Source organism: Paroedura picta, chromosome 2 (genome assembly GCF_049243985.1).
Source record: "Paroedura picta isolate Pp20150507F chromosome 2, Ppicta_v3.0, whole genome shotgun sequence".
NCBI classification, from domain to species: domain Eukaryota; kingdom Metazoa; phylum Chordata; class Lepidosauria; order Squamata; family Gekkonidae; genus Paroedura; species Paroedura picta.
This window is the reverse complement of record NC_135370.1, coordinates 4,503,398-4,791,755: the sequence shown is the minus strand read 5'-3', so window position 1 is coordinate 4,791,755 and position 288,358 is coordinate 4,503,398. Positions and strand designations below refer to the sequence as shown.

At 45.5% G+C, this 288,358-nt stretch overlaps 4 protein-coding genes across 10 annotated transcripts; 1 reads left to right on the top strand and 3 right to left on the bottom strand.

Annotated features, from left to right (window-relative positions):
- Positions 1–52,287: 52,287 nt before the first annotated feature.
- FASTKD2 (FAST kinase domains 2) lies at positions 52,288–80,174 on the bottom strand. Its single transcript, XM_077319254.1, has 12 exons — positions 80,028–80,174; positions 69,603–70,409; positions 67,663–67,766; positions 64,298–64,406; positions 62,969–63,092; positions 62,036–62,175; positions 60,220–60,392; positions 59,503–59,666; positions 56,547–56,771; positions 55,618–55,705; positions 53,351–53,465; positions 52,288–52,658 (listed from the first exon to the last, which is right to left on the bottom strand). Exons 2-12 carry the CDS (start codon positions 70,323–70,325, stop codon positions 52,578–52,580), a joined length of 2,046 nt encoding a protein of 681 aa, XP_077175369.1. The 5' UTR covers positions 70,326–70,409; positions 80,028–80,174; the 3' UTR covers positions 52,288–52,577.
- MDH1B (malate dehydrogenase 1B) lies at positions 80,165–105,579 on the top strand. Of its 2 annotated transcripts, none has more exons than XM_077319256.1 (13): positions 80,165–80,295; positions 84,696–84,808; positions 85,946–86,080; positions 86,754–86,896; positions 87,688–88,016; positions 88,979–89,120; positions 93,109–93,272; positions 94,532–94,671; positions 96,156–96,207; positions 98,026–98,073; positions 99,720–99,773; positions 103,726–103,803; positions 105,166–105,579. In XM_077319256.1, the coding sequence occupies exons 1-13, from the start codon at positions 80,274–80,276 to the stop codon at positions 105,222–105,224; spliced, it is 1,479 nt and encodes a 492-aa protein (XP_077175371.1). In that variant the 5' UTR covers positions 80,165–80,273; the 3' UTR covers positions 105,225–105,579. The 2 variants fall into 2 exon arrangements, with proteins under 2 accessions (XP_077175371.1, XP_077175370.1); XM_077319255.1 differs by having other exon boundaries at positions 87,520–88,016.
- Positions 105,580–109,746: 4,167 nt separating this feature from the next.
- FAM237A (family with sequence similarity 237 member A) lies at positions 109,747–113,665 on the bottom strand. Of its 2 annotated transcripts, none has more exons than XM_077319251.1 (2): positions 113,257–113,665; positions 109,747–110,103 (listed from the first exon to the last, which is right to left on the bottom strand). In XM_077319251.1, exons 1-2 carry the CDS (start codon positions 113,663–113,665, stop codon positions 110,030–110,032), a joined length of 483 nt encoding a protein of 160 aa, XP_077175366.1. In that variant the 3' UTR covers positions 109,747–110,029. The 2 variants fall into 2 exon arrangements, with proteins under 2 accessions (XP_077175366.1, XP_077175368.1); XM_077319253.1 differs by having other exon boundaries at positions 113,308–113,665.
- Positions 113,551–268,600, bottom strand: ADAM23 (ADAM metallopeptidase domain 23). 5 transcript variants are annotated; one of them, XM_077319247.1, is made up of 26 exons: positions 268,134–268,600; positions 266,818–267,044; positions 255,538–255,614; positions 232,241–232,304; positions 228,670–228,752; positions 223,208–223,271; positions 221,432–221,504; positions 219,796–219,863; positions 216,894–216,959; positions 214,747–214,818; positions 210,439–210,605; positions 203,266–203,350; positions 201,606–201,696; positions 199,481–199,529; positions 198,323–198,422; positions 195,230–195,301; positions 194,370–194,456; positions 192,638–192,718; positions 191,920–191,970; positions 189,934–189,997; positions 187,924–188,029; positions 186,405–186,524; positions 179,089–179,257; positions 176,523–176,634; positions 167,481–167,571; positions 139,688–143,631 (listed from the first exon to the last, which is right to left on the bottom strand). In XM_077319247.1, exons 1-26 carry the CDS (start codon positions 268,330–268,332, stop codon positions 143,586–143,588), a joined length of 2,484 nt encoding a protein of 827 aa, XP_077175362.1. In that variant the 5' UTR covers positions 268,333–268,600; the 3' UTR covers positions 139,688–143,585. The 5 variants fall into 5 exon arrangements, with proteins under 5 accessions (XP_077175364.1, XP_077175365.1, XP_077175362.1 ...); XM_077319246.1 differs by lacking the exon at positions 167,481–167,571 and adding an exon at positions 155,537–155,627 and having other exon boundaries at positions 268,134–268,599; XM_077319249.1 differs by lacking the exons at positions 139,688–143,631; positions 167,481–167,571 and adding an exon at positions 113,551–113,672 and having other exon boundaries at positions 268,134–268,599.
- Between the last annotated feature and the right edge of the window lie 19,758 nt (positions 268,601–288,358).

Here is a 288,358-nt window from a genome sequence, read left to right as displayed (position 1 = left end):
ACCTTCTCCAGATGCCACTGCTCAAATCTCCAGGAATTTTATAACATGGAGTTGGCACCTCTACATTTTAGTAATTAGAACTCCCCTCAAAAAAGTGTGTGGAAAAATGGTGAAAATGCCTTTATTGACCAAGTTCATCATAAAGTAACAAGGCCTTCATTAGCTAAATGTATCTCGGAATATTAACACTGCCCAGAAGGATAAGTTTGTTCTAATGGCACAAACATTTACACTGAATTAAATTGGGTTTGGGGGGCTATATAAGAGTTGGGATTCTGAGGGCCATTCCGCACAATGACCAATGTTGCTAAATGTTTGCAGTATGCAGAAACACTATATTTAATAGTGGAATTTTGTCATTCCGCACACCTTCAATTCGAGTAGAATACTGAAGTCCCAATAGCAGTCTATTCTTTCCCTAGTGGTTTCTGGTCTTGCCGGAATCGCAACAAAGGAGGTGATATTATTCCATGCTTCTTCCCGCCCCTGGCCTTCAATCAAACAGAACAGCCAAGGAACTGTTGTGTTCATGCTCCCAGAAAGCCGTTTCCCCTTTAAAAACTGTTTTTTAAAACCCCCAAAACACCAGCAGCAACGAATATTTGTTCATTCATTGTCTCATAAAAAAAAATCCCCCCCCCCCCGATGGGTGCAATTTGTGGCCGAAATTACGGGCAGTGTCGAACAGGGGGCTGTATTGTGCTCAGGAATTTTAAAGACAGTTGCAGAAGGGAGCTTTGTTTTATTGTCAAGCACTTCTGTGGAGGGACTTCAGCTGGAGAAGCCTCGCTTATTCGTTGCTTTCGCCGGTTTAAGGGGGAGGAAATGGCGATTGCGTCTCTGGAAGCTCGGGGGCAAGAGCAAGGGAGGGACATTCTTTCTACTGCTATTTTGAGAACGCACATGTCTTTCGCTGATGTGTTGCGGCTTGTTCTCAGAAATGTAGCGTTTTTTTCAGGGGGAATCCACTTTTCTGGCTTTCACCTTAAGCACTATAAAATTCTGATTGTTGCTGGAGTTTGGCGGGAGTTTTGCGGTTTGATTATGATGTCATGCAGAACATTACATTAGTAGCGTTTACATAAGGTAAGACTTCGGCTACATTTAAGTCGTGCGGAATGGCCCTGAGAATTCCTCAAGCATCACTTCTCTAAGTCCTGTACAAACTTCCTCCCCTTACAAATATATGGAGACTATATTTTATGTGTTTGGGCTGCACTGTGATAATATGTCCTCATTTTCCTCTCATGATGGTTGGTTCTGTAAACAATGGCTCTTATTGATCATTGTTGGGACCCTGGCATGATCCCAAGTCCCTTCAGAAAACAGCTGCAGAGTAGCAGAGTGTTTGAAAGTATGAAGTTATTAGTTACCTTTGTGGATGAGACACAGATCCAGACTCATAGATCTTTGAGGTTAAAAAGAGAGTCATCTTTACTAGGAAGGATTATTTACAAATAGATATATTTTTCTGCTTCTGTCTTCTTACTGAATCAGAGTATTAAAGCTTAAAGAGTAGTTACAAACCAGCCTCCATGGCTAGGCTGCAGGCAGACTACATCCCAAATATCAGCAGATGGAGGAAGCTGAACCTAATGGAGGACATTTGCTTCTGCTAGCAAACGGTCTTTCTCTTCCTGAAGAAAGAGGATGTCAGCGGGAGCCCACCATAAAAAAAGGAATCTCCAGGACGTGTGCTCTGGGTTTTTCCATTGCAACCTCACTAGTGTCCACTTGATGCCACTAGTGAGCACATAGGCATAGTTTAGCAGCTTAACAGTTTAATAACAGCCCTTCTAGACTGACTTCACCAAATCATTTGCTTATTGCAATTCCAATAATCATTGATTTAAAAATAACCTCTTCCCTCCAATTCACAGTTGTCACTATTTGCATATGTACCACATTTTTTCACAGGGAAAGTCTGAGGAAGTGTGTGGAATGAGACAAGCACACACAAATAAATTAAAAATGATAGAATAATAGAAATCACATCCAGCAAGTATAAAGGAATCTCATTTTTGGAATCATATTGTTTAAGACCAACAACGTTTTCCCCAAGGCATAAGCCTTTGTGTGTCCGCACGCTTCTTCAGATGCATTGAAGTGGAAAATGGAATTTTCAGATATAGGACTGCAGTTCCTCACAGTTTAGCACTTGTCAGGTTTCTTAGGTAGGGGTGAGGCATCTGCGCCGGAGCAGTGCATTGGTGGCACACTGTGCCAGTGTGGTGGAGCTGGGTGGGCCAAGCAGGGGGAGGCATCTGTGCTGGTGAGGGGCTTCAATGGCACACTGCACTGGTGCACAGCAGCAGGTGAGCCCCCTGCTCCGAAGCAGCTGCGGAGGCACCGAGGGGTCAAAGGAGTCTGCTCCAGCTATTCCGGTGGTGAGAAGGGCAGGGGTTTGGACCACCCCAAACTGGTCTGTGGCTGGAGTGGGCCTGATCCGGTACCGAGGCAGCTGCTTCAGGTCAGAACGCCCAACCCTAGTCTCAGCACAGAACATTCCTCAAACAACAGTTGGTCAGAGTCGGTTGGATCCGGCTACGAAACCACGATATGCAGACAGTTTATTGACCAGAGTTGATCATAAGCTATGTTTTCATTTGACGTGGAGTCAGAATTTGTGGCTTAATTCTGGCTTCTTCCTTAATATTGTTTTGAACACTCCCTGGCTATAGAGTCCCCTGGACAGAGCAAATGTTGAGGCAAACCAGTATTGAGACGACAACATGCAAATCATTCTACTATATAAATACAAACCCTTCGTGCTATTATAAATACCACATTTGGTAAGCTGAAGGGACCTCTGTTCCCTTGTTGAGAACAGGAGATCCCTGCCCTTGATGGATAAGTGTATAGTAAGGAGACTAGAAGACATTGAATATCAATCCTTACTGTCATTCACATCTCCATCTTGCTCTCCCCGTGTATGGAATATTGTCCCGCTATACAAAGTTATCCCCCCCTACCTGACTAGTATCGAAGCTTTCTCTGACAGGAAAGCACTCTTATTTGCTCGGCTGAACTCTTTCCCCTCTAATGTTCTTTTAGGAAGGTTTAACCGCATTCATTTAGCGGAGAGACTATGTTTTCATGGCTGTATGGCCTCTGATCTCCTTCCGCATATTATTATGTTCTGCCCTAAATTTTCTCTATACCGTCAGGGGATATCTGATATTCTATCTTCCCTTCAACTCCATAGTAACAATACGGCACCGATCAATAAACTACTTGATAGCAAGGATCCCGAGCGGACCGCCTGCATTGCAAAATTTTTAGCAATGGTTTTTAGTATTAACTCCCTGTTTTTAACAAAATTGAGTAACTCTGCCTGACTCTTATAATTGTACCATTTTGTATCTCCTTACCTGTATTGTTTTTTACACCAATAAAGGCTTTTTGTATCTCTTGATGGATTCACTGATTGTGGTTTAATTTGTTCACAGTCGTAGGTATTATCACCACACATTACTATTGAAATCTTCCTGCACTTCCCTCCCTGCCCATTTTCTGGGTCAACGTATTTAGAAATGTAGCAACCGTTCCAGATCAGTCTGCTTCACCATAGACTACATGGAATCCTTTTGGCCCTCAATTTCAAAGGCTACGATCAGGGCTGCAATCCCTCCCAGGACCAAAAATCCCATTTCCAGAGCCAGAGCCAGGGATGCCGCTTGTAGTCTTAGTAAGCACACAGAAAGAGCTTTTGCCCTGTCTCTTCATTCCCTACGGTGGGAAAAGCTTTACCTGCTGGTGCTTGGCAGCTGGCTGCCCTTTTGAGTGCCACTTGCCTGTACTCTTCAGTTTTTTTTTAAATCAATAACATTAGCAACCTAAAATTTAGAATTTTGAAAGCCACAATCAATCACTGTTGCATCAGCCAAACATCTATAATACTTTGTGGCCAACCAGGTCTTAGAATTAGTAGGAATCAGAGGGGAAAGGACAGTGGGGTTGTGTGGGGTGGAGAGCCACAAGATTTGGGAGTAATCGCTGTAGTTGTTGTTGTCCAGCTGGCCTCAACCAAAGGCAGAGCTCCATCTTGCAGGTCCTATGGAACTCAGAGTTCCAACAGGGCCCTGAACTCCCTGGGGAGCTCATTCCACCAGGCAGAAGCCAGGGCCAAAACAGGCCTCACTCTAGTTGAGACCATTCGAATTTCCTTTGGGCCAGGGATCCTTAGCTGGTTGGCAATACTTGATAGAAGAGGTCCCTGGGGGAAGTATTCACTTCCCCTGGCCCTTTACTTCCTCTGTTTCTTGAGACTTAGTTTCTTTTGAGTGTCCTACTCCTCAAGTCATGTTGTCATCTAGCAGTGGTCCCCAACCCCTGGTCCGGAGACTGGTACCGGTCCATGGATCAATTGGTACCTGGCCACGGATCCTCCTTGCCCTCCTCCCTAGCTGCTGCCTCAGGGGCTGCCCTGCCACTCTGCCGCCGGCTCACCTTTGGTGCTCTTCAGGGGCCACCATGGCTGGGGCTTCCTCTCGGCATGGCACTGTGCAGCTGCTGCTGGCAGTGCCCCCCAGCGGGCATGGGAAGTCAGGGGTGCCGGTAGGAAAGCAAGTGGAGCAGGGGCTCAGGCGGCGGCAGCAACATCCCTCGGCAAAAGACTACCCCCCCCCCAGGCCTCAGTAAAATTGTCAAGCATTGACCGGTCCCTGGTGATAAAAAGGTTGGGGACCACTGATCTATTGTATGTAACCATAGAAGAAGAGTTGGTTCTTATATGCCACTTTTCCCTACCCGAAGGAGTCTCAAAGTGGCTTCCAATCGCCTTCCCTTTCCTCTCCCCAAAACTAACGCCCTGTGAGGGAGGTGAGACTGAGAGAGCCCTGATTTTATTGAAGAAGAAGAAGAAGAGTTGGTTCTTATATTCTGCGTTTGTCTACTTGAAGGAGTCTCAAAGTGGTTTCCAATCATCTTCCCTCTCCTCTCCTCATAACGGATATCCTGTGAGGTGGGTGAGGCTAAGAGAGCCCTGAGATTACAGCTTAGTCAGAACAGAAGAAGACTTGGTTCTTATGTAGAGAACCAAGGTAGAGAGCCACTTCGAGTAGAAAGCCCTGATATTACTACTTAGTCAGAACAGCTTTATTAGTACTGTGGTGAGGAGCGCAGAATCAAACCCGGCTTGCCAGATTAGAAGTCCGCACTCCTAACCACTACACCAAGCTGGCTCTCACAAAATTCAACATAATTATTAAAATTATTTTTAAAATATACACTTAAAACATTCTAAGCTGTTATCTCCATTACAATTTAAGACCATAAATCTAGATTGAGTGGTCACTGCTTGAAATTAAGTTTGCTTTTCTGTGTCTAAGAGAAGATTAATTTGTCCAAATCATAAAAGGAGGATACGGTAATTCAAATCATATCCAGGAATAAGGGACATTGTGGAGAAGATCCTTCGCTGAATTTCCACAAATCCCATCGGTTGTTTGAGATGTTGGCCAGCAAGGAGCTCTGTTGTCATTGTTCAAAGGCTAAGAGAGTTGGAGGCCACACCAACGCAGAACAAAGAGAAAGAAACAAATGAAGCTAAAGCAAAAGCATCTTTAATGGCTAAATAACCCCTACATGTTTTGTGTTCAACTATGTACATAATTTTTTTAAGTACCGTATTTGACGGCGTATAAGACGACTGGGTGTATAAGACGACCCCCCAATATTTCCACTCAAAATACAGTACTATGGGCCCCTATGGGCAGCTATGTCTATCCCAACTGAAGTGCACCCGGCGTATAGGACGACCCCCCCACTTGGAGGAAAAGTAGTCTTATATGCCAGCAAATACTGTACATCATTTTTTAAAAGTTGATAAAACTTTTAGGGCAATAAAAAACTGCAATATATAATTTATTATGTAAAAACAGCTAGAAGCCTACAGGGTCACTCAAATATTATGAGGTTGCAGCAGACAATGAACTTTTCCTGCGATTCGGACCAGCAGGGTAAGTAGGTCGTGATATTCCAATTCAGATGAGCCATTAATGGAAGCAATCAGGTAATGTGGCCAATCAAAATGTCACGTAAGGTCAGATCAGAGTCTCAAGCTGGAATCCGAGACCCTGGTGTTCTACAGCATAGCACATACAGTTTGGACATTGTGATGTTCTGCTGTCACAGCCAGAGTTGTGCTTGGTCACATTTAGATAAAAGACAACATCTGTATGTCTCTAGCTATTCTTCCAAACTTTATGCCACCTTGCAATTTCTTTCCTGTTGCTTCACAACATTTCCCCTTTAAGGTATGTGCTGTATTCTTGAACGTTTCTCATAATTAAAACCAGTGCTAACTCAAGCAGTTACGAGGACTGGGATACAATCAGCAGTCGCTGTGATAAAATAACCACCATGTTTAACTTTAAGGACAGATCATAGAATCATAGAATCATAGAGTTGGAAGGGACACAGATTATTTTTATTGAGCTTGTATTACTTTGACTGTCAGCCCAGCTTGTCCTTGGCTACTCAGAGTCACCAGAAATGAATTGTCTGTGATTGTTCAATAAGGAGAGGGATTCCCATGGTTTTGTTTTAAGACCATCCTTAAATGCTGCACTCAGATAAATGCTGCTGCTGCTGCTGCTGCTGCCCTCAGCACGTGGCAGCCATTGCTGGGTAGACAGCACGGCAGCAAGAGAGCACGGCGATCCCTGGGCGCAGGAACTTGCTGCCAACGTATTCTGCCATACGGGAGCTGCGTGCTACTAGTGGACAGGGCTGGCATGGGGCGGCGGATTTATCATCAGACTGGTGATTCATCAGACTGGAGAGAGGTGAGTAGCGGGGTATCTCAGGGCTCGGTACTCGGCCCGGTACTTTTTAACATATTTATTAATGATCTAGATGAGGGGGTGGAGGGACTACTCATCAAGTTTGCAGATGACACCAAATTGGGAGGACTGGCAAATACTCCGGAAGATAGAGACAGAGTTCAACGAGATCTGAACACAATGGAAAAATGGGCAAATGAGAACAAGATGCCATTTAATAAAGACAAGTTTAAAGTTCTGCATCTGGGTCAGAAAAATAAAAAGCATGCCTACTGGATGGGAGATATGCTTCTAGGTAACACTGTGTGTGAACGAGACCTTGGGGTACTTGTGGATTGTAAACTAAACATGAGCAGGCAGTGTGATGCAGCGGTAAAAAAGGCGAATGCCATTTTGGGCTGTATCAACAGGGGCATCACATCAAAATCACAAGATGTCATAGTCCCATTGTATACGGCACTGGTCAGACCACAACTGGAGTACTGTGTGCAGTTCTGGAGGCCTCACTTCAAGAAGGACGTAGATAAAATTGAAAGGGTACAGAGGAGAGCGACGAGGATGATCTGGGGCCAAGGGACCAAGCCCTATGAAGATAGGTTGAGGGACTTGGGAATGTTCAGCCTGGAGAAAAGGAGGTTGAGAGGGGACATGATAGCCCTCTTTAAGTATTTGAAAGGTTGTCACTTGGAGGAGGGCAGGATGCTGTTTCCGTTGGCTGCAGAGGAGAGGACACGCAGTAATGGGTTTAAAGTTCAAGTACAACGATATAGGCTAGATATCAGGAAAAAAATTTTCACAGTCAGAGTAGTTCAGCAGTGGAATAGGCTGCCTAAGGAGGTGGTGAGCTCTCCCTCACTGGCCGTCTTCAAGCAAAGGTTGGATACACACTTTTCTTGGATGCTTGAGGATGCTTAGGGCTGATCCTGCGTTGAGCAGGGGGTTGGACTAGATGGCCTGTTTGGCCCCTTCCAACTCTATGATTCTATGATTCTATGATTCTATGATTTAAAGGGAGATCGGGTAGCCACGTGGTCTCCTCACTGCCTGCGACTCCGGCCACATGCTGCTTGTTTGCATTTGGTAGCTCATTGGCACCTACCTCCTCCTGCTGCCTCCTCTGACCTTCCTGCTTGGACAAAAGCTGAGTACTTTTGAATTTACACATACATACATACATACATACATACATACATACATACATACATACATACATACATACATACATATACATATGTTGCAGAGGGTGCTTCTTCTAGCCCTAAAAGGTGTGGAGATGGCAGATGGTGCCGATCACAACACGGCCCCAGCAAGCAGGGCTCTCCCAGGACGGCCACGCTGAGCACCGTAGTCCTCGGTAGGGCGGAGGCCTCGACCGCCCCAACTGGAGTGGCACACGGGAGCTATGTCAATGGAACAAGCTTCAGCAGGGTAGGGGAGAACCACGATGAGTGGGGTGGGGGCGGCCACTTGGTGGGAGCCTCCCAACACTGTCAAGCACCCATCCTATGGCAGGGGGCCAGATCTGGGGGGGAAAGACTGGCGAGGAACACCTGGCCCCTCCTGCCATGTGCGGTGAGTTTGTGGGATGGCAGCTGTGATTTGGCCTTTCCAGGGCCCACTTGTTTTCACCCGCAGTAGTGACAGAACCGGGCAGCAGGGTGTGACTGCCCAGGGAGGAGGATTGGGGACATGCGCTCCTTCAAGGGTCAGGGACAGTGGCTGTGGGGCTGCCCCCCGGTGGGGGATTCAGGAGGCCAGAGGGGCCTGGAGGGTGGGTTGCATCAATGGCCTCCCTCTGCTCCTTTTTACCCCTGGGCTGAGGGTTATCCTTACTGCTGGGATGGGGGCTCTGTGCCAGTGGCCTTTGCCCATGGCTCTGTCCCTGGTGGTGTGGAAGGGATGTACCAACCTTCGTCCCTCCCTTCTCCTGGCATGGGTCCATGGGGCTTTGATGTGGGGTGATGGTCTTCTCTGTTCCCTCCTGGTTATCAATGTTGGCTCGAGCCTGAACACCAGGGTCTAAGGAGTTGTGGGGAGGCACACAAGCCTGTCCACTTGGTGCCTTCAGGGAGGCCATGCTCTCCTAGGAAGGGGTGGCAAGACAGATGCTTTTTTTTTTGGGGGGGGAGTTGGGAAATGGAGGGAGGCAGCCAGGGCTAGAGAGGATGGAGTTGGCATCTCTCTTGGAGTTTCATCTGCTGCAGCCCTCAGCTCCCTTCTTCTTCTGGTGGTCCCACTCCACAGGCCTCTTGCAATGACAGGTAAGTGGATCCTCCTGCAGGACCAAGTTCATTTGGATCTCCTGAGGCTGACATGACACCTGACTCTGGCTCACCCTTTAAGCCTCGAGGGAAGGAGCAATTGAGGAAAGACCACCCATGGTGCTCTTTGGGGGACTCTGTGGGCGAGCTGTCCTATCTCATTCATTCCTTCCTTCCTTCCTTCATTCATTCATTCTTAGATTTATATACTGCCGCTCTCAAAACTGTCTCACGGTGGTTCACAATAAAACAATAAAAATACAATATAGCCCCTAAAAGACCTCCTAAATTCATTTAAAAATAGCAATATTATCAGAGTTTTAATCTCCTACCCCCTGTTCAGCATATGGGACCAAGTGAGCTCTCTCTTTGGGACTGGGGGACCTGATCTAACACACACTCAATGATCCCCCGTTGGTAACACTGAGACCCCACCTTGGCCTCTGCCTGTCAGGATCAGTCCCAAGATCTCTGCCATGTTTTGAGATTGGCCAGAGAGACTCCATCTTTTGTAGAATGTGTGTTTGAAGAACCTTTGTAACCTTTTTTACGACCTTGAGCTAATTCACACTGCAATGTGTATTCTCTCCTGCTGTGACACTTAGAACACGGAGAGGATCCAATCTTTACCAAACGCCATGAGGATGATGGCTGGGAAGACTCGGATACCCAAGATGGGGGAACCGAGCTGGTCATCAGAGGAGCGATGCCAGGGACCCCTACCAGGGCATGAGCCAGGACTGCGACCCAGACTGTTGTCCGATCTGGGATGGCTAGAGTCCTGGAGAGCCCAGGGGCTCTTTACTTTCTGGGGCGGCACGTCACGGAGCAGCGGCGCCTATCCAGATACGATGACCTGGCCGGGGTCGAGTAGGGACCAGCGCTGCGGTGGGCCATCCCCGACCAGGAGACAGCGATCGTCCTGGAGAACATGGATCTCCGAGACCAGATGGATCGCATGCGAGAGTGGCTGGCCATGGTGGCAGATGAGCTGGGTGAGGATTCGCAACGAGGCGCACGCTTCTTTTTGGCAGAGCTGCGCCGTCCAACCCTAATTCCAGAGGGTGGCATGGCCCTACCAGCTCCGAGGGTGGAAGCGCGAGAGGCTGGTGTCCAAGCTGTCGCCGCGGAGGTGCCCTGCCTGGGCACAGGACAGCAGTGTGGAGACCAGCAGCCAGGCGACGAAGCAGCTCCCACCCCGCCGAGAGGAGATGCTTGGGCTGGGCCACCCGCCCCGCTGCCAGGAGATGCCAGGGCTGGGCTACCGGCTCCACTGCCAGTGGGCGCTGAAGGATGCTGCCACTGCTGTTTTCATACCCGGTTCAACGGAGACCCTGAAACGTTCCACAGGTTCCTGGTCCAGCTCCAGGGCTACATGGTGGAATTCGGTCACAGATGATGCTGACTGAATTCGCTTCGCTGGTGACTGCATGGACGGTGAAGCCGCCAGGGGGTTCGTGAGCCTCTACCGGGGCAGCTGGGGGGGGGGTCCATGGAGGAGAAGCAGGCTGCCTCCCAGGAGGTCTCTTCTTCTGTCCCTCACCCCCTCCCTGCTCCCTTTTCTGGCCATATATCCCGATAAGCCAAATGCTTATGGGTTTTTCTCAGGGCTTTCACATCCCTTTTATGGGCCCTTGGGTTGCAACCTCGTGTGCCAATTGGAGATTGGCACTGTCTATGCCAGAGGTGGTGGGTGCAAAGATTGAAAAGGAAATATCTCTGGGTCACTGTTGCCTACCTTAAGGGTTTCACCTTTAGGTGTCATTCCTAAAAATCAGCCAGGAGAATTTTGCCTTATCCATCACCTGTCGTATCCCAAGGGTTCTTCAATGAATGATTTCATCGCTCCTGAATTGTGCTCCGTTAAGTATGCCTCTTTTGATGATGCAGTTGCATTGGTCAGGGCTTGTGGCAGGGGTGCTTTGATGGGCAAAAGCAACATCAGGTCTGCCTTTCGCTTACTTCTGGTTCTCTTGGATGACTTCTGTCTCCTGTGTTTTAAATTCAAGGGTGAATGGAATGTGGACTGGGCGATGCCTATGGGTTTCTCTGTGGCTTGTGCAGCCTTTGAGTCCTTCAGCAGCTTTCTGAAGTGGGCTTTTAAACACAGGGCTGGCTCTCCTTACATCACGCATCATCCCAATGGATAAGGTGTCTGACGGCCTGGCTCAGCTTCTGATGCAAAAGAAATGCATGGTAAGGGAGATGCAGGCCCTGCTGGTGCACCAGAACTTTGCCTGTAAGGCAACTGCACATGGCAGGGCATTCTGTGAGAGCGTAGCTCAGTCCACAGCAGTACTTTTGCAACATCACCACACTCAGCTGATTATGGCCATCGAGGCTGACCTTGAGGTGTGGAGGCTCTTCCTCAACAGGTTTAATGGGGTGGTCATTTGGCAATCTCCACTATTGCTGGGGGAGGCATTTCAAGTGCACTCTGACAGCTCGAGGAGTTTCAGTTTGGGGATATTTTACGCAAATTGGTGGTGTGTTCAGCCTTTGCCATAGGAATGGGAGCAATCAGGGACCTGACCTTTTGAGAGATCTTTCCGATTGTTACTGCAGTCATGATCTGGTGGGACTTGTTCCAGAATAGGAAGCTCTGTAGCCGTTCTGTGACCACACACTCAGTTGTGTTACCTAGAAACAACAGATGCAAAACTGGGCAGTAGTTAGCTGGGACAGATGTGTCCAGCCCTGATTCCTTAAAAGTGGCCTAACCACAGCATCCTTCAATCTCTCCAGGAAAGTCCTTGAAACAAAGGACAGATTAAAAGTCTCCCAGAGAGGGACCTGAGTCTTCTCACCACCAGCTTTCACCAGCCATGAGGGACATGGGTGAACAGCTGTCCACAGAAGTGCAGACTGAAGCAGTCCAAAATAGGACCTTGAGACATCCAGTCCTCTCAATATCAAAATCAGCATGTAAGTTCTGGTGCAGTGACTAGATTTTCTCCACAAAAAAATCTCACAAAGGCCTTGAGACTAATGTCCAGTTGAGCAATGCCAAAAGATGTCAAAGATAGAATTGTTTTCAATAGGTGTGCTAGGGTGAGCTGGCAGAGGAAACAGTAGCTGCTTTGGGTAGCCTATACTTTCATCTCATAAGCCCTTATATGCTTTAAAGAGGTGGTCCCCAACCACCGGGCCGTGGCCCGGTGCCAGGCTGTGGCCCGATGCCTCCGCAGGGCCGCACCGGGCCGTGTGTTTGCACCATGCGCAGCTGCAAACACACATTCAAGGCACAAACGCACGTGCGCATGCGTTGCCACAAACATGCATGCGTGGCACTCCTGAGCATTCGCGTTTGCGTCCATGCATGGTGCAAATGCACATGACCGATTTTGCTGCGCATGCGCGGGAGTGCTGCGCATGCATGGCGTGCGTGGCTGGCCCCCTCCCTGCCGCCACCGGTCCGCAGCCTAGAAAAGGTTGCAGACCACTGCTTTAAAGCATTCATAAGTGTTTTATATGTTTAAATTCTCATGTGATTTATTATACATATTTATTGAGAATATTTCTATGCTGCCTCCTCAGAATCCCGCTTGAGGTGGCTTACAATTTTTTAAAGTCCACAATATTAAACTGCAAGCCATTAAAACACAGGCGATGATAAATGGCTGATTGAGGCAAAATGTTTTTGGATGTTCCTTCTTTGAGTCCAAAGACAGCTTTGAGCTCACATCTTTAGCAAATTGAACAAATATTCTTCTCTTCCAGTGACACGAGGCACACGAGGGACTTCTGTGAGAGAAAAGAAACAGGTCAAGGGTTTTCCAGGCCTGTGAGTGTAATGCAGCTGCCAGCTGGTGAGTTGCTAAGGGAGTTGTCTGAGTTGGGCATCATGGCTGACAAAGGAGCTGAGCTGTTGCTATGGAAACCATGGTAGGCCATGAAGCTACTGCTGCAGCATTTCTTTTTCTTTATCATTTGGGTTTTTTTTTTCAAAATTGCTGCTAAGCTGGGATGCAGTCCTTGTTGTAAAGTAAACTGCAGTCTGTAAGAAAGGACAGGTCCACCAGCTCATAATAGCTACAGAAGGGCCGAATCATAGAGTTGGAAGGGACCTCCAGGGTAAGGTGACCAGATTGTCCCACTTTTGGAGGGACATCTGGGGGCACTTGGCAAATTGTACTTATGTTGAAATTACAATGCTATTTTTTGCTCTATTAAAATTTTTGTTGCTCCATACAGATCAAATTTTTAATCCAGACCCCCCCCCCCCCGGTCAATGGTGTCCTGCTTTACCAATGTTAAAATCTGGTCACCTTACTCCAGGGTCATCTAGTCCACCCCTGCAAATGCAGGAAATTGCCACAAGAGCCAAGCTCAGACACAATCCCTTCTGCCCAGTCACTCACCATCTGCCCAAGTTCACAGAATCAGCATTTCTGTCAGATGCCTATCTAGCCTCTGCTTTAAAATTTGCAAAGCCCACCACCTCCCAAGCAAGCCTGTTCCACCGAGGAACAGCTCTAACTGTCAAGAATGTCAAGGCAAAAATTCTTTTGAATTAATTTCATCCCATTGCTTTTGGTTCAAACCTTTGGGGCAACAGAAAACAACTTTGCTCCATCTTCTCTATGACAGCCCCTCAAGTATTTGGTGATGGTTATCATGTCACCTCTTAGTCACCTTCTCTCCAGGCTAAACAGACCAAGCTCCCTCAACTTTTCCTCATATGTCTTGGTCTCCAAACCCTTCACCATTTAGTTCCCCTTCTCTTGATGCTCTTGAGTTTGTCTACATCCTTCTTCAACTGTGGTGCCCAAAACTGAACACAGCAAATGAGAACTTATTTGAGCAGAGTAAGGCATCACCTTAAAAGACTAACAACAGTTATTCTGGCATGAGTTCTCTGGAGTAGCCTCTGTTGCTTGGAGATCAGCTGCAGAACCCACTTCTTCAGATGCAATGGAAAGGAAGAAATTTATTTTCCCTCATGCCAGCTAAAGGCTACATGCGTGCAAGAAATAGCCACTTCTCAAGCAGGTTGCAGAATGATTGATTATTGAACATCTGAAATATACCATAGGCAGATCAACAGTTTCTGCACCAACCATTAACCAAAGCCTAAGAAAGTCCATGCAGTCCATGCATTTTCTAGACATAAAGGACTTGGAAACTTCATCTGGGGTTTTCAATGCTACCTCAGCAAATGCCAGGACATTTTTAAAGTAGTGCCTGGTGAGAGTGGAAGTTGAGGAAGGTGCAACATTACTTCTTATGGATCCTCACGGAATCCCCCTGATCTCTGTGGCAAAGGCCATGGGGACATAGCATTGTCAGTCTCCAGGTGGGGCCTGGAGCTCTCCTAGAATCACATCTGATCTCTGGGCTAAAAAGATTAGTTCACCTAGAGAAAATGGTGGTTTTGGAAGGTGGAGTCGAGGGCATCATATTCCTGCTAAGCTCCCTTCCCTTTCTCAAATTCTACCTTCCCTTTCTAGGCACTGCCCGGAAATCTCACAGCTGGCAACCTTATGAGAGACATCTCTTGCATCTGCTCCAACTTGGACTCTACATCAGCACTGGCAGGATTGGATCAGGCTGCTGATTTGTCAAGTTATGCAAGTGGGATTCCTCACCTCCTTGCGGGAGGTAGAGATCCCCAGAGATTACAAGTGATCACCAGATGACAGAGATCAATTCCCCTGGAGAAAATGGCTGCTTTGGAGAGTCATCTGTGTGGCATTATGCCCTGATGGAGTCCCTCCAGTACCTGTTCATGTAGCACTTGTAGCTCACGCTATGGGCCCCGCAGTTCAAGGGGCCCCACCCCTGCCTTGCCAGCAAAGCCCCTGAATTGAGTGACAGCTTGCCAGAGAGCACGCATGCAGAGAGCCACACACATACCTCTGGCACACGTACCCAGAGGCAAGAAGTCTCATTGCCTGGGTTGTTGGAGAGTGATTGTGCTGGTGAGGAGGTGGCAGTGATGGTGTGGGGGACGGGGACAGGGTGAGTCAGCTGGCCAGATCTGGGGCAGTTTTTGGATTCCGTCCCATTAAACACTTTGAAGGGATTTGTTTATTGCAATGTTGCAGAAGTTGGCTTTGCAGCCCTCTTTTTGCAAGAAGTCCTCCTCCTCCCCCTCCTCCTCCCCCCCCTTTAGGTCCTCCTCTTTCACATTAACAGCACTTGGACTTGCAGAACATACAAAGCATCCCTACTTCTAACACATGTTCAAGCTGGGCTCCTGCAGAAGCTGCTCCAGCTTCCAAATACAAATCTCACAGTGGCTGCAAATCCAGCTTCTTTACTGCAACCCACGGGAACTGAAAGCCGAGGAAAAAGAACAAATTCAGGGGGTGGTGCTTCCCACCTCTCCTAATCTCTGCTATCCTATCCATTTTGCTACATTCACACACAGGAGAAAAGGGGAGGGGATGTGCTGCATTGGATGGCCTGCATCGTGGCCTGCCAAGTGTCAAGGCTCCCCATCCCCAAAGAAACAGACTCCCCACAAGAAAACCCTAAAAGGGAATGCCAGAGTGCCCCCCCCCCAAAATCTGGAATAGCCCCTGAAGGGCAAATGTGAAGGCAGTGGGGGGGGGGGCTGTGGGCATCTTAGAGCTGCTGGGGGCAGCTGACATAGAAGGGGCCCCTCTGAACTGCAGAGAGTGGCTGCCATACGTAAAAGGATTCTGGGAGAGACATTAATGCTCTGGAACTGGAATGACAGCCAGTAACTGGATGGCAGTCCCCGAGTAGCCTCAAATAAAAAAAAAAAAAAGGAAGTTTGCTAAGGAAGTTTAGAGTTTAGGATAATGTTAGTAAATGTTTTCATCAAAGTTGCTTCCAAACTTTACCTGGGAAGGATGCCCCACTGTTACCTGTGCAGGACAAATAACTGTGCCAGTTGTGCTCTGATAGGGCCCTGCTGTATCTGGTGTTTTGGGCTCCATAAATCCTTAAGGGTACCTCCCTTCTCCGAACTGGGGTTGACACCAAATTTAGGCTCCCAGGTCCTGATGGTCTTGAATCTTTCCCATGTTCTTTCTGGAACAGAAGAAGAAGTAGGTTTTTATACCCTGCTTCACTCTATCTTAACCAGTCACAAAATGACTTACAATTGCTTTCCCTTCCTCTCCCCACAACAGACACCTTATGAGGTAGGTGGGACTGAGAGAGCTCTGAGAACTGTGCTGAGAAAAAGCAGGTAGAGACGGTAGAGAAATGATATGCTGGCACGGCAGCATAGAGTTAATTAGCTTGGGTAGGGACAAACGAAGATACATCTTCACCAGCATTGGTATACAAAAACAGGAAGCACGTTTATTCACATAAGAACTTGCCCTGAGTTGACAAGAAATTTTAATAACCCAACATCCATCAAAGCTTGGATTCCACAGTCCAATTACAGATCCAGCTAATGGCAAAGCTTCCCTTGTGCAAAACAGCTTTACCTTTGGCCAGTTTGAACTCTCCAACAGTATCCCAGTGGCATTTGCATAATCCGCATCTGTAAATTGACCCGCATATCGAGTCAGCCGAAGAACAGAAATTGAGTTGATCAATCATTTGTTGTTTAACCAACCGATTAAATAGATTAAAACTAAATTTAAATAAATAAAAGCTACCCTATTCTGACAGCATTAAATAAACTCATCAGGAATCAGTGCTAACTGCAAATGTTCTTGTTAATAGCTTCTGGCTGGTCATTAATCTGTTCTCCAACACATTCCCAAAGTGGCGAATGAAATAACAGTGATGATGTGTCTGCGTTAAATTAGCTATAGTCATGATTGTTACACAAGGCTTGTGACTTATGAAGTTCTGATTTGTAGAGGTTGTTCAGCAGCGCAGGAGTCAGCAGGGATTCCCACTTATCAATGACTATTAGGAAAGGGCAATTTAGCTCAACCCGGAAAATATTTAATGCTGATTTGGGCTTATCCAAGCCAAATCACAAATCCCATCAGGTTGAATCAGCTGAATCAGAGAAGCTCAGAACAATTTGAGCTTGATTTGGCTGATTCTGATTCAGCTGATTGAGAAACACCCTGTCAAGCATCTGATTCTGAGGATCAGCAGTTCGGTGACTTTAACTGTCACCCCCATAGGCCCCTCTGAAGATGTGGAGAGTCTGCTCTCCAAAGCTTCTTAAGGGTCTATGAGAGAGAAGGCCCCACCGAGCAGCTACTCCTCAAGATCAGCTGCTTAGCTGATCTTTAAATGCTTCCTCCACAGATCCCCTCAGAAAGCCTCACAGAGGTCTTCAGGGGAGAAAGACCTGCCAAACAGACCTCCTTCCCAGCACAGATACTGACAAACAGCTGATCTTCAGCTGTTTGTCTGGCTGTGTTCTGGAGTGGGGAGAGGCTGCTGGAGGCATTTAAAGGTAAAAGAGAAAGCGGTGGTCACTTTCTAGCAGTCAATGTGGAACTGACAAAAGATTAAATAATAACAAAGCAGTATGGTGAAGCCTCTTGTGGCGCAGAGTGGTAAGGCAGCAGAAATGTTGTCTGAAGCTCTGCCCATGAGGCTGGGAGTTCAATCCCAGCAGCCGGCTCAAGGTTGACTCAGCCTTCCATCCTTCCGAGGTCGGTAAAATGAGGACCCAGCTTGCTGGGGGGTAAACGGTAATGACTGGGGAAGGCACTGGCAAACCACCCCGTATTGAGTCTGCCAAGAAAACGCTGGAGGGCGTCACCCCAAGGGTCAGACATGACTCGGTGCTTGCACAGGGGATACCTTTACCTTTAATTTATGGTGAATAAGCACTCAATTTAAAGAAACTATAACATCTGTTTAAAAAGCTTAAAAATATTTTAAAAAAACCTGTAGGAACTGGAAGCTGATAATCAACTGATTTGTATAAGGAAAAATGATTCCTCATTCTAACATCTCTTTCTCTGTGTTGTAAGTAAAATCTTGTATTTGTTTATTTGAAAAATAATCTCAGTGCTATTCTGACAAAGGGTTTTTAAAAAGAAAAGATGGCTCTAGCCCTTCCCAGAAACTCCCAGATCATAGCAGAGAGCTCTGACAAAAGGTGATCCACTGGAGAAGGAAATGGCAAACCACTCCAGTATCTTTGCCATGAAAACCCTATGGACAAGTTCAAAAGGCAAAACGATATGATGCCGGAAGATGAGCCCTTCAGGTCGGAAGGTGTCCAATATGCTACTGGGGATGAGCAGACGGCTAGTACGAGTAGCGCCAGAATGAATGAAGCGGCTGGGCCAAAGCCGAAAGGACGCTCAGTTGTGGAAGTAACTGGTGGCGAAAAGACAGTCCTGTAAAGATTTTTATTCCATAGGAACCTGGAACATCAGATCCATGAATCAAGGCAAGCTGGGCATGGTCAAACAAGAGGTGACAAGACTGAACATTGACATTTTAGGAATCAGTGAACTAAAATGGAAAGGAATGGGTGAATTTAATTCAGATGACCATCAGGTATACCACTGTGGACAAGAATCTCACAGAAGAAATGGAGTAGCCTTCATAATCAATAGAGTAGGAAAAGCAGTCTTGGGATACAATCCCCAAAATGATAGAATGATCTCAGTTCGAATCCAAGGCAAACCATTCAACATCACAGTAATCCAGGTCTATGCCCCAACCACTGCTGCTAAAGAGGATGAAGTTGACCAGTTCTATGAAGCACTACAACACCTTCTAGAAGCAACGCCAAAAAATGATGTGCTTATCATCATAGGGGATTGGAATGCTAAAGTAGGAAGCCAAAAGATAACTGGGATTACAGGCAAGTTTGGCCTTGGAGTACAAAATGAAGCAGGGCTGGTAGAAGTTTGTCAAGAGAATACAATGGTCATAGCAAACACTCTTTTCCAACAACCCAAGAGACGACTCTACACGTGGACATCACCAGACAGTCAACACAGAAATCAGATTGACTATGTGCTCTGCAGCCAAAGATGGAGAAGTCAGTATACAGTCAGTAAAAACAAGACCAGGAGCTGATTGTGGTTCAGATCATCAGCTTCTTGTTGCAAAATTTAGGCTAAAATTGAAGAAGGTAGGGGAAAGCACTAGACCACTCAGGTATGAACTAAATCATATGCCCGACGAATATACAGTAGAGGTGACAAATAGATTTAAGGAATTAGATCTGATAGACAGAGTGCCTGAAGAACTATGGACGGAGGTTCGCAACATTGTACAAGAGGTATCAACTAAAACCATCCCAAGGAAAAAGAAATGCAAGAAATCAAAATGGCTGTCTGAGGAAGCTTTACAAATAGCTAAGGAGAGAAGGGAAGCGAAAGGCAAGGGAGAAAGAGAAAGATACACCCAACTGAATGCAGAATTTCAGAGAAAAGCTAGAAGAGATAATAATGCCTTCTTAAATGTACAGTGCGAACAAATAGAAGAAAACAATAGAATGGGGAGGACCAGAGATCTTTCCAAGAAAATTGGAGATATGAAGAGAATGTTTCATGCAAGGATGTGTATAATAAGGGACCAAAATGGTAGGGACATAACAGAAGCAGAAGAGATTTTAAAAAGGTGGCAAAATTATACAGAAGAATTATACAAGAACGAGCTTAATATCCCTGATAACCACAATGGGGTAGTTACTGACCTGGAGCCAGACATCCTGGAATGTGAAGTCAACTGGGCCTTAGGAAGTCTGAGCAACAATAAAGCTAGTGGTGGTGACAGCATTCCAGTTGAACTATTCAAAATCTTAAAAGACGATGCAGTAAAAGTGCTACACTCAATATGCCAGCAAATTTGGAAAACTCAACTATGGCCACAGGATTGGAAAAGGTCAGTTTACATTCCAATCCCAAAGAAGGGCAATGACAAAGAATGTTCACTCATTTCTCATGCTAGCAAAGTTCTGCTCAAAATTTTACAAGCTAGGCTCCAGCAATATGTGGACCGAGAACTTCCAGAAGTACAAACAGGATTTCGAAGAGGCAGAGGAACTAGAGATCAAATTGCCAACATACGCTGGATCATGGAGAAAGCTAGGGAGTTCCAGAAGAACGTCTACTTCTGCTTCATTGACTATGCTAAAGCCTTTGATTGTGTGGAGCACAACAAATTGTGGCAAGTTCTTAAAGAAATGGGAATACCAGAGCATCTTATTTGTCTCTTGAGAAACTTATATGCAGGTCAAGAAGCAACAGTGAGAACCTAACATGGAATCACTGATTGGTTCAAAATTGAGAAAGGAGTTTGGCAAGGCTGTATACTGTCACTTTGCCTATTTAACTTGTATGCGGAGCACATTATGAGAAAGGCGGGATTAGAGGAGTCACAAATTGGGATCAAGATTGCAGGGAGAAATATCAACAGCCTCAGATATGCAGATGATACCACTCTAATGGCAGAAAGTGAAGAGGAACTAAAGAGCCTGTTGATGCGGGTAAAGGAGGAGAGTGCAAAAGTTGGCTTGAAACTCAACATCAAGAAAATGAAGAACATGGCATCCAGCCCTCTCAATTCCTGGCAAATAGATGGGGAAGAAATGGAGGTAGTGACAGATTTTATTTTCCTGGGCTCCAAGATCACTGCAGATGAGGACTGCAGCAAAGAAATTAAAAGACGCTTGCTCCTGGGGAGGAAAGCTATGGCAAATCTAGACAGCATCCTAAAAAGCAGAGACATCACCCTACCAACAAAAGTACATCTAGTCAAGTTTATGGTCTTCCCGGTTGCAATGTACGGCTGCGAAAGTTGGACCATAAGGAAGGCCGAGCGTCAAAGAATTGAGGCTTTTGAACTCTGGTGCTGGAGAAGACTTTTGCGAGTCCCTTGGACTGCAAGGCGAACAAACCAGTCAGTCCTAGAGGAGATCAGCCCTGCCTGCTCCTTAGAAGGCCAGATCCTGAAGATGAAACTCAAATACTTTGGCCACCTCATGAGAAGGAAGGACTCCCTGGAGAAGAGTCTAATGCTGGGAGCGATTGAGGGCAAAAGAAGAAGGGGACGGCAGAGAATGAGGTGGCTGGATGGAGTCACTGAAGCAGTAGGTGCAAACTTAAATGGACTCCGGGGAATGGCAGAGGACAGGAAGGCCTGGAGGATCATTGTCCATGGGGTCGCGATGGGTCGGACACGATTTCGCACCTAACAACAACAACACTCCAATGCCTATATTACTGGACCTAATAACATCATCTATACCAGAGGTAGTCAAACTGCGGCCCTCCAGATGCCCATGGTCTACAATTCCCATGAGTCCATGGGCATCTGGAGGGCCGCAGTTTGACTACCCCTGATCTGTACCATCAAAGGCTTATACACCTGCTCATCTTCAAACTTGGTATATACCATCAAGTGCCAACAATGTCCCTCTGTTCTCTACATAGGGCAAACAGGTCAAACCCTCCGCCAAAGAATTAATGGACACAAGTCTGGCATCAAAAGCCACAGGACTGAAAAACCTGTAGGGGAACCCTTCAACCTTCCAGGACATTCTATAAGGGACCTGAAAGTAGCTGTTTTATTACAAAGAAACTTCAAGAACAGGCTAGAAAGGGAGATTGCAGAAATGCAAGTTATTACAACACTCAATACTTTGACATACCCTGGACTCAACACGGACAACACTGGACACATGTATGCTAACCTTATGTAACTTGTGTAGCCAAATTCCTCACAATTTATTTTAATTGGGATTATGTGACTGTTAGTAATATGTAATATAATTTTAAATTCTACTTTCTGGTCCCAGGACAAGATAACTGCCATCTTAGCTTCTACTTGTAAGAAAGTTTCACACTGGTCTGGAGACAGATGGGGCCGGCAGTAAATAGTAGTGTGTGAGCTGTGAATCACTGGCTTTGACAGTTTTATTTCTAATATGTCCTTGTGAACTACAAATGGGTTCGAGGGGTTTGATTGGCTGGTTTGGCAGAGAGTTATCATATGGCTGTGTGTGGATGCTATGGCACAGTTTACTAATGTAACAGGATTAACTTTTGTTTATATATTCCTACTGTTATAATGGTCAGTTCTTAGGCTGACGAAGAGTGCTTGCACTCGAAAGCTCATGCCTTGAACAAATCTTTGTTGGTCTTATAGGTACTACTGGACTCTGATTTTATTCCCCTATATTGTGGTTGCGTCTCCTTGCAATGTGAGACCACCTTCACACCCTGATAGGTCCTTAAACAAATGCCAATGTTTTATTATGATTTTTCTAATGTTAGTGGCAAAGTAAGAGTAATCAAACACACAAGTCAATTTCTGATCAGTTACATGCTGCCGGTATTGTAGTAAGGCACCTTAATTTCTGGACATCTTAATCTAGAGTCCATTCTGGTTGTTTCATTAATTATTAAAATAGAGACAAGACACATTTTGATGTTGGATTTAATATCTTATTAAGGAGTATTGCATAAATATTATATTGTATACTGATTTTGATAGCCTGGGATAGATTCTCTCTTTTTTCTGTTGGTGGGCTTGGAGCTGTAGCAAGTTAATCTGTTTTTGAAGTTAATCTGTTCACAAGAAAAGTACCTATATAATTATGTCATGTAAGACTGGCTTCTGTTTTTGTAAGTAAAATTTCTTTCTCTTGCTGACATTGGAGTCTTGCTTTTATTGGAGTCGCCTGGGCTCCTTCCATGCAGAAAGATGGTTGAAGGGCTTCATTAAAAACCTCAAAAGCAGTAACTGAAAGGTATGTGCCACGGGTGGGCAAACTGTGGCTCTCCATATGTCCCGTGCTGGCACAGGCTCATGGTAATTGTAGTCCATGGACACATGGAGCACCACAGTTTAGCCACCCCTGGCTATACACAAAGACAGTTACAGAAGGTCAGCATATCGCCAGGTGAAGGACTATTTTAGGGTCAACTACTTGAGAAATATCCTTGCTGAAGAACAATGCATGAACCATTGCTAGGCATGTACAGCACCAAAACAAGTGCACTTTAGACACTTAGAAAGTGCACTTTAGACACACACAATTGCAAACCACCACATTTGTCAGGTCGGCATAAATTGGTACAATTTATTTATTTTATTTACGTTTCGTTTTCGTAGACTCAGCTCTTGGCAAAAGCTGGCTTGCGGCAGCTTACTATTTAAAACCATACGGTATAATATAATCCTGTAAAATAATAAAACTCCTAATTACAACATAATGCCAACAATACAGTGGCAGAGGTGATCATCACTAGTATCCCTCTCCAACAACCAACCCTGGCTCAGCAAACCTCCCCCAGCACGAGGCTACGGCTACAACTACAAGCCTTTAATAGCATATAAAAGTACAATATAAGAAGGGAAAGTGCAAAAGGATCCACTGCTATACAGAGAAACAGACGTAAAAACTTTGCAACTGGTTCAATTATATCAGGGTTCTGGGATGTCAAAAGAAATCTTACGTTCATCCGAATACAGTTCTCTTTTACACAGCAGTGAGTTAAGAAATTTGGCTCGGATCGAGGAATAAAATGGACAATGGAAGAAAACGTGCGTAATTGATTCTATACAGCATTGTCCACAGGGGCACAACCTAGCTGAATATGGGATCTGTTGAAATCTCCCATATAGAACAGCAGAAGGTAGAGCATTAGTTCTAGCTAACATGAATGCTCTATGCTGTTGTGGGATGATTAGATGGTAGAAGTACGCAGCTAGGGGCTGAGAGCTTGGTGAGATCCCCAAGCTCAATGGCGAGCAAACGTTTCTAGCTTTACTGCTAAGTCCCTGCAGTTCTATGTCTGCGTTTAATTGAATTAAATGCAGTCTTTTCAGATATCAGATACAAGGAGTCTAAAGATATCCCTATAGATTTAATTTTCCCTCAATGTGTCCTAACCAAGCAGATGACTCATGTTCAGATAGCATGAGGGAAATTAGACTATTGGGGTCAGATCTAAAATGAATGCAAAGCCAGAACTTGATTGTTAACAGCCATGCTCTGGTTTCCAATAGTCTTTGGCTGGTTTCTAGATATAGGACTGCATAAGAGACACAGTTCGGGGTCCCGAGGATTTTACAGTCAGCACCAGGCTCCATGTTACAGTGTGAGTGGATGGGAGATACAACGATGTCCAAGATATCCAAGACATTGGGGGGGGGGCACCCAAGTATCTTCCTGCCCTAGCCAGGTGGAAAAGCTCCATTTTGTAGGCCCTGCGGAACTGAGACAGCTCCGATTTAATTGCAGGGAGTTAATTTTTGACCTGCAAAATGTAAGACAAATGCCATTGTCAACTGTGAGCCTATTCAAGAAGAAGCTACAGCTAAACCATCCAGCACAGCTTGTCAGACATAAGCTTATGTATTTATGTACTTATGTGTTCATTTCATTTATACCTCAAAGCAGCTTACATAGTTCTCTTCGCCTCCCTTTTATCATTGCAATAGTCCATGAGGTAGGCTGAAAACATGCGGCTGACCCAAGTCATCCAGTAAAGCTACCACGGCAGAGGATTCAAACTTGGGTCTCCCCAATTCTACTTTACGAGTCTAGTCCTAGTTGTCTCAACCAGGGTGCCGTCAAACCCTGAAGTTTCTTGATGGCCCTGGAGGGGTTTCCCGAATGGGTTCGAGTTAATTAATTTTTTATATTTTTTTTAATTTGTTAAAAATATATTGGGTTATATATGGTCATGTTGATCCCCCTCCCAAAATGACCACTGATGGGCCTGGAGGGGGTGAGGAGGGCAGAGGCCCCAGGTATTCTGCCTAATTGAGCCACTTCTGGGGTTTCTAGAAGCCTGAAGAATGTTTCAGGGGGTTCTCAATGGTAAAAAAGTTGAGATAATCTTGTCTAGTCACTATTCCACATGGCTCTCACATCTTTAGCCTCTACCTGAGATCCCAGTAGGTGCTACTACTCATCAAACATGTCCGACTAGATGGGTCAATTGTCTGACTTAGTCAGCCATAATTCTGCCTGGCTCCAGGACCTGTAACTTTCTTGGGTCCTTCAATGCAGCAAGGACTGAGGGCTGGAATACAACAAAAGTCTAAAGAGTGACTAAGGTTGCAATCCTAAACTTACTTTGTATACATACTTAAAATTGCACTGTAAGTGGTTGCTATGCTGGGTTATGGCTTTTTGTAGTCTAACAAGCCCCCAATTAATTTAGGATACTGCTATTTTATTAATACCTAGTACTTCATGTAGAGCCTCTTGTGGTGCAGAGTGCTAAGGCATCAGAAATGTTCTCTGAAAGCTCTGCCCATGAGGCTGGGAGTTCAATCCCAGCAGCCGGCTCAAGGTCGACTCAGCCTTCCATCCTTCCGAGGTCGGTAAAATGAGTACCCAGCTTGCTGGGGGGTAAAATGGTAATGACTGGGGAAGGCACTGGCAAACCACCCCGTATTGAGTCTGCCATGAAAACGCTGGAGGGCGTCACCCCAAGGGTCAGACAAGACTTGGTGCTTGCACAGGGGATACCTTTACCTTTAGTACTTCATGTAAGTGAATATTTCTACATATAAGAATACTTATCTTTACACAATTCACCATTCCATGGTTCCAGGCAGAACTCTTTTCTAGGGTTGAATCCAGACAGCTTTCCCACTCAATCACATGCCTCATTTTACCCCATCATATGTGGCTTTTGTCCATACAGATCTCATGACTCCCAGTATAGCTCTTTTGGTGATCAAGGGTGGTCTTCACCTCCCATTTTCTCAATAGAAAAACTGTTTGGATCTAACCCATTATTACCAATATATCTAATTCCTAACCTGGCCCCATCTGTCAATACTTAAACCCACATTCCTAGGCCTTGCACAGAGAAAACAGTTTTTTTCTACAAACTTGGGGGACTGTGCAGGTTTGCAGAAAACATTTTTTTTTTAAAGGAAAGGGGTCAAATTCCTCCCCCAGTGCCCTGTCAGCCAACCTTCATCTGCAGCAGCCATGTGTGGATGACAGGTGAGGTGGAGGGGAGATGGGTGCTACTGGTTGCCAGGGACAATGGCGACCATGACTGCTCCATTGAGTGGCAGAGAAAGAGACAGACAGAGCAAGGGTGGATGCTATAGATGGGTGGTGGGTGATGAAGAATGCCTATGAGACTTGGGAGCCATCGTTATATACCTGGCACTGCCTAGGTGAGCAGGGCCAGCAGTGGCAGAAGACAGTTGGGCAGGCAAGGCCGCAAAGCTGGAATATGGAGCTAGAGTAGGAGGGAGGGGAGGGAGGGGAGCAAGCGAGTGGACAGGACAACAGCCAGGGATCCCCCTTTCCTGCAAGGTGCTCATGTGTCTGCTACTTGTGTTTTGTATAGGAGTGGTTTAAGGATTTGTGGGGCCCTAGCATAGTACAATTGTGGCGGGAGGAGCAAAAAAGGGGGGGAGGGAGCCCCCACAGTGGAGAGGGGTGTCACTCCAAGGGGAGGAGAGAGGCTAAGGCCTTCATCCGTGGGGGAAGCACAGGGCCCCTAGCATGTGTTAACCAGCCCTGGTTCTGTAATGGATGTTCTTCTCTTAAAATCCCTTGCAGCATTGCAAACTGGTAAGCAAAATCAGTAGTGTTCCTCTCCACAGAGATGCCATAACACCTGTGCAACTCCAAAGAGCGTACAGCCTTCTCCTAGATCCCAATTTTACAAGCTACCAAATATTAGAAAGTATATCTTTGTTTTTTACCGAACACATGCCTTGCAGATTAACTTCGGCCCCAATTGCTTTGACAGAGTTGCATGTTTCTCAGTGGGAAAGTGTCGCTTTGCATAGAACAGCACTGGCAGAGCTATAAAGTAGAGAGGCTTGTAGATGTAGGATAAACTCCACCCCCCCCCCCCCCGGAATTCTGGAAATAAACATCTCAGCTGTATTTGGAAGGTTCTTTCCCATCAGCGCTTTCACTTTCCACGGTCTTTTTCTATTCAAGAGAAACAATAGCGACAGATAATGATTGTCTGTCCCCCTTGGCATTATATTTTAATTACCACCCAAAGACACCCGTGGCAGCCAGTCAGTTTGCTGCCAGATGGCTAGCTCTTCTTTACTGATAAACCTTTTACAATAGCCATTTTGGAGATGAATATATAAAATATATATATTTTTAAATGGAGGATTGTGGGTGTTTTTTTTTTCTTAACAGATAAAGGACAAAGGCTGGCTGGTTTACCACCCGCCTAGCTTGGCCCCAATTTAAGTACATGCATTTTCTGTGACATGAGAAAAGAATTTCACCATACAAGTCAGGCTTCATATATGAGATGACATCTGTATTTCTCAGAATAATTATAGCATGGCTGTACAACTGCTTGCAGTTTTATTCCTTTATACGGTTGTGTATGAAGGTAGTTATAAGAAGTCTTATTTACTAGGGCAGCCTTTTTTAAAATTTTGACAGTGGGGGAACCCCTAAAGAATTTTTAGGCTTCATGGAACCCTGGAAGTGATTGCATGGCCCTTTAGAGAAGTGAGATGGAAGTAAGATGGTGGAGCCAGCCAATCAATCAATCAATCAATCAATCAATCAACCAATCATATAGCATTTCCCTGCAGAGCGACAGAGAAAGTAGGATCCAGCGATGTCAGCAGCCATGTGAACTTCTGGGAAACGCCACGGAAGTCCTGGGGATCTCTCGTGTAACCTCTGGGTTCCCTGGGGTTTTGTTTTGCTTTACAAAATATATATCCTGATCTCACAAGAACCAGCAATGCATCTAACACACTAAAACAGAATAATAACATTCTCAAACCATTTAAATGAACCAAAACACACACCCATTTGAAAGTTTTAGGCTAACAGTGACACAGAAATAGCAACACTCATAACCACCATCTCTGTAGTGGTGGTGCTATATTATTCCCACTCCTTTCTCTGGTAGGGTCATGTGTCCATCAGCATCACTGCTGATTATTTTCACTGAAAGAAAGAAAGAAAGAAAACAAGAAAGAAAGAAAGAAAGAAAGAAAGAAAGAAAGAAAGAAAGAAAGAAAGAAAGAAAGAAAGAAAGAAAGAAAGAAAGAAAGAAAGAAAGAAAGAAAGAAAGTTTAAGTTCCACCAGGTTAGTAACAGCTCAATTGAGATTGGACCTGGATGGCCCAGGCTAGTGCAACTTCATTGAATCCATGAAGCTAAGCAGGGTCAGCCTTTGTCAGTGTTTGGATGGGAGACAAGCAAGGAATACCAGGGTCATGAGAGAGAGGCAGACAATGGCAAGCCATTTCTGAATGTCTCTAGCCTTGAAAACCTTTCAGGGTTGCCATGTCAGCTGTTAGTTGAGGGCCCTGTCCACCACACCACTAGGCTGACTGTGTGTGGCCTCTAAGGAAATGGGTCATTCTTTAGGGAGAAATCCAGCAGGTTGCTAGTAAAAAACAGGAGATAGACCTGGTCAAAGCCAGACTATTGGTGATCTGTGGCCACCATGTTGATCTACCTAGCACTGTTGAATTTTATCCTGTCAGTTAAAGCTTTTTTAAATAAAATAATTATTGTTGACATTAAGGAATTCCTAGCTGCAGACATTGTCTTTCTTTGCTTGGAGTCAATCTTCTGATCCTCTCATTCAGTCCTGTTAAGTTAATTAACCAGACTTCCTACTTGAACTCAAGCTGAAGTTCCTTCTGCGCTGTTTACCTGAGACATTATTTTAAAAAGTGGAGTGGTCAGGGAGTGAACATTCCATCTTTTTTGCATATGTAGGAGTGGCCAAACTGTGGCTCTCCAGATGTCCATGGACTACAATTCCCATGAGCCTCTGCCAGCATGTTGCTAGCAAGGGCTCATAGGAATTGTAGTCCATGGACTTCTAGAGAGCTACAGTTCGGCCATCCCTGAAGCATGTATCCTAGCAATAGGTTCTGACTGGAGTAGCTGGACCTCTGCCCTCTAACCCCAGGAAGTTGGAGTGGGGCAGGGTACTAGGAGGGAAAACACTTTCTGCTTTCACATGGAAGTGACATCACAACATTCTAGAAGAAGAAGAGGCTTTTTTCTATGCTGCTTTTCTCTACCTGAAGGAGTCTCAAAGGGGATTACATTCACCTTCCCTTTCCCCTCCCCACAACAGACACCCTGGGAGGGGAATGAGGCTGAGAGAGCCCTGAGATTACTGAAGAAGAGTTGGTTCTTATATGCCGCTTTTCTCTATCCGAAGGAGTCTCAAAGCAGCCTACAATTGCCTTCCCTTCCTCTGTCTACAACAGACACCCTGTGAGGGAGGTGAGACTGAGAGAGCCTTGATATTACTGAAGAAGAAGAAGAGTTGATTCATATATGCCACTTTTCTCTACTCGAAGGAAGCTCAAAGGAGCTTACATTCGCCTTCCCTTCCTCTCCCCACAACAGACACCCTGTGAGGGAGGGGAGGCTGAGAGAGCCCTGAGATTCCTGCTTAGTCAGAACAGCTTTATCAGTGCTGTGGGGAGCCCAAGGTCACTCAGCTGGCTGCATGTGGGGGAGCGCGGAATCAAACCCAGTTTACCAAATTAACCAATCCACCAAGTTGACGGAAGTCCTTAAAACTTTATGGATTTACCATAGGATGTCTGGTGATTTCTAGAGCATTATTACATCCTACATGGAGGCCTCTAAAACAGAGCATGCTAAGCCCATGGAATGGAGAGCCTATTCTAAATTAAGAAGCTCTGTTAATTTGCTAATCCAGCTTTATGAAATATGCAGTGAGTGATTCATAAAGACAGGAAACAACAAAGCCATTTATTTATCACTAGAGCCAACTTGGTGTAGTGGTTAGGAGTGTGGACTTCTAATCTGGCGAGCCGGGCTCAATTCTGCACTCCCCCACATGCAGCCAGCTGGGTGACCATGGCACTGATAAAGCTGTTCTGACCAAGCAGTAACATCAGGGCTATCTCAGCCTCCCCTCCCTCACAGGGTGTCTGTTGTGGGGAGAGGAAAGGGAAGGTGATTGTAAGCCACTTTGAGACTCCTTTAGGTAGAGAAAAGAGGCATATAAGAACCAACTCTTCTTCTTCTTCAGTTATATCAGGGCTCTCTCAGCCTCCCCTCCCTCACAGGGTGTCTGTTGTGGGGAGAAGAAAGGGAAGGTGATTGTAAGCCGCTTTGAGACTCCTTTAGGTAGAGAAAAGAGGCATATAAGAACCAACTCTTCTTCTTCTTCAGTTATATCAGGGCTCTCTCAGCCTCCCCTCCCTCAAAGGGTGTCTGTTGTGGGGAGAAGAAAAGGAAGGTGATTGTAAGCCGCTTTGAGACTCCTTTTTAGAGCACTGTCCTTAGTTACAACCCTTCATTTTCTGGTAGTGGTTTTGAGTCTGGCCTTGTAACTTCCAGGTGGGCCACTGAGATATTGGAAACTGCTCAAATGCCTCACTGTGCCATTTACAAAGCTGCCATTTACAAAGTCTGACTTGGTCTGTGACCTCCATGATCCAGTAGAGGGGGATTGGTTGTCATTTCCCCATGGATGGCTCCCATGTGGGCTGGTGTGTCATACTGGCTAGAGTTTAGGACTGGGATCATAGAAGACCGTGTTCAAATTGCAAACTCAGCCATGGAAGCCAAAGCCACTGTGGGCCCCCAGTTAAGGAGAAAAGTGGGCAATGTACAAAAAATTAAAATAAATAAGCAGTTCAGTGTAGAGTGTAGAAGATACTACCAGCAACAGTCTCCACTGAGATTGTGGCTGACTAGCTACCACTTCCCCATGAATGGATCCCATGCCCATTCAGTCATCTTTGAATGGCCGAATCACTCAGGTCATTTAGATATTGCCTAGACCGGGAGATGCTAACATGTTAGTAGCCATGTGATACTACTGATTTTTGGTGGGATTACAACTGATTTCCAGGCAGCAGAGATCAGGTAACCTAGAGGAAATGGCCATTTTGGAAGGCAGACTCTATGGCATTATACCCTGCTGAATTCCTCCCCCATACCCAAAGCTCTGCCCCCTCAGGCTACATCCCCAAAATCTCCAGGTATTTCCTGACCTGGAACTGGCAACCCTTCTAATGATCTTTCTCCCCTATATGGCAGCATTGTGGTTATATCTGCGGGTTCAAGAAGCACAGACATGGCTAGTGCATTTCAAGCCAAATACTGTATTGAGTTCTCCAACCTTACCCAATATGTACAGATCCTGAACAAAAGGATCTCACCTCCCAACCTCATCGGTCCTAAGTGAAGGCCTCTTATTGGATGTTCTCTGGCATTTCATTGCTTATAGAACAGATGTAATCCTTGTTTCCCATTGGCTGCTTTTTACGATCCTAGCTGGGATATCAAGCACCCAATTGGGTGCTTTACAATCCCAGTTCAGATCTCAAGCTCTGGTCCTCTGAGGAACCATGTAAACACCAGCCATGAAGGAAGAGTGGCCAGGCCTTTCCTTTCCCTCCTGCCATGTAGTCAGAGCTGACTTACGGCAACCCCGACAGTGTTTTCAAGGCAAGAGACTTCAGGGGTGGTTTGCCCCTGCTAGGCTCTGCCCCCAAACCCTGGACTGTCTTGGTGATCTCCCATCCAAATACTAACTGCGGCAGGCTCTCTCAACCAAGGTTTCATGACGCCTTGGGGTTGCTTGATGGCCCTGGAAGGGTGGGAGATAATCTTTTAATATATATTAAAATTAATCTTTTAATATATATATTTTAAATGTGTCAAACATTTATTGGGTGATATGACCATATATGGTAATATCGACCTGCCCCTCCTCCCAAAATGGCCTGGAGGGGGTGGGAAGGGGAAGGGCTGCAGGTGAGCATGTACACAGCTCTGCTTCCCAACTATCTTCTGCATGATCACACCAACAATAAAGAAGCCTGAAGAATGTTTCAGGTGGTTCTCAAAAATCAAACAGTTGAGAAAGGCTGAGCTAGGTTCTGAGATGTGACAAGATCAGGCTAGCCTAGGCTATCCAGGTGAGGGCATAATCGTCCGTCTCCACTGGTTATAATGAAAAGGAAAGCTCTGTAGCAGAACTGCAGTATTTCCATAATAGAAACACACACACACACAATCCTTCAGTGTTCAAAATTATGATTGCAACTAATTTATTGGGAGGGGGAAACCTGCCACGAGTGTCTTTATAGCCATTTATTGGCAAGCAGGGAAAATCACTTTGTTGCAGCCTTCTCCATTAAGCAAAATTATTGCGCTTCCATTGCTGACGGCACACTATAACAGCTGATGTGTCAGTACAAGAGAGCCTTGTAGAGAGAGGATGAATGTTTCATGGCCTGAATATAAATGTATCAATTTCGTTTTCCATAAAGGTTCCAGTTTACTTTCCTTATTGACTAGAAACAATATCCGGTATAATGTCTGTGCCTTCCCAATTGACATTACATCTTAATTATACAAAAGGAAAGAAATGCCTGCAAGTCAGATTTCTTCCAGATGGCCAGCACTTATCGACTGATAAACCCTTTTACAGTAGCCAGTGCAGACGCATCATTCCCCCCCCACACACACACACACACACAATTTCATTTTAACAGGCTCTGAAATGGGACGATGGGCTAGTCCTTGGGACGATGGGCTAGGATTGCAACTGAATAGCCAGGCAAAAAAATGCTCTCCATATCCAGCAAGTTCCCCAGGTAGTCAGGAGAAGTCTCCACGGATCGCCCCAAAAGTGGATCAATCAGCACTGTGTGATCTGCATTTTGATTGGCTGATCCAGAACCCCTGCTCAGCAGCTGTTCATATGACGTGCATGTTAACACCGAGACCCAAAAGAGAGTCAAGTACTTTTCATTCAACATGGGTATTTTCAATCCAAATCAATTCTAATTGATTTTTCAAACTCAAAATCGAATCAGTTGTGTGTTATCCAAGCAATGTTGTGCATTTGACAAAAAAAAAATAAAATTAAATATAAAAAAACAGGAGACCTTCAGATTTACCCAATGTTGCTTCTGAATTTGTTAATCCCCCAACAGACGTCCCCCAACAGATGTTCAACCATCATTTTATGTTAGATCAGAACAATGAAATTGTGGCATTCCTGTTGGAATAAACCATATATGCTAAACAAGAAGAAGAAGAAGAAGAAGAAGAAGAAGAAGAAGAAGAAGAAGAAGAAGAAGAAGAAGAAGAAGAAGAAGAGTTGGTTCTTATATGCCACTTTTCTCTACCCGAAGGAGTCTCAAAGGGGCTTCCAATCCCCTTCCCTTCCTCTCCCCACAACAGACACCCTGTGAGGGAGGGGAGGCTGAGGGAGCCCTGATATCACTGCTCAGTCAGAACAGTTTTATCAGTGCCGTGGCGAGCCCAAGGTCACCCAGCTGGCTGCCTGTGGGAGAGTGCAGAATCGAACCCAGCATGCCAGATTAGAAGTCACTACATCAAACTGGCAAAGAAGAGAAGACCATCCTGTAGGGGGCAGAAGAGGAAAGGCCAGTTAAATTGGATAGTGAGGTCAGCACTACGCATTTCCAAATGATGATGATGAGGAGGAGGAGGAGGATGATGGACTGTTTCAGATTAAAGCCAAATCCAAAACACCCAAAGCACCCTTCCCTGGCTTGGGAACAGATTATAATTTCCCCTTCGCCATTGGAAACAATGGAGATTCAAAGGGGGCATCATCCTTGGGTGCCCATAAAATTGGACCTCCTGGTCCAATCTTTTTTAAACTTGGAGGTTCTTTTGGGGAGAAGCTCCAACAGCTACACTGCAAATTTGTTGCCTCTTCCTCAAACCCCTGCCTTCTCAGACCACAGAACAGATAGAAAAGGAATATTTTGGTCCCTTTAAACTTCAAACTGCCTGATCTCCACAAGGCAATTTGGGGAAGGCTGATTTAGGCAGTATAACTCTGGTGGGAGGTGCATTTGGGCTGGGTTAGTCCAGAAAGTGTCTGTATCAACATTGATTTGGGTACTTTTCTGACTATCCAAACCGAATTGCACATGCCAAGTCAGCACTTTCTTTCCTGATGTCATTCCTTGTCTGTCTCCAGATTGCTACCCTTAGGGCAGTATCCTGCTTATTCTTGGGAGTTCCACAACTCTTATCTCTCCCTCTCTCAGCTAATGATAGAGCTAAGAGCCTATCTTCATATCTCCTCTATACTATCCAGTTTCCTACTTCCTGAATAAAGCTTTGTTCAGTTTGTGCATCTCTTTTGCATTAATCACTCAACCAACAATTCCCACAAAAGAGCAACTCTTGGTCTGCCTCCTACTGTTCAACCCCTGGGCTGATGACCGGTACTGGTGCGTAGATCAGTCAGTACTGTACCGCGGCTCCTCCTCGTCCTCCTCCCCAGCTGCTGCCTCGGGGGCTGCCCTGCCACTCTGCTGCTGGCTCACCTTTGGTGCTCTCCAGTGGCTGCCATGGCTGGGGCTCCCCCTCGGTGTGGCACTGCGCAGCTCCTGCTGGCAGTGTCCCTCCCCCCAGCGGGCGGCGGGAAGTAAGGGGCACCGGCGGGAAAGCAAGTGGAGTAGGTGTTCAGGTGGCGGCAGCAACGTCCCTCAGCAAAAGACTCTCCCCCCCCCCGGGCCTCAGTAAAATTGTCAAGCATTGACCGGTCCCTGGTGATAAAAAGGTTGGGGACCACTGGGTTAAGCCACAGGGGCAGCTGCCTTCTTTTGTTTGGGAGCTGCCTGCCAGAGGCTGCCTGCTTTTGGAGACATCGTGTCAATTTCATAAAATGGAGTTTACATGCTACAGAATGGGTGAGGACCCTGGCTTGGGCCCAGTCTGTGAATTTCCACATTGTCTGCTTCAACAGACCAAATAACTCTATGGCCCAACTGTTTCTGATCACAATGTGGAGGCTGAAGCTGATTCTGCATGCACATCCCAGTCTAATCTGAAGCAAGAGCAACAGGAAGAGAGGTGAAGATGCAAGTCACATGCAATGGTAATGAAGGTCATAGGCTGAGTCTAGGTCTCTGCCTTGTGAGCTTTGTCCCGTGAAAACTGAGAGAGACAGATTATAAGGCCCCTTGGTTTGTGACCGACACGTGCCCACTGAGAGGGTGAGAACTTCTTCCTCACCTGCCATTGCCTATTCTCATTCCAATGATCATTGGGGAGAGAATGGGAGGAAATGTCACTAACATTTTGACATCACTTCCAGACAAAGGCCCAGAAGTGATGGCACTTGCTTCCCTCTGTGACACTCTAGGAAGTGATCAAATCTTCATGGTATTTACAATGGGGATTTGGGACTCCTAGAGTGCTGGAGGATGGGTCTACTCTGTTGCCCTATAACAGAGAGTGTGAGGCTCAAATTCCACCCAGAATTATTGAAGGCATACAAACATTCATCAATAGACTTCAAAAATAGATTATTTCCTTTCAAATAAGCTAGAAAAATGGCTGGCCAAATTTGTCAAAAATCCGTGGCTGACTGTTATTTGGATAAATGATTGGGGATGGAGGGTGAATTTTCACAGCTTTGTTAAACTTAATTGATTGTGTTGTTGCCTTGACATTTTTAATTATTACTAGATTCAAGTCATTTTGGTTTTGGCCCAAATAGACTGATTCCAAGAGATGAAAGCTCTATATACCCCAAAAATATTCTCTAAACCAGCATTAATGTATCAGTGGATTAGTCCTAATAAAATGTATTCCATGGATTGTGTTCTTAGTTTTTAACCAACATGCCGGTAAACAACTTTGTTCTACTTTTGCAATACCTGAATTCAGCGCATAAAGTCAGGAACATGACATCTGGAGGCTAATGTGACTACCAAGAGAATGCAAACCAAAGTAAAACTGCCTATTTTGGTGTCAATGGTCTATAAACGTCATGCAACACCTAAGCCAGGCCTTCTCAACCCGGGTTTCATGAAATCCTGGGAGTTCTTGATGGCCTTGGAAGGGTTTCCCAGATGAGTGGGAATTCATTAATTTTTATATCTCTTTTTAAAACAGTTCCGTACGGCCTGCAAAAGGGAGCTCTTCCACCAGGCATTTGGTTCAGGTTGGCCAGAATCAGCAACACCACTGGGGCTTGAACTTCCCACCCAGGAATCCAAGTATCTGAATCTATACCACGGACCTGTTTGATTCTGTTAAATTGTTATCTTCTGTTACTATTACTATTGTTCCCATTATTATATTTTAGTTTAATGGCAAAACTGAGTTCAATGTATATTTCTTTACGTTCCATGTAAATCGGGAGGGCGGTATGTAAATGTAGCAAATAAACATACAACCGTATCCTGCAAGATCGCACCACTTCTGGGGTTTCTTGAAGCCTGAAGCACATTTCAGGGGTTTCCCAATGGTAAGGTAAAGGTAAAGGTAAAGGTATCCCCTGTGCAAGCACCGAGTCATGTCTGACCCTTGGGGTGACGCCCTCCAGCGTTTTCATGGCAGACTCAATACGGGGTGGTTTGCCAGTGCCTTCCCCAGTCATTACCGTTTACCCCCCAGCAAGCTGGGTACTCATTTTACTGACCTCGGAAGGATGGAAGGCTGAGTCAACCTTGAGCCGGCTGCTGGGATTGAACTCCCAGCCTTATGGGCAAAGCTTTCAGACGGCTGCCTTACCACTCTGCGCCACAAGAGGCTCTCAATGGTAAAGAGATTCAAAAAGGCTGATCTAAACAGTCATCTCCTGCCTCAAATCAATGTCTTCAATGTGACTTCTAGTTTCTCTTTCAAAAACATGCTTTGGAATCTCACTGGTTTGAGGTGACACCAGACACATTATGGAGTGTAGCCAACCTATTTCCCCTTCCCTGGAGTAACTTGAAATCAGCTTTGTTGGAATCTGTTCGGCCTCTCATGTGCCATCCAAGATTTAACAAGATTTGATACCACATCCTCAGGTATTCTCCCTTCCCAAAACTCATTTACACAACTGGGGAAGAGGGTCACATACAAATTAAAGGAGATTTTGGAGAACTCAAAAGCTCACTGTTAAGTTGGTCTTAATAAAAGGATTTATGTGGATTCTCTTCATGGATTTTGGATCATATATGGATTGGGTCCAAGCTGAAAATTCATGCCTACAGTCAAAAGTGGTTAGGAGTGCAGACTTCTAATCTGATGAGCCGGGTTTGATTCTGCGCTCCCCCACATGCCACCAGCTGGGTGACCTTGGGCTTGCCAGAGCACTGATAAAGCTATTCTGACTGAGCAATAATATCTCAGCCTCACCTACCTCACAGGGAGTATGTTGTGGGGAGAGGAAAGGGAAGGCAACTGTAAGCAGTTTTGAGACTCCTTCGGGTAGAGAAAGCTGCATATAAGAACCAACTCTTCTTTTTCAGTAATCTCAGAGCTCTCTCAGCCTCACCTCCCTCACAGGGTGTCTGTTGTGGGGAGAGGAAAGGGAAGGTGAATGGAAGCTGCTTTGAGCCTCCTTTTGGTAGATAAAAACATATAAGAACCAACTCTTCTCCTCCTCCTCCTCCTCATAGAGCCAGCATGAAGGATTGGTCAAGAGTGGCGGAATCTAATCTAGAGAACCAGGTTTGATTCTCCCCTCCTCGACATGCAGCCAGCTGGGTGACCTTGGACTAATCAGTTCTCTTAGAGTTGTTCTCACAGAGCAAAAGAGAACTTCTTCCCTGTCTATTTCAAGCAAGTGATGGCTATCGCAAATCTCATTTAAAAATAACCCAAAGATTTAAGCTGTGATCAACACTACTCACCAAGAATATTCCTAATCTTCCAAAACAGGACATGCTCATCAGGTTTTAAAGAAGGGCCCAAAAGAGGGCAGACACCAAAAGAAGACATCAACATAGGGGTGCCAAGTCTGTGCCATTGCTCCATGGGGGCAATATTAGGCAGGGCCTGGAAAGGGAAAACATTGCTGCCACTTTGACAGCACTTCTGAGTGAAGACCTGGATGTAATGTCACCTTCCCCAACACTCTAGGAATCCCAAATCTCTATGGTAAAGACATGGAGATTTGGTCACTGCCTAGATTGTCACAGAGGGAGGTAAGTGACACAAACATTTCCCCTTCTTGTCATCAAGCAGCCTATGATTTCCTTGAAGATTCTGTGGACACAATTGCCAGCCGGTTCTGATCCTTTTTCAAGGTATCCAGAATTTTCCTTTTTCATGTATCCAGAACAAACTTCATCCTGAACTCTTATGGTGCCAACTGGAGAAAGTTACAGTTCTCAGGTCCTTTCCTAAGAAGGAAAACCTATGAATCATACCATGTGAACAAGTGAAGCCCAATCTGAGTTGGTCTGAGTTGTATATGTCAATGGTTTTAAGAAGCTGATCTGGCTAAATTATAATCCATATATTTCCACATCTTTTATACTACTAAATATACCAGTGGAGATGAGCCTCTTGTGGCGCAGAGTGGTAAGGCAGCCGTCTGAAAGCTTTGCCCATGAGGCTGGGAGTTCAATCCCAGCAGCCGGCTCAAGGTTGACTCAGCCTTCCATCCTTCCGAGGTGGGTAAAATGAGTACCCAGCTTGCTGGGGGGTAAACGGTCATGACTGGGGAAGGCACTGGCAAACCACCCCGTATTGAGTCTGCCATGAAAACGCTAGAGGGCGTCACCCCAAGGGTCAGACATGACTCGGTGCTTGCACAGGGGATACCTTTACCTTTATACCAGTGGAGGGTGAGAGGCAATTTAATCGAGCAAATATATCACTTCAAATATCTTGGTATAAATTTTAGCTATAACCTACCATATGGAAAAGGTTGTCAAATCCTCTAAGGGTCAATTGGCTTTACTGGCAAAATTTTTCTTCCAGAAGGGTAATAGGAATTTCTCAGCCACAACGAAAATCTATGCAGCTAAAATAATCCCCCAACTGCTTTTTGGAAGCCCAATCTGGATTGGTGCATTCAGCAACAAAGTTGAAAAATGTGAATCTACCTTTTTAAGGTAATTGTTGGATGTACCAAAACGTGTCACAAACTCTACACTCTTAGCGGAGCTTGGTCAACAGACCCTACAAACCAGAGCCTGGCTATGTACATTCAAATACTGGTTACAAATCCACTTCCATTCTCTTCCACTATCTCAACTTTCTAACATTTTAGGAGATCCTTATTTTATTAAGGGCTTTAACTAAGTAATTTGTTATAAACTTTGTTGTTTAGGATTAGATTTATCTACTCTAGTCAATTATGATGAGAGCACAGTCCTGAACCTGATCACAAAAAGATTAGGTGACCAGGATATTCAGATAATAGGCACATCAACCCACAGGATCTGTTCACCAGGCCAATGGGACATCCCCTGGTCTTATAAATCAATGCCCAAGTGTTAGATGACTATTCCTTTAAAAGGGCCTTTCTCCTTGTGCGCCTAAATATCTTCCCTTCAAACCTATCAAGAGACCACTTCCTTCAAACCCCTTGAAATGAGAGAAGCTGACTATATGGGTGTAAAGTACCAGATTTCTTTAGCCACCTATTATTCAACTGCCCCAAGTTTCAGATGTTCCATCATTATCTGGGGGGGTTTATGGGAAAACTGAAGTACCTGTGCATCGATGAGAAACATCCAGTGAAAATGTTGAGTGTCAAGGAGCCTTCTCAGATAGTGGTCCTTGCAAAAATTCTGTCAATTATCTCGAGAACCGATCTATCTCTGCTGCAGATTGGCTGTACGACGTAACGCTTTATTACTGTTGTCCATGTGTCTATGCCTGGAATTTGTTTCTGGTTTAAATTTTGTTTTATGTATATCAAATCTTATGCCAATAAAGGTATCTGAATCTGAATCTATACTACTAAATAACATTTGCAGTAGATAGTAAACTGGGCCAGCTGACACACAAGTGCATTGTCAGAAACCCCCAATGACTGCAACAGTTCTTGGTTCTAAGAGTTGCAAAGCAACCTGGATGTCCTTCCCGGATCAAGTGTTCACCACGTGGCTGGATCTTGGTCCCCCTTTTTACAGCCACAACAAGGAACAATGAATTTACAGCAGAGGGGCAATTCCAGCAATTTCCTTGTTGTGTTTTATATCTGGCAGGTTTTACAGGGCACATGAACAAACACAGTGTAGTGGTTAAGCACTGTAGGCTTGAATCTGCAGAACAATACGTTCAGGTGTGGAGGGTCATTGCCCCAAGACGGGGAAAGAGTAAATGGCCCAGTCCTTCTTTTGTGCAAACTAATTGCATCCCTCTCCTTATAGCTGGAAATTCTCCGGGATTGGACTGACCACACCTAGAGTTAGCATTGGCCTATTTCTGATACGCAAATGTTTCGGGGTAGGGTCCTTGGCCTAACCATAAAGGGAATCGGAAATATTAATAAATGGAGATCTGCAGCCACATTCCTCCTTGCACTGCAAAGGGCCATCTGTTTTATCTGGCCGTAGTGTTGTATTAAATAGAATTGAATTTGAATATGCTAGGGCCTTAACACTTTATGATATAGGTGGGGCTGAGAGAGTTCTGAGAGACCTGTGACTGGCCCAAGGACAACCCAACAGGCTTGCGGAAGAGGGAATCAAACCCAGTTTTACTTAATGTCTCTTCCTGATAAAGTCACTCTTCCAGCCATTTTTCCCCATCTTTAATTGGTGGCACATCAAACTCCCATTAATGTGGGTCTGCCATGCCATGCCATGCCATGCCTGGACAACACCTGAGAATACGCCATTACGCCAACTCCGGAGGTTTCCCAATGAGCCAATTAAGGCTGGCTCACCCATTAGCAGAGTCCAAACACAATGTCTTAGAACCTAACCACCCAAACCAGACCCCAAGATACATTTTTGGTTCCGTTCAGGGTGGTATTTTGAACCCAACATTCCCCCAGCAGCAGCACACTGGTTTGTCCTTTGCTGCTTCCTTACAAGGACCCTCTGTTGGTCGTTCTGCATGCCAACCGGTAGCTATGAAAATGTTTCCTCTTTAAATACCTTTTCCACTTCTCGTTCTCGTCTATGTGTGCTTGTTTGTTTTTTACATTTGTATACCACCCTCCCTTGAGGTTCAGGATGGTTCATGTGGAACATAAACAGTACATGGAACTTTGTTTCTTCATGTGGACTATAATAGTAATAAAGTAACAGTCTAACTCATAACAGTTCATCAGGTCCATGGTTCAGGTGTACAGGTTCTTGGGAGGGAGGTTCAGGGGCCCTGAAGATGTTACTGATTCCAGTTGGCCTCAACCAAATGCCTGGCGGAAGAGCTCCCTCTTGCAGTCCCTGATCTCTTTGGGGAGCTCATTCCACCAGTGGGGGCCAGGACAGAGAAGGCCCTGGCCCTGGTTGAGGCCAAGCAGGCAAAGTGATTCATTTAAGTAGTGTGAATGTGTGTTAGGGACATTTAGTTTGTTTTTCAATAAAAAATATTTTTATTAATTTTAAAGTCTGCCCCTGCCTGAGATTTCTGGTTAGATCCTCCCCGCCCCCACCTGGAATGTTCTCACCTGTTGACACCTCTTGCAAAGCATCAAGTCTCCTAGAATTGCTAATTTCCCCATCATAAATTCTGGACACTGGTCTATTTTAGGTTACCCAGGTGCCTCTTGTGGGGAGAGAAAGGGAAGAAGATTGTAAACCACTTTGAAACACACAAAACTCGCTGGGTGACCATGGGCCAGTCCCAGTTCTCTCAGAACTCCCTCAGCCCCACCTGCCTCATAAGGGGCCAGATGAGGGGAGAGGAAGAGAAGGTGATTGGAAGCTGCTTTGGGATTCTTTAGGGTAGAGAAAAGTAGGGTATAAAAATTAGTTCATCTACATATTCTCTTGATGACAAACCAAACTGCACCAATACCAATAACAATAACGGATCAACCATTGGCCCACCGCCGGGGTTCAGGGGACGGCCCTTTAATGGCTGTGCTCCTTCTTCCAGAGCTAGACACAAAGGGTGGCTGTGGGGGAGGTTTTATGCCCCAATCGACTCCCTTGTGGAGTCCCACAGGGAGCGGTACTCTCCCCTGCATTATTTAAAATCTTTATGTACCCTTTTGGACAGCTGGTGCAGAGTTACGGCTTTATCTCCCCATGGGCGTTCATCCAGACTCCCTTCCAGATACAGTCACCAGTTGTTTGGAAGCTGTGGCTGGAGGGTTAGAGCAGAGTCGCCTGAAACTCAACCCCTCCAAGATGGAGGTCCTGTGGCTGAGCAGGAAAGAGGCAGGTCAAGAAACGTGGCTTCCCTCCTTTGCAAGAGCAAGAACCCATGGCAAGGAACTTGGGGGTGATTCTGGATGCCTCCCTTTCTATGGAGGCACAGGTCACAGGAGTAGCTCGCATGGCATTTTACCATCTTTACCAGGCAAGGCTACTAGCACCCTACCTGTCTCAGGACGATCTGGCCATAGTGATCCTAGCAATGGTCACCACTAAACTGGACTTCTGTAACTCACTTTATGCTGACAAACCCTTGTCCTTGACCCAGAAACTCCAGCTGGTGCAGAATGCGGCTGCTAGGGTCCTCACTGGTATGCCTTGGAGGGCCCATATTCAGCCTGGGTTGAGGCAGCTGCATTGGTTGCTGGTTGGGGCCCAGATCAGGTTCAAGGCCTTGGCTTTGACCTTTAAGGCCATTCTCAGCTTTGGCCCTACCTATCTGAGGGGCCACTTATCTGCTTATGCCCCCCGCAGGGCACTTCGCTCTGTAGGAGCTAATCTGTTGGAGGTCCCTGGCCCCAGAGAAATATGCCTGGCCTTGACCTGGGTCAGGGCCTTTTTGGTCTTGGCCCCAATCTGGTGGAATGAGCTTCCGGGAAAGCTGAGGGCCCTGATGGAGCTGCCAAAGTTCCAAAGAGCTGTAAAACCAAGTTGTTCCACCAGGTCTTTAGTTGAGGCCAGGACTAAGATCTACCCCCCCCCCACCCCCTCAGGCTGCATTGTGCCATCTTGTGACCTGCCTCAGGGATTGGCTGTGGGTAAAGGGACAGTTTTTGGCCATCTTGTGCCTGGAGTTTTGTGATTTATGAGGTAGGGTGTTTTACTGAGTTTTATGTTTGATGTAACCCACCTTGAGTCATTTGAAAAAGGTGGGTTAAAAATTGAATTATTATTATTATTATTCATTATTATTATCATTATTATTGATGTTGATAATGATGATGATGAAGATGATGATGATGAATACCACCCAACCCCATATGGGCTCAGAGCAGTACACAACCATAAAACATTTGATAAAATCAGTTAGAATAATAAAATAACAGGAAAATACAAAAAGTACAATTTAAACCCCCCTCCCCATCCCCTTCACACCCTCTGCCGGCTACCCCAGCTTTGGCATGACATCACAATAGGGGGAGCCAAGAGAGAGGAGGTGGAAGGAGGCCGATATAACTTTGAACTGGCCTAGGCAGCCCTAGGCCTGGTGGAAGAGGGCCCCCAGAGGTGACTGAGATAACCCTAAACAGAAGGCCTAATCCTTCTGTTTTTCTGTGAAATAACCATCCTCGAGTCACTAGCTCCTGTTGTAAGTATGAAAGAAGTATGAAATAGGGATGTGCGCTTCAGTTCGGCGATCACCGAAGCCCCGGGCGGTGTGCAGGAGGCCAGCGTGGCCCTCCTCTCCATGCCGCAGCACTGGCCTTGTATGTGCCACTTCGGGCTTCGGTGGTTGCTGAGGCAGCTGAGCCAAGCCAAAGCGCACATCCCTAATACGAAATTGCTATGACTTACTCCACAAAACCCATCAGTGTTTCTCCCAAAAAATGGACAGGAAATGATCTGGATGGCCCAGGCTAGGCTGGTCTTGCAAGATCTCAGAAACTAAACAGGTGCAGCCCTGGTTAGGACTTGGATAGGTGACCACCAAGGAGGTCCAGGGCTGCTATGCAGGGCTGGTTTATCCATATAACACTTGTAGCACGTGGTCGGGCCCTGCGTCTCCAGGGCCCCCCTGTGGTGCCTTTCTCCCCATGGGTCAAAGCCACTCACCCCCCTTCCCCTCTTTGCAGACACTCCTTTTCCACTGTGGGGGGGGGCCCTCCTCCCTCAGCCTGGCTGCTTCCACTGCAATTGTGCTCTGCTAGGGCCTGCGAACCCTTCCGAGGCAAGCAACAGTAAAGCGCCTCTGTCTCTTGCACTGGAGCCCTTAACACAGTAAATCCACGGCACTTCCACCACCAGATTTTGAAACCCGAATTTTATCTGGTTTTCAGTCTTCAGAATTTCAAAACTCCAGAGCATGATTTTGCGGGGACAACTTCTGGATATGAGCATTTGGGGTAACATGTGCCAAGGATCTTGGCTGCCTCAGCCAGCTGGAAGTCTCCAGTGGTGAGATGAGGCGTCCTGATTGGCAGGCTTGTGTTAATTCCTGGAACTGCAAGACCATCATAATAAAACACATGCAGAGAAGTCACATTTGGCATTTGACAGCAACCTTGGTGTTCGAGCAAATGCTATGCAAACTGTTAATTATGTTAATTAAAACATGCAAATGAGATCCTGTCTTCCTGTTTACAGCACATTTTGGGCCTGATCAGGTTGGCTGCCTTAGAGAAACGCTCTATGTTGATTCTGTTCATTTCCTATTTTGTGGCATGTCCTCAAAGGCTTCTGGCCCAGGGTCAAAAAGCTACTTAGGGGCTGGATTGTTCGTCTTAGTTGTTAAGCTGTCTATAAAGCATGTCCTTCTCTGGCTTGTTACTTGTTTAGGCTGGTTGTTCTAGCCTCTGGCAAAGTCCAGGTTATGCCTACTTCATGGCAAGGGAGATCAGACGGCCACTGTGAATTGCAGTGCTGAGATGCCAAACCTGTTGACAACTACAACTGGGTTCTGCTCCAGGCCAGAATCACAAAGTCACATTGGACTGCAGACACGACTTAGCTGGAGGAGAAAATTCCAACCTTCAGTCTGGCTAAAAGGGACCGTGATTCTGTTTTGGCCTTAGCCTTGTTGGATCTTGATCAGTATCACATGTAATGGTTGCAGAATCCATCTTTCCTTGTTAAAGAATTTGAGATATCTTGCTGCAGAGGCTCAGTGCAGATATAATATAAAATGTTGGCTTATTTGAACCCTGGTTAGTTTGTGAAACTAAGAGTCACAATCACTCAAAATGCTGGTTTTGTTTTCTATCTGTACCAGGGGTCAGTCAGTCAGTCAGGTGGTCAGTCGGTCTGTCTGTCATGATTTCTACTGTCAGTCTTTTTTAATCACTGCATTGTTCTGTTTATGATTCCTTGCTAAAACAAACAAACAAAATACCAGATTTTTGAAAAAACATAAATATGCAGAATGATGTATGAAGGCAGAATCTAAATCCTTTTCGTGCAACAATTCTCTGCAAGTTTTTAAACACCCCTGCCATCTGGATATCTTTAACCTCTAAGGTGCTGCAAACATGGCTTTCTGCCTCCTCAGTTCTTCCGCAAACTGCAGCTGCAGGAGTTCCCTTACTTGCACGGATGGTATGCATGTGCCATCAAGTCACAGCTGGCTAAAGTCAACCCCAGCATGGGGCTTTCAAGGGAGGTGAGCAGCAGAGGTGGTTTGCTATTGCATCCCTGGTTGTCTCCCTTCCCAGTTCCAAGATCTGAAGAAATTGTGCTGCTTTCCATTCCTCATTGGTGGGATGAGTAAATACTACAAAAACATGGAAACATTTGAATAAAATGTGGAGATAAAGGTAAAGGTATCCCCTGTGCAAGCACCAGGTCATGTCTGACCCTTGGGGTGACGCCCTCCAGCGTTTTCATGGCAGACTCAACACGGGGTGGTTTGCCAGTGCCTTCCCCAGTCATTACCGTTTACCCCCCAGCAGCAAGCTGGGTACTCATTTTACTGACCTCGGAAGGATGGAAGGCTGAGTCAACCTTGAGCCGGCTGCTGGGATTGAACTCCCAGCCTCATGGGCAGAGCTTCAGACAGCCTGTCTGCTGCCTTACCATTCTGCTTCACAAGAGGCTCTTAAAAAAATTTGGAGATAGATTAAAGTAATTTTTGGTTATTACATTTATTGCTGAGGACTTCACTGCTAGCATTTTACTTGTAAAAAAATGAAATTTTGTATGCATACAGAATGTTATTACTGCCAACTTAGCTATAAAAGAGCAAGGATAACCTATTCTATGCTGGCCTGCAAAAATATGACTGCATTTCACTGGGGGGTAACCAGACTTTTAAGACTTTTAGAGGTTTTTACTGGAAGCAATAAGGCAGCAGATGAACTACTTAAGAGTAGAATGAATGATAACAGAAACAAACAGTGGAAAATTAGCAGAATACAAAGAAAACGGAAGATCTGTTCACTGGCCGTGAAGGTTCCTCCTTGGCGGTCTAGGGCTTGGGCAGTCGTTAGTTTTGGGATTGAAGCTCCTCCTCTTGTAGGTGGAGTCACAAAGCTGTAGGCCCCTGTAGAGGGAGGTGCTTCTCCCTTGGTCACCAGCCCAGTTTCGGAGCAGTGATGCTGGAGAAAAATTTCTCCACTCCCCACAAACCAAAAGGTAACATCCAACTGGCAAGAAAAACTCTTTCCCTTTCAAACAAAATTGAGGGGGAAACCCCCAGGGAAGAACCACCACCCTGAGCTAAACCAAGTATCTACACGGTATCTGCCAATGTATCTGCATGCTCTTGCTATGACTATTGTGACTCCATTTTGTATGACTTTGCTTTTTGCTATCTGCCTTGCTCTGTAGTGGCTGGGATGGGTCAACTAGGGTTCAGAGTTTTGGGGAAGCATGAGAAGAAACAAGAAGGGGGTCAACTGGAATTTCTACGCCAGAATTTAGAATCAGGGGGAAGGAGCTGGTTTGGAGATATACGGTGCTTGCTTTATATCTCTCAGCCTCTCCTGACAGCAAGGAGTAAAGTTTCGCAGTACTGGGATTGGTTTGATTTTGGGCTGTCTTTGTGTGTGTGTCTCCCATTCAGCTTGCATTGCTTTATTGAAGACTGCTGAGAACGGGATTCCCCAGAGGGCAAGAACCAGTCTGAGGAAAAGCTCTATCAGACCCTGTTGGTAAGTGAGGATCTGGTGTTTCTGCTTCTTTGCTAGTGATTAGAGATCCAAAATGCCCAGCACATTGGGTAAAATCTCCTGAAAGATTTCTTGGGGGGAAAGCCGGGCCTGCATCATGGTTGTGACTGGTTCTTCTTCCTCAGAAAGCTCCCCTTCCTCCTTGGTGGAACCGAATGCAGAGCATCTTGAATTCTGTTCATCCACCCCTCAAGGGATCTCTGAGGACGTACCCTAGGCTTTCAGCTTCCTCTTTATTGCCCAGAGGGGGGAATGAAAATCCCTATCCAAGCCCCTGCTACCTGGCACAGTACCAGAAGAGCCCCGTCTATCTTTATTGGACTTCAATGATTTCCCTGCCTTTGGGTAGAGCTAAGGAAATGGCCTAATTTCTCCCCTAAACTATGCCAAGAGGTTGGACATCTCCTCACAAAAGGTCTAATGCCCTGGAGCTGGAATCGCCAGTCCCCCGGGGGACTCCGTTTGGGTAGACTGAAATGGGGAGGGAAAACCTTTTTACTCACTCCCCCCTTTTAAAAAACTTCCTGCAGTTAAACAAAAAAAGCCTCAAAACAAATGGAACATCCAAAGGAAGATGGGGCTGAACAAAATTGAGATGGATGACCCAGGGCCTGGGGACCAAGCCCTGGGAGGAAAGGCTGAGAGACTTGGGAATGTTCAGCCTGGAGGAATTTGAGAGAGGACAGGATGGCTCTCTTGAAGTGTTTGAAAGATTGTCACTTAGAGGAGGGCAGGGAGCAGTTCCTGTTAGCAGCAGAGGAGAGGACACGCAGTAATGGATTTAAACTACACTGGCTAAATATCAAGAAAAAGTTTTGCACAATAATAGTAGTTCAGCAGTGGAATTGACTACCCAAGGAGGTGGGTAGCTCTCCACTGGTGGTCCTCAAATAGGGGCTGGACAGATACTTATCCTGGATGCTTTTGGCTGATCCTGCATTGAGCAGGAGGTTGGGCTAGATGTCCTGTGTGGCCCCTTCCAGCTCTAGGATTCTATGAAAGCACTCCTCTCCCCTCAACAAGAGTGTCCACTTCTGTCACCTAGCTAAAGACCCGAAGTGAGAGACCCAGGCTGAATAAATCCCAGAGGGCTAACACAGTTGGTTCATGAACCCTGTACAAGCCAGAGGCATCAAACTCACAGGAGATGTAGAGCATTGGTGAGGAGGTGGGGTCCCCTGTGAGTACAATCTGTTCTGTCCTATACACTCCTGAATCTGCAGTCGTTTTGACAGGCGTAGGTTCAGGAGTGCCTAGACAGATCTTGTGCAAGAAACTAGATCACCCTTTTTCAACCTTTTGGCTGTGGAGGAGCCCCTGAAATAATTTTCCAGGCTTTGAGGAACCCTGGAAGTCATGTCAGCTGGCCACGCCTCACTGCCACGCCCCTTAGAAGTGACATGTCTCCAGAAGTGACATCACCACCCACGTTAACAGAAACCACGAGAGAACTTACACTCAGTGGGGAGGAGCAATGGAAGCTGCTGGCTCCCTAGCTTGTGGCCGAGTTCATTAAGGCAGGAGGGGGAAAGCTGCAGACCCCTCCAGAGCTCCTCCAGACCCTTAAGGGTCCATGGACTGATTGTTAGGAATCCCTGAGCTACAGACATCTAAGCTGCAGTGGACCTCCTCTGGGTGCTCTTCTACATGATCTCCAGGTTTTGTAAACATTTTGAGGGGAGATGGTCTGTCTGAAATACTACTCGCTCCTGAAGCAACACGAACCACCATGAGCTGCTTGAAAATTCGTGGACAATTTGTGCCAGTTGACCTGCCACAAAGTTGACTTTGCAAATCATGAACTGACGAAAATTCGCCATGAACTTAATTTTTGAGCCGGTTTGTGCCCATCCCTAGACAGCAGGATCAGCAAGGAAAAGCCAGACAATACAACCTGGACTTCCTCACCCAGTGATGGAAGAAAGCGACAAAAGCGGGTAGAGCTAATAGCCTTGGGGAGAGACTTCCCATTGGTTTGGTGGCACAACTGAGAAGACCCTTTCTCTAGTTGCCCCCTGCATAACATGAGAAGGCAGGGACACCCAAAGGATGGCCTCACACCCTTAGCAGTAAGATTGATTGGTGAGGCAGTGGCATTTTACTCATTTCAACAACCTTGTTCACAGGACAGGAATTACAACGACCATAACTGGTTTTAAGAACAAGGATAAACCCAGCCCTGTTTAACATTCCATACATTTCCCCCCTGGTGCAAATAGAGAAACAAGATGCTTTTCCTGAACCAAACTGGTAATGGATTAACCCTAACAATGAAATTCTCTTTGTGAAAACATTAAAATTAGAAGATATTTCCTGAAGGTTATGGCAATTAATTAAAAACAATGTGTTATTTTACACTAATCCTTTTATCAGTGGTTGCAAAGCTACAGCTTAACTCAAGAGTTGACTTCAGAAAGAAAAATACACTACACAGATTTACCCACATGGGTTGTGGATCAGCAGCACCATCTCTTGGCCAGAAGAATATCCTGCCCTGCTTTAATTTTCTCAGTCTTACTTGGGGATTTGCTCCAAAAGTCCTTGCAAAGAACCAGATGGGCTGAGGAAACATGGAAGCTCCTGTTTGCAACTGCAAGATTTTCGATATGGCTAGAAGGGAAATTGTTTCTGTAATAAATGGCCAGGAAGATGCCCATGAGGCAAGAGTTGGTGGATGAGGTGAAGGAGGTGGGGGCCCTAGGGGGAAGTGACCATGTCCTCATAGAATTCCTTTTGAGATGGGGAGCCAAGGAAGCTTGTAGCCAGACGCGGATGTTGGATTTTCGTAGGGCAAACTTTAATAAACTCAGAGACATGATGAGTGTCATACCATGGACGAGAATGCTGGAAGGGAAGGGAGCATGTGAAGAGTGGGCGCTATTCAAACAAGAGCTATTGCATGCTCAATCCATGACTATCCCAGAAAGACGAAAACACTGCAGGAGCTCTAAGAAGCCTATTTGCATGAACAGAGAACTTCAAGAGGAACTAAGAAAGAAAAGGGAAATGTTCAGGAAATGGAGGGAAGGATAGAGCTCTAAAGAAGAGTACCTACAGGTTACTAGGCACTGTAGATCAATCATCAGAAAGGCCAAAGCTGAGAGTGAGCTAAGATTGGCCAGGGAAGCCCATTGTAACAAGAAAAGATTTTTCAGTTATGTGAGGAGCAAACGTAAAGGAGGCAATAGGCCCACTATTGGGTGCGGATGGACAAACTCTAACGGAGGATACAGTGAAAGCAGAAAGGCTCAGTGCCTATTTTACATCTGTTTTTTTCCCCACAGGTCAAAGGGTTTAGGCACATCTAGAGATGGCAGTAGCCAAGAGATAGTGTCTGGGTGGCAGGTTGACATAGACAGAGAGGTTGTTGAGAGGCATTTAGCTGCACTGGATGAGTTGAAATCCCCTGGGCTGGATGAAATGCACCCGAGAGTGCTCGAAGAACTTTCCGGAGAACTTGCACAACCCTTGTCCATCATCTTTGGGACCTCTTTAAGGACTGGAGATGTCCCGGAGGACTGGAAGAGAGCAAACTTTATTCCGATCTTCTAAAAAGGGAGGAAGGATGAACCGGGAAACTACAGACCAGTGAGTCTGACCTCTGTTGTGGGTAAAATAACGGAGCAGATATTAAAGGGAGCGATCTGCAAACATCTGGAGGACAATTTGGTGATCCAAGGAAGTCAGCAGGGATTTGTCTCCAACAGGTCCTATCAGACCAACCTGGTTTCTTTTTTTGACCAAGTAACAAGTTTGCTGGATCGTGGAAATTCAGTTGATGTCATTTACTTGGTTTTTAGTAAGGCTTTTGATAAGGTTCCCCATGATGTTCTGATGGATAAATTGAAGGACTGCAATCTGGATTTTCAGATAGGTGGATAAGGAATTGGTTAGAGAACCGCCCTCAAAGAGTTGTTGTCAATGGTGTTTCATCAGACTGGAGGGAGGTGAGTAGCGGGGGACCTCAGGGCTCGGTGCTCGGCCCGGTACTTTTTAACATATTTATTAATGATCTTGATGAGGGGGTGAAGGGACTACTCATCAGGTTTGCAGATGACACCAAATTGGGAGGACTGGCAAATGCTCCGGAAGATAGAGACAGAGTTCAACGAGATCTGAACACAATGGAAAAATGGGCAAATGAGAACAAGATGCAATTTAATAAAGATAAGTGTAAAGTTCTGCATCTGGGTCAGAAAAATGAAAAGCATGCCTACTGGATGGGGGATACGCATCTAGGTAACACTGTGTGTGAACGAGACCTTGGGGTACTTGTGGATTGTAAACTAAACATGAGCAGGCAGTGTGATGCAGCGGTAAATAAGGCGAATGTCATTTTGGGCTGTATCAACAGGGGCATCACAGCAAAATCACAAGATGTCATAGTCCCATTGTATACAGCACTGGTCAGACTACACCTGGAGTACTGTGTGCAGTTCTGGAGGCCTCACTTCAAGAAGGACGTCGATAAAATTGAAAGGGTACAGAGGAGAGCGACGAGGATGATCTGGGGCCAAGGGACCAAGCCCTATGAAGATAGGTTGAGGGACTTGGGAATGTTCAGCCTGGAGAAAAGGAGGTTGAGAGGGGACATGATAGCCCTCTTTAAGTATTTGAAAGGTTGTCATTTGGAGGTGGGCAGGATGCTGTTCCCATTGGCTGCAGAGGAAAGGACACGCAGTAATGGGTTTAAACTACAAGTACAACGATATAGGCTAGATATCAGGAAAAGTTTTTCACAATCAGAGTAGTTCAGCAGTTGAATAGGCTGTCTAAGGAGGTGGTGAGCTCCCCCTCACTGGCAGTCTTCAAGCAAAGGTTGGATTCACACTTTTCTTGGATGCTTTAGGATGCTTTGGGCTGATCCTGCGTAGAGCAGGGGGTTGGACTAGATGGCCTGTATGGCCCCTTCCAACTCTATGATTATATGATCTTTGAAATGCATGAAGGGGCTGAAGAGAGATTTCTCCTGAATCCAACAATGATTCCTGCTTCTACAGGAAGGAGGACAGGAAGAGAAAACAGATAAACAGAGAAGATAGCAGAGGTCATTTTATCATAGATGGTACCAGAGGAAGCCTTTTGCAGGCCTGTGTATAGAAATGGGAAAATTTATACTCCATTTGCCAGCTAAAAGGATCAGATGGAGAATCCCAAGGGTCTGATTTGGTATAAGAGAGCTTCATGTGAATTTTGGGAGACTGCTTCCATGTATTGAGCTGCTCTACAGCTCAATCCCAAATCACGCACAGCGGATCTTAGTTTCACAAGTGGATGGCTTTGAGCATGTTATACCAAACAAAAAGAGCTTCCTCACTCAGGGTAACTTTTTAGGCAGGTCCGAGTCTTGCCCCTCCCTTCTTTCAGCTGAAGGACCTGCTGGGATGACTTTCAAAAGGCACCACTGAAAAACATCAGGATAAACAAACATGTCATTAACATTCTCGTGATAGCTGATAAATAACAAAACAAGCACAGCACTGTTTTGTTTTGTTTTATATAAAGAAGGGAGGCAACTTGTGTGGATCATATTCATTTTGTTTAATTATAATTTACATTTTATGTATTGCATTCTCCTCTGACAGAGTCTACATTCTCTTCCATTTCCACTTTATGTGACATAACAGGACGCAACTTCCTTTTTGAATGAAGTCGAACAGACAGCCAAGATTCTTAAAACCATCCGTTAAAAGAGAGGAGGACAAATAATTAAAGAATCTTATGCACAGTTCTTTTTCAAAGGATACGAAACGTGACAATGTCATATATTCACATATACAGCAGGGCTGGGTATCACAGTCAAGAAGTTATTCTGATGAAAATATTTCTTGCTTCAAGAGCTGAACCGCTTCATCTCTCTTCAGTTTTTTAAATTCTGGGTAATGAACCTGAGGGGGGGGGGAGAAGAAGAAAAGAAAAGCCTCACTTTTTACTACCTGGAAGCGTCTCAAGGTGGCTTACAATTGCTTTCCCTTCCTCTCCCCAAAACAGACAGGGGTAGGTGGGGCTGAGAGCATTTTCAGAAGTGTGACCAGTCCAAGGTCATCCAGCTGGCTGCATGTGGGGTGATGGGGAATCAAACCTGGTTCTCGGGATTAGAAGCCAGCACTCTTAACCACTATACCAAGCAGGATCTTATTTTGATCCTAACTAGGTTTGGTGCTTTAGAAATATATAAACTTAGCATACATTTTAAAAGTATGTTTGCTCCTGTCTCTGAAATTCAGAGATTAGTAAATTCGATCCACCAACGTAAAGCAAACAATATACCATCCTAGGGAATTTATGCTTAGCCTCTGATGTACAGGATCTCAGATAAAATAAGTTATTTCATATACCTAGATAGAGGTTATGCCCCAACCTGGATAGCCCAGGCTAACCCAATCTTGTTAGATCTTGGAAGCTAAACAAGTTCGGCCCTGGCTAATATTTGGATGGGAAACCAAATGATGCAGAGGCAGGCAATGGCCGCTGAACGCCTCTTCCCTTGAAAACTCCACCAGGGGTCACCGTAAGTTGGCTACAACATGACAGACAACGATTACGAGAAGATATAGGCAGCCATTCGGATTCCTCTTACCAGGACCACATGGCAGCCCAGCAGTCTCAGATGCCTTGTCTTCATTGCCAACCTGCCACGGGGATGTCTTGAGCCAATGCAGAAAGCAGACATGGGAGCGCAAAGTACAGCCACCCTAGAACCGACAGCAGAAGTCATGAAACCTGTGACAGGGAGGACCAGGACTGCGGTGGGCTGGGCTGACGAACATTGCCGTTATCCAGTGACTGCAAGTGGCGCCATCCAGACGTTGCCCCTAGACCAATGGTTCTCAGCCTGGGGGTTGGGACCCCTCTGGGGGTTGAACGACCCTTTCACAGGAGTCGCAGCAGGGCAAGCAGCTTGGCCTGGGGAGGGGTGCCACGGTTGCCAGTCGTCCTGTAGGTGCCCGCCAATTTATAACCAATTTATATACAATCCTGAACAACGGATCTTCGCACCATTGGTCAGTTTCAGTTTGATTTCTGTGAAAGGACACTTGCATAATGTTATGGCTGGGAGTCCCCACAACAGGAGGAACTGGATTAAAGGGTCGCAGCATTAGGAAGGTTGAGAACCACTGCCCTAGACAAATGCTGCACATGCACAGGTTTGCTCCTGGAGTCGGAGAAGCCAATGGCAGGCCTGTAGGTCTCCTCCCACCATCTTGTGACTTTTGCAGCAGAACTGCAGAGGTTTGTGCACCAGCAGCACAACCAACAGGCAAACAGACTGCACTTTGCAGATCAGGGAATTCCTTTACAACGTGCCTAAAATATCAGAGTTGTGTTCAGCTGCTGCTTCACCACTGCCTCCCTTTCATGCTCCTTCCCACTGTTACAAACTTGTGTTCACTTGCAAAAGACTGGTGGATGCTGCTCATGAAAAGGAGGGCTTGAAATTACTCTTGAATGTGGCAAGAAAGTTCTGAGTTCTTGTAGTATAACTATTGATGGGGAGGGGAGGGGGGTTTCCCGCTGCCACTGTACCCACCAATGGATGCTTGAGGAGGCGAGATGGGAAGAAGAGCTCTCCCCTGCAATAGCTTGATATTCTTTTCTGCCAGAACAGGGTAAAAATATTTGCTTAAATTTTGGCTATTCAAGTACAAGTCAACTGACTACAACGACTACACAGGACACAAAGGGGCCGTGTGCTCTGTAACAGTGAATGGGCTGCATGAAGCCTGCCGTGTCTCAACCAGGGCTGGGGCCTTTTTGGCCTTGGCCTCAGTCTATTGGAATGAGCTCCCAGAAGAGCCCTTGCAAAGTTCTACAGAGCCTGTAAGATGGAGCTCTTCTGCCAGGCATTTCGTTGAGGCCAGGTGGGACCGGAAGATCTTCCTCTCCTCCAAAGTGCAAATTAGACCATCACCCTGGAGCCAGTGGATGGCGAGGCAGAATGGGGGGGAGGGGGAGTTGTGAGTACTGATAGGGATTGGGACTGGGTTGGAATTTCCAGTTTTATTATCTGAATTTGTATTGTTGTGAGCTGCCATGAGCCAGCTATGCTGGAAGTGGTAGCATACAAATATTATACAGAAGCATGGATGGATGGATGGGTGGATGGGTGGATGGATGGGTGGATGGATGGATGGGAGGGAGGGAGGAATGGTCTTGACACAACTCTTAATATAGAGAGATTTCATCTTTAAAAATAGACGCATCAAAGCTACCCACAGCTCAACAGTATTCTTGTTTCACTGCAGAGCAACAGAATGCATCAGGAACTGTACAGGTTTTCCCTTCTAGTAATTTTATCCAAACCTGTCCAGAAATGTCACCCATTCTCTCCCACACCACCCACTCTATAAAGGCTGTTCAGTCCCCTGTAGCCCTGACGTGATCTAAGAGCTAGCATTTGGATGAAACATCTCCAAGCAATTCCAGCGTTGTGTCATGGAGGCAGGTAATGGCAAAAGACTTCTGAATGTCTCTTCCCTTGAAACCCTGCAGGGTTGCCATAAATCAGCTGTGATTTGTGGGCAATTTATAGGGCAAATATGACTCTACTTAGAAGGAGCAAGAGGTGCCCTCCAGTTGAGAGAAGCCTCCCCCACCTGATAAACTATAGGGAATTCTTCATCGCAACAAGAGACCACATGAGCAAATGACTATTATAAGCCCATCTCCAACACAGCAGAACAAAACAAAGGCCAAAAATTCCTTAAGTTTCTCCGCTTACCTTCTTCAGAAAACATTATTGCAGTAAGTGCCCTCTTCCACTGAAACCTCAAAACACAGACCAACCCACAAATGAATACATTCTTTTAAGTTTATGCAGTTAAGCTTATAATCAAAGAAAGGCACCTTTGAGTTCTGAAATTATCTGCTGGCTGATCGGCTTTACTGCTGGGCACTGCCTTTCTTCTGTTTGCATCCATTAGGATTTCAAAATCTGGGAAAAGAGGAAAGCCATTAATGACCTACAAAGGAAAAAAAGAGAGTTAGGATCTGACCTTTCTTTCAGTCACCCAAGTAGGACTCCTGCTCGCACAAGATTTCCACCGATTCCCCCTCCTGGCTTTGCAGCTCGCACTGGTCCTCAAGGTCCATTGATAGAAGCTGCATTTTGGGGAGCACAGCAGGCTCGAGCGGGAAGGAAGGAATCCAACCCAAATCTTTCTCTATGGAGAGATTTCTCATACGACTGAGGATCGATCGGAAAGAGCAACCCAAAACTGAGCTCCTTCCGGCTTCTCCCAGACCAAATCATAACTACCTGGCTTCAAAGTAAGGAGAAGACAAACAGATTTATGTGTGGAAAGTGCCATCGAGTCACAGGTAACTCAAAGTGACTCCTCATGGAGTTTTCAAGGCAGCAGACAAACAACGATGGTTGCTATTGCCTGCCTCTGCTTAGCAACCCTGGACCCCCATGGTGGGCTCCAGGTCTGGGCATCATTTTCCCAAGAGGCAAACGGCAGTACTGCGGGGTCATCTCCAGTTGAGAAAACCACATGGGGAAGAAAGGTCAGCCCCCTTCTCTCTGAATACTGCCATCGTGATCCAAAGCAGATCCAGACATATCAGGGAGCGACAGAGGACGTTGCAGAGAAGCGAGATTTCTTTATTGTCACAGCACACAACCTGCATGGCGGATGGCCAGCTTCTACTCCTGCCAAGTGGCTCAGGCGCATTCACAATCACCCTTCCCTCTCCACCCACTTCAGCTCTCTGCATTTAACCAAATATCAATGCTTCTTTATGAAGGACAATAATAACGTTTGGTCACGCACCTATGTTGTAGCCATATGCCAACTTTGCATTCAGTCGAAATAAACTTGCATCTCCTAGGAGTGCGTACAGTGCCTCCTGGATCTCAGGAAAATGAGAAGAGGGAGAGGAGGACTGTTTCTCCACTGATAAGGCTATCGCCGGCTTGGAGACAGCATGACCCTCAAGGGCTAGGCAAACATTCACAGCACGCAACATCATTTCGTTTTTCTCAAAGTATTGTCCATCTGAAGAGATACACAGATTATGAGGTTATTATTGAAGAAAAACCTTAAACCTGCAGCCCTTTTAAATCACTTAAATGTTAAGGATAGTCTCGATGACCCAGAGATTAATATCTGTACAGGGCTGCTTTCAAGGACCCCCCCCCCCCAACTCCATCTTGCTAATACCATTTCTCCAACTTTCTGAAAGCCTGAAACGGAAGTCTTTTGGGCCGCTAAGTCCTCGAATGTAAGCACACAAGGATATGTGCCATTCAGTTGTTAGAGATGCTTCGATGGAAAAGCTTCAGCAACTAAATGAGTGTCTATGCAACCGGAAGGAGAATATATTTGGTAGCATTATGTTTCAGCTATCAATCGCTTCATCACAATCCAAGATCAGCATACAAGCACAGCCCAAAAACACAGCTGTCATTCACACAACAAATGTTAAACTATTAATATCCTAAAATCTATACATAAAAACAACAGTAAGTTTACTGGGAGTCAGTCAGTTTCTTCTGCCTTATTGAGCAATCAGCTGTGCAATATTTTGCTACCTTAAAAGTAATTTAGGCAGAATTATCAGTCAGAAGAAGACAAGTCTAAAAGTGGTAAAACTTTTTTTTTAGTTTTAGGGGCACATGGTCAATGGATTCTACATTTCCCAACTGACATGGACATCAACAAAAAGTATTTCAGCTATAAGCCCTGCATTTCAAACATTTCAAACATGAAAGCATTTCTGCTTTCATTTGAGACTGTTGCTTAGATCAGTGGTCCCCAACCTTTTTATCACCTTTTTATCACCAACGCCTTTTACTGAGGGGGGGGTAGTTTACTCCTCTACTCTCAACCACTGCCCTAACGCTCTCTGATCGCTATGGTAATGTTTAAACATCCCTTCAAAATAAGATACAGACACGCCACAACAATGAAATGTGTTGTAAAGGGCTGGGGGGGATGAAGTAAGGGGCCGGGGGCGGGGGGGAAGAAGGCGTCCTTCGGGGCCCACCTCCAATTAGTCGAAGGACCACATGTGGTCCGCAGCCCACAGGTTGGGGATCACTAGTTTAGATGATAAATAGAATGCAAATAAAGTATTTGTCCTTTCTTCTCAAGAGGGATTCAGTGATCACTGTCGGTTGGGAACTTCTGTTACAGCCAGCCACTAGGAACATCATGGCTACAAGTCTGGCCCTGAGTACTTGATATGGACAGTCTTTCACATCTTTTAGGAGTTGCTACTCTGCAATAAAATAATGAAGATAATTACTATGACATGAATATTATCTAGAGGCCTCTTGGCCCTTGTGCAGTAAAATTTTGGGTTGGGGTCCACTGAGGAAGCAGTCACAAGTGAAACGCAGACTTTACCGGTTCCTCCTTTGGATTTGGAATTTCCAGGGGCATTCCTACAGCTATATACTTTTTGAGTATTATGATGTTGTGTTTGTGCTTTTAAAGCACTGGATAAACTTTTTCCATATTGTATAAACTGTTACTTAGTTGTGTTGTTATTACACAGTGGGTTTTCTTTTTTAGTACAACTGCAATACACTGTGTACCCCGTTTTGTATTTTTAGCCTCCAGGATCAGGTGGTAGCTGAAGATCTCCAGGGATTACAACAGATCTCCAGGAAACAGCGATCAGTTATCCTGGAGAAAATGGCCACTTTGGAAGGTGGACTCTATGGCATGGCAGCTCCACTGAAGTCCCTCCCCACCACAAACCCCGCCCTCCTCAGGCTCCACCTCACAAAATCTCCAGGTATTCCCTAACACAGCACTGGCAACCGTATCCATGCGCCTCTAAGCCTAAGGAAAGGTACTTTGCATTCTGAAATACTATAACTAAGGAGAAGAAATATCTGGAATATCTTGCTTTAACTTCTTCCACGGCAGGAGGGAATTGGCACTGCCAAAATCGTCAGGCAGAGAGCAGATGTTTGCCACCTACTCCCCTATGAACCTACTCAGCCATTGTGATCCTCTTCAGAGGGCATCCCGGGAGAGGGCCTTCTCAGTGGTGACACCAAAACTCTGGAACTTTCTTCCAGGGAGCGTTGACTGCCCCTTTCTGTGGCCATCACCTACCACTCAGAGAAGACTTGTTTATTTCACTTGGCATTCCCTCATTGATCCCTTCTTCCTTCCTGCCCTTATTTAAACTCCGATATTAAATTGTTTTAATGATATATTTGTGTTTTGGTTTCTTAGATGAGATTTTAATCTGTACGTTTTATTTGCCACCTAGGTGACCCTATACAGACAGAAAGGCAGAGTAAAAATGCTGTTCATAAAAATATAAATAATAGTAAGCTGAAGATGGACATTTTATTACAGTAGGCCTTCTCAAACAGGCTTTTGTGACGCCCTGGGGTTTCTTGACAGCTCTGGAAAGGTTCCCTGAATGGGTGAGAGTTCATTAATTTTTAATGTATTTTTAAATTTGTTAAACATTTATCGGGTATATGGCCATGTTGATCTCCCCAAAATTACCAATGATGAGGCTGGAGGGGGTTGGGGGGGGCGTACACAACTATGCTTCCCAACCTTATTCTGCATGATTGTGCCATTTCTGAGGTTCCTTGAATCCTAAAGATTGTTTTAGGGGTTTCTCAACAGGAATGAGAAAGGCTGCATTACAGAGCTCTGTTATAGCCATGTCTGCACATACACAGGATGCATATGAATCATGTCATAAAGTTGTATACAGTCTGAGAGAGAAGACAAGTCAAAGTAAGCTTCTGACCTTCAGACATCAGATTGTGAATGACTTCATCCTGTAGCAGCTGATCAAGGGCTGGTTGGGGAAGGTATCCTAAAATGCAGAATGAGTATACAGCCTTCAATAAGTCCTTATTCGAGATCCTGGGCAGATAATCAGTCAGGGCCTTATTCAGCGCTTGAAGGAACCTTCAAAAAGTGGAGGGAGACAGAGAGTGAGATTGAAATTCCTAAACTAGATCAACCAGATTACTTACTTCCCAGGACACAGTTAGAATTGCCCTGTGAAAAAGGGGGGGGGAGAGGGAGATTATGACCAACTTGTGCTGTAGTTAGTTCCCACATGACACAACACCACTTGCAATCCTCCCAAAACAGCCATGGAGCCAGACCACAATAGTCCAGGGTTTTAAGTCTACACCTGGATACAAATGAGCCCCTCCTCCCCTTTTCTTTGGGAGAAGGAAGAGGATGAAGAGCATTTCTTTCTAAAGTACTTATGTAGTTAGTTCAGTGGGTGACCGAATTTGTACTGCAGAAACACAAGTATTCCCATCTGCTACTGAAAGTCCTCAGAAACCTGAAATCACAGGAAGCTTCCATTTCTAGCTATCATGGCTACAATCAGCCTAACGTTCACGGATTTGCATAAACTACCTATGCCAATGTCCAACTGCATTTAAAAAATCCATAAGTTGCAAAACAACAACAGAGAAGAAAATATTCCAGAGCCAGAACCTACTGCTGATCTTGGCCTTGTGGGAGGTGGTTGAGCAGAGAATATGCTCGAAGAACAGCCAAAATATCCTTCATGGTCAAAGATTCAGGATGAGATATCACTTTCCCAGCAAAAGTATCCATCAGACTGGCTGGGCGACAGCCAATATTCTCAAAGGCAGAAAGGAAGAAGGTTATCTGAAATTAAAAGAATATCAATTTGTCCATTTTATTATTTGAGATTTCAGCTTGAACAGCTATGCCGGCAGCTGGACATGCCCATAAGTTTTAATTTTCACTTGCCCTAGGCAATTGCTAACTGCAAGACTGTCCAACATCTAAATTAAATTGCCTCTACTTGCTTCATTTAAGATCTTAGTTTTAAATGAGGGAAATATAAATACAAGAGGGAAAATATTCATGTCAGAATAAGTCCACCAATTGCCTCTAGTCTTCTTCCAGAAGCTTTTTTTTTTTTTTGGGGGGGGGGGCAAATCCAGAGCTGCTGCCCCCCTCCCTTTTCTTTAGGCAACCCTTCCCAAGAAGTCACAATGTAGCTGTTCCCTCTCTCCTGCCACCCCTTTCCTCTGGCTTTCCTCTGGCTTTTGGTCCACTTTCTGGCTTTTCTTGTCCTCAGCCCTCTTCCTGTCTGTCCTTTAAAAGCTGCTCGGGAGGTAGACCAACCTCAGCTTCCTCCATTCCTTCTTCAACCCCATGAGGATTTGGCCTGATAGGAAGAGTCCTGCTCCAATGGGGCATTAGGCTTTATTTATCCAAAAAACAACAACAAAAAACTGATGCTTACCCAAGGGGTCTCGTGGCAACTTACAACATTAAAACCAGTAAGGTAAAACATAAAATCAAATAAAATATAAACTAATAAATTATTAAAATATGTGGCTATCACCAGTCTACTATTAAAACAGCCAAAACATATGTTTGCCCTCCATAAGGCAAACTAGACAAGTTTGACAGGGCATGGCTGTCAACTGAGAGTGCATTCCACAGAGTAGGGGCCACAACTGAGAAGGTCTTTGGTGAAAGCTATCTGAGCCCTCCTGGCTTGCTGCCTGAAGCCCATGGTCTACCACACCTTCTCACCTGAGCTGGGTAAAGTATGAGCCTTATCTTCTGGGCTCTGGCCCTCCACCAGGTCCCATCTAAGCCTCCCAGTCAGAAGCTCGCTCCATCAATTGCAGGGTCTCCCTGCCTCCCCTCTGCCATTATTTTCTTCCCCCTAAACACTCCCTTCACCTCCAGCTTGTGATCCAGCTGGGGGCCACTTGTGCCAGCCCCCAAAGTCCTATGGCTGTTCCACCCCCGCCCTCTGTTGCACTGAAGTTTGCCATGGCTCTTGGAGACCCAGCTAGTCCCCTCTGCCCCCCTGCTCAACTGCCATTGCTTGACATCTTTGGAGGATCCCCAAAAGGCTGGCAACAAACTCTCCAATGGACCCCTATTAAGTACCATGAAATGGGCTATATCAACAAAGTACAGGGGATAAGCTGTATTACGAATGAATGAACCCAGAATAAAACATCAAATATCCTCACTGGCCAGAATCCTGTGCTTATGTTGAAGATCAACTGAAATCTAGATAAAAGATTATCAATCTTCATATGCAGCATTTTCAGCATACATACTGGACTGCTGCCATTAGTTTGATCTCTGAATCTACATTACAAAAGGTGCACGGACAGCAACAGGTATAAAAAAATTATGACCAGCATAATGGCATTTCTAAAGTACACCAAATTGTCAGGTTTGCCCAAGAACTCATTTGATACTGCAAAACTGCTGGTGAGTCTTATGAATTATCATGCCCCCCCCCCACAGTTTACCTGCTTGGTGTCCCACATATAGAAGGATGATACTATGTAATTGGCTATTGCAGAAAAGAGTGCAGTGTTGCGATACAGAAGGTCATTACATGATCTCAGAATGCTCAGCAATCGCCAGAACGGAATTCCCTCGATATTCTCTATTATACATACAGAAGAAGGCCCAAAACAAAAAAAAAAGAAAGTTTAGAAGTGGTGCTAAAGGCCTTAAACACTCCAAGCAGATTTTGTGCATTGACTGAGTCAAAAATATGCCACAGAAAGAAATATCACAATAATTGAGAATACAGGAGTAAAAGATAATGGACAGCAAAGACATGTGCAGCAAAGACCCGATGCAAGGGAACCCAGCACTTTATTTTGACAGGCTGACACCTTCCTCCCAATGCCATTGACTACAAACTGTGCCTGAAGCTAAGTCATGAAATCCATTCGCCACGTGGCACTGGGGAAGGGGATGAGTTTGTATGTTCAAGAAAATCAAGCCTAAGAAAATCAAGCCTAAGGCTAATCCAAATAAAACTCCATGCAAAATGTTAGATAACTGTTTTCGTTAACTATCCTCAGATTTGACTTTGGCTCTCTTTTTGTTGGTGTTGCTTTTCCTCACTAAGTGGCTCTGCATGTAATCTGAAGAAGCTTAAAGGACATGGAAAACGGAGGCTCAGGAGTAGAGCTTCTGCTTGGCATGCAGAAAGTCCCAGGTTTAATCTCCAGAAACTCCTTCTAAAAGAATGACACAAAACTAGATGATGGCAAAGACCACAACCCGAGACCCTGGAGAGTTGCTGCTCCTGATGGACTGAGGGTCTGATTTGGTATAAGGCAGATTCATGTCTTTAGTGTGTTCCAAATGGACACAAAACAGTGATCACACTAAACTAGCAAAAAGGGGAGGTGGGGCAGCAGTCCGAGACAGTCACGGCAACTTACCTATTATTTTGTCACTGCAAGCTTTCAGAATGGGAAGGGAGCGGTAATTCATCTCAGCCAGTGCACTGAACATATGCTGAGCATTTGGAAATGTCATCTGATCAATCTGACTCAAAATTTTGGCCTGAAAAGCAAAACAGGCTGAGATGAGACTCTGGTGGGCAGCCGTGTTGGTCTAAGGCAAAAGAACAAAATCTGAGTCCAGTACCAAGTTTAATTCTAGGTATAAGCTTTGGGGTGCATGCACATTTCCTTAAGACATGTGTCGTAAGGGTACCACTGGATTCAGGCTAAAATTAGACAGGCCGACAGATGGCTGTCCTAACAAGAAAAGGGTGGCTCAGCTGCTCCAGACTTCCACTAAACAGAACTGTTTCCCATATTTATTTAAAATATACTAGCTTCAAAGCCCGTTCCTAAGAACAGGCCTTGAAAGGGCCCCCTCCCCTGGGCCCTGGCCAGGCAGCTTAAGGTGGCTTTGGGCCACAGCTTGCAGTCAGATCAAGTGTGGTGGGCGGGGGGCTGGCCAGCTCGTTAGCAGGCCTAGGACAGAGCTCGTTAGCAGGCCCAGCCTAGCAGGCCAAGAGGCCCTCGTTAGCAAGCCCACCACAATCCTTTGCCCAGGGCCCTTTCCCCTTACCTGCTGCTGGCTCCAGGCACTGAGGCGCATCTGAGAGCAAAGAGGCTAGAGTCCTGGGATGGAGGGCCAGAGCTGCAGGGGCAGAGCCAATTGGGATACAGCCAGGCTGCACCCTGATTGGCCCTATTCCAACTAGAACAGCTGGACACGTCCCTCCCAGCAGGCTGTTTCACAAATATATAGAGGAACCATGGATAAAGATTTGTTTGCTGCCTTTCTTTCTATGGCGCCCAAGGAGGCTTACAATATATTAATTAATAATACACAATAAAAAATTAAAACTGAAAACTAAAACACACAATTTTAAAAATTAAACACAGCACTTAAATAATAGTCTTTGGCTGCCTCCAAAGGATAAAAAAATGACTCCTTTGGGGGCTTCCTCTTCATCTGTTTTCCATTCCAGGGCACTTTTGTGTTTGCTTAGAATACAGAGCGATGAAAATCAGGGGCGGAAACACATCTCCTTCTGCTGCGAAGCTGCCAATACAAGAGTTAACATGAAATGAAAGAACCTGTGTCTTGGCTGCAGGATAGAACTCAAAACCTTCTGAGCAACTGAATCTTTTCTTTGCTGCCTGAAATCACATGAGGGAATTACCCAGCAGCTAGTCCTGACAGCCTTTCAAATCACTACTGATTGCTTGACTGGGACTGTATCCATGACACGACTAAGCCTCTAATTTTACCTCCAGTTTTGTCTTCAGAGAGAGAGGTGAGTCCTTTCCTATACATTTCATTATTGTTTGGATGACGAACAAGCTGGAGATCTTTGGGATTCGCTGCTCCACCACCAGCCTAGTGAGAAAGAACATGGTCCCCATCAGGAAATGAATACAGAACAGTCAGAAACACACACAGCAAGCAGATAACGCTAGGAACGGGTCAGAACTATATGTCATCTTTATTTAATTCATTTCTACTCTGCCTAGCAGCTTACATCCTTCTCCTCTCCTCCATTTTATCTTCATAACTACCCTGTGTTGTAGGTCCATTTGGGAGAAAGTGACTGGACTAAGGTCACCTGAGCCAGCTTCCATGGCAAAGCAGGGATTTGAACCTGGATATCTCAGTCTGACACTCAAACCACTACACCACATCGGCTTCCAGCAATGGCTATAGAAGAACACAGCAACATATGAATGAGGCATTATAGTTTAGGATGCATATCCTGACCAGTGGGATATTACTAAAGATTATTTTAGGCAGCTTAATTTGAATACATGAAGCTGACTTCTACTGAATCAGACCCTTGGTCCCTCAAAACCAGCTGTGGCCACAGATTAGTAGCAGCTCTCCAGGGTTTCAGACAGAGGTCTTTCCCATCACCTACTGCCCAGTCCTTTTAACTGGATATGCTGGGGATTGAACTGGGATCTGCATACCAAGCAGATGCTCTTCCACTAAGCCTGGATTAACTGAAAGTAGTCATCAGAGTCCATATTATTATGTGGATGTGCAGGTAAGCTACAAGCAGCAGGAGACTGTACTGGCCCAACCCACCTTACAGATGTCCCCATCTGCACACAGGAAACTGGGGCTGTGGCTTAGTGGAAGAGCTTCTGTGAGGTATGCAGAAATTCTGGGGTCAGTCCCTAGCCTCTCCAGTTAAAAAAGGACCAGTAGGTCATGGGAAAGACCTCTGCCTGATCCCTTGAAGGGTCGCTGCCAGTCTGAGTGGACAATGCTGACCTTGATAGGCCAAGCAGAAGGTACCTTCATGCATGAACTGCAGTGATGCCTCTGCTGCTTAGAGGGCACCTGAAACTTGCAAGAGGAAAGTTGGCTGCAGAGGAGAGGACACGCAGTAATGGGTTTAAACTACAAGTACGATATAGGCTAGATATCAGGAAAAGAATTTTCACAGTCAGAGTAGTTCAGCAGTGGAATAAGCTGCCTAAGGATGTGGTGAGCTCCCCCTCACTGGCAGTCTTCAAGCAAAGGTTGGAGACACACTTTTCTTGGATGCTTTAGGATGCTTGGGGCTGATCCTGCGTTGAGCAGGGGATTGGACTAGATGGCCTGTATGGCCCCTTCCAACTCTATGATTCTATGATTCTAAGCTGTGTATGCTTTTGGTAGCTAAACTTTGTAACAATACAGAACTAAAACTTCCTTAATTCCTGAGCATCTCACTGGAGAATGCAAGGCATGGAGAATGCAACTCCCATCCAATTACTAGCCAGGGCTGACCCTGCGTAGCTTCCAAGATCTGATGAGGCCAGGCTAGGTTGGGCCCTCAGGTCAGGTCTGAATAACTACGGCATCTACAGCATCTCTCTCCTCAAAACTGTTTAACGCCTTCATGCACCCTCTGGCACAGCTGGATTGGAGTTATGGGCTGGGATATCACCAACATACAGAAGACACCCAGCTCTATCTCCTGATGGATAGCCACCCGAACACCCAGCGAGATACATTCGCCAGATGTTTGGAAGCTGTAGCTGGATGGTTAGAGCAGAGTAGCCTGAAACTCACCCCCTCCAAGATGGAGGTCTTGTGCCTGGGCAGGAAGGTGGCAGATCAGGAAGTATGCCTCCCACTGGCTGGGATGAAACTCAACATCTCGCCCTCAAACAGGAACTTGGCGGTGACCCAGGATGCTTCTCTTTCTATGGAGGCCAAGGTCATGGGAGTAGTGTGTATGGCATTTTTCCACCTACGCCAAACAAAGCTACTAGCTCCCTACCTGTTGTCAGATTGTTTGGCCAAAGTGAATCATGCAATGATCACTCCCAGACTAGACTTCTGTAACTCACTCTACTCTGGCTTACTCTTGTCAGGGGGTTGGACTAGATGGCCTGTATGGCCCCTTCCAACTCTATGATTCTATGTCCCTGACCCAGAAATTGCAGCTGGTGCAAAATGCAGCTGCTAGAGTCCTCACAGGAACATCTTGGAGGGCACACATCCAGCCAGTACTGAGACAGCTGTATTGGTTGCCGGTTGCGGCCCGGATCAGGTTCAAGGTTTTGGTGTTAACCTTCAAGGCCATCTGTGGTCTGGGCTCCTCATATCTGCAGGGCTGCCTGCCTCCTTAGGACTCTGTCCCTCACAGGTCTCTTCGCCCTGTGGGTTGAACTTGTTGGAGGTCCCCGGCCCAAGGAGGTTTGCTTGGCCTCGATCCTAGCCCCGACCTGGTAGAATGTGCTCTCAGGAGAGCTGAGAGCCCTGACAGAGTTTTCTCCGTTCCGAGGGGCCTGCAAGACGGAGCTTTTCCACCAGGTCTTTGGTTGAGATCAGGATGGGTTAGAACTGGGCCCTCGCTGGCTAGCCAGGTCATCAGGCACCCCTGGAATAGCCCCCGAGGCACTGTGCCACCATAGGGTCTGTTATAACTGGGGGTGGGGACTTTTGCTGCCTGAGGGGGAGTGGATTTTTATAGGGATTTTATTATTGTTTGGGGGTGATTTTAATTTATATTTATGACTAGTGCCCACTGCAGTCAGGAATGCAGCGGGCGATAGTGGAACTCCCTCCCCCCCGCCCCGGCCTCCTCAAGGACCGAAAATGGCTGGGAGCCGGCTTCAGGCTGTGGCGCCATTTTAAAGTGACAGAGAAGGCAGGAGGGAGGTCTCACTCCTGCCCCCCGGCCCTCCCCGTCACTTTAAAATGGCAACACAGCCAGGAGTCGGCTCCCGACCTCTGTGACATTTTAAAATGGCAGGGAAGCTTTCATGCTGGCTTCCTGTTGGGCCGGAAGGCCCTCACACCACCTCTGTGAGGCGGCGTAAGGGTTTCCCAGCTTAACGGGAATGGAGGCCCCCACCCCCAGGGCTCTTACATGTGTCCAGGGGAGCGTCCAGGGGCAAAATGCTGGCAATGCCAGCAGAGAGCCCCTGGCCGGGGTGGAAGGGTGGGTCTGCCTGGACTGTGGGCCCACTGATTGGGCCACAGTCCTGATTGGGTGTGGCCTGTCTGAGGCAGGGCCCAATTGGAACACACGACAGGCCATGCCCACTCTTTGCCCACTAAGCCCTTAAAAGAAACCCCGAGAGAGAGAGAGAGAGAGAGAGAGAGAGAGATCAGAAAAGACGTTTGGCTTTTTCCTTACTGCAATCCAGTTTGGAGAGCTTCTACATTCTTGCATTTTTCCATCCCTTGCAATGTGGAGGCAACAATGGAAAGACTTCGGACATCTAATTCATTCAGACGCTCCTATTCAAAACACAAGAAAGCCTGGAAAATTCGAAGGAGGCCGAGCTGACAAATTTTCAGCAACCTTTCAATCAAGGGGAAAAAATACATAAAACAGGTAATCATGAGAACGTCCCAGTAAGGTTTACTCTACAGTATAAGTGGCCAAACTGGCTCTCCAGATGTCCATGGACTACAATTACCATGAGTCCATGACCGCATGCTTCATGGTAACTTCATGGCTCATGGTAGTTCATGGACATCTGGGAGCCCCAGTTTGGCTATCCCTGCTCTGCAGCAATGCATTTTCAGTTCAAACTCCACAACAGATGGCTTGAACTACATTAAAGGTATCTACCTGCCCTGTTTGAAACAAAACCATTCCATAATTACTCTTGTATTCAGGGGCAGACAAGGTGATAAAAGCAGCCCTGGAAAGCCACCTCCCCAACAAAGGGGAAGGAAAGACTTCCCATGGCTTCTGCCATGAACAGCAGCTGCAGCAACCACTGCTCAATATTACAAGGAAAACCAGTAGGAACCTTCCGCCCAGATTCTATGAAGCAGTTTGACATGGGGCTAGACACTATGGAGGTGGCAAACTGGGCTCTCCCAATCCACTCTCCTAGCATTTGGGCCTAAAATTACGGCTGACGATGGGAGAGCTGTCACTGGCTAGTTCTCGGCATCTGTATTATGGAAGACAGATCAGTACCAATAGAGCAGGGATGGCCAAACTGTGGCGCTCCAGATGACCATGGACTATCTATCAATCAATCAATCAAACAAACTTTATTACAGTCATTCGGACTAAGTTATATGAAGTTGATACATAAGAGACCAAAAGAATATGGTCATTTAATGTAATACAATTTAAAACAGATCATAAAATAGAACTTAAAACTATGCTAATTTAGAGCATTGGATTTTTGTGGCAGCACAAAACTTAGCCAGCGGAGTTGTCACCTGGGGGGACTCATCACTTAGCAGCCTCTTTGCTCGATCCACATTATGATGTTGTGACAACTTTTTAAGGAATGGTTCAATCAAGTTGCAACGAATGTCTACATAAGCAGGGCAGTGGAACAATATATGCTCTCTTGTATCAATTTCACCACTCCCACAAAGACATCGTCTCAGTGTAAGGGGAATGTTCTTATAGCGACCCTCTACAAGAGCTGAAGGCAAGATGGAGGATCTTGCAATGGTAAATGCCCTTCTTTGCTAACTTATTACCAGCTGAGACAGATAAGTGGCAGGGGCCAGAACATATCTTGTTTTAACTGGGGCCAAAAAAGTTGGACCATGGACTACAGTTTCCATGAGTTCCTGCCAACATATGCTGGACATGTTTGGCCACCCCTGCAGTAATGGACCACCACAGTTCTTGGGGCTGTTGGAGGCAGTGGAGTGTGTGTTCTGTTGCTTGACAATTCCGAGTGTCCTAGCTCTCGGGCAAGGCAGATGTTGATGGAGGGGGCTAGGAAAATACTGCAGCTTTTGATGCTCTGCTATGAACCTATAAAGAGTATATACATATAAGAAGCAGGCCCAGTGGAAATTTGGAGTGTGAATAAGAGAGAACCTTCAAACTTCTCCTCCATTTCATTACCACCAAGCCTCCAAGCAGGCATGACTTTTCTCACTCCTCTCCACCCTGGCACTCCACCCTGTGAAAACACTTTCAAGTTCAGCACTGAAAGTGCTATATAAATGTCAGGTATATTCATAAATATTTGCAGTATTAGTGCTTTCCTGCTCTCTTCCAAATTTATGGCCCCATTTGGCAATTATGATCTTTTATGACATACACACTGGGAACACCTGTGAAATTGCATACGGGTATAAAAGGCTTACCTGGCATATCCTCAGCATTGTCTGAACCAACCGGGTATTCTGCGGGACTCCAAGTCTCACCACTGCATGCAGACTGTATACCAAATCATCCTGCCGCATGTACCTGGCCTCCTGCATCACACACTGACAGAGCTGGCTAAACTGAGGGTGGTCAAACATCAGCTGTCTCTCATAATACTTCTGGTCTTCCAAAAGACTTTTGGTCAGCATCCACATAGTGGTCAGGCTGTTACTGATGTTGTTGTGGGAAACTGGGTATCTTGAAAACAAGTCTAGTACATCGCAGGGAGATGTGCACTTTTGAAGCTCATCAAAGCGCTGCTGGGCCATGGACCTCTCACCCATTTCTTTGCTTGCGCTTCTGTCTGTTGCTGCAGTGTCCATGGAACCAAATGGAGGTTTGGCAACTTCTGCAGTCGCTGGTCTAGAGCTTTGTGTTTGATCATCTAACAAATCATTAGAGCTTCTGTGTTCATTTGTGTTGATATTTTCTCTGTCGATAAAAGCATCTTGACAAAAAAACCTACCAGATGACTGAAGCCAGCAATGAGATAAGTACAATGGGCATCGCCTGAGATAAAGACTTGGCACGCTGTTTTTATGTGTGTTAGTCCCCAATGCATATGTTCTCATCGCTGTTCTCGTTGCAAAAGGACATGCCTGCATCTGCCTGATGGTCCTTATAAAACCACCCAGATTCTTATTCATTTTACTGCTCATCATTCAGTTATTTGTTCAAAGAAAAAACAAATTGACAAAATGCTAGCAGGACAAATCAGCTGGCCAGAACAGGATCATGTAAGTCACCTACAAAATGAATTAAAAATGGAAGCACAGTGAAGGATAGCAACATTTATCAACAATTTTACAGATACGGCTCCTATACAGGACAGTTAACGCACATTTTACAGGATGCTGTGAACAACAATCGATGGTTAGAAGGGCAAATCCATTACCCAACATGCAGTCAGTCTTTGTACTGACACAACTGAGAAGGAGAAGAATAACTGAGCTTAAAGTTGCAGATCTCACAAAGGTAAGGAAGAAATTAGTTCAAAGATATGTGTACTTCAGACACAGTCAGAGATGAAGTATCACCAAAAATTATTTAGTCAAAATCATTACCATACAGCCAGATATAAGCTCTGTCCTTGATTTCAAGAAGCTTAGTATTTGCATCCTGGATTTCAAGGCTACCTGAACATAAATTTCCACTTGACAAAAACCGTATTTGGCAAATGAGCCAAAATGCACACTTTTGCTTACTTACTTTGAGCCTCGGGGGAGGGTGGTATATAAATACAATGGATAAATTATGTGTATGTCTATCATCAGACGCCCTTGAACTCAGCAAGCGCAAAAACTCAGCAAGTTTTTGCATCCTTGACTACCGTTAACCTTTTGAGGAGGGGTTCCTATGTAACAGGGACTCCACTGTCTAACATAGGGATCCCCAAAGTGGTATCTGAGGGCGCCATGGTGCCCGCTGAAAGCCTTCTTGGCATCTACCAAGTGGCTTCAATAATTTGGTGGGGCCAGATGAGGTTTTGATGAGCAAGGCTTCTGTCTTGCCACTGGGGATTTGATAGGCTGTGCAGATTTTTTTTTAATTGCTTTGGCAGCGGCAGCTGCCACCACAGACCAGAATCTTTGCTGTGTGACTGAAGGTGAGTTATGACAGTTGTTCTGTGACTGGTTCTGCCTCCTGCAACAGCCATTTTGTGGCTGTACCCACCACAGTAAGTCCTACACGCTGGTTATGTAACGAAGCTAAACAGGGTGGGCTCATGTCTATATATGTCTTACAAATTCAGCCTGACACCTGTTTTAAGACTCGTCTGCCAAAGGTTATGTCATGGCCCCGTCTCCAGAGGGTGCCTCTGCACCACTGCCTGAGCTCATTCTGCCAGCTCCCTCGGAGGAAGAAGTGGAGGAGCTGGAGCAAAGCAGCAGGGTGCTGCTTAGAGAGGCAAGTCCCGATGGGGAGCCACAACCAGGTCCCAGCCAGACAAGCACCATGCCCTCTGCACCAGCATTACCTCAGCCTGCAGCAACACCCCTGAACAGCCCAGACTCATCTCCAGAGTGCAGGAGGGAATGCAGGAGGACAACGTTGGCAACACGCAGGCAAAGTGCTCGGCTTAGACTACAGCAACAGGCTAGGTTGGGCTCAGGTGGGGCTCATTCATCGGAGGAAGGCTGAGTGCCAGCTGCAGCCACTTGGTGTGACAGCTCAGCTTGTTCTTAAGCACAGCCGAAGTGCTTCCCAGTGTGGCTGCAACTTTGTGCACATGTCCACCCGTTGCCTTGACTGGTTTCCTGCTCCCTGACGCTTCGGCGGTTCTCCTTTGGACTTCGTCAGCTAACAATTCCTGATAAGACCCGGACTGGACTTTTGACTACTCTCTGGTACGCGCTTTGAACTTGCTTGACTCGGTAACTGTGCTTGCCCTTGCACTAACCCTGTGTGTGCCCAGCTAGGGCAGCACAGGTTACTAATTCCTCCTCCTGAGCCTCAATTTTGTAATGCGTCACAAATGTAGTAAAGGAGGACCATGTCGCTGTCCTACAAATCTCCTCAATCAGGACTCTGGTTCTAAAGGCTGCTGAGGTGGCTGCAGCTCTGGTTGAGTGTGCCCTGATATTCTTTGGACAGCTCAACCCTTGTGATTCTTAAGCCTGCTTCATACACAGTCTTATCCAATAACACACTGTAGACTTTGATACCTTATTACCTATGTTTGTTGTACTGTAGGTCACAAATAAGGCCTCTGTTAATTTAAAGGCCTTGTCATGGCCCCGTCTCCAGAGGGTGGCTCTGCACCACCGTCTGAGCTCATTCTGCCAGCTCCCTCGGAGGAAGAAGTGGAGGAGCTGGAGCAAAGCAGCAGGGTGCTGCTTAGAGAGGCAAGTCCCGATAGGGACCACAACCAGGTCCCAGCCAGACAAGCACCATGCCCTCTGCACCAGCATTACCTCAGCCTGCATCAACACCCCTGAACAGCCCAGACTCATCTCCAGAGCGCAGGAGGGAATGCAGGAGGACAATGTTGGCAACACGCAGGCAAAGTGCTCGGTTTAGACTACAGCAACAGGCTAGGTTGGGCTCAGGTGGGGCTCATTCATCGGAGGAAGGCTGAGTGCCAGGTGCAGCCACTTGGTGTGACAGCTCAGCTTGTTCTTAAGCACAGCCGAAGTGCTTCCCAGTGTGGCTGCAACTTTGTGCACATGGCCACCCGTTGCCTTGACTGGTTTCCTGCTCCCCAACGCTTCAGCGAAGCTCTGTTTGACTGATTCCCGGCTTGACCTTGGTAAAGATAAACGACAACTCTTTCGGTTCTCCTTTGGACTTCGTCAGCTAACAATTCCTGATAAGACCCGGACTGGACTTTTGACTACTCTCTGGTACGCGCTTTGAACTTGACTCGGTAACCATGCTTGCCCTTGCACTAACCCTGTGTGTGCCCAGCTAGGGCAGCACAGGCCTGAGTCCTTTGATATAACACCTCAATGCCCTTCTGTTGTCTAATTTGTGCTAATTCTTTTCTGTCCCACTGAAGGGTTTGGAAAGAAAGATGGAATCACTATTTGTTGGTTCAAATGAAAACCTGAATTGACTTTTGGCACAAAGGAAGCATCTGTACGTAACAAAACAGACCCTTTACAGAAAATACACAGATCTTCAGCAACTGATAGGGCACCCAGGTCAGACACCTTTCTTGCTGTTGTAACTGCAGTCCAAGACAAATATTTTAATTCTATTGATTTTAGAAGTTCAAATGGATATCTCGTAAGCGCCTGAAGCCCTTTTGAGAGGTTCCATGTTAGAAAACTTACGTTGGACAGATATAGCTAATTGAGCTGCCCCTTTGAGATATTTTCTGATCATTTTATTGCTTGCAAGGCCTTTTAGACCTTTGAACTCCAACACCGCTGCTAAGGCTGGCATCTGACATCTCAGCGTATTAGGCCTTAACCCTTTACTTCTACCAACATGTCGGAACGCCACGATATCTTTAAAAGACGGCTTCATAGGGTCTAAGATGCGGTTCTGTGCCCATTTAAATGCTAACCAGGTATAGTTATATATTCTCCTGGTTGCTGGACACCTAGCATGAACATTACATCTGCCATCACTTTGGCAATGCCATTATCTACTAGAGCTTCCCTACCAATTTCCATGCCATCATTCTTAACCATTGAGGATCTCAGTGTCAAGTGTTCCTTGGCTTAACAGAACCAGAGCCACTTGCAAGGACCATGGGTTCTCCACTGATAGTTCCATTGAGTCCAAAAACCATGTTCTCCTCGGTCACCATGGTGCCAACAGTATTACAGTTGCTTGATCCTCTCTGATTTTGTTCAACACTTTGTTCAACAGTTCTTATGACCCTTTTTCCAGAAACCTGGACATGAATCTGTTCACTTTTTTTTTCTTTTCCTTTTTTTTACAGTGAATAGATCTATTATTGGATTTCCAAAGCAAAGGATGATCTGCTGGAACATTTGATTGTTGATTAACCACTCCATTGGGTCCACATCCTTGTGACTCAGCCAATCCGCCATCACATTCTGGGTGCCTCGCAGATGCCTTGGACCTTGGACATGACTTTCTGCCCACTGGCAGACCATTACTACCTCTTTGTGAAGCATCTACGCTCTTGTAACCCCTTGCCGATTTATATGTGCTTCAGCTGTCACGTTGTCCATTTTGATCAGGACATACTGATCCTGGAATAGTTCTTGAAGGACTACCAGAGCCAATCTGATGGCCCTTAACTCCAACAGATTTATGCTGTAGGTGGACTCTATTTTTGTCCACTTTCCTTGAGCCATCTGGTTTCTGCAGTGCGCTCCCTAATCTCTAAGGCTCACATTTGTGGTCACAATAACTGGCCTTCGCGGCCCGCGGGTTGGGGACCACTGGTCTAAGGTATCTTCCCCAAAGAGAAGTCTGCCTGAAAATTTTTCCTTTGCCAGATTAGATTTTGATAGGGGATCCACTTTCCAGTGTGTAAACAAGAGATTATGCCTGGCTTCTATATTGGCCCCTGTGCCCTGGCTGAGCTTTCTGCAACAAACTGGCAGGTTCTTTTGGTCTTTTTTAGAGCCCTTCTCAACCTTAGGGGGTCTGGCTCTGGATCTTGCAACAAGTCATCAGTCCAGACTACTGCTGCTCTGGCGAAATTAGAAAGAACTGCATCTGCCCTGATAGCTAAGGAGTTGGCTTCATGAGCTTTCTTTAACACAGCCCCATTTTTTCTATTTACAGGATCCTTTAGGACGTTATCTTTGGTTAGTACTGCTCCTGTTAACACAGCTACCACAGAAGCATCAACCAATGGGATTTTTAGATCCTGCATGGTTTCATCTGGAAGCATATAAAAATTTTGGCTACAGAATGCAAGGACATTCCTCTGCTAGGAAATGCCCATTCCGCTCTCATAACACCTTCAAAGTCATTAGCAAACAGGCATACTGTCAGCTTACATCCAAGTTACTTCATCTCCTGGTTTTTCCTGAAGCAGAACTGGTCAAAAACTCCTCATAATTGATACTTTTAGTGACTTTTTCCAAATATTTTTGAAAATGTTCTGCTTAAAAAGGCTGGAGGAGACTGCTTTGGACTCAGAATCTGTCCCTGGCCATTCCCGATCCTCCTTATCAGAAGCCACTGGAACTGGTGTAGCTGCTGACTGAAGATCTTCCCTTTCTATCTCTGAATGTTGATAGTTATCTCTGTGCTTTGTGTGCTTTCTCCTTGGTCTCCTGCTAGAGAAGGACGCTGCTCTCCTAGATTTTAAAGATCTTTTTCTCTTTCTGGATCCCTGCTCCTGTGGATGAGGAATCAGTGTCTTCACTTGGGGATGGGGAAGAACTGGCCCCCCTCCTCCTATTTTGGGAGGGTGGGACGGACTGTAACTTCTTTTCTTGCACCCTGGCTGCAGTCTGGGCTTGTGGAGGAGCAGCTAATGACTGTGGGATCCACAAAGGCTGCCAGTGTTTTCCTCTCCACTCTGCCAGTGAGGGCACTAAAATGGCGGGGGGGGGGGGAGGCACGCTGCAGATACATATATTTTCTGCTCTTGCAAGGGAGGTTTGCAGAAAGAGGGGCCCCGCCACCCCGCCTCCCAGCCCAGCCACAGTTCCTGTTACAAGCACATTACCAGCCTGCTCTTGTAATCTCTCAGTGCTGGTCCCGGGTGCAGCTGTATTCTGCCTGGGGGCATCACGTCTCTCAGGTAGAGGAGACATTGTTGCTCTGACCCAGTGATTTCTTCCCCTCCCCGCTCAACCAGGATGGGGGTGAGGGAATTCTCCACCTGCGTGCCTGCAGACGGAGCAGGGGAGTTTCTGGGCTTTCACAGCCTCTTTCACTTCCAATTGTTTTGATCTTTCCTTCTTTCTGGATTCTGCCCCCCCCCCCCCCAGGCTGGTTTCCTCTTAGTGGGGGTGTTTTGCATATTGTTTGCTCTCTCTCACTTCTTTTGCTTTGTGTTTTGCAGATCAAGGAGCTCAGCTTCTACAATCCTGCTCTTGGAGCGTGCAGAGCAACAGGACTGGAGGGGTCAGCCTACCAGGATCCCAGAAGGCTTGCTTTGCATTACCCTGCAAGGAGCAGTAGGAGGCATGACCTAACCAGTGTGAAGGACTTCCCCCACCGTAGGAAAACTGCATCTGCTGGTGTCCCTTGGGTCCTAGCACCCATTGCATTCCTTGTTGCAATGGGCTTTCTTGCTAGTAATAAGCATCACAGTAAAGAGAAACAATTTCTCTTATCATTCCCTTATCCTTCACATGCAGCCAACTGAGTGACCTTAGGCTGTTTTCACAGAGTAGTCAGAGCTCTCTCAGCCCCATCTACCTCACATGGTGTCTGTTGTAGGGAGAGGAAGGGACAGCGATTGTAAGCCACATTGATATTCCTTCAGGTAGAGAAAAGCAGCATATAAGAACCAACTCTTCTTCTTCAGTAATCTCAGGGCTCTCTCAGCCTCACCTCCCTCACAGGGTGCCTGTTGTGGAGAGAGGAAGGGAAGGCGAATGTAAGCCACTCTGAGACTCCTTCAGGTAGAGAAAAGCGGCATATAAGAACCAACTCTTCGTCTGCATTGTCTGAACACAAATTTAACAATAGCCTGTCCTGCCTCTCCCAGAATTTTTTTCATTTGAGTTTTGACCATGGAACTTATGTACCCATTAACCACACTGTGGTTGGCGGTATTTTATGAGGAAGGGAGGTAATTTCTCTTACCAGAATCTAAAGCCATGTCTGACGCAGGCTGCTCTGAGAGGCAATTTGTATGAAAAGTAAAATAAAAAATGTGACAAACAAGATCAAGGGCCCGTTTTCTCTTCCCCTTGTCACCTCCCTGCACATAACATCAATGGTGTGCCTACAATTGAACCAAAATGCAAACAGATTAATCATCGAAAGCCAGTTTGGTGTAGTGGTTAGGAGTGCGGACCTCTAACCTTGCATGCCGGGTGGGCTTGTCTGTTCTGACTGAGCAGTGATATCAGGGCTCTCTCAGCCTCACCCACCTCACAGGGTGCCTGTTGTGGGGAGAGGAAAGGAAAGGCGACTGTCCTTGTCTTCCTCCTCCTCCTCTTCCATTTAAAAAAATGGAAGAAAAGCATCAATTTCTTGTATTGATATTTTACTGCTCAAAAAAACCCTAACACACAATATTATTTTGTGGAATACCTTTGCTATAAGGAAGTAGACACCTGATCTCTTTCCAGAAGGGCACACTTTCCTGTGGGAAGCCCATTATTGTTGCAACTACTGATGCCAGACAACAGCATCTACCACAGAGAAGGCACCCCCAAGTTTTCCCTGCCCCAGCCATTTTGAGAGTCATGCCCCCAATGGCTGCTACAAAGACTGCCTAAGAAAACAGCCATACATAGGGGGTATAGAACACAATCCCTAACCATTTATCCAAGCAACTTTATAAAACTTGCTTGTGAGGTTTCTTAGGGGCAGCAAGCTGGCCAATGGAAGAAACAGGGTGCTGGGCTCTGGTACTCGACCCAGCTGGCCTCCAGATGAGGAACAGCATCTGACCACCAAGTGGGAAGAATATGCAATTCCACTCACGGAAGTCCATATATATTGAAATAATCTTTCAAAGCCCACTAGAAATTTGGAGTGCTGGTTACGAGTGGAAGGCTCTGACCTGGAGAGTGTGGATTGATTCTCTTCTCCTCCTCCACATGCAGCCAGGGGCTTGAAGAAGAAGAAGAGTTGGTTCTTATATGCTGCTTTTCCCTACCCGAAGTAGGCTCAAAGCGGCTTACAGTCGCCTTCCCATTCCTCTCCCCACAACAGACACCCTGTGGGGTGGGTGAGGCTGAGAGAGCCCTGATATCACTGCCCGGTCAGAACAGTTTTATCAGTGCCGTGGCGAGCCCAAGGTCACCCAGCTGGTTGCATGTGGGAGAGTGCAGAATCGAACCCGGCATGCCAGATTAGAAGACCGCACTCCTAACCACTACACCAAACTTGGGCTAGTCACAGTCCTATTAGAGCTGTTCACACAAAGCAGTTCTGTCAGGGCTCTCCCAGCCCCTTTCCCTTACAGGGTGCCTGTTGCAGGGAGAGGAAGGGAAGGCAATTGCAAGCCACTTTGACCGTTTATGCACTGGGAACTTCACTGCCCCAGCTCTCGTGCAGGAGCACAAATCAGGGGCAGATGAGGCACACTGGGCCAAATGCTCACCCGTGTGTGTGCAGGAAGAGGTGGGGTAACCTGCCACAACTAAAACTCCAGCCTGTAACCTGGCATGAAACATCCAGTGCATAAATGGTCTTTGAGACTCCTTCAAGCAGCATATTAAAAACAACTCCTTTGCAAGCAGACCACCCGGGGGGGGGGGGTGTATACTTGCCATCTCCAAGTTGTAAGATTCCTGGAGACTTGGGGATGGCTCCTCAGTGTGGGGCAATGCCAGAGAGCTGCCATTACCTCCGTGAAACAAAAATACAGTCCAGTGGCACCTTTAGGACCAACCAAGATTTATTCAAGGTGAATCATAGAATCATAGAGTTGGAAGGAGCCATACAGGCCATCATCCCAAAGCATCCTAAAGCAGTGGTCCCCAACCTTTTTATCACCGGGGACCGGTCAATGCTTGACAATTTTACTGAGACCCGGGGGGGGGGGGGGGTAGTCTTTTGCCAAGGATCGTTGCCACCGCCTGAGGCCCTGCTCCACTTGCTTTCCCACCGGCACCCCTGACTTCCCGCTGCCCACTGGGGAGGGCACTGCCAGCAGCAGCTGAGCAGTGTCACGCCAAGGGCCCCAGCCATGGTGGTGGCCGCTGGAGAGCACCAAAGGTGAGCCAGCAGCAGAGTGGCAGGAGAGCCCCTGAGGCAGCAGCTGGGGAGGAGGACAAGGAGGAGCCGTGGCCCAGTACCGACTGATCCACGGACTGGTTGGGAACCACTGTCCTAAAGCATCCAAGAAAAGTGTGTATCCAACCTTTGCTTGAAGACTTCCAGTGAGGGGGAGCTCACCACCTCCTTAGGCAGCCTATTCCACTACTGAACTACTCTGACTGTGAAAAACTTTTTCCTGATATCTAGCCTATATCGTTGTACTTGAAGTTTAAACCCATTACTGCGTGTCCTCTCCTCTGCAGCCAGCAGAAACAGCATCCTGCCCTCCTCCAAGTGACAACCTTTCAAATACTTAAAGAGGGCTATCATGTCCCCTCTCAACCTCCTTTTCTCCAGGCTGAACATTCCCAAGTCCCTCAACCTATCTTCATAGGGCTTGGTCCCTTGGCCCCAGATCATCTTCGTCGCTCTCCTCTGTACCCTTTCAATTTTATCTACGTCCTTCTTGAAGTGAGGCCTCCAGAACTGCACACAGTACTCCAGGTGTGGTCTGACCAGTGCCGTATACAATGGGACTATGACATCTTGTGATTTTGATGTGATGCCCCTGTTGATACAGCCCAAAATGGCATTCGCCTTTTTTACCGCTGCATCACACTGCCTGCTCATGTTCAGTTTACAATCCAGCTTTCGAGTGCAAGAGGAAGAGTGCCTGCGCTCGAAAGCTCCCGCCTTGGATAAACTTTGGTTGGTCTTAAAGGTGCCCAACTGGACTCTATTTTCGTTGTCCTGCTTCGGACCAACCCGGCGACCCACTTGACTATTTCCTCCGTGGTCTGTAATCCCTGGAGCTCTCCAGGTCCCGCCTGGAGGTTGGCAGCCGGGCCGGGAGAACAGGCATGGCGCGTGCAGACGTCCCCAGGCGCCTCCCACCCCAAGGGGAGGCCTCCGGCGGCCAAAGACACGGGGGGGGGGGCGTTAAAAGCCACCGACGTCCTTTGACCCCCTCCCGTCTCCCTGGAAACCGCGGGCGGGGCCTCTCGCGCGCGCTTCTCCCCAACGGACTCCCCCGCGCTCACCGGCCCATGCGGCGCTGACCAGCGGCGTCTCCTCGAGGGCAGCGCAAGCAGCAGCCGCAGCAGCACCGGAAGCCGTCGCCGCCACGTGACCCAAACCGGAAGGCGGCTCTCACGCGGCCGACGGCTCCTTACGAGGGACAAGCCGGCCCCTTCCGCGCAGGGGGAGCGCTTGCCGCGTTGCCGGGCAACGTCCCCGCCTGGCGGAGGCCGCCCGAAGCTTCCCATCGCGGGCGACTGGCTGGCTCCATGGCCAAGTTCGTCCTCGCAGGTGAGGCGAAGGCTTTCCCTCGTCGTCGTCGGGGGGAAGGGCGGAGAGCACTGCGGCCCCCGCTCGCCCCCCACCCACCCCCCCCGTGGCACCTGAGCATGCGCAGAGCGCCCATCCGCCTCCTCCCCTTTCAGGGCGGCCTGGGCGCTCCCGAAGAACGCGCGGAGCTGCTGACGGGGTTGAAAGGCGGGGAGGCGCCAAGCCGCTTAACATAAAAGGATCCTTTTGTTATCTGCAGAGGAAGAGGGGGTATTGTTATTGTTATTAATCGTATTCGTATGTGTCCAGCAGAGCCAGGAGACTTTATCAGGTCTGGAGGCAAGCAGGGAGGAAGGAAATCATTTGAACAATCCCAGGAATTCCCTCTCATGCTAGGAGAGCCGGCTTGGTCTAATGCACGGGTAGTCAAACTGCGGCCCTCCAGATGTCCATGGACTACAATTCCCAGGAGCCCCCTGCCAGCGAATGCTGGCAGGGGGCTTCTGGGAATTGTAGTCCATGGACATCTGGAGGGCCGCAGTTTGACTACCCCTGGTCTAATGGCTAAGGCAGCCTCTCATCGGGAGACCCGTCCTCTCAGCCCCGCCTATTGCACAGGGCGTCTGTGGCGGGGAGGAAGGAAAGCCACTTGAGACTCCTTCTGGTAGTGAAAAGTCTGGTATAAAAAAACAACTCTTACACATCGCCTCTGATGCCCCCTCTAGGAAATTCCTCATGCATTTGAGTCATGCATACTTACGGATCTTGCATCTTCCAACATAAGTGAGGAATATGATGTCATTTCTGGTCCTTTTTTGCTTGTGGGCTACTTTTTGTTAATTTACAAAATAGTATTTTATGCCTCTTGTGGCGCAGAGAGGTAAGGCAGCAGTTATGCAGTCTTAAGCTCTGCCCATGAGGCTGGGAGTCCAATCCCAGCAGTCGACTCAGCCTTCCATCCTTCCGAGGTTGGTAAAATGAGTACCCAGCTTGCTTGCTGGGGGGTTTCACAGTCAGAGTAGTTCAGCAGTGGAATAGGCTGCCTAAGGAGGTGGTGAGCTCCCCCTCACTGGCAGTCTTCAAGCAAAGGTTGGATACACACTTTTCTTGGATGCTTTAGAATGCTTAGGGCTGATACTGCGTTGAAGCAAGGGGTTGGACTAGATGGCCTATATGGCCCCTTCCAATTCTATGATTTTATGATTCTAAAAGCAGAGCCAATTGGCTCTGGCTAGCATTGACCAATGAGCCTCTTGTGGCGCAGAGTGGTAAGGCAGCAGACATGCAGTCTGAAAGCTCTGCCCATGAGGCTGGGAGTTTGATCCCAGCAGCCGGCTCCAGGTCGACTCAGCCTTTCATCCTTCCGAGGTCGGTAAAATGAGTACCCAGCTTGCTGCTGGGGGGTAAACGGTAATGACTGGGGAAGGCACTGGCCAACCACCCCGTATTGAGTCTGCCATGAAAACGCTAGAGGGCGTCACCCCAAGGGTCAGACATGACCCGGTGCTTGCACAGGGGATACCTTTACTTATGGATACCTTTATTTTATGCATATCTGGAAATCCCCCTGCTCTTAATTGGGTAGAGGCCTGTAGCCAGTTTTGTGGCTGGTATATTCACAGGAGGCTAGCCACTTTCATACCAGACACAGTTATTTTTATACTATACATTAAAATTCATCTTTCTTGGCTCTATGATCACTCAGAGTGGTGGATCCAGCTGTGAAATCAAACAGCGAATAACACTGGACCAGAACGCAATGTTAAGCATGAAAAATAAAGATATCAGCCTTAATACAAAGAGTCGGCTAGTCAACGCCATTGTCTTCCCCATAACAACCTATAGATGTGAAAGCTGGGCCCTGAAGAAGGAAGACCGGAGGAGAATAGAGGCTTTCGAATTATGGTGTTGGAGACAAGTGCTGCGAATACCATGGACAGCTAAAGTTATCAACAAGATAGTTTTAGAGAGGAGTAAACCAACTGTGTCATTAGAGGGCAAGATATTATGGCTGAAGCTCACTTACTTTGGACACATCACGCGATCAAACTCGTTAGAAATTTCATTAATGCTCGGCTTGGTCAGTGGCAAAAGGAAACTTGGTCGCCAAAGGATCTGCTGGCTTGACACGATCAAAGCCGATACAGGGATGACCATGAACCAACTGAACTAATTCGAAAGGATCTATTTTCTCCTGTCTTCTCTCTTCAGAGTCCAGCTTTCGCATCCATAGCTTGTTATGGGGAAGACAATGGCGTTGACTAGCCGGCTCTTTGCATTAAGGCTGATATCTTTATTCTCCCATATTCAGTTCATGCCTAACATTGCATTCCGGCCCAGTGTTATTCGCGGTTTGATTTCACGGCTGCATCCACCACTTTGATTGATCATAGAGCCAAGAAAGATGAAATCAATACATTCAATGTTCTCAATTGTGACTTTGGTGCTATTGCCAGTAGTTTTCATGATCTTGGTCTTTTTGATATTTCCATCTTTTCACTTTCTTCTTTTAGTCTCTTTATCAGGGTCTTCTGATCAGGCTCCGATTCAGGAAGGAATGATGTATCATCTGCATAGCGAAGATTATTGATGTTACAACCTCCAATTTTGAGTCCGATCGTACATTCTTCCAGATTAAGCTTCCACATAATTACCTCTGCATAAAGGTTAAAAAGAAAGGGTGAAAAGATATACCCTTGTCAGGGGACCAATAAATGCCACAGAATAAAACCCTAGAATTAAAAAGCCCTGTTGATATATCACCCCTTACTGACTTAAGGGAAGCCGTCTATAGCAGGGGTAGTCAACCTGTGGTCCTCCAGATGTTCATGGACTACAATTCCCATGAGCCCATGCCAGCATTTGATGGCAGGGGCTCATGGGAATTGTCATCCATGAACATCTAGAGGCCCACAGGTTGACTACCCCTGGTCTATAGCAGTGGTCCCCAACCTTTCTGAGGCTGGGGATCGGCAGGGCATCAGGCTGCGCCCGCGCATCGGGCCGCACCTGCGGGCCGTGCCCGTATGGGCCGCGCATGCGCGATGCACGGCCCGGCCCTGATTCCCTCTCCCTGCCCTCCCGCAGTAAGAAGCTTCCCGGGCCGCAAGCTTGCGGCCTGGGAAGTTTTTTACTGCGGGGGGGGGGGGCGGGGAGAGGGAGCCGTGGCCTGGCGCCATGGCCTTCCGGGCCGTGGCCCACAGGTTGGGAACCACTGGTCTATAGGATACATGGGGGAGGGGCCTGACTATGCCACCATGGACAGAGCATCCCATTGCTGGGAGGGGGTGGGTCAGCTAAAAAGGTCCTTTCCCATGTGGAAGCATAAAAAAACTGATGAAGGGATCCAGAACTCAAACATTTGCAATCAGTGTTGTCTTATTTTGGTTGCTTTTAATAAACGGTGTCCCATGTCTTTCTTATATGAGGTCTGCAACATTGCCGTATTCTTACAGTGCAGTCCTAAGAACATGTTCCCAGGAGTGGTTTAAGGATTTGCAGGGCCCTAAAAGGTAAAGGTAAAGGTATCCCCTGTGCAAGCACCGAGTCATGTCTGACCCTTGGGGTGACGCCCTCTAGCGTTTTCTTGGCAGACTCAATACGGGGTGGTTTGCCAGTGCCTTCCCCAGTCATTACCGTTTTATCCACCAGCAAGCTGGGTACTCATTTTACCGACCTCGGAAGGATGGAAGGCTGAGTCAACCTTGAGCCGGCTGCTGGGATTGAACTCCCAGCCTTATGGGCAAAGCTGTCAGACGGCTGCCTTACCACTCTGCGCCACAAGAGGCTCATTTTGCAGGGCCCTAGCAGAGTACAATTGTGGCAGGAGTAGCCAGACTGGGGGAGAAGGGCCCTCAACCATGGAAAGAGGTGTCAATCTGAGAAGAAGGGGGGGGGGGGAGATAGGCTACAGCCCTAATCCATGAAGGGAAGGAACTGTGCAGGGTCCCTGGAATTGCGGGGCCCATAGCATGTGCTACATGGATAAACCTACCCTGCACGTTCCCCATCTAATAGACTGTGGTATTCTGAATAGACTTGCTTAGGATTGCTCTCTTGATTCCTGAATTCTTTCAGAAACGCTTTATTCAATTAGATGCCATACTTTCTCATAATTTTATTGTTCCTAATAATATCTTTATGGTGTTGTATTTTACTATCATTATCTTGTTATTGTTACTGTTGTTACCACATCACTATAAACTGATTTAATTGTATTGTTCCCATTTCATGTAAACCTCCCTGAGACTTTGGGGAGGGCGGTATATAAATATCATAAATAAATAAATAAATAATGGTGTGATGCATATTGTCTTGATTATGACCCATCTTTGCAATAAGCATTTTAAAATGTCAAATAGGTGATGTTCACAAATTTATAATTTTTTAACCATTCTCAAGTTTAGGTGTTTAATTTCCAGGTAGGGCAGATTGCCCCTACTATGCTAAGGCAGAACTCCTAGCTGACTATCTGCAAAAAAATTTGCCTAACTTCCGGATATATAAGATTACTCAGCATCCAGACAACTGGGAGGTAAATGACGTTAGTCCAATTGTGTGCTTGGCTCAATGCTGTTATTCTGTTTTTTCTTTCCTGCTTCCCTTGCTAATGTACATGGACAGTTGGGCAATAAAGAGCTCATTATTATGGCCTAATTTGCATTGCTTTTGAATTGACAGTTTTTCTCAATAAAAGCTGCTGGTAAAACTTTTTGCAGGTCTGGTATTGCTTTCCAAATGTGTCCATTGGCACTTCCAAAAGAGATGGTGTCTGAAGCACCAGAAAACACCTGGCTGTTAAAGCCCACTGGCCAGCACTGTAGCAATACGGTTCATAATTTTTAGAGGCTCCGTTTCACCCTGCCATTGGTGCAAATGTGATAATTCCCTGAGAAGCCGGAGACTGACAAGGCCCCACCTTCTAAGGGAGGGATTCCTAACCGGGTCCCAGCAAGAGCTCCCCAAGGGTTGCACAGCCTTTCCCAGAAGGTCAAATGGTCACTGACATCACTAGATGCCTCTGGAACCTACTTCCCCTGTTGCTCTGCAGGTCTTGTCTCTTTCTCCACAGGAAATGGTAAACGATTGATTGATTGGTTGATTGATTCAGTAGCTAGCTCCCACATCTTACTTCCACATCCTCTTCTCTAAAGGGGCATGTCACCATTTTAGGGATTCCTCAAAGCTTGAAAAAACATTTCAGGGGTTCCTCCATGGGCCAAAGATTGAAAAAGACTGTTCTCGGGGCTGATTCATATGAAATAGTAATGTGTACAATGCCACCACAAGAACTTTGCGTCAGAAGTACTCTAGAACAGCGATAGTCAACTTGTGGTCCTCCAGATGTCCATGGACTACAATTCCCATGGGCCCCTGCCAGCAAGGGGCTTTCAAGGCAAGTTAGAAGCAGAAGAGGTTTGCCATTGCCTTCCTATGCACAGCCTTCCTTGGTGGTCTCTCATCAAAGTACCAACCTTGCTTAGTTTCCAAGATTTGACAAAACTGGGCTATACTGTCCCGCAGAGGTAGATACTCAAGTATAAAACATACGAAGCTCTTGTCAAATATGAAGCAGCAGCATATAGTTATTTGGGGCAGCCAGAGCATTATGGTTTGGAAACCTTTTCTGGAGATGAGGTTTCACGTTTACCTTGGGGTATTTTGTATACAGAAATGGCTTCAGGAGACCTGTGAAAAAAATGGCTGGAAGCACAAGCGCTCCCCAATTATTTGGAGAGAACTGTTGGACCGTGGAGGGAAAGGTCTTCTTCTGGGAGGATTTAATGAGTTCCTGGAGCATGCTCAGGTAAAAAGTTAATTTTCTGGGTTTGTTAAATTCCTTTTTTTGTCTTGAAATTTTGACAGTCTTCAAGAATTTATTTATCCTGTCTTTCCACAAGTATTGCAATTATGAGGGGGACTGACTTGTGAATAAACATCTCAGTTCCTGAAGGGCATGAGATTTGGAACTCATTATCCCTACGATTGCTAGTAAAACACGGAGGGAAATTGTTGACTGGGGCTGCTGGGAAAGCAGGAAGTGAACAATAGAATACCTGGCAGAGTCTGGAGCCTGGAAGATTGTAGGCTAGAATGACCTACCATTCCAAGGAAATACCCTAGATGACCTTTGTGTACGGTTGCCAGCTCCTGGCTGAGACATTCCTGGAGATTTTGGGAATGGAGCCAGAGTCTGGGGAGAGAGGAAAACCTCAGCAGGTTATAATGCTATAGGATCCAGCTTTCAAGCTACCATTTTCTCCAGGGAAACTGATCTTCATTACCTGGAGATCAGTTACAATCCCACGAGATCTCCAGCTACCAACTGGAGGCTGGCAAGCCTGCCTCTTTTATAGTGCTTTCTGTGGTTCATCAATGGTTTAAAATATTTTTGGTCCCCAGGTTTGGATTCAGTGACTGTAGGGGCATTTGAGGCACATCTGGGTAACTGCCTGCTGATTACATTTTTAAATCTTCAGCATTACTATAACATCACATCAGACATGGTTACCGCAGAGATGCAGCAGATTGCGAAGGAGAACTTGCAGGCTCACATACAACTTGAGCAAGAGGAAGAAGAACTCAAGGGCCTCATCAACCCCATACACATTTGGATCAACAGGTGGGAAGATGAAAAGCAACTCTGCCCCAAGTCAATTTGGCTAGGTGTATGGACTTCAGGAATGCTTGCATAATCTGTGTCTCTTCACCAAATGCAGGTATCAGAAAAATGGTAAAATTATCTGAATCTAGGAAACATGCATAAATCACTGACCTTTCAGTTTAGAATTTAAAGATGCATACATGCAAGCATTTTCCGTGCACCACAGATGTCCCAATTACATTTGCCTACCACTGTCAATGGCACTGTGTCAGGGGGTCTGTCGTGTCTATCCTAAACAAAGTTTGGGTCCTGTGGCACCTTGGACCATGGGATAGGGATGGTGGCCTAGGATCACTGGGGGCAGTCCACAAACACCTAGTTTCTTTAAATGAAAGAATAAACGGGTTTTGCAAGAACAAGTCATGTCAGACCAACCTTATCTCTTTTTTTGTTAGATAATGTTTTCTAATGTTTTCTCCTTCGCTGTAAAAGCAAATGCCAGCAAAAGTCTAATGCTCATGTTAATTTATTGTAAGCACCACCATCAAATCCTGTGGAAGAGTATTTTTAAAATGAAATCAAATATCACACTTGCAGTGTATCAATAGCAAGGTTTTGTCTGTCATACCTTTCCTAATCAGAGCAGCTGGTCCTGTCTGCTATCACCTGATCCCTTTGTTGCTCAATGGAGAAATATTTGGGGCAGAAGCTGAAGTCAGCCTGCATTTGCTGGACAGAAGCAGCTGTGAAGGAAGTCTTAGGGGCATCGTAATGGAGACGGAAGACATGGCATACCCTCTTCTTCGCAGTGTCACCCTGCACACTGATCTGGAGGGAGCTTTTCATCAGGCCGATGTCATCATTTTGCTCGACGACATCCTTCTGGAGTCCATCCCAACACTCGAAGACTGCATCCGACTCGTGACCAGCCAGTGTGAAGCCTACGGTCCCCTGATCGACAAGAATGCAAAAAAGGATGTCAGAATTGTTGTGATGGGAAGAACCTTTTCCAACCTCAAGGCGTTAATGCTCATGATGAATGCTCCGTCCATCAACCCTCGAAATATTGTCACGGTAGCGATGCTGGAATGCGAAGCCAAGGCCATGTTGGCCAGAAAGCTGAAGATGCTTTCAGCGGGTAAGGCATCGAGAGTTGCCACCTGATCATGGATTGCTTCGTTGTTCTAAGTTTTTCTCTTTTCCTGTCTTAGGGTGCATTGATGGTGGAAAGTAGTCAAGTCACAGCCAATGCAGGCAATCTGATCAAGCAGGAGTGACCAAACTGTGCCTTTGATGTCTGTAGATTACAGTTCCCAGCTGGCAGGGGCTCATGGGAATTGTCGTCCACGGGCATCTGGAGAGCCACAGTTTGGACACCCTTGCCATAGGGTTTTCAAGGTGAGGGACGAGAAGAGGTGGCCTGCCTCTGTATGACCATTTACACACCAGAGGTTTCATGTCAGGCTGCAGGCTGGAGTTTTAGTAGTGGCAGGTTGTCCCACCTCTTCCTTCACCCACATGGAGGAGCATTTGGCCTGGTGCACCTCATCTGCCCCTGATTTGTGCTCCTGCACAGGAGCTGGGGCAGTGAAGTTCCCAGCTGCAAAATGGCTGCTGCAGTTTACCTGCAGTCATTCAGTGAAAGTCCTTGTGCCATTGTGGCAGCTGCTGCCCAGGCAACACCTGCACAGCCAATCCCATCTGCAATGGTGAATCAGAAGCCACTTGGCCTCCTCCCACTTTCTGAAAGCTCCTGACTGGGCACCAGGAAAGGGGTTAGCAGGTGTCGTGGGGCCCATGGGCACCACGTTGAGGACCCTTATGTTAAGTGATGAGGTGAAATACGGATTCTAGTTGGTAAGTTGTATTCTGATGAAGTACATGGATCCTGGGACAAAGTTCCTATTACCGAGGGGGGTGGGAATGCTAGCTCTCAAGCAAAGTCCTGATTCTGCTGCTGCTTATCCTCATATACAGCGAGAAGAAATTCCAAGCCAGCACTCTTTGGAGGGGGGAGGGGGCAAGAGTGGGAGTGGTTGGTGGTTGAAATGTTTGTGTGAATAATCCTTGGTTAGTTCATCTATCTGTTCTCTGTTGCAGGAATAAAAAATCTTGTCATTTGGGGCAATGCCAGTGGGAGCAGCTTCATCGATCTCAATCACACAGAACTCTATAGATACGACAGTGCCATCTGGGGCCCACCTAACTTTTTCCGTCCCTTGCTGGATGTTCTGTTTGATCGGTATTTTTCAGGCTGCTTGAGCAATTACTTGTTTTAAAGTACCTTTTTGACGTGACTCCCTCCCCCCTTGGCTTTTATGCTGTTCCTTTATAACTACAGGAATGCAGTTTGCAGTGTATTATAGTTTGCAAGACTAGCTTCAGGTACTTATGTATTTCTTAGCTGGCTAGACAATTTTAGCATTTTGCTATCTTAAATTACTTTTTTAAAAGGGTGTGTGTTTACGTGGATTTTAGTAAAACTTTTGATAAGGTTCCTCATGATGTTCTGATGGATAAATTGAAGGACTGCAATCTGGATTTTCAGATAGTTAGGTGGATAGGGAATTGGTTAGAGAACCGCACTCAAAGAGTTGTTGTCAATGGTGTTTCATCAGACTGGAGGGAGGTGAGTAGCAGGGTACCTCAGGGCTCGGTGCTCGGCCCGGTACTTTTAAACATATTTATTAATGATCTAGATGAGGGGGTGGAGTTTCCAGATGACATCAAATTGGGAGGACTGGCAAATACTCCAGAAGATAGAGACAGAGTTCAACGAGATCTGAACACAATGGAAAAATGGGCAAATGAGAATAAGATGCAATTTAATAAAGCTAAGTATAAAGTTCTACATCTGGGTCAGAAAAATGAAAAGCATGCCTACTGGATGGGGGATAGGCTTCTAGGTAACACTGTGTGTGAACGAGACCTTGGGGTACTTGTGGAATGTAAGCTAAACATGAGCAGGCAGTGTGATGCAGCGGTAAAAAAGGCGAATGCCATTTTGGGCTGTATCAACAGGGGCATCACATCAAAATCACAAGATGTCATAGTTCCATTGTATACGGCACTGGTCAGACCACACCTGGAGTACTGTGTGCAGTTCTGGGGGCCTCACTTCAAGAAGGACGTAGATAAAATTGAAAGGGTACAGAGGAGAGCGACGAGGATTATAGAATCATACTATCATAGAATCATAGAGTTGGAAGGGACCATACAGGCCATCTAGTCCAACCCCCTGCTCAATACAGGATCAGCCCAAAGCATCCTAAAGCATCCAAGAAAAGTGTGTATCCAACCTTTGCTTGACTGCCAGTGAGGGGGAGCTCACCACCTCCTTAGACAGCGTATTCCACTGCTGAACTACTCTGACTGTTAATTTTTTTTCCCTGATATCTAGCCTATATTGTTGTAGTTTAAACCCATTACTGCATGTCCTTTCCTCTGCAGCCAACAGGAACAGCATCTTGCCCTCCTCCAAATGACAACCTTTCAAATACTTAAAGAGGGCTATCATGTCCCCTCTCCAGGCTGAACCTTCCCCTCAATCTTCATAGGGCATGGTCCCTTGGCCCCAGATCATCCTCATCACTGTCCTGTGTACCCTTTCAATTTAACCTTATCAAAAGCTTTACTAAAATCTAAGTAAACGACATCAACCGAATTTCCACAATCGAGCAAACCTGTTACTTGGTCAAAAAAGGAAACCAGGTTGGTCTGACAGGACCTGTTGGAGACAAATCCATGCTGACTTCCTTGGATCACCAAATTGTCCTCCAGATGTTTGCAGATCGCTCCCTTTAATATCTGCTCCATTATCTTCCCCACAACAGAGGTCAGACTCACTGGTCTGTAGTTTCCCGGGTCATCCTTCCTCCCTTTTTTGAAGATTGGAATAACGTTTGCTGTCTTCCAGTCCTCCGGGACATCTCCAGTCCTTAAAGAGGTCCCGAAGATGATGGACAAGGGTTGTGCAAGTTCTCCAGAAAGTTCTTTGAGCACTCTCAGGTGCATTTCATCCGGCCCAGGGGATTTGAACTCATCCAGTGCAGCTAAATGCCCCTTGACAACCTCTCTGTCCATGTCAACCTCCCACCCAGACACTATCTCTTGGCTACTGCCATCTCTAGATGTGCTTAAACCCTTTGACCTGTGGGAAAAAAACAGATGTTAAATAGGCGCTGAGCCTTTCTGCTTTCTCTGCATCCTCCGTTAGAGTTTGTCCATCTGCACCCAACAGTGGGCCTATTGCCTCCTTTACTTTATGTTTGCTCCTCACATAACTGAAAAATCTTTTCTTGTTACAGTGGGCTTCCCTGGCCAATCTTAGCTCACTCTCAGCTTTGGCCTTTCTGATGATTGATCTACAGTGCCTAGTAACCTGTAGGTACTCTTCTTTGATCTGGGGCCAAGGGACCAAGCCCTATGAAGAGTAGAAGATAGGGACTTGGGAATGTTCAGCCTGGAGAACAGGAGGTTGAAAGGGGACATGATAGCCCTCTTTAAGTATTTGAAAGGTTGTCACTTGGAGGAGGGCAGTATGCTCTTCCCATTGGCTGCAGAGGAAAGGACACGCAGTAATGGGTTTAAACTACAAGTACAACGATATAGGCTAGATATCAGGAAAAGATTTTTCACAGTCACAGTAGTTCAGCAGTGGAATAGGCTGCCTAAGGAGGTGGTGAGCTCCCCCTCACTGGCAGTCTTCAAGCAAAGGTTGGATACACACTTTTCTTGGATGCTTTAGGATGCTTTGGGCTGATCCTGCGTTGAGCAGGGGTTGGACTAGATGGCCTGTGTGGCCCCTTCCAACTCTATGTTTCTATGATTCTTTGTTTCTGGTATGTGTGAAAAATCTCGAAAGAAGTATTAGTCTGGATCAGAATCAGGGCACCACAAGCTGAAATCCCTGGCCAGTTTGGCCTGAAAGATATTTGCTTCCTGATCCCAAAGTGGCGATTGGCATTTCCCTGGGCATGCACCGACACAGTCCCTTCTGCCCCCCCCCCCCACTCACCATCTGCCTAAGTTCACAGAATCAGCATTTCTTTCTGCCTCTGCTTGAAAACTTCCAGGGAAGCCTCTGGTAATCACTGATTTCAAGCAAGTCTGTCTGAGGATTTTACATATAACATTAAAAACCCAAAATTACTATATTATAAAATCTAAAGAAAAATAATTTACAAAAGAAGAATAACATTATTTCCCCTAACACAGCTACAGTCTTTACATTGGATCATCCTGGCACTGTTGCAGTCTAGGATCAAGCGTGTGAACACAGAACTGCCATGTCAACCATACACCCACTTTCCCCGGGGGCCAGCTGTAGCCTGGGATCAGGCAGGATGGATGCATAGCTGACATGTCCACCCTTTGAATACCTTCCCCAACTCTCCTGAGGTTGGCTGCATCCTGGGATCTGGGGGGATGGGCGTGGAGACAACTTGTCACCCCACTCCTGCCTTCCCTGATCCCCCTGGGGCCAGCTCAGCAGAACCCTGCACAGCCCAGGTTTTGCGTGAAGGGCTGACTGGCTGTATTTAGGGTAAGCTAGGAACCTTCAAATGCTTCCTATGACACTAAACAGGTGATCCGCAGAGAGGCTTCTTTCTGCAGCAGGACCAGCTGTCTGGTGGCTGATTCAGCCAAATAAGTTCAAATTTGCCAAATCAGCCATATAGAAATCATTGATTCAGTTGATTCGAGTTTCACCGAATCAGGAAAACTTGAATCTGAAATGTACCAAATCTTTCCCAGTGTCAATCTGTAGCACAGAGGCCCAGGCATTCCCCTGATGTTGCCACCTGGCTCTGGGATTCAGAGGATTAATGCCTCTCAATGTGGAGGTTCCCTTCAGTCCTCAGGGCTAATAGCCCTTGATAGACATCCTCCACAAATCTATGTTTTAGTTTATTCCAGTGACCATCACTACATCCTTCTGGCAGCAAATTCCACTTCTGAGTGTGTAGTATTTCCTTTTATCTGTTTAAAGTAGTAGTTCCTTTTATCTGCTCAAAACCTACCACTCATCAGCTTAATTGCATGCCCTTGAGCTCTAGTATTTTGCAAAAGGGATAAATATTTGTCTTTGTCAATTCTCTCCATCCCATGCATAATTTTATAAAGCTCTATCATGTCTTAGTAAATTTGGAAAGATCTTTTTTCTAGACAGAAGTCTTCCACTATGCTTTTTTAAAAACTTGTGTTGTCTTTTCCCCCTCCATGGGCAGCGAATGGATGCGCTCTCAATTTGTGGCTTCACTGAGCACACTGAGTTCTTGGGGACACCACTGCTTAGGCATGGCCCCCGCACACATCATTGCAACAGTGCTGAGATACTGGTATCATGACTCTCCCCCAAAGGAGATGATCTCTCTAGGGGTCATCAGTGAAGGTAAATGTTGATCTTTGAGTCGAATAATCATAGGATCATAGAGTTGGATTCATGTAGTCCAATCCCCTGCAGAATGCAGGAAATCCACCACTACCTGCCCACCCACAGTGACCCTAATTCCATGCCCAGATATTGCCTCCCCCCAAACTGGCATTTCCCTGGGCATGCAAGGAAGGGCTGCAAGAGCCAAGCCCTGACACAGTCTGTTCTGTGCCACAATCCGCCTAAATTCACAGAATCAGCATTTTTGTCAGATGGCTCTCTAGCCTCTGCTTAAAAACGTCCAAAGAAGGAGAGCCCACTGTCTCATGAAGGAGCTTCTTCCACTGAGGAAATGCTCTAACTAAGGGGTGGTCAAACTGCGGCCCTCCAGATGTCCATGGACTACAATTCCCAGGAGCCCCCTGCCAGCATTCGCTGGCAGGGGGCTCCTGGGAATTGTAGTCCATGGACATCTGGAGGGCCGCAGTTTGACTACCCCTGCTCTAACTGTTAGGAATAGTCTTTTCTATTGCCCTTCTCCATTTTCTTTAAAGGTAATTGAAAAGACATTCCCCTCCCCATCCTGTTAAAGGCTTTGGACTTAATCCAGCCAATACAGTGTTACATCTCACTGTCATGAGCTTTTGGCTAGAGGTGGGTGGGTGTGGTGCCTGCAGCAGGCTGTGTGGAGGCCAGGACTCTATAACCACAGAAAGGCATAGTTACAGTTGCTATTATAGTGACATTCCCAGTTACACAGCATTGCTATTCCTGGTAGGTCCCCTATAACCTCAGCTCATCTCTAACTCAGTCCTTGTTCACTTCCCAACTCCTTTGTCCTACTTGGTTAAGTGTTCACCCCAACAACTGATCCTGCTTTTCTCTCCAGACCTCTCCCACGAGCTCTTAGACCTCAGCGGATGCTTACAGCGCTCACAGCTGTAATTGTGGATCAAGCAGCCTCATCCAACTATTGGAGTCCCTGGCTAGACCATGACCCAGGGGACTCCCTGGAACTGGCACCCAAAGCCTTCTCCAGTGGTCCATACTGAGACCGGGTTGACCCGGCCCCTCAACCCTTCATGTAGCCCTGGTTCCCCAGGGATGCCACATCCCCCTCCCCATTTCACTTGCAGCATTAATTTAATGGGAATCATGAAACTTTGGTTAAGGTTAGCCCTAGCTCCTTCGTTTTGTACCAGTTTTTATAGTGAACGTATGTGAGTGTTACCCTGAGAATAAAAGATGTTTCAGAGGAATCGCCTTTGTTTCTTTAGGTCAGTTTGGGATTCCAGAAGGAATTGTCTTTTCCATGCCTGTGAGATTCCAGAATGGTAGATGGGAGGCCCTTACAGAACTAGAAGTTAGCAAGACAAGTCAAGATTATCTTCAGATTTTAGCCCATGATCTGATTCGGGTAATGTCCAAATGTTTTTGATTTCTGTAATTGTTTCCATATGTCCAAATATGTCGCCTGGGACTGTTTCAGTGGGGAAATTGTGCAGACAACAGAAGGGTACACAGTGTGAAAAAGTCATATCAACAAAGCAAAATGCAACAATCAATATACATTGGAGGCTATATCTTAAACATTGCGAACACATAATTACCTATTAGGTGAGGAAGCTACAGCCCTTCCCAGAACATTACAAAGCATAATTTGATATGGACAAACATATCCTCAGTGTTTCTATTGAACTATAGATAAAGAAGAATATCCAAAGATGGGCTTCTGGATAATGGCTGTTTCGTCATCTGTAACCGCTCCACAGGAGCAGTATAAATAAAACAGTAAGGGCTTCGAGGGTGGGCTATGATTGGCCCCTTGCTCCAGGACTGACCAGATGGGAGGCGCAAAGCGCCTCGCAACCCGCCCACCCCCCAACGTGGGCCACCTTCTCCCCATGGCGACCATTCCCGCACTGGCTGCTGAGAGGCAAGGTAGGCCCCGAGCCCCCGGCGTCCAGCGGGAGGCATCGGCCCAGCCAAAGGAGACTGCCCCTTTGGCCGGGCCAAGGCAACAACGATGATGGGGAGTGGACGGGGGGCGGGGGCCTTGGCCTGGACAAAGGGACAGCCTTGCTGCATCGCAGACATGGCGGGGTTGCCCCTTTGGCCGGGCCGAGGCCCCAATGATGAGTGGGGAGCGGCTGGGGGGCGGGGCCTCAGCCCGGCCAAAGGGACAGCCCTTTGGCCGGGCCGAGGCCCCGCTGTCCAGTGGGAGGTGGGCGGGGGGGATGACCCAAGCCTAGCGCAGCTTCCCCCCCAAAACATGCACCCACGCACCCATCTCGTCCCCTGACGCCCTCCGCACAACTCCACCTCCCCCCACCCTCCTTCCCCTACCCCCTGCCCCGTCTTTCCTTTCCCCTTCCTACCTCTCTCTCTCTCCCTTCAGTCTCTCTCTCTCTCTCACTCTGCCGCCACTCCCCCGCCCACTCCCCCACCCAGCCAAAGGAAGTTTCTGCAGAGGAAGGCAAAGACCAACCACCTCTGCTTCTCACGTGTCTTGAAAGCCCCTTGCTGGGGTTCCCATAATTAAGATGCAACTGGACAGTATTTATGTCTGTAATTAAGACCCTGCTAATGTAGTCATGTTTGAGATTTTCTACTGAATAGATTTTTTTCTAGTTCACTATGCTTGAGATAGAATATTCTTTAAAAAATTAAAATAACTATGAAATCTTGTATTTGTTTTGGGTGGATAAATCCCTAATTAGATTTCTTGTGCCTGTGGTTCCTGAACTTTTTGGAAGCCCTGCACAAGCATTACAAAAGAGAGTAAGGAATGGATATTTAGGAAGTGGTGTTAGTTCTGTTGATTTTTGATCAGCTTTACACGTGTATTGTAATAACTATAAATATTGCTTGGTAAACGAAACTGTTTTTTTTTCTATACAGGAAAAGGCAGTTGCATTAGGTGAAGCAAATGAATTATATCCACAGAGACGAGGTAAAAGCAAACCGTAGGATATAGAATAGATTTCTATAGTTCCTAACTCAGGCGGAATCTGAAGACTAGATTTTAAATTATATGTTCTTAGGGGCCAGATTTTCAAGTTGAGAATCCCTGTGGATTACTTGCTCACATATGTTAGTGGAGTCCCTGAGTTATTGATTAATAGAGTGTTATAAGTTTGTGATGATGTTTTAAAAAATTAGTGACAGACCAGCTCCTACAAGGTATGTGGAAAACATACCTGCTCTGGGCTCCTTGGTCCCTCCCCCCCTCTCTTTCTCACACACACACACTCCTTCTCCCCATTCTGTCCAGCCCTCACCCCCCTTGCCTCTTGCTTCCCTGACCTCATCCCTGGTACCTCCCCCCCTCCCCCTCTCTCAAACACAACAAACTCCTTTCCCCCCATTTCCCCCTGCCCTTGCCCCTCTTACTTCCCTGACCTACTATCTGGTCCCTCCCCCCTAGACTCCCTTCTTCCTCCTGTCTCCCCTCCCCTTCTCCTTCTCTCTTGCAGTGGCACAGACCGGGCCTGCTGCTGCTTCTCCCAAGGCCAGCGGGGCCGCTGCCTAGGCCCACAGAGGCCTCAAGGCCACCGCCTGGGCCCACAGAGGCTTAATGGACACTATCTGGGCCCTCGGAAGCTATGTGGCTGCTGCCTCCACTCACAGAGGCTTTGCAGCCGCTCCCTAGGCCCACGAAGGCTGCATGATCACCACTTCGGTGGCAGCCTTGGCCTCCTTCACCAGCCACCCCCTGCCACTTCTAGCATGCTTCTTGGGCCGTGACTGCAGACGTCACATCCATATACATATCCGTTTTAGGGGACATAAAAAATAGAAGAGCTTGCTTCTTCTCAGGATGCTAAGATCCAAACAATCAAGAAGATAGTTATATGAGTGGATTTGTCCTTTTCATACTACATGCCCCTTACCCCTAACCCAGCCTTTCTCAACTTGTTCATAATGGAGAATCCCCTGAAACATTCTTCAGGCTTCAGGAAACCCCAGAAGTGGCTCAATCATGCAGAATATGTTTTGGAAGCAGAACTGTGTAGACACTTTCCCGGGGTCCCCCCCCCCTCCTCTAGGCCCATCATTGGCCATTTGGGGTGGGGGCGGATCATCAGCATGACCATATATGGTCATATCACCTGATAAATGTCTGACAAATTTTAAAAATATATCAAAAATGAATTAACTCCCACCCCATTTCAGAAACCCAGGGTTGTCAAGAATGGATGGGAGTTTTTAATATATATTTTAAAAAATCTGTTAAGCATTTATCGGGTGATATGACAATGTATGGTCATGTTGACCCACCCACCTCCCACAATGGCCAAGGATGGGCTTGGAGGGGATGGAAAGGGGAGTGGCCCCAGGCGGGTGTGTCCACAGCAATTCTTCCTAACATTGCATGATTGCATCTGCATGATTGCATCACTTTTGGGGTTTCTTGAAGTCCGAAGAATGTTTCAGTAAAAAAGTTGAGAAAGGCTGGTCTACCCCTTTGCTTGTCTGAAGTGTTTGTGTTGATTTCATGCCCTCAAACGGCAGATGATATCTTCTAGCCCACAGATAAAGCTGATTTAAAAGAACAGATAGCTGTTAGAAGACTTGATTATGTTCATGATGGGTCAGGGTTGTTTGGGGGGTTCCTTATTTAATTTCCCCAATAGATTCCCTCTTAAATGTAAGGCCTCAGAATCCAACCATCCTCACCCCAGGGGCAGAGTTAAGTCGCTTTCATAGGTCACCACAATGATAAACTGATCTCCTGGAAGTGACAGAAGACATCCTTCGTTTCTTATAGTACCTCGTCGGGCAGTGAAAATAGTAGCAGGAGACTCTTCACCAGAGGGTAAGTAAAAGAAGTCCCTTCTTTAGTTCAGCAGTGGAATTGGCCGCCTAAGGAGGTGGTGAGCTCCAAGAAATGTGTGTATCCAACCTTTGCTTGAAGACTGCCAGTGAGGGGCACTGGCAGTCTTCAAGCAAAGGTTGGATACACACATTTCTTGGATGCTTTAGGATGCTTTGGGCTGATCCTGCGTTGAGCAGGGGATTGGACTAGATGGCCTGTGTGGCCCCTTCCAACTCTATGATTCTATGATTCTATTTTATTTATACCCCACAATTCTTCCCAATGAGAGCCCAAAGCATCTTATCTAATTCTCCTCTCCTCCTTTTTTTATCTTCACAAACAATCCTGCGAGGTAGGTTAGACTGAGAGGGTGTGACTGACGCCAGGTCACCCAAAAAGCTTCCACGGTGGAGTGAACATTCAAACCTGGATGTCCCCAGTCAGACATGCTAACCATGCTCCTTGGTATTTTATATTCTGATAGAGAAAACATTTCCACCTTCAAATGGTTTTCAACTTAGAAAAAATGCAAGCTATTGCTAACAATGAGCTCTGATGCTAAGGTGATTTGATATCATTATCAGTACAGTGAAGGAAGATCCCTCCTCTGAAATGCCATGTTGTCATCTTCCAGGGTATATGGTTGGGTTGGTGGGGATTCTGGGAGCCTATGTGGGGAGGAGGATAAAAGTGGGTGTGGGGAGGACATTTAGTTGTTTTATTGGCTTTATGTCTTGTGATCTGCTGTGAGCCAGTTGTGCTGGGAACGGCAAAATACAAATGTGTACACACACACATATAAAGCTTAGCATAGGCAAATCAGATCACAGCTAAAAGAGGCAGAGGCTGGGCACTAGCTGCTTCTGGCTGGCTCAGGGTCTGTCCCAGAGCAAAAACAGTTAACACTCAGCAGTTGCCTCCTGAAACTGCCAGCAAAGGAGGAAAAAAAGGAGGGTGCAGAAGGAAAAATATGGAAGGAAGAGCAGGGTGGGGAAACATGGTTGGAAAGGGAGGTTGTCAGACACCAAAGAAGAAAGCAAGGACCAGCAAGATAATTTCCCTTGAGGATCTTGCAGTCCTCCACTTGTAATATTTATGTATTTATTCATTCATATTTATATACCGCCCTCCTGAAGGCTCAGCAACAGCAATCACAACAGCAATCTGGGACAACGCATTTGGAAACACAGGAAAGACATTGATTAGTTATTTAATGTGTGTTTTCATAAAAATAGATTTTATTATTTTATGATGCAATCAAACATTTTATAATAATTAAAATATTTTTTACAATGTTGCTGGTTGAGCTTTCCCCCATCAATGGATAATTACTGAGATTTCTGTAGAATCTTATGAATTGGCAGTTCCATGTGCAGAAAAGTACTTGTAACTTTAGTTATAAAGCTGTCTGTACTGCATGCATCTGATGAAGGAAGGTCTAACTCGTGTTAGCTCATGCTGGAGTTTTATTTTTTGCAACAGACTAATACAGCTGCCCCTCTAGAATTCTTACCATGGGGAACAACAGGTGTGGCAGAACTGCTCCCTGATTCTGTGGTATACAGGCATTGTTACTACAGCCCTTTGAATTGCTGAATTCTTTATAAAGACTCATGGGATTGATTAGTCCTTTAATTTTATTTTAGAACTTGAAATGTCATCTATTGGCCAAGTCCCCTCGGAGGAACCTAGCACTGAGGGTAAGCTTAAATTCTTTTTTTCTGACTTGATCTGTTTTGCTGTAAAGGTGAGAGCCAAAAATGCATTTTCTGATTAGATCTCCTGGTGTATTTTGTATTTAAGTACTTCTATCTCACTTTTCTCCCAAGGGGATCCAAAACAATTTACAAAACAAAAAGACAACATGAACAAATGAAAGGGGGAAAGAAGACTTCCAGGGCAGCTCTCTCCTGTTTTTCTTACTGCTCCCTGATTTAACTCTCCTCCACCACCCCAGTTATTCTTGGCTTTCTGTAGATGAGAAGAATACCAGACTGGGTATTCTTGCTTGCTAGGAGGGGCGGGGCACAAAACGAAAGATAAATGGGAGGGGGTGCCTGGAGAAATGGCACCACAGGTCCACCACCACAAACCAGTACGGAACCCCTTCCACTCACCCTCATCCTCGATGGCTGCTTTAAAGTAAACACAAAAGACACCAGCAGATCCTCTCTTGCGAAGCATTAGATCGGAAGAGATAATGAGCCAGTGAAGAAAAGTAAGGAGGAGGGAAGTAATTAATGTAAAGTAACAAAGTATGAACTCACTCCATGTGGGAGCAGTACACAACGCTGCTTGCAAAGATGGCGTGAGAAGGTAGAAGGTTGTGTGCTAAGGCTGTGATAGCTTTTTCACATGTGAGAATCAGCATCTTCCAGACTATTCTTTTGGTTTCTGTGGGTGGGGTGGGGTGGGGTGGGTTTTGGTGGTGCTTATGATTTACTGTTTTTTCAGTATTTCTTCTTTTATCTGAGGGGCAGCATTGTTTGCCTTTTCTTCTGGGGGTTGTGTTTCTTTTAAAAGTTGATTTTTACAGTTATTCCTTTCAGTTTTCAGTTTTACAGTTCTTTATTTCAATGTTTTGTTCTGGGGGCACTGTAGCCCCCAGTTTGGTAGCTGTTGTACTTGTTGTAGTAGGTTGCCAGCTTTGGGTACTATTGTTCTATTCTGGTTTGCTGGCCTGGGGGGCATTGTTTGGTTCTCCTGCCAGAGCTGTTCTCACAGAGCAGTTCAGTCAGTGCTCTCTCAGGGTGTCTGGCATCAAGAGAGGAAGGGAAGGCAGTTGTAAGCTGCTTTGAGACTCCTTTGGTTAGTGAAAAGCAGGGTACAAAAACCAGCAGCTGTTCATCCTCTTGACTTTTCTGTATTTATTGGGAGGGAGGCTGGATGGGAAAGCTTGTGATGATTGAGCATGGATTAGGCCACCCTGTAAATTAACCAGTAGCCTGCTGCATTTCCCACCCTCGGCTTGAGAGCCAATTTGGTGTAGTGATTAGGAGTGGCATGCCAGGTTTGATCCTACACTTCTACACTGGTGAGCATTTGGCCCAGTGTGCCTCACCTGCCCCTGATTTGTGCTCCTGCACGAGAGCTGGGGCAGTGAAGTTCCCAGTGCATAAACGGTCAAAGTGGCTTGCAATTGCCTTCCCTTCCTCTCCCTGCAACAGGCACCCTGTAAGGGAAAGGGGCTGGGAGAGCCCTGACAGAACTGCTTTGTGTGAACAGCTCTAATAGGACTGTGACTAGCCCAAGTTTGGTGTAGTGGTTTGGTGTAGTGGTTAGGAGTGCGGTCTTCTAATCTGGCATGCCGGGTTCGATTCTGCACTCCCCCACATGCAGCCAGCTGGGTGATCTTGGGCTTGCCACAGCACTGATAAAACTGTTCTGACTGAGCAGGAATATCAGGGCTCTCTCAGCCTCACCCACCTCACAGGGTGTCTGTTGTGGGGAGAGGAAGGGGAAGGCGACTGTAAGACGCTTTGAGCCTCCTTCGGGTAGGGAAAAGTGGCATATAAGAACCAACTCTTCTTCGTCTTCTTCGTTGTTGTCTTATTATTAATATTATTATATGCGAGTCAATAAGTTTGCCCAGATTTTGTGGTAAAATTAAGTGCCTCGGCTTATATGGGGGTCAGTTTATATGCGAGTATATACAGTAATTTCCAGGATAAACCAGATAAGCCATTGTAGTCAGCTACCAATTTGTTCAGTGCTGCTGGCCTTCACCCTGATCTAGGACTCTGAGCAGGGTCAGCACTGGTTAGTCCTTGGATGGGAGGCCACCCAGGAAGACGAGGGTCACTAAGCCGAGGCAGGCCAGGGCAAACCATGCCCATCTCTTGTGTTGGAAACCTGATGAGGTTGCCATAAATTGGCTGCAGCTTATGTGGTACTTCCCCCTACTCACCACCAGCATTCGGAAGACCTTGCAGGTAAGCTTGATGTCTGCAGAAGGCTTCTGATGCTTTGGGTTTTTTGAGAGAGGCTCACCCTTTCACTTCATAAACCATTTGTGAATTAGCAATGGAAGCCTAAACGCCATTTCCAGCACCAGGCTCATAGGGGCCCATAGTGAGAAATGGTCTTCAGTTCCACAGGAAATTCAAAGCAGAAAGGATAGAAGTACAAGAGCAACCTTTCTCCACATTTTTACCATTGTGAAACCGCTGAAACATTTTTCAGGCGTCAGGATCATGCAGAATATGGTTGGGAAGCATAACTGTGCACATGCCGACCCAGAACCCCTCCCTTTCCCACCCCCTCCAGGCCATTTGAGGGGGGTCAGTCTGACAATATATAAATGCTTAATGGGTTTTTAAAATATAGTAAAATTAATTAACTCCCACCCATTTTGGAAACCCTTCCAAGGGGATCAAGAAACCCCTGGGTTTCACAAAAACCTCAGGTTGAACTAGAGTTCGAATCCCATATTATTAAATTAGAAATATCGCCCATTGCACTCTGAAATGCAATGGGCGCTAGGAGGGGGCTGGAAGAGGCCAGGGCAGGCGCAGGCTCCCCCGGGCCCCAGCGAGGGCCGTGCATTGGCACGGCTGCCAGAGTTGGGGCGCTGTCAGAGGGGACAGGGAAGGCGATGGGGAGGGCAGGGACCCACATGTGGCTCCCCCAGCTACCTGTGGAGTCCTGGCGGTGGCAATCCATGGCGGTAAAGTGGGGTCAAAGCGTGGGTGGGCCCGCGAGGAGGGCGGAGACGCGGACCCAGGGACCAGTGCCATCCTGGGGACACCGCTGGAGGCAGGCGAACGGCGTGGCGGCGATTCTGGGCCGATCCTCGGCCAAATGGCAAGTCCTCGCGGCAGGTGGGGAGCAGTGTCATCCGGGGGGGCGGCGGCCGAGGCAGGCGTGCCTCGCGGTGGCGGCGAAGTCGGGTCGATGGCTGGCCGACGGTGGCTCCGTGCTGAGGGTGGGTGCAGGGGCAGAATCAGAATGTGCGCTTTGTGCACCGCCTGATTGGGCTGTGGGAGGCGGACTGACAAGCAGAGAGGCCAATCTGGAGGCTTCGCGCCTCCCGTTCGGCCTCTCCGCTTGTCAGTCCAGGGGCAAGGGGCCACTTCGTGAGTTTTGATCATGGACTCAGCCCACCCCAACCCCTCTTACTGCTTTATTAAGAGGGAAAGATAGAATTTGAGACTGAGCAAATTTTATCATGCTGACTTTACTGGGAGTAAGTCATAATTTGTGGAGTGGAGTGCCCACTTCTTTTGCCTTCTGAAGCCCCAACATATTTTATTATCATAAACAATGGCTTAGAAAACAATACTGTTTCGTATGCCTTATTCCTGAACATATCAGCTCTGGGAGGAAAGGCAAAAGAATCCATACTTTTTGTATAGCACTGTGAAGGTGAAGATTTTGCTCAAGGCTACCCCAAACACACAGAGCCAGCCTGAGAACTCAAACTTAAGTCCACTGGATCTAAAGCACATTTTCTGCTTTAGACAAAAAATCTCATTCTGATTGGTCAGTAAATCTCATTCTGCTGGTCAGTATTGATGACCAGCATCCCAAATGGACACCCTATATCTGTTTCAGAATGCTATGAAACAGAGGGATCCAATATAGTAAAGGTCAGGGGGGGAAGAACATTGTGGGTATGAGTAGGTATAAAATAAACAATTCTGTTTGTCTCAGTGCCTAAAGAGTTACCTGAAGTGTTAAAAGAGTCACAGAGCCCAGAAGAAGAAAATATCGAAGAACCCACAGAAGATGGTAAGTGGAGAAACTTCAAGAGAAATAGAATTGTTCCCACTATGCTTATTTCCTGGCTTCATTTATACTCCACCTTTCTCCCCAACTGGAACGCAAAACAGCTTCCACCATTCTTCTCACCTCCACCTTGTGAGGTTAAGTTAAGGCTGGAGGGGATGTGACTGGCCCAAGGTCATCAGAGCAAGTGTCCATGCTGAGGAGAGATTCAAACCAGAGTTGCCCAGATCCTAGTCCGGTTGCCTAGATCCTAGTAGTCTCACTACTGCATGGTTGCAGATTTCCTGCCTTGTAAAGCACACCTAAGACACATGGCCCACAGGATTAATCAAAACAAAACTTTGATAAGAGCAAATCATTGAGGAAAGCAAAATCTAAGAAACAACATTTCACTTGAATTGAATTTTCACACTGAGATCCATAAACCTACAACAGGGATCATCAAGTTACAAATTAACTATTTTCTGCATTTTCCAAGTAGTTTTTCTATCTAGGTCCCCTCAGTCACAAAACCTTTTCACCTCAGCCCTTAAACCAGCCTTTTGCAACTCTTTTTTTCCATTAAGAAACCCCTGAAACATACTTGAGGCTTTGAAAACCTCCAGAAGTGGTGTGATTGTGAAGAATATGGCCACTTGGGGCCCCTCCCCTTCCCACCCCTTCAGGTCCATCATTGGCCATTTTGGGAGGGGGAAGAGGTCAACATGACCATATATGGTCATATCATGATAAATTAACAATTTTTAAAAATATATTACAAATTGATTCCCACCCATGCAGGAAGCCCTTCTAGGGCCATCAAGAAACCCTGCGGTTTCACAAAACCCTGGTTGAGAAACCCTTAAATTGCCTGCTTGCCTGCTGCTAACCCCCCTAATATTTTTTACTCTCAATATTAAATCTAATAAACAAAAACTAGTTGTTCCATCAGCTCTCATTGGTTCTTGCTCTAGCCTGTTCACCACAGGGACTTCCAGCATTCTTTTCCCAACCTCCGTTATATCCTCACAATCACCTAGCAGAGTGGGGGTTCAAATGTAAGTTCCCCAGATCCTCATCTGGGACTCTGAGCTCTACACCAGACTGGCTGTCCATTGGAGGCATGTTTCTACACACCTCCCTTTGACTTACCCCTGCAGTGTACTGCCAAATAATGATGGAGAAGCATTTAGCTCATTATGCAAGTGAACTGAGGACTGATGCATCGGCAAATGCTGAGAAAGATGGCACATGCCTCCTTGATGGGCTTAGTGTTTTCACCATCACAGAGACTAGATGCTATATTTTTAGCAAAAGAAAGGAGATTTTGTATCTGTAGGTGAGAACAACTCATTAAACAATGTTTTTTCATATTTTGTTCTGCAGTTCCTGAAGGTTCGCCTTACCCCGAAACTGATTTGAACAATCTAGAACAAAGTGCTTAACCCACCGCTGAACAGTGCAGCTGCCACTTTTCAGACACTCGGAAATGGTGACTTCTGCAATTCAACCACAACAGATTTGGCGCAAGAGGCCTTTGTTTTTCCCTCTGTCCAGAATGAGATATTTAGCTGTATGAAAACTCATGTATGGCTGTCTTTTATTTGTACCTTCCTCAAAAGTTGGATGAGAAATCGAATCTGTTTGGTTTGGGATATTTGGATAACATTTATTTAGTTGCACTTCAATGAAATTTAGTCAGTTTTCCAGTCATTGTCCAGGGTGGATCGAGCATTCCAAGCTCTGAAGTATGAAAGGTGTAGAGTACAAAATTTATTAAAAGTAATCACCTGGTTTGAATGGCACTCTCTCCTGTGTTCTCCCTGCATTTAGCTGAAGGGATTACCCTTTTGGACTCACCTGCCAGCTGGCCCATCCTCTTCTGACACACAAAAATGGCTGCATATGAGTGTGACTTTTGAATAGTGTATACATCATATTTATGTAAGCCTAGATCTTATGGTAAATTCCTTGACTGGTTATTTTGGGAAGGAAGGGGAAACCTCAACCATATATGCATTATGCAGACTGAATTGTATGTGCACATAGCCTATTCTGACCTTCCACGTGGATGTCTGGGAGTATCAGGGAGACAGGAAATTCTGGTGAACAAGGCAAAAGGAACTGACCCTGATCAGATGTCCATGGACTACAATTCCCATGAGCCCCTGCCAAGCACCATGGTATCAGAGGCTCATGGGAATTGTAGTCTATAGTCATCTGGCAAGCCACAGTTTGGCACATGTAGAGAGAAAGACAGGACAGGACTCTCTGAACCTGACCAATAATTTATATATAAAGTTAAAAGTCTATTATACAGTAGAAGGTATTTTCCTTCTGTTCATCTGGTTATAAGCAAAATTACACACCCTCCCTATCCACTTGGCAAGAACAAGGGGCTTTTTGCACGCCTTCAAAATAGCACAATGGTTGCCAATTGAAAACGCTACTGATTTGCTGTTTTGCACAACGTCGTCGACAATCTGCCACACACCTGAAACCAATCTGCAAAAAGCGCTTCCTTGTAGCGCTTTCAGGGAAATCCCCAAAAGTGGATTCACCGTCCGGAAAGCGATACACTCCTGCAACCAATCTGCAACACTAGCGAAAAAGACCTGTGCGTTAACATTGTTGCAGTTTCTACAAAGTCCCTCCCCCTGGCTCTCTTCTCTGATCTTCCGGCGAAGCGATCGCCATTTTTTTTTCTCCGAGCGAGCGGGGATAAACGCACCAGCGAGCCTCTTTCAGTTTAGAGGCTTCCCCGGCTTCAGTTCCTCCCCTTCAGTCACTAAGCACAAAGAACAGAGAAGCCCGTTTGCTGATGTATTTTCCCTTTATTTTTTACACATTCATTCAGCCGAAAATTGGGCCCGTGAGAGGGGGGGGGGGATTTTTTTTTTCACTCGGAGGGAGCGTGGCAACGATCAAACGACAGCTCAAACACACCAGGCAGCTGGATGGGTCTCTCCATTGCAACGAATTAACACAGATTCGTTGCAATGGGTCTGTTTTTTTTTTTTTTAAACCTTTCTTAAAGGGAAAGGGGCTGTTTGGGAGCATGCTAACGGCTGCCCATTGGCTGCTTGACGGCCAGGGGCGGGACGAGCTCAGCAGTAGCGCTTCCTTTCTAGCGATTTCTGCCGAGACCGGAAGCCTGTGGGAAACGCTACAAAACGCAACTGGATTCCACTACAAAGGCAGGTATGCATAACGACGAATTCCACTATTTTAAATGGTGATTTTTCATTCAGTGACCAATTTGCTACAAAGATCCCGGTGCGTAAAGCCCCCAAGGATTTGAAGAAAGCTGCCCAGGTGGTTACTGCATTCTGATCAAACCAGCTGTCATTATTGTCCACCACTTGCGTTTCTCAGTGTCCCTTGCATGTGTGTTCTCTCTTGTGATTGTATGTGGAAGCCTGGATGTCCTGCTGCTCCTGCTGATTTTTTCATTTGCACCACATTTGGATTGTTTCATTTGAGAACAATCCAAGATTTTGTTACAGGACTTTGTAGGGTTGGAGCTTTACATAAAACGTCCACCGAATGGACTTCAGGGTTACAATAAACACACAGATGATGCTGCCTTCTACTGAATCAGACCATTGGTCCACCAACATCATTATGGCCTACTTGATTCACCAGGGTCTCAGGCAGAGGCCTGGTCCTTTTCACTGGAGATGCTGGCAATTGACCTTGGGACCTTCTGCATGCCAACCAGATGCTCTGCCATTGAGCTGAAAAGGACTAACCTTGGTCAGTTACTTTGGCACTCAGATGTTTTCATTGTCCTGTTAGTTCTGTCATCATTACCGCAAACAAAGGAGCTTCCTCTGCTAAGTGAATGGTGGAGATAGCTCAGTGATACTGTTGGGCCGTCCAGGCTGCCCTCCCAGTGTGCTGACCTGTTCAAGGCCTGTTGTATATTCAGGATGGGATTTGATCCCCCTTTTGCAAGGCTCTCAATAGTGCAGTAATTACAGAGCTCCTAGTGGGCATGCCAAAGTCCTCTGCAGAGTGGACAAGGCTATGTTCTCTTTGTTCCTCCAGCTTTCTGTGAGAGGGCACTGCCACTTGACTCTTGGGAGGACACTCTTGGTCTGTTCCAAGTGAACTGGACAGCTGGAATAATGTGAAACATTCCAAACATCCAGGCACTCTTCACTGTTCTCTCTGGCAAGACAAAACACAAAAGTTGTGTGTTTTTGTTAAGTTTGTTTTAGGCATTTTGTCCAAATTTCTAAAAAGGATTAACTGAATGCTTGAGAGGCAATGGCAATGACTATTACTGAACTTATTTGCTCAGTTAAAAAGGAATTCAATTTCCTACCATGTTTGCATGAGCAAACCAGTTGCTTGCCAGAATATGCATGAAACTGCTGATTCTGATTTCAGCTAATCTAAACTTATATAACATTTAAATATTTCTTAACAAGCTTTATGCTGCTGAGTGCATGCTTCTGTTTTGAGAAAAACTGACCATTTTAGAAAACACATCTTCAGATCTGTATGTGGTTAGAATACTTTCAGAGAAAACTCCTTGAAAAACCCAACCAAAACAAGGGCGTGAGAAAAAAGTGGGGAAAAGAAAGCAAGTAAGGATAATTCAAGGGAATACTAGACCAGTATTCACATTGTTTCATCTGTAAAAATTAGGTTAAAAAAATAAGGATTTTCACCCAGTTAAGTTGTTTACTTAGGGTCAGGGTTCTGTTATGTATGGCTCAGGGTGTGGCTTTTTTTTGGTTTAGCAGAAGCCTTAAGGCTGGGGAAGATCAGTGGCAGGGTTGGGAAGGGTCATGGAATGTTTCAATGGTTTTTTTCACATTATTTTACATGTCAAAATTTGGTTAAAAAATAAGGATTTTCACCCGGTTAAGTTCTCAACTTGTGGTTAGGGTTAAGTTATGTATGGTTCAGACTGATGTTTTTTGGTTTAGTGGTAGTGTTTGGGCCAGGAAGGAAGCAGTGGAATGGTATGGAAAGTCCGTGGTACGTTTAGATATTTTTGACAGTTTGGTGTAGTGGTTAGGAGTACAGACTTCTAATCTGGCATGCCGGGTTCGATTCTGCACTCCCCCACATGCAGCCAGCTGGGTGACCTTGGGCTCGCCACGGCCCTGATAAAACTGTTCTGACCGGGCAGTGATATCAGGGCTCTCTCAGCCTCACCCACCCCACAGGGTGTCTGTTGTGAGGAGAGGAAAGGGAAGGCGACTGTAAGCCGCTTTGAGCCTCCTTCGGGTAGGGAAAAGCGGCATATAAGAACCAACTCTTCTTCTTCTTCTTCTAAACCACTCCGCAGGAGCGGTAGTAATAAAGCGCTAAGGGCAATGTGGGAGGAGAAAGGGGGTTGTTGAGGGGGAACGGAAGCATTGCTCTGTGCAGACCCTGCCAACAGCTCTTCACCATGAGGACAGACAATGCATGATTAAAGTACAGCATCTGCTGCCAGAGGATGTAGGGACAGCTGCAAGCACAGATGGCTTTAAAAGTGACATATTTGTTACATTTCCATACTACCCTTCCCAAGGGCCCAGGGCGGTTTACCTATGGTGACTAAAGGGAACCCTGAGATGCAGTGAGCCTCTGAATACATCCCTAGGGGGATGTTGAATACAACATCAGGGGGAGGCCTTAGCCTCTCTGCCCTGTTTGTTGACCCTCCAAAGGAACTGGTTGGCCACTGTGTGAAACCGGATGCTGGACTAGATGGATCACTGCTGATTCAACAGGGTTCTCCTTATCAGCCCAGAATGGGGCATGCTCCCAATATGAGGGCAACCTCAATCCCTGTTCATCGAATAGAACTTACAGATGCAGAAAGAAAAACTTGACCAGCTGCTTATGAACCATGCACTTTATTGAACAGGATTCCAGGGCCCCAGACCTAAAACAAGCAGCAGGTAAACCCAGTCCCCACTGACCATCACCCTGAAGTTTATCAGAGTACTCAAGGTCCTAACCCAGCAGCAAGCATCTCCAGCTAAGTCCTGTTAAAAGAAATGGAGGCCACCCAAAGCATCCATCTAGCCAACTGCACTGGGATTTCATTTTGCAGCTGGTTTTTGTTGTTGCTAGAGCCAAAGAGGACAGGCGTTCTCACAACTATAAATGCAATGAAAGTTCTTAAAAATATATCACTGGGAATGGCATTGTTTAAAAAAAAATCAGAAAACAACCAGAGAATTCTACGCTTCTTTCTTCTTAACTTGATTCTTCTGAGTAAAGCTGGCTCACTCCTGTGCACTTAGATGTTTAGTATATCTTCATTCAGTTGTTTCTTCTTGGATACAGGAACTGCCTGCATCTGTGAAAAAATCCCTAGATATTGGGAGGAAAAGCAACATGAAAACATATTTCTGACGCAGTCAGGTATTCCATTTCCCTGACATTATCTGTTTTGTTTATTGGGGGCTAACTTGGAGTCAAAAGAAACCTGAGTAAGCTAAATAACCAGTACAACAAATTAACCAAGTGGATGGGCCTATTACCAAACGAGTGAGCGGGTATCGAGTGCTATTGCTGGCCTGGAGGTTCATAGCGGGCCCAAGGGCTCTGCCGTTGGTCTTCCCACTTTTGGAAGATCACCCTGTTGTGTGCTGCTTACTTGCATTTCGAGTGGTTTCTGTCTTCTCGTTCTGCATGCACAGCCTCTAATTTGAATTAGGATCCCCATTTCTCTCATGTGCATCCACGGAAAAGACTTTCTGATCATGAATGCAACATTGAGGGGGCTAAACCTACATTACAGTGACTTTGAGTACGTGCACTAAGATTGCCTCCTACACAGATCTGGGCCATCGGAATATCCTGAAGTGAGATCACTCAGAGCACCACAAAAGGCCCCATTAAGTCACCTGTGGTTGAGCAACCGAAAAAGGCAAGGTAAGTAAAATTCTTAAACAGAGCCTGGAGAGCCATCTGAGGGAGAGGCTGATTCTGTGAAGGCAAAGGGGAGGCAGGTTACAGTAGATGAGCGATTGGGATGTGAGTGTCCTGCCTAGTGCAGGGGGTTGGACTAGATGACCCAGGAGGTCCCAACTCTATTATTCTATGATGATTCTATGAAGTACGGATGCAAAATGGTCCAAAACTCAATCAAGTGAAAATTGCTCTGTAGTTAGGCAGGCATCGAAAGACCTCAGTTATATTTTCACTGTGCCCCAATGTGGCCCTAAGTGTTCTTTTTATATCCTCATGCCGTGGAGCCAAGTGAGACGTTACAGCATTTATGGGTCTGACCCCTGAACGCTGATGCCATTTTAGAGATGGCCATGCATAAAGGCTGCAAGGACCCAATCCAGGCCCAGGCGATATGTCTCCCCCAGTCCTTATTCCATTGCCAGAACAGTTGTTTTGACGCTTGAAAAGGCACAGGGCTGCCAGATTACCTGGGCCCAAACAGAAGCAGACATTGCAGCATCCCTAAATGCCTGAGCTCCTTTCTAAAACAATGGCGTGAGCTTCTGTGGGGGTCCCCTGTGGGCACCGTAACAGACATTTGTTAGTTTATTCTTCAAATCTAGATGCCATCCTTCCCTGAAGGCCCAGGGTAGCTGACAATGGTTTGTAATTTACAGTGGTTAAAACAATTTAAAGCTAATAACTGACATTTCAAACTAATAGTTTAGCTCTCCATTCTGAAGAAAATTAACATATCAGTACATCTTTTTAAAAAACAAAACAAGAACCAGTATCCAACTTCAATGAAACGCAGAGGGATCCTTCCTCTTTACGGCTTAGCAGTTTATTTCATATTCGTAAGATTCCTTGTTCGTGTCTAATCCTGATTGCCCTTAAACCACAATCTGAAGAATAAAGATAGAGTCGTAAGTGTAGAGGACAAGAGACTCCCCAGCACAGCTTGTCCCTTGCAGGGATGCTTCCACGCGTGGGTGGAGATGGATGGGGCCAATAACTAGTCTCTTTTATAATTATTTCTTTTCACAACTGGGAAAGTGCCATTAATTACTAATATGGACAGTTTTATTTCTCCAACTAGTTTCAAAGCCTCTTCGTAAGAACGGGCTTTGAAAGGGTCCTCCCTGTCAGCATCCCGGCTGCTTTGCAGGCCGTTGGGAAGCGTTGAGGGCAAGGAGGGGGTCGGGGGGGAGAGGGGGGGAGAGGGAGCGCTTCCTGGGGGCCTGGCAAGCACACCTGGCATCTCTGAGAGGCCCTGCGTGTGCTTGCCAGGCCCCCGGGAACCATGCTCTCTCTCCCAACCTCACCCTGCAGAGGGATGACTTTCCGGGGGCCTGGCAAGCACACGCGGGGCCTCTGTGAAGCACTCCCTCTCCCCCCCCCCCATGTCCAGACGGCTTCCCGGGGGCAGGGAAAGTGCACCGAGTGAAAAAGACTGATTAGCTGTTTAGCAAATTATCATGTTAGCTGTTTAGCAAATTATGGCTTAATTTGGATATTATGACACAATTTACTAATTTACCACTATTTGCTTTTGCTTTATATCTCCACAGTTATGATGGTGGATTGTTTAGTCTGAGAAAGAGTGCTTGCACTCAAAATAAATCTTTGTTGGTCTTAAAGGTGCTATTAGATTCTATTTCTGTCATACGACTTCAGACCAACACAGCTACCCACTTGAATCTATCACAGTCTGAAGAGTTTTAAACCATATCAATAAAGTGGCCAGATTGGGGTTGTGAAATACCTCGAGATTTTGGAGGTTAGCCTGAGAAGGGAGGAGAGGGACTTCAATGGGGTCTCATGCCATAGTGTTCACCTTCAAAAGTGGTCATTTTTTCCAGGTGAACTGATCTCTGTCATCTAGAGTTCAGTTGGAATCCTAGGAGATTTCCAGCCATAAGATGGAAGCTTTTTATAGAATTTGAGAGCTTTCAAAACATTTTTAAAAACAGCTACTCAGTTCAGTAAACCATCTTGGGTGTAATGCCCTGGGAATTTGTTGACATGTGTTCTGCCACATCACAGCTCCTGCAATTGAAAGGGTTATTCAACAGATTTCTAGTCAACCTTTCAAAGAGCGACCATCTTATGGACAAGCCATCACTGTCCCATTTTCATCATGTGGACCACATGAACCCACCTGAAACTGCCTTCTGCTGAATTCGACCCTTGGCCCCTCAAGGTCAGGCTGACAGGTGCTCTCCAGGGTTTCACCTTTAAGACCAACCAATCTTGGTTGGTCTTAAAGGTGCCCCTAGACTCTGGTTTCTTTGTGCTCCTTCAGACCAACACGGCTACTCATTTGAGCCATGCAACCAGCGGTAATATCTGGCCCTTCTGTGCTATTCCACTCTAACCCACCTGGGGACTGAGTTCCTATGACTGAGATCCTTCCCATGACAGCATCACCCTTTCTGGTAACGAGAAATTCTAACATTGGAGGAAGGGTTGGCACGGACGCTGTCCACATGGCCCTGGGTTTCCTATGTCAAATAAATATTATATGCACTGTTGTACACAAGAAAAACAGAGTGGCTTCAGAGTAATAACCTTGCTTGCTCCGTGTGATCCAAGACGGAAGAGTTGCAGTTTTGGGCTGACCTTCATCCAGTTGCCTTTTCCCAAGGCCGTGGGTCCTGGAAAGGACACAGTCCACATAGATGTCCCAGAAAAGCTGTGCCAGATCCCAGAACAGTGCCCCGTGCTTCAGGTTATCAGATGACTTCAAGAAGAGCATGAAGTCCCAAAAGCCGCCGACAGAGTCCGAAATAGGAGGCTTCCTCATCTCCAGCAAGGTGGTTGAGGAGGATTCCCAGCACTGGGGGTCAGCTCGGCTGAGAGCCAGCGGGTCAATCGGGCTATGGCAGAAGAATGGCACCACATACAACACCCCCATAATGAAAAGAGAGGAGATGAATCTCATTTTGCAGTGTGTCTTCCTTGAGATCTCAGAATCCATAGGGTTTCTGAAACCCAACAAGAACAAAAATAGTGTAACAGTCCACCACAGAAACCTGAACAGCGCACACAAATATACAACTCTTTTCTTTCTAGTTAACATTTTAGTTGTCAATGCCAGTTCTCTGCCCTCTTCTTATCATGCACCGAAAATAATGGAATTTGGATTTTGTGACCAGTAAAGGTAACTGAAGGGTGTCCCCAAAGCAGCCCTCACAGTGCTCATATGTAACAGAGCTTATTTTTTCAGAACACGCCTGTATCTTCTCCTTCTTACAGAATAAAACGTGATCATATATATATTTTTGAACTCTAAGTTATCAATGAAAACCCAGCCAAAGATAAAAACAGAAAACGTCAAGCAGATCAAAATTAGTCACACAGATTTTGAGGAACAGATTGTACAAATGATGCTAATGCAGGTGAGGGAAGCTCCTGTCACAGTTTACGGGGAACCCTGGTGCAGTTTTCAAAGCAGGAGGTATTTAGAGGTGGTTTGCCATTGTCTGACTCTGCATTGTACCCCCAGCCTTCCTGGTGGTCTCCCAACCAAATACTAACTTCAGAGGATCCTGCTTAGCTTCCAAGAACTGTTGAAATCAAGCTTGGCTAGGCCATCCAGATCAGGGATAATTAGGGATGGGCACAAACCAGGAAAATCTGATTTGGTTCATGGTTAGTGGCATGCCCAGTTCACAAACATTTAAGAGCTAAACCTCATGGTTCGGTTCATGAGTTTAATGATACAGTTGAACCAGCCCTCTAGCATGTTAATGACCCATAACTTGCAGTGGATCTCCAGCTGACTCTACCAGCCCTCCAAGTTTGGTGAGGATAGGATTTATGAGGTCCAAATTACAGTTGCCAAAGAAGACGCCCCCAGGAAAGTGCTTTCTGGGGAAAGGACAAGTGTAAATAGAGAGTAATAGGCCTATTGAGAGGGGACATGATAGCCCTTTTTAAGTACTTGAAAGGTTGTCACTTGGAGGAGGGCAGGATGCTGTTTCTGCTGGCTGCAGAGGAGAGGACACGCAGTAATGGGTTTAAACTTCAAGCACAACGATATAGGCTAGATATCAGGAAAAAGTTTTTCACAGTCAGAGTAGTTCAGCAGTGGAATAGGCTGCCTAAGGAGGTGGTGAGCTCCCCCTCACTGGCAGTCTTCAAGCAAAGGTTGGATACACACTTTTCTTGGATGCTTTAGGATGCTTAGGGCTAATCCTGCATTGAGCAGGGGGTTGGACTAGATGGCCTGCATGGCCCCTTCCAACTCTATGATTCTATGATTCTATGATTCTATCTGGGAGAGTAATCTCCCAGATAGAGAGTAATAGAACTTTGCTGGACAGGGGAAGGAGAGTGGGTTATATATTTATTATCCACCATTGTGATATTGTGTTTTAATTACGTTTTAATGGGTTTGATGGGATTTTAATGTTTTTATGAATTCTGTAAACTGCCACGAGACATTCTGTAAACTGCCACGGTATATAAATATTAAAATAAATAAATAGGTTCAGGAGTGAATAGAAAGGATTCTGTGCAAGCTAGATATGCCAAATTTTCTGGAGATCTCTGGCTGATTTTCCTCTACCTGCCCTCTATATTTGGTGAGGATTGGAGTTACAGGGCCTGAGTTATGTCCCTCCCCCAGAAGGTGCTCCATTCTCAATAGTTTCCAATGGAGGAAAAAACAGCAAAAAAGCAAGAACAGCATCAAACAGCAGAACAGCATCAAAGTCCCTGAGAATCTCTGCAGTAGCAAGCCCAGCAGAATCAGTGCCACTGTGGCACTGTGACGGTACAAACCCAACAGGACTAAGGTCAAACAAAACAATCTCTGTGTAGAAACTGAAGGTGGAGAAGCACTTTTGCAAACCCAGCAGAGCCAGTGCAATGTACTACTGCAGAATTCAGTGCCATTGTGGCCATGCCAGGTCAACAGTACTGATGTGAAGCACAGAATCACACTCCAGGTGTGGGTGGGGGTAAGCCCAGCAGAAGGGATATACCAAAAGGACCGACAGCATTGTCCTTGTGAAAGAATGGGAGAGGCTTGAAGGCCCATTGAATATAATGAAAGCTTACAATGCCAATTGTCTTGCATGAGTTCCATTAAAAATATTACAACATAAAATAGTTACAATGAAAATGTGGAGTGGATTTTCATTTAATGTACATGGGCCCAGATAAACTGCACTGGGGCTGGAATGGCAGGCCACAGAGTGAAATGACTGTCCTCCAACTGGAAGGACAGCCTCTGGGAGTGGCAGGCAAGTACAATGATGGCACCAAAGTGCCCTGCAACTAGAAAGAAAGCCCCCAGGTTAAGAACAGAAGTCTAGTGGCACTGGAATGATACACTGCAGAGTGGAGTAGTGGCCCCTGGGAGTAGCAGAAGTGTTCCAGAGCTGAAGTGGCAAGCCTCCAAAATGGAATCACAGTCCCTGGGAGGAGTAGCAGTGTTTGGGGGCTTTAATGATGGCCCCTAGGAGTAACAAAAACAAATCAAAGTGTTCTTCAGGCCTCCTAATTGTTCCCAATGGGCAATCCTTTCATTCCTTTCAGTACACCCTCAGCAGAACCTAGTGCCATTGTGGCAATGTCAGCTCAACAGGACTCATACTCCTAGTGGGGAAGGGGTTGCAAGACCAGCAGAATCAGTGCCAGTGAGGCCATGTCAGCTCAGCAGGGCGGATGTGAAGCACAGAATCACACTCCAAGTGGCAGGGGTAGGGATTGCAAGCCCAGTGCCCAGCAGAACTCTGACAATACAAGCAAAAGGAGGACTAATATCAAACCAGAGGATTCCTGCAGTTACAATGTGCTGAATGTCCAGCAGAACTCAGTGCCACTGGCATTGGAAGAATTGCTCTCAAACCACAGATTTATACGAAAGGAAGGAAGCAGATTTTGCTAGCTCTGTGCAAGAAAATGAGAAGGGAACTCAGGAAGCATTGGGAAGTGGTGGGGAACCCTCTTGAAATTGATGACTCATTTGAAACTAACCAAAGTTTTTCTAAGGCTGGAGACTTCTTCACCCCAATTGTTTTGAAATTTGGTAAACATTTTGATTGAGCAGAGACAGTCTTTTGGAAATGTATCCATTAACAAACTGGCACAAACCTGGGAAGTTCATGGAAAGTTCATGCTGGTTGACCTGCCAGAGACAAGTGAAAGTTCATCATGACTCTTACTTTGTGAACTGGTTCATGCCCATTCCTAGGGAGGATGCTCAATATCAACTCTGGCATTTAAAAGCAAGCAGGTGAGCCTGAAGGTGGAAGATGTTCCACAGGAGAAGAGACATTATATGTTTGTTTGTTTGTTTGTTTATTTGTTCGATTTATTTCCCACCGCTCCCTGAGGGTTCATGGTGGGTTACAATTCATTAAAACCCCAATAAAACCCCATAGACAATAAAATAGTCCCTACAGCAAGTGACAAGAGGACCCGGCGGAAAACCACCTAATACCTAATACCATCTTAAGGGGGAGGGAAAAAGAGAGAGGCAAGAAGGGAGAGGGTGCTGATGGAATACGCTACCACCACTTCTGGGGAGGGGGCACTGATCTACCTGGCTGCCCAGCCTCACCCATAGACCTGGCGGAAGAGCTCCATTTTGCAGGCCCTGCGGAAAGCTGATAGCTCCCACAGGGCTCACAGCTCCTCCAGGAGCTCATTCCACCAGGTCGGGGCCAGGACCGAAATGGCCCTGGCCCTGGTAGAGGCCAGGCACGCTTCCAAGGGGCCGGGAACGACCAAGAGATTTGTACCTGCAGAGCATAAGGCCCTGCGAGGGGGCATAGGGTGACAGGTGGTCCCTCAGATATACGGGGCCCAGACTGCAGATGACCTTAAAGGTCAAAACCAAAACTAATGATATCGCCCCTGTATGGCCCCTTCCAAGTCTATGATTCTATGATCTATCCATTAGAGGCAGTAAACAACAGGTGTAAATAAAGTTACAAGGGAAATAGGTTAAACATAGGCTGGACCTTGTTGATTTATTCGTGCCATCTAAGTCAATTCCCCTCCTCATTACACTGGCATTCTGCAGATCTCATGACCACTTGGCCCCAGCATAGCCTTTTGGGAGGTCCAAGGGCCTGCTCTTTCCCTTCTCATTAAAAACAAAAATATCTGGTTGCATCCAGCTCAAGAGCAAAGTGACTTTAAAACTTGGTCATTATGACAGTGAAGATAGATATATAACCCATGTTTGAGAGGCTCTCTGTCATGGCACCTCCTGAATGCAGAATAAGTGCTAGAATTCGCCATGTGTGTTAAGGGGAGAAAAACATGGAGTAATAATTGCATCCTGCCCATGTTCTTGAGCCCTTTTCATGTCTGTGCCTATTATGCCTGCCCTTGCCTTTGTTAGCCAGGAGTGAAATGATGCTGCCAGGAAGAGGTCTGTGTGTATGCTCTTGTTTGCTCAAGTGCATAGCAATGATCCTTCTTTTCCGCCAAGAGTGCTGTTTCTGAAGCCCATGAAAGGACAGAGATCTGTCCAGGGTGCTGAAGTGTATCATTTGTATGCAGGCAGGACAGCTTTGATCTCCCTGTTCCCCTTTCTTGTCTTGTGCTCCTTTGCCATCCCATCATGCAGACATGCACTCTGCCTCTCTCTCCTTCTCTCACCTCCCAATTTCCCAATATCCCACTTGCTTGAAATTCCACTTCTCCAACATTCAACATTATCCAACGTTGTTATGCATTTTAGGGGGAAAGAAGCTGCATGCTTAGAGCTCTACCCCTCCCAAGAACCTTGCACACTCTGGCAGTTCAAGAGCTCTCCTGGGAGATGAATGGTCTGTTTGCTTCCCTGCTGCGGTGGAATAAATATCATTAAGTGATCCACTTACCTCTCCGGATCCGAGGCAGGGCAATTTGTCAGTCTCCAGAATGGATAAGTTAAATATTCTCTGTCTTAACTTTCTCCTGGAAATCTGAAGACTACTCTTGCTTTTTCTCTCCTTTTCTTTTCTGGTTTCCCCCCTATAAAGCTGTAGGAGTGAATGGTTTCTTTTGGTCTTACGTCAAAGCTCTGTACAAAATCCCTCACCCCTTTCAGATTCAGTCCCCGAAGCAGATTATTGTATAGCCCTCCTACGGTTTACGGTTTGTTTTTCTATGCACTCCAAAAGAAACTTAATCCAATTTCTGCACAGAGAAATCTTGATTGAAACCATTCAAGACCACTGATAGTTCTTCGTCCCCAAATCCTGCTCCTAATAATAACAACAGACAGGGTGTCAACCCAGCTGTGAGCAGGATGGAATGTAAAAAAGCAGATGTGTTAACCAGTAACAAATTTCCAACTGGATTGCAGGGAAGCCAGCTTTTCTATCAGTTTACAGGACTCCTTTTAAAGATAGCACAATGCTGCATTTCCCTGCAGGTGCCCTCTGTCCCTGAAATGATTTTTTAAATTTAATTCATTCCTTTATATCCCATCTTTTACCCCAGTGGGGACCTGAAATCGCTTACATCAGTCTCCTCTTCCTCTGTTTTATCCTCACAACCCTGTGAGGAAAGTTAGTTAGGCAAAGAGCATGTGTGACATGCCCAAGATCACCCAGCAAACTCCCATGACACAGCAAGGATTTGAATCTGGGTCTCCCACTGGACACTCCTGACCACTCCACCAGACTGGCTCCCAAGGTATTGAGCTCAAGTGTTGGAATGAAGACATCTTGGACAGTTGCTTTCCTGAAACTTGTATCCCTTGTTAAGCATGGCAGGCTGGTTCCAGTCACTTTAGTCTGGAACTTACTGTTATGTTGTAACATTCTTTCGTTTCCTTACCTTCCCCTCAAGTGCAATTCTTGCTCACCCTGGATAATGCTAAAGAGCTAGAGATTTTGGCTGTCAAACAATCATAGGATCCCCTGGCTACATTACATGCATGGAATCAATCAAACAAATGAACAGTCCTCAGGACTACTTGACAAGGAGATGGCATCTGAATCTGCCAATTGAATAGTGAGGGTATAACCAAATCTAAATGCCAATCCTTGTCACAAATTCCACTGGCCAATAAGACAGATTTAGCTCTTGTTCTTGACAACAAATATCAAGCCAACCACAGAGAAAAAAACTGTGGGATATGAACTTGTGGGCCTCATATACCATCATACCTGTTGACTTATGCCCAAAGCAACATTGGAAACGTGAGGCTAGTGTTGTCCGATGTCCACAATGACATCCACACAATCATAGTTAAACCTGGATAAGTGCATATTGCCAGTGTTTACAAACCTCCTGCAGTTTCCTGGCCAGCAAATGTCCTATCAACTCATCCTTCTGTATATGCTGATAACTTTATCATAGAAATTGGAGATATATGTTAAATAATAAGAATGGTGAGATGCTTGTTGACTGGACTGAAGAACATGGATTGCATCTTTATTTTTTTAATGTTAAAGACAGAGGCACCTTCAGATCAGTGATTTGGAATAGAGAGTTCAACTCTGATTTAACATTTATCTCATCTGATTGGAAAAGTCAGCAATTGCATAGGTCATAGAATCATAGAATCAGAGTTGAAAGGGGCCATACAGGCCATCTAGTCCAACCCCCTGCTCAACGCAGGATCAGCCCAAAGCATCCAAGAAAAGTGTGTATCCAACCTTTGCTTGAAGACTGCCAGTGAGGGGGAGCTCACCACCTCCTTAGGCAGCCTATTCCACTGCTGAACTACTCTGACTATGAAATTTTATTTCCTGATATCTAGCCTATATCGTTGTACTTGTAGTTTAAACCCATTACTGCGTGTCCTCTCCTCTGCAGCTAACGGAAACAGCATCCTGCCCTCCTCCAAGTAACAACCTTTCAAATACTTAAAGAGGGCTGTCATGTCCCCTCTCAACCTCCTTTTCTCCAGGCTGAACATTCCCAAGTCCGTCAACCTATCTTCATAGGGCTTGGTCCCTTGGCCCCAGATCATCTTCGTCGCTCTCCTCTGTACCCTTTCAATTTTATCTACGTCCTTCTTGAAGTGAGGCCTCCAGAACTGCACACAGTACTCCAGGTGTGGTCTGACCAGTGCCGTATACAGACATGCTCTTGAGGCTTTCCCACATAACCAGCATCGACCTGTAATCCCCGAGCTAAGAATTTAAACACCAGTTATCAGGTGTTTTCCAAGACCACAATGGAACTTTAACAGGGTAAATTGGAAAGCTTTCAGTGAAGATCTGGATAGGTGTCTTGAATAGGTCCCTCCAATACATAGAAACTACCACTAATTTGTTGTTATATCTGTGGCTGAAAGGGTATCAGAAAGGATATGATCCAGACTGAAGTGATCAGAGTGAATGGCTGTATCCAAGTTTCTTTGACAGAAAAGAACTGGAAGTAGTAGATTAACTACCCCATACGTTCTATATTGCATGCAGACAAAAATGAACCAACACAATTGTGAATTTGGATTCCAAGCATTCCAGTAGGAAAGCCTGGAGCCTGTTTTAAAAAGCTAGGTGCAAGCTCACCTGTGCTCCAAGGAAATCCAGGAGTAACATCAAACTATGTAGCTGCCAAACTGGTTTCCCTATCCAGAACTCCGAAGTACTGAGATATTACAATCGGGATGTTTTTTTTTTAAAGAACAGATTCTAAAATGTGACTGCTTTGAAAACTGTGAGTTGTGAGGGGATTTCAGTGCTGCTAATATTTCCAAGGCACTAAAGGATATCAAGAGAGGAAAGGCACCAAGCTTTGACTGCATCCATAATGAGTTCCTGACCAACAGTGGCATGTTTGTTAAGAAGTAGCTTGCAAAATTTATCATTGACATCACGAAAACAAGAAGACTCAGGGGAATTCAAAAAAGCAGAGATAGTTGCTATTCTGAAACCTGGAACACCAAAACATCTGGTAAAAAGTTACAGACCTATCTCCCTTCTGAGCTCCTTTTATACGTGAGAGGTTAATCCTGAATCAGTGATGAAATTAATGAACATGTCCCTATAGAGCAGGACTAGTGTCTGAAGTGTCTTAGAACATCACCAGGTTTCGTCAATCTGACTCCTGCGTATGACACAGTTTGTAGGGATGGTCTGCTGTTCATGTTTTTACAAGTTTTCCCCTGCAGAATATTATTTCAGCTCCCAAATAACATGCTGAGTGATAGGAAAACCTTTCATATCTATGAAGATGTACTTGGAAGCATTTAATGTTGGCAACTTCATAGGGGCATGGGGCGAAAACATTTAAGGGGACTGCTGGAGTGGCTTGGTGCCAGCCCTGCTATAAAGCTGAAATGGCTCCAAGGCTTTCCTGTGCTCCTTATCATTTCTGTCCCTTTGAAAGGGGGGTGGGGAATGCAAGGTAGCCCTAAATGGCTGCTGGCCATTTACACTGAATAGGTAAGACTTTCCAAGTTATTTTGTGTCAGTCAGAAAGTAGAAGAAACTGAGTCATGGTCTACCCCCGGGGCTTGGTTCTTGCTCTCGTCCTCTTCAATCGTATAGATAACTTTGTAACTTTGATGTTACTAAGATGATATCCAGGAAGTTTGCTCAGGCCAATAATATGGCAGTTACAATAAGGCACAAATCCATAGAAAGGACTGAAGACATACTGACTAGGGACCTCAAAAGTTTGTTTGTTTATTTATTTATTTGGATTTTTATATCGCCCATTCTTTACAGCTCTGGGCTGTTTACATGGAACATTATGAAATTTTACATGGAACATTATAATAATTTAATCTATAACATACAGTTTCAATACAACATCACAACAACCAAGAAACAATTTATAACACAACATAAATAACAACAACACTGGGGAGATCAAATTTGTTCAGTCATGGTAGGGCGTCTGAGGGGGGCCCAGCAGATATAATCATAGAATCACAGAATCATAGAGTTGGAAGGGGCCATAGGGGCCATCTAGTCCAACCCCCTGCTCGACGCAGGATCAGCCCTAAGCATCCTAAAGCATCCAAGAAAAGTGTGTATCCAACCTTTGCTTGAAGACTGCCAGTGAGGGGGAGCTCACCACCTCCTTAGGCAGCCTATTCCACTCTGTTCTTAGTCGGTCGGCCTCAAGCGAATGCCTTGTGGAGGAGCTCCGTTTTGCAGGGCTCTGATCTCTTCAGGGAGCTCATTCTACCAGGTGGGGGCTAGGACCGAAAAGGCCAAAAGTTTGGCCAAATACTACTGTAAATGGTACCTCATCCCAAGTACCGGAAAAACAGAATGCTCCTGGATGTGTATTGATAGAGTAGAACTTGCTCATTTTCATTATGCTTTTTCATGAACTGAGAAAGGTATGTTGTGAGTCTTATTCAGGATTTCTTCCCTCGCAATGGGTCAAGGCCAAGAGTCCGGAACAAGAGTCCAAAGATATTTTCGACAGCACAGAACTGCTGGGGTGGAGCAACTCCTTACGAAGCTGTTGGCCAGAATGGTCTTCCTTAGTGTGGCCTGGGTAGAGGTCTCCAAGCCTTTTGTGTCTGCAGGCCACCTTTGGAACTCTGGCTGCCCCAGGCTGTCAACCTATAAATGTCAGGGAGGAAAAGCATGCCTGACTTGCAGCATTCCACAGAGGCTTTATTTAACAGGATGCCATTTCAACTGAGAACATTGTTCACAAAGAGTGAGCTTACCTTCACTTCCAGTGAATATCCGTGGGCCATGGTAGCAGCTGCTCGAGAAACCATTGTTGAACCTGTGCAATCAGATCTCCAATGGCCAATCAGAGGTACTGCTGGGCGAAAGCCCTCCCCCCCCCCTCTGCATTACCTTTTGGCAGGCACTGTGGTGACCAACTGGCTCACTATGGTGCCCTCTAGTTTAGAGGAGCCTTTATCATGGACTTTCCAAAGATGTCTCTCAGCAAGCTTCTATTCGTTTACTTCAACTGTGGAGTCAAACTGAAGAATAAGTCACATGGACTTTAATTGGAAAATTGATTGATCACTTGATCACCCAGCCATTCCCAACCAGGGGTCTGAGGGTGTTCTGCAGCTTTCTCCTCCTGCCTTAGTCACAAGCTAGGAACTAGCCGCTTCCATTGCTCTCCCCCCCGCCAAGCGTGAGTGCTCTTGTGGTTTTTGTGCCTGCGAGGGGGCGGAGCCTGCACACCTACTCTCTCCTTAACTCACCTGTCTCTCCCTCCCTCAGTTCTTCTCAAGCCTGCCTGTTAACATGGATGGTGATGTCACTTCCAGGGGCGTGACAGGTAGATGCAGCCAGCCAACATCACTTCTGGGGCTCCTTGAAGCTCCTTCAGGGCCAAAAGGTTGAAAAAGGCTGCTCTATCCACTATATCAGGGGTCGTCAACCCCGGTCTGCGGCCCGCTAGTGGGCCGCAAAGGGTACTGGGCTGGCGGCGGCCACGCCTGCCTTCCCCCCCCACAGCGAGAAGCTTGCCAGGCCGTGAGCAAAGCGGTGGCCAAAGCGGTGGCCAAAGCGGCCATTTCGCTCGCTTCTCGCTGCGAGAGGGGGATGAAGAGGCAGGTGCGGCCGCCGGCATGCCAGCAGATGCAAACCTGAATGCACGGAGCTGCTGTGCATGCACATTTGCGCCCCCTGATGACACAAACATGCTTGCATGGCAACTCTGCACATTCAGGTTTGCATGCAGCGCGGCACCGGGGCCGCTGGCTCTCCCCCACCCCCAGAGGTGGTCCTCAACCACAAAACGGCTGGGGACCGCTGCACTATATCATACTGTCTTTCACAGTTGCCTCATCAGAGCACGTTGGTCCACATGAAGCTCTTCTCCCTATACAATGCCCTTTTCTGGCTATAGAATCCAAAAGCCCAATTGTTCTGCAGGGGGTCCCCAGTACCGCACAGGCTGAGGCAGTTGAGAGCTTGCAATCTGCAGGCAAGTCTCCTTATTTCAGCCATTCAGAGCAATTTGAACAAGAGACTTTGTGATTATGTTTAATGACCTCCAGGAGCCCTGGAACGTGTCGTTTGCATTCCACAACGCGCAATGCAAATGATGTGCCAAGTTTTATTATTGGGGCAATGGGCTTAGATTTTCCTACTAGGCAATAATTAGGTCCTTTGTTTCTTTCCTGCGTTTGCCTATTATTCTCTCACTCTCTCTTGCAGGTAATAAAAGAACCAATTTCCTAGCCTGTCACCATGAAGGAAGAAATGATTCACCCCTTTCCCATGAAGTTTCAAGCAGTCTCTAGGTGAGAAAAAAACTTGAAGGAAATGGTTCTAATGAGGAACCCATCACGGGTGAGAAAAACAGAGTTGCACTTTCCTATAATTTGTGTTCATTGACACATTGCAGAAACATGTTGCAACTGCAAATGTGCAAGCCTGCCACAGAGAACGTCTGAAGCTGATGGTCCAAAGAGGGCACTCCCACATCTCCAAACAGCATGTGCATCCACTTTTCCACCAAATGCATCATGTGTGGAGCACAATACTTCTAGAATAGCGATCCCCAACCTGTGGGCTGCGTACCACATGTGGACCTTCGACTAATTGGAGGTGGGCCCCGAAGGAACCCTTCTCCCCCCCGCAGCCCTTTACAACACACTTTGGGTGTCACTGTCTCCCATCACTCCCAGATGGGACTATCTTGTTGCAGAGAAACAAGCTCAGGGTTCCCATTGATTTGTCATTGTCATGAGTTAAAATTTCCATGAAAATAAAATGTTCCTTATGTTGATTGTTGTGGCGTGTCTGTATCTTATTTTGAAGGGATGTTTAAACATTACCATAGCGATCAGAGAGCGTTAGGGCAGTGGTTGAGAGTAGAGGAGTAAACTACCCCCCCCCCCACCGGGCCTCAGTAAAAGGCGTTGAGTAGTCCCCAGCGTTGAGTGGTCCCCAGTGATAAAAAGGTTGGGGACCACTGTTCTAGAACATTCTTCAGATCTGTGTCTTCTTCCAGTTTGGGGTGTTTCTGTAGGTGGTGCCCTTAGATGTTAAGGTGTCCAATGGGCACTGGACCTGAGAAACCCAGTAGGCAATTGAGTAAGAGGCAACTCTATCCTTTTTGGGTCCCCAAGAACAACAAAAAAAAGACCTAGAATACCTAAACTGCTTCATTCTGTCTAAATGATAAAGAAGATATCTTTTAATATCTAACAAGTGGAGATGTTTCCTGGCCCTGGGGAAATACACAGGCAAAATCATAGAATCATAGAGTTGGAAGGGGCCATACAGGCCATCTAGTCCAACCCCCTGCTCAACGCAGGATCAGCCCAAAGCATCCTAAAGCATCCAAGAAAAGTGTGCATCCAACCTTTGCTTGAAGACTGCCAGTGAGGGGGAGCTCACCACCTCCTTCGGCAGCCTATTCCACTGCTGAACTACTCTGACTGTGAAAATTTTTTTCCTGATATCTAGCCTATATCGTTGTACTTGAAGTTTAAACCCATTACTGCGTGTCCTCTCCTCTGCTGCCAACAGAAACAGCATCCTGCCCTCCTCCAAGTGACAACCTTTCAAATACTTAAAGAGGGCTATCATGTCCCCTCTCAACCTCCTTTTCTCCAGGCTGAACATTCCCAAGTCCCTCAACCTATCTTCATAGGGCTTGGTCCCTTGGCCCCAGATCATCTTCGTCGCTCTCCTCTGTACCCTTTCAATTTTATCGACGTCCTTCTTGAAGTGAGGCCTCCAGAACTGCACACAGTACTCCAGGTGTGGTCTGACCAGTGCCGTATACAATGGGACTATGACATCTTGTGATTTTGATGTGATGCCCCTGTTGATACAGCCCAAAATGGCATTAACTCCACTTCAAGAGTTTTGGCTGAGCTGCGGTGACTGATGCTACTGATGCTACTGACAGTGCATGAGTGTGCTTAGCAGGTTTATCTGAAGGTTTCTTCCACAACACCATCTTCAATCTGGAGGCCCTGTCCTGCTTCATTTTGGGTGTGAAGAGGCAGCATTTAGAAGAGTTACTACTGCAATGCCCCTCATCCAAGCCTATGTTATGCCCCTCCATAAATCCCTATTGTCCTTCCAGTGGGACCTGGAGATCTCCTAGTCTGGGGGTCCAAATACCAATTTCTTAGAAAAAAATGGCTGCTCTGGATGGTGAACTCTCCCCAGGCTCCACTCCAAAATCTCCAGGAATGTCCTAATCTGGAGCGGGCAATCCTAACCTCTCTATCACAGAGTCAGATGAGATCAAGAGACAGAAAACAGGGCTGCACTTACTGTAACTGCTGCTCATCAAATGGCCTTTTCAGCAAGCACAAAGGAGAATGCACAGTTGCAGGCCTGCCATAGAGAATAGCTAGTGAGCTTTATTTTACAGTTTTCAATCCCAGAAGGGCTACCTCCCCTTCAGAAAGGAGGAGAGTGTCTTTTCCTACCCAAAAGTCACATGATGTGGGAGGGGATAGCACTCTTACCCCACTGCCAGGGAAGTATATGTTAAACACCCACAGCAGGGACAGGAGGGAGGAATGTGTGCCTACACAGAAGGCCACTCGATGAACAGCAGTTACAGGTAAGAGCAATTCCATTTTCATCTTTGTGACTTCTGTGCAGTCCCACATGAACGAATAGCAACATAACTTACCATGGAGGAAGATGTAGATGGAATTAGCAGAATACTGATTCTAAGATTGCTTTTCCCACAGCAGCATCATTCTGAGACTGCAAATCCATGTAATAATGTCTGACAAATGTCAAGGGCATTGACCATGTAGCAACCCTGCAGATGTCATCAAACAGAAGGCCTGTTGAGAACACTGTCAAAGCAGCTTGGACTCTGGTGGTATGTGCCTTTACAGTTATGGAGCAGTCCACTTTCACTTCAGTATATGCTGGACGAAGGCCGAAACTATCCACTGGGACAGAGTTTGAGGGGAAGCCTTTCTACCTTTCTTGTGGCCCATGAAGCAGGCAAAGAGATTCTAGTCCACCTGAAAGTGTTTGACCCTATCCAAATAAAAAAGCAATGCCCTATGGACATCCAACATGCGCAGTGTTCGTTCTGCATCTGAAGTGGGAACGGGGAAGAAGACTGGGAGAGAAATGAACTCACTGAGATTAAATATTGAGCAAGAACCCCATGGAAAGTCAGAATAAAATTGACTGTATGGAAGGTCACAAGATAGGGCCACTGACTCGCCCACCCATCTGGCAGATGTGACTATGACCAAAAATGATATCTTAAATGAGAAAAACAACAAATCAGTAGCTGCCATTCATAAAACCTTTCATAAAACAGATAATGGGGATCCAGCCATTGGGAACTCAGTCTACGTTTCTGATCCTTAGCCAGGAAACTCTGGGTTCTTCCTCTATTGTCAGGTTGTCTCCTGCCCTTTGAGACTGTGCACCTACCCATTAAGGGAGGTGGAAACAATGGAACACATCTTATTCCACTGCCCTTTGAATTCCACAGCCTGCAGCAAGCTTATCTAGCCACTTCTGAACCATACCAAACAGAAGCAGATTGGTCCAAAGAATTACTCAAGGATGAAAAACCTCAAGTTTCATTCCAGATAGCGAAATTCTGTGTCCACATGATTCAAGCCTGTCAGAAAGATGAACACAACCAGCACCATCATGTCCCTTTAGCTAATTTTATTGAATCATAGAATCATAGAGTTGGAAGGGGCCATACAAGCCATCTAGTCCAACCCCCTGCTCAACGCAGGATCAGCCCTAAGCATCCTAAAGCATCCAAGAAAAGTGTGTATCCAACCTTTGCTTGAAGACTTCCAGTGAGGGGGAGCTCACCACCTCCTTAGGCAGCCTATTCCACTGCTGAACTACACTGACTGTGAAAAATTTTTTTCCTGATATCTAGCCTATATCGTTGTTGTTGTTGTTGTTGTTATGTGCGAAGTCGTGTCCGACCAATCGCGACCCCATGGACAATGATCCTCCAGGCCTTCCTGTCCTCTACCATTCCCTGGAGTCCATTTAAGTTTGCACCTACTGCTTCAGTGACTCCATCCAGCCACCTCATTCTCTGTCGTCCCCTTCTTCTTTTGCCCTCGATCGCTCCCAGCATTAGGCTCTTCTCCAGGGAGTCCTTCCTTCTCATGAGGTGGCCAAAATATTTGATTTTCATCTTCAGGATCTGGCCTTCTAAAGAGCAGTCAGGGCTGATCTCCTCTAGGACTGACCGGTTTGTTCGCCTTGCAGTCCAAGGGACTCGCAAGAGTCTTCTCCAGCACCAGAGTTCAAAAGCCTCAATTCTTTGACGCTCGGCCTTCCTTATGGTCCAACTTTCGCAGCCATACATTGCAACTGGGAAGACCATAGCCTTGACTAAACGCACTTTTGTTGGCAGGGTGATGTCTCTGCTTTTTAGGATGCTGTCTAGATTTGCCATAGCTTTCCTCCCCAGGAGCAAGCGTCTTTTAATTTCTTTGCTGCAGTCCCCATCTGCAGTGATCTTGGAGCCCAGGAAAATAAAATCTGTCACTATCTCCATTTCTTCCCCATCTATTTGCCAGGAATTGAGCGGGCCGGATGCCATGATCTTTGTTTTCTTGATGTTGAGTTTCAAGCCAACTTTTGCACTCTCCTCCTTCACCCGCATCAACAGGCTCTTTAGTTCCTCTTCACTTTCTGCCATTAGAGTAGTATCATCTGCATATCTGAGGTTGTTGATATTTCTCCCTGCAATCTTGATCCCAATTTGTGACTCCTCTAATCCCGCATTTCTCATGATGTGCTCTGCATACAAGTTAAATAGGCAAGGCGACAGTATACAGCCTTGCCGAACTCCTTTCTCAATTTTGAACCAGTCAGTGATTCCATGTTCAGTTCTCACTGTTGCTTCTTGACCTGAATATAAATTTCTCAAGAGACAAATAAGATGCTCTGGTATTCCCATCTCTTTAAGAACTTGCCACAATTTGTTGTGTTCCACACAATCAAAGGCTTTAGCATAGTCAATGAAGCAGAAGTAGACGTTCTTCTGGTACTCCCTAGCTTTCTCCATGATCCAGCGTATGTTGGCAATTTGATCTCTAGTTCCTCTGCCTCTTCGAAATCCTGCCTGTACTTCTGGAAGTTCTCGGTCCACATACTGCTAGAGCCTAGCTTGTAGGATTTTGAGCATAACTTTGCTAGCATGAGAAATTAGTGCAATGGTGCGGTAGTTTGAACATTCTTTGGCATTGCCCTTCTTTGGGATTGGAATGTAAACTGACCTTTTCCAATCCTGTGGCCATTGTTGAGTTTTCCAAATTTGCTGGCATATTGAGTGTAGCACTTTTACTGCATCGTCCTTTAAGATTTTGAATAGTTCAACTGGAATGCTGTCACCACCACTAGCTTTATTGTTACTCAGACTTCCTAAGGCCCATTTGACTTCACATTCCAGGATATCTGGCTCCAGGTCAGTAACTACCCCATTGTGGTCATCAGGGATGTTAAGCTCGCTCTTGTATAGTTCTTCTGTATAATTTTGTCACCTTTGTTTAATCTCTTCTGCTTCTGTGAGGTCCCTACCATTTTGGTCCCTTATCATACCCATCTTTGCATGAAACGTTCTCTTCATATCTCCAATTTTCTTGAAAAGATCTCTGGTCCTCCCCATTCTATTGTTTTCTTCTATTTGTTTGCACTGTTCATTTAAGAAGGCATTCTTATCTCTTCTAGCTTTTCTCTGGAATTCTGCATTCAGTTGGGTGTATCTTTCTCTTTCTCCCTTGCCTTTCACTTCCCTTCTCTCCTTAGCTATTTGTAAAGCTTCCTCAGACAGCCATTTTGATTTCTTGCATTTCTTTTTCTTTGGGATGGTTTTAGTTGCTACCTCTTGTACAATGTTGCGAACCTCCATCCATAGTTCTTCAGGCACTCTGTCTATCAGATCTAATTCCTTAAATCTATTTGTCACCTCCACTGTGTATTCGTCGGGGATATGATTTAGTTCATACCTGAGTGGCCTAGTGCTTTTCCCTACTTTCTTCAATTTAAGCCTAAATTTTGCAACAAGAAGCTCATGATCTGAACCACAATCAGCTCCTGGTCTTGTTTTTATTGACTGGATAGAACTTTTCCATCTTTGGCTGCAGAGCACATAGTCAATCTGATTTCTGTGTTGACCGTCTGGTGATGTCCATGTGTAGAGTCGTCTCTTGGGTTGCTGGAAAAGAGTGTTTGCTATGACCATTGTATTCTCTTGACAAAATTCTACCAGCCTGTGCCCTGCTTCATTTTGTACTCCAAGGCCAAACTTGCCTGTTATCCCGGTTATCTTTTGGCTTCCTACTTTAGCATTCCAATCCCCCATGATGATAAGCACATCATTTTTGGGCGTTGCTTCTAGAAGGTGTTGTAGGGCTTCATAGAACTGATCAACTTCATCCTCTTCAGCAGCAGTGGTTGGGGCGTAGACCTGGATCACTGTGATGTTGAATGGTTTGCCTTGGATTCGCACTGAGATCATTCTGTCATTTTGGGGATTGTATCCCAAGACTGCTTTTCCTACTCTCTTATTGATTATGAAGGCTACTCCATTTCTTCTGCGAGATTCTTGTCCACAGTAGTATACCTGATGGTCATCTGAATTAAATTCACCCATTCCTGTTCATTTTAGTTCACTGATTCCTAAAATGTCGATGTTCAGTCTTGTCATTTCTTGTTTAACCACGTCCAGCTTGCCTTGATTCATGGATCTGACGTTCCAGGTTCCTATGGAATAAAAATCTTTACAGCATCGGACTGTCTTTTCGCCACCAGTTACTTCCACAACTGAGCGTCCTTTCGGCTTTGGCCCAGCCGCTTCATTCATTCTGGCGCTACTCGTACTAGCCGTCTGCTCATCCCCAGTAGCATATTGGACACCTTCCGACCTGAGGGGCTCATCTTCCAGCGTCATATCGTTATGCCTATTGGAACTGTCCATAGAGTTTTCATGGCAAAGATACTGGAGTGGTTTGCCATTTCCTTCTCCAGTGGATCACCTTTTGTCAGAGCTCTCAGCTATGACCTGTCCGTCTTGGGTGGCCCTGCACGGCATAGCTCATAGCTTCACTGAACTACGCAAGCCCCCTTGCCACAACAAGGCAGCGATCCTTGAAGGGGGTAATCGTTGTACTTGAAGTTTAAACCCATTACTGCGTGTCCTCTCCTCTGCAGCCAACAGAAACAGCATCCTGCCTTCCTCCAAGTGACAACCTTTCAAATACTTAAAGAGGGCTACCATGTCCCCTCTCAACCTCCTTTTCTCCAGGCTGAACATTCCCAAGTCCCTCAACCTATCTTCATAGGGCTTGGTCCCTTGGCCCCAGATCATCTTCGTCGCTCTCCTCTGTACCCTTTCAATTTTATCTACGTCCTTCTTGAAGTGAGGCCTCCAGAACTGCACACAGTACTCCAGGTGTGGTCTGACCAGTGCTATATACAATGGAACTATGACATCTTGTGATTTTGATGTGATGCCTCTGTTGACACAGCCAAAAATGGCATTTGCCTTTTTTACTGCTGCATCACACTGCCTGCTCATGTTTAGTTTACAATCCACAAGTACCCCAAGGTCTCGTTCACACACAGTGTTACCTAGAAGCGTATCCCCCATCCAGTAGGCATGCTTTTCATTTTTCTGACCCAGATGCAGAACTTTACACTTATCTTTATTAAATTGCATCTTGTTCTCATTTGCCCATTTTCCCATTGTGTTCAGATCTCGTTGAACTCTGTCTCTATCTTCCAAAGTATTTGCCAGTCCTCCCAATTTGGTGTCATCTGCAAACTTGATGAGTAGTCCCTCCACCCCCTCATCTAGATCATTAATAAATATGTTAAAAAGTACCGGGCCGAGCACCGAGCCCTGAGGTATCCCGCTACTCACCTCTCTCCAGTCTGATGAAACACCATTGACAACAACTCTTTGAGTGCGGTTCTCTAACCAATTCCCTATCCACCTAACTATCTGAAAATCCAGATTGCAGTCCTTCAACTTAACCATCAGAACATCATGGGGAACCTTGTCAAAAGCTTTACTAAAATCCAAGTAAATGACATCAACCGAATTTCCCCGATCCAGCAAACCTGTTACTTGGTCAAAAAAGGAAACTAGGTTGGTCTGGCAGGACCTGTTGGAGACAAATCCATGCTGACTTCCTTGTATCACCAAATTGTCCTCCAGATGTTTGCAGATTGCTCTCTTTAATATCTACTCCATTATCTTCCCCACAACAGAGGTCAGACTCACTGGTCTGTAGTTTCCCGGGTCATCCTTCCTCCCTTTTTTGAAGATCGGAATAACGTTTGCTCTCTTCCAGTCCTCCGGGACATCTCCAGTCCTTAAAGAGGTTCCGAAGATGATGGACAAGGGCTGTGCAAGTTCTCTGGAAAGTTCTTTGAGTACTCTCGGGTGCATTTCATCCGGACCAGGGGATTTGAACTCATCCAGTGCAGCTAAATGCCTCTCGACAATCTCTCTATCCATGTTAACCTGCCACCCAGACACTATCCTTTGGCTATGGCCATCTCTAGATGTGCCTAAACACTTTGACCTGTGGGAAAAAACAGCTGTAAAATAGGCACTAAGCCTTTCTGCTTTCTCTGCATCTTCCGTTACAGTTTGTCCATCCACACCCAACAGTGGGCCTATTGCCTCCTTTACTTTACGTTTGCTCCTCACATAACTGAAAAATCTTTTCTTGTTACAATGGGCTTCCCTGGCCAATCTTAGCTCACTCTCAGCTTTGGCCTTTCTGATGATTGAAAAATTAAATGTTTTATACTGTCTAAAAGGTTTAACGTTTTAACTGCTTTTTCGTCTGTGACCATATAAATAAGCTTGAATTGACTCTCCTACCCCATTGAGCGTATCCCTGCCACTGAGCAGAGAAAAAGGACGAGGATCACTGGTCTGGATGCTCTGGACCCTGGAAATCTCTGCTAGGATCTCCGATACCTTTGGAGTTTAAGAAGCTGGAACTGATCCCCAAAGTTTTTGCCATCAGCATATCTGTACGCATCATTTCCAACCCACCGGTTTGCTTACTAAAAATCTCTCCGCCTTCAAACAGCAAATTCTCTACAATAGCCCTTTTATTGTTGGGCATGTGGAGGAACAGAGCCATACATGCCACCTAAAATCTAAGGTGGTCCCCATAGATCTTGGATGACAGTCAGCCTGATGCCTGGCTGTGTTCAACTGTTGCTTAGCTAACTTCATACTCTCTGAGACTATAGCTCTGACCTGAGGCTTATGTGAGGTGGTAACACGTCCATTAATGGGAGAAGGCGATCCCAAAGCGATATCTGATTCCTTCCCATAATAGCCTTGTAGCTGGCTACTTTGAGGCCCTTGGCAGTGGAAGAGTATATTTTTCTTGCCACGAAGTTGATCTTTCTCCCTTCCATATCCAAATCCATGTCCAGGTTGCATTCAGAAGGAAGTATCACGGAGATAATCAAATCAGCCTTAGGTTTGCTTAGCCAGGAAACTACAGTCTCCCCTTAACTTTGTATAACGACTCCAAATTTATGGAAGACGCCAAGGCTGAGGCCAGGTTCAAACAGAGGGGAAATATGACGATTGTCAGAATCCAAGGTGTTCTGCTATGAGTTTAATTGGTTTCAGTGATTGATGCGTGATGCTGTCCATTTTGTCTGGTCTATGCTATGCTGGTTCCTCTCCCTCCTTAAGGCCATGTACATAGTTATTTCCTGTGCTTCCCACAACATGCAGTGGGGAGGCTGAACTCCCTTTGCCTAAGTTGGCTTGTCCTGTGCCTGGCACCTTGATTAGCAGAATGTTTTGTCTCATCCTGAAACCTGAGTCATCACTTTCCCATGGGAGGGAGGGGAGGGGATGTTCTTATGTTTTATATATGTGATTCCCTGTTCTGCCTATTTTCAATGTTGGGTGCTTTTGCTTGATAATAAAGAAACTTTCCAAAATAGAAGTTTTCTTGTCTACAAATCAAGAATTCTGACATCTGGATTCCTTTAATAAAAGGAAGTGCCACTAGACCTGCCCCTGGGGTATATTGGATTGTCACACTGGGGTTCAGAAGTAGGGTTGTCTAACTTAACTGTTTTCACCATCCTTAAGTGCTTCAAATGCATTCGATCATCAGTTGGCGAGGTGTTAGTTGGCTTGTCCACCATGTCATCTGGGGAGAGTGGGATTTGAGCATTTGTATTCGTCCCGGAGTCCATGTATCTCAAATGTTCAGACTCTCCTTGGTTGTCTTTGATGTTGAATTGGCATTGAGCCTGGCCACTGGCATTCAACCTCCACTGCAGCCTCAACAACAACCCCTCCCATGCAAGTCTGAGTTTTCCTTAGCCAGGCTTGATGGCCAGTGCCAATGATCTCCTTCCCTAGAGTCTGGAGGGATCTCTGTCCACAAGGGTAATTGGTTGGAGTTCAGTGATGTGCGCCTTGGTCTTGCCGACATCGACTGTGCTGGGCACAGGACAGCTTCTTCACTGCAGACAGAAATTACCATTTGTCCTGGTGTCAACAAGATCTTCAGCTTCAAGCAAACCCTTGGTGACAAGTTGATGGTGGGGAGCACCCTTGCCTCAGAGTCGATGGCCGCTCAATGTTGGGAGCAGCCACAGTGGTGAGACTCTATCAGACGACACCATCGAGGGTGGGTGGTTGTGAGGCGGAGATCAGGGTGATTGACAGCACCAAGCCTGATCATTGGGGCAACCTCAACAGCCATTTGTCCAGACAAGATTTGGACTTCTTGACCTTTTTAGAAGGAGGCTCAGAAGTCACTTGTATGTCAGAGACAGACTCTCTTTTCTCAGAAGATCCCAGTGTGGGTGGGGGCATTGATGAGACAGAGTGTGGCTTTGGGTATTTGTCACCAGCTCTTTCTCCCTCAGAATTTGGCCTTGAGGCAGACATAGCCTTTTCATACAGGGCTGCTTTCAGCCTGGCTGTTCTCCCACCTTGTTTTCAGTATAATTTTTCTACAGGCAGGGCAAGCCCAGTAATATGGCCTCGCAAAGGCAGGAAAGGCATGACAAATGGTCGTCATTTGGGGCCATCTTTGCCCACATTCTAGGCATTCAAAAAAAAAAAAACCTTGGGAATACAAGAGCTGGGTATCAAATAACACTTATCATTCTTGAAACATTTCTGTATCAGTTATCTCTTCCTTTTAAAACTGTTAACTCAAACTGAGGCCTAGAAGCTGAATGCTTAGTGGATGAAGTCCTCTCACAATGGCACCAAAAAGAGAACTGAGGGTGGAGTGCTATCCCCTCCTACATCATGTGACTTTTAGGCAGGTAAAGTTACTGTACTCCTCTCTGAAGGGAAGGGTAGCAATCCTGGGAGTGAAAACTAAAATAAAGCTCACTAGCTCCCCCCCATGGCAGGCCTGCAACAGCACAATCCCATGTGGGGCTGCACAGAAGTCATGTGAGAGCTTTCATGTATAAGGCTTAAACAGTAGCTTCACTGGGCTTCAAGTATGTGGATGATATAAAGGATAAACCAACCCCCAAACTCTTGGGGAAGCAGATCAGATCCACGACACTATGGAAGCCCTACCACAGATTTAGCACTGTTAAGTTGATGCAGCCCGGGCTAAACTCAGTCTGTCTATATTCTCACCCATTAAGTATGGCTTTAAAACCACCAATGTGGCTTTTGAGGCACCTTGAGCAAGACCCAGAAAAGGCAGCATAGAAATATTCTAAAGAATTAAACAGGAATGACTTCTTTAACAGCATGTTGTTGCTATGTGATCTGTGGGATGGCTGAATGGTTGGGAACAATTTGATCCTTCATCCTCAGCCTGCAGCACTGATCTTTTGGTAATGATGCCTCTCAGGCAGAGGTGACATCTGAAGAGAAACTTCTGAACTTTATATATGTATTATAACCCAACATTAGAAAATGTGCTTCCTCCTTGCTTCATTTATGCCTTTTCTTCAATAGGGACCAAAGCAGTTTCTACCAGTCTTAAGTTTGATTTTCACAACAACTTTGTGAGGTAGGTTAGGATGAGGATACGTAACTGGCCAGAATTCACCCACAGATCACCATGACAGAGTAGGGATTTGAACCTGGATCAGATCATACCCTGCAACTCTAACCTCTATACACAGTGGCTTTTATGGAATGGCTGCTGTTGAACAGAAGCAAACAGCCAGGTTCGGGTGATTCATGCATGTTGTGTGCTATCAAGCTGCTCAGTTGTTGCTGTCAGTTCAAACCCTGTTGAGTTCTTCCCTCAAAAGTCCAAAACAGCCCTGGAAAAAGCCCTGCCCCCTCCCATTACCTTCCACCAACAGAAAGCAAGGATTGAAGCTGCCAATAATGTTGTGGCTTCCTATCAATGGTCCCTGAGGGCATTCATTTGCTACAGGAACTACTATTATTTTAGAGGGGTTTAACCCTCAAATATATAAGGCTGCAAATTCGTATGCAAACTTGGTGCATGTTTTCAGAGTAATTGAAAGATATGTCCTGCCTCATTTTGCCACACTGAAAATTAGCTATACTGATAAATATGGTGTGCATTTTAAAAGTAAAACAAGGCTGCACTTACCTGTAACTTTTGTCCATGTTGCTCTTCTGTGCAGGCGCACATGGGAATTGCATCGTCACAGGCTTACCACAGAAAATATTTTGAAGCTAATAGACTAGAAGTGTCCCTCCTCCCTCTGGCATCTTCCTGTTTGATCACATGACCAGGAGAGGTCTCAGTTCTCCCCTTGCCAGTGCCAGAAAACCCCAGAAATTAAGGTTCCAGAGAGTTCACAGTGTGGTAGGTGGGAGGGATGTGTGTCTGCACAGAAGGCCATTCAATGAAAAACAGTTAGAGCTATGTACAACCTTGTTTTCATCTTCATGACTTCTGTGCAGCCCCATATAGGCCCATTATGCACGGCCGCCGAAACGGTGATTTCGGGTCACATGGAAAACGCGGAGGGGGAAGAAGTGAAGCAAACCACTTATGCACGGGACAGGACGCAACGGTGGCCAAACCCAGAGTAACCGATTATGCACGCGGCGACCCCGGCGCCACTTCTGGTTGTACCCTGGTCACCCGGAAGCTGCGCTTTCTTCCGCGTTTCGCTAACGCAGCTTTTTCGGCGGCATGCACCGAATCTACGGCCATTTGCAGGCGGCACCGTGCGTTATCGGTGATTTTAGTCGCTGCCATTCCACCCCGAATGTGTGCTATTCCCCCTGTGCATAATGGGCCATAGAGAGTAGCAAGTTCACTAAGTAAAGGAGATGGGTGTGTCTCTCTCAAAGGAAGAGACCTAGAAGGACCACCTCCCAAATAATTGTTAGCGTCACATATTGACCTTCACCCACAACTGTGTTATAACAGAGCAGTGAGCTCTCTACAAGTGTCCCAACTGATATGCATTCCAGAACATGGCAAAGAGAAAAATACAGCACTCTTTCAAAGACAGCCATGGTCTATGAAGTGACACTAAGTAGCTCTGCAATCAGAACAGTGTGACAGCCTCTGCCAACCAACAAGGATGGGATATGTGAGGACACTAATCATGTATTACACGAGGACAGAGAGATTAGCCCTAGTAGGGGATCTAGGTCAAGGCATCAGCTTATGAAGCTTCATGGAGAGGCACCACCAATGTCTTCATACCAAAATTGGAAATGCTACATACTCAAGAACCTTATTCTAAATAAGCACCAAAGGGGTGCCAAAAAAAAAAAGGGTTATCTCTCTTTTGTAACATTTCTAAAAATCAAAGAAGGAAGAAGTAAAGGTTATAGTGTCACTGATCCAATGAGAAGACAAAGTATAACTTGGTAAAACAGCCAAAGGGGAATGTTGGAATTGTACTAAAAGTTTCCATCAGGAATGGAAGAGGGCCTGTCTACAGAACTGTCAAGAGGTGAAAGTCATATGATCTGGGCCTAATTTCAGGCCTCTTCAGGCTTGCACCTTAATATGCAAGAATCATTTGAAATCACACAGTTTTTCCTGTCCCGAGGGTATCACTAGACTGAGTAATGCAATTATGGGAGACAGACATCATCCCTTAGATGCAAGATCATGAATCTGGGGAAGATCATGAATCTGTGCTCACCATGTGACATAAGTGTGAAAAAGAAGTGCAGGAAGACATGTGAATAAGATAGCAGACCATAGAATATATTTTCTCTTGTAGAGTAAATCCCCCTGGAGGAGAGACAAAAGAATGTGTAAGAGTCTTTGTTTACCAGATTTTTTTCAGTTGGAGATGCCAGTGATGAGACCTGGAATCTTGCACATGGAAAAAACACATGAACAACCATTAGGCATCACAGTATGTGAAGGCAACACAAAGAACTGAGAGCTAGCCTGTTCATTTATAGGCTCTCTGTGGACTTTCCCCAAACACAAATTCTTAGAAAGGACTAGGGTGGTATAAACAGACCAATCCATATTAAAGGCATAGATTTGTCATGTATGTGGCCAGCATAGGTTGTGAGATAGTGTGTCAAGCTCCCTTAGAAGAGGATAATAAAAGGGCCCTACTAACCTGTTGTTTCGCAACATAAAGGGGGAGTGCGGTAGGAAAATTTCATTTCTCATAATAAAAGAATTTTACGTCATTTACTTCCCATTCTGTATTCTGCTTCAATTTGCTGAACAGTTCTCAGCACCTGAAAAAAGAGAAGTGACAGAGGAGTGCTCACCCTTTCCCACATCATGTGACTTTTGGCCAGGAAAATCAGCCTCCTCTGTGAGGGGAGGGGAAGACATTTCTGGGGTCTAAAAACGTTGTTTAAAAGTTTGCTAGCTCTTTCCTGTGGCAGGTCTGTGAAAATGCAGTCCCACGGGAGCCACGAAGACGAATGCTATGACTCATCTCTGCAGTGGTCTGCTAAATCTCCTTCACAGACAGGTATGCTCAGCTGCATTGTAATTTGGAATTTCGACTAGACACTCCCTCCACTGTTGCATTTTGGCTAACTTGTGACAAGCACTTCTCGTTAGCAAATGTTGTTGCTATCTTGAATAAGAATCATCTCAAATGTTCTAACAGCATGCTTTTCTATTTATAAATTTCTGGCTGCAGGAAAATAATGAATCTTGTTAATTGCAACCTTGGTAGGATTTGGAACACAAGAATTAAAAAACAAACATAGGAGTTGTATCTTTCCATGTTCATGAGGTCTTTAATACTCATTTACTAAGATGCAAAACAATGACAATTTCCATTCATCAGCAGCCAACAAGATATGAATGAGTATTAACTTCAAACAGAAACTTGTTTATGTCCGTACTGTGCACTTAAAAAATAATTACAAACAATTTTAAAGGAAGATTAATAGTGGAAGCAACAATGAATATAAAATATGACTGATAGCTTTTTAGATCAAAAATAAATTCAAGTATTATTTTGTAAGGTTCCTCAGACATCTGTCTTAGAATTTTAACTTTGTGCAACACCTATCATTGCATAGTAAACAAAACTTTGTAAAATTCCAGTTCTATGTAAATTTATTTTTTAACATGCACCTAGAATATATTTTCCTTAACTTGCGTAGTGGAGCTTTCCCCCTTAGTGGGGGATTTACTTAATTCAGTGGGATCATGCAGCATATCAACATAAACTATATAAAATTCCCATACATTTTCCTGTCAAGATAATCCTTTTCAGTGGAGAAAAAGTATTGAGGGTGAAATAAAAACTGAACATTTATTCTTTCAGACACTGAAAAATGACAACTGTTATGGCAAAAAGGGTAACATATGTAGCATAGGTACTCTACAAAAGGTGGTAAATGGAGGCTTGTAAAATGAAGATCTACCCTCAACAGGTTTGGTTACCTTAGTACCACAGAAAATGTGAGTTGTGGTTGCGTGGTCATTTACATTCTGTACATTAAGTCTGTGTATTTTAAACACACACATATACACAACAGAAGAGCAGAGGAGAAGAAGTAATTATACTTATGAAACTGCCAGTGTAACAAAAAGTTACACCAACACTTATTATATGTACATAATTGGGGACCAGTGTGGTCTGAGTAAAAACATCACATCGCACATTTACAATGTTTTTGTGAATTACTTCAATTTTTTTAGTACAAATTGATTTTTATAACCATATTGAATGGCATTGTTTGCTGTGGTTACCACATTGCACCCAGAACAAAACTCAAAAGGAGACTGTAGCACCTGTTTAGAGATTGTTACAACAAATATACTCAAGATCAAAAGGGCATTAAGCAAAAAGCATTATTTTTCTGCATCATATTGCAAATAAGGAAATCTAAAAAGGAGTACATCACACTGTGTATTTTGTGATCCAATTTTCTTCTAGGGACCAAAAAGGATGGCTAGCCGTCAGATTTGGCCTTTGTTGTGACTGCTGAATATCTATGTTCTAGATGTATTCCAATAAATGCAGTCAGACTTCTGTTTCATTTGTTGCTCATAACATGCTCATAATTTTAAATAGTTTATGGTGACCTTGAAAGTTGGCCATCAGCTAAATGGCTCACAACACTACAGGACCATTCCATGGAAATGGCAAATATGTTAACAAGCCCTGGAAATGTATAAATCAACAACATAAGAAAAAAAGAGAACTGACTGATATTGTATTTTTTAAAAACTTCTACAGTGAAGCCTTAAAGCACAATCAACAGGTACCTTTAAAATGTTCATGACTCTTGGAATTATGCAAAATGAAAACGATCCTAAAATTAAAAAAAATATGCATCCTGAAAATAACATCAATAGATTGGCTGATTTACCCTAGAAACCAAAAGCTCGGAATTGCATGGCTTGTCAGAGTACAAGTGAAAAACCAGCTGCAAGCAAGAAGCAGTCTTCTGGCACCAATTAGCCCAGGAGGGCTGTGAACATCGTGGAGCTTTGCCTATGAGTGTGCTCACTGCTCCCACTGGCCAAGTGCAGCAAGAACCTCTAAAACAAAACACAACATCATGGCTGCTGAGACAAAGAATGTTGGATGCAAAGAAGCCTCAAGGCAAGAGCACGTCAAGATCTTTCCTTCCCATTCCAGAAAGCTGACTGGCCCTAGAGGTCAGCAGGACCCTGTGGACAAAAAGGCCCTTTGCTTGCCAGGAGGCTGCAGGGAGGAGGGAGAACTGCTGATGCTCTCCACATCTTCTAGTTGCTCTTGGCCAAGAGCAAGATGAGGCAATTTCCCCTGGTTCACCCTCCTTGATGCAGCTCCCCGATGAGCAGTGGGCCATTTTGTCCATATGGATCCCACAGTTTTCCGCATCAGCATTTGGGAGGTCTCGGGGTGGGGGTGCAGGAAAGCTCAGTGCTGGCAAGCCCTTACAGTTGGTACTTCATTGAATCCGACCCACTGTCCCCCAAGACACATGGAAAGGCCACCAATGCAGCTGCAGGATGCTGGTGCTGCAGAGTCCTTGGTCGTCCACAGGGTATAACCTCCCAACAGGACTGCCTCGGCACAGGTACACTTTTCTCACCAGCCTTCTTCCTCTGGTGCTCAGGCTCTACCACTGTTGCTCTTCGGGACACAGGATAGTGACTGAGCGCCTAACTTGGGCAGGAAGTGTTCTGAGGCCTCAGGAGGAGGAAGATTTAGTTCTATACTCTGCTCCTCTGACGTGTGAAGCAGGGCCATCTGCACATATCTGAGTGCTGGACAGTAACCACAAGTAGTTGAGGAAGAAACATTCAAGGCTGTGCTTTGAAATATGCTACACAGATAAAATGAGAGGTGAATAGTGGGATAACTTCTACAGGTTTGTAACAGAAAGGCAGAGTGACAATGGGTGTGTGTGTGGGGGGGGGACAACACATAGGAAAGCCTTAACCTATTTAAAAGCTCTCAGTGTTAAAATGGATATTTTAAGGCTTATTTAGGCTTCTTTTCCTTTCATACAATGCGAGATAGTGAAAGGAAAATAGATGGTAAAATCAAAAGTTATAAGCTTGGCACTTCTGTGATTAATCTGAAAGGGTGTCAACTTACATTATATACAAAATATCTGCATGACAGCAAATGACGCATTTGGAAAGAGGAAAACTCATTGCATACAGATGCATTTACACATATTCGTAGATTTTAGATTTTTTTCTTTTTTGGTTTCAAGCATACAAATTTAAAAAGCACGCCTCTTTTCTCTGGCACTCCCTGCATCCGCATGCAATATATGCCTTTTTAGGGCAAGCCTAGAACCCCTGCTTGTATAACATGCAGGGAAGGGGAGGAGGGAATTTAAAATAAGGTTTGTTTTAAAGACTTTAATAGACCCAAATAAAAGATTTTTCATAGAGAACAAAATCTTAAAGAAAATGTATATATCTGAACAGGACAGGATAACAAATCCCTCTTATTTTTAATGTTTCTAATTACACCTTGCCCCTGGCATAATCTACCACGCGCCCCGAAGAGGTTTGCCCCTAAGCAAAACAAAATTGATGAGCAATACGCCTTCCTGGGGAGGGGGCTGCAGAGCTCAGAGCAATTTGCACTGGGAGGAGGCGAGTGTGGCGAGAGCCGGGAACCAGCTTTCATAGGTTTTGTATTTACTGACATCTGTGTATGTAGATTTCTGCTCGGGGCCAGCTTGCTAGCTGGATTGCGGTATATATGCCATGCAGTTTACCATTTCGAAAACTAGCTCATCATGCCACTAGAGTCTGTCGTTAAAGTGAAAAAGATCATGCGAACTCAAGTTACCAGTTTTAAGAAAGTCTTCGGCTATTTGAGTATTTTCAAACAGTTTCTCTTATTGCACTTGGTTGGTTTGCTCCATTCTTTGTTTAGAAAAAAATTAGGTCAAAATGGTTCAGAGTTACAACGTTTGTCTTTCATCTCTCTTTCACGCCCCAGAACAGAGAGAGGAAGGGAGGGCAATCCTCAACAAAAATCCAGAAGGACAGTTTTCCTTCACCTCTTAAGCAAATATCTCCAGGCGTGGTTTTGTAGAAAATCATCCCTCTTACTTTCTTGTGCAGTGATGTATGTCCCTATAGGTACTACAAAGGCTTCCAGAACCAGAATCCAGTAATGCACAGAAAAGCTGTTCCCGTAAGTTCCTTAGATACCTTGTTGATTTGGATCATATCTTCTTTTTTTGACATTTCTTCCAGTTAAGAGCAAAAACAGGAAATAGTGAGAAGAAAAACAAAACAAAACATGTTGGTTAGGTGTATTTTTGGGGGGGGGATTTTCTTATGCAATAATGAGGGCTCATACTAAGACACTCCAGATGGATAATTGAAATCCACAAATAGTTTCACAAAGGGAATTTTAAGACTCCATTTTATTATTTGTTCTTAGTGCTTCTAGTGAACATAAACCTGCTTGCATTAAGTCTGCAACTTTTTCTTCTGCAGTATTGATGCTGCTTTGGAGGTAAAATTTTGCCACACATAACCAATTGCAATTCGTATTGAGAATAATGAAGCCAACTTGATTCCAACTTAAAACAATCCATCCATCTGAGGGTCTTGTCTATCAGCCCTTATTATATATGGAGCAAAGTTCCTTCAGTTGCTACATGGCAGATTTTGGGAAACTGCTTTAGAAGAATGGACACCAGCATGTGTTAGTTGCGTCACTGCAGTTCTGCAAAGAAGCAGCTTTGAACGTCCATTCTCCTCTCAGCCCAACAGTCTACATAAATAAACAGCAAGACATTACAAGGCCACACAGAAACCAGGTGCAACCTCCCCATAATCTGGCTTTATGTGGGGCATCAAGCAAGGGGCTCATGCATTTAGCCTTAACACTGGGCGTGTGCACTGATACCACCACCAAATTATCATGCAGTAAAACATAGAATAGGATTTCACAGATTCCCTAACGTATGGAACATAAAGCCTTGAGTTGGGTCTTCTCCGCTCCATGCTTGTCGCAGAATACAGAAATCGAAGCATAATTCCGCTTAATTTGTGTATGTAAGAAGTAATGAATTACCACAAACAAGTAACATTCCACAGGCTTCACTCCTGTGCCAACACAAACAGTGTTTAAAAAACGCTGAACGGTCATAATCCCATTCACGGCCTTCTGAATATGAAGTATGTTCCCAATAGACATCATGGATCACAGCTATTGTATTACTTAGACTTTGGCATAGTGCTTACTAAGTAAAGGTAGATCTGGAAAATTTAGCTAGGGCAGGTGGGACAGTTATTGCTTTAAATTCAAAATGTGAAAATACCAAGACATGTCATGAAATTGTGTTAATGAGAATAGGTCACTCCTGAAATGTGCAATAGATTTTTAGACCTACTGTTCACATATATTTCCAGCTGAAGATAAACTGATGTTACATTAGATCAAGACACTTCCCTGTTGTGACTAAAATAACCACATCCTTTAGAACGTAGCACCAATAGAGAAAATCTACAGTAAAACAAAATTGTATTTTACATGCACCTCACTTTTCTCCCACTGGGAACCCAAAGCTGACCTTTAATCCTCACGGCAATCACCCTGAAGGTTAGGTTAGTCTGAGAGAGCATGACCAGTCTAAGCTCACCCAGAGAGCTTTCACAGCAGAGTGGGGATTCCAGCCTGCGTCTCCCAGATCCCCATCTACCACTACAGCACACCGGCTGTCTTATTCTGAGTTCACCAAGAGTGTCCACATATCAGAGTTCTTTTTCATGATGCAAGGGAGGGCATCAAACTGGTCCCACAGTTCTTTGGTTCTTACTATATTACACTCTGATATTCTAAATCAAAGTCCAGAAACTGCTCATGAAAGTCATGGACACAAGCATAAATTACAATGTTCTAGTTTACATAATCCAGAAGGTTTCTTAGAAATGTATGGTGAGCCCAAACGTAATGATGGTACTGGTCATCTCCCTCCTCCATTCCCATCCAGTTTATGGCAGAGGGGACACTCTTCATCTGAGTAGGAGTGTCACTTGTCGAGTTTAGCACACTAATACACTGTTAGAAACTGCTTATGGATTTCTACTCACAAGAGTTCCTAGGTATAGATATTGGCACAAAATCATCCCAGCAACATTATTTTTTCTCTAAGGGATAATGGACTGTACAACACTAAACCCGATTGACTCTTCCAAATGGTGTTTTCCCCTTCAAGGATCGCTGCCTTGTTTTGGTGAAGGGGCTTGCGTAGCTCAGTGAAGTTATGAGCTATGCCGTGCAGGGGCACCCAAGATGGACAGGTCATAGCTGAGAGCTCTGACAAAAGGTGATCCACTGGAGAAGGAAATGGCAAACCACTCTTCGCCATGAAAACCCAATGGACAGTACCAAAAGGCAAAACAAGATGACGCTGGAAGATGAGCCCCTCAGGTCGGAAGGTGTCCAATATGCTACTGGGGATGAGCAGACGGCTTGTACGAGTAGCACCAGAATGAATGAAGCGACTGGGCCAAAGCCGAAAGGACGCTCAGTTGTGGAGGTAACTGGTGGCGAAAAGATGCTGTAAAGACTTTTATTCCATAGGAACCTGGAACGTCAGATCCATGAATCAAGACAAGCTGGACGTGGTCAAACGAGATGACAAGACTGAACACTGACATTTTAGGAATCAATGAACTCAAATGGATAGGAATGGGTGAATTTAATTCAGATGACCATCAGGTATACTACTGTGGGCAAGAATCTCACAGAAGAAATGGATTAGCCTTCATAATCAATAAAGGGTAGGAAAAGCAGTATTGGGTTACAATCCCCAAAATGACAGAATGATCTCAGTTCGAATCCAAGGCAAACCATTCAACATCACAGTAATCCAGGTCTATGCCCCAACCACTGCTGCTGAAGAGGATGAAGATGACCAGTTCTATGAAGCCCTACAACACCTTCTAGACGCAATGCCAAAAAAATGATGTGCTTATCATCATGGGGGATTGGAATGCTAAAGTAGGAAGCCAAATGATAACCGGGATAACAGGCAAGTTTGGCCTTGGAGTACAAAATGAAGCAGGGCTCAGGCTGGTAGAATTTTGTCAAGATAATACAATGGTCATAGCAAACACTCTTTTCCAGCAACCCAAGAGACTCTACACATGGACAACATCAGACGGTCAACACAGAAATCAGATTGACTATGTGCTCTGCAGCCAAAGATGGAGAAGTTCTATATAGTCAGTAAAAACAAGACCAGGAGCTGATTATGGTTCAGATCATCAACTTCTTGTTGCAAAATTTAGGCTTAAATTGAAGAAAGTAGGGAAAAGCACTAGGCCACTCAGGTATGAATTAAATCATACCCCTGATGAATATACAGTAGGGGTGACAAATAGATTTAAGGATTTAGATCTGACAGAGTGCCTGAAGAACTATGGACAGAGTTTCACAACATTGTATAAGAGGTAGCAACTAAAACCATCCCAAAAAAAAAGAAATGCAAGAAAGCAAAATGGCTGTCTGAGGAAGCTTTACAAATAGCTGAGGAGAGAAAGGAAGTGAAAGTCAAGGAAGAAAGAGAAAGATATACCCAATTGAATGCAGGATTTCAGAGAATAGCTAGAAGAGATAAGAATGAACAGTGGAAACAAACATAAGAAAACAATAGAATAGGGAGGACTAGAGATCTCTTCAAGATAATTGGAGATATGAAGAGAACGTTTCATGCAAAGATGGGTATGATAAAGCAACAGTTTCCAACCCCTGGTCTGAGGACCAGGACCGGTCCGTGGATCAGTTGGTACTGGGCCGAGGCTCCTCCTTGTCCTCCTCCCCAGCTGCTGCCTTGGGGGCTGCCCTGCCACTCTGCCGCCGGCTCACCTTTAGTGCTCTCCGGTGGCCGCCATGGCTGGGGCTCCCCCTCGGCGTGGCATAGTGCAGCTGCTGCTGGCAGCTCCCCCCAGTGGGCAGTGGGAAGTCAAGGGTGTCAACAGGAAAGCAAGTGGAGCAGGTGCTCAGGCGGCGGCATCCCTTGGCAAAAGACTACTAGACATCCTGGAATGTGAAGTCAAATGTGCTTTAGGAAGTCTGAGCAACAATAAAGCTAGTGGAGGTGACAGCATTCCAGTTGAACTATTCAAAATCTTAAAAGACAATGCAGTAAAAGTGCTACACTCAATATGCCAGCAAATTTGGAAAATTCAACAGTGGCCACAGGATTAGAAAAGGTCAGTTTACATTCCAATCCCAAAGAAGGGCAATGCCAAAGAATGTTCAAACCATTGCACTCATTTCTCATGCTAGCAAAGTTATGCTCAAAATCCTACAAGCTAGGCTTCAGCAATATGTGGACCGAGAACTTCCAGAAGTACAGGCAGAATTTCGAAGAGGCAGAGGAACTAAAGATCAAATTGCCAACATACACTGGATCATGGAGAAAGCTAGGGAGTTCCAGAAAAACATCTACTTTTGGTTCATTAACTATGCTAGCCTTTGATTGTGTGGAGCACAACAAACCTATATGCAGGTCAAGAAGCAACAGTGAAAACCAGGCATGAAATCACTGACTGTTTCAAAATGGAGAAAGGAATGGTCTCCAACCCCCGGTCCGAGGACTGGTACTGGTCCGTTGATCAGTTGGTACCAGGCCAAGGCTCCTCCTTGTCCTCCTCCCCAACTGTATACTGTTGCCTTGCCTATTTAACTTTTATCCGGAGCACATCATGAGAAAGGCGAGGTTAGATGAGTCACAAATTGGGATCAAGATTGCAGGAAGAAATATCAACAACCTCAGATATGCAGATGATACCACTCTAATGGCAGAAAGCGAAGAGGAATGAAAGAGCCTCTTGATGCAGGTGAAGGAGGAGAGTGTAAAAGTTTCACAACATCAAGAAAACTAAGATATCCTTTGATGAACCTTGGTGAATAGGGAGACCACATCAAAGGTGATAAGCTTGTCACTGGAGTTGAGTTTTAGGGGGCTAATTCTGTTGATAACATGAGCCTCCGGGGAAGGCGGTATATATCGTATTTGCCGGCGTATAAGATGACTGGTCGTATAACAGGGGTCCTCAACTCCCGGTCTGCGGCCCGGTACCGGGCCGCAAAGGCCATGGTATCGGGCCACCAGCGGCCGCGCCTGCCTCCCCCCACGCAGCGAGAGGGGGCGCCAGCCTCCCCCCCCGCAGCGAGAGGGGGGGAAGAGGCAGGCACAGCCGCTGGGACGCCAGCGACGCAAACGCGCACGGGCGGAGCTGCCGCGCATGCGTTTGCGCCCCCTGCTGGCGAAAACGCGCATGCGCGGCAGCTCCCCGTGCGCGTTATCGCCACCTAGTGGCGAAAACGTGCATACGCCGCAACTGCACGTGCGCGTTTACATGCAGCTGCGGCGGCCGGGCCACCGGCTCTATCCCACCCTCGGAGGCGGTCCCCGACTACAAGAAGGTTGGGGACCGCTGGCGTATAAGACGACTCCCCCCCAACATTTCCACTCAAAATATAGAGTTTGTTATATTACATTACAGTACCTGTCATTGTCACCATTGTACGGCTGCGGCACAACCGCAGCGCCTCTGGCCCGCCCCTGCATCTCCCTGTGACTGGCACTAGTGCATAAGTGCACATGTGCGAGCTCTGCGTAGACAAGGGGTGGGCCGGAGCGCTGCTACTTCCTGCCGAGCAGAACGGGCCAGTCACGCCAAAAAGGCTGGCACCCGTCTCGCTGCTGATGCTCGCCGTAGCCATGCTGATGAGGTTCAGGAACCCTCTAATTTTCCCCTTGTATTCTTCAGAGAGCTAGTTTGGTTAGGAGTGCGGACTTCTAATCTGGCATGCCGGGTTCGATTCTGCGCTCCCTCACATGCAGCCAGCTGGGTGACCTTGGCCTCGCCACGGCACTGATAAAACTGTTCTGACCGAGCAGTGATATCAGGGCTCTCTCAGCCTCACCCACCCGACAGGGTGTCTGTTGTGGGGAGAGGAAAGGGAAGGCGACTGTTAGCTGCTTTGACACTCCTTCAGGTAGAGAAAAGCGGCATATAAGAACCAACTCTCCTTCAGTAATATCAAGGCTCTCTCAGCCTCACCCACCTCACAGGGTGTCTGTTGTGGGGAGAGGAATGGGAAGGCGACTGTAAGCCGCTTTGAGCCTCCTTTGGGTAGCGAAAAGCGGCATATAAGAACCAACTCTTCTTCTTCTTCTGTTTTTATAATTACAGTAGTATTACCCTTGTCAGCTGAAAAGATGATGATTATATCACAATCTGAATTGAGTCCCTTGATGGCACTTAACTCCTCCTGTGTTATATTGTTGGTGGGAAGCTTTGCTTTCTGTAGAATCCTTGCTGATTCCCCTCTGATTTCCTTGGCTGTTTATTCAGGGAGACAGCAAAGTTGCCTCCCTTAGCTAAGATGGATGTTTCTTCAGGGGATAGATGGCATTTGGTCAAATTAATAACAATGCATGAAATGCTGACTTTTTTGCATTTGTTGATTTTTAGTTTTTTGAAGCTCAGAAATGCTTGAGGGTGCTCTACCCCCTCTCAAACCACTTTCCTGCCTTTTTGCAGTGTGATAGATGGGGCGGAGTGCCTTTCCCTCAGTTTCTCTGTGCCCCCTCTGGAAACAGGTAAATGCCCCCTGGTATAACTTAGATAGCCCCCAGCAGGGCAGGAGGGGAGGCGAGAAGCCCTGTTGTGGTACTTGTGCAGTCACACAGGGGAAAGTAGTGAGCCGACCTTAAGTGCTGGGTCTGGCACCTTTGGAGGTATGCAAGAGACATCCATTTTGAGGAACTGCCATCTGAACATGCTGTTGGTTATAAATATGCAAGTTCTTGCTTGGGGAATAGATGGACAGTGCAGTACCAATCTGCAATTGCACAAGTACCACAACATTGAATACTACACTACACTTAATGCTAACTAGGGAAGGGGAAGCCTGAGGAAAGAGGAAGAACCACCAGTGAGCTTCCCCTGCATTGCCAAAGCCACATTTTAGAAATTAGGCAGAACCATGTCTGGTTAAAATCAATAGTTTTAATTGTGTTAAAAATAAGATACAAATTGCAGATTTAGATGAAAAAAAATATGAAACAGTATTATATTATAAGCCTGGACATGTGAGAAATGGGAGGGGGGAAAGATACCAAAGATATATGGTGGCAGCAGAAGAGATTGCTCAAGCAGGATGTTGAGAAGAGAGAACCAACTGGCAGACTCTAGGCCAGATCTGGTTCTCAAAACTGTTTTAGCTAGTCCACACCAAACATATAGACATGTGAAAGATGTGGAGAATAATGCGGGCCATTATACCAATTCACTCTCTTGCATATGTAGATCAGGGCTGAATCCAGATCTGGTATGAATTTTGCCTATAGCAACTCTCATTAGGTAAAACATGCTTTCACAATGCAAGAATTCAAACACTCCTCACTTCAGTTTTACTTTCATTGTGAATTTGCATGAGAGGCCCCAGTTGTGTTTGCATGTATGGGCACTTGTCTAGGAAAAAGAAGGCTCCCCAAGAACTCAGAGGCTGAACATCTCTGAGAAGGAGGAAGAAAAGAAATGCTGCTGTTACCCTCCACAAGTGGCAGCCATTGCTGTGCGAGAACCTGGCAGCACCTGAAATGGGAAGGCGAGCCAGGTGCTGTGGAGGGGGCGGAGCGGCACTGGGCAACAGATTTAAAGGGAGGCCAGCTGACCAGAGGGTCTCTTTGCTGCTTGCCACCTCGGCCACCTGCTGATGGTTCACTTCCCCGTGGGGCTGTGGTCTGCTGGCTGGGGAATGTGGTTGGTGGGATCTGCCCCACTGCTGAGAAGTGTGCCTATGCTCATCAGAAGTTACCAATAAAGCGATGGCCCTGTTTATGCCAAAATACCAGCACTGTCGAGTGTTCTTGAAGCACTGGAACTGCTCTCCTGCCTAACAGCAGAAGACCAGGCACTGAGCCATCCAATTACAGCAAGAGGAGGAGAAATCCTGCAGCTTTGCTCAACAGTCACACAAGAACACAATATACAGTCAATTTCCTCCTTAAACGAGGACAGGATGAACCTGCCAATCAATTTCTCTTCTGCTTTCCTAAGACACTAACGTGAAGGAAAACATTTGCTCTACATGTACCCACCACTGCATACTGCAAAAAATACATTGCTGAAAATAAAACAATATACATGTTCCTTTATGTGCAACACAAACACAATTCTCTCTCATAATCTATATTTGGTCTCACATTAAAACAATTTTTTTCTAAAATCCGCATTTTAATAGGCATGTCAGTTATCAATGAAGCTCACACACACAAAGCTTAAGTTGCAAACATTAAAAAAAACAACCTTAACCCATATCAAGTGGATGTGATCATAGGATTTATGTACAAAATTTATCATCCACCTATCTTAGTAAGACTCAAGGTGGATAAAGAGGTCCCGTATAATAGCTATTCTATTCCTTATCGCAAAAATGCCCTGCCAAAACATTTGGGGCATTCCAGTATCTTAGAATGCTACCCATAATACAATGCTGGAAGAAGGTCAGATCTTGCAAAAAAGTATAATCTAGAAAAGTTTTAAGGGAAGCTTCAATCAGTGTGTGAAGCAGCTCAGTCAGAAAGCAAACACCTCAAAGCCAAATATTTCCTTGAGTGCGTCAATCCTAAATCACTCTCAGTTGCAAGAGAATTTCAAAGAAGCAAGACCATCTTGAAATCCAGTCCCTTCCAAAGTGTTAGGTCAGGTTCACATCACAATGCCCAGCTGAAACACTCTGGAGTTTCATTAGCACTCTTCCTTGGAAGTGCTAAATATTAGTTATTTGAAATTACAGGCATATTTTGCTTCTCATACATCAAGTAAATTGCCTTAAAAACCTTCCGCTGCTCCACACATTGCACCCACATTCAGTAAGTCCTTAAAACCCACAGAATAGAAATGTCCCCTGGTATTCTGCAGTTGACTCTCTTTTTAACAATTGGGTTTTGTTTTTGTTTTTTGGCAAGCATCACCTACTAAATGAAAAAAACAAAACAAAACACGAGACAGCCTGCCTGGTGCTAGGCCACTTCCATACAGTGAAAACTCCTTTTCAGTTTTACCCCAAAGGAACATGCACTTCAAGCTGTGAGCTAGGCGAGGCCATCGTATTTGAGGTTCTGCTACAGAATAAAACGACTTCCTTTTAAGACAGTGTAAAACTACTGTAGTATTTACTTTGAAAGGTTATCCATACAAGGATATCAAATTGTTTTTGCCGCATATAAATATACACTAAAATGACACCCAGGATGCAAAGGATTGTATTATTGATGCTCCTGTTGCATAATACAAATCACAAGTGATGGGCAAAGATAACATTAGTCACACAGATATGAACCATACTTGTTCTAACATCTAAGAATGTCCTAAATAGACTGCACAAACGCTTGAGTTTATTATTTATGGACACTGATAGAGTAACATCAGAACAGTTGTGAATTGTATCGATCGCAGGGATGGTTGATATTGGATAATTAGCTGGCTACTGGGTGGATCTGTAGAATTAGACTCCCTAGACTGACTCTTTTGAAGCCTGATATTATCCGATCTTGGAAGGGAAACAAGGCTGGCCCTGGCCAGTATTTGGATGGGAAACCTTCAAGATTGTGATGCGGAGACAAGGAATGGCAAGCCCCCTCTGAAGTCTCTCTCCTTGAAAACCCACTGGGGTCTCTATAAATTGGCTGCAACTTGGTGACACTTTCCATCATCGGACGAGAAACAGCAGTTAATCCCCCAATGCTTTCCCCAGTGCAAAAAGCTGTAATTGTGAACAGTGCTCACAAAGATTCTCTGACCCACAATGGGAGCTATGCTGAAGGTAAAACGACATGACACCTTTCCCTTCGGTCTGACATTGAAACAGTCAGCTCTCAGGTAAAAAGAACTTATTTCCCAAGTGTCCCCCCCCCCCAGAGCCTCCAATAATTTGGGATTAGGAAACAGTGTGGGGCGGTAGTCCTTTATCCCCGGTGCAGTAGTTTTAACACATTAAGGGAAATGAATTACCTTGCATCTGAAGTCTGACTGTTCAAGTCAAGTCACAGGAGCCTGGACACTGTACATTATAAATTGTAACATGTATTTTGACCCCAAAAGTGCTTGTTAATGATATGGACATGAAAGAGAGCATCATCTTCTCTTAAGCTGAGGTGTTCCCACCTCCACCCCTGCCCTCTCCAGGTAACCTGTGCTATCAAAAGCTGGAAACATGCTCAGTTCTGGAGATTGTGCTTGCACTTTAGCCACTATATTAGTAAAAATCAATTAGCGCTAGTTAATTGTACTGGTGGAAATAGGGCAGAGCTGTTTTATTGGTTACATATTCTTTTCCCTGCGCCATTATCACTCAACCTATCTTCCTAAGTACAAAACTTATTTGGGTAATGGCTGCCTGCAAATGTTCTGATCCGAAAACCTGCATCATATTAACCTTGAAATCTAATTATTCATTATGGGTTTGATCCATCAATGGAAACAGCCTTCACTTAGCAAAATGAAGTAACCAGATTCAGCCCAATATATTTAAAATCTCATGGCACAGGGAAAAATATTTTCCTGAATGCATGATAAAAGCCACACCTGTACCAGCTTATGAATGTGTCCTAAATGTCTTAATGTGTTTTCAGAACACTTCAGGGGCAAAAGCTAAGATGGCCGTGAAACACCTGGAGAAGAGAAATGGGTTAAGAGCACACGAGTTTGTACATACATGTGCACAGAGAGAGCCTTTCTGTTTGAAAATTTCCCAAGTCCTGAAGGTGGCTTTCACTTGTACAAAAATGCATGGCTGCCACTGAAAACATCAGCAGTGTAACCTCTCCTCTTCCCAGGAGTCGTTTGCGGATTTGCAGAGCCCACAGCACCAGAGCCACTTTAAGGATGCGTGAGACCCTAGCAAAGTACAACTGCAGTGGAAGCAGCCAGACCCCATTAGGCCAGACTGCAGTTCAGAGGGACCCTACACAGTGGAAAGAGGTGCCACTCTGAGTGTCCTTGCAGGGGGAAAAGGTGGGAGGAGAGATTACAGTCCTGTTCCATGGGGGGGGGGGGAGACAAAGCGTGGGGCCCCTGGGAATGCAGGGCCCCTAGCACGTGCTACATGGACAAATTGCCCTGCCTCTCCCATGAGAGAGACAGTATGTCTCTCTAAGCAGGAACCCCAGCAAAGTGCATTATTGGGGTGTGCAAACTCAACATGATGATGTTATGCTACAAATCTTGCCAGTTTGGTGTTGTGGTTAGGAGTGCGGACTTCTAATCTGGCATGCCGGGTTCGATTCTGCACTCCCCCACATGCAACCAGCTGGGTGACCTTGGGCTCGCCACAGCACTGATAAAGTTGTTCTGGCCGAGCAGGAATCTCAGGGCTCTCTCAGGCTCACCTACCCCACAGGGTGTCTGTTGTGGGGAGAGGAATGGGAAGGCGACTGTAAGTTGCTCTGAGCCTCCTTCGGGTAGAGAAAAGTGGCATGTAAGAACCAACTCTTCTTCTTCTTCTTCTTCTTGCTAAAGTGGAGATGTGAGGAGGGGGATGCAGCCATATGCTCACCACACTGTCTAGTCCGCCAGAACTCTCCCCCAGTGGCCACAGGAACCGATGGCACCACACCGGTGCAATTGGCACAATCACAGCAGCCTAAGAAAGTGCTGCTCCAGCTATGCAAACTTCTTCAACGGCCTGTGTAGGAGTTTTACACTCTGTACCTCCCATGTATATGACAGTCCACTTGACAGTTCTATTCCTAGTTCAACTGATGTGTTTTCAAAATGTACTCCTAGAGTTTTTATCATAACTCAGCCACCCTATGAAGTGTTTGTGGAGAACTGCGACAAACAGAAGCACGGTCTATTTTCCATTGCAAAAAAACAATATTTTGGGGGCAAAGTGAAAGTGTGAAGCTCAGTTTCCTTAATTTAACTATGACTTTGCATCCTGGTGACATTTTGAGGGTATCTTAAAAAGCAGTATGTTTTGGCCCTTTACTAAATATGGAATCATTTCAGTAAAACATTACCAGAGGTCTTGTAGCAGGAACTCAAAACTGAGTGACGTAAGCAGAAGAGAGAGATGCCATAGCCACTGAAGAGAAGACATGCGGCATTGCTTACTTAAAGCCCCATCCTGTCCCCCCAAGGACAATAGCTGCTACCAGGATGGCACCAGCGATGGAACCTATTATAAGATTGGTGGCGCTAGGACCTGTGACAAAGGATTATGGGAAGAAAGACATAAGAACCAACCACTTCATCAATTCACAGCATGGGAAATGTAGTCAATCAATTAAAAATAAGAGTGCTAGAATATTGTTTTAACATCAACATCACTAAAAGGCCCATATTTATTTTTAAAAATACACAGGAAGAAAAAGAAACTTTAAAGTAATCTTGCTCATTGTTTAATTCTTCTGTGCTTTGTTCTTGATGCTATACCTCCATATCACCTGTTTTTAAACACCAAGCAAATATTCTCTAAACAAAGGAGGTAAATTCATTTAAAATTAAAATAATGGTTATACTTAATATCAAGGCTTGAGATATGTTGAACTTTCCCATTTATCCTATCATGGGTATGCACCAGTCAAAAAACAAACACACTCACTGATTTCAATGAGTGGAATTTCCTTTCCATGTAAAAAAGGGGACTTAAATGTGCTTTGCTTTGCCTGGGTCATGCACCACTTTGAAGGAATGGAGATGGAAGAGTGCTTGATGGAATAATGTGAAACATTCCAAACATCCAGGCACTCTTCACTGTTCTCTCTGGCAAGACAAAACACAAAAGTTGTGTGTTTTTGTTAAGTTTGTTTTAGGCATTTTGTCTAAATTTCTAAAAAGGATTAACTGAATGCTTGAGAGGCAATGGCAATGACTATTACTGAACTTATTTGCTCAGTTAAAAAGGAATTCAATTTCCTACCATGTTTGCATGAGCAAACCAGTTGCTTGCCAGAATATGCATGAAACTGCTGATTCTTTCAGCTAATCTAAACTTATATAACATTTAAATATTTCTTAACAAGCTTTATGCTGCTGAGTGCATGCTTCTGTTTTGAGAAAAACTGACCATTTTAGAAAACACATCTTCAGATCTGTATGTGGTTAGAATACTTTCAGAGAAAACTCCTTGAAAAACCCAACCAAAACAAGGGCGTGAGAAAAAAGTGGGGAAAAGAAAGCAAGTAAGGATAATTCAAGGGAATACTAGACCAGTATTCTGTTTTAAAGACAACATTCATAATCCAAGAATACCAATTCCACAATGTATCAAAATCCATGACTCCTATAAAGAATAGTATAATACTAGACCATTTTTGGTAGAATATCTGGCCCAGTATCAAGGCACTCAGCCCCTAGCTGCAAATGATTTTTGTTTTACCATTTCTTCAAGTTGAAGTGATTTTTGAGTGTGCTGCAGCTGAAAATTCATCATGTGCAAGTAGTACAGATAGGTAAAGAGTCTGCAACATCAAGAAGCAAACTTTTGTCACCTTTACTGAGGCAGAATGACATGAGAGAATAAGCTTATGCCCTTTCTGCAGTAGCACAGATTCCCAAATCCTGGCTTAATGTGGGCTAATAGTTTTAATGGGATACATACTACATATTATGTTTAAAAAATACATTCTGAAAGATCATGGGGTATCGTTATTTCTAGGTAATATAAGGGACAATAAGCCCATATTGTTACGAAGGGAACATGAACTATGTAACGTTTCAGATAGACCAGCCTGGTGCCATTGTCACCTTTTGACGTTTGCACAGTCCACTCTGCCATGCCACATTTGGGCACATTTTTAAATTACTCTGATAGCCAATACAGTGATAGCTAAAACATTTGTCAATGATACAAACAGTGGCCTCTCCAAATAAGCCCATTGTGAGAAAGGGAAAGTACCCCCCCCCAAACAAAAACCCCAATGGCAATAAAAATAAGGTTTGCAATATAGCCTTTATCCCATGATTACTCCAGGTCTGTGAAGGGATCACAGATGCAAGGACAGTGCATTCCTGAACACAATTACACTCTTTTGAAACTTGACATCAGTGCGCTTAGTTGTGGTGTAAGTGTAACTCCCCTGAAATTCTAGCTGATAGCTCACAACAATGCCCTCTTAAACAGAACCCCCCCCCCCCATCCACTGAAGTTAAGTTTATAAGCATGCAAGTCGTCGTGAGCCAGTGTCAGCCAAGAGTGGCGACTAATACATTGAAATATAATAATGATGATGATGTTACTGTTTTTGGGATTGCACTGGTCAAGAGGACCTGCATAAGTGTGATGCTAATGAAGACATACATCCAGATGCATACTTGGACATACGCTGCCTATGCATGCAGGAAAGATGTTTTCCAAAGCTGTGTTGTGGACCATTCTAGGTGGTCCACAACATAACATTTTCATTCAACAGAGAAAACTATTTCCTATGGAAACTGAAAGATGGCGCTCTGAGTTGAGCTCCTCCCTGTGACAGTAATTTAATGGGAATTTTAACTACGATGGCAAAAAAACCTCAGAACCAAATAGTGGGCCAAAGGAAACATGGGACACCCCTCCCCCCAACCGCTTTGTTGGGATTGACAGGCTACTTCTTCCTACTACCCTTCTGCTGCTGTGTTGGGCAGCTGCCAGAGGTCTGTATTGGTCTGGGCAGCAGCACTTGAGTGGCTTCGGAGCTTTGTTGTGGCAGCTGATGCAACACCACTATAGCCAGTGGAGCTTGGACTTGAGAGACGTTGGAGCCTCACTGCTGCCGCCGACATGGCTCCAATGTTAGACAGACTGCTCTGGGAACACAGAGGAAACTCCCCCCCCCCCACCATGCCTGCTGAAGGTTGGGGTGAAGAATGAGTCAAGGAGCAGCTTCATGAAACACACCACCAAGTGATGGAAGATAGACACTGCAACCAACCCAAACAGCGTATATTGATCCAACATGGTTCAGACTGCCCTGAGGCTTGGAGGACTTGGGCCCGCCAGCACCCATTGAAGACTGACCTGGAACTGGGTGAACTGGATTGGGTGGAAGCAGACCAGCAGTCCATACTGACCCCTCAAACAACACTGAACAGCAAGATCGCCACAAGGGAAGACTTTATAGAGATACTATCCAGGGCCAATTGGCCTTTATGGAAGGGTGGCCCAATAGTATGCACATTTTTTATTGTTAAAGGTGGAGGGGGGATTTGATACTTAATGTCTTTTGTTGTGGTTGCTGAGAGGAAGTGGGAGGGAAGGAGGGGTAGACGGAAAGTAGGGAGGCCAGTGAGGGTCTCCGAATCCCTATTATGGGGGAGTATGGGAAATATGACGGTGGAAGAAGGTGGTTTAAATGAAGGAGTAGGGGATATGGTAATGCTCACACCTTTTCCCATTTTCGGCCCACCCTGAGATATAAGGGTGAAGGTGCTAGGAGTATTAGCCCGTCTCCGGCACTGGTGTTGTGCAATGCCAGCTCCATAAAGAATAAGACAGCTGCTCTGCCAAATCTTTTTGAAGAGCAAGATGTGAATCTGGCATGTGTGACCACGACCTGAGTGTGCAAGGGTGAGACAGTCATCCTGAAAGAGTTGGCTCCACTCAAGTTTCTCAGTCCTCCACCAATTCCAGGCAAAGAGTTCGGGGGAGGGGGAGTTGCAATACTGATATGAGAGTCTTTTTTCTTCAGAGTACTCCCTGCCCCCAAAATTCCAGGTACTGAATGTGCAGGTCTGGTGTGGTATGCAGTGAAGTTTGGCTATCTGGCTGGTGTATCAATCATCTAACATACTGGCAGGTTCCCTGCTGAACCTCCTCTCTTGGACCTTGTGGCAAGGTGGGTCTTGCAGTTTCCCAAACTGGTAGTTTTGGTGAACTTCAATGTCCATACAGAGAAAGCTGGCACCATACAGGCTTCAGACCTGGTGTCTGTGATGCCAATGCTAGCACTCTCCCAATCTGTTACTGGTCCCACACACCAAATAGGCCACACCCTGAATCTGATCTTTGGAAGGGACATTGGTCTGGTACAAATTACCAGAGTGCCATGGTTGGACCATTTTGCCCTAAAGGCCTGAAACAGTACCTCACCCCCTCCCTGTATGCTTGCCCAAGATTTATGCTTGCCCAAGGAGACCTATTGATCTGACAGGATTCCAAAATGCTCTTTAGGATCCAATGCCCCCTGACAGTTTGGTAGATGCGTTGGCAGAAGAATGCAATAGTCATCTATCAGAACCCATTGATGAGATTGCTCCCTGACACTCTCTCCACTCTTGTTCCAAGCCAGTTCCGTGCCTTAGAACTGCACAAATTCGAATTGAGATACTTAGAGCAAATTTGGCAGATAACTCATGACCAGGCTTCAAGAACATCTTATAAAATGCTTATGAGATGGTAGTGAAGGCCACAAAGAGGGGATACTTTGAGGCCTCCACTACCTCTGCTAGCTCACACACAGCACAATTACTTAAAACAGCTTAGCCTATGACATTGTTACAAGACCATCTGAAATTAAATTGGACATAAACTGTGAGGTTTTCACAGGCGTTTTTGTTGAGAGAATCTTGTTGTTCTGCCATGACATCCTCTGATTTCGATACAGTTAGGGAACTAGAGGCCTCTTGGACATCTCAAGGTCCTATTTTGGACCACATCAGTTCACTCTCCCTAGCTGACTGATCAGGGCTCTGGTAGCTGTGTGGCCTATCATGTTCCCCTTGATTTGTGTCCCTCATGACTGGTGAAAGCTAGTAGTGGGAAGATCTGGGACCCTCCCCAGGAAATTATTAATCTGTCCCTAGTTTCAAGAACTTTCCCAGAGAGATTGAAGGAGGCCATGGTCAGGACACTTTTGAAAAACAAAAACAAAAACCAGCGTTGGATCCATCTGACCCGGTCAACTACTGCCCAGTTTTTCATCTACAATGCTGTTGGCACCTGATCTGGCCACTCTGATCCACGCAATGGTCACCTTCCAGGTTGGACTCGTGTAACTCGCACTATTGTCGTGGTTCGGTCCTTGGTGGCTTGGGAACCAGACCGAACCCCGCCATCAGAGGCGCCCGCGATCACGGAGGTAGGGCATGGTGATCACAGGCAAGCCGGCAGCTGGGCGCCCCACCCGATCGTTGAGGTGGCAATGGCCGCTAAAGAACCTCAATGTCCCCCTCCACCTTTTGACAAGGGCCCGGAGATGGCCCTTTGTTCCAGGAAAATGGGCCATCGGGAACCCCGGAAAACCTCGCATATGTGCATGAGTCATGATTGTATCAGCATGTTCCCTCCGGAAGTACTGGGTGGGGCAATACAGCCAAAGGAGGTGGGTTTTGTATAAAAGAGAGCTTCCACCTGGAGTTCGGTGGAAGCTCTTACTCCATACCAGCGGACTCCACGTTGCTGAAATAAAGCTTGTTCCTGTTGTATCGTTCACCAGGCCTGGCGTGACGTTTTCTTCAAGGGGCACCCTGTTTTTTCAGTTAGCAAGCGGGTTCCCGACATCGTAAGAGCTTCCACCGAACTCCAGGGTCGGCATCGCATCCGAGCGCTTATCGGGACGGATCCAGAGATGGCGTTTTCAAGCAACGAGGCGGTCTCGACCCCCACGAACCCCGGGAACATGGGTTTAATGTCCCCGGGAGATTTCCTCCGAAAATCGGGGGGCCAGGAGCAGCTGTCCGGGACCCCGAGACCCTCGGCAGCGGCGGCCAAGGGAAGGCGCCGGGCCATGGGGTTCCCAAGCACGGCGGGGAGCGCGCCGAGGTCTGGGGGGTTGGCCCCAACCTGGGACACCCAGCTGAGGCAGGCGCTTCGCCCGGTAAGACCTGAGGAATCCCTAGAGGACCTGCGGCGGGCCATGGCGGACTTGGCCAGGCGCTTGCAGGCAGCTGAAGCCCGTGAGCAAGCTCGGGCCGGGCCCGGAGGGACTGGTAATACAACGGCGGAGGGGATCGCGTCGAGTGAGGACGCCTCCAGCGACGAGGACGAGCCCGGCACTGGTGAGCGGGCCCCGGACCCCGACCCGGAGCAGTTTTCAGTCCCGAGTAGGCGAGACGGCCAGCGGAGAGGCGAGACAGCAGAGGATCTCGGGGGAGCAGGTGAGCCGACGGGGCGGCGAGAGCCGGACCAACGCAGGAGCGACGTGCAAGGCAGGGAGCGGCACGGCGTCGTTGGGCAAGTTGGTAGCCGGTGGAGCGGAGCAGGACGAGACGGCGGACGCCGAGAATCCCGGATCTGGAGGGGGTCGGACTACTCTCCAAAACGTTCCCCCCCAGAGCTTAAGGCGCGTTTCGACGGGACGCCGGACGACCTCCCGCAGTTCCTCCTCCACGCGCTGACGCATGCCCGGAGATATGGAGACCGGTATGAGGACTCCGAGGACTTGGTCTGGGGGGTGGCCTCGTGTCTCCAGGGCAAGGCGGGTCAGTGGTACCTGGGGTTGGCCGAGCGCGGCGACCCGGCAACTCAGGACCTGCAGGACTTCGTGGTCGCGCTCCGTCGACGATTCCAGGACCCCCAGGCTGAGGACAAGGCAAAGAGTCGGATCAAGGGACTTCGACAGGGTACTAGGGGGGTTATGGACTATATAGACATTTTCCGGAGGGAAGCAGGCAAGGTGTTCTCCTGGAACGAGGAGACCCAAATCGAGTACTTCCGGGAGGGCCTTAACCCGAAGCTCAGGGAATGGGCCGTGATCAAGGGGACGGAAGAAGATCTGTCTACACTGGAGGGGTGGTGTTTTGTGGTCGCCAAGCTGGAAGCCAGCCTGGGTTGGGCCGCCGCACCCCCCCGGGAGGCCAAAGGCGGGTCAGCCGAGGCGCCAAGACCGGGCCCCGACAACTCTCGCCCCAAACGACCCCCGAACCCCGAGCGGGAAAGGAGACGCCGGGAAGGACTGTGCCTGAAATGCGGGGGGTCAGGACATTTCGCAGCAGCGTGCCAACGGCAAGGGGGGGAGGACCGCGGGCTCTCCCAGGGGGGAGGTGCGACACGCCCCCAGCAGGCACGCCGGGCGGAGGACCTCCGCAACGAACCGGGAAGCGTCCAGGCGACGGGAAACGGCCAGGACCTGCTGTAGACGGCGCCGGGCAGCAGGTCCCGCGGTGCGAGGGAAAACCCCTACAGCATGAGGCGCGACCTCCGAACGTGGTAATTTTAGAGCTCCGGAACCCGGAGAACGGACTAAGTTGGGTGGGGGAGGCTCTTTTGGACTCTGGATGCGACCACAGCATGGTCCACCCCCAGATAGCCCGGGCTTTGGGGCTACCGAAGCGCATTCGGAAGGTTCCCCTGGTTTTCGTCCAGATGGACGGCAGCCCGATTCAGGGGGGACCTTTCGGGGAGGAGGTGGGTCCTATCGCCATCCACATAGGGGACCACCAAGAGCTGCGGTGGCTGATCCAGGTCCCCGTAGCGGGATATCCGGCGGTGTTGGGCCTGGATTGGCTGAAGGAACACAACCCCGTGGTGGACTGGCGGGCGGGGACCCTGAAGTTCGACTTGACGGTGGGTGCACGGCATCGGGTCCCCCGCGAGAATTCCAGCCACAAGAGGACGGCGGCGCGTCCCAGGGGAGTGGCGGCGGCGCAGCAGGAGAAACCAGAGCCCGAGGTCCCGCCAGAGTACCGAGACCTCGCAGCCGTTTTCAGCGAGCGGGAAGCGGACGAGCTACCCCCACACCGCCGCACGGACTGCGCTATCAACATCCCAGAGGGGGCGGTACTGCCCAAAGGGCGCATCTACAAAATGAGTGAGGGTGAGCTCAAGGACCTCCGGGAGTTTTTGGGAAAAAATCTGGCCCGAGGTTTCATCCGGCCCGCTTCCAGTCCCATGGGAGCTCCAGTCTTGTTCGTCCGGAAAAAGGATGGGTCCCGACGGCTGTGCCAGGACTACCGGGGCCTCAACGCCATCGCAGCGGGGAACGCTTACCCCCTCCCGCTGATCCCGGATTTGCTGGCCCGGCTGGGCAAAGGGACTCTGTTCACTAAGCTGGACCTAAGGGAGGCGTACTACCGGGTACGCATCCGGGAGGGGGATGAGTGGAAAACGGCGTTTAACTGTCAATTGGGACAATTCGAATTTAAAGTGATGCCGTTCGGTTTAAGCGGGGCACCTGGGGTTTTCATGAGTCTAATTAATGAGGTGTTGCAGGACCTTCTGTTTCAGGGGGTGGTTGTTTATTTGGATGACGTCCTGATCTACAGCCAAGATCCCCAGGAGCACGTGACCCTGGTGAGGGAGGTGTTAAAGCGCCTGCTGGCAAACCACCTATACGTGAAGCTGGCTAAGTGCGAATTCCACCGTCCCTCCCTGGACTATTTGGGCTACCGCATCTCAGCCCAGGGCATAGCTATGGACCCCGAGAAGGTGCAGGCGGTGCTGGACTGGGAAAGGCCCCGCACCCGGAAACAGCTACAAAGCTTCCTGGGGTTTGCTAACTTTTTTAGAGGCTTCATCCCCAGATACTCCTCCGTAGTGGCTCCCCTCACGGACTTGCTAGGTACCAAGGGGAGAGGTCCTCGCGCCACGCGGCCCAGCGCAGCGCTCGGCTGGAATGAGAAATCGGAGGCAGCGTTCCTGGCCCTCAAGCAAGCTTTCGCGTCTGAGCCCACGCTACTGCACGTCGACCCAACCCAGCCGATGGTGGTACAAGTCGACGCCAGCGACGCAGCAGCCGGGGCGGTTCTCCTGCAGCGAGACCAGGCGGGACAGCTGAGGCCGGCGGCCTACCTCTCACGAAAATTCGCCGAAACGGAGCGGAACTGGTCTACCTGGGAGAAGGAGGCGTTTGCGATTAAGTTCGCCCTCACCGAATGGCGGCATTGGCTGGAGGAAACAGAGGAGCCGTTCGAGGTCTGGACAGATCACAAGAATCTGGAGGCGCTCCGGCAACCGCGATCCCTGAACGCCAAGCAGATGAGGTGGGCGGAGTTCTTTTCGCGGTACAATTTCAAGCTGGGTCACATCCCCGGCAAAGAGAATTTCCTCGCGGACGCCCTCTCCCGGCTGCCGCATCATGGGGAGGGGTACGCTCCCTGCACCAGGTCTGTGTTCGGTGAGGAGCAGCTGGGACGGGGGGTCGTCACTAGGCGGCGGGCCAGGGGGGAATGGGAGCCCGACCCGGCGACCGCCCCGCTCCGAGACCGCCTAGTGGCAGCCTATGGGACAGACGAGGAGCTGGCTGAGCTCCGGGACTCTTTGATTTTGGACTCCGGTCTCTGGCGGAGGGGGGAGGCTGTCTACGTCCCGGAAGGGCTACGACGGGAAGCCCTCAGCCTCTGCCACGATGCTAAGACCGCCGGGCACTTCGGTTTCGTAAAATCCTGGAAGTTGGCCCGGCGGCGGTTTTGGTGGCCCAGTCTGCGGCGGGACACAAAAGCTTACGTCAGTGGTTGTCCTGTCTGCCTGACCTGCAAGCCGGGGGTTGGCAAGCCGAAAGGGCTGCTGCACCCGCTCGAGGTCCCGACCCGGCCGTGGTCAGTGATCTCCATGGACTTTATAACAGACTTGCCTCCCAGCAAGGGGAAAACGGTGATCTGGGTGGTGGTAGATCTATTTTCCAAACAGGCCCACTTCATTCCTTGCGCCAGTGTCCCCAGTGCTTCACAATTGGCTCGGATGTTCCTGGATCACGTGTTTCCGACTGCACGGGCTGCCGGACAAGGTGATTTCCGATCGGGGCTCACAATTCGTGTCCCGGTTTTGGCAAGCTTTCCTGCGCCTGTTAGACATCGAGCAAGGGCTGAGCTCCGCTTACCACCCCCAGACGGACGGGCAGACCGAGCGGGTTAATCAAGTACTGGAGCAGTACTTGCGGTGTTTCGGTTCCTATCATCAAGACACCTGGGTGCCCCTGCTCCCCCTGGCCGAGTTCGCGTACAACAACGCAGACCACAGCAGCACGGAGATGTCGCCTTTTGCCGTCGTCTACGGGACAGACCTGAGACACTTCCCGGAGCTTGGAGAGGTCCCCGCCCGGGAATCGGCCGACCTTCGCGAGTGGGGGAAGCGTGCCGGGAGCTGCTGGAAGTCGCTGCAGGAGCAGCTCCACAAAGTCAAGGCAGCGCAGAAAGAGGACGCCGACCGGAAGAGACGACCAGCTGAGGAGATCCGACCGGGGGATCGAGTTTACCTTTCCACCCGGAACCTCCGGTTGAATTTGCCCAGCAAGAAGCTAGGCCCTCGGTTTTTGGGGCCTTTCGAGGTCTTGGCCCCGATCAACGAAGTTTCGGTCAAGCTCAAGCTCCCCAAGAACCTCCGGCACATCCATCCCGTCTTTCACGTGAGCCTTCTAAAAAAAACTCCGGACGGTGACGTTTGGCACCCCGTGTTTTCCCCGCCAGCGCCCGAGGTCCTGCCGGGGGGGGAGCACCACGAGGTGGCGGATATCCTGGACTCTAGACTCCACAGGGGGAAGTTGCAGTACCTCGTGGAATGGAAGGACTTCGCTTTGGGGGACCGGGAATGGGTCTGGGCAGCGGACGTCCTTGCGCCCCGACTCACTGAACGTTTCCACAAGCGGTATCCTGGCCGTCCCGGGGGGTTGGAGAATGGACCTTTGGGGGGGCAGAATGTCGTGGTTCGGTCCTTGGTGGCTTGGGAACCAGACCGAACCCCGCCATCAGAGGCGCCCGCGATCACGGAGGTAGGGCATGGTGATCACAGGCAAGCCGGCAGCTGGGCGCCCCACCCGATCGTTGAGGTGGCAATGGCCGCTAAAGAACCTCAATGTCCCCCTCCACCTTTTGACAAGGGCCCGGAGATGGCCCTTTGTTCCAGGAAAATGGGCCATCGGGAACCCCGGAAAACCTCGCATATGTGCATGAGTCATGATTGTATCAGCATGTTCCCTCCGGAAGTACTGGGTGGGGCAATACAGCCAAAGGAGGTGGGTTTTGTATAAAAGAGAGCTTCCACCTGGAGTTCGGTGGAAGCTCTTACTCCATACCAGCGGACTCCACGTTGCTGAAATAAAGCTTGTTCCTGTTGTATCGTTCACCAGGCCTGGCGTGACGTTTTCTTCAAGGGGCACCCTGTTTTTTCAGTTAGCAAGCGGGTTCCCGACAACTATACAGGGCTGCCCTTGAGGTTGCTTCAGAAATTTTAACTGGTCCAGAATGTGGCAGCACAGGTCCTTATTGGGACCCAATGAAGCTGCATTGGTGCCAGATTGAAGACCAGATTAAGTGCAAGATTTTTACCCTAAAAGCTCTAAATGGTCTTTGGCATCACCTCTCCCAGTATGTCTCTGAAAGTAAGCAAAATTTGTTCAAGATCCCTTGCCCCAAAGATATTAAATCGGCCTAATGGAACACTCTGTCAAGTGAGATCAGGGCTCTGCAGGGCATGCAAAACAGAGTTGTTACACTGGGCTGATGGTTGAGGCCCCTGAATACAAAAAAAAAATTCTTTCTATATAACCATACCTGACTCAACTTACATATTTGTGGCTATTATTCTACCCACCCCAAGTACTTATTAAGGATGTGCACTGGGGAAATTATTTTTTATTAAAGCTATATGTTTTTAAAATGCCGTAATGCACTCTGAGCCTCTGGGGAAGGGTGGAATATAATTGCAAAAGTTAATGAATAAAATCCCTTAAAATGGAAATGGTTAAAATAAAAAGTAAACAAATTCTGTAGTTTTTAAGGGGAGCTATATTATTACTGTTCAGCTTGGATATTTTACCCGCTATTGCACTGAAGGCACCATCAATTACAACAAACCAAATTATATTAAGTAGTCCAAGCCATCTGTTGGAGGACATTTTGCAATAATAATTTTTAAAAATTATTTTTACAATTTAGATAACTAAAAACAAGTAAACATTGAATTGCATTTGCAGTGATAAAATATTCACACACATTGTTTTATGCCCCACATTGTCCCAGACAGGAGAGGGTTAAACACTGCATGAGCAAATCACATGACACCGACACATTCAAATCACATGACAAATACAGTCACAACATAACACAAAGCTAATGGGATAGTACACAAAGGGCTCAGATGCGTACAGTTACCTCACACACTGGGCACCAAACATAAAACTCTTAAACTAAGAAAAATGCTTACTCTATTCCCCACCCTGTGCCTCCAAAAATCACCCCCAGAGCCAGAATGGTCCCTGCCACTGCACCTATCAGCCTGTTAGTGGCCATGCTCACTGTGTGGAGGGAAAAGGGAAGATTTTTTAAAAAAAGTTGTTATTATGTACATAGAAGATTTCTGAAAAGAAAAATTAAATGGCACCTCAAAATGGTTAAATACTTTGATAATTCATTGTACAAATTGCTCAGTTCATCTTGAGAAATATGGATTTAACAGATATTATAATTACCTGAATGTAAATACATTGTAAACACCAGTTTAAAAGCTTGCTGAGAGGGGGAGAGAGAGAGAGAGAGGCAATGTCCCATAAACCAAGGCCAGGCCCATCTTTTCCAGGGTGCAGACGCAATTTCCTCCCCTCTGTTCCCTAGCTGATCTTCAGCTGTACCGCGTTACTTTTAACAGGAGACCTCTTTGCCTCCCACATACATACCCTTGATGCTCTGTGTACAATTGTATGGCCCACCATACTAGGAGAGAGAGGGATGGCTGTGTGTGTGCAAGAAATTTGAGCATAGGCCCCCTTTTGAAAATAGTGGCTGCTTTGAGCATTGCTGAAGATCAGCTTGGGAAGAAGAAGCTCTATCAAGCCATGTGAAGAAGAGGCTCTACCTTCCTATGCATAGTTATGCCACAGAAGGGTGGATTGGTGCAAGATTCCATTTAAAAATGTATTTCTCCAACCCATGTAATATTTACACATTAAACCAGACTGTCAGTTTGGGGGATCTCACCCTCCCGCCACTGCTGCATATAAAACCTTTTAATGGGATCTACTAAACTTTACAGGGGCTTTGGTGATGGGGTGGAAGATTGCAATAGGAAAAAGAAAGAAGGAAAGCCTAGTTTTATGAGTGGAAATTACTGGAACCCAAGCCGATACAAAAAGTAAAATTTTAATTAATGTGCTTCATTACCTAAATATTAAATATTACCTAAATATCATTTTTAATTAAAAAAATTATAATTCAGATTCTATGTCGCCACTCCTGCTGACTGGCTTATTAAATATATTAAATAAATCTGGTTGTATATATTTATTTTCTTGACTTCATATTTACATCCCAGCACAATATCACAACACCGCCCGCGGCGCCATGGGCGCCGCAGACTAAATAATCCAGTAAGGGGTTCTGGGGCGGGATGTGTCCGGGATGAGGAAGGGTCCGGATTGGATCCTTCCTCCGGACAGACAATCGGGGGGACCAATCGGCAGGCGCAAAGCGTGCAGTGTGGCTTGCAGTTGCTCCTTTGCCGGCGGCCTGACGCGTTGGAGGCCGGGGGCTCCCTGCCCGGCGGCCTGATGCGACGAGAGGCGCAAAGCGCCTTTCACCGCGTCAGGCGGCCGCCCGACTGAGCCGTCGGCGAAAGACCGCCACCCGGGGAAGGCCCCGCCGCCCGAGGGAGCCCCCGCCGACAGCCCGCCGCCACGGAGCACCCGCAAGACGGTAAGTACCTAGCGCCCGCTATATTAGCCATACAGCAGGCTTGATTACTAGTCTATGACATAAAGGAGTGAACGTACTTCCAATGATACATTGAATGTTTCAAAACCTCCAGGCTGAGTCCTGCTCATGCCAGGAGGCTTTGGGATGCTTGGCACGCTGGCTGAAGCATGTGTCCCCCCACCTTTGCAGGCAAACGTTGACAAATCTGTAAGAAACTGGATGCAAGTCTGAGCGACAGCAGCCTTAATTCCAGAAATTACCGCCCTACCCTCATGCTTGTCCCTACCCCGCCTCCAGTTTCTCTCCCCTTAGAATACCACTTCCTGCCATACCTTGCTTTCCTCCTTTACTGCTCCTCCACCAGCCCTTGCAACATTGAGAGGAGAAAGTGCCTTTGCAGTGTCAAAGGGTCCTGCCTGGCAACACCAGAAGCAGCATCTGTAGCCTCTGAGTCTCCAGCTTCAGCATGCACACTTCATCCTCCAGCATGCTCAGTAGTAGCAAATGAAGTCTTCCTTTGCCCTTACTTTTAAAAAGTGGTTCTAAGGATGGATTTGATGACTGACTTAATAGTGGCATTGTAAAAGCTCCCTGTGAAGGTGGGGGGAGGAATTTAAAGGGACTGGGCATCATGGCTGTTATTGTCTTAAATTTTCCCCCAAACTCTATCTAGCACCCTTTGCATTCAAGCATGCAATGGGCTTTACTGATAGTTTATAGTAAAATTGTCGAAGTGAGCAGTGACTCATGAAAACTCATACCCTGCCACAAATTTTGTTAGTCTAAGGCGCTACTGGACTCTGGCTCTTTTATACTGCTACGAACAGACTACCATCACTATCCATCTCATCTGTCTTAGAGGATGTTTTTTGCAAAACTGGAGTATACTTGAAACTGGTACGTTTGGTAGATCAATATACTTTAGTTGCTTAAAAATACAGATAGCATCTATTATATAATTAGATATAAGCATTTGGTGGGGAAATGCTTGATTGTTTGATTCTGTATGTCTACATGGTGTGAAGAACATTCTTTTCAGACTAATAACATTTTGATTCCTAGATAATGAGTCCATGATCCAGGTATCACAATAAACCATGGTTGTGGTGTTGTAGTTCAATGAAGCCACAGTGAATTGTGTTATCTAATTCCAGATGGTAGTGACTGATTTATATCCTGTGTAAGAAAAGATGGGAACTATGCATGAGCGGGCCTGTTCTGGAGAAGTTTTATTGCTAAAAAACCTCTAGAGGTCACCGTGTGCCCAAGTCAAAATGCTGACTCTGCTCAAAGAGCACATGCTGTCATGCTGCAGTGACCTCGACCCTCAGTACCTCTAGGGCTGATGAAGTTAAAGAGCCTGTAGCAGGCAGGAGGGAGGATATGTGTTCCTGCACAAAAGATACTTGATGAAAAACAGTTACAGGTAAGAAACTATGTTTTCATCAACAACAACAGAGAGCCAGTTTGGTGTAGTGGTTAGGAGTGCGGACTTATAATCTGGCATGCCAGGTTCGATTCTGCACTCCCCCACATGCAGCCAGCTAGGTGACCTTGGGCTCACCACAGCACTGAGAAAGCTGTTCTGACCGAGCAGGAATCTGTTCTGACCGAGCAGGAATTCAACTCCCTCACAGGGTGTCTGTTGTGGGGAGAGGAAAGGGAAGGCGACTGTAAGCCACTTTGAGCCTCCTTCGAGTAGAGAAAAACAGCATATAAGAACAAACTCTTCTTCTTCTTCTTCTTCTACAATCTTCTACGCAGTTCATTCATAGGGATTCTAGCAAACCGCTCACCTGGCTGCAGGAATATACTCCCTCTATTTGAAGAAAGAAAATATTCAATACAGCTTTCCCAACTTGTGCTTCTCTTCTGGCCTGGTTATCCAAAGCATAATAACAAATGAATTTATCAGCTGAAGACCATATCACAAGCTCTGCAAACTTCCAGAAGTGGTACTCCATCTGGAAAAGCTGTGAATGATGCCATGTCTCTCATGGATTGTGCCCTAACTCCTATAAGACATTCTCTTCCTGCTTCACTGTAACATCTTCTAATTGTGGAGACAATGCACCTAGAGATAGTTTCCCCACTATTAGGGCCAGCCAAACACAGGAACAAAACAAGTTCTTCCTTAACCCCAATGTTCTCTTTAAATAGAAAACAGTCCTTCTAACATCTAAAGTGTGTAAAAGCCTTTCCCCTTCAAATTCAGTGTGAGGGAAAAAACACAAGCAAAATCACTTAGGCACAAATGTCAAGCTTGGATGTAAAACTACCTTTTCTGTGAAAAACTTTAACGGGGATCAGACCTCAACACTGCTAACTCAATCTTCTAGCTGAAGTGACAGCTACTAAAAAACTAACTTTCATAGTTAGCACTTCTGACAGGCATCTCTGTAATGGTTCAAAGGGATTCTTCATCAGCTGAGCCAAAAGCAAGGATAATGTTCCTTAGGGCAGTGGTCCCCAACCTGCGGGCCGTGGCCCGGCGCCGGGCCACGAAGGCCATGGCGCCGGGCCGCGGTTCCCTCTCCCCACCCCCGCCCCCGCCCTGCAGTAAAAAACTTCCCAAGCCGCAAGCTTGCGGCCCGGGAAGCTTCTTACTGCGGGAGGGCGGGGAGAGGGAATCAGGGCCGGGCCGCGCCCGTGCGGGCTGTGCCCGCGGGTGCGGCCCGATGCACGGGCGTGGCCCGTGGGCGCGGCCCGATGCGCGGGCTCGGCCCGCGGGTGTGGCCCGAAGCGCGGGCATGGCCCGCGGGGCGCGGCCCGGTGTGTGGGCGTGGCCCGGTGTGTGGGTGTGGCCCGCGCGGGCGCGGCCCAATGCCTTGCCGGTCCCCAGCCACAGAAAGGTTGGGGACCACTGCCTTAGGGAACAATAGACTCAGCAAGAGGTTCTGTAATCCCTTAAGGAATCTATTTTGACTAGTGAGAAGCAAACAAGCATTTCCCTTCAAAACTTGCCCCAAACACTGAAATTGCAGCTAAATGTACCTTTAACAAGGAAAAACTTTAACCATTTGTCTTTAGTGACAACAGATAATGAAAAATGGCTTGCAGAGGAGCAGCTAAGGGGGTTGCTGATTGACAGAACACCACTGAACAAACCTCCTCCATTTATATGCATATAATTTTCTGGTTGTTGCTGTTGTTAGGTACGAAGTTGTGTCCGACCCATCGCGACCCCATGGACAATGATCCTCCAGGCCTTCCTGTCCGCTACCATTCCCCAGAGTCCATTTAAGTTTGCACCTACTGCTTCAGTGACTCCATCCAGCCACCTCGTTCTCTGTCGTCCCCTTCTTCTTTTGCCCTCGATCGCTCCCAGCATTAGGTTCTTCTCCAGGGAGTCTTTCCTTCTCATGAGGTGGCCAAATTTTCTGGTACTTGATTTCAAAGCTTTTATAAGTCACTGCATGGGAGAACACTAAGTCTTTGTCCCATACTTCCAAGCTGCCAAGTTGAAATTATAGAAGTCACCAGCCTCCGCTCATGTCTAGAGATGGGGCCTAAATAAAACACGCCTCTCTGATGCTGGAACTCATTGCTGGTAATTAGCCTCGGAATAATACAGTCCTGGGTATCTAGGATATGGGTGTGATGGCCATCACATGGATAGATATCATCACTCTGCTTCTGAAGGTAGATCCCCCTGGTGTAATGTCAGATTCACTGAAATCACTGGAGACCTCAGGGTAGACAGTTTTTCCACAAATGGTTGAGTTGATTTTGTTGTCATACATGAAGCCAACAGGACAGTCAACTTGGACTCAACTTTATTCTTAACCTTTGTTTTCTTAGCAGGTGGTTTTGAAGAGGTCTGCTTATCATGAGACCTCTAATCCAACTGGATCTGTAAACACATCAAACCTGGGGGAGGTGCTGAATGGGTCAAATCTGACATTGCCTCTGTCAGGCTTTTTCAGGAGCTGCCTTGGTCAGGGGCTTACAAGCTGCTTTCAGTTTTCTAGCTCAATCCCCCCCTAGCCTTAGGGGTAACCTTTTGGCAGAACTTACAAGTGGTTACCAAGTGTTCTTTGCCCAGACAAAACAGACAATGGTCGTGCTCATCTGTCTGGGGCATTTTTGCACATTTCATGCACTTTTTAAACCAGGCTTTCTGAGCCTTTATAATTAAAATCTTCTCACCAACAGGTTCCTAATGGATGAAACAGAAAGCAAACTACAGAACATCCAACTTCTTTGGTGGCAAAAGAGGAACTGAGAGTTTAGGGTGCTGCCATGCAGCAGCATGTGCTTTTGGGGTGAAATAAAGGCTTTGGATTAGGTGTGCCGTGCCCTCTAGGTGTGCCGTGCTCTTTTTACCTATAAAACCTCTCCGGGGCAGGCCTGCTCATGCATAGCCCCCATGTGTGAACTGCACAGAAGACTGGTGACCAAATAAATAACAAGCAAACTGAGTTTTACATAGAAAATAGGATTTGTATTGTGGCAGGGTTGGTTGCACAGTCTAAATGAGCCACAGCAATACAATTTTGTTCCAGGATATCCCATGATCAAAGTAAAAAGTCACCTGTTCACTGTATTGCAAACTGTTCAGCACTAAGAACTGTGATAATGCTGCTATAGACTACACAATGGTTCACACACAATATACACACCTCTTCTTATTTCCTCTCAGTTTGATATGGCATATTTCTGCCACAATAGTCCCATTTCCCAGTGTATCTATGTTACATTCCACTCAGCATCCATGGTCTTCCTAAAATTCAGTTTATAATCTTAAATCTTATCTCAGCCCATCAGAGGGTTTGAAAGCATTGTTTTACATTCATTCTGAAAAGATTTTAAAAATAAATCTAGCCTTGGCTTAACCTGTCTTGAGTGATGAAATACTGGTAAAGTCCCTCTTCCAAACAAAGCCTAGAGTCCTTTGGGAATGCCACAGAGGAAGGGGAATGGTCCCACTTACCACTGGGAAGACTGGGGGCCATTCCGCACAGATTCATTGTAGCAGGAGTGTGGCAAATTGAAATCACTACTAAAATGCAGTTATGCACAACGTCGTAGACAATCTGCCACACTCCTGAAACAGAGCCGCAAAAAGCGCTTCGTTGTAGCGCTTCCAGGGTAATCCCAAAAAGTGTTTTCACCCTCTGAAAAGCGCTACACTCTTGCAACCAATCTGCAACACTAGCGGAAAATTTCTGTGCGTTACCATTGTTGCGGTTTCAGCAAAGTCCCTCCCCCTGGCTCTCTCCTCTGATCTTCCAGAGAAGTGATCGTCATTTTTTTTCTCGGAGTGAGCGGAGAGCAACGAGCCTTCATTCACCCAGCGAGGCTTCCCCGGCTGCAGTCCCTCCCCAGAGCTGTTTTAAGTCACCAAGCACCACACAGCCCCGTTTGCTGGTTCCCTTTATTTTCGGCCGAAAATCACACCCATGCACGGGGAAGGGGGGGTTCACTTGGGGGAGCGTGGCCACCTGCTAGCTAGATGGGTCTCTCCATTGCAACGAATCAACGCAGATTCGTTGCAACGTGTTTTTTTTTTTTTAAACCTGCATTAAAGGGAAAGGGGCTTTACGGGAGCATGATAACAGCTGCCGATTGGCTGCTCGTTTGATTGACGGCCAGGGGCGGGACAAAGCTCAGCAAATATCACTTCCTGGATAGCGATTTTTGCCGAGACCGGAAACCTGTGGGAAACGATTGAAACGCAACTGGATTCCACTACAAAGGCAGGTATGCATAACGGCGAATTCCACTATTTAAAATGGCGTTTTTTCGTTCCAAAACCAATTTGCAACATTGATCCTGGTGCGGAATGGGCCTGGGTCCCTTTGTTCTCCCAATCCGTAAAAGGCTTTAGTGCTCCAAAAAATGGGCTGAGTGCTTAGGACCAGCCTTAACTTACCTCCTCTTGAAACTCTGAATAAACATGTAACAATCTGAATACAAGAAAACCTTGCTGCTTGCTATAGCACTGTTTTCATCCTGCTTGGGTGGGGCTGCCTCTGTTTCCATATTATAGAATCATAGAATCATAGAGTTGGAAGGGGCCATAAAGGCCATCCAGTCCAACCCCCTGCTCAATGCAGGATTAGCCCTAAGCATCCTAAAGCATCCAAGAAAAGTGTGTATCCAACCTTTGCTTGAAGACTGGAGACTTTGCTTGAATATTGGAGTGTCCCAGGGCATGTTCCAAAGATATTCTTCCCTGCCTCATAGCTCCAATATGAAAAACTAGTGTTTTCCACATGAAGAACAGCTTGCATAGTTTCCCTTTTGCTGTTGCAGCTGTCAATACAACACAGCAGCAGCAGGGCTTCCTTATGGCAGGTTTCCCTGCAGACTCAACCCCTCAGCAGTAGCCATCCCCCCCATACAACCAGGGTTTTTGTTGTTGTTGTTGTTTTCAAGTTGGCAACTGAATGTTCTTGGAACAATACACAGATTACTATATGAGATTCCATGAATTCTTCACTTTCTCTGAATTTTCAACCCTCTCAGTCTGTGTCTATATCCCTCTTAAGCATAAAGGTAAAGGTATCCCTTGTGCAAGCACCGGGTCATGTCTGACCCTTGGGGTGACGCCCTCTAGCGTTTTCATGGCAGACTCAATACGGGGTGGTTTGCCAGTGCCTTCCCCAGTCATTACCGTTTACCCCCCAGCAAGCTGAGTCAACCTTGACTTAAGCATATCTGTAACTAAAGGGGCTTAAGGCTTACTGTTTTAAAAATAAAAGCTGGGGATTCAGAACACCTGATTGTTATACCATTACGACATTCAACTGCCAATTTAAAAATGCAGAGGGAGGACAATGGCTGCCATATGGGCAGTATTAAAGCAATCCAAACTTTCCCAGTGCAGTCATCTAAGCATTGCTGAAATTATTTCCAAAATTTCACAGCAACAGGCTTAGGAAAGATAAGAAAAAAAGAAAGGAAACCTCAGGAGGCAAACAAATGTACCACAAGGCTGCTTGAAAACGGGGGGGGGGGGGGGGGCGAGGAAGGAAACCACTTGCCAGAAGCATCAGTTCTAGGGCAAATAACCGACATGGCCTCTATGTGTTTTTTATATATTTAAGCCCATTAAACCTGCAACATGACATTCTAAAAACAATTCAAAAGGATGTTTTAAGGATCTGTGAGTTTTCTTCACAAATGAAAACAAAAATTGTAGAGAAGAGGCACAATTTTTCCAAGAAGTCCTACAATTAAATGAACAAGAGCTGCTCCTGAGCACGGCTGGACAAAACAGTCAGACTCTCACACTTTTCTGGGATGTTAAAGTAACCGTAAAGCCATGAATTCTTAGTTGTGTTTAACAGAATGGGAATCCAACAACTACATCAGGAGGGTGTGGCTATGGTTATCAACAGACGTCAGTTGTGCTAAAACTCATCTAGGTTTTTGTTAATAAAAACAACTCTGAAAGAAAAAAAACTTCTTATGCTGATGATTTTCTAGGAAGGATCTCTGGAGCAACATTTACAACATCCCAGAAACACAAACACAGGTGCTTTGCTTCAAGCTGTCCTGTTGAATATCATACATGATACAAATATATTTGAAAAACTGAAATCATACAAACCCTTTGGTCCATTTGGTTGTTCTGGGTCTTCTTTTTTCCTAGTATCAGGCATGCTACAATCCATACCTGCCCAGGTATTATCACAAATACATGTAGCTTCATTACTGCAAACCTAAAAGAAGCGGTTAACATGGGTTAATAAAAAAGTATACTGAATTCACATATTTATTTATTTATTTGATTTATATATATTTATTTATATGACAATGACTGAATGGAATAAGAACTGGAATTTACAAAATGAAATAGTGGAACTTCCTGAAGGTTACTTCTCTTCAGTGGAGCAAAATCATCAAAACTGGTCACACAAGAAAGAGCTATGCAAATTTGTGGGGATGGTATTGGCTCAGAGTGAAGCTAACTTTCCAGACTTAGTATAGCCAGCTGCATAATAGATTTTGTGTCTGACTGGATGGGATGTGGATGATTTCACCCCATTGGAGGGAAGTTCCAATGTTTCATTCTCCTTCAATGAGGGAAGTATTCCAAACTCGTTATATAGACAAACTACAGCCTAGGTGGGATTCCACCACTATGTTGCACACCTTTCCAACAGATTAAGCTTTTGTAGATTTTAACCCCTTATTTTTTCTGGAGCCTTCTTCCCTTAACTTGTTCAGAACCCTGCTCATCAAGGGTACAGGCATAAAACACTGCCCCAATCCACCAAAACTGGAAGACATCAGCTAGGGATCCCAGTATCCTCCCTGCTAGGGAGCAAAAAAGCAGGACCTTCTTGAACTCTGCTGTCACAAAGAGGTCCACCTCTGGAACCCCCAGCAGTAAAAAAGGACACAAACATAGTTGTGTCTCAGTGACCATTTGTAATTTGTCTGGAATTGCCTACTTAGCTTGTTGGCCTTAGTACTGAGTACACCCACAACATGAATTGCTGTGGGCCGAACTTGGAAAATCTGCTATTATTCCAAGAAAAGCGACCACCATAGCCATACTGTGGAGGCTGGTGATGAGGCATAGGAGAAGGGGGAGGAATCAGCCAAGATGCCTTGAGCAGGAGGGAGCCACAGGAAACTGAAAGCAACCTGTGGTTCCTCCAGGAACGGACAATCCCACTGCCCCACATAGGCTGGGGAAGGATCATATGAAGACTGGAAGGCAGAATGCCACATGGTTGGTTGGTGCTAGGGAATGAAGGTTCTTGACTGGGAACCAAGGGGAGTAAGACTGGAGACAGTGTATACCGAGTTAAAGGAATCAATGATGCAGATGGAACCGATGCAGATATTTGTCTGCCAAACCACAGTTGAAGTCACTGTGCTTGGACTTCTTGGACTTCTTAGACTTCTTGGGATGAGGTTAAGAAGGCTGAATTGCCAGAGTTTGTTCCATAATGGCTTCCTTAGTAGCAGAAGCCGGGGATGGAGTTTGAGAGACCGGCCTCTTCTCAAGACGGGTTGGAACCGATGCCGGAACCGATACCGTTGAACTAACCAAAGCGGCTCCAGGGTTATGGGCGTGAGTGGAAGTTGGTTCAGATGCCTCTTTAAGAGGTCCTGTCAAGAGGACCTTCTCCCACAGCATGCTTTCAGCCTGGAAACGCGATCTGACCTGGCCTTCGGGGTGAACTTTTGGCAGATGCAGCACATGCTGACATTGTGTACCACCCCCAGACAAAGAAGGAATTGGTTGTGCTCATCCATGTGGGGGTTCTTAACCCCACAATGGGAGTATTTCTTGAAAATGGCCTTTGAGACCATAGCGAAACAAGATGTTGGAGACTTTGACTATACTTTGCGGTGGCAAAAAAGGAACTGAGGGTAAGAGGGGCACTCTGCCTCTAGTCACGTGTGCATTACAGCAGGAAGCCACGTTTATGTGCACCATGTCAGGGCACTAGCGCCCCCTATAGGAGCTAAGTTAGAAAAGACTTTCCATGGCTGGCCTGCGCTTACACAGTCCCAATGCAGGGCTGCATCACAAGATGGATAATGAATTTCCTTTGACAACCAAAGAGTGTATGCTGGAGATCAAGGGACCTACAGGAACAAAAATCATGTGGAATGAAAACTGCAATAGGGAAGGAAAACTGGGTGAGATGGAATGATCCAGTGTGATCCAACCCAGCAGGTTAAATCAAAAGTGACAACTAAACTAACAACTATTCAAATACTAAATCTATTAACTGTCTAAAAACTAGAACCTTTTAAAGAACAACAAGAATATTTGACTATAATAATGACAGAGTAAAGGCAGGAGGGGTTAGTCACCCTGCTACTCCTTGAGAGGCAGGAAGAAGACTGCAGGGTGCCCCCACCACATGGAACAGGAAACAGAACTTTCATCCTGCCTCCCTGTTAAAGTGGTGAGATGTCCTCCAGACTCTCAAGGGAGAACATGAAAAATCCAGGTGGATAGCAATGTTGACCGGAAGTAACAGAACACAATTGGAGTCAAATGGCACCTTTAAGACCAACAACTTTTTATTCAAGGTGTGAGTTTTCGTGTATATGTTTGAGAAACTCACACCTTGAACAGAAACCCTTGTGCCTGCAGAAATGGTGCACTGGATCCTCTTAAATACAGAAATATATTAGCTGGGACTTACCCCATGTGCTGAACAAACTTTTCCATTAATACCAACAGGGCAACTGCTTATGTTCAGGGACTGAATGGATAGGCACTTTCTGTCCATGCACATCATATAAGGACCACATGGAGCTCCATCTTCCACATATCCTAAGTCTGTATCGTCATCTAAAAGTACATGAGAGCCACTGCAAGAGGAAGTTTCAAAACTCCTGTTACCATAATAGAAAGGCCACAAAAGGTATGCAATTGCCTCAGTATTTATTATCTCAATCCACTTTTAAGTTAACGATACGCTTTCAGAAACAGGCGCTAAAATTAAACGGGGTTGTACTTACCTGTAACCGTTGTTCATTGCTGTCTTGTTCATTGACACTGGGACTACGCAAGCTCAGGTCAGCCATAAAAAGTTTTCTCAAGCTAAGCTCCTTTATGGGGTGCTATCGCCCCGACACGCTGCGCATGCGCACACCTTCCCACTGGTCAGAGGCAGAGCGCCCCACCGCCACCGAGAGCCCAGGACAGAACAATCCGAGCCAAGACCTGTGTGTCTATGATTCTATGACCTCCAAAGACAGAACACTGGTGATGGAGGGAATGTGAGTTTATGTAGAATCGTAGACACACATCCCCTCCATCACCAGTGTTCTGTCTTTGGAGGTTAGACCTCCAAAGACAGAAGGCTAACAGTGGGGATGGAGGGAATGTGTGTCTGCACACAAGATGTCAACAAACAATGGTTACAGGTAGGTGCAACCCCGTTTTCATTATCCATCTTGTGATACAGCCCCTCATTGGGACCTTCATGATCTGAGGAGCAGGGTGAGCCTTTGGGAGAACAAAGACTGGAAAACTGCTCTACCAAACTCTGAATCTCTCCTGTCTTGGAGGTTGATGGAATAGTGCTTTATGAAAGTATTTTCTCTTGCCCAGGTAGATGCCTGGCAGATGTCCTTCAGGGGAACACTTTGATGGAGGCAGCTGACAAACTGATCACCTGAAGAGAGTGTGCCCAGATTCCAACAGGACAAGTAAATTTCACAGCTAAATAAGCCACTTCGATCGCAGACACAATCCACCAAGCGATAGTGCTGGATGATGCCTTGTTACCCTTATTAGGACCCCACTAACAAATGAATAAAGAATCTGTTTTCCTAAAATGCCATGTTCTGTGCAAGTAATATAAAATAGTCCCGCGAACATTGATGGATTGTAGGGACCATATTCTTCCCTGAACCAACTCAAAGGTTGGTTCCGGGAAGAATATGGGTAACATGATAGACACATGGAACCGAGACACCAACCTTGGGGAGGAAGCGTGGATCGGGATGCAGAGTGGCCTTTTTGGGGAAGAATTGTAAAAAAGCAGAATCAGCTCTTAGAGCACCTATCACCCCCACTCTCCTGGCTGAGGTAAATGCAACCAGGAAAACTGTCATAATGGTCAAAAGGCCCGAAGGGACTGTGTTCAATGGCTCAAAGGGAGAAAGCATTAAAGCTATAAGGGCAAGTACCACTGGGGAGCCATCTTTGAGCAGGGGGAAACATATTAAGTAAACCATTAAGGAAGCATTGGGATAACTTATGAGAAAACAGGGAGCACCCCTGGAACTGGTCATGAAAAGCAGACAGAACCGCCAAGTGGATATGAATGGAGGTGACTGCTAGACCCTGGCGATCCAGGGATAACAAGTACTCCACAACATGGGGAGTGGGCAAGAAAAGGGAAGAGATGACTTTCCCAGATCCACTGATCAAATCTGGCCCATTTAAGGTTGTACACATATCTGGTAGATTGGCATTTAGATTGTAAGAGCACCTCTTTCACCCCGAGATAGGGGTTCGGAACCCAATGGATCAGCCAAGCAGTAAGGTGTAACTTCTGGAGCTGAAGGAACAGGGGGGACAGGAAGGAGGCCAAATTGTGGTTCTCCGGAAAGAGGATTCATCATCCTTTGGAGAGGTCAAGAAGGGCTGGGTACCAGCACTGGGGAATCAAAATGATGGAAGTACGCTCCCATAGTGCCTTCTGAAGCACCTTGGGGAGGAGGGGGAGAAAGGCACAGAACCACTCGTGGGACCATAAAATATCAATAAAATATCAGTTGGGAGCAAAGGAACCAGTGTTGTTCTTCCTGTGGAGGCGAGCCAATGGGACCAGTGGTTGAAAAGCAAGTAAACCAAGAAGTCACTGCATGAACTTCAACGGTCTACATTGGTTCCTAGATGGACTGAATCATGGCTCGTACAGAGCAAAAATGGTCACCAGGCAAAAAAGGTTTAGGCCCGAGCCGACTCCAAGGTGGAACCAATTAATTGACCACCATGGAAGGGATCAAACATGATTTTTGGTAATTCACCTGCGGGGCCAGAGCCAAGCAAAGGTCCAGTGTCTTCGTTACATATGTGGATAGCACCTGTGATGTTGAGGCTACAAATAATAATAAGAGTTGGTTCTTATATCATCTAAATAGGGAAAAATCATGATTTCCTGTGCACAGAGGTGCGAGTCTACTATAGCCATGAATTTAGTAAACACCCTTGGGTCCCTGGCCAGACCAAATGGAAGCACCGTATATTGAAAAATATGGGATCCTTGGTGGAAATGTAGGCATAGCTTATCCCGAGGGTGAATTGAAATGTGGAAATAAGCATCAAGATCAAGGACTGTGAACCAATCTCTGACTGAAAGAAATTCAACCACCATTGGCAAAGAAACCAAACGAAAATGTGAAATCAACAGGCATTTATTAAGATCCCTTAGATCCAATATGGAGCGGAAGCCACCATCTCATTTCTCAACCAAAAAGAAAAGAGAATGGAAGCCAGATCTAAGGAGGCCAACTGGTCTCTCCTCAATTGCTTTTTTAGTCAGGAGGTCAAGGATCTGGGAATCCAACTCAGGGCAGGTATTAACATATGCCTCTGAACCAAGAGAGCAAGCTGGGAATGAACAAAACTCTAAATGGTAACCATGGGAAATGATTGATAGGATCAAAGAGTCCCAAGTGTTAAGGGACTAAATAGAGGCAAAACAAGCCAAACGGTTGTCAAAATCCACTCGGTGGGTGGGGTGGGAAGGTAATTTGTCAGAATCTATTCTGGTTCTGTTGTTGTAGGGGTTGATCTCTCTGAGCAAACTGCTGCCCTTTGGGGCGCGGTGCCTGATGCCTTTTTTTTTTAATTGGTGGTATGGGTGGGAAGGATACTGCTGAGGAGGAGGACATGAATGGAAGAACAGAATAGTGAATCCCTGCTGACTTTGGTTGAAACGGGGTGATAGGTGGGAACTGGAGGGAAGTCCTCAGGGAACAGGCTGATGACTCTTCTTCAACGAGGAGAGGAATTCATCCGTGCTTGCGGATGAAGAGAGACTCCTTCTCAAAGGGGAGAACTTCCACCTTAGCTTGAGCCACCATGGCTTGAGTTGAGACATCTGCGGCATGTTTTTCAGCACTGCTTAGATGTAACAGGGCCTCAGATTGGATCAGCTTGGCTAATGCTTTCAACTCATTCAGTAGCATGTCAAGATACGGACATTCCTTTCCAGAGAACTATCTGATAACCTGTGTTTATTGCCTGGTAGTTTGTAATCTGGAACGCCATAGCAGTGGACGAATAGGACTTCCTGCCCAAGCCCTCTAATTTGAGGCTTTCATGGTCCAATGAAGCAGAGCGTTGACGTGGATGTTATTTAGCTGCATGTCGTCAAAAATAGTAGATGTAAAAGGGGGATGAATCGACAGGATATCACAGGAATCTTGCTTGACCCTGTAAAGAGCATCTAGCTTCTTTGGTGCAGGCATGGCCGAGGCCGGTTTCTTCCAAATTGGGGCCGTGATGCGCTCGAACCCCTCTAGGATCAGTAATACAATGGATGCATGAATCTCTGAATAGAGTCGACTAAGGACCTTGTCCTTCAGATGGGTGTCAGAGGAAGAGATGTCTAACTCTACAGAGTTCGCCATATGGCGGAGCTGCTCGGAGTGGGGACAGTAGTCCTCAGAAGGGAAGGGGTTCCCAAAGGCATCGTCTGGGGAGGGATAGGAAACTGTGCTTGGTGAAGGAGGAGGGCGAGTGGGTTCACTCTCCTCCATTTCTAACTACAAGGTATGGGGATGCGGCTTGTTGAACCCAAAAGCCACTTGTGGTTCATCCACAAACGGACGATCCCCCTGGCCTACATAGTCCATGGATATAGAACAGTATATACATAGAATGGTCAGTTGATGCTCCAACTAGGGATTGAGGCTTCTTGACTGGGAACCGCAGGGGGTGGGACTGGAGATGGTGTATGCTGAGTTAGCAGAACTGATGATGCAGTCAGAACGAAAGGGTCTAGTGACTTGCTGGCTGAACCGTAGTCAGAATGACTGGAACAGTCTCGGTGTTTGGACTTCTTAGACCTCTTGGAATGAGGTTTAGAAGGTTGAGGTGCCGGAGCAGGATCCGTAGTGGCCTCCATAGCAGAGGGGGCCAGGGATGGAGTCAGGTAAGACGGGCCAGAACTGAAGCCGAGGCCATTGAACGAACTGAAGCAGCCCAAGGGTTATAGGAGGGAGCAGAATATGTGGGCTCTGAGGCTGATTTTGGAGGGACGGTGGAGAGGGCCTTCTCCTAAAGTGCCACTCTCAGCCTGGAAGCAAGATCTGGCCTGGCCTTTGGAGTGAACTTCTGGCAAATTCAGCACACGCCGACTTTGTGTGCCTCATCCAAACAAAGGAGGCAGCGGACATGTTCATCTACGTGAGGCATTTTAATGCCACAGTAGGAACATTTTTAAATAATAGCCTTTGAGGTCATAGGAAAAAGTGAGGAGCTGTTGAAGATACGACTGTTCATTGCGGCGGTGAAAAACAAACCAAAGGAATGGGACATGTGCGTTCTGGCGGGAAGCCATGTGCATGCGCATGTGCAGTGTGTGTTGGGGCAGTAGCACCCCTTATAGGAGCTTAGCTGGAGAAAACTTTATGTGGCTGGCCTGCACTTGCGCAGTCCCAATGTGGGGCTGCATCACAAGATGGATAATGAATATTTATTTATTTATATTTATATACCATCCTTCCCTCAGTGCGGTTTACATAAATTGCAGAAACGGTACATAGAACTTAGTTTTCATAACAATTCTCATACAACATAAATAACATTAACATTATTAACATTAAACTGTAACACAGGTGCAAACTATAACAATGCAAACAGATCCTTCTACCATATTTGCATACACATCTGTTGTTTAGGATAAATATCTATATATTAAACTACTATGCAATACTGAACCAAATTAAAGGATTTTGGCAATGTTTGTCAATGGCGAAAACACAAGGATTACTGAGATAATCATCAGGGAACTTGCAAGGATGTCCGGGAGGTGGGAATTTCTTTCCCCTCCGCGAAAGCCACTAGAGAATTTGCACTTTTTCTACTTCTATCTCTCTTCTTTCCCACTGTGAAAACAATCATGGACCCTCTAGTTTTACTCTTTGAGCTGTGCAAGAAGTATCTTGTCAAAACGAGAGGTTGCTATTTAAAAAAGCAACAGATCTCCCAACTACAGAGATCAGTTCCCCCCAAGGAGTTGAAAGTTTCACACTGGGAAATTCCTTGAGATCTGCGAGAGGAGCCTTGGGAGGGTGAGGTTTAAGGATAGAAGTGACCTCAGCATGTTATTATGCCATAGCCTCTAGCTTCCAAATAAGTCATTTTCTCCGTGGGAAGTTATCTCATCTAGAGCAGTGGTCCCCAACCTTTTTCAGGCCGAGGACCGGGGGGAGGGAGAGAGAGGCGCGGGTGCACCTGCGCGTTTGCGCCCACACCTCCCCCCACCCCGCAACACGGCTAAGCTTGAGTGCCATGCCATGGGGGGAGAGGGAGGTGCACTGGCGCCCCCCCTCCACCGCTGCAGCCCAGTACCGAGGGCTCCATGGCCTGGTATCAGGCTACGGCCCGGGAGTTGGGGAACACCGATCTAGAGAGCAATTATAATTCCAGGTGATCTCCAGCCCCTTCCTGAAGGGTGGCAATCCTTGTTCCCCAGGAGGAAACGGCTATTTTGGAGGGCAGAGTTTATGATATTACGTTGTTCTCTATTCCCATAATTTGACATTTGATTTTTAAATAATGTTTCACTGCTCTAATTATAACTATTGCTAAATATTATAAGAATTCAGTATTGTATTTGTATATTATATTACAGATTCCCCTGAAGAAGTTCATTTGGGACACATGCAGGGAATTTTTAGCAGAGTAAAAATATATTCTATTATAAATATATATACAAAATATAATGTATGACAAACATAAAAATATTTTTAAAATTCTGCTGCACTGGGTTTATTTCTTATCAGTAAACTAGCTTCAAAGCCCGTTCCTAAGAACGGGCCTTGAAAGGGTCCCCTCCCCTGGCCCCTGGCCAGGCAGCTTAAGGTGGCTTTGGGCTGCAGCTTGCAGCCAGATCAAGTGGGGCGGGCGGGGACTGAGCAGCTCATTAGCAGGGCCGGGACACAGCAGGCCAGGAGGCCCTCGTCAGCAGGCCCAGCCTCGCAAGCCAAGAGACCCTAGTTAGCAAGCCCTCCACCATGACTCTTTGCTCAGGGCCCTCTCCCATTACCTGCTGCTGGCTCCAGGCACTGAGGTGTCTGAGAGCAAAGAGGCTAGAGTCCAGGGACGGAGGACAGGAGCTGCAGGGGCAGGGCCAACCCTGATTGGCCCTATTCTAACTTGGACAGCCGGACACATCCCACCCCCTAGGCTGTTTCACAAATATAGAGAGGAACAACAATGGATAAGGATGGCAAGTTTCGTTTATTTCCTTTTACTGCCTTTTACTGGCAGAAGCCAAGGTTTGAAGGTTGAGATCACTACTATGACTGTTTTATCACCAATCACTGAGGACATTCATTTCTTAAGGCTACAGGTGCTTCCCCCTCACCCCAATCACATATTAATGTTGATAACATGTCCTCACATGGAATCCAAAACTTACAATATTTTGGTGATTAAACCTTTGGTCCTGCCCACATCTGTTCTAAATGCAGTGCTGTAAATGAAGCTACTAATGAAATTTTGTTGGTTCAGTATTTTCATGCTTGCAATGTTTCTAGTTCTCTTCCTCATCCTTCTGCTTCATTTCCACCTGCAAAGAATCTTCTCATATAATGCACTTGCTGGAATGTTACAGGGTGTATCTTAATGTAAGAAAGATTAAATCACCTGAAAGTTTTATTAAACCTGTAATTTTGGTTCTTAAAAAGTTATTTTTAAATGTATCTTAATTCTTTGCATAAAAATGCTAGACAACATCTTTGAATACATAGTGCAAAGGTTAGTACACACCTGCAGTTTACTACTACGCCTTGATGGAAAAAAGAAGTTGGCGTAATTTCTCCCTGAAGGTGACCAATTCGTGGAGCGCCATCAAGATTTGCACAAAGCAATAATCCACAGAACACATCACTGCAAAATAAAAGTCAAGGAATGGTCAAGTGGCAAGCATTGTAGTAAAAATAATGTAAAATGCTTTTATTTATTTATTTGTTTGTTTGTTTATTATATTTATATACCGCCCTCCCCGGGGGCTCAGGGCGGTTTACATAATAACATAAGAACAATACATGGAACAGTCTATAAAACATTTGAATAACTGTGCAATAATAACTGATAATTGTAAACATATAACATTATAATAGTATAACCAATAAACAATACAACGTTGCAACATACAAACAGGTCCAGAGTGTATAGGTGGTGTTCTGAGGGGGGGGGGGAGCAGGGGCCCTTTGGTCGCTGTTGGTTATATCTGGTCTCAACCAAATGCCTGGTGGAAGAGCTCCTCCTTGAAGGCCCTGCGGAACTGTTTAAGCTTCGTCAGGGCCCTGATCTCCTCCGGGAGCTTGTTCCACCAGGTGGGGGCCAGAACAGAGAATGCTCTGGCCCTGGTCGAGATCAGGCGAACTTCTTTATGGCCGACCTTTAGCTGATTGGTAGCAGTGGAGCACAGGGCTCTTTTGGGGGCGTAGGCAGGGAGGCGATCCCTCAGGTACACTGGGCCCTGACCACATATGGCCTTGAAGGTAATTACCAGAACCTTTAGTCTGATCCGGAATTCAACTTGCAACCATTGCAGTTGATGGAGAATGGGCCAGATGTGGGACCTCCACGGTGTTGCAGTGAGGATCCTGGCCACTGCATTTTGAACCAGCTGCAGTTTCCGGGTCAAGACTAAGGGCAGGCCTGCTTAGAGAGAGTTACAAAAGTCCAGTCTAGAGGTGACCGTCGCATGGATCACTGTGGCTAGGTGTTCTAGGGCCAGGTAGGGCATTAGTAGCTTGGCTTGGCGGAGGTGGTAGAATGCCAGCCGCGCTACCTTTGTGATCTGGGCTTCCATTGTGAGGGAAGTGTCCAGAATCATGCCTAGATTCCTGGTTGAGTGAGCCATAGAGAGCTGCACACCATCCAGGGCAGGCAGGCGTGCTTCCTCACATGGGCCCTTCCTATCCAGCCACAGGATCTCCATCTTTGAAGGATTGAGCTTCAGACGACTCTGCTTGAGCCATCTCGTCACTGCTTCTAGGCAGCTGGCTAATGTTTCTGGGTGAGAGTCAGGGCGGCCATTCATCAAGAGGAGGAGCTGGGTGTCATCTGCATATTGATGGCAACCCAGCCCAAACTTCCGTACCAGTTGTGCAAGAGCTGCATACCAGTTGTGCAAGAGCTGTTCAAGGCTACGCAAGGCCCTGTTTTCACCTGATTTTATTTCAAGAGATTTCCATCTGAGTGATACTGCACAAGACTGCATTTAAGAAGAGCAAGTATTCTTAGCTGTGCCATTACAGTTCCAAAAAGGTAAACTCACTGTTTGTTGCATGGAATCCATTTATCTCCATCCTTTCCACAATTTCCTTTTATGGTACCTTCTGTGTTAAGCTTCTCATAACAGTGCTTATGAGACCCTGACGCCTCTAGTGAAGTAAATGAGAATGTTAATTTCTACTAATAGGATCAAGTCATGCAAAGTCTTTTGTTATTAAAATCTACTCAAAATAATATAGATGGTTGCTATTCAAGAGTGCCACTTCTCAGACTAAAAATGTTCAAGTTAACATCCTTTTTTCATCAAGAATCTGGCTCTGATTTGCTACTGTGTGTACACATGCTGGGTAAATGTGTACTTAGGGATGCTATTCCAAAACATAAGATAGAAGGGGCAAAAAAGGACTGGGAGATCCTGGCATTAAAATCAGATTGTGTTTGAGACAGAGTATAAGCAATTATATTTCTGGAACTCTTCTCTAGCAAGTAACTTCTGTTCATACCCCAAGCACCTATTTAATATGGTATATGTTGAACCCTTTCTCCAATTTACTGGGATGACCTGAAGTTTGCTGAGTTTGTTTTATTTTCCCTAAGGTATCTTTACCCAGACATTAGGAAAATACCATTTTAATTAAAGAAGTAGCAATGTATCTACATCATTTGTGTTGCACTCATGTTACTAACTTAACAGGAAAAAAGTGCATTAATGAGTTCAAAGAATTGACTTTGGAGCTCGTGTATAATAAAATGTTACAGAAGGTGACATTCTAAAATGAAGATTATCTAGTTTTTTGGGAGCTGAGAAAACTGATCTTGTGAAAGCTTAAGAATAGGAAGGATTCTAAATGAGTCAAAGATTGTTGCAATGCCCCCTAGTGTACTTCACAACACAGTAAAATCAGTATTCTCAAATACTGGATTAGGAGGCTCAGAAGAACTGCTAACTGTTCTTTGATCATAAACTGGATATTTTTGCAGATATGCAAAATTTTGAATCTGTATTCAGTCATCTCATAATATGGCCCTATAGTTTGACAGCTTCTAATTTTCACCACCACCATCGCTCATCCATAGTGCTGCTACGGTTTATTAGAGCTGCTGCTAAAGCCAGAGCCTGTTCATCCAAGTCACACAACTGCTGGCTGGGCCTGAGTTAAGACCTCCTGACACCGCCAGTCTGCTGGGGTTATTTCTCCCCAAGCACTGGCTTGGGAGATAGTGGAATGAGTATCTCCCACACCCTGTTGCTCAGGGATTGCCTCCTGAAGTGAAATGGGATTTAATGGAGCTACTACTACCGCTTCAAAGATGTGATGGCAGATTTTTTAAAAATCCCTTCCCTCTCTTATGCAGCAGTGTTAATTTAAGGGAAAGGAATAGTTTTCTAAAAATGATATGCTGCTTTGCTAAGAAAATGAGAATATTGCTTATGTACACAGAGTGGGGCATGGTGGAGTGGGGAGCAGGATCAAGCTTCCATTCGCTGTGGCTCAAATGTCAAGAAAAGCCAGGGTTGCTTGGGCAATGGCTTCCAGCTGCTGCTGTCCTGGGAGCAGCAAAATACCTTGAACTGTCCCCAAAGGTAATCTTTTGTGGAAATGTATTTATTTTTTATTTAAAAACAACAGTTTATTCTGCTTGTTCAACTACAAATAACATCATCACAACTGAACCCAAAAAACATAAACACATACAAAAATGACATAAACATCACTTCACAACCTGAAAATTGAGTTCCCGCCTCACTCTCCTGGACAAATAAACCCACTTCCTGTGTCAAATACTAATTAGAATAGTCTGCTACTTCACTTTCTTTGTGTTTTATAAAATTTTGCAAAGTTCAGAAAGATTTTCTTCATGTAGCTCCAGAAAGGTGACCACTGTTCATAGTATTTCTCCTTATTTTTGTCGTTTAATAGTGCCATTTGTCTGGCTAAATCTGCAAAACTCAACATCTTCTTTGGTGGGCAAAGGCACTGTTTGTATTCCATGGACGCATCTTTTGTGGAAATGAATATGAACACAGGAATAAAGCATAAAATCAACCTACTTGTTCCCCAAATGTATTTGCACTGATTATCTCTTGATTTGCACTCTCCACTGTAGCAACGTCCCTAAATTTAAAAAACACAAGTAAATATAATTCTGCATTTTGCTTTTTCCTTAAAAGACAGACACTGAAATAAAAGAGTTGACCTAAACAAAAGACAAACTTTTTTATTTATACACTAGAATTAAAGCCCATTGTAGTTGATACGACGGGCCCTGGCAGGGGGGAGAGGGGAAATACCAAAGAGAGCAGGAGGTAGAAAGGAAGAGAGTGATTAAAATAGAGAAATCTTGGCATTGGGAATAGGAAGGGGAAGGGTTGTCCAGTCTGTAAGGGAATGAGGTTGAATATGTTTATTCTGTGGGGGGTTGTGGTGATGTTGTGACAAATCAGGGTGTGGGTGTGGAGAGATGGGTGTCAAGAACCCATGCTTTGGAATGTTAGTTGAGTGTGGGAAAGGATGTCTTCAGATATGTGAAGGGAAAATCAGACTGGAGACTCTTCTTAGTAGGAGATTACATGGCAACCGATTCCTCCCAGTTCTGTGGCTCTACTCCTTCTGTCTCCATTTTATACTATTGATATGTTATGTGCCCACATGCTTCAATCACTATTGCCGCTTAGAAAAAGAGATGGATTTTTGTACCCTGTTTACTACCCAAAGGAGTCTCAAAGCAGTTTACAATCGCCTTCCCTTCCTCTCCCCATAACAGACTCCCTGTGAGGGAGGCCTACTGCACAGGGTTGTTGTGCAGATGAAACAGGAGGCAAAAGAACCTCAACAGCATCCAGTTTCATCTGCACAACAACCCCGTTTGGTAGGCCTCAAATCTATAGAGTTGCTTGGCTGCATTTTCCCTCCAGCAGCGAGGCCGGCCTGAGCAGTATTTTAAGTGAGAAGGGGCTTTTCTGTAAGCTAACTGTTTGGCAAAAGGGGAAAGCATCTCCCCCAAAGGAAAGCACAATTCCCCCCACAGACTACTCTGCATTGCTCTCGGAAACGCCTCCCTTGCCTGTCAGAGGCTCCTTTGCAGGAGGCCTGAAGGGAGGGTGGAGGGAGGGAGCGAACCAACAGCCACCTTCCAGCTCCATAAGTGGGAGGGAAGTTGTTGGACGTGACAGTTAGGGTGGTCCTGGAGCAAAAAGGTCTGGCGCGGCCCATCCAAGCCTCTGTTCTCATCCCCCTTGGAAACCCTACCAACCTCCTCTCCCTGCAGTGGTCAGCTTGCAGCAATGTCTCCAGATTGCCCCTGGTTGGGCAGGCCCTGTCCTTCGGGTACAGAAAACTCTTCTTCAGTAATCTCAGGGCTCTCTCAGCCTCACCTCCCTCACAGGGTCTCTGTTATGGGGAGAGGAAAGGCGAATGTAAGCCGCTTTGAGACTCCGTCAGGTAGAGAAATGCGGCATATAAAAGCCTCTTCCTCTTCCTCTTAAAGGGCCGCCCAGGTGGCGGCAGGCAGGCCACCCCCAGACCAGTGCCCCTGACGCTGACCTCCATCCCCGGCGATGTCCAGTGACCAAATGGTGGCCACAGGCTTCGCTGGGTTTGTGGAGGGAGGGCCTGAGGGTGGCTGGCCAATCAGAAGGCGAACAAGGACGTACAGGGCCCTGGACAGTCTCCACCCAGCAGGCTGTTTCCAAAATATTAAAGGGAGCAAAAAGTGTTAAAGAGGTGTGATTTTTAAAGGAGATGGCATTATTTTGCATTGATTCTCACAAGGCAGAATCTCAACTGATCTTTTCTTAGGAAGAGACCAAACTGAAATCTTATAGGCTATTTATTATATGTGGGGTTTGCAACTATATACCATGCATTTTAAACTAATATAAACTAATATAAACTGATGCAATGCTAACTCGGCTTCGTTTGCTTAGCATAATCAGCCTAAATTTAGAATAATCAGATTGCATATGGTCCAGACCTTGTGTATGGATTTTAGATTACGAGGAACAATCTGAAGGAATAGGAATGCATGAGTTTCATACCTGACTTGAATCACAAGGAAATCCATCTTGTTTATGAAGATTTGGTGGGCACTGAAAGAAAAAAGTTTTTTTTTTACAATATTTTGAATTAAGGGCCAATAACCAGCCTTTTGAACATACTTAGCATAGACAGACAAGAGACAACACCAAGAAAGTAAGGCAGAAGAAGTCTATGTATCTTATATTTAATTAACAGGTTAGAGGCCAAAATGGAAGAATTTGTCAGGAAAGGAAATCTCTCTTGCTGCCTTCTCATCCAGGTCACTCTTGTTGTCCCCCTACACACACACAGACATACACACACCAATCCCTTCCACTTTTTTCCCTTGCTCTCATTCTTGGTCCTCCTCTGCACCACTTTAAGACTAAATCTCCAAACAGATGCTCTGGATGCATGCTCAAACTCCAGGGATTTTTCTTGATGCCTATGTAGCTGCCAACTTAATACCCACAGACAAAGTGAAAAAGCACTAGATTCGGAAGACAACAATTTTTAATTCACTAGAAGAGCAAAAATGTACAATATTATATGAACTGCCCTTGCTAGCTTTTGTATATCAAACAGGACAGAAGATTTTAGGCATTACAGTGCCAGAAAAAGTGCATTAATCTTTCCCCCTCCTTTGCAGAGCCATCTTTTGAATGCTGGGTTGCAGCAGCAAAGAAAAGGTCAGTATTGTTCTAGAAAATCAGGAACATATCAAAATAATTTAATTACCTGACCAGAGTCTCCAGTGCAGATCTCTGGAATATCACATTCATTTACAGGGCCTCGACATTCCATGCCTCGTTTAAAAAACTAGAAGTCAAAAATTTATAGTTAAGAATCATAATGATTCACAGAGTTCAAGCACTTTAGATCAGCGGTCCCCAACCCCCGGGCCGGAGACCGGTACCGGTCCGTAGATCAGTCGGTACCGGGCCACGGCTCCTCCATGTCCTCCTGCCTGGCTGCTGCGTCAGAGGTTGCCCTGCCACTCTGCCGCTGGCTTTGGTGCTCTCCGGCGGCTGCCATGGCTGGGGCTCCCCCTTGGCCTAGCACTGCGCAGCTGCTGCTGGCAGCGCCCCCCAGCAGGCAGCAGGAAGTCAGGGGCGCTGGCGGGAAAGCAAGCGGAGCAGGGGCTCAGGCAGCGGCGGCAATGACTCTCGGCAAAAGGCAAAAAGCGCACTTCAACCCAGCTGTAGAAATAGTGAGGCACAATGAACCCACAAGCGAGCCAAATGAGTAAGAAACAGATGTATTTGCAACAGAGAGCATTAGGGCAGTGGTCAAGAGGAGAGTAGACTACCCCCCCCGGGCCTCAGTAAAATTGTCAAGCGTTGACCGGTCCCCACTGCTTTAGATTACTCCTTAAAACAGGTATCACTTAAAGAACTACTTCTCAGGATGGAAAATTTGAATCAGTTTTAATATGTGGGATCTACTTGTTTTGTATCTGTAAGAGGCGTGTTCCCCTCCACTTCCTAGTCCAACAGCATATTATAATGGGATGTAAAAAATTGAATTGTGGAAATAATTGGCAGGAAATATGATCATAAAGAGGCTCTATTTCAAAAAGACAAAGGTTATAGATGGTCGAGTGGATACTGCTTAACATTTCCAGTGATGAAACAGGAATCAATTTTTCATACCAACTCCCTAGTCATGCCATCGCTGGGGCTGCTCCACTAGCAATAGCATATTAGGGACTATTTGGGCATGAGTTAGAAGGCAGCTGTTGCTAGACTGCATACTTTTCAGTGGGGTCCAAGCCAGTAAATTCCATTAACTGAGCAGATATGCAAGTGTACAGAGACAAAATAGTACAGAATACTTTTACAATATTTGCATGGAGAGAATTAGAGGTTTTATGGGTTGAAACCCCCAAAATCCAGTTTTGGGAAGAGGGAGTCTGTTTTAGTTCTTTATTTATTGTTATTATTGTTATCTCTTTTTTGCCATAATAACTGAGGTCGATGTATTGTTCTGTTTAGTTCTATGTGAACCGCCCTGAGACTTAGGGGAGGGTGGTATACAAATGCTATGAATGAATGAATGAATGAATGAATGAATGAATGAATGAATGAATGAATGAATGAATGAATGAAACCACTTTTAAAATGCACAAACATGCTAATTTTATTATTAACATTTTAATAGTATTTGAGATGATCATTGAGGACCACTCATTGAATGCAATTGCATACTCCTTTCCTTTCAATTTTTAACACTGAAAAGTGACTTCCGAAGCTGCTTAATTTGACTTCTTCCCTTCCTGCTCAGAATGAACTCCCTCTCCTCAAATACATTCCCACCCAAGGATGAGAAATATGGGAATAAACATTCTCCCCTGTGGCTTCTCTCTTTGCTGGCTGATCAATGATTGTAGTAAGATAAAGTTATTCTCCCCCCCCCCCCCCCAGGAAAATAATCTTGGTAGTGGAAAGGCAACAACTAGAAACAAACTCACAAGGCAGCTTTCATTACAACATGGGCCATCACTACAATGCGCTCCATTAGACAGTGAGCATTTCTTACAGCAGTTTTCATGGCAATCCTGAAGAAAACACATAATTTATGACTATTCCAAAAGCAAAATAAATTGTAGCAAAATTACATAGAAAGGTTAGTGAGTGGCATTCATATACTGCTTATCTACCAAATTGCAAAATACACCCATACACAAAATCTTATGTGCTGAATATTTTAGAACTAAGAAGGTTTTTCGTTAAGGAGGAGGAGGATTCAAATGCTTGAAATATTCACATCTCTTACGAATACATAAGTAGGGAAATTTATGATGCTGCAAATCTCTCTTCTTATATCAGCACTTCTTATTTTTATAACAAATGTCTGGGTGTCAAATTTCTTTTGTGGTAAAAACAATTATTTGGGGACCTAGCCCAATTTTCCTTTCTGAAAGGTTCATCCATTTTCCTATCTGACTTCCCTCATGCTAAGGTGAAGTCTAAGCAGGGAAATCAAACTTTTCTTCTCTGCTCTTCTTTGTTATTTCCAATAGAAATTGTTAGCCAAGTTTCTCACTGAAAAACGTTTTATAAGCAGTCCACTGGATTGATTACTTGGTTCCTGCAGTTACACTATGCAGCATAAAACCTATAAGGAAATGAAACACCTTAACAAAATTATTATTATTATTATTATTGAATTTATTTCCCGCCACTCCCTTGCGGAGCTCTCCTTCTAAGAGAGCATATACTAACGGGAGGCATTAAATCATTGGTTTTGTGTTTCTTGGAGCTCTCCTTCTAAGAGAGCATATACTAACGGGAGGCATTAAATCATTGGTTTTGTGTTTATAATACTTACCATTTGGTATCCACAGTCACAATCTTCTCCTGGTTCTACATACCCATTTCCACACTCAGTGGTATCGAACAACTGGCCAAGGCAAATACACAAAGTACCATTATAATTTCATATGGATATTTCTGTTTCTTCTAAAAATGCAGCTGAATGATACCTCCCCACAGACTTCTGGAACTGGATTTTTGTTCAAAACGATCCAGTTTATATGAGGAATTATGGACTATGTTCAAGTTGGGCCCTAGCTCTGAGCTACAAGGCGGCTGTGATACATAGCAAAGACAGAAGATGGTTGAGTGTGTTGCCAACACATGGATGAGCTCAGAAAGGGGCTACTGAATCCACCAACAGTCATCAGACCCCAGGATGGGAGTCATGTGAGTGCAGCACCAGCAGAGAAGCAAGGGGAATCACTGGGTGTTCCAAGTCACGAAGGAGCACTTAGCAGGCACTGAGACAGACAGTGGAATGGAACAAGAAGTGTCTGAACCATCAGGGGGCCCAGCTCAAAATCAGGGCCATCCACAATAGAACACCAAAAATATTTGTAGGATTACGTTAGTTAGGGGGAAAGGGGTGTGTGTTGTGTATTGGACTAGCTAAGTTGCTGTAGCCGATTGAATTATTTCACTAGAGGGCACAGGCCAGCTATTTTAGTGCGTGTGTCAAGGCACCTCTTTTTATCTTGGCTGGCTTTCCTCACATTGTTAATAAAGATACTATGTTCAGCCTCACTGAATGCCTGTTTCATGTCATTATAGTCACCACCTGCTCAAGTACCTTGCTCAAGAACAAGAGGTCTGCCACCACCCCGTAACTGGCCAAATGATCACTGGGGTTCAAGGAACACTTCTTCATCAGTATGCCTCCTCTCCTCCCCCACCTCCAGTAAGCACCTTGGGTAGACTGAGGTGCTGTGCAAAAGGAAAAGGGAGTTGGGACAACTTGAGCAAGTGTGGAGGAAGACTCAATGAAGCATTGTGAACATCTTATAGGACACTTATAAGATTCTATGAGGTGGCAGTGAAGGTTGCTAAATGTAAGTTCTATGCAACCTCCATTGCAGCCACTAGCTCACGCCCGACACAATTATTTAGGGCATTTTGGTCCTTTACTGACCTTGAGGACAGGCACTCCAATAGCAGTCAATTGGAAATTAGTTGTGAGGCATCCGCAAACTATTTTGCAGACATAGTCTCATCACTCCACCGTGACCTTTCACAAATGCTTGATACAATTAGAAAACTGGAAGCCCTATGGCCACCTTTGGAGGTTCTGTCTGAATGTTTCAGATGACTCTCATTAACCAAAGTGGACAAGTTACTAACTTCAATGAGGTTGACCACTTGTCCTCTTGATTTCTACCCATCCAGGTTACTTAAATCAAGTGATGAGAGAATTGGAGCCCCCCTTCGGGAAATTATTAATCTCTCCCTGTCTATCAGGGTGTTCCCAAGGGAGTTGAAAGAGGTACAACCCTACTTGAAGAAATCATCTTTGGATCTGCGAGACCTGGCCAACTACCACCCCACCCCACAACTTGCATTTCTGGGGAAGGTTGTTCAAAGGGCCACCGCAGACCACACTGTAGCATACCTAGATAAAACTTTGGCCCTTGACCCATTCCAGCCTGGCTTCTAACCTGGAGATGGTTCTGGTGGACCTGACAGATGATCTCCAGCACCAACTGGATTGAGGAGGGTTGGCACTGCTCATGATATTCGATCTCATGGCAGAGTTTGACATCTTGCCATCATGGTAATTCAGGGGACAGCCTTACAATGGCTGATCTCCTTTCTCTCTGGTCATGAACACACAGTCACAGTAGGAGATAATCAATCACGCTGCTGTGAACTCCCTTGTGTAGTTCCACAGGGGGCGGTTTTATCTTCCACTCCATTTAACATCTTTACGCAGCCACTAGCTCAGCTGGTCCAGAGATTTGGCTGGAGTGCCATAAATGTTCTGATGACACCTAGCTCTATTTCCTAATGGACAGCTGTCTGGATTCATCTCCAGAGACATTTACCAGTTGTTTGGAAGGAGTGACGGTCTGGATCAAGCAGAGCCATCTGAAACTCAACCTCTTTAAGATAGAGGTCCTTGCCTAGACGGTGTCATTGGCAAGGAATCTAGGAGTGATTCTTGACTCCTCCTTTATCTATGGAGGTTCAACTGGCATTCTACCATTTCTGCCAAGCCAAGTTACCAGCGCTCTACCTGGCCCAAGAGGATCTAATCACAGTGATCCACACAAGGTCAACTACAGGTTAGACTTCTGTGACTCACTCTACCCTAGTCCTTGACATGGAAACTACAACTGGTCCAAAATGCGGCAGCTCAGGTCCTCATGAGAACACCCTACAGTGCCCATATTCAGCCTATTCTTAGGCAACTGCACTGGCTTCCTGTTGTATCTTAGATCAAGTTCAAGGTTCTGTTTCTGACCTTAAAGGCCATATGCAGTTGCGGCCTGGTATACTCGAGGACCGCCTAGCTGACTATGCCTTGAAGAGTGCTCTGCTCAGCCAATACAAACTGGTCCAAGAGAAGTATGTCTGGTCTCAACCAGGGCCAGGGCCTTTTTGGTCCTGGCCCCTACCTAAGGGAATGAACTCCCGGAAGAGTTGCAGGCCCAACAGGAACTTCTTCAGTTTTGTAGGGCCTGCAAAAAAGAGCTCTTCTGCCAGGCTTTTGGTTGGGGCCAGTGAATGACTGAATTTGATACCATCATATGGGGCCCTCAAAGTAATGTTCCCCCTGAGGGAGTATGGGGAGGTAGAAACTAAGATCCATAGCTGGGGCAGTTATGGGTTTTAAATGTTTTAATTTGTTTTAACTGGTTTTAATTGTAATGTATACATAGTTGTGAACCGCCCCAAGTTAAAAATCCTGAAAAGAGTGGTATATAAACCTAATAATTAATTAATAAACAAACAAAATAACTGCTACCTTCAAAGAGGCTGGGAAGGAAAGGGTTAAACAGCACTTCCGTTGGATTGGTTCTCCATCTAACCTATAGTTCCTTTCTTTCATTAGAATGCACTCAGGATGAAGACTCACAAAACTACACTTAATACATAGTTCTGTTCTTACCTTTGTTGGTCTGTTGAAAAGACAGGAACCTCCTCCTCTGCCTAAAAAGCTCTTGTATTCTGCAATGCTGCACTTTGAGAATTTTCTGGGGTGGTAGACGCTAAAAACAACAAGCACTGAGAAATATACTTCATGACAAGGCAATGAAGAATTTAATAGCCTAGTAAGACTTTTAAAAAACAACAATAAAGTCTTGCTCAGATATAATTCTAGCTCCACTTGGCATAGTGAGGACTCTTCAATTTTTTTGCAAATTTTAACCAGACAATTCTTTGATTCTACACTAATCAAACTTGAGATCTATATATAATCATCTTGGGTCAAGCATCATTTAATACAACAGATTATGCAAAATATTAATTTCCATGCTGTCATGAACATAAGACAGAAGGACATGTGAGACTTAGGATCCCCCAGTCTTGTTCTCACACTGACAAATATGGTTACATACTGAACACCATAATATACAATATACAAAGTACCTAAAAACACATTCCTATATATTTTTTAAGTTATGAGAATTTAAGAAGAAATGGAATTTATTCCACTGCTGGAAAACATTTATAGTACACATGTTCCTCCAGTTCACCTAGATTTCATGTGCAATTTTCACCTGAAAATTTCATTCTTTGTGGCTTATTAACCCAAATAGTGACATGGTAAATACTCTAGTATGTATAACTATTTTGATTTTCCAAAAGCGGACTTATTATCATTAGAAGCTGCAGATTTTCCTGCGTAAAACATACTACATTATATCATTTCCTAAATTTTTGTGTTCAGATTGCCCAGTTATTTATTTATTATATTTATATACCGCCCTCCCCGAGGGCTCTGGGCGGTTTACAGGAAACAGGAAAAGATACAGATAACATATTGAATGGACTGCAATACTTTCTATAGTTTGATTTTAATGACAGTATTTTACATGCAAAGGAAAATAGCAGTTCATTCCCATCTAAGTGTCCCTTTCCAAACTAAGAAAATGGAAAAAGGATGAATGCAATCATTAACTTATTTGGGGATAAGACTCAGTGTTAATATATTTGTATATGCACCCTGCTTATTAGTTTAAAAACACGGGCTCCTGAGCAACTCGTACAAAACATATAACCCTCAGCTACTGATTATAGCCAGCTACTGATCATTATAGCCTACCCTGTTTCCTCCATGATGCATCCACCCCAGGATTCTGTGCAGTCACATTCTTCTCAACAAAAACACAAGAATAGTAGTTAAAATATAACAAACACAACAACCATTCATATAGGGGAGGAGGGCTAATACACAGCTTTGCTCCCATAATATTGAATTATGAAAGCATACCTAAAAGGGAAGGGCTACATGGAAACAGATTAAGACACAGTATTCCTGCAGAGATCATTACATCTTTGATTCTAGCTATCTGTTTGTCAGTGTAAAAGCAGCCTGAGCATTCTTCTCTCAAGTGGCACAGTGAAGTCAGAGTAATTACCAAGCCATTGTCTTGAAACTAATTTTTTCCAACATGGTTTTGACTACCCAAGCCCATGTACAAAACAATAGACACTCGAGTTGTAAATTATATTACTTCATCGCCATAAATATTTAGTAAATAGATTTCTCTTCCCTCAAAATATCTGCCTGCACTACCATGCCACGTGACAAAGTAAGGTTCACTTTCATAGCTATGCACTGGAGCAAATGTCAATCAGTATATCCTATTATAGCCATCATTACATGCACAGAAAATCTTAGACTCAGGCTAGAAGTAAATATAAAAGGGAGACATTAAATTAGTCTGAGGTGGGTGAGTCTGAGAGAGCCCTGATATCACTGCTTGGTCAGAACAGCTTTATCAGTGCTGTGGCGAGCCCAAGGTCACCCAGCTGGTTGCATGTGGGGGAGTGCAGAATCGAACCTGGCATGCCAGATTAGAAGTCCGCACTCCTAAGCACTACACCAAACAGGCTCTCCAAACTTGCTATCGGCACTTCTCAAAAAGTAAAGTACATAGATTACTAGCACTCTGACTGATTAATGACTACAGAACTGAAAACTTAACAAGCAATCATCTATCAAAAATATACACAAGGGGAGAAAGACATGTAAGGGAGAAATCACAGCCTCTCCCCCATCAGGATAAGCAGCCTGCTTGGCTGCAGCATCCAGCTGCTTAGCTCCACTACACAGTGGATGGCAGCTATAGTGCATCCTGCATTCCATGCCTCCACCTGCCTACATATGGCATATGGCAAGGATGCAGCTCTGGTGGCTCCCATTCCTAGGTAGCAGCAGCAGTGCTGGGATAGGCAGCAGTGCCTGAGCAGGCATGGCAATCTCCTCCTCTTCCTCCAAGCCCAGACATTATTCCTCCATTTTTCAATATTTTGGGGGAACTTGGATAATATCCAAGGTCTAGAGGAGAATATTTTCTCTCTCAACCTAGCCCCATTCTCTGGTTATATCTATCCACACAGGCTAAGTTCAGCGTTAGATAGGATGTTACAAGCAGGGAACACACAAGGGGATGTGGAGACATCTCATTATCCCTGATATCCCCCTTCCCCACAATTTCCTATCCCCCTCCTTCCAGCAGCTCCCACTCTCCATCTTTATGATTTACCTCATTTTTACCCCACCTTTCTCCCCAATGGCATCCCCAGCTTACATTATCATATTCTCTATTTAATCCTCAAAACCCTGGGAGTATATTAGGCTAAGTATGTGCGACTATCCCAAGGTCACCCTGTAAGCTTTCATGCCATAGATGGGATTTAACCTGAGCCTTCCAATTCTTAATTTGACAACTGGCTATGCCACACTAGCTCTGGGCTTTCCTTTCCTCTTTCCCTCTGGCAGCCTTTCTCTGGGAAAATTCTAGTCAAGCTGCGGAAATCATGTGGCAGCAAGTCACTCAGGTGAGTGTCATGGCAGCCATTGCCGTGTCCAGCTAAGTCACACAAGTTGCACAGTGTGTAGCATCTGGTAGCCACTGTCAAACAAGGGTGAGTTGCACAAAGTCCATGGAAATGTGTTAATGTGTTACTCAGACAACTTGGGGTTTTTCTCAGGTGTGCACAAAAGGTTTTTTTTCTCAGGTGTGCACAAACACCTGTCTTGCCATGGCTCTAATCTCTGGATTTATGTATCCACAGATGGGGTCCTGTAGTGAATAAGATATACTATTTATTTTTATTTTGGTTTGAAACAAAGTTATGGCCTCATAAAATTAATTATATACACTTATTGTAAACTCAGCCTAAATAAAAAAAACAGAAGGAATTTAACACAAATCACATACTTGGTTTTCTGACTCCTGGCTCCCACTGTACTCCTAAATTCTGAGCCAGACTTTGGGACAATTCTTGTGCCATTGCCCAGGGAAGACCATACTGTTTGAAACAGAAACATGAAACTACTAAAGATTATTGCAATTTACAGTGCAAAGCTTGTTTTATTATTAATTGTGCGGAATTTGACCCAGACCCTAAAACATACTTCGCTGGAAGTAAATCAATCTGTATCAAGTTTACTTCCAGCCCTATAAACGTTTCACAACATGTACACTGTACAGTAAAAATATGGAAGCATTTGTTTCATTCATTTCAAGGAAGATATATTTAATTTAGTTTCCTTAGTTGTGGTCTAGAGTAGCGATCCCCAACCTGTGGGCCGCAGACCACATGTGGTCCTTCAACTAATTGGAGGTGGGCCCCGAAGGACGCCTTCTCCCCCCCCTTTACTTCATCCCCCCCGGCCCTTCACAACACACTTCGGGTGTCATTGTCTCCCATCACTCCCAGATGGGACTATCTCGTTGCAGAGAAACAAACTCAGGGTTCCCATTGATTTGTCATTGTCATGAGTTAAAATTTCCATGAAAATAAAATGTTCCTTATGTTCATTGTTGTGGCGTGTCTGTATCTTATTTTGAAGGGATATTTAAACGTTACCATAGTGATCAGAGAGCGTTAGGGCAGTGGTTGAGAGTAGAGGAGTAAACTACCCTCCCACCGGGCCTCAGTAAAAGGTGTTGTGTGGTCCCCGGTGAGTGGTCCCCAGCGTTTAGTGGTCCCCGGTGATAAAAAGGTTGGGGACCACTGGTCTAGAGGTTTATGAGCCGAGATCTGTCATCTTATAATTATTCTCTCAAAATCCAAAAATAGTATCAAAAAGAACAACATTTAGACAACTCTCTTTAAAATAATCTGGATGTGCTCATTCAAATGCAAAATGAGTAAATGCATAAAGCAGAGAACAGTTATGGTCAAAGGGCATTTCTGCACAAAGGTTTCTTGCAGATTTTCAAAAAGGTATACAAACTACAAGTGCACAGGTCATTATACCAAGCTAGGACTGATAGTTCCAAAGCCCCACCTTAGCTAGGGATCCCCTCCCAGGAGGCAATTTTCCTTTCACATCTGGTTCTGCTATATAATTACTCCTGGAAGTGATGCTCAGAAGTGCCTTACCACTGGGACAAGGTATTAGGTACAGAAGTCTTGCCTTCCCCTTCAAGCAGAATGATCTCTTCACTTTTACAAGAATTTAACTACAAGGTGCCATGAAGGAAAAGGCACACACAAGCAAAACACAAATAAACTTTATTTTAAATCTAATTTCCAAGAAGATCCTAAGTGACTGCTCTAAAAATATCAATGATGCATCTGAAAGATATAAATTTGTTAAAACACTTGAAGATTATTGTTGTTATTTATTTTGCTACTGAAGAATATATTGCACAAGAGCTGTCACATACTTCTAATGAACCTTCAGGAACATCAAGAAAAAGGTGCAAATAACTTTAATCAACTATCTTTCAGGCTAAGGCCATGTGATATTCCTATGAATAATATTTGGGAATTTTGAACACCGGACAAAAAGAAATACAGAGAATGTTTACAAATACAGAGAATGTTATAATTACCCTCCCCCTATAATAATCAAAAGAGAAATGTTACCTCGTTAACACCAACACCTCGAGTCACAGAACAGACTCCTTCAAAATAACTCAGACTACTCCTTTTGTAATGAAATGTCACGTTCCTTAAGAATAAAAATAAACCAAGGAATAAATAAAGGTTTTGTCATATAACAAATAGTACCAACATCTCTCAAATGTCTGAAAGATTTTTATCACATCAATTATTATCACTAGTATTCACAGGAGAATTAATTATCAAAGACAAATTCAATGAGCTGGTTGATGACTGGCAAGGCAGATTGTTGACCACTATGGATGAAATCACACCTCAACGTCCTCTCCGTCCCTATCTTCAGCTAGCTCCCTGGTATACAAGAGAGCTGGGGGGGGGGGAGTGGGAGCTGAGACAATTAGAGCGAGTTTGGAGGAAAACTTGGGACAAAGCATCAAGAACATCTCATAGGATACTCATGAAAGTCTCTGAGATGGCAATGAAAGTTACGGAAATAGAGTACTTTGCAGCTTCAATCATATCTGCTAGCTCACGCCCAGCTCAATTGTTCAGGGTAATTCAATCACTTATTGCTCTTGAAGATGAAGGGCTATTAAGATATAGTAAATAGGAACACACACACTCTGAAACCCAAATACAGCAGCATGAGGCCTTATCTGGCTAATCAACGGGTACGACTGATTTTAATGTTTTAATGTATTATAGTTAACTATGACAAATTGCATTTTATTGTTTATGTACTACTAGGGGCAAAGCCCATTGTATCCAGGAATACAACGGGCGCTAGAACTTGGCAGTGGGAAGAGGAAGGGGAGGAGTTGTCCAGTCTGTAAGGGCATGGGGTTGAATGTGTGTGTTGTGTGGGAGGTTGTGATGGCACGGAGACAAATGAGGGCATGGGTGTGGAGATATGGGTGTCAAGAACCTGTGGTGTGGAATGTTCGTTGAGTGTGGGAGAGGACTGACCTTTAGGAATTGTGGCATAGTTGTTACAGATGAGCTTTCCAGAGCCATGTCTTCAGATATGTGAAAAAACTGGAGACTCTTCTTAGGGGGAGATTACATGGCAACCAATTCCTCCTGCATTCAACATAATTTCCCTTCTTGTCCCCCTGCCCTAATACACATGGGGTAGTCACAGTACAAAGGTGTCCACCCTGCTTCTTCTGTCTCCATTTTTTTTACTGTTGATAAAATGTTATGTGCCCAAATGCTTCTTTCATGAATGCTCCTTAGAAGAGATGGATTTTTGTACCCTGCTGTTTACTACCCAAAGGAGTCTCAAAGTGGTTTACAAACACTTTTATCCTTCGTCTCTCCACAACAGACTACCTGTGAGGGATGTAGGGCTGTGAGAAGTCTGAGAGAACTGGGAATGGGCCGCAATCTCCCAGCAGGCCTCAGGTGTCTCAAAGCCGTTTCCAGTCACCTTCCCTTCCTCTTCCCATAGCAGACTCTCCGTGAGGAAGCTGGGGTAAAGAGCCTCACTTGGAAGATGGCAACCCTAAGAGGAGGTCCTTCTGTGCACAGCAGTCTTGACCTTAGCCAGGTTTGTGCACACCTAAGTAGTGTGGAATTCCAGAAGATGAACCTACACCAATCTGGCAACCTTATATCCTCTCTGCAATGTTTTCTTGACCCGAAATAGGTCAGGGGGTACTAGGTAGCTGCTTGGGCATTACACACTTTTGAGGCCCCACTTTCAGACTTCAAGGAATATGTTCACACCAGGGACAGCAAACCTCCAGGTGGGGCCTGGAATTGCTGCTCATCTCCAGACTATACAGACCAGCTCCGCAGGCAAAAATGGCTACTTTGGAGGGGTGACAGTGTAGCGTTGTATCCCCTTGAAGTTTAGGGATGCCAGCTTCCAGGTGGGGTCCGAGAATCCCCTGGAAGTACAGCTCATCTCTAGGCAGTTAGGCTGAAGGGAAAGCTCTCTCACCTCACATGCATCCCTTCAAAAGGAATGCACGTGGCCCCAGAATACACTTGGTTGTTTGGCTGGTGATGTCTGCCCTTCTGAAGCCTCAGACCTATTGCTGGCAACTGCAGTCCCTGTTGTTGTTGTCTGCAAGGCCAAGTCATTGCCTAATAGAAGTGGATCACCTAGTTCCCCCCAAAGTCTCACTGTCTACTTTCCTGTAAAGCTAACTACACCTGAAATTCTGGGCCACTTATGCCTTTCAGTTCATAGGAGTTTTTATTTACCAGGCCAAGCTTGAAAAAAGTCACTTCAGTTCCCATGTCTCTCCAGCCATTTACTTGTTCACTATTTAGAGTTTCAGGCTGTAAATATTCTTTATGTAGATCTTCCTGAACTTTCCAGGACAGATATTGCTCTGTCTGTCTGCCTCTCTGCAACTCAAAATTCAAACAGTTGCTGGTAAGGGCTGGCCAAAGCCCGTAGCCCAGGAGGGGCACACCCGCAACCACTCCACCCCAACCACAGTCTATGAACCTCTACCTTCCTCTCTAGATCGCTGCTCATCTCTAGATTATAATGATCAGCACTGCAGGCAAAAATGGCTACTTTGGAGGCCGGACTGAGGCATTGTACGATTTTAAGGCCCTCCTCCAAATCTCCAGGAATATCTCCAACCCAAGGGACTTGGAGAGTTCCTGGAATTTCAGCTCATCTGCAGAGTATAAAGATCAGCTCCCCAGGCAGAAAGTGCTGCTACTGAGTTTGGACAGGGTTGAGGAGAATAAACAGTTAAGGCCTCCCACGCAGGTTGCTGTGGAGTTGAAACACTTGAGGCCTACTGCACAAGGTTGTTGTGCAGATGAAACAGGAGGCAAAAGAACCTCTGCAACAGCTTCCAGTCTCACCTGCACAACAACCCTGTGTGGTAAGTCTCAAATCTGCAGAGAATTGCTTGGCTATTTCTTCCCTCCAGCAGCATGGCCAGCCACAGCAGTATTTTATGTGAGAAGAGGCTTTTCTGTAGCCTTCCTTTCAGCCAACTGTTTGGCAGAAGGGGAAAGATCCCCCTCCTCAAAAGGAAGGCCCTCACCCATCCCCTCAGACTCCCCTGCGTTGCTCTCGGAAACGCATCCCTCCACTCAGTCATGGGCTGTAAGAGGCTACTTTGCAGAAGGCCTGAAGAAAGGGGGGAGAGAGCGCACTCACCAGCCTCCTGCCAGCTCTGTCAGGGTTCTGAGGCAAGTTACTGTTGGACATGACAGTTACGGCAGCCTTGGGGCAAAAACAGCTGGCACAGCCTGTCCAAGCCTCTGTTCTCACCCCCCTTGGCAGCCCTACTGAACTCCTCTCCCTGTGGTGGTCAGGAGTAGACTGTCAGCGATGTCTCCAGATTCCCCCTGGCTGACCTGGGTGGGCGGGCCCTGTCAGAACTTTAGCCCAATGATTGGCCCAAAGTCCTGAATGGGCGTGACCTGTCTGAGGATTTGTGCATCCCAACTGGGTAGAGTTCTATCCTGTCCTGGTGAGGGCGAAGCGCCTTCTGGTTAGGCCCTCACCCAACTGGCTAGACTTCTGGTCTGTCCAGGTGAAAGCCCAATCGGAAGGCGCGAAGCGGTCAAGCTGGACATACCGCCAATTTCACTGGCTGAGTGTTTGGAGGATGGGCCTGGACAGCTCTGGCAGAGTCAAATGAAGCTTAACCCCTCAAAGATGGAGGTCCTGTGGCTGGGAAAGAAAGATCCAGAAGAAGCGTGCCTCCCCTATCTTGATGGAGTACAATTATTAACTTAGTGCTCTGTCAGAAATTTGGGGGTGATCTTCAATGCCTCTCTCTCTATGGAAACTCATTATCACGAATGTAGCTCACCTGGTATTTACACCAGGCAAAGCTACTAGAGTTCTATCTGTCCCCAGAAGACCCAGCCACAGTGATCCATGTAACAGTCCACTCTAGACTGAATTACTGTAATATCCTTGGCTTTGATCTGGAAATTTCAACTGGGGCAAAATATGATGGCGTGAGTCCTTATGAGGATCCCCTGTGGGGCCCATATTTGACCTGCCCTCCATCAACTGCATAGGTTGCTGGTAGTGTTCTGGTTTGAGTTCAAGGTGCTGGTACTAAACTTTAAGACCTTATGCAGTCTGGGCCCTGTGTATCTATGAGACTGCCTCTCCCAGAACATCCCTCAGTGATTTTTGCACTTGGCAAATACCAAATTCCTGGTGATGACTGGCCTCAACCTTGGCTCCCACCTGGTGAATTGAGTTGCCATTAGAGATCCAGGCCCTGACAGAACTAAAGGTTCTGCAGGGCCTGTAAAATGGCACTCTTCCACCAGGCCTATGATTGAGGCCAGGGTGATAGAAAAACATCTGTGGGCTTCCCTCCACTTCTCATGTCCTTCCAACTCTGGTCTCCTCACTGGACCTGAAGATCATCCCACTATTATGCTAAGATAAAACAGGCAATGAAGACATCTATGGGAAAGGAAATGGTGAAAGCAGAATTTTAGAATGTTTTATTAGATATTAATATGATTTTACTGTATGTATGTTGTATATCTCCCAGAGCTCACCTGGCAAGGTAGGGCAATCTAAACGTTAGAATATAAATACAATAAATATTAAGATGCTTTTATTTTTCCAGTGGCAATTACAGGCATAAACAGGAGGTCTCCCTAGGAAGGAATAAGTAGATCATTAAGGGGTCGATCTTTTAACACAGTTTTAGTCTAGAAAGTGTTATTTTGAGCTGTCAATAGTCTGGTTTGTATTCTATCCTTTTATGCTGGGCTGGGTTTCCTTTAATGTCTTGTATTATTTTTTTCAAACCACCTAAGGCAGGTGACTAGAAAGGCAGCACAAAAAAAGTCTAATTAGGGGTGTGTGGCTTAAGATGGTGTCCTGAGGGGATTGCAGGCTTCTCTGAAGCCTGACAGGGGTTAATTGCAGAAGCAATTAGCAGAAAAGAGGAGGGGTACGCAAACCCCACCTCACCTTTCTACCCAGGAAGCTCTAGGGAATTCTTGGGGTCTCCAATCCTTTAGGGAGTATATCTCCCTGGATTAAAGGCTGTCAGTGTTTTGGGCCAAGAGGACGCCGACCATATTCTGGACTTTTCTTTCCTTTCTTTTCTTCTTTCAAGAATCTACTTTGATCCTCTACTACGATTTACTGCAAACGAATGCTGTGAACTGAGGGGAGGACATCTGCTAAATTCCAAGATATCAATCAACGCACAGAGATGCAAGTATTTCTCCATTTCTCCTTTCCCCCCCCCGTTTCTGGCTCTGCTTGAAGCCACCTCGATATGAGGCAGGCTAATTCTCTTTTCTAAGTAGAAGAAGGACTTAAATCAACTCAAACTAATTAGTAATAGCTCTTACTGCATTTGTTTTGGTTTTCAGAGATAAGAGATAAGAGCCGTGGGTGGGAAGATCTCGCGAGAATTCTGTTCCAGTACGAGACATTACTTTACTGAGTTCAATATCAAAACAGACTATTGCTTTCGTTAGGACTCTGTAGGACCTCTACTGGTTATTTGCAAAATTGCCTAAAACTAACAAAATTCCAAGCCTAGAACATGTCTATGCTAAAAAAAATTGCTCATCTAATAGAGAAACAAACTCAAGATCTGAAAGCATTTACAGATGGCTTGCTTAAAAATATGCTCAAGGAGTTCAAAGGCGGCAAGGAAGAAGTCTCTAACAGGAATGATGAATCAATAACAGTGACTGATGATAGCTCTAAACAAGGTGGAAAATTACCAGCAGAAGAGAAATTTGAAACTATGGAGATGGAAAAGGGGATGTCGGAGCTTTGCAGCCTAGATAAGGACACCCTACCTAAAAAGACATACAGCCACTCCAAAGCAACAGTACACAAGAACCAATCAAAAGATATATGGATCTGCTGTGAAAGTAATCGATTGAAAGGAGCTTCTTGGAAAAAAAACTATACTGATATTGGAGCCCAGGAGGTACAACTGCTTCAAGATTCACCGATGTATACTCCGAGGGAAAGACTACAACTGCAATTTCTAAGCCAAAGGCCAACTGGACAGAACATAAGTCATTGGGAACAACAAGATGCAACAAGCCTCGATATGAGACCCCCTTAAGAAGTTTGGGGAACGGAAATGAGACACAGTGGTTGAAATTCTTTTCCTTTTCCTTTTTTCTGTAGCCATATGGGCAATATAACTAGTTAAGAAGTTAATCTGGGGTCTAAGATCTTCTAAGTAAGCTGAATCTGTATTATTAAATCTAATTTCGTAGTGTCTCCCAGCCCAAAATTAAAGCTTAATTAAAAGGAGACACTTAATGGAATGGGTTTAAGAATAACAGATGAAGACTATACTTTACTGTCCATTGTAAGTCTATACTACCATGTAAGTGTGGGGTCTTAGATTTCCTATGTTAGCTGAATTTGAATTATTTAACATATCTCTGTAGTGACTCTCAGCTTAAACTTAAAGCATAACTAAAAGGAGGCACCTAATTGAGGTGTAGATGTAACTAACGAAGACTTTATTTTACTATTATTTTACTATTTTTGTATTAACAGCTTATATTTATATAACTTATACTTATCTAACAACTCATATATTTTTCCTCTATACAACTAACTAATGAAGACTCTATTTTACCATTTTTTGTATTAATAACTTACACTTATATAACTTAACAACCTTAACAACCTATATATATATATATATTTTCTTTCCGTACAACTAAGTAGGCTTTTTTTTTCTTTTTTTCTTTTCCCTAGTGGAAATGTGGATGGCTCTAAGACCGCGTTAAGTATAAATTGTTTATGATTGCTAAAATTGTTAAAAACTATGCAAACAAATGTTGAAATGATGGTAACAAAGTAGGCTTCTCTTTTTAAATGTGGTGGAAACGTGAATAAGATTATAAGCTTTGGGTAAAAGTCCATAATATTGTAGCCATGTGGAGTCTTATAATCTTAAATGAAGAGAAGAGGCTTTTCAAGAACAATGGGGCCCTTATCTGATTTACCTAAGAAAATAAGTTAAAAGGGGATTGAAACGAGGTATCAAGTGTATCAAACGAAGAGCATAATCTTTTTCTTTCTGTATCAATAATGTAGATTACTTGCATTGTACTATCTTTAATCTTGGAAAATAAAATAAAAAACTTAGAATTAAAAAAAAAGTCTAACTACATAAATGAGCGAGTGCAGCAGAGACCTTCAGGAAAAGGAACAATGTACAAAAAATATTAAAGCTGAGTGATAATACATACGAGAGAAGATGAACAGCATCAGCATGCTGTTTGATGTACTGCTGTCGATATCGGGAGAAATCATGAAGCATCTGCCTTGGGTCAGGGCGAACAGTGATACGATCCCTGTCTGACCAGGTTTCAACAGCAACCAAAACTACCCTGGTATTCAGTTGCTCCTTGTAAATCTGAAGGAAGAGACAGGACAGGCACAGGAGTAGAACACTGGGTCAAACATGCACAATTAGCCAATTAGTCAGTGGAAGGACAAAAGGGGTAAAAGGAAGAGGGGAACATGGGTATATAATTAGCCAATATGCCTCTTAATTCTCTTAAAATTATTAAGTTTACACTAAATCAAAGCACGCAGTAAATCTAATCATACAGAAGTAACAGTGTCTCATTCATGTACCCACTCGGAAGACCCATGCAGGTATTTTCACACCTATACACATCCACATATCATCTCATAAATTGGGTATAATGCACTGGAAGAAGTCCGGGGGGGGGGGGGGGTCCTACAGTAAGGGAGTTTACAGTAAGGAGGAAAAACAGGGCTATTCCAGAGATCATCTGAGGAAGCCTGAGCAAAGGGATAACAATAACCTGCTGGTAAGGGTATTAAGGTATTTTTTGATTGGTTTTTGATGTTTTATATACAGTATGTTATTTTATTGCTTGTATACTGTTCCTATGAAGAAAGGCATATATATAGCGCGCATTCAGGGTGGAATGGCGGCAACTAAAATCACCGATAACGCACAGAGCCGGCTGCAACCGGCCGCAGATTCGCTGCATGCCGCCGAAAAAGCCGTGTTAGCGGAACACAGAAGAAAGCACAGCTTCCGGGTGACCGAGGCGCAACCAGAAGCAGTGCCGGGGTCGCAGCGTGCATAATCAGTTACTCTGGGTTTTGCCGCAGTTGTGTCCTGTCCCATGCATAAGCGGTTTGCTTTGCTTTTTCCCCCTCCGCGTTTTCCATGTCACCCGAAATCGCCGTTTCGGCGGCCATGCATAATGGGCCATTGAGAGGTGGAGGCTATAATAAAGAGAGGATCTGATCAAATTGACCACAGAAGCAGGCTAGATCCAACCCAATTATCATTTCACATCAGAATGGAAAGGTCAATTGCTGAGCTGCAAGTTATTATAGCACTCAAAACAATGGAATCTCCAAGACAACAGTAATATTGGTTTCTTCTCTCACTACATACGCTAACCTCATCCATCCAGCCCTTATATCTGCTTTCCTAGCAATCCTCTTCATTTTGTATTTTTATTGGAATAACAGAATTCAATAGTGGATTGTAACATAATGTAATGAATGGTATAATGTAATGTGATTTAGAATGGGAAGTTGAAATTTAATTCTCACATTTGAGGACAGAACTCTACATAGCTGGTCACTTGTGGGGTTGCCTCCATGCTTGGGTGGAAAAATATAAAGCATATTGCCAGGTTCTCCTTTAGTTCCTCTCAGGTTCAAGAATTAATTAATTAATGTTTATTAATTAATGTTTAAACTTGACAACCTTTTCCACTTTATTATGTTTTCACAGAGTTGAACCCAAACGATTGATGACCTAATAAACTTAGCTTTTTATTTCTTGTGAGACCCTTGTATCTGGTAAACATATTGACCCACTCTCTACTTATATATGTGGTTCTGTAACTCCAATTTGATTGTCTTAAGATATGTGCTATGCACACTAAAGCTTATACCTTGAATAAAACTTTATTGGTCTACAAGGTGCCAGTGGGCTCAGGGGGGCCGATGGGAAGCAGTGGTTTGGGTCAACCTCAACCAAATGCCTGGCGGAGGAGCATTTTTGAAGGCCCTGCAGAACTGTACAACTTCCATCAGGGCCCTGATCTCCTCTGGGAGCTCCTTCTACCAGGTGGGGGCCAGGACAGAGAAAGCTCTAGCCCTGGTTGAGGTCAAGCAGGCTTCCCTTGTGCCAGGGACCACCAGAAAGTTGTAGGTGGTAGAGTGTAAGGCTCTTTGAGGGGTGTAGGCAGAGAGGCAGAGATCCATCAAGTATACTGGGCCCAGACCACGCGTGGCCTTGAAGGAGAAGAAGAGTTGGTTCTTATATGCCACTTTTCTCTACCCAAAGGAGTCTCAAAGCAGCTTACTATTGCCTTTCCTTTCCTCTCCCCACAACAGACACCCTGTGAGGGAGGGGAGGCTGAGAGAGCCCTGATATTACTGCTCGGTCAGAACAGCTTTATCAGTGCCGTGGCAAGCCCAAGGTCACCCAGCTGGCTGCATGCGGTGGAGCACAGAATCAAACCAGGCTCGCCAAATTAGAAGTCAGTACTCCTAACCACTACACCAAACCGGCTCTTTTGAAGGTGATAACCAAAACCTTAAGCGTGATCTGGAATTCGACCAGGAGCCAGCATAGCTGCTGGAGAATGGGATGAATGTGGGACCTCCCGAGGTGTTGCTGTGAGGAACCTGGTGGCTGTGTTGTGGACCAGTTGAACTTTCCAGATCAGGGATAAGGGCAGGCCAGCATACAGTGAGTTGCAGAAGTCCAGTCCAGAGGTGACCGTCGCGTGGATAACTATGGCTAGGTGTTACGGAGCCAAGTAGGGTCCTAGTAGTTTGGCTTGGCAAAGGTGGTAAAATGCCAGCCACGCTACCATCGTGATCTGAGCCTTTATTGAGAGGGAGGCATCAAGAATCACCCCCAGGTTCCAGGCCGAGTGGGACACTGATAGCCACACTCCATCCAGGTTGGGTAGGCACGCTTCCTCACTTGGACTTTTCCTGCCCAGCCACAGGACCTCCGTCTTTTAAGGGTTGAGCTTCAGATGTCTCTGCTTGAGCCACCTTGTCACTGCTTCCAGGTGGCTGGCTAATGTTTCTGGGGGAGAGTCAGGGAGGCCATCCATCAGGAGGAAGAGCTGGGTATCATCGGCATATTGGTGGCAACCCAGCCCAAACGTTCACACCAGTTGAGCAAGAGGGCGCATAAAGATATTGAATAGGATTGGCGAGAGAACCGCCCCTTGAGGGACACCACAAGCCAGTTGGTGATGGCTTGATGAGCTCTCTCCTGGTGCTATTCTCTGTCCATGATCATGGAGAAAGGAGATCAACCAGTGAAGGGCAGTCCTTCTGATCTCGGCATCAGCGAGGTGGTGAGCTAGAAGCTCATGGTCGACTGTGTCAAACGCTACTGAAAGGTCTAATAATATAAGCAGCGCCAACCTGCTCCAGTCCAACTGGCAACGGAGGGCAACTAGCACTTTCCCATGACCAAGCCAGAAACCTGACTGAGATGGGTCTAAGATTGAAGCTTCTTCCAAGTATGCTGACTGTTGGCCCATGACAACCCTTTTCAAGCATCTTCCCCAGAATCGCTAAGTGCGAGACAGGGCAGTACTTGGAAGGTTGTCGCACGTCGAGAGATAGTTTTTTGAGGAGCAGGTGAACCATTGCCTCTTTTTGTGCCTCCGGGAATTCTCCTGTTGAAAGGGAGACGTTGATTATCTCCTGGAGGGGGGCCGCTACTCATATCAGATGTTTTTAGTAGCCATGATGGACATGGGTCTAGAGGACAAGTAGTTGGTTTCGCTGTCTTTAGCATCTTGTCCACTTCAGTCAGCATGAGTCATCTGAAGTTACTCAATGTACTCTCCAAAGATGGCCAAGGGGCCTCTAGCTCACATTCTGTGTCTAAAGTAGGAGGGAGGTCGTGGTGGAGTGTTGAGATTTTATCAGCAAATAACTCGCAAAGGTCTCACAGTTGATGCCCAATTGGTTATTATTTTGGTGCCCTTCCTCCAGGGCGGTAAGGGATTGAATTACTCTTAATAACTGTGCAGGGCACAAGTTAGCAGATGCGATTTCAGTCAAGTAGAATTTGCATTTTACCGACTTCACCGCCATCTCATAGGCTCTTAACTGCATTCTATATAATGTTCTCGCCACTTCGTCATGAGTCTTCCTCCAGACTCACTCTAGTCATCTCAGTATGCATGTATGCAAGAAACCTCTTCCTCCTGGAATGCTTTGAGGGACTATATTTAAACATGAAATCTCTTGCACACTTTTCTGTTACCTGTTCACAATATCAAACATAAAACAGTCATTTTAGTTCTTGTTTGCAAGGCAGAATATTTGTTTAAAGAACCCTTGTTTTCCTCCTGAAAATCAACATTGGTGCCACCCTAAAAATAAGGAATCACAATACCATTTATTTATCTAAAATGTTTGAAAATGTAAGAATCGTTATTTTAACACCTGTTTTCATCTTGGTATCAAATACACATACTGAATATATTGTCATTAGTAACACTGGTCATAGTAATACTTACAGCATCTACAAGATTTACCACAGACTTCGCAAAGTTGTTTATGTAAGGAGTGGATGATCGATGTTTTTTGAACTAGAAGAAAAAACATTAATAATAATGAATGTACATTCTGCCAGAAGTCAAAAGCAAAACTGCTGGAAAACAACAACAAAAAAACTTTTCTTTTTGAACTATTAACACAGATGGATTTTAATAATGACACAAAAAATTGGATGAAATTTTTGGTTACATTAAATGCATCAATTACCCTTCATTGTTTACACATGGAAGTTACACAACAAAAATAGAGTCTATTAGCACCCTTAAGACCAACAAAGTTTAATTCAAGGTGTGAGCTTTTGAGTGCAAGCACCCTTCGTCAGACTAAATGAACAACCGTCATAACTGTAGACAAGGCAAAAGCAAATTATTATATTCCTACAGTTAAGATGGTTGTTCATTTAGTCTATGGAAGAGTGCATGCATGCCTTGAATAAATCTTTGTTGGTCTTAAAGGTGCTATCGGACTCTATTTATGTTGTGCTACTTCAGACCAACAAGGCGACCCACTCGAATTTATCCACATGGAAGTTATTCAATTGTTGATCGCAAACACCATTTGCAGTTTGCTCTCAATGGCCCCCTTTCTCAGATTCAACTGGAATAACGTTTTCTGAACCACCTAGAAGTTTAAAACATTGCAAAATAACAAGCTTTCGAGATACAAGCCCTGGTTTATGAGCTGCTACATCCTGACATCTGCAGAAACTGCCAGTCCATAGAACAAGAATAAGCAACATGCCTTTTTCAAGCCTCTCCTTGTCCTACACTTCAAGCAAACAGAGACCTGTCACTGCAAAAATCAAAAGCAGGACAGGGATTTCCTTCTCTAGCAGGAGTAAAACCAAACAGTACAGCAGGGAAACCTGTGTTTCCAGGAGCAGCAACTCTTCTTGACTACAGACAAATTTAAAGCCATATTCTTCTATGGGATTCTCATGCGTTGAAAGGTGAGGAATTTGGAGTACTAATACTTATCTAATTTGCATGTAAAAATCTCAAGATTATTAAAATAGATTCAAAATGATTCATAGTTATATTAACAATTAATCCAACAAGAGCTGCATTTCTGTTACCATAAATTCAACTGAACAATTCCTACTATTAAAAATGCAGGATTATGACAATCCATTTATTATAAGAATTTTCATTTATGAATTATCATTTCCCAGCTTTGCCTGAAGCCCTCTTTTGAATTCAAGACATTCAAACTAGGGACCTCCCAATCTGAAGTTTTGTTTCTAAGACACTGTATTATATAAGGGATGTCTTGATAACAACAGTGGGAAAGCTCAAAAATTAGATTTCTTCTCCTTAGGGATTTTGCTGGCACAATATTTACGGGGGGAGAAAGTATCAATATAGATCCCATGAAAAAATGAACAGATACCAGAGAGTACCTTAAAGAATATGGAGGGGGAGCAAATTAAAGGCAAAACTGGTAAAAAAAGAAGAGCTATTTTTTTTGTACTCCACTTTTTATGATTGTAAGCCACTGAGTCTCCTTCTGGTAGTGAAAAGCAGGGTATAAAAACCAAGTCTTCTTTATCTATCCAAAGGAGTTTCAAAGTGGCTTACAAATCACCTAACCTTTCCTGTCCTCACAACAGACACCCTGTGTGGTAGGTGAGGCTGGGAGAACTCTCAGAACTGTAACTGGCACAAGGTCACCCAGCTGGCTGCATGTGTAGGAGGAGTAGGGAATCAACCCAGTTCTCCAGATTAGAGACTGCTGCTTTTAACCACGACACCAAGCTGGCTCCATCAAGTAACTGGAGTTCCCCATCCCGAGAGAGGTGCCACTGGTCTATCAGTTCAGCAGCTTCTAGTAGTTGCAGAACAACACTGCTTCCAGGAGATGGCCTTTTTTGTAGCTTTTCAACAAGAAACCAAAAAGGAACTAATCTGTAACCTGCTGGATTTTGATCACATCTATAGCCCACCCTTCTGCAAAACAACCTTACAGCTGTGCACAATTTCCAGTTCTCAGCAAACTGTACTTATTTCTTAAATTACATCAACAAAGCATACACAACAGTTAGTACTTGGAAAGAGGATATTTTAATATTAACTAATAATTACATTGTTAAGAAAATCTGTAAACTTACCATTTTGTGGTCATTAACAATCATGAGTTCCAAGTATTTCATTTCTTGAAATATGCGTTCTGATGCCTGTAAGATTTTAAAAGCTATAGTTGAATGTTTTAAAAAAAAGAATTTGGTGCTGCTCTGTTCTCTTGCCAAGAGCAAAATTACTGACATAGGAAAGGTCATTTTTTTCTTTACAAAAATATAATTAATATACAAAAGCCAGTGCCAATTTGCTTGACAGAATATTTCTTTGAGCCCAGAAGCAATTATTGGCAAGTAAACATTTAAAGAATCAGGCAACAGGAATAAATGTAACTATTCCTATAATCTTTGCAATCAATTTTACTAGTGTATATCATATATGACAGTGAACTATTCATTCCAAATAAATTCAATAGATAAATTTTTTAATATATTTTAATAATATAATACACTTTTTTATAAAACCTTGAAAATACTGAAGTACTGTCTTATAGTTGTGGTGTAACTACAAAAAGCACTAACAGCCACTTCTTTTCAACTGGAAGTCAGAGTAACATCATGAAATAAACCTTGCATTCCCCAGTCCTGGTCACTACTTGGCAAAGATGAGGGGAGGACAATTTTCGTGTACTTTATTTTTCTGTGGAAATTTTTTTCACTTCTAAAGATGAGTTGTTTCATAAAATGGCAAGATACTCTTGCCATTACACTGTTAGGCAACCTTGGCAGTTTCAAAACTATGATTAATGTTTTTCAGTTAATTATTCCTATATGAATTGTGTGAGAGACTGATTTGTAAACCAGGGGTGGCAGGATAAAGCCACTAATACATATAATAAGCCAAATCTTGTAAAATCAATTTATGAATTCACCTGATTGGCTACACAGATCAAATCTGAAGCTAGCATTCTTACTTAAATGTATCTCACATGACTGAAGTGATACTGTAATCACCAATCTGATATGGAACTAACAAGACATGAAGTATCCCAATGGCTGTTTTGGAGAAGTGCTAAATTCCACTGAAACTGATCAGAGGACAACTATTTCTATGGCAAATCGTGCACGAGTTTTTCAGAGTGCTAAAATCAGTGTGTTAACAGTTCTCAGTGGCTTAAAAAAATAGAATCATAGAATCATAGAGTTGGAAGGGGCCATACAGGCCATCTAGTCCAACCCCCTGCTCAACGCAGGATTAGCCCTAAGCATCCTAAAGCATCCAAGAAAAGTGTGTATCCAACCTTTGCTTGAAGACTTCCAGTGGGGGGGAGCTCACAACCTCCTTTTCTCCAGGCTGAACATTCCCAAGTCCCTCAACCTATCTTCATAGGGCTTGGTCCCTTGGTCCCAGATCATCTTCGTCGCTCTCCTCTGTACCCTTTCAATTTTATCTACGTCCTTCTTGAAGTGAGGCCTCCAGAACTGCACACAATACTCCAGGTGTGGTCTGACCAGTGCCGTATACAAGGGGACTATGACATCTTGTGATTTTGACGTGATGCCCGTTGATACAGCCCAAAATGGCATTCGCCTTTTTTACCGCTGCATCACACTGCCTGCTCATGTTTAGTTTACAATCCACAAGTACCCCAAGGTCTCGTTCACACACAGTGTTACCTAGAAGCGTATCCCCCATCCAGTAGGCATGTTTTTCATTTTTCTGACCCAGATGCAGAACTTTACATTTATCTTTATTAAATTGCATCTTGTTCTCATTTGCCCATTTTTCCATTGTGTCCAGATCTCGTTGAACTCTGTCTCTATCTTCCGGAGTATTTGCCAGTCCTCCAACATAAAGAAAAGAAATGCCATGTTGTCTTTAATTCTTATAAGTAATATTGGATTAATTTTTCACATAAAGCTATGAATTTGTCTCAATAAAATATTTAAGCCACATTTGACATGGGTTTATTTTTCCTCCCAATCAAACATTTCAGTTCAAGTATTGACTGCTCTTGGGACATAAAAATAATATGCTAACTTTATACTCATGCCATGCTAATATGCTTTGATATGTTATACTTCATGATCTTCAAAAAAGGGAGGAAGGATGACCTGGGAAACTACAGACCAGTGAGTCTGACCTCTGTTGTGGGGAAGATAATGGAGCAGATATTAAAGGGAGCGATCTGCAAACATCTGGAGGACAATTTGGTGATCCAAGGAAGTCAGCATGGATTTGTCTCCAACAGGTCCTGTCAAACCAACCTGGATTCCTTTTTTGACCAAGTAACAGGTTTGCTGGATCGTGGAAATTCGGTTGATGTCATTTACTTGGATTTTAGTAAAGCTTTTGATAAGGTTCCCCATGATGTTCTGATGGATAAATTGCAATCTGCAATCTGGATTTTCAGATAGTTAGGTGGATAGGGAATTGGTTAGAGCTAGATATCAGGAAAAAAGTAGTTCAGCAGTGGAATAGGCTGCCTAAGGAGGTGGTGAGCTCCCCCTCACTGGCAGTCTTTAAGCAAAGGTTGGAGACACACTTTTCTTGGATGCTTTAGGATGCTTAGGGCTGATCCTGCGTTGAGCAAGGGGTTGGACTAGATGGCCTGTATGGCCCCTTCCAACTCTATGATTTTATGATTCTATGATTTAGAATGCTTTTATGCTGCTGCTCAGATTTTTATACTGCAAGAAGATACACCATCTAATACCAGGTATTCAATGTATTAGATCAGTTATCTTCTTTACTTTCTCTGTTGTTACGCTACAGTTGCATAGTGAAATCTTTTTTAATCCCTTAATAAACCAATGTTTTTTTTCAAAGGTCTACTTTATTTGTGTGCATTTAACCTGTATTGCTCAAGGGAAAAGAAGCAATAACCCAGGGGAACCTAGGAAGATATACTACATTTAGCAAAGTTTCCCAAATATGTAAAAGCCAAAGAGATCTTGTGATTTGGTGTAGCATTACTGACGTCATAACACTCACAGCCCTTCTTCTCCTTCTTAGCCACTGCAACTCAGATAGGAAGGGCCATTCAGAAGCGGAGTCAGTATCTATAGAAAATAAAATTAAAGCAATGAATGTAACTAATTTCAGCTCTACAGTAGACAGGACACACATTTTGTCAAACAGAATATCTTAACTGCATGCATAACAAGTAACAGGGTAACTTCAAACAAAAGTGTTTTACAAAATACAGTATTCTGTATTCTGATGCTTCTCTAAAGAAAACAGGTACATTCATTAATGTGTTTTTATGAATGAAAGGAACTAAAGGGCACAATTCTACAGCCAGATTGTAAATTGCTAAGGACAGCAACTAAGGTGCATGTTAGCATAGCTGAAGAGATAAGCTAGCATAAACTCAGAGATATGAAGAACACAAAACTGGAAATTTTTGCCAATTCCTTAATCAACCACGAATAAGCAGTAGTAATCACACAGCCAAAGCAAAGCATTTATTCATTTCAACAAAACAGCACGAGAAGCATACATATTTTATTTTTAATAAAATAAAATTTAAAAATTAAATGCTGAAATGCTCTCACTGAAAGCTATGGGACTTTTGGCTGGATCATGTATCTTGCATTCTGTTTGCATTTCCTCTACGGAGAGAGGTGATGCTGCAGAGTATAAACCTGATGAATTATATGTCAGGACCCTCAATACCTTGGAGAGTGTGACTGCAGAAAGACAAATATGACAGGGGAAAACTCTTTTCTTATTGAGAGTAGGTATGCCCAAAATTCAGTCCTTTGAGGGAAAATGAGTAGTACCAATCTACTAAAGGAAGATAACTGGGGTTCCTAAAGAAGACAGGGGTTTCATTTTTAAATGCGACAAATATTTTATGAGTGTGAGAAGGAAACATTGTATGCAACTCCAGTAAGATCTTCTTACCCATGAATGGGAAAAACAACAATATTTTACCACCAAGGACAACTACCAAATTGTCACCTAGAACTGAATATGTTTCAGCAGGTAGCTATTTTTTAAATTATATTTATATGCTGCCCTCCACAGAAGCTCAGGGCGGTTCACATAAAACAGAAATGGTAGAGATAACAATAATACAGTGATAACAACAAGCAACATAGTGGAACAAAAGAAAAATATGGAGAACATTAAATTAACGCATACCAATAGCCCAGTGGGTTGGGCGGAGATGTAGTGGGTGCCATTGGAGGGAGGCTCAGGGGGAAGGCCCATGGGAATTGGTGGTTCAGGTCAACCTCAACCAAATGCCTGCTGGAGGAGCTCCAGTTTGCAGGCCTTGCAGAACTGTTCACGTTCTGTCAGGGCCCTGATCTCCTTTAGGAACTCATTCCACCAGGTGGGAGCCAGAATGGAGAAAGCTCTGGTGCTAGATGAGGCCAAGGGAGCTGACATAGGTCTTAGATTACCAACTACCGTGATTACGGCCACATAGTTCTCCATGGAATTCGAGAACTTTTGTGTTACCTGACAGGGCATTAACTCAATATTTTCATTAATATCTTTTAGTATTTGATATAGCAAAAAAAGTTCAACTGATTTTTGAAATTTAAAACATGAACTACAGGTAAAATAATTTCAATATTTATATTGCATATAATATAATAATAGTATAATAATGTTATACCAAGGTCTTCTACTTGCTTGGAGGCATTTGTTGCTAATATTCTCTGGATGACATGCGGCCTACCCATGCTGCTCTGTAACCAGAAAGAAACACAGGTCTATTATGGTGATTTAAATGTAAACACTTTAGAATATATAAAGACATTTATTTACTTACTTCATTTACATCCTGCCTTTCTCCCCATGGGGACCCAAAGCAGCCTACACTGTTCTTGTCTCCTCTATTTTATCCCCACAACAACTCTGTGAGGGAGGTTAGGCTGAGAGAGTATGACTGGCTCAAGCTTCCATGGAATGTGGGAATTCATACCTGGGTCTCCAAATTATGAGTCTAGCCTTTCTCAACCATTCTACCATTGAGAAACCCCTGATACCTTCTTCAGGCTTCGAAAAAACCCAGAAGTGGTGCAACCATGCAGAATATGGTTGGGGAGCCGAGCTGTGTACAAGCCCACACAGTACGCCACCTCTTCCCACCCCCACTCTAGGCCCATCATTTGTCATGGGGGGTCAACATGACCATATATGGTCATATCACCCAATAAATGTTTAACAAATTTAAAAAGTTTATATATAAAGAAGAAGAAGAGTTGGTTCTTATGTGCCGCTCCTTGAAGGAGTCTTCAAGTGGCTTACAATCGCCTTCACTTTCCTCTCCTCACAACGGAAATGCTGTGAGGTGGGTGAGACTGAGAGAGCCCTGATATCACAGCTCGGTCAGAACTGCTTTATCAGTGCAGTGGCGAGCCCAAGGTCACCAAGCTGGCTGCATGGGGAGGAGCAGAAATCAAACCCATCTCACCAGATTAGAAGTCCACGCTTCTAACCACTACACCAAGCTAACTTCCACTCATTCAGGAAACCCTTCCAGTGCCATCAAGAAACTCCAGGGCTGAGAAAGCTTGTACTAGTCCAACACTCTTAACCACTACACCACACTGGCTCTCTAACATTAATGTTGCTTACACTGAGTCCACCAAAGTTTGTATTCTCTACTCTGACTGGCAAAGATTCTCCCGAGTGTCAGGAGGAGGGATCTGTCACATCAACAAGTATTTGGTGGAGATGCTTTACCACTGAGATACAGCTCTGTCCCTTAATACTGGCTCCAGAGAAACAGCACCTCTAATTTCACTCTCTTGCAATAACTTCTCAAATCAATCCAAATGTTTTTAAAAACTTTATGAAAGCGGGTTGGATCCAAACAAAAATAATATCCATTCCATCATAAAATTTACTCTTAGTCCATTCTTAACTTTCAATAAGATTCTGAGCTAGCACTGCAGCATGGCAAGGCAGCACTGCAGATGGTTTAGGACTAGGGATGAGAATGAACCAGAAAATTCAGATTTGGTTTGGAGCCTTCCTAAACCAAACACCCAAACCGAACTTCGCCCCGAGACTCAGAACAAACTGGTTGGTTCGAGCCAGTCCATTTTCCTTCTTCCCATTTAGAAGTCGTCAGTCTGAAATGGCTGGCAGACATTTTAGAGGCCTATTTCGTTTCCTCCCTCTTCTAAGTGGGAGGGAGCAAAATCAATCACTGAAATAGCTTGCGGCCATTTTAGACTGATAGTAGGGTGAGGGAGCCCTTCTGCTGTCAGCCTAGCAACCAGCCAAACCTCCGAACCAGATAAAGGTCCAAAAAATGCCTGGTAGGGGCATTTTGGTTCATGCTCATCCTTATTTAGGATACTGAAAACTGGCAGCTGCATGTAATTCTCGTAACGCTAGGAATGTCTGTAACAAATCAAAATACTATCATATGTTAACTTACTGTGCTGTGAGTCAACTCCATGGGTTCTATTAAGTATACATAAGTATTATCTTCAAACATGCCACTAGAACATTAAAAAAGAAAGATTAGAAGCGCTAAATATAGTTAAAAAGTACTATGATACCAAGAAATATTATATGTAACTGCACTAAGCTTTGCATTTACTGAAACACCAGTAAATTTTATGTCTGAAATGATTAGGCGTATTTTTGACAGCAACCACTGAAAACATAAGAGCGTGATGGAAAAAAAAACCTTATGCTAATTTGTAAATTAACTTTGTAAATCTCTACAGGATAGCAAGGGTAGAAAACAAAAGAATACAATCAAGTTAATAAAGGATTACAATAAACAAGAAGTTGAGAACATTAAAGAAACAATTACAGAACAACTTCCCTAGGGAGGTGTGCCTGGCACCCCCCCCCCTCCCCATTGTCAATCTTCAGGAGGCAACCAAAAACAGTTTTATTTAGGACTGCATTTCATTACTGGCCTTCCTAATTGTATTTTTTACTCTGTGACTTCCATAGGTTTTATAATTGTTGCTTTTATTGTGTTTTTATAATGTTTTATTCATATTGCAAACTACATAGAGTTGCACAGGGGAGAAAGGTAGTTAATAAATATCTTAAATAAATAAAATACAATTTAAAATATGCAAGCTCCAAAGAAAGTAGAGATTACTGCCTGACTGACAATTTCATTTATCAAATGGTAGATGAACCCACAAGAGGTTCAGCCATGCTGGACTTAATACTGACCAACAGGCAAGAGTTGGTGGATGAGGTGAAGGAGGTGGGGACCCTAGGGGGAAGTGACCATGTCCTCATAGAATTCCTTTTGAGATGGGGAGCCAAGGAAGCTTGTAGCCAGACGCGGATGTTGGATTTTCGTAGGGCAAACTTTAATAAACTCAGAAACATGATGAGTGTCATACCATGGATGAGAATGCTGGAAGGGAAGGGAAGGGAGCATGTGAAGGGTGGGTGCTACTCAAACAAGAGCTATTGCATGCTCAATCAATGACTATCCCAGAAAGACGAAAACACTGCAGGAGCTCTAAGAAGCCTATTTGGATGAACAGAGAACCTAAAGAGGAACTAAGAAAGAAAAGGAAAATGTTCAAGAAATGGAGGGAAGGACAGAGCTAAAAAGAAGAGTACCTACAGGTTACTAGGCACTGTAGATCAATCATAATAAAGGCCAAAGCTGAGAGTGAGCTAAGATTGGCCAGGGAAGCCACTGTAACAAGAAAAGATTGTTCAGTTATGTGAGGAGCAAACGTAAAGTAAAGGAGGCAATAGGCCCACTGTTGGGTGCGGATGGACAAACTCTAAAGGAGGATGCAGAGAAAGCAGAAAGGTTCAGCGCCTATTTAACATCTGTTTTTTTCCCCACAGGTCAAAGGGTTTAGGCACATCTAGAGATGGCAGTAGCCAAGAGATAGTGTCTGGGTGGCAGGTTGACATGGACAGAGAAGTTGTCGAGAGGCATTTAGCTGCACTGGATGAGTTCAAATCCCCTGGGCCGGATGAAATGCACACGAGAGTGCTCAAAGAACTTTCCAGAGAACTTGCACAACCCTTGTCCATCATCTTCGGCAGTGGTCCCCAACCTTTTTATCACCGGGGACCACTCAACGCCTTTTACTGAGGCCCGGTGTGTGTGTGTGGGGAGGGTAGTTTACTCCTCTACTCTCAACCACTGCCCTAGCGCTCTCTGATCGCTATGGTAATGTTTAAACATCCCTTCAAAATAAGATACAGACACGCCACAACAATGAAGTGTGTTGTAAAGCAGTGGTCCCCAACCTGCGGGCCGCGGCCCGGCGCCGGGCCGCAAAGGCCATGGCGCCGGGCCGCGGCTCCCTCTCCCCGCTCCCCCCACCCCCGCAGTAAAAAACTTCCCAGGCCGCAAGCTTGCGGCCCGGGAAGCTACTTACTGCGGGAGGGCGGGGAGAAGGAATCAGGGCCGGGCCGCGCCCGTGCAGGCCGCGCCGGCGCGGCCCGATCCACGGGCGCGGCCCGCGGGTGTGGCCCGATCCGCGGGCGCGGCCGGGCGCAGCTCGCGGGTGCGGCCGGCGGGTGCGGCCGGCGGGCGCGGCCGGGCGCGGCCCGATCCGCGGGCGCGGGCGCGGGCGCGGCCCGAAGCGTGGGCGTGGCCCGCGCGGGCGCGGTCCCTGCGGGCGCGGCCCAATGCCCTGCCGGTCCCCAGCCTAAAAAAGGTTGGGGACCACTGTTGTAAAGGGCTGGGGGGGATGAAGTAAAGGGCCGGGGGGGGGGAGGCGTCCTTCGGGGCCCACCTCCAATTAGTCGAAGGACCACATGTGGTCCGCAGCACACAGGTTGAGGATCACTAATCTTCGGGACCTCTTTAAGGACTGGAGGACTGGAAGAGAGCAAACATTATTCCAATCTTCAAAAAATCGTGGATCGTGGAAATTCAGTTGATGTCGTTTACTTGGATTTTAGTAAAGCTTTTGATAAGGTTCCCCCATGATGTTCTGATGGATAAATTGAAGGATTGCAATCTGGATTTTCAGATAGTTAGGTGGATAGGGAATTGGTTAGAGAACCGCACTCAAAGAGTTGTTGTCAATGGTGTTTCATCAGACTGGAGGGAGGTGAGTAGCGGGGTACCTCAGGGCTCAGTGCTCGATCCGGTACTTTTTAACATATTTATTAATGATCTAGATGAGGGGATGGAAGGACTACTCATCAAGTCTGCAGATGACACCAAACTGGGAGGACTGGCAAATACTCCAGAAGATAGAGACAGAGTTCAACGAGATCTGAACACAATGGAAAAATGGGCAAATGAGAACAAGATGCAATTTAATAAAGATAAGTGTAAAGTTCTGCATCTGGGTCAGAAAAATGAAAAGCATGCCTACTGGATGGGGGATACGCTTCTAGGTAACACTGTGTGTGAACGAGACCTTGAGGTACTTGTGGATTGTAAACTAAACATGAGCAGGCAGTGTGATGCAGTGGTAAAAAAGGCAAATGCCATTTTGGGGTGTATCAACAGAGGCATCACATCAAAATCACAAGATGTCATAGTCCCATTGTATACGGCACTGGTCAGACCACACCTGGAATACTGTGTGCAGTTCTGGAGGCCTCACTTCAAGAAGGATGTAGATAAAATTGAAAGGGTACATAGGAGAGCGACGAGGATGATCTGGGGCCAAGAGACCAAGCCCTATGAAGAGTAGAAGATAGGGACTTGGGAATGTTCAGCCTGGAGAAAAGGTTGAGAGGGGACATGATAGCCCTCTTTAAGTATTTGGAAAGGTTGTCATTTTGAGGAGGGCAGGATGCTGTTCCCATTGGCTGCAGAGGAAAGGACACGCAGTAATGGGTTTAAACTACAAGTACAATGATATAGGCTAGATATCAGGAAAACAAATTTCACAGTCAGAGTAGTTCAGCAGTGGAATAGGCTGCCTAAGGAGGTGGTGAGCTCTCCCTCACTGGCAGTCTTCAAGCAAAGGTTGGATACACACTTTTCCTGGATGCTTTAGGATGCTTTGTGCTGATCCTGCATTGAGCAGGGGGTTGGACTAGATGGCCTGTATGGCCCCTTCCAACTCTATGATTCTATGATTACTGTACCTACAGAATTAGAATCTAGCTAGTTGAGTGAAAATGAACAGGATGGAGAACAATTTAAAACTGACTCCTAGAACATAAAATTTCCTTGGTGGATCAGACCAAGGTTCATCTAAAACCAGAAGGGCGCTACATAAGGCAGTCTATATTAAAGGGGGAGGAAATTGGTAGTTGCTAAAAGATCCATCTATGTATCACCAATAGTGGCTCACTGACAATATCAGTTATTTAGTATCAATTATCTATGAATGTTTTTAAAGGAAACAAAAATAATTATAAATACACTGATATCTATTCTGTATATGGCATGTGCTCCTTCTCAACTGACCAGGGAAGCACACAAATGGCAAAGTGATTCTTTGCTTCCCCACCCCCCATCTCTACTAGCAGTAAAGTTTTACTTGGGTTCTTTTTGTCTTACGAAGAGTAAGAAGAAACCCTGCATACATTTTCAGTTCATCTTCATCCCTAGTTTGGCAGCACTAAAATACTGTTCTTTCCAAATCAATTCCTGAATCCTTTAAGGCCATTTTACTTCCAGCCAGGCTAATTTCTGATTCTAAAGTGTGGCCTTGGAGGGTTTGAAAGAAATCTGGCAGGCAGAAGGAAAGGTTAAACTCCCCCCCACCCCCACCCGGCCCTTCTCCAAATGGAACTAGGGTTCAAATACCTTCAAATTTGGATCTGGGATTTTTCAGAAATTCCAATTTTTCGTGTTCAATAAATCCAAGAAAAAATGGATTTTAAAACCCCCCAGCTTCGGGGGTGGGCTGACGTGGCTTTTTCCTGCAGCAGGGTTTAAACCTCGTCACAGGAAAAGTTGTCCCCAGGAACTGCATGTGGCAGGGAGGTCTCTTATCACCACATGCAGATCTGAGAGGATCCCCTTGGATGGTGGGAACTGAGAGATCCACACCACCATAGCCAATTCTGGACTGGTGCCTCTTGCACCTCAGTTTAAGCCAAGCTGCAAGAGGAGGCAGACTCTGCTGAGGAGGTCTGGAGCTCTCAGCTCCTGCTGACCCAGCTGATCAGGATAGCAGAATATCCCCAAATAAGGAATATTCAGCTTTTACTGGTACTCAGCTATACTGGTAGCCAATCCAATCAGAGGACCTGTAATTGGTTTAAATAATACCTTAAAATACCAGTAAGATATTTTTCGAGTATGTTTTTCCACTCAGACTGCACACCCCAAACCAGTATGCACACTCCATGCAAACAGAACCCCATCATCATTATGGGAGGAAAACAAAGACCGGTACCCGATTTCTAGCTTTTTCAAATCACTTGCATATCAGATACAACAATGATGCTCACGGTTCACTACAATATTAGGTATCTGACAAACTTTCAAGTTCTCCTAAACATCTGTATCAGAGACTTTATCCCTACAAAGCAATATAGTGCTGTTAATAGCTTGGATTCTGTCAAGTGTTTCTGTGAGTACCAAGATTTCTTTCTGTTGACTGCCTGCAAAATTTGACTGCCTTACTTTCCCTTCCTGCTCCAGCTTCAAATGACCCCTGAACATCCTATGGGAGCAGCATGTGAGGGAGAGGATCATTTGGGCCTGCAGTGGGAAGGGGAATGCGAGAAAGTTGCTCTTTATAGGCAGGAATTCTTGCAGCTACAGAAACACTCAGCCAGATCCAAGCCACGACAGCATCCAATATGTGCTGGGAGTTCTTCTCAACAAACTTAAGAATAGAAAATTGACTATAATACCAATAACCTTATTTTCAGGAGCAAAATGGTACGACTCCCCATAGTAACAGGTGAGATTACTAAGTTAAACCACTAACTATTAAGATATTGTTAATTATGACTAATACCATCAGCACTTACTGGAGTCCGTTACATGTAGAAAGTGCAGCTTTGGAGTGTTTGATATCTCTGATATTCCCATGATAGTAACAGTGCTCTCCACCCTGAAAAATAACACATAATTAGCAAAAATTATTGCAACTGCTTTTTCACCTATTGTGTGGACAGGTGACTGGCTACTTAAATGTAGGTTTTAAGGACAAAAGAGTTTCCAATAAAACAGTGTGCTATTTAGAATACAGAAATTGGGCTGTGGATGAAAAAACAGAATGAGTTTCTATTGAAATAAAAATGTCACATAAAACCCATCGCTAGCATCTCCAGAAAAACACTTTCCTCTGAGGGAAAACATAAAATAATTGTTGCTAGAAAATGACTGAGAAAGCAAGCAAAGAGTCCCCTTTATCTATTTGTGCTCCATGAAATCCAAACTGAGGCACACAGTGTTAACCCCTCTCCTGTACATAATACAAAACTGTTTAGATAATGAAAAGCTCAATGTTCAATCAACAAAAAGTACTTTAAATCTGGTGGAAGAGCACTGTTTTACAGGCCTTTCAGAACTTTGACGGCTCCAATAGGGTCCCTGCTGGCAGTTCTTTCCACAAGGCTGAAGCCAGGGCTGAGAAGCCTGTGGCTCTGGTTGAGGCCACTTCCTTGGGGCCAGGGACTACCAACAAGCTGGAATCTGCTGAGTGGGGACATACTCCGAGATGTGGTCCCTCAATGTAATTTCTTTACTCATACAGAATCACAGAATCATAGAGTTGGAAGGGGCCATACAGGCCATCTGGTCCAACCCCCTGCTCAACACAGGATCAGCCCAAAGCCAGTTTGGTGTAGTGGTTATGAGTGCAGACTTCTAATCTGGCATGCCAGGTTCGATTCTGCACTCCCCCACATGCAACCAGCTGGGTGACCTTGGGCTCGCCACGGCACTGATAAAACTGTTCTGACCGGGCAGTGATATCAGCGCTCTCTCAGCCTCACCCACCCCACAGGCGGTCTGTTGTGGGGGGAGGAATGGGAAGGCGACTGTAAGCCGCTTTGAGCCTCCTTCCGGTAGGGAAAAGTGGCATATAAGAACCAACTCTTCTTCTTCTTCTAAAGCATCCAAGAAAAGTGTGTATCCAACCTTTGCTTGAAGACTACCAGTGAGGGGGAGCTCACCACCTCCTTAGGCAGCCTGTTCCACTGCTGAACATACAATTGCTATTTCTAAATTGCGCCACCTGTCATGCCCCCACTGCAACCTCTGATCTCCCAGGAGTTGCCACAGCAACCAGGGCCTGCAGCTGAACCAGCTCTGGCAGAAGAGAGAAGGGCCTCTGAATGTGCAGCATGGGAAGGCAGCACAAGTCAGCCAGGCTCTTCCCAAGAGGCATCTTTGGTGCATTTGCAGATGCATTCCAGCCCTGACAGCTCTCCTGAGCGACACAGGCGAAGCAGAAGGATGGTGTTTGCTGAATGTCAAAGGAGCCAGAGACTGCAGACACGCTGTCAAAGTAGATGGGGCCCAGCTGGGATAGCTCCTGGGGAGGATGAGTGAGTCCTCCCCCAGGTTCAGCCAATTAGCTGGGCTGCTTTTAGGAGAGACAGCAGCAACTCTTCAGCGTGGATGCAATCTAGGTCCGGCTTAGATTCCTTGGTCTGCGAACATCTGACTCCCATTGGCTTCCCTGACTATTAGCAAACAGCTTTTGACTATGCATATGGTAATTGGATTGGCCTTGTTGAATATATGCTTATTTGGTCTCTGACCGTGGCTTTCCCTCGACTACTCTTTGCTTCGCCCTTAACTCTGCTTGCTTTGATTCCTAACGACTTGGACTGGACTTTGACTTTACTCTGGTGTGGACTCCAGCTAGGCTCTGCAGCCCAGGTATCTCCTGCCCCTAGGTGTGGCCAGCTAGGGCAGCATACCACCTCGGTTTCATATCTCAACAAACAGAGAAGGAAAAATTCTAGCAATTATCAAATCCATCTAGAACTAACAATGCAACATTAAAGAGAGTTATACCTCTCTAAGTCCACTGATGTCATTGGGTTTAAAAGAACTGTTTAGAACTGCACTGAAATTCTCTTTTCTAGTATATGAGAATGTCCTTGCCCTGAACACAAAGTAATGATCCTTGCTATAGAACATGTGACCTCAAGGTTTCTGTCTGCCTTTCCTAATCAATTGACTCTGAAAATATCCTCCAGGAAATCTAGATCAAGTTACTGCAGTATGCAATGATGGTCCATTTGCTGAGTCTAAAATTCTGTATAATCCTGTAATAGGACTCATCATTCAGCAACTGCGGTACTACTGGTAATGCAACTGATGGCTACTTTGGCTTTGAGTTAATGCTGAGAAGAACCATTCTGTAATAATGCAGTCATCCACGTAGGAAAGTGTATGTACTAAGCCTTTCCACAGAGCAGCAGAAAGACATGAAACCATGAACTGTTCTGACATTTGCTATTAGTCTTTTCACACAATGGGAACCTTGAGATTTGCACCTTTAAAAGCTACCATCCATACCAATTATTTCAACATGGGTCCTCTCTTGAATATTGTATCTATAGTCAAATAATCACAGGATTTCCAGATATAGCTGAGGACCGCTTTATCATAAGCACAACGAGGCATAGAAATCCAAGGCTTGCCTCTGATCTCACCATGTAGAAAAAAAGAACACAAAGAAGTAACAATCTGAAAATCTGTTGCTCTCATGTTTTGTGAAAAGGTTTGGTGCACGAACCATACCTTACAGATTACAGCAATGGAGACTTATGTTTCAAGCAGAAATAGCTCAATTTCCAGCACAGCAAAAAGCAGTGCTACAACACATTTTTCTGATGGCAAGCATCATCTCTTTTCAAAAGTTACAAAGACTTGAAATGCCATCTACTAAATTTTGCAGAGTACCAGAGGAGGTAAGCACTGGTAAAAATCTCTAACAGTAGTATATGATAAAGCACTAAACAGGGCATATCTCAGCTGCAAATCCTATGAATCATACAATTTATGGTTTTTCTTTGCTTTTAAAACCAAATATTACTATTTGTTGAGTCTTGGCATAACAAGTATCACTCAAAATATGCATTTCAATTCAACAGAAGAGAAGGGCAAACAGTAAATACAGTTCCTCTAAAACAAGAATTACAAGCTGATTTACAGGCTCCCTGCTGCCACAGCATCTTGTATACTGTCAGTAATTATTATATTGTTTGCCAACAATGCAAACACTTGGCACTAATACTACTGAAGTTGTATTTAGAGCAAGACAATTAGACTAACGATACACAGTATTTAATATGCTACCCATACTGAATGAAGCACATCAGCCAAAAGAAGACTTAAGTATTTCATGTGTTCAATTTGGCAAGGCAATTTCAAGTCCTCCCTCCTTAAAAATGGCCACATGATTGAAATTTTCCTCCATTATTTACTTAAAATGTAGGCAACAAGTATGGGACCAACATAATGAAAATGGTTTGTGACAAAAGCAGGGCTCTGGATTTTATAAAATACTAGTAACAAAATTAAATAGTGAATATGCTAGTGAATTTTCACTGTTCAATCAGGAGAAGATTTTTACAATACCTTTGAATATTGTGGTTTTCCATCTTCATAATGAATCTCCACATAATCAGACGATAATAAATCACTAGAAAGAAATGAGGGAAGAGAAATGGAAAAGAATGTGAGGAAAACAGAAGTACAGTAACATTTGAAAATAAATATTGTATTTTTAAAATATTTGTCAACAAAATACATTCAGAAGGAGATAACAACAGGGAATTCTTGAATGTATCTAACAGTATTAGCCGGGAGCTCAACATACCAGACTATTCTCTGAGCTTCTATATGAGTTCAATTGCCTAAGTAATGAATTTGTGTTATCACCAAATAAAGATACTGCGAATGAACACTGTATTTATCTCTGTACTGATTTTGCACAGAAATGCTGAAAACTAGAATCATCCTCTGATTTCCCATCCATGAGGTTTGGGAACCCACTGACAGTGTGTCTCAGGTGTGTAGTTCCTTGCAATACACCCAATACATGCAGTCACTCTTTTGTGTGAACTGGGCAACGTACGGATTTTCCTTGCATACTCATCCTTTATACATATGATGAAGACGACGAGTTGGTTTTTATTTCATTGCCCAAAGGAGTCTTGAAGCAGCTTCCAATCACCTTCCCTTCCTCTCCCCACAACAGACGGTGGAGCTGAGACCTCTGACAGGACTTCTTGGTCAGAACAGCACTATCAGGGCGGTGATGAGTCCTGATATGCAGCCATATGGCTGCATGTGGGGGAGCAGGAAATCAAGCCCAAATCACCAGATCAGAAGCCACTGCTCTTAATACTAGACCACGTTGGCTCATATGAACCAGAATCCTGATTTTTTCAAGTTCTTCACAAAAGACCTTCAGACACACAGTAGCTAAGCATGAGAATCAGAATGGTCAGAATCTTGGCCTTAGGCAACAATTTCCATGAAAGACTTTGGCCGACAGGAACGCAAAAACAAAAGACACCTGGGAACTCTTGGATTGACGGACTGTTAAAAATCTGGACTAAGTATGGTAGCAGATTATCTCCAACGCCATCTAAATTAAGATCACCAATCGAAGCTCATTTTAGCACAGCACAACAAAAAAGATTGACGTCTACGATACAAAGAACTTTTAACAAAATCCGGCAAGTTCAAAGAAAGACAAGTTTTAGAGAAAGAAGGAGTGGAAATTCAATGGCTGGAATATAACCAACTTCTATCTAGGTTCAAAGCAGAATTCCAGCATCCATTAAACTTAGAGGCTCCAATACCAGAATTTGAAAACTTATTAATCCAAGAAAAAACCACACTTACAAGGACTAATATATAAACTTTTATTGAAATATGAAACTGAGATGGAACAGATAAAACTATGCACGATCAAATGGATGCAAAACTTCGAGACCCAAGTGACCTTAGAACAATGGGAATATATATGGACTAGAATTCCAAAGCTTACTAACAGTCAAATTCTTAGAAAAAACTGGTATAAAATGTTCTATAGGTGGTTGTTGTTGTTATGTGCGAAGTCGTGTCCGACCCATCGCGACCCCATGGACAATGATCGTCCAGGCCTTCCTGTCCTCTACCATTCCCTGGAGTCCTTTTAAGTTTGCACCTACTGCTTCAGTGACTCCATCCATCCACCTCATTCTCTGTCGTCCCCTTCTTCTTTTGCCCTCGATCACTCCCAGCATTAGGCTCTTCTCCAGGGAGTCCTTCCTTCTCATGAGGTGGCCAAAGTATTTGAGTTTCATCTTCAGGATCTGGCCTTCTAAAGAGCAGTCAGGGCTGATCTCCTCTAGGACTGACCGGTTTGTTCGCCTTGCAGTCCAAGGGACTCGCAAGAGTCTTCTCCAGCACCAGAGTTCAAAAGCCTCAATTCTTTGACGCTCGGCCTTCCTTATGGTCCAACTTTCGCAGCCATACATTGCAACTGGGAATACCATAGCCTTGACTAAACGCACTTTTGTTGGCAGGGTGATGTCTCTGCTTTTTAGGATGCTGTCTAGATTTGCCATAGCTTTCTTCCCCAGGAGCAAGCGTCTTTTAATTTCTTGGCTGCAGTCCCCATCTGCAGTGATCTTGGAGCCCAGGAAAATAAAATCTGTCACTACCTCCATTTCTTCCCCATCTATTTGCCAGGAATTGAGAGGGCCGGCTGCCATGATCTTTGTTTTCTTGATGTTGAGTTTCAAGCCAACTTTTGCACTCTCCTCCTTCACCCGCATCAACAGGCTCTTTAGTTCCTCTTCACTTTCTGCCATTAGAGTGGTATCATCTGCATATCTGAGGTTGTTGATATTTCTCCCTGCAATCTTGATCCCAATTTGTGACTCCTCTAATCCCGCCTTTCTCATGATGTGCTCCGCATACAAGATAAATAGGCAAGGTGACAGTATACAGCCTTGCCGAACTCCTTTCTCAATTTTGAACCAATCCGTGATTCCATGTTCAGTTCTCACTTTTGCTTCTTGACCTGCATATAAATTTCTCAAGAGACAAATAAGATGCTCTGGTATTCCCATCTCTTTAAGAACTTGCCACAATTTGTTGTGCTCCACACAATCAAAGGCTTTAGCATAGTCAATGAAGCAGAAGTAGATGTTCTTCTGGAACTCCCTAGCTTTTTCCATGATCCAGCGTATGTTGGCAATTTGATCTCTAGTTCCTCTACCTCTTCGAAATCCTGCCTGTACTTCTGAAAGTTCTCGGTCCACATATTGCTGGAGCCTAGCTTGTAGGATTTTGAGCATAACTTTGCTAGCATGAGAAATGAGTGCAATGGTGCGGTAGTTTGAACATTCTTTGGCATTGCCCTTCTTTGGGATTGGAATGTAAACTGACCTTTTCCAATCCTGTGGCCATTGCTTAGTTTTCCAAATTTGCTGGCATATTGAGTGTAGCACTTTTACTGCATCGTCCTTTAAGATTTTGAATAGTTCAACTGGAATGCTGTCACCACCACTAGCTTTATTGTTGCTCAGACTTCCTAAGGCCCATTTGACTTCACATTCCAGGATGTCTGGCTCCAGGTCAGTAACTACCCCACTGTGGTCATCAGGGATGTTAAGCTCGCTCTTGTATAGTTCTTCTGTATAATTTTGCCACCTTTGCTTAATCTCTTCTGCTTCTGTGAGGTCCCTACCATTTTGGTCCCTTATCATACCCATCTTTGCATGAAACGTTCTCTTCATATCTCCAATTTTCTTGAAAAGATCTCTGGTCCTCCCCATTCTATTGTTTTCTTCTATTTGTTTGCACTGTTCATTTAAGAAGGCATTCTTATCTCTTCTAGCTTTTCTCTGGAATTCTGCATTCAATTGGGTGTATCTTTCTCTTTCTCCCTTGCCTTTCACTTCCCTTCTCTCCTTAGCTATTTGTAAAGCTTCCTCAGACAGCCATTTTGATTTCTTGCATTTCTTTTTCTTTGGGATGGTTTTAGTTGCTACCTCTTGTACAATGTTGCGAACCTCCGTCCATAGTTCTTCAGGCACTCTGTCTATCAGATCTAATTCCTTAAATCTATTTGTCACCTCTACTGTATATTCGTCGGGGATATGATTTAGTTCGTACCTGAGTGGCCTAGTGCTTTTCCCTACTTTCTTTAATTTAAGCCTAAATTTTGCAACAAGAAGCTCATGATCTGAACCACAATCAGCTCCTGGTCTTGTTTTTATTGCCTGTATAGAACTTTTCCATCTTTGGCTGCAGAGTACATAGTCAATCTGATTTCTGTGTTGACCGTCTGGTGATGTCCATGTGTAGAGTCGTCTCTTGGGTTGTTGGAAAAGAGTGTTTGCTATGACCATTGTATTCTCTTGACAAAATTCTACCAGCCTGTGCCCTGCTTCATTTTGTACTCCAAGGCCAAACTTGCCTGTTATCCCAGTTATCTTTTGGCTTCCTACTTTAGCATTCCAATCCCCCATGATGATAAGCACATCATTTTTTGGTGTTGCTTCTATAAGGTGTTGTAGGGCTTCATAGAACTGATCAACTTCAGCAGCAGTGGTTGGGGCATAGACCTGGATCACTGTGATGTTGAATGGTTTGCCTTGGATTAGAACTGAGATCATTCTGTCATTTTGGGGATTGTATCCCAAGACTGCTTTTCCTACTCTCTTATTGATTATGAAGGCTACTCCATTTCTTCTGCGAGATTCTTGTCCACAGTAGTATACCTGATGGTCATCTGAATTAAATTCACCCATTCCTGTCCATTTTAGTTCACTGATTCCTAAAATGTCGATGTTCAGTCTTCTCATTTCTTGTTTAACCACGTCCAGCTTGCCTTGATTCATGGATCTGACGTTCCAGGTTCCTATGGAATAAAAATCTTTACAGCATCGGACTGTCTTTTCGCCACCAGTTACTTCCACAACTGAGCGTCCTTTCGGCTTTGGCCCAGCTGCTTCATTCATTCTGGCGCTACTCGTACTAGCCGTCTGCTCATCCCCAGTAGCATATTGGACACCTTCCGACCTGAGGGGCTCATCTTCCGGCGTCATATCGTTATGCCTATTGGAACTGTCCATAGAGTTTTCATGGCAAAGATACTGGAGTGGTTTGCCATTTCCTTCTCCAGTGGATCACCTTTTGTCAGAGCTCTCAGCTATGACCTGTCCGTCTTGGGTGGCCCTGCACGGCATAGCTCATAGCTTCACTGAGCTACGCAAGCCCCCTTGCCACAACAAGGCAGCGATCCTTGAAGGGGGTCTATAGGTGGTATGTAACACCAAAAGTGATTGCTGCAATTGCAAAAAGTTGTGATAATGTTGGAAATGTGCAGATAAAGTAGGCTCTTTTTATCGCATGTGGTGGAAATGTGAAAAAATGTACAAGTACTGGGCTAAGGTTCATATAATAATGCAGAAAATGACAACGGTAGCGGCAAGATTAGTGCTGGCTAGAAAAATGGAAAACGCATGAGCTACCGTCAATAGAAGATTGGTTGAGCAAATTGGCGGATCTCGCCAAGATGGCTAAACTGACATTAATGGTTAATGGAAAATCAGAAGAAGCCTTTCAGGAACAATGGGGTCCTTATCTGAACTGTCTAAAAAAGTAAATCAGATGGGAAAGGAGAGGGTTCTAATATGCTTAGATTCTAAACAATTGCTTTACTAATGTTTATTATATGTATCTATTCTATTTCTAGCTTTTTTGGAAAAATAAAAATTATATATTAAAAAAAAAGAATGGTCAGAATCTTCAGCAGAAAATAACCATATAAAGAAGAAATTAAATATAAGAAAATAGATTAAGGAAGGTAGGTAGAAGAACGAAGGATTAAATAAGGCACACAAGTAGAGTCTGGAAAAAAGGTACCTTTGCCAGTCACAGCACAATGGAGTCAAGAGAGGTTAAACTTCCAGAAAAACAGCAATGCTGACAAAAGAATCAAGGAAAACGAGTGCTCCCAAAATGTTTAAAGGGCTGTGGTATCAGATAACTGCTACTGAAAGCAAGTACTGGTCATTATGATTCTCCATCCAAGAAAACGTTTTTGGTTTTTCTTTCATCCCAAGCAATTTAGAGGGAAGTTCAACAATTTCAGGGACGTCACAGAAATACTGACAAGGAACATGGTTAACATTTATTTACTGTATTTGCCAGCGTATAAGATGACTTTTCCCCCCTGAAAAACATGCCTCCAAGTGGGGGGGTCGTCTTATACGCCGGGTGCACTTCAGTTGGGATAGACATAGCTTCCCATTAATGGCCTCCCGATGCTCTCCCAGTGCCCATAGTTTAAGGTGACCAGAATTAAGGGACGCCAAGGCAGAGGCAGAGGCGGCGCTCCCCCCCCCCCCCACTGGGCTCACCAACTCTGCTGCTGTCTTGTGAACTCCTCCCGGCTCGGAACTCGCTGGGCCCGCCAAACTCCTCCCGGCTCAGAACTCGCTGGGCCCTGCGTGCACACCCCACCTCGCCACGGCAGCGACGGGCCCTCCCTCCCACAAAATACTCTGAAGCGGGAGGGGGGAGAGAGAGGGAGCTCCTGACGGGCCGGCTGGGTGAGCCAGTGGCAAAGGAGTGGAAAGGAGGAGGATGCTGGGGGGGGGGGGGTGCCAGCCTCTGCTCCCCTCCCTTCCCTTGGTGTTTTGAAGTCGCCCCCATTCAGGAAGAGAGCACACGCGGCCAGCCCGGCGCGCAGGAAATGATACTCCTTGATCTACCCTCCACTCGCTTGCACTGCTGCTGAAGAGAATGAAGCTGACCAGTTCTATGAAGCCCTACAACACCTTCTAGAAGCAACGCCAAAAAATGATGTGCTTATCATCATAGAGGATTGGAACGCTAAAGTAGGAAGTCCAAAGATTACCGGGATAACAGGCAAGTTTGGCCTTGGAGTACAAAATGAAGCAGGGCACAGGCTGGTAGAATTTTGTCAAGATAATACAATGGTCATAGCAAATACTCTTTTCCAACAACCCAAGAGACGACTCTACACATGGACAACACCAGATGGTCAACACAGAAATCAGATTGACTATTTGCTCTGCAGCTAAAGATGGAGAAGTTCTATACAGTCAGTAAAAACAAGACCAGGAGCCGACTGTGGGTTAGATCATCAGCTTCTTGTTGCAAAATGTAGGCTCAAATTGATGAAAGTAGGGAAAAGCACTAGGCCACTTAGGTATGAACTCAATCATATCCCTGACGAATATACAGTAAAGGTAAAGGTAAAGGTATCCCCTGTGCAAGCACCGAGTCATGTCTGACCCTTGGGGTGACGCCCTCTAGCGTTTTCTTGGCAGACTCAATACGGGGTGGTTTGCCAGTGCCTTCCCCAGTCATTACCGTTTACCCCCCAGCAAGCTGGGTACTCATTTTACCGACCTCGGAAGGATGGAAGGCTGAGTCAACCTTGAGCCGGCTGCTGGGATTGAACTCCCAGCCTCATGGGCAAAGCTTTCAGGCAGCTGCCTTACCACTCTGCGCCACAAGAGGCTCGAATATACAGTACAGGTGACAAATAGATTTAAGGAATTAGATCTGGTAGATAGAGTACCTGAAGAACTATGGACGGAGGTTCGCAGCATTGTACAAGAGGTAGCAACTAAAACCATCCCAAGGAAAAAGAAATGCAAGAAAGCAAAATGGCTGTCTGAGGAAGCTTTACAAATTGCTGAGGAGAAAAGGGAAGTGAAAGGCAAGGGAGACAACAGGGTTGCACTTACCTGTTGTTCATCGAGTGGTCTTCTGTGCAGTCCCACATGGGTTCTGCGAAGATCACAGCCCTGCCCACGGAGCAATAACTAGCCAGCTCAAAGTAAAAAAAAGTCTCCCAAGAGTGCTCACTCCTCCCCTCATAGAGTGACTTTCCTGCCCAAAGTCACATGATGTGGGAGGAGTTAGCACTCTCCCCTCAGTCCTTTCCCCTTGCCGTACGCAGGATATCAATAAGCAGCGGCCCAGCAGGGATGGAGGGAGGGTTGTGTAACTGCACAGAAGACCACTCAATGAATTTACAGGTAAGTGCAACCCCGTTTTCATCTTCGTGGTTTCTGTGCAGTCCCACATGGGAGATTAGCAAAATGGAGTTGGGGTGGGCTACTCGCGGATTATTGATCTTAACACCGCTTTTCCCACTGCTGCATCTTTTTCCAGAGTCAACGTCAATGGAATAGTGGCGTATAAAGGTGCCAGGCATTGACCATGTAGCTGCTCTGCAAATGTCACGCATCAGGAGTTGAGCTGCGAATGCTGCAGACAAAGCCTGTGTCCTTGTGAAGTGTGCTCTAATTCCGAACGGGCAGTCTAAGCCGGAAGCTTTGTATGCGTGAGAGATTGCTTGTATAATCCATCATGAAATGGTTTGCGCAGATGCGGCCATACCCTTTCTCGCACCCCGTAAACAAACAAAAAGAGACTTATCTTGTCTAAAGTCTTTTGTTCTGTTCAAATAAAAAAGTATGGCTCTGCAAACATCAAATGTGTGCATTTGTGTTTCAAACTGAGAGGTGGGTTGTGGAAAAAACACCATAAGAACCAAAGATTGTCCCATGTGGAATTTGGATAACACTTTTGGGAGAATGACCATTGAATACATACCGAGAAGGGTCCATCTCTCCTGGGGTATAAGAGGACATCTTGCTGGGTGAGATTCCACCGTCGGATCAAGGGAGGCAGGAACTTAACAGTTCTTCTTCCGGTCCATAGGTGGCACTCACCCGGCCTCTTCAGTTCGTCCACTGCCATAGCTGATCGCATTCTAGGCATTTACCTAACCACAACATATAACCTAGGAACCTCTTAACAGAAGAAGAACGAAAGACATGTCACAATGAACAAAAAACGGAAGAAAGCACATTATGACATATCGAAACACATGCCGAAAACTCTGCTCTGGGTTAACTCCCAGATGCCTTACGGTCAGGTACCCTTTTTTTTTTTTGCTTGACGATGGAAGGGAGGGATCAAGATGTCCTCTTATACCCCTGGAGAGAAGGACCCTTCTCAGTATGTATTCAATGGTCATTCTCCTCCTGGAGCGAGGACATCTTGCTGGGACCTCCCATAGCAGTCCGCAGAATTTAGGGTGGGCCATCGTCGTCTGTATTGATTACGTTTTGCAGCACTCTTCGCCCAAACGCAGCTTCCGCTGAGCTGTACGCGTCTATCTTGTAATGGCGAATGAATGTCGAGGCATTGGCCCATGTTGCTGCTCTGCAAATTTCGAGAATCGACGCTCTACCGAACAATGCCGCTGATGTTGCCGTGCTCCTTACTGAATGAGCTGTAATACCCCATGGCGGGGTCAACTTCTGAGCCACATACGCTTCAGCAATTGCCGCTCTAAGGCAACTACCAATGGCCCTGCTGGACAGCTTTGAACCCTGGTTTGGGGCTGCAATGGACACGAATAACGAGTCAGACTTTCTTATGTTCTCTGTTCTGATAATATACGCCTTTAAGGATCGCCGCACATCTAAGGTGTGCCAAGTTATCTCCTTGGGATGGACTGGGTTCGGACAAAAGGATGGTAGGACTAGGTCTTGATTAAGATGGAAGCTGGATAGCACCTTCGGTTTGAAGGCTGTATCCCTTCTTAGTACCACTTTATGAAAGATACAGAGTTCTTTTCTGACCGATAGAGCTGCCAGCTCTGATATTCTTCTGGCCGAGGTCACTGCCGTGAGGAAGATTGTCTTCATTCTCAGGTGTTTTAATGATATGTCCATTATGGCCTCGAAGGGATGTTTGGTCATTCCTGTTAGGACTTTATTCAGGTTCCAAGTGGGGAACCTATGGGTAATTGGGCCCTGGATTTGGGTGGCCCCTTTTAGGAAGCGGACGATATGAGGATGCTTGGAAATAGGTTTGCCTTTAAAATTTGGGAGGACTGATACTAATGCTGCTACCTGCCGGCGAAGGGTGGCCACCCTCAGCCTTTTTGACATACCATCTTGCAGGAACTGCAGCACATCTCGCAGCCTTGGAGTCAGGTGATTCACCTTCTTCCTTCTGCACCAGCGTACGAACGCCTTCCATGAGGCATTGTAGATCCTGTTGGTGGACTGGCGTCTGGATGCCATGATTGTCTCGACTACTTCCGTACTGTAGCCTTCCGTTAAGAGGTGGCCCCGCTCAACCTCCAGGCGGTCACTTGAAGCCATTCCGGGTCCAGATGCCAAATAGGCCCTTGTTGTAGCATGTCCGGCTGTACTGGTATCTGCAGAGGTTCCCTCACCGACATGCGCACCAGGGACGAGAACCACGGTCGACGAGGCCATCTGGGAGCTATTAATATCACCTCCGCCTTGAGCTCTTTGACCCTTGCCAGCAGGCGTGTTATTATCGGAAATGGAGGAAAGGCGTAAAGCAGGCCCTCCGGCCACTGGGCCAACAGGGCATCCGTCTTTTCCGCTGAAGGATGGAAGTACGCGAATAGGTCCAGCTTCGGTTGGCCTAAGACTGATGTTATCCAGGTGAAGATTTGCGGTTTTAGCCGCCATTCGGCTGTGGACACCGTCGCTCTGCTCAGCCAGTCTGCTTGGACGTTTTCTTTTCCTTTTATGTATTCTGCCCATATCGATAACAGGTTGGCTTCCACCCAGCCCAAGGTCTGCATGGCTTCCCTGTGAAGGTTTGAGGACCTGGACCCTCCTTGGTTGTTCAGGTAGGCTTTGGTCGCTATGTTGTCCGTTCTGACCAACACGTGAGTGTGCTTTAGTTGACAACTGAAGTGATGTAGCGCTCTGCAGACCGCCTTCATTTCTAGGACGTTTATGGGAAGTTTCGACTCCTCTGAGGACCATCTTCCCTGGGCTGATTGGGTCTCCAGCATGGCTCCCCAACCTCTCAGACTTGCGTCCGTGAACAGTTGTTTTTCCTTCCTGGGACCGAATAGCTTTCCCTTTGACAGGTTGACTTCGTTGGTCCACCAGGTTAAACTGGCTTTTACGTCTATTGGAACCTTCACTTTCTTGTCCAGTTTTATCGATATTTGGTGTTGGAATGGGCGTAATAAGCCCTGGAGTCGGCGCGAATGTAGTCTTCCCCATTGCACCGTGCAGAGGTTCGATACCAAGACACCCATCATGCCTGCTAGCATCATTAGTGGCGACGTTCTCCCCTTTATTATCTGATTTGCCAATCTTCTGGTCTTTTGTATTTTTTCTTCTGTCATGAAGAGCCTGGACGCCACCGTGTCTATTAGTACCCCCAGATGTTGGAGGGACTGAGATGGGGTTAGGGAGCTTTTCTGGAGGTTCACAATGAATCCGAAGTCTTGAAGGATTTGCATCGCGATTGCGGTGTGGCTGATCGCTTGCTGGAGGGACTGGGTTCTCAGTAACAAGTCGTCCAAATATGGATGCAGGTGAATTCCCTGCTTCCGCAGGTAGGCCACCGGAGCGATTAACAGCTTCGAGAAAACTCTGGGTGCCGTCGAGAGTCCAAATGGTAAAGCTCTGTATTGGTAGTGGTTCAGGCCCACGCAGAACCTGAGGAACTTCCTGTGACTGTGTCGGATCGGGACATGCAGGTACGCTTCTGTGAGGTCTAGTGATGTAAGGTACTCTCCTCTTTGTATCGCCTCTGAGATGGATTTGAGTGTTTCCATCCTGAAATGACGAAGTTTGATGAAGCGATTTAGAAATTTTAGGTCTAAGACTGCTCGCCAATCCCCGTTGGATTTTGGCACCGTGAAAAACACCGAGTAGACTCCTGTCCTTTCCTCTCTGTGAGGTACGGGTTCTATTGCCTCGATGTCTATCAGGTGTTGTATGGCGGCTTGGGTTCTTTCCATCTTTTGTTTGGACTTTGGGTGGGGTGATTGGACGAAGTGGTTTGGCGGGATTTTTAGGAATTCGATGGCGTAGCCCTTTTCTATAATTTCCAACGACCAGCTGTCCGCTTGGTATCTTGTCCACTGTTCCAAGAACCGGGCCAGTCTTCCTCCCACCGGGACGATGGAGTCACGCCTTGTGAGGCTTCCCGTCTCTTTCCTGCTTTGGAGGAAGGTGTCCTCTCTGGAACCTGTTGGGGTAGCCACCCCTGAAGGTCTGTCTGTTGTTGGACCAGCCAGATCTCCTGTCCTGTCTTTGTCTGCTGTATGAGCCAAAGGAACTAAAGGAGTTACCTGTAGGTTGGGAGAACCGTCTATCTGTTCTTCTCAGGTTTCTTGGCATTACTCTCTTTTTATCACGTGTCTCCACGAGGACCTTGTCCAAGGACTCCCCATAAAGCTTGGATCCGTGAAATGGATAAGCCGTGACGATTGACTTTGCTTTGGTGTCCGCCTGCCATGCTCTCAGCCACAGTGTTCTCCTTGCAGCAGCCGCTGTGGCCATGGCTCTGGCGTTGAATATGGATGCATCTAAGGTGGCATCTGCTGAAAAACAGGCTGCTTTTAGCACTCTATTCATTCCTTCTGCCACCCTCTTATCTGGGTCTGGTAACAGCTGGATCAGCTTCTTTACCCACATGATTGTGGCTCTTGACACTATTGATGCTATGGAAGATGCTCTTATAGACATTGCTAAGGTTTTACGTAAGGCGAAGTCCGCCTTTTTATCCATTACATCCCTCACAGATCCTTGGCCATCTTCCAAGAGAAGGCCATAGGATTGCAGCCCTACTACCGGGGCATCCAGAATCGGGGTTCTTAAGATTTCTTCTGCGTAATCAGGCATCATATACAGCTTCTTTGCATATGCTGGCAACTGCCTGTTTGCCATGGGCTTTTCCCATTCTGCTCTAAATTTTTTCTCGAAAAATACCGGTAGGGGAAAGTTTCTAGGGACATCCTCCTCTGGGGGAAAGTATTCTTTATTGCCATAAGGCCTTCTAGGGTCCTGATGCTCTGGATCCTCCATTCCCTGCTTCCATTTTAGGTCTAATGCGTTAAGGCATTTTGGTAAGAGATACTGATAGTCTTCTGGCTTGAAAAATCTTTTGGATACCTCAGGTAATTCCATAATTTCAATCACTTCTTCATCAGACAAAAATTCCCCATCTTCCTTTACTGAGGATTCATCTGCTGTAGAAGGATAATCCTCCCTGTCAGGGCTCCAATGGGGTCTTTTGCGTGCTGCCTTTGTGGGCCAGGAAGGTCTCTGCTCGGTCAGGTCCCCATATTCCCCATATTCCTCAGGTCCCCCTTAGGACGTAATATAACATCAGCAAAAATGTGTAAAAACTGAGATTCAGAAGACAGTGCTGCGAGTTCCCCTACCCTACGAGCTGAGATTATTGCAACCAAAAAGGCAACTTTAAAAGACAAAAAAGACAAATCCGATTTGGCCAGAGATTCAAAAGGTTTATGAGTCAAATGAGATAAAACAAGGGACTTCACTGTGGGATTACAGGAACATTAGGTGGGAACATATTTTTTAAACCCTTTTTAAACCCTTCAATAACTTTGAAGTTAACGGATGAGAAAATACTGTTCTACCATCAACTATCTTATGAGATGCAGAAATGGCCGCTAAATGCACTTTGATAGAGAGTCCTCTATCTTTTAATTTGATTAAATAAGAAAAAATCATGGATAAGGGGCAGCAGTCTGCAACATGATTAGACTCCACAGCCCATTGAGTAAAATTGTTCCATTTAGCGGTGTATGAGCGCCGAGTGGAAGGCTGGCAGGCAGCCTCCAAAATCTGGTCTACAAACCCACTCTCCAGACTGTTAGATGGAGGGTTTGGGGATTTGGATGCAGGTACTCCCCACAAGTCAGGAGATCTGCCCGATTTGGCAGGTGATGGTACCTCCCTTTGGCCAGTCGGAAGAGGGTGGGAAACCACGTTTTTTGCATCCAAAAGGGAGTGACACAAAATGCATTGAGTGTTGTCTGCTGCTAAGTTGGTCACCACCCTGTTTATTAAACCAAACGGGGGGTAAGCATAAAAAAGGGATCCCCTCCAACAGTGGAGGAGGAAGGCATCTCCTAGTGAGGTCAGTTCTACTCCTCCCCTAGAATAAAATTGAGTGCACTTTGTGTCGCAAACAAATCCACTGTTAGTTGACCCCATTGATGAAAAATAGGGTCTAGGCAGGACGGATTGAGGGACCACTCCTGAACTAAATTTACATCTCTGCTCAGTGCATCTGCCCATGTGCTGAGTGACCTGGCAATGTGAATGGCTGACAGGGTTGTTCGATTGGTTGTAGCCCAGTTCCAAATTCTTGTTTCTTCTCGGCGTACTGTTTTGGATTTGGTGCCTCCCTGTTTTTTTATGTAAAAAATATTGTTCGATGTTACTAAAACATGTTTTCCTGTGAACAGGCCGGAAAAGAAAAAAAGAGCATGTCTTATGGCTCGCAGTTCCAAAACATTAATATGTTGAGACTTCTCCCTATCATTCCAGCGACTACTAGTGGAATGATGAAGGCAGTGCGCCCCCAACCTTCTAGGGACGTGTCCATATATAGGACTAAGTCCTCTTGTTGTAAACCAAAAAGGAACTCCTCTAGCTAAGTTTGAAGGGAGGGTCCACCATGTGACCGCATGTGGTTTGCACACCAATAAGAACCACATCTATAAAGGTCTCATCTTAAGTACAGTGTGACAGCAGTGGTTGATGACATGTGTCCTAATAAAGTCTGTATCTCCTGAACAGACCTGGACCTGACCTTAGTGGATTTCAAAGCCAAGGCCGAAATCTTAGCAACCCTTGCTGGTGGTAAATATACCATACCCTTCTCACCATCCAGCCATGCATCAATGAACTCAGAGGAACGCTTTGGAGTAAGACTGGACTTCTTGTAGTTAACATTAAAACCCAAGGTATGTAATAGCTTGAGAGAGGTAGACACAGAGGTTGAAAGGTCGTCTGCCGAGTGTCCAACTAAGAGCCAATCATCAAGTTACTGGTAAACTTGAATGCCCTGTTTCTTGATATCCTACTACCACGTTAGTGACCTTTGTGAACACTCTCGGGGCAGATGCCAACCTAAACGGGAGAACCTTGAAATCATAATGGTTACCCCCCACATAGAATCTTGAGAAACTTTGTGTAGGGTGCATTAATTGTGATGTGAAAATATGCATCTTTAAGATCCACCTTGGCGAACCATAAATCTTTTGTTAGAAGAATCAATTCAGCAAGGGAAAGCATACGAAAATACTTGACTTGGATAAAAACATTCAGTGCACGCAGATCTAAAATAGGTATTTTCCCTCCATCTCTCCTATTAATCTTCTTGCCCTATCATCTGTGGTTTTGGGCGTAAGCCTCTTACATGAGGGGCAGTTAGATGTCAAATGCCCCTCACCCAGGCATAAGAGGCAAGAGGAGTGAAGATCTGTTTGGGCCATCTTGGCACCACACTACCCGCACTTTTTAAACAGTGCCACTGAATAAGATAATTCAAAATATTCACACTAAGGGTGACAGAATTTCTATTTAGTTGACCCCGGGCCAGGAAGATTGGGTCCCTCCCTACATAGGCCCATGCAGAGTCCATGGTCAACTGAGCAGAGACGTCTCTCCTGAGGACGATGATGGACATTGGGGATCAGTGTGCTCTGGCGTTATAGGCTGTGGCTGTGGTAGGGGGAGGGATATATTTTACCTGCCATCGGTGACTTTTGTCAATTCTGTTTTATGGGGCTATTCTTTTATTGTAAACCACCATGAGGCAGAATGGCTTTGGAAGTGGCAGTGAATAAAGCCAATAAATAAATAAAATAAAAATGAATATTACAGTTGGATGAGTCAACTTTGCCAGGCAATGACTCTTTGCTTCTTGCTTATGTATGAGCTTTATAAAGGACAGAAGTTTTGCTCCAGACCTGTTATTTACAAGAGAACTAAGAACAGATACTAAAGATGAGTCAGTATTTTGTGTTGCTGTTCCACTGTGCCTGAAAACTTCACTTTGAAGGGAACTTTGTGAGCTGCAGTCAAGTACTACACTCAAGATGAGATTTAGTGATCTGCTCATGGCCAAGTTCTGGATTTCTGTGAAATAAGAGTATCCCTCCATTCATAGGACGGCTTTGAACATTTTGCGGCAGTTTTCAACATCCTACATGTGCAAGCAAGCTTCTTCCTGCTTAATAAGCATCAAAAGCATGACAAGAAATAGTCTTGTCTCAGTTGAAGATGAATTCCATGTATGTTTGTGTAATGTACATCCAAAAACAAGCACAAGTTTCACATTAAAGAGGTAAATATCATTCCACTAAGGCTGCTGGTAAGGCTGCTGAGAGCCAGTTTGGCGTAGTGGTTAGGAGTGCAGACTTCTAATCTGGCATGCCGGGTTCGATTCTGCACTCCCCCACATGCAACCAGCTGGGTGACCTTGGGCTCCCCACAGCACTGATAAAACTGTTCTGACCGGGCAGTGATATCAGGGCTCTCTCAGCCTCACCCACCCCACAGGGTGTCTGTTGTGGGGAGAGGAAAGGGAAGGCGAATGTAAGCCGCTTTGAGCCTCCTTCGGGTAGGGAAAAGCGGCATATAAGAACCAACTCTTCTTCTTCCTCTTCTAAAGAGGTAAAGTCACTTACAGCAGCAGTCCCCAACCTTTTTGTAGTTGAGGACTGCCTCCAGGGGTGGGGGAGAGCCGGCGGCCCAGGCACCACGCATGCGCAGCAGCTGCATACAAATGCGCATGCGTAGTGTTTGCGCCAGCAGGGGGCGCTAATACGCCTGCACAGAGTTGCACATTTGCACCAGCAGGGATGCTAACGCGCATGTGCGGTAGCTCCACGCATGTGTGTTTGTGGCCGGCGGCGGCCATGCCTGCCTCTCCCCCCCTCTCGCAGCGAGAAGCTAGACGGGCCGTGAGTGAAGCAGCCGCTTTGGTGGCCACTTTGTTCATGGCCTGGCTTCTTGCTGCGGGGGGGGGGGGAGGTAGGCGCAGCCGCCGCCAGCCTGGTACCAGGCCGCGGACTGGGGGTTGGCGACCCCCGACTTACAGGACTCAGCACAGCCAGTAAATGTAAAGTTGCTGCAAAGCAAAGATGAAACAACTTGTTGGATGAAACAACAAGTTGGAGCAACTTGTTCACCCGTCTCCACCAGGTCTGTGTTGGGGATATATCTGCCTAGCCTTGCTGCATTATTCTGTGTTATAAAATCTCTCTCTGTGTTTAGTTTATTCCGTTATAGATTCCAGAGATGTCCTTGCAACTTACCCAGAATTCTCTGACTTCAGCTCAGTACACTTAATTCATTGCCCTGACTCTGAAGAAAAGAAGTAACCCTCTGTGAGCTCAATGGCTCTTACTTGCAGGTAAAACTACTAGTCTTGCAGCCTTGAAATAGTTAATAGCAATAAAGTGTCTTTAGTCACCAGGATTGCACAACTGATTGGCTGCAGAAGTCTTTCTTTCCAGCTTTCTTTTGTTGATCCAACAGGGTCTCTTTGGAAGTGTCCTTCCTGGCCACTGAGGGGTGGATCTGGTTCTTTTCAAACCTTGTCAGCTGTGATAGAGACCATGCACACAGGGACACCACTATGAAGCAACAGACAGTGTGCATGGAGCTTGGCTACACTGATTACAGGCTTATAATGAGAAAGTATGCAAAATTTTCTCAGTTTATTTACTGGACAGAAAGGTATTGAGCTATCCGTCTTCAAACTGACACTTGGAAATCCTATTTGCCTCTACTTTCTGCCAGGAATACTTTGTGGTGGTGCCCACCAGTCTTTCTCAAAATTCTAAAGGTGCCCTCAGATTAAAAATGATTGGGAACCTCCACCTCACACCAAGCCCATTTGGAACAGACACCAAGCCCATACCAAGGTATGTCCTCAAACTAACCCAACACCTAATGTGACACTTTATTTATATAAAATAGTTACCTATCTACTGTATAAGAGCCTCTTGTGGCACAGAATGGTAAGGCAGCAGACATGCAGTCTGAGAGCTCTGCTCATGAGGCTGGGAGTTCAATCCCAGCAGCTGGTTCAAGATTGACTCAGCCTTCCATCTTTCCGAGGTCGGTAAAATGACTACCCAGCTTGATGGGGGGTAAACGGTCATGACTGGGGAAGGCACTGGCAAACCACCCCGTATTGAGTCTACCATGAAAATGCTGGAGGGCATCACCCCAAGGGTCAGACATGACTCGGTGCTTGCACAGGGGATACCTTTACCTTTATTTACCGAATATACTCGCATATAAGCTGAGTTTTCCAGCACAGTTTTTAGCACTGAAAAGCCCTCCTCGGCTTATACGTGGGCAATTGAAATAACAGCCTGTTCCCAGCCAGCCAATCATAGCATTGCTTTTTGCAGCTGAGATTTTGCAAGTGAGCTAGTTGCTCCCAGCCAACCATTGCCTTCTGCAAAGATCTTGAAAGCTGGCAGCTTGGAGGACATCAATGGTTTGACTGAGGTTTGACTTTTTTCTACTTCTTTTCCTAATGACTTCTTCCAAACTATTCTTTTGGTTTCTGTGGATGGGGTAGGGTGGGTTTTGAGGGTGCTTTGGAATTTACTGTTTCTTCTTTTATCTGAGGGGCAGCATTGTTTGCCTTTTCTTCTTGGGGTTGTGTTTCCTTTAAAACTTGATTTTTACAGTTTTCTTTCAGTTTTCAGTTTTACAGTTGTTTATTTCAGTGTTTTGTTCTGGGGGGCACTGTAGCCCCCCATTTGGTAGCTGTTGTACTTGTTGTAGTAGGTTGCCAGCTTTGGGTACTATTGTTCTATTCTGGTTTGCTGGCCTGGAGGCCACAGTTGGGTTCTCCTGCCAGAGCTGTTCTCACAGAGAAGTTCTGTCAGTGCTCTCTCAGGGTGTCTGGCATCAAGAGAGGAAGGGAAGGAAGTTGTAAGCTGCTTTGAGACTCCTTTGGTTAGTGAAAAGTGGGGTACAAAAACCAGCAGCTATTCATCCTCGTGGCTTTTCTGTATTTGTTGGGGGGGAGGCTGGATGGGAGAGATTAAGCGCTTAGGCCACCCTGTAAATTTACCAGTAGCCTGCTGCATTTCCCAACCTCAGCCTATATGCAAGTCAATAAGGTTGCCCAGATTTTCTGGTAATATTAGGTGCCTTGGCTTATATGCGGGTCAGCTTATATGCGAGTATATACGGTAAATCAAAACAAACAGATATGTAATATGTATTTGTGAATCAAATGCCCTGCATCAAAATCTTCTGAAAAGGAAAAGCTTTTTAACTGAGTTAAATCTAAACTCAGTTTCCATCAGCAATGCTGAGGGAGAGATTTTTGCCAGTTCCCCCCTATGATAATTAACTCCTCGGGTTGACCTTGAGGGTTCTGTTTCACACAGAAGCAGTATTTCTGGGAGTTCAGTGGATTGCAGGGGTAGTAGAGAGGCAGGAAAGACCCATTCTGCTGACATAAATCTCTTTTGTAAGGAGAAACCAAATTTTAAATCCAACCTTTTGCCTTTGATCTTCTCTCAGTCACCTACCCGATTCCACAAAGCCAGGTTTTGGTGCAGTGAATTTTTTTTCTTAAATGCTTTCAATCCCTGGGATACACACATAGCCAAATATGCACAGACATGCGCGTAATTTCAATTAACATGTCAAAATGCACCTAAAACCAAAGTGAATTGAACTTTAGCTAAAGTAAAATTTTTGCAACAGAAATTAGCAGGACTAATGCTTTTTAGACACTTTTTAAAAATAGTGTAATTCTCCATAAACCAAAACATTTTATAAAATCACATCTCTCTTCAAAGTGGTCATACTACTGGCAAAACAATCAAAACTAGTCCTCAACTGAGGATGATACTTCTATATCATCATTAAGAAATATTTGTGCTGATTCACTGGCTTAGATTTGCTGAAAGAGTCAAGTAAGGCCAACAGCAGCTGATCATGCATTTTCTTTCTGCAGCATCCTGCACTTGCACTTCCTCTTGCCTTTGATTTGAGTACAATGATCATTTCTTTGACTTCAGTGTTTGTCTTATAAATTCAGTTTTACTCCAGCCAGGCATTCATAGCTGTTTACTAACAACAATAGTTATTTCAAACTAGGTAAAGGTAAAGGTATCCCCTGTGCAAGCACCGAGTCATGTCTGACCCTTGGGGTGACGCCCTCCAGCGTTTTCATGGCAGACTCAATACGGGGTGGTTTGCCAGTGCCTTCCCCAGTCATGACCGTTTACCCCCCAGCAAGCTGGGTACTCATTTTACCGACCTCGGAAGGATGGAAGGCTGAGTCAACCTTGAGCCGGCTGCTGGGATCGAACTCCCAGCCTCATGGGCAAAGCTTTCAGACACCCGCCTTACCACTCTGCGCCACAAGAGGCTCTATTATTTCAAACTAGGAAACAAAAAAAATGTGTATCACCATACCATAAGAACAAGCGACTATTTTTCTTAAAAGACTATGCCCTTGATCCTACTTTCAGAGCAAGCTGCTAACAAGGGGAAATATAACTGGGCTTAAATGGAAGCTCAGGTCATGGAAGTAGCACAGTTGGCATTCTTCCATCTCCGGAAAGCTACTAGTGCCCTATCTGGCTCCAGAACACCTTGCCACAGTGATCCATGCAACAGTAACCTCTAGGCTGGATTACTGCAACTCGCTCTATGCAGGCCATCCCTTATCCCTGCTTTGGAAACTATGATTGATCTAAAATGCAGCTGTCCACATTCTCAACAGAACGCCTTGGAGAGACCACATCAACCTGATCTTTCAACAGCTGTACTGGCTACCAATTGAATGCAGGCATATGTGGTCAGGGTCCTGCATATTTCAAGTACCGTCTGTTTATATCCACTGAAGAGCAACTCACTCCAAGTTCAATTGGTAATCCTTGATTCCAAGTAAGTTCATCTGGCCTCATCCAGAGCCAAGGCTAGGGCCTTCTTGTCCATGGCTCCAACCTAGTGGAATGAGCTCCCCAGTAAAATCAAACAGTTCCGTAGGGCCTGCAAAACAGAGCTCTTCTGCCAGGCGTTTGGTTTAAGCCAGCAAAAGGGGCCTCCCTCATAATGATCCCTTACTGAGCGACTCTGACATTCCACAAACACCTAACCTAAAACAGCTACCCAGTTGTTGTCACTCCCCTTCTGATTTACTGCAACATACTTGTTCTTTGACAAGTTCTGGAAAGCAATCAGCACTTGCCTGATTGCCCCAGGGTCTAGCCAGTTCACTGTTCTTTACTTCCAACACACTCCATTGGATTTGGTCAATCTGATCCTTGAAGTGTGTTTCCTGGCCCATTTGTTGATCGTCATAACTACCATCAGGTAAGGAGGCTGGAGAAAACTGACTCCCCATGTCTGATTTGGTTGTGAATACTATTAGTCCTTCAGGGAGAGGGCAGTATCTTGACATGTGTCTGTCTGTCTGTTCTTGTCCTTCTGATAAGGAAAAAGTCCACTGTAAAGGTTTATCATAGAAGCAGGCCTAAGGAATCAGATCCATTCCTCAGTCCCAGTACTACAAACTGGTATATGAAGTCCACCAACCTCTGCCAGGTATCTTTCACCCTTTCCAACACTTTTTACCTGCTTCTTTGCAAATTTAAACACTTTGGCCTTCCTGAATCCTGGCCCCTAAGTGAACTGTGTCCCCAGAGAGTATAAAATTACCCAACTGGGCCATCTACCATAGCCAAAGATTATACTGGCTTAATGGGAGACATCACTGTGTTGAGGCCCCTCTAGCCTCTCTTGTGTCACTAAATATTTAAGAGATTCCAAAATCGCCTGGATCAGCCCATTTCATAAAACTAAAAGAGAAGGGCCCCACAAACATCCCCTGTATGCATAATTCTCTTTGCTTCTGAGTTAGGTATGGCAAAAGGGTTGGGAGTTAGACCCCTTGGCCTAGGTGTTACTAAGAAACTATTTGAGGAAGAAAACCAACTCTTCATTTTAACAGATTCAAATGGGTAGCCGTGTTGGTCTGACAAAGAGTGCTTGCATTCGAAAGCTCACACCCTGAATAAATTTTGTTGGCCTTAAAGGTATTACTGGACTCTTCATTTTAACACTAACGCATCAAATGGGTAGCTGTGTTGGTCTGAAGTAGCACAATAAAATCAGAAGCCCTGTAGCACCTTTAAGACCAGCAAAGATTTATTCAAGGCATGAGCTATTCACGCCTTGAATAAATTGTTGGTCTTAAAGGTGCTACTGGACTTTGATTTCATCTAGATGAAATAACAGAGAAGAGAGTTATATGATAAGGTACAAGATCTCCCATCATTCAGATCAAAGTAACAGCCTTTGCCAGTGGAGCCTTGTCCTCAGGCAAAGCATCAATAACAGGTAACATCTGATATATGCTCATTACTGACTTGCAGTTCATTACTCTTTAGGCCCATTGCCTCTACCAAGTAGGTTTTAAATGCCATAAAATGTATTTTCCTTCCCTCCATATCTAAGGGGAGGGAAGAGCAATAAACAGATCTAAACAACCCCATCCTGGGCTCCTGGTTGGCAAATGGGCTGTCAGTAAGTTCCTGGGCCCCTGCCTCACCATTATTGCTGTGGCCCACTCTGTCCAATGCACCAAGACTCTATTGCTCTGGGTGGAGCCGGGTTCCTGTGACTTCCCTCTCCAACAGGCATTGCTCTTTTATTTTGCCTTCTCTTTGACCCAATTCGACCCTAGCCAGTGACAGAGAAGCATGCACAGCTACTGCAGGAAGTGCCAGTGAAGGAGATGGAGCCTTGCACCTCACTGGTCTCCTGAAAACATGAAGAGATTCCTTCAGCCCAGTCAAGCCCTTACCAAGTCAGGTGCCTGGGACGGGAAGGGGGGAGGGCTTATTTATAGATCTTTCTTTCTTTTTGCTAGCTTGAGGCTCTGATCTTCTTCAAAAGTTTCCCTTCCATTTTAATAAGTAAAATAATAGGCCAGTAAAAGCAGGACAGAAGAACTGTGCTCTGAATGTCCTATGGAGCAATAAAGCTATTGAAACTGGAGTGTCAGCCTCACTCTGAGCCAGTACAGTCTACACAAATTTGCATAGCCCTGTCTACAGTTTGCATGACTTCCCCCATTGAAGGAGAAAGAATAAATGCTGTGCATTCAGGGGACATAAGCTGCATTCTGGACACCAGGGCACAATATTTGCCTGTACTGGGGTTTCTAAGTGGCCCAAAAACACAGTTTAGCTACTACATCAAGCATGACAAGCATGTTAATAGAAAACAAAAGTAAGCCATCAAGAATTACTACGTTTTACTAGGCTTCTTATTTAAAGAAGCTAAAACTTCTTTATTTGACACTGCCATTCTGAAAGCATTATGAATTGACTGAGGGCAAGTCTTCCACACAAAGGCTTTATCTACAACTGCTGTATCTCCAACTTTTAAGGCACAGCAAAGGTCTTAAAGCCGAAAGCCCCAAGAACAGCACAACGTCATGTGGAAGTTCCAAAAAAAATAGGGGCATGCTGTGGGGGAGCAGCCCCTATATAGTTATTCCAGTTTGAACAGTTCAGCAGGGCCTGCAAAAGGGAGCTCCTCTACCAGGCCTTTGGTTGAGGTCAACGTAAACCACCGCTTCCCATTGGCCCCCAAGCCTCCCTCCTATGACGATTACTACAAATCCGCCCAATCCACTGGGCCTCAGTATGAGTTGAGCGGATGCTCTTTGCAGTTTCCAGCGTTCTTTAATGTTATTGTTATCACCTCATTATTACTACAAACGGAGTTACCTGTATAGTTTCTTGTTTCATGTAAACTGTTCTGAGGCTTCAGGGAGGGCAGTATATAAACACAATAAATACAAATACAAATAAAAAATACGGATTTTAGGGGGCTTAAACTCAAGTAATTCTTCATGGACCCGCATTGCCTGTGACTATCCATTGTCTGTCTTTTGTACAATCCAATATCAAACTGTAAAATAAAGTTCCAAAAAATCAACATTGAATATCTCTCAGACTATCTATAGTTTAAATATATATATATATATATACTTACTTATTCAATGAGAGGTCAAGAATAAAAATGGAGCCAAAGGCCTCAATCTGGAAACTTGCCTGAGCCAGATGCACAGCCTGAAAACAAGAGACAGAGGAAGAAGACATGAGAACATTTTGCCAAATTATTTATAAGCAAGGAAGCAAGTTCACATACATTCTTTTATAGTGAAAGCAGTACACTTATAACATGCTGATTAATAAACGCCCGAGTATTTTGCAAACAATGTTAATTCAACCATTTAATGTAACAAAATAACAGCAAAAGCAAGGATTAAGTAATACATAAAAACATTGCTGCACTCCATGAAGACACATGAAGCTGCCTTATGCTCAATCACACCCTTGATCTATCAAGGTTAGACTGGCAGCAGCTCTCCAGGGACTTGTGGATTGATCTTTCACATCACCCACTGTCTAATATTTTATCTGGAGATGCTGGGGATTAAATTTGGGACCTTCCATATGCCAATGAGATGCAGTACAGATGAGCCAAATTTAGGCGTTAGTAATTCTTAAAAGCTACTTGTATAGCAATTAGAACAGAGAGTAACACGAATGCTGTCAATTAAGGATTCTAACTGATGTAAAAATGTTTCTGCTACGATGGCAACTGGGGGTAAAAAGCTCAAACGGACACTCCCTCTTTCCCTGCACCGCAGGGGGGGGAGGCGTGCCTGCGCCTCCCTCTCCCAGCCTGAAAAAGGTTGGGACCGCTGATCTAGAACAGTGTTCCACAACCCCCGGGCTGCGGACCGGCACCGGGTCGCCAGGGGGGGGGGGAGCAGGCGCCAGCTAGCGCCGTGCTGCGGGGGGAAGGCAGTGGCGCACCGGTGGGCGCAAACGCACAGGTGCAGTTGCTCCTCAACGGCGTGCTGGCCACTGGGGTGCTACTTACCCAGAACAAAGAAATAAAGCCATTGCTGTCAAATATGCATACAAATGCTGCATTTATTTAGTATTTACTTATACCTTGGGGACAAAAAACAGCTTATGCAATTCTCCTTTACTCCATTTTATCCACAAAACCACCTATGACAGCGGTTCTCAACCTTTTCTTTGCTGTGACGCCACTTCGGCACCGAAGCCCGGCAGGGACCCAGCCAGAGGAGCTGCCAGTTTAGCGCTGCGGAGGCGTTTCCACCGCCCCCCCAGACATGGCCATGGGTGACCCCCCACAGGAGGTGACTGGAGGGGGGCAAGGGTCCTACCCAGGAGAGGAAGCTGCTGCCACTGCTGCTGCATCCACGTTGCTCGCTGTCCCACTCCGGGCCAGGCTTGGGCGAAAGTCTTGCTCCCTTGGCTCTCTGCTTCTCTCCTTTCTCCCTTCTTTTAACCATGGGAGGTTCCGCGGCAGCCCTGCTGCAGAACACACAGGGCTTGCCGGACGGAGTCGGCCGGGATGGTGCGACTTTGGACCTGCGGGGGGGGGGTCACTTTCCTACCAACTCTGAAAAAAGCTGAACGAAGCGTTTCGGCACATTCCTTGCCAGGTGCAAGCTCGACCCTCCAAGCAGGCTGGGCAGCTGTAGAAGAATCCAGTGGGGCGCTGAAAGTGTCAGTGCGCACATGCACACAACAATCAAGGCAGCATAGAGGCAACCACTGTCATGGCTCTGCCGCCTCCACCCACCTCCGCCACCAACACCTGCCTCCACACACTGTCGCGCACCGCTACCACCACACGCCACAGCCATGACAGCAGGCAACCTGGCGACCCTGGGGAAGGGGCCAGGCGACCTCATATATGGTCCCGACCCCAAAATTGGGAACCACTGACCTATGAGGTTAGTTAGAGAACGTTATGACTGGCCTAAGGTCACCTAACAAGTTTCCTTGGCAAAGTAGAGATTGGAAGCTAGGTCTCCAGAGCCTAATCTCCGCACCCTGTATTTGGCAGACAAATGGGAGACAAAATACAGCACATTATAGAATCACTAGCTTCAAAGCCCGTTCCTAAGAACGGGCCCTGAAAGGGTCCTCTCCCCTGGCCCCTGGCCAGGCAGCTTAAGGTGGCTTTGGGCCGCAGCTCGCAGCTGGATCAAGTGGGGGAGGCAGACCACCAGATTGTTAGAAATGGTAGAACATGTCACTTTTTTTCTTTGGGGGGGGGGGGTTGTACAGGCAGAGGTCCTTGAGGTATTCAGGACCCTGGTTGCATATAGCCTTGAAGGTGAGTACTAGCACCTTAAACCTGATTCCGGTATTCAATTGTTTGCCAAAGCAGTTGCTGGAGGATCAGGGTAATATGGGCCCTTCATGGGGTTTGGGTGAGGATATGAGAGTACAAAAGTTGCCTTGAAACTCAACAGCAAGAAAACGAAGATCATGGCATCCGGCCCTCTCAATTCCTGGCAAATAGATGGGGAAGAAATGGAGGTAGTGACAGATTTTATTTTCCTGGGCTCCAAGATCACTGCAGATGAGGACTGCAGCAAAGAAATTAAAAGACGCTTGCTCCTGGGGAGGAAAGCTACGGCAAATCTAGACAACATCCTAAAAAGCAGAGACATCACCCTGCCAACAAAAGTGCGTCAAGGCTATGGTCTTCCCAATTGCTGGCAAATATGGCTGTGAAAGTTGGACCATAAGGAAGGCCGAGCGTCAAAGAATTGAGGCTTTTGAACTCTGGTGCTGGAGAAGACTCTTGTGAGTCCCTTGGACTGCAAGGCGAACAAACCGGTCAGTCCTAGAGGAGATCAGCCCTGCCTGCTCCTTAGAAGGCCAGATCCTGAAGATGAAACTCAAATACTTTGGCCACCTCATGAGGAGGAAGGACTCCCTGGAGAAGAGCCTAATGCTGGGAGCGATTGAGGGCAAAAGAAGAAGGGGACGACAGAGAATGAGGTGGCTGGATGTAGTCACTGAAGCAGTTGGTGCAAACTTAAATGGACTTCGATGAATGGTAGAGGACAGGAAGGCCTGGAGGTTCATTGTCCATGAGGTCACGATGGGTCAGACACGACTTCGCACCTAACAAGAACAATGAGCAGCTGCATTTTTGTACGAGTCGTAGCTTCTGAAGCAGGGATTAGGTCAGGCCCATGTAGAATTTTTCCTTGGTTTGTAAATGTTCCTTAGTTTGTAATACTGATTTGTAACAGTGTTCCTTAATTTGTGAGTGCTTTAAGTATCTATATTCTTACCAATGAAATATGGCACAATAAGGGGAAAGGACACTCCCTTAAGAAAGTTATTTATAATCTGTCTTTCTCAGTGAGACTTGAGGCAGATTATACCATGCAGATCAATGCTATCAGTAGGTTAACACAGCAGTCCCCAACCCTTTCCTGGTTGAGGACCGCTTCCGGGGGAGGGGGAGAGCCAGCGGCCCGGGCGCCATGCATGCGCGGCAGCACCACACAAATGCGCATGCGCAGAGCTGCCACGCATGCACGTTTGCGTCCGCCAGCATCCCAGCAGCAGCGCCTGCCTCTTCCCCCGCTTGCAGCGAGGTGGTGGCGGGGGGGAGGGGCAGGTGTGGCCACCACTGGCCCGGTACCGAGGCCCGGGGTTGATAACCCCCGGGTTAACACATCTAAAGGCAATATAAAAGAACTAGAATTGCAGAAATCTGAAACAAAGCTGCCATCTGAACAAAGTATAAGTATTAAACATGACATATTAATACAGAACATAGTATTTCATAAACAAACACAATGTATTTTCTTAGACCACTCTTTTATGATGTACCCTCTTTGCTGAAATTCGATTCCGAACAGTTCCGTTTCACACTGTTTACAAAATGCCAGGAAAATGGCAGCCTTTTTTGGCTCTTCCCCCTTGCTTGAAGAGGAATTATCCCATTCCTGCCTATATATAAATGAATAGAGCTTCCGTGAGAGGAACAGAAACTGATGACCACATCTCTCCAGCACAGTATTGTTTCATGCCTGCTGCTGCTACAAGCAGTGTACAGGTTACACTGAGAGAACCAGGTTCATATCACCACTCTACCTTGAAGCTAAATAATATTGGGGACAATTACATATACACAGCGTTAGACAACCTCACGGGACTTTTGTGAGGTTGAAAACAACTTTTGGGCTATAATGTGATTTAAATCACTAGTCATAAAGTTTTCTATATTCATTCTTGCTAGTTTCAGGGATAGATGTAGGTTTCATTTTTAGAAGGTACATACTACATTTTTACATAGTGATTTATCTGCAAGGTTATGATTGAAATGTTAATAGTTAAACAGGGTAAATTAAATATTAAATGTTCAATACTACTGATGTTATTGATGGATGTAGTTACTGAATTCACATTGTATATGTCTTATTGGTTTTTATATTTCTCGTGAACCGCCCTGAGCCAGTATAAAAATGTAATAATAAAGTGGTATAAAAATGTAATAAATAAATAAAATTTTAAACTTTTCCAGTTAATTTCATAGTAAATTCGCAGTCTGAGAACTATAGAACTAAACATTTTTGATGGTATATTCTTGACCAAACATCAAATCCTGTTGTGTATATAAAAGAAAAAAGCCTAAATAATCCTTACAGAAGCCTCAGCAGACATAATGAAATTAGGCCACTAACCCATCTATTATAGTAGCGATCCCCAATCTATTATAGTAGCGATCCCCACATGTGGTCTGTCGACTAATTGGAGGTGGGCCACGAAGGATGCCTTCTCCCCCCCCCCCGGCCCTTTACTTCATCCCTCCCAGCCCTTTACAATAGCGATCCCCAACCTGTGGGCCATGGACCACATGTGGTCCTTCGACTAATTGTAGGTGGGCCCCGAAGGACGCCTTCTCCCCCCCCCCCGGCCCTTTACTTCATCCCCCCCGGCCCTTTACAACACACTTCGGGTGTCATTGTCTCCCATCACTCCCAGATGGGACTATCTTGTTGCAGAGAAACAAGCTCAGGGTTCCCATTGATTTGCCATTGTCATGAGTTAAAATGTCCATGAAAATAAAATGTTCCTAATGTTCATTGTTGTGGCGTGTCTGTATCTTATTTTGAAGGGATGTTTAAACGTTACCATAGCGATCAGAGAGCGTTAGGGCAGTGGTTGAGACTAGAAGAGTAAACTACCCCCCCCCCACCGGGCCTCAGTAAAATTGTCAAGCGTTGAGTGGTCCCCGGTGATAAAAAGGTTGGGGACCACTGTATTATAGGAACTTGCAACATTTTTCTCAATTACACTAATTTGTTGTCTTCAAGAATGGTACAATCAAGCAATACTAACCAACTGAGAATCCCTGGCCCTAAAGAAATACGTCTGGCCTCAACCAGAGCCAGGGCTTTCTTGGCTCTGGCTCCTGCCTAGTGGAACGAGCTCCCTGAAAACATCAGGACTTTAACAGACCTGTCAAAGTTCCACGTGGCCGGTAAGATGGAGCTCTTCCACCAGGACTATGGTTTAGGCCAGTGGCTTCCTAACACCCCACCCCACACACACACACACACACACCTCTTTCCTTGTGTTAAATCTATTGCACATTCAAAACATACTATATTGCCTACACTTCCGTTTTTGGTTTTTGTGCAGCAGCTATATTATAGTCTGGAGGGAAAAATAAGATCTTTGTAAAAGTCATGTGTAAAAGCCACATTGGATCCTCATTGGGAAGACAGACAGGGAAAGAAAAAGAAACAAGCAATGGAAAATCCATGACTAGGAGCAAGAATGAGAAGGCTTATCAAAACTTTTGGGGAAGGGTTGCCAACTATAGGTTAAGGAACTCCTGGAGAGGGGAAGAACAGAGTCTGAGGAGGGGAAGGAGTTCAGCAGGAATATGATCTCATTCAATCCACCTTCTGAAGCTACTGTTTCCTTCAGGAAGCTAAGCAGGGTTTGCCTTTGTCAGCACTGGGATGGGAGACCACCAAAGAAGTCCAGGGTTGCCACTACCCAGAAGCTGTAATGGCAACCCACTAGGAAAATGCAGCTTCACCAAGAAGAATCGTACTATTGCCCTCCTACTGCCCCCAAATTCCTCACCACCACCCTGGATCATTCTACTGCCCTCTGTGGGGCATACTGCCCATGTTGGGAACCTCTAATTTAGGTCAACCAGAATTAGCTCCACACCTACCAGGCCTCCCTCCTCTCATTCCCTCCCATCCTGACTCCTGTTAAGTAAGCTTTTGAGATCAAATAGATGGCAGCAGGCACAAATTTCTAACTTTTATAATTAATTGAATTGGTTTTATGATCTGTATGCCTTTTATTGTTTAAAATTTATGTAGCTTGTTGTTCACCGCCCTGAGTTGGCTAGTCCAGGAGAAGCGGTATACAAATTAAATAAATAATTAAACTACATAGTAATAAATAAATTATTCCTATTTCACAACAAGGTATCATTAAACTACAATATATCTTAATTAAAAATTATGTTTAGTTAGGCTTTTCATCAAAAAATTATCAAAAATTCCAGTTTAATTTTTTTAATCCAAATTATTTTAAAATCTAAATTTCTAAAACAGAAAGGTTTTCTAATCTTTGGTTTTTAGCCACTGTTGTCCCCACTGGCAGAAAGGTATAATATAAATCAAATACTATGAACCCATACTACATCAGTCTTGCAACCTCCCCCCCCCCAAAAAAATCTTGCTGGTCTCTAAACTGGACCATTGACTGTTTCCAGTTTTCAGAATTCTTGCTGCTGAGTCATCAGTTAGGTGAACTGAAAAGGCAAATGTCAAAGACTTGTGTGAAAATTCAATCCAGCCACCCAATACTGCCATTAAAAGATAGTAATCAATCTCAAAGACAGTAATCTCAAAGATAGCAATCAATCCCAATGGACAAAAACTCATTCGCCACCTCCTCAGAATTATGAATGGAAGGAGTTCATAGAGCAGGTTCCTCTACAACTTCCCGATTAAACAACAAAATCAGAGTCCAGTAGCACCTTTAAGACCAACAAAGATTTATTCAAGGCGTGAGCTTTCGAGTGCAAGCACTCTTTGTCAGACTTCCTGATTAGAAACACTGCTCCAGGTCAATGGATCTCTTGGGAATGGAAAATCAGCAGAAAACACACACATTGTTCAAGTACTGGTTTTGTTAATGATGGTTTGTGCAAGAAGGGATGGTACTAATTTCCTCTAAATGTGACCAACAAAGTATTGCAGCTTCTTGTTTTAGGAGGCTCAACAAACCAAAGCAAGAAATGGCCTAGCAATAATAAGCGATTGAACAAGCTATTCTTTAAAACCCTCCAGGGAATATGATTGCACATTCATTTTTGCTGGGAAGAGTCAACAATGCATTAGCTACTCTCTACTAATTAAATCAACACAAAAATTTCTTGTAACTCACATAACATTTATTCCACACCAATCGGCTAATCCACAAAATGTAGCTGATATAATAGAATCTATTTTACAGTTATCCTAAGATGATACTTAGGTATGAATACCAAAAGCAAGCCTGTTAATGATATTGACTTCTAGTTACAAAACTTTTAAACACTTTCAACTGCATTTTATATATTACATACACAAGCTCTTGGCATTCTTGGAGGAAAGTTTGGCGCTCGATTCATACCAGCTGGGCTTCTATCCTGGCCATGGGGTGGAGACATATGATTTCCAGCATTAGCTGGATTGGGGCGGGGCGGCCATCCCAATGATGACGTGTTTGAACATGTGTTGTTTGCCTGCTTGTCTCATTGGGGCGGGAATACAGGGGACAGCCTTGCAGTGGCTACACTCCTTTCTCCGAGAACAGACACAAAGGGTGGCAGTGAGAAAAGAGTTGTCACAGCCCTATCAGCTCTCTGGAGTTTCCTCAAGGTGCGGTCTTCTCCCCCACTTTGTTTAACATCTTTATTTACCCTATATAGTTAGCTGCTTTGCATTTAACCTATTCATTACCTTTAACTAATGCTTTTATGATATAATAATAATAATAATAGTAGTAGTAGTAGTAGTAGTAGTAGTAGTAGTAGTAGTAGTAGTAGTGGTGGTGGTGATGTCCACATGCTATATATATAAAATGGCCACCCTTCTCTAGTCCTATTAACTTTAAAACCATTTTGTTTTGCGGGGAGCAGAAAATTGGAATTATTGAAACATTGCAATATACATAACACAAACCTAAATTTATTTTATTGATTTAACAATGTAAACTATATAATTTTAACTGTTAACATATAAAAATAAATATACTATTTGGCACTTATGGAATTTAAAAGTATAAATACCTTAATTTTTAAATAAAAAATAACAAGCATACCCGCACACTTGAGAACAGCCTGCAAAATGCTGCACCCTATACTATCATAATCAATTAGAAATTAAGCCCGCTGTAGTTTAAATACAGCGGACGCTAGCGGGCCTACAGATTTGTGCGGGGTGCCTGTGCGGCTTGGCGGCGGCTGGCCGCACACCCAAGGACATGGATGGGCCGGACTGAGACCCTCTTCTGTCGGTTGCGGCCTCCTCCAGGTCTCCCCCCGGCGTGGGACCTACCGCAGTTCTTGGAGGGTAGGGAGGAAATGCTGTCTGGCGTCGGCGTTGTTGGGACTCAATAGAGGGGGTTGGTGTTCTGGGCGCCGCAGCAGCGGTGCCGTTGCGGCCGCCACATCTCCCGCGACCAGCAAGGCCTGGCAGAGACGCTGCCGGAGCCGTTGCCGCACCCGCAGCCACTGGATGCGTCCCCGGCATTGCGAGCGCGGGGGCGGGAGGTGCTCGATGCGAAGCCGGTGGCGCCACTGCAGCAGCTGGCGGCAGGTCCACAGCGGGCGCTGTTCGCGGCGTGGGTGGAGGCCCGGCTGCGGGTGCTTGTCAGTCGCGTGGGGCGGTGCCGAGGCGGGCTGTTCGTGTCTGGGGCCGGCGCCGGCTCCTCGCTGCCGCGCGGACAGGCAGCAGCCTGCCGTCTCGGGGGCTAGTGAGGGAATGGCAGCGGTCGGCCGGATGCGGCCGACATGGGGGAGTGGATCGGGAGGCGCTTTGCGCGGCTTGCGATTGGTCCCTGGCCGCCGGACTAACAAGCGGAGGGACCAATCGGCAGGGGCTTTGCAATTGTCAGTCCGGGGGAAGGGGCCAATCGGCTCCTTTCCTCATCCTGGACAGGGCCCGCCCTCGTGGCCCTTACTGTTTTATTTATTCCGCTCCGCTAGATAGATAGATAGATAGTAGGATCTAATAATAAAATTAGACTCCGGGGATTGGTCGAGGACAGGAAGGCCTGAAGGATCATTGTCCATAGGATCGCGATGGGTCAGACACGACTTCGCACCTAACAACAACAACAAAATAAGGAGGACATAATAATATTTTTTTCAGTGGATCCTCCACATACAGATTGAGAAGTTGGCCAAGGTTTATTATGAGAAAGATGGAGACAATATTGAGTAGGATTGGAAGTCATTAAAAAACTCATGAAGGTATAAGCCACTGATGAAGAAAACAGGATATTGTATACCTGGGACCCGTTTTGGCATTAATGGTTTAATTAAAAGATTCATAAGAGACTAATTAAAAGGTTTTTTTTCATCATTCTGCAATGCCTGTGATCTTTTTCTTCATTTTGGGCCCTATGCTATCTTAGCATATGGCTGATATTTCTCCTGAGATTTTGATGGGAGGGGAACTGAAGGTAGAATTTTAGGTAGTATTTCCCTCCTTTCTTTCTTAATATGACACCAGGCAAACAGCTTAGAATTGTGTATTTCAAGTAATTTAAGGATTTTTATCTTAAATTTAAAGAGCTTTTAAATTGTACGTGTTTTTTATGTTATTATCTGCTCTGAGCCTTCATGGAAAGGAGAGTCAGACATAGAATGATAAAATAAATAAATAAAATAAAACAAATTCTATAATGCACAAAAAATGTTTATTTGAACATAAACTCTCTCATAGAACAGAAAGGACTACAAGCACATCTGGATATTAAGCTAAAGTTTGTTACACTGAATAATGCATTAGCATTGAAAACAGTACATTAATTGCTACTGAGTATATTTACATTTAAATAAAACATTCTGAAACATCTTCAGTTAAGAGATTTTTTCAGCACTTTCAAATTTCTAACATCTTTGAAAAAACATTTGTAATCTATGTATGAGAGATTAATTAGGACCAACATTTTTTAAAAAGGAGATTCACAATTCATAGAGTGCCTTAGTATATACACAGGTGTGTATCACTGGGGATTCCCTATATTTATATCTATCTAACTGCAATGTCCTATCATCAGAGGTGTCATCAGAGGTGTCTCCCAAAGGTCCTAAAAGTTTTAGAAGCAACATGTCAGCTGAGATGGGGAACTCAATTGAGGTCTAATATATATTATTGTTTTATATTGTGAATGCCATTAAAGGTTTTGTATTGTATTTTACTGAATATGATCCTTCCTATGTACCCTTTTGGATCTAGTCACATGGCATTATTCATGAGAAGGGGGAAATAACATGCTCTTAACTAGGAATTATCAAACAAGAATTTAATAAGGCCCCTTTAGTGCAATATGGGCAGCTAGCTCCCTCTTAAGATTTTTTTAATGAAAGCTGAATGAAAATGATTTCAATCCTATAGTTAGAGAATAAGACAGGTGTGACCAATGGTAAGGTGGCATATATACTAAGCACCACATACTTCAAAAGCATGAGTACTGAAATTTATTCATAAATTATCTCCAATATAACTTTGGATAGCCACTGTAGTTCAAGAGAGATACCCACTTTCTTGATGAGTACTGGAGGGGGAGGGGGACAGGCACCCATCAAGCTTTGATGGAAACCCGAATGAAACTGATAAAACGTGGATGAACCTGATGAACATCCACAAACAGTGCAGTTAATTACTACACTCTAGATCTCCTGTTCTGTCTAAACAAAGTCAGAGACTGTATTATACCATTCACCTTTCTTTCCTAATGTACTTTAAGTATCTCTGAAACAAATGGAACAAATTAATTGTGACCAATAAGTTCCACTACTTTTAATGGGACTTAAGTCCCAATTAAGTTTAGTTAGCCTGGCATTGTGTTTTACTTAATAAATACAAAATCTGTCTTTGAGGTCTCCTTAGCCTCTGTCATTAGAAGTGCCTACCCACTCTGTTACCATGGATCTTTTTGTCCAAGATTAGCTGGTTGGAGGTTAAAGTGTCCTAGACCATTAAAGCCATTAGTGAACCATGATTTGTACCCCAGGTTTTGTTCTAGTGGCGGCATAACAAGATCTTTTTGAAAGGCACTTTTCAATCTCACTAGCACTGATTTTTTAAATATTACCAGGGTGCTGAACAAACCTTACAGCAAGGCCATTCTGAGCCACTGCACAATGTATCCTTCTAAAAGAAAACCTTACCTTATTGTGTTTTTGCTGGTACCTTGTTCTAGTATCCAGTATATGATAAGGACTTTCAGCGTCTCTGTTAAGATAATAGATAAGTCTTGAAGGCAATACGATTTCTTTCTGGAATGCACTGATGTGACTGTTATTTTTACTGCTACTACTGTTAGACTGCTGAAATGCAGTTTCTTCATCTGCCAGTGTTCCTTCCATATTTCCTGCAGTTTCATTCCAATGCAGAGCTAGGGAAGACAGAAAACTCACCATAAATTTCTAAAGCAACTAGGCATCTTTTTGACATTCTACTGACCTGCTCAAGGGAAGAATGAAGGTCCTCATTTGGCCAAATGTGCACACAATTGTTTTACCCTGTGCAATATTTAATTTTATAAAGTTTTATTTCACCAGAGATTTCAAATATGCAAGAACTGAAAGCTTCAAAGAGCAAAAAAAAAACAAAACCCCACCTGCCACTCTTCTTAATGGCTGTCTCTTGCCTTCTTTTAACTAAGTTCCCACATAAATATTAGCCATGTATAAATCTGTCAATATACTGCAAAGCTTCCTTCTGCTTTTGAGGCATACTGCAGCAATGGTGCACAGCATTTAAATCAATTCTCGTTATTGAATTACTGTTTTTCTCTAGTCCCAGAACACGAAGACCATATTCCAACATCATTCACTAGGAGAATACCACTTGCGTTGTATTCCGCTTTCTTCTGAGTACATGTATTGGGGGGGGGGGGGGCGTACCACTACAGTTTTCTGCACTGGCCACAATTCCTTTCTGCGTGTAAAAAGTGCATGCCACCCAGATAGCAGAAACAGCGTAACAACATCAGAAGTGTTCTGCCCCCCCCCCCCCCATCAAAAGGCACCCCTCATGCTTTGGCTTTGCCACACCGCACAAAAGCGACAACCTTGAGAAGCTGCCAGCAACAGCATCTGCTGCAGAGAGAAGCCTTCCGAAAGGGCTTCCTCGCCCTGCCCGGTGCCTGGTGCGGCCACAGAGCGCGCGCCTCTGATGTGCCTGAAGAATCGCGTCTCCATCCGAGACACGCGCAGGGCCCGCGAAGAAGAGGACGGCCGACCCCCGAGCAGCCCGCAAGCAAAGCCTCGGAGCACGCGGGGGCCCAAGGAGAGAAGCGCCCGGGGAGGACTTGGGCGTTAGAGCGCGGCGGGGAAAGGGGCGGCAGAGGCGCAGCCCGGGATGGCGGGCGGGCGGGGGGGGTCGCAGCAGGGGCAGAGCGTGTGTGTGGGGGGGGGGTCCGCACTGAGGCCGGGCCCGGCGCCCCCTCCCTCTCCCTCTCCCTCTCCCTCTCCGGACTCACCGGTCGCCGCCGCGGCCCCCCGGCTCTGCGGGCATGGCGGGCACAAGAGCAGGAGGGCCCCGAAGAAGACGCGGGCGCAGGCGGGCCGGGGCCGGGGCCGGGGCCGGGGCGGGCTCGGCGGGCCAGGCGACGAAGGGGCGGCGGGGCGGGGGCGGCCGGAGGCGGCGTGCCGCAGGGAAGAGGCGCCGGGCGGCTTCATGGCTCATCGCTTCCCCCGAGGGGAGGGGGCGCCGGGTCGGGAGAAGAAGGAGGAGGAGGGCGAGGCGCCCTTCCCGCCTCCCTCGTCCCTCACGGCGCAGCAGGCGAGAGCGGCGCGGCTGCCTCCCGCATCTTGCGGCTGGAGACGGAGGGGGAGGAGGAGGAGGAGGAGCCCGGCGGTGACTCGGCCGCCTCCTCGCGCTGCCGCTCCGGCGGGCTCTACCTGCCCCCTCGGACGTTAACGGTCGCTCTCCTCCCCAGCGGGCGGGCGGAGGGAGGGAGGGCGGGCGGAGGGAGGGAGGGCGGGCGCGCATGCGCGGCATCATTCCATGCGCCTCGGCTCTTGCCTCTCCCCGGCGTCGTTCACCTTTCAAGGCCGCGCGTGCTGCGCAGGGGATGGGGGGGGGGGGAGGACGTCGAGGCTCGCGCCACGCCGCCCCTTTTGCTCCCCCCTCTAGGAAAAGAGAGCTGCCCGCTCGCGCCCGGGGGGGGGGGGAGAGAGAGCACGGAGGGAGCTGCGAGGGAAGCGCCGGGGGGGGACTCCGAGAGGAGGGGGGGCAGCGCTCGTCTCCCCCCCCTCCCCTCCCCCCGGCCGCGGGCGACCGAACCAGGCGCCATTGAAGACCTGGCCGGGGCGGAGGAGGCCTTGAAGAGCAGGCCGAGAACTTCCGAGGCGAAGGGAATAGCGCAGAAAGGACGATGCAGGCTGCAGAGGAGGGAGCCTGGCTGGGGTAGAATCAGCCGACAGCTTCTGCCCCCCAAATCGAAAACATTAGTTGCTTTTTATGCCCAGTACCTGAAGGAGTCCCAAAGCGGCATCCAGTCACCTTCCCTTCCTCTCCCTACAGCAGACACCCTGTGAAGTACGTGGGGCTAAGAGAGCTCTGACAGAACTTTGCTGAGGAAAGCTCTATCAGGACTGTGACGAGCCCAAGGTTGCCCTGCGGGCTGCATGTGGCTTAGAGGCCACTGTTTCTAACCACTCTACCGCTTCAGAGTTGTCATTTGTACAGAGCTCACTCTTGGGAATCAGCTCTGCTGAATGCAGTCGGGCTTGCTTCTTGGTAGACCTGTTTTGGATAGCTTTTGCAGCCTTGCTGGATGGTTGTAGGGCAGGGCATGCCAAACTGTGTTTCTGCAGACATCCATTGCCATGAGCCCCTGCCAGCTGGCGGTAACCATCCTGGACTCCAACTCCCTGAGCTCCTTGAACAGATCAGGACCTTGCCTGAGCTATCGCAGTTCTGCAAGGCCTGTAAAATGGAACTCTTCTGTCAGGAATTTGGCTGAGGTCATCCAAACCACCATCTTCTCCTGGGCCGCCCAGAAACCCCCTCCCATAAGTGCAGCCCACCTCAACCAACATATGGGACTGTATGAAAATGTTGGAATAGTTGGCAGATCACTGTTGCTATTGTAGTACGTACTTGATGTTGCTATGTTGTTGTGTACTTATTCCTATGTAAGCAGCTCTGAGCTGCAAGGGAGTGTGGTGTATCTAGAACAGCTTTGCTTCGCTGTATAATATAAAAAGCTAAGACCTCAGTGGGTGGGGCCAGTCCAATCTTTGGACCAATTGGGACTGGTTCAACCCCCTGGACTTTGGATCAATAGGGAAGCAACACAACCCGCCCCCAGCCAGGGGCAATATGGCAAGTTTGCAGCCATTTTGCCCCTGGCTGCTGACAGGGACAGTAAGTGGGCGGAGGGTTCCTTTCCCTCTTAGGCCTGGAAAGCCCTCAGGCAGCATCAGGGCTTCCTGGCCCAATTCCCAGCCCAATGGGTGCTTTTGTGGAGGTTCTTTTGCCTCCTGTTTCATCTGTGCAACAACCCTATGCTTTATGCTTCAAATCTGCAGAGTTGCACAGAAAAAATACACATGGCTTGGCTGTTTCTTTCCTCCAGCAGCAAGGCCAGCCAGAGCAGTATTTTAAGTGAAAAGGGGCTTTTCTGTCTGTTTGGCAGAAGGGGAAAGTTCCCCACCCTCAAAAGGAATGCCCACAGACTCCTCTGCGTTGCTCTTGGAAAAGCCTCCCTCACCTCAGTCAGGGGCTTTTAGAGCCTCCTTCACAGCAGGCCTGAAGGGAGGGGGAAAGAGTGCACTCGTCAGCCACCTGCAGCTGCATCAGTGGTCTGAGGCAAAGTAAGGGACGTTCGATGTGACAGTTAGGCCTGTGCAGTAGGCCTCAAGTGTTTTTTCTCCACAACAACCCTGTCCAAACTCCAAAGCAGCCCTTTCGGCTGGGGAGCTGATCTTTATACTCTGCAGATGAGCTGTAATTCCAGGAGCTCTCCAGGCCCCACCTGGAGGTTGGCTACCCTTGGGTTGGAAATATTCCTGGAGGTTTGGAGGTGAGACTTCCAAATCATACAATGCTTCAGAGTCCAGCCTTCAAAGTAGCCCTTTTTGCCTGCAGACCTGAACATTATAATCTAGAGACAAGAGGCTCGCAGACTGTGGGGGGGGGGGGGAGTGGTGCGGGTGTATCTCTCCTGGGCTATGGGCTTTGGCCAGCCTTTCCCAGCAACTGTTTGTATTCTGGGGCGCAGACAAACAGACCAGCATCAATCCTGCAAGTCTGAAAATTGCAGGAAGATCTAAATAAAGAATATTTACAGCATGAAACTGTAAATAGTGAGCAAGTAAATGGCTGGAGAGACATGGGATATGAAGTGACTTTTTTCAAGCTTGGCCTGGTAAATAAAAAAACAGTATTTTCCAGGAAGGTCCTATGAACTCAAAGGGATAAGTGGCCCAGAATTTCAAGTGGAAATAGCTGTACAGGAAAGTAGACAGATTCAAATGGGTAGCCGTGTTGGTCTGAAGTAGCACAATAAAATCAGAGTCCAGTAGCACTTTTAAGACCAACAAAGATTTATTCAGGGTGTGAGCTTCTGAGTGCAAGCACTCTTTGTCAGACTTTGATCTTCTTACATGACAGGGAATATATAGCAAAAATCAGTTCTGTTACATCAGTAGACAGTGTATACCAAATAAGACTGTGAGACTGGGGAAACTAGGTGGTCCAGTTTTATTAGGCAAAGCCTTGGCCTTACGGACAACCACAGGGACTGCAGTTGCCAGCACTAGCTCTCAAGCTTCAGAAGGGCAGACATAAACAACCAAGAGGAGTCTGGGGCCACATGCATTCCTTTTGAAGGGATGCATGTGAGGGGAGAGAACTTTCAGCCTAACTTCCTGGAGATGAGCTGTACTTCCAGGGAATTCTCAGACCCCACCTGGAGGCTGGCATCCCTAAACCTCAGTGGGGTACAATACTACAGAGTCATCCTCCAAAGCAGCCATTTTTGCCTGGGGAGCTGACCTTTATAGTCTGGAGATGAGCAGCAATTCCAGGAGATCTCCAGGCCCCACTTGGAGGTTGGCTGTCTCTTGTCTGAACATTTTATCAACCGTAAAAAAATGGAGGCAGAAGGAGCAGAGTGGATACCTATGTACTGTGACTTCCCCATGTGGATTAGGGCACAGGGACATTTTGGTGTCTGTGGCCTAATTCACACAAGCGAAATGACGTTGAATGCAGAACTTGGAGGAATTGGTTGCCATAACTCCCCCTGAGGAGTCTCCAGTCGATTTTTCCCTTCACACATCAGAAGACATGGCTCTGGAAAGCTCATCTGTAACCACTATGCCACAATTCCCATGGGTCAGTCCACTTCCACACTCGATGAACATTCCACACCACAGGTTCTTGACACCCATATCTCCACACCCATGCCCTCATTTGTCTCCATGTCACCACAACCTCCCACACAACACACACATTCAATCCCATACCCTCACAGACTGGACAACTCCTCCCCTTCCTCTTCCCACCACCAAGCTCTAGTGCCCGTTGTATTCTTGGAGACAACGGGCTTTGCCCCTAGTAAATATATATATAATAAGTTTTGCCAGCACATCAGGCTCTCCTCCCATTGTATCTTTCCCCGAGGTGTCGGATGGGAATGTTGTCGAGCAGAGTGGTGGAGAGAGGGTTAGTTGGTCATTGGACTTAGAACGGTTTTAGTTGGGGTTGGTTATATTTTATTGTGGGATTTTTAATGTTGGTGTTGTAACCCTCCGGCTGGTAATAAATTCATAAATAAATAAATAATGTAGTCCATAGGCATTTGGAGAGCCACAGGTTGGCTACCCCTGTTCCTACCCCTACCCCTGCTTATGCACTGCTGGTAGAAGCAGCATTGGCTAAAATCCTCTGGCCTGCACAGTGACCTTGTCAGGTAGGTCAACTGCATTCTCACTGCACTGGACCATAAAACAGAAGGTCTGTGCCATTCCTTTAAGCTGGCAGCTCTGAATGAACATTGAAGTCACCCAGAATTAGAAGTCTGGGGGACTGCCAGGCCCAGGCAGCTGCAGCATCTAGGGAAGTGGTCCTCAACCTTCCTAATGCTGTGACCCTTTAATACAGTTCCTCATGTTGTGACCCCCAACCATAACATTATGCAAGTGTTCTTTCACAGAAATTAATCCGAAACTGATTAATGGCGTGAAGATCCATTGTTCGTGATTGCATATAAATTTGGTCTTTCAAGGGTTTCTCAGTTCATTTCTGCCTCTTGTCCCACCATGTTGATCTCGCTCTTTTCCGCTGTTCCAGACAAATGAATGCTCTATCACGATTTACCACACAAGGCTGTTGTGTGGATGCCCCCACCCCGGCCAAGCTGCTTGCCCTGCCACAACCACTGTGAAAGGGTCATTCAACCCCTAAAGGGGTCCCGACCCCCAGGTTGAGAACCACTACTCTAGGGGATCCGATGGCATTTTACTGCCTTATTTTATTCTGCTCTCTTATTATATTGCTTCCCATCTTTGTAGTCTGGCTCTACAGAATTTTCTTGTCTATTATCCTGCTTTATTATATTGTGAAAGGCAGACTAGAAATGAATGAATGCAAGGTCGCCTTTCCTTTCTATTCTGCTTGTTCAATTCCAGTCACTCAAGGCTATATGCTCGGTGAACATCTCTTAAGGTTATCACACACTGTCATCTACACCTCAGAGACAGCTGTGAACCCTGCCTTTTAGTAGATATCTGGACTATACAGTCCCAAGGGTCAATCCCAGCCAACTGCAAAGAGTCTCTGAATATCTTATTTATTTTAAAGATTTATTAGCTACCTTTCTTACTTATGGAGCGCAAGGTGGCTTACTAAAGCCCATAGAACGAAATACAGAGTAAACCATAAAACCAGTTTTGAAAATTGCTACTCAGGGCTGCTATTAAGCCTAACCAAAATGCAGTCCTAAATGAAACCACCTGCAACTGCTTCCTAACAATCAAAAGTGAGGGGGCCAGATGTACCACCCATAATTGTGGGGCAGCTACTGGACTAGGCTGACCATATTTCCTTGATACAAAAAGAGGACATTGGATGGCAGAAATGAAAGAGTTGACAAAAAAAATTATGAACATACTGAGTTTACCATTATTCTTCAATGACAGAACCTATACAAAATTTTAGATAGAGGATTGCAGAAGTCAGCTAGGGGAAGGGGTATCTTCAATTACAGAAGCCCTTTCTTAAAGCAGACCCTAAAAGGAAATTCTAAAATAGAATTTATTTCCTCATTATGAGCCCTCTACATGCCTGCAAATAAATTAACAATTTAAAGTTCTGGCCTCTCCCTCTCTGCACGCCAGAAGAACTGCAAAGGTAAGAGTTCATGCAGCTGCAGGTTGTGCCTTAGGCCCAAATTCTAACTGTTGAATAAAAATAAAATGTTGTGTCTATAGTGCTGCTAAGGACCGAGCTTGAGGTCCCATACAGGATCGTAAACTGGCAGTGTATCTGACCAATACATGGCAGGATCCCATCTGCCAGATCTAGTAAATTTAAAGTGAAACGGACCAATTGTGTGCACTGGTGGGAAGATCTATTGTGTGGTTTGTTTATAAGTTGGGGTTGGTTGTGACTCTCTCACACCATCATGCTGGGCTCACCATAAGGAGCTCCTTGAACTCCAGTGTCCTGGTTTATGAACTCATGAATCAAACATTGAACACAAACGAAAAAGACATGAGTTGTATTAGCATACGGGGAAACCAAAAATGAACACTAGAGCAAGTATATCCCTTTTATTAAAAGGGGGACAAAATTGACATTTTTATTAAAATGAGGGGACAGCCAGGAAATGTGGGGGAAAGGGTACTGTCCCCTTTAAAGGCCAGCATATGCTGTAGCCACCAAATAAGCTTCGTTGACAGACAAGACAGTCAGGAGGGTCTGTCTCTGTGTTGGGCAGGAACATATAGGAGAAGATACGGCCAAGAGTGGAGCTATGGAGGCCCAAGGTCTCCATCATAGGGACTGTGGGCACCATGGCGCTTGCTGAGACCTTTTCTGACATCCGTCCAAATGTTTTTAGAAAGTCGGTGGGGCCAGAGTATGTTTTTGCCCAGCAAGACATCTGATTAGCTGTGCAGATTCTTTAAAACATTGCTTTGGGTGCAGCTGCCTCCACAGCACCAAATATTCACTTTGTGACTGAAGTTAAGGCGCAGCAATTGTTTTGTGGCTAGCTCCGCCTACTGCAGCCGCCATTTTGTGGCTGCATCCACCACATTGTGTCAGAATTCCAAAGGTGCCTGTGTAACCTATTCAGTTTAAACAACAATATCAAAAATAATTTGTTTTTATTTCAAAAAGGAGAGAGTTTACATCTATGACAGTGACTCTTGCATTTATCTTGTGACTCTTGCATTTATGGAAAGAACAACCCAACTTCAACAGATCTCATATTTGGAACAATATTCAACACATCTAACAACAACCATCTTTGGAACAATATTCAAGAATTCAGGCCTGCTGTCTTTGGGCAGACCAGGGCCTCAGTCTTTCTGACTTCTGTCTAGGCAGTTCCTTGAAGAAGCACCAACTTGCAGCTGGGCTGTCTTGGAAGATCTTAGGCACCAGGAGACAAATAGCAGCAGAATTCCTAAAATGTGAATAGATCGTTTTCAAACAAAGGAGTGCTTCTGAGGGGAGAGGGCTTCTCCTTACAGCTTCAGGCCTCCAATCTTGCTGAGGAAATTGCACCTTTTCTTCCTTATAAGGAATACCCCAACTCTCTACCTCCCTCTGATGCAGGGGTAACCAAACTGCGGCCCTCCAGATGTCCATGGACTACAATTCCCATGAGCCCCTGCCAGCGGTTGCTGGCAGGGGCTTCTGGGAATTGTAGTCCATGGACATCTGGAGGGCCGCAGTTTGACTACCCCTGCTCTAATGGACTCAGGGTTACACCTGGGGACCCCTGATGTAGGGCTTTTAAGTAGACGCTGCAGGTCCTTTTTAGATTCAAGCCCTTTGAACAAGCTTATCTTCCTGCCTGGATCGCCATCTGGGAAGAGTCACAAAACGTGGCGCAAATGTTTCCTGAAGGCTTTCCAGAAGTGCTGTGCTAGGCCGCATAACAAAGCTAAACCTGCCCGATTGGTCTAAACCGGCACAGATCCACCAAGGTGCCGCCTGAGCCTAGGTAGGTTTTACTCTCAGTTGCCATGCGGTGCCTTTCAAGTGCTTGTCACCCTTCATTCTGCCACCTGCCCAGAAAGAAACAGCCCCTGTGATGAATACTTGAAATGATAAATTTAGCTTCAAAGCAGCACCGTGAGTAAGCATTCCTTTGAAGTTGTTCGAGGGCTACAGAAGTCGGGGAAGGGAGACATGCAGGTAAGTTTCAGAGAAAACTGGGGCGTCGTTTGGTAAACACTTCAACAGCATCCCCAGAATAGACATGTCAGGAGCAGAATTCAAAATCGAACAGAAAGCAACTCCGGCTCTGTTGTTCTCCTTCCGATCGTGTTAGTTTCAGATGTGTAACAAGCCCTAAAGGGCAGAGAGTGTTCCTTCTTTGTCCACTTGCAAATTAAAGCCAAAGACCACTCCTGTTAGGTCTGTAGATTCAGAGACCAGGCCGCTGGGAGTTCATTTCAGCTCTTTATTGTGACCCCAGCATGATAGTACAGAGAACTTAAGTTGAATTGAGAACCCCTCCAAAATTCTCCACAAATAATACAACACAAAATATCTTCCCGGGAGTGCACATTATTGTTCAGTTTCAATTTGACTGAATCCAGATTCAGTTTGACTTGATCCAGTGCATTGGCTGATTACAGTGCAGAATATGATCCTGCCTTGGACCTCAAGCTCAGTTCTCGGCAGGTTTACAGATGCAACAGCTGCGAAGATGTGCAAATGAGGGATCTTAATTCCAGTTTCCTAGTTCAAAGTCCAACGTTAATTCAAGATAGATAAAGACAAAAAACTGGGATAGCAAGATTTATTAATATTAACTAGTAATCAAGCCCGCTGTAAGAAAAATACAGCGGGCGCTAGGTAAAGGAGTCCCTGGCAGTCGCGCACAGCTTCGCGCCTCCCGACGCATCAGGCCACCGGCAAGGGAGCAACTGTGAGCCGTGCTCCGCGCGGCTCGCAGTTGCTCCCTTGTCGGCAGGGCGGGAATCGGCCAGGCCAATGGTCTGTCCGGAAGAAGGGGCCAATTGGCACCCTTCCTCATCCCAGACAGAGCCCGCCCTAACTCCTCCCACTAAGCCCTTACGACTTTATTTAGTCCACGGCGCCCATGGGCTGTGTTAATATAATTATCACTGTGGCATAGTGTGATGTAACAATGAACTTTGAAAATAAATCCCAGGGCAGTAAAGGCTGATACTACCAGGGGATTACTTTTTCAACTTGAACATTGTCAATTGCACATTGAGGACTAGCCTGGTGTAGTTGTAAAATTGTCAGATGAAGATCCATGAATGCAAATCTCGACTTAGTTCATGGAGGCTTGCTGGGTGACCTTGAGCCAATTATACATTCTCAGCCTAACCATCATCACAGCGTTTTGTTGATAAAACAGTCGCAAGTGATGTAATGAGAAATTATTTTTTGTATTAGTACGCTGTGCCCTTCCCTGGAGGTTCAGGGCAGCTTACGAAGGGTTAAAATACATAAATAAGACATTAAATTTAATAATACTAACATTAATCAGTATAAAATAAGGAGATTGAGTTCCTGCCATCTCCTTCCCCAAGTAAAAAAGAGGGAGGACTGATTTGTTCAGGAGACCATTTGTTGGATGGGACAGGGGGGCCAGCACTGTAGGTTTCTGGGCCTCAACCATAGATAGGCCTGGCGGAAGAGCTCAGTCTTGCAAGCCCTGTGGAACTAGCTAAGGTCCCCAAGGACCCTGATCTCATTTGGCAGACTGTTCCACGACGCCAGGGCCAGGGCCGAAAAGGTGTGTAGAAATACATTGAAGAAATTTAATTTATGAAACATATATAGCCTACATTTCCTCTTAGTTCAAAGCTGCTTGCAATAATAGTTTTTTTTTTTTTTAATTCCCAGCTAAAACCAAAATCACAAGCCCTGGATTTCCCCCTCTCCACTTAAAAGATTCCTACTGTTCAAACCCCCTCACAAGTCCTGGCAAACAAGAGATCTTGCAGCGCTTTCTGAAGATCTCCTGGGAGAAGGGTTGCCAGGTCCGCCAGTGCTTGCTGAGAGTGGGGGGGGGATGATGCAACATGCTTACATCACCCGGAAGTTATGTTGGGAGCAACACTCTGCCTTTGGGGCAAAAGTCTATGGTAGAACTCTAATTCCATGGTAGAATTAGCTTCTAGCCATAGAGTTTTGCCACCCGACCAGTGTTACCTCCCCCTTAAGATGCTGACATCACTTCCAGGTGGCAATAGCACATCGCATTAATTTGCAGTGTTCTTCCTGTTTGTGGGGGAGTGGGGGCAAGGTGTGGCCAATTTTAAGATTACAGCAGTTACATTCTGCTTAGGATGTGAACTGCTGTGCTCAGTAGGGTGGAAATTAGCGGGAACATCAATGAGCACCCTCTGTAATTTTGCCTACTTGACAGGCAGGAAAGTGGTCCATAATGGAAGATGAAACAAGATTATAATAAATAAGGTTGGACTCTCTGGGGAAACATCTGTAGAATCTTCCCCAGGGTCAAAATGGCCATTACTGTTGACTATAGTCAAACCAAATCTGACGGCAAATCAGATAAAATGAGAGTCTTCAGTACATTATACTAAAGTTTATGTTTTAAATTTATGATGCACACCTTTATAATGCTGAACATGATAAACAATGGTTTCAGCCTTTTCATGATTTATTTCTAAATTGTTCATTTGACAGTAAGTATTTAGAGCACTCAAAGCTCTTATCAGGCCAACAAGAGTCCTGGAAAAGAGGGCTAGATCATCCACATAAAGTAGCAGTGAGATGTTTATTGCTGATTTTTGGTGGATGATAGGGTTTTTAAGATAACTGACAATGTCATTGATGCACAAATAAAATAAAAGAGAATCTAGGCCTTGTTTGACTCCTTTCCCTGTATGGATTAAGTTTGAAAGATGACCTTGAGGACTGCATTTAACTCTTATAGCTGTAACTGCATGTAGCACTTTTAGCAGAAAAATTAACCACCTATCAATAGATGAAAAGAGCCTCTTGTGGCGCAGAGTGGTAAGGCAGCCGTCTGACAGCTTTGCCCATGAGGCTGGGAGTTCAATCCCAGCAGCCGGCTCAAGGTTGACTCAGCCTTCCATCCTTCCGAGGTCGGTAAAATGAGTACCCAGCTTGCTGGGGGGTAAACGGTCATGACTGGGGAAGGCACTGGCAAACCACCCCGTATTGAGTCTGCCAAGAAAACGCTAGAGGGCGTCACCCCAAGGGTCAGACATGACTCGGTGCTTGCACAGGGGATACCTTTTATCAATAGATGTCCTTACTAGTTTAGTCCATTGAATGTCTCTTGAGATAGAATTGAATGCAGATTTGAGGTCAATAGAAGAGATATACAGAGAAGCTGCTGCTGGTCAACTATCATAGAGTGATGTAATGTGTAATATCCCTCCCTAAAGCCCCCTTGCTCCAGCCAATCTCTAAATTTTGAACATAAGTGCCTGGTAGAGCTTACTTATTGTACTAAGCCCACTTAGCTTACTTTTCATACTAAGCAGCTTGCTGGGAGGGTTATCTAAAAATCTAATAAACTCAACTTATTTGGTCTGAAGTTTTTTGTGTCTTTTCTATTGCCCTTTTTGAATATTGGCATCACTACAGCAAAAACCCCCCTTCTTTTGGATGTCTGCCTGTTCTATCAGTAAGAGTGAACAATTTGGTCAATATGAGAATCCACCATTCAATATTCCTCTTGATTTGATCAGAAGGGACTAAAGCTAAACGAGAAGCCTTCCCTGCCTTAAAAGTTCCTATCAGGCTTCTAACTTCTGAAAGATTACACTGGTAAGTTGGCCATATCTTCAATATCCGTTTGTGATGAGGCATTTCATTCTAATGAGGAATATAACATCTTACAGTGAACATTCCATATTTCAGATGGAGTATTTCCAAAAGTAGGTGGAGTTTTTTTGTGAAACTGATTTGTTCCCGAGCTTCTCTTGAGGCCATTTTCTTTTATGGTTCTTTTGTATATTCGGTTTAATTTTAATTAGAAGATGTGATGTTTAATTTCCTTAATTAGAAGATGTGATGGATAAATACATGAGTATTTATCTCTTTTGGAGTCCTAAACTCACTGTCAAACCAAGCTTTGGAATTACAGTGAACTTTCTTGATCGCTTTAGGTTTTATGCTAACTAAGGTGCTTTGCAACTCCTCGACTAAGTTTTCCTAAGCAGTGATAATCACGTTATCCTCCTCGCTATCCAAGAGTATCTCTGTTTTGTTAACAAAAGAAAGTGAGCAAAATAGGTTACCAATAATCCTTTCCATCCTCATATTCCAGTTAACCTGCAGAAAACTGTTATCAGTAGATAGGCCTTGAAGTAGATAGGCCCCAAGGTAAATGATCCCCTCCTATTGAACCATTCAGTATTGCTAAATCAAACCTGTAAACCATCTGAACCAACATTAGACCTGATTAGTTATATTTGGTATAACTACTCTACTGTATGGCAAAACTGTTTTTTTCTTTGTTGGGAAAATACATATTATATCTAATAAATAGGGAATGATCATCATGGTCCATCCTTGCATAAAAGAATCCCTCCAAATTGAAATATGCAGAGGGAAAGGCAGACAAGAGGTTCTCCATGCACATCTGAAATGCCCACCTACTGTGCCTCTATTTGTGCCTTGGTTCCTCTCAGAGGGAGATACAGCTTCACAATCAAACATTTTATATGCTGGAAGGATAATTCTACTGCCATGTTGTGGCAGATGTTCAATCTTGGCCGTTAACTAAGTGGATACGATGACTAAGCCCCCTTTTGGTTACCCACACAGGATGTCTTCTGTGAGAAGATCAAATGAATTGTAACCAGGTAAGTAGGGGGGATTTAAAAGTCGGGTCTCCTGGACCAAAATAATATCAAATCAAACTAAAAAGTTTCAGATTTCGGGGCCATTAATTCTGTTAAGCCATAAGAGCACTTAATTTTTTTTGTCCGTCTAGGTCCATGATTTCCTGTTCTGGCCCGCCTAGTCTATCCCAACCTATCAGGTCATTAAGCTGGCCCTCTAAATCTTTATAAACCTTGAACAATTTATGTAATCTAATGGTTATTTTTGCATCATTTTGCTTGTTTCTTCCTATTGCTGGTCAATGACCATAATCAAATATTGATTTGTTAAACAATTGTGTTAGCCGGACAGATCTTTAGTGCCTGGTTTTACAAAGACAGCAACATAGCAAATATATTTTTATATATAAATTATTTTACCTTTGAAATCACAAATGGATATACCTAATTTCTGCATGCAAACCTAAATGGACTCCATGGAATGGTAGAGGACAGGAAGGCCTGGAGGATCATTGTCCATGGGGTCGCGATGGGTCGGACACGACTTCGCACCTAACAATTTCTGCAGCTAGTGGTGATCTGGATGGGAGTGGGGGAATTCTAATCCTTATCTCACTCTGCCTAGAAAGAGTTTGCAGCCGTTCTTTCAGCGTCATGTTAATAGTCTGACTAGCACAGGAGCCAGATTGGTGTGGTGGTTAAGAATGGAAGGTTCTAATCTAAAGGAGAGCTGGGTTATACCATTGCCCCTCCAAATGTAGCCAGCTGGGTGGCCTTGGGCTAGTCCTGTCAGAGCTGTTCTTACAGAGCAGTGCTGTCAGAGATCTCTCAACCCCACCTACCTCACAAGGTATCTGTCATGGAGAGAGGAAGGAAAAGAGATTGTAGGCCACTTTGAGGTTCCTTTGGGCAGTGAAAAGTATGGTATAAAAGCCAACTATTCCTACCACACTTCCTCCCCCAAAGACCTGGAAATGCTGCAGGCAGCTGTTAAGGAACTCACCGGCAGGGGCAGCTCTCATGCAGCAGGGGTCTGCAGACTCTGAGCCTCAGAGGGAAGTGGAAGGAGGAGGGGGTGGTCAGGGGTGGGGGACAGAAGGCTGGCTGCTGGACGGACAGGCAAGCCGGTTGGAGGAGGAGGCACTCAGGGGCGGGACAGCTGCCCTGAGTGGGTGTCAAGTGCTGAGGGCACTTAAGCCATGAGACATGCTCCTCCTCCAAGTCCTTACAAGAAATTATAGTCCTCAACCAATACCAAAACAATACTGCCAGTATGTACATAAGTAGGGATTGCTTTTTATCAGGCAAGGAAGTTATTGCTGCAGTTCATTATCCTGAGCTGACAGATGAAAGAAGAATTACTACCACTGGCTTGCTGAATCACTAATTGAGCCGAGTTCCTAATGAAGTAGCTTTTCTGATGTAGGCCTCTCTTCTGCTGGAATCAGCTGATCCTTCTACATCAGCCCCTTGTTGAAGAACAAGTTATAGGTCCCCCGTGATATAGTGTCTTTTACTTCCATGATCATTGTTTGCTTGTATTTCAAGAGATTCTTGCAATCCTGCAGTAAAATCACAATCTATTTGAAAGGGATCAGACATGGGCAAGGGGGTTGAAAAGCATATATACCTTAGATAGGCAAGTGGGGCATAGGAGCAGCATTTGGTGGGAGCATTAATTCATACAAAAAGAGTAATAAAGTTCCTTTTGATCTATGAGGTGCCAAAACAGCCAAGTCAGCCATCTGGTATTTAGACTTGAGTGGCCAGTGAGAACAGCCTTAAGATAAGAGAGTGAGAACAGGATGAGACTTTGAAATGCAGTTAGAGATGGGAGATGGGAGGGGCTTTCTCAAGTGGGCTTGGAAGGTGCCACAACTCAGCGGGAGATCCAGGAGCATAAGGCAATCAAGCAAATCTCAAAAGGAGGTGATAACTACAAGCCAGGAACTAGGGGTTCATGACAGGTGAGACAGAGAGAGCACTACTTGGTCAGAATAGCACTATCAGGGCTATGATGAGCCCAAGGTCACCCAGCTGGAGGAGTGGAGAATCAAACCTAGCTCACCAGATTAGAAGCTGCCACTCTTAACCCACTATGTTGTTGTTAGGTGCGAAGTCGTGTCCAACCCATCGCGACCCCATGGACAATGCCCCTCCAGGCCTTCCTGTCCTCTACCATTCCCCGGAGTCCATTTAAGTTTGCACCTACTGCTTCAGTTACTCCATCCAGCCACCTCATTCTCTGTCGTCCCCTTCTTCTTTTGCCCTCAATTGCTCCCAGCATTAGGCTCTTCTCCAGGGAGTCCTTCCTTCTCATGAGGTGGCCAAAGTATTTGAGTTTCATCTTCAGGATCTGGCCTTCTAAGGAGCAGGCAGGGCTGATCTCCTCTAGGACTGACCGGTTTGTTTGCCTTGCAGTCCAAGGGACTCGCAAGACTTTTCTCCAGCATCAGAGTTCAAAAGCCTCAATTCTTTGACACTCAGCCTTCCTTATGATCCAACTTTCACAACCATACATAGAAGGAGAAGGAGAAGGAGACGGAGACGGAGACGGAGACGGAGAAGGAGAAGGAGAAGGAGAAGGAGAAGGAGAAGGAGAAGAAGGAGAGTTGGTTCTTACATGCCGCTTTTCCCTACCCGAAGGAGGCTTCACAGAATCAGCCTCTCCGTCAGATGGCTATCCAGCCTCTGTTTAAAAACTTCCAAAGATGGAGAACCCATCACCTCCTGAGGAAGCCTGTTACACTGAGAAACTGCTCTAACTGTCCAGAACTTTTTCTGGATGTTTAGATGGAATTTCTTTTGAATTAATTTCATCCCATTGGTTCTGGTCTGTCCCTCTGGGGTAAGAGAGAACAACTCTGCTCCATATATGGCATCCTTTTAAATACTTGAAGATGGTTATGAGATCCCTTCTCAGTCGTCTCCTCTCCATGCTAAACAGACCAAGCTCCCCCAACCTTTCTTCATATGTCTTGGTCTCCAAGCCCCTCACCATCTTTGTTGCCCTCCTCTGGACATGCTCCAGTTTGTCTACATCCTTCTTCAACTGTGGCACCAAAAACTGAACACAGGACTCCAAGTGAGGCTGAACCAGAGCAGAGTATAGCAGTACCATCACCTCCCGTGATCTGGACATGATACTCCATTGGATACAGCCCAGAATCCCACACAGTTGACTCATGTTCACGACTCCTAGATCCTTTTTGCACATACTACTGCCAAGACAAATCTCCCCCGTCCTATATTGGTGTAGATGGTTTTTCCTATCTCAGTGCAGAACTTTACGTTTGTCCCTATTGAATTTCATTTTATTCAGTTTAGCCCACTTCTCGAGCCTATCAAGATCATCCTGTATTCTGTTGCTGTCTTCAGTTGTGTTTGCTACCCCTCCCAGTTTAGTATCATCTGCAAATTTAATAAGTATCCCCTCTAATCCCTCATCCAAATCATTTATAGATATGTTGAACAACACAGGTCACTCTTATCCAAGAGGATGCTGAACCATTAGCAAGTACCCTCTGGGTACAATCTGTTAACCAGTTACCAATCCACCTGACAGAATTAGGATCCATACCGCATTTTACCAGCTTGTCAAGAAGACTATCATGTGGAACCTTATCAAAAGCGTTACTGAAATCCAGATAAACTATTTTTACAGCATTCCCCTGATCCAGCAAGGTAGTTACTTTCTAAAAGAGGGAGGCTTTCAAGATGACGTCCAGATAGAAACACCGGCTATCTCGCTCCGCAAGTTTTATTTTATTCTGTTTTCCTATAAGCCTAATTCTACTGCTAATTGAAGATTCTTGATGGTCAGTGACTGTGTGATATCTTGACCTACTTTGAATTGAAGGCATTCTTTAATCTTATTTTGCTAATTTTATCAATCACGGCAGAGCAGCCCTTATCAAGGAGTGCCTCCTTGGCGGAGGACCATAAATTGCAGCCTAATTCAAGCTCTTAAATAAAACTACAAAGTCACAAAATTACGAAGCTACGAAGTTACAAAACCATTATTTACTTCTTGTCTGCTTCTTTAACTAACTGTTCAAGTATCTCTGCTGCCACTTATCATATGAGAATGGGAGTAAAACACAGGTGCAAAGAGGATTCAAACTTGCCAGGTCAAAAACAGACGAGAATAGGGGATTACTTTGTGACAAGCAATGCCTCAATATCTAGGGCCTTTTCGCACGGGGATCTTTGTTGCAAATTGTTTGCGGAATGAAAAATCGCCATTTAAAATAGTGGAATTCGTCGTTATGCATACCTGCCTTTGTAGTGGAATCAGTTGCGTTTTTTAGCGTTTCCGACAGGCTTCCGGTCTCGGCAGAAATCGCTAGAAAGGAAGCGCTATTGCCAAGCTCGTCCCGCCCCTGGCCGTCAAGCAGCCAATGGGCAGTCGTTAGCATGCTCCCAAACAGCCCCTTTCCCTTTAAGAAAGGTTTAAAAAAAAAAAACCGACCCATAGCAACGAATCTAGGTAGATTCGTTGCTACGGAGAGACCCATCCAGCTGCCTAATGTGAGCTGTCGTTTGATTGTATGATCGTTTGCACGCTGCCTCGAGTGATAAAAAAAAATTCCCCCCCCCTCTCACGGGCCCGATTTTCGGCTGAATTTATGTGTAAAAAATAAAGGGACTTTATTTCAGCAAACGGGCTTTTAAGTGGTTTGTGCTTAGTGACTAAAGGTGAAGGACTGAAGCCAGGGAAGCCTCTAAACAGAAAGAGGCTCGCTGGTGCGTTTATCCCCGCTCGCTCGGAGAAAAAAAAATGGCGATCGCTTCGCCGGAAGTTTGGAGGAGAGAGCCAGGGGGAGGGACTTTGAAGAACCAGCAACAATGGTAACGCACAGGTCTTTAGTGCTACTGTTGCAGATTGGTTGCAGGAGTGTATCGCTATCCGGAGGGTGAATCCACTTTTCTGGATTCCCCTGAAAGCGCCACAACGAAGCGCTTTTTGCGGGTCGGTTTTCAGGATTGTTGCAGATTGTCTACGACGTCGTGGGTTATGGCAAATTAGTAGCGTTTCCAATTAGCAAATGGCCCCTAGTATCCCCACTAAGAATCATTTTACTCCTCTGGTACAATCTGAGGAAAACCTAAACCTAAATTCAAACAATTTACCCCTAGAAGCTGACAGTAAAGGAGGCATAGAAAACCTTGCGGGAGAACTCCTGGAACTGACTGCAAAAACAGTAGAGAGTATTTTTTACTCGTTGAAAAGGATTAGCCTTCAACTTGAAAAACTCACCCAGACAGTTTCAAGACCCTGGAGGAGTCCAAATTAATCTCTAATGGGCTTCTCCCTCAACCACATTATTCTCTTTCTGGCTCAACTATGAGGACCTGTGAGAATTCTTATGCAGGGCAGTCAGAAGATAAAAGAAAACTCCAACACTTGATTTTACAACCATGTAAGGTTTGCCTGGTTATCTGCCGGTATAAGGGGTGGATCCCTCCTTGGAACTCTACACACCTGGCTATCAAACATCTGAAAACTCTACTCACAGAGAGGCACTTCCCTATAGACCTTATTTCAACAGAATTTGAGAGGCAAGTCCTGATAGGTAGCCACAACCAGGCCCCAGCCAGACAAGCACCATGCCCTCTGCACCAGCATTGCCTCAGCCTGCAGCAACACCCCTGAACAGCCCAGACTCATCTCCAGAGCGCAAGAGGGAATGCAGGAGGACAATGTTGGCAACACGCAGGCAAAGTGCTCGGCTTAGACTACAGCAACAGGCTAGGTTGGGCTCAGGTGGGGCTCATTCATCGGAGGAAGGCTGAGTGCCAGCTGCAGCCACTTGGTGTGACAGCTCAGCTTGTTCTTAAGCACAGCCGAAGTGCTTCCCAGTGTGGCTGCAACTTTGTGCACATGTCCACCCGTTGCCTTGACTGGTTTCCTGCTCCCCAGACGCTTCGGCGAAGCTCTGCTTGACTGATTCCCAGCTTGACCCTGCTTCACCCGACTAGACTATGCTTTGATTGAATGCTCCATAGATTCCCGCTTGACCTTGGTAAAGATAAACGACAACTCTTTCGGTTCTCCTTTGGACTTCATCCACTAGCAATTCCTGATAAGACCCGGACTGGACTTTTGACTACTCTCTGGTTTGCTACAGCACTGGAGGCATGAGGCAGCAAATTAATTTGCAAAAAGCAGATTGATGCACATTTACTTATGGTGTTTTTTGAAATAATAAGGCTTATATCTACTCCAGGATATCGTGGGGGGAAAGTAGGGTCACTATGAATCATTCATGTTGCAGAGGGAAAATTTAAAGCGCACCAAATCAAAATGCAACTCGAATTCAGTGTAGACAGGAGGGATTCATTTGAACTGGGACTGGGTAAAAAGCCCCATACAGACAGAGAGCCAGTTTGGTGTAGTGGTTAGGAGTGTGGACTTCTAATCTAGCATGCCAGGTTCAATTCTGCGCTCCCCCACATGCATCCAGCTGGGTGACCTTGGGCTTGCCACGTGTCGGGGTTTCTCCGACTTTGCCGCTTCTACCCGGGGACTCACCAACGAGAGGCGTATCACCTGGACCTTTATCAAACCCTGCAGAGCTGGGTCTAGGGGAGTCCTTGGCGGGGGGAATCCCCAACGAGGAGCAGTGTTTACACTTGGGGGACCGGAGAGGAGTGAGGAGTGGTCTTGGCCGGGCAAGGAGCCGCCCAAGATTGAAACGATGGATGCAAGACGCTGGAGCTTCTCCTTTAAGGGTTCGGTGGGCGGGGGATGCGAGGGAGGAAAGCTACTTAATGGGAGAGGTCGGCGTCAGTGAGGAGGTTGGGTTCGGGATAGTGCAAGAAACTATCACGAGCCCAGGAGTTTCAGCCCGGGTTTCCCGGTGGACTCCATTCTGAGACGTCGACTATCTGCCTCAAGTGCTATTCCGACCTGCCTTCCCGTCTGCCGACACCGTGGCAGAGCAAAGAAGAGGAGCGGACCCCTCGAACTCTGACACCACGGCACTGATAAAACTGTTCTGACCGGGCAGTGATATCAGCGCTCTCTCAGCCTCACCCACCCCACAGGGTGTCTGTTGTGGGGAGAGGAATGGGAAGGCGACTGTAAGCCGCTTTGAGCCTCCTTCGGGTAGGGAAAAGCGGCATATAAGAACAAACTCTTCTTCTTCTTCTACACCCAATTCTTGCTTGTTTGGAACAGCCAAATTGGGGCCACTCAGAAGAGAGGGTAAGAATAAAGACAGCAACAGACAAAAGGAAAGCTTGGAGAGAAATGAAGAAGGTTTTTATTCCCCATTTTTCTCTACCATAAGAAGTCTCAAAGCAGCTTACAATTACAGTTTGGTGTAGTGGTTAGGAGTGAGGACTTCTAATCTGGCAAGCCAGGTTTGATTCTGCACTCCCCCACATGCAACCAGCTGGGTGACCTTGGGCTTGCCACGGCACTGATAAAACTGTTCTGACCGGGCAGTGATATCAGCGCACTCTCAGCCTCACCTACCTCACAGGGTGTCTGTTGTGGGGAGAGGAAAGGGAAGGCGAATGTAAGCCGCTTTGAGCCTCCTTCGGGTAGAGAAAAGCGGCATATAAGAACCAACTCTTCTTCTTCAGTGATATTAGGGCTCTCTCAGCCTCACCTCCCTCACAGGGTGTCTGTTGTGGGGAGAGGAATGGGAAGGCGAATGTAAGCTGCTTTGAGCCTCCTTCGGGTAGA

What these genes read in the sequence shown, in the direction of transcription:
- ADAM23 (XM_077319247.1), bottom strand. Translation starts at nt 268,332, where the DNA reads ATGAAGCCGCCCGGCGCCTCTTCCCTGCGGCACGCCGCCTCCGGCCGC. An exon ending in TTCCTTGTGATTCAAGTCAG is followed by an intron (nt 189,998 to 191,919) that starts GTATGAAACTCA and finishes TTTTAAATTTAG; the next exon opens with GGACGTTGCTACAGTGGAGA. An exon ending in TGGATTCCATGCAACAAACA is followed by an intron (nt 186,525 to 187,923) that starts GTGAGTTTACCT and finishes TTTATTTTGCAG; the next exon opens with TGATGTGTTCTGTGGATTAT.
- FASTKD2 (XM_077319254.1), bottom strand. Translation starts at nt 70,325, where the DNA reads ATGATGAGCAGTAAAATGAATAAGAATCTGGGTGGTTTTATAAGGACC. An exon ending in TCACAATCTGATGTCTGAAG is followed by an intron (nt 56,772 to 59,502) that starts GTCAGAAGCTTA and finishes GTATCTCTTCAG; the next exon opens with ATGGACAATACTTTGAGAAA. An exon ending in GGCATATGGCTACAACATAG is followed by an intron (nt 55,706 to 56,546) that starts GTGCGTGACCAA and finishes CTCTTTTCCCAG; the next exon opens with ATTTTGAAATCCTAATGGAT.
- FAM237A (XM_077319251.1), bottom strand. Translation starts at nt 113,665, where the DNA reads ATGGATTCTGAGATCTCAAGGAAGACACACTGCAAAATGAGATTCATC. An exon ending in GATCACACGGAGCAAGCAAG is followed by an intron (nt 110,104 to 113,256) that starts GTTATTACTCTG and finishes CCCAATATCTAG; the next exon opens with GGATTTTTTCACAGATGCAG.
- MDH1B (XM_077319255.1), top strand. Translation starts at nt 80,274, where the DNA reads ATGGCCAAGTTCGTCCTCGCAG. An exon ending in GGCCAAGTTCGTCCTCGCAG is followed by an intron (nt 80,296 to 84,695) that starts GTGAGGCGAAGG and finishes TTTAATTTCCAG; the next exon opens with GTAGGGCAGATTGCCCCTAC. An exon ending in ATTATATCCACAGAGACGAG is followed by an intron (nt 96,208 to 98,025) that starts GTAAAAGCAAAC and finishes CGTTTCTTATAG; the next exon opens with TACCTCGTCGGGCAGTGAAA.